General features: G+C 42.6%; 2 protein-coding genes across 2 annotated transcripts in view; both read left to right on the top strand.

The window, feature by feature from the left end:
• The window catches only part of CDNF (cerebral dopamine neurotrophic factor), a gene marked incomplete at both ends in the record, with an annotated part of 25,208 nt that extends 21,398 nt beyond the window's left edge, over positions 1-3,810 (top strand). The window contains one exon of the mRNA XM_080717065.1: positions 3,632-3,810. Within this exon, the coding sequence (XP_080573191.1) occupies positions 3,632-3,810 (179 nt within the window). The remainder of the gene's footprint in view (positions 1-3,631) is intronic.
• A 32,937-nt stretch (positions 3,811-36,747) lies between these two features.
• On the top strand, positions 36,748-237,340 carry FAM107B (family with sequence similarity 107 member B; the record flags this gene model as incomplete). Its single annotated transcript, XM_080716995.1, has 5 exons — positions 36,748-37,149; positions 124,807-124,861; positions 230,251-230,434; positions 236,254-236,404; positions 237,169-237,340. 5 exons carry the CDS (start codon positions 36,748-36,750, stop codon positions 237,283-237,285), a joined length of 909 nt encoding a protein of 302 aa, XP_080573121.1. The 3' UTR covers positions 237,286-237,340.
• Positions 237,341-259,687: the final 22,347 nt, after the last annotated feature.

Raw genomic sequence — 259,687 nt, forward strand, 5'->3', positions numbered from 1 at the left:
GTTTCTTTTGCTTAAGTCATTGTTTCATGTTACGTACCCAGAGTAGTACTGTACATCACCTAAGTATTAGCATCCAACTCTGAACTATTTCAGTCTTATCTCCCAACACAGCTGTTTACTATGCCCGTGTACCATAACTACATAACAAACTTTAAAAAGGTTTAAGATTGGAAAGGTACCAAGGACAGCCGATTTCTCAACTTGCCAAGCAGAGGCCCTAATTTCCAGGGTGGTTATTATGGAGAGGCACCCTTTTCATTAGCTTCAAAGTAATGAAATAGAGGTGGAATCAGGATTTATATAAACAGCATTCACGAAGTGACAGACCTGTGTTGATCCTTCCACTTAACAAATTTATTTCAAAAAATTGTATATGCAAGAATCTTTTATGGGGCCCCTTAAATGGTAGAAAAAATAATTGAGTTACTGAGAAAATTAATACTTACTAATATTTTGGTAACACTGGCCACTAGAGGCCCTTAGGGAGCCATGAAATAACCTTAGTTTTTCTATTGACATTTTTTTTTTTTTTGTAGTTTTAGGTATCACAGATGTGTTTCACCTTTTAAAGTTAACACCAGATGCCAAATTCTCTAGAAATGCTCCGAGAAACTACAGACACTTGCAAGAAAGTATTTTTCTCCTCCAATCACTTCCCTTAAATTAATTAATAGTTCTAAATTCTTCTTATCAGGAAAGATGGGATGGGGCAGGTGACTTTGTGCTGCAGGATATTACTAATTATGGCTGTAATAGTTCCTACTTTTAAAGGTATTCTGGTAAAGTCAGCCACAAAATTAACAAACAAGATGTGTGGATTTGAAGTTGTTTTTTTTTTTTTTTTTTTTCAAAAAGCAGTGTCATTTGGTTTTTTGACCTGAAAGAATGTTTTCCTTTGTGTTTTGTTTATAAAAGGGGAAGGATTGACCTGAGCAGGCTGGCATATGCCTGTAATTCTAGTACTTGGGAGACTGAAACAAGAGGATCACAGGTCAGTCTCAGCAACTTAGTGAGACTTTGTTTCAAAATAAAAAATAAAAAATAAAAAATAAAAAATAAAAAATAAAATAGGGTTGAGGATATGGCTCAGAGGTAGAATGCCCTTGGGTTTAATTCCCAGTACCTACCCCGCCACACACACACAAGAAAGAAAAGAAAAGAATAATGAAAAAAAGAGTGAGGATCACCATACAATTTTAAGAATTATCTGGAGCACAGAGTATAGCTGAAGCAAAAATCATGAAAACCCAACTTGCAAATGAGAATAGATTGGAAAATTTTGACACACCACCTGACATCTATTAGGTTTTTAATGATTTAAAATGTTCTATACAGTAGGCAGAAAAAAGGAAAGAATTTTGAAAAGAAGTCAAGCTGAAAAAGTCCTGGCCTGGCACAAATTGTTTAATGAATAAACTTTAATGTTGAGTCCACGTTCAGAGCAAGCAAGCACTTGGTGGTTGGGGAGGGGCAGGAGAGACTGTGAAAGAAGAAAATCACCTTTCTGATTAGGGAAACATGAGCTCATTATTTTCTCATTTTAGGACGTAGCGAGAAAGAACTAGGTGAGTTCTTTATATCCTCTGCCGATGACCTATACGCAGGGAGACAGTTCTTGTTCAAGGAGTTAGATGTCAGTGACAGTGTTATTGGCAGGAATTTAGGAGCCAGGCTGGCTAGCACTGAAGCATTAGCTTTAGAGAAGCGGGGATACAGAGGACTGAAGAGGCATATTGGGACAGTTGAGAAATCCCAGCAGGGCAGGGCTTCAGGTGCTTTAAGCAGAGAGGCAAAACAACTAAGGGTCTCCGGGCGTGGTGGTGCACGCTTGTAATCTCTGCACTTGGGAGGCTGAGACAGGAGGATCGCACAGGTTTAAAGCCAGCCTCAGCTACTTAGTGAGGCTCTCAGCAACTTAGTGAGACCCTGTTTCCAAATAAAGTATAAAATAGGTCTGGGAGTATAGCCCAGAGGTAGAAAAGCCTCTGGATTCCACCCCCAGTACCACCAAAACAAAACAAAAAAACAACCCCCCCCAAAAAAAAATTAAGGGGCAGTGAAAATGCTCCCAGTGTTGCTCTGGGGTTTGAGTATCTTTACATTTCTTATTGGAAAATCTAGAGTGCGCATCAGTCTTACTGAACACATATCTTGTTTAAAAAGTGAACCATAGTAGCTGGGTATGGTGGCGCACGCTTGTAATATCAGCATTTGGGAGGCTGAGACCGGAGGATCACAGTTTGCTGACAGCCTGAGCTACTTAGTGAGGCCCTCTGCAACTTAGTGAGACTCTGTTTCAAATAAAGAATAAAAAAATAGGGTTGAGAGTGTGGTTTGGAGGTAGAATGCCCTTGGGTTCCAGTACTGAAAAATAAGTGAACCATAACTTGTTGCTTAATTATTATTATTATTTTATTTTATTTTATTTTTATTTATCTATTTGTTAATTTGCAGGTCTGGGGATGGAACCCAGGGGCATTCGACCTCCGAGCTATAGCTCCTGCCCTATTTTTTATTCTTTATTTTGAAACCAGGTCTCACTGAGTTGCAGAGGGCCTCACTAAGTAGCTGAGGCTGTCTGCGAACTGTGATCCTCTGGTCTCAGCCTCCAGAATGCTGAGATTACAAGCGTGAGTCACCACGCCCAGCTAACTTGTTGCTTAATTATAATCTATGACTTTCAGTTGGCCACAGCCAAGGCCATCCCAAAGATGGGATGTTTTTACCTTAGGAGCAGCAATCAGGAGACAGGGCTCATTGTTTTAGGAAGACAAACTTTGAGAACCCTATAGAGCTACACAGACAGGCATTCTGAAGCAAGTATAATCCCTTGGAGAGAAAGTCAGGTAGAACACAAATAAATGATCCCAAAAGCTCTGTACAGTCATTCCTTGTTATATTTGGGGAATTGGTTCCAGGACCCCCTGTGGATATCAAATTCTTCAAGTCCCTTCTATAAAATGGTATATTATTTGCATAGAATCTCCTTCCTTCCTTCCTTCCTTCCTCCCTCCCTTCCTTCCTTCCTCCCTTCCTTCTTTCCTTCCTTCCTTCCTTCCTTCCTTCCTTCCTTCCTTCCTTCCTTCCTTCCTCTTTATTTATTATGGTATTTTGGTATCAAAGCCCAGGCCTTAGGCATGCTGGGCAAGCACTTTACCACTGAGCTACATCGAGCGGTGTATACTTTCAATCATTGTGGCGGCATGCTTTGAGTCACCAGTGATTGTATACTTTCAGTCATCTCTGGATGACTTGCAATACCTCACTCAATGTAAATGCCATATCGTTATGCTGTATTGTTTAGAGAATGATGATAGGGAAAAATTGTGTATGTGTTTAGTACAGATGTGCTCCCCCCACCCCGCACTCTCAGAATACGTCGGTTGAATCTGAGGATGCAGAACTGGTGGATACAGAGGGCTGACTGTATTCATTACATTTTCCTTAGGGGTGTGTGTGTGTGTGTGTGTGTGTGTGTGTGTGTGTGTGTGTCCTGGTTTCCATGGAAACCAGAAGATGATTCCATTTGCTATTGGATCAGAGGGGAGTCAACACCATGTGCCTTTCTAAGTGGTCTGCAGGATATTTTCTGGTTTTTTCAATTGTGCCTTTTTGCCTTTTTGGCATTTAGAGAAGAAACTGGACCTGGCCTCAGTGGACCTGGGGAAGATGAGAGTGGCGGAGCTGAAACAGATTCTGCACAGCTGGGGGGAAGAGTGCAGGGCCTGCGCAGAAAAGGCTGACTACGTGAATCTCATCAAAGAACTGGCACCCAAATACGCAGCAGCGCACCCCAAAACTGAGCTCTGACTTCAGACACTGCCACGCTGTGAATTGTGATGAAAGAGAAGATGATGGTTTAGGATGCGCACATGTTGGTGAAGAAGAAGGACTTGCGTTGTGTTTGGTGTCAGACATTTTTTTGGTCAAAATATTATGCCTCAGAATTTTGTTACTTAGGGCTTATTTTGGATCTCACATTTGCAGTGTACCAGAACCTAAAAGTGCCTTTCTCATCATTTTCTAGGAAGGACTAAGTTATCATTGCTTACCTCCTAAAAATGGGGAAAATGAACAGAAAATTGATGGAGTAAGTTGATCCTAATGGCAAAGAGACCATGCGTAGGGTCCTCTTTATACGAGATTTTTGTAAATTACATACATTGTACTGCCGGGCGTGGTGGCGCACGCTTGTAATCCCCGCGCTTGGGAGGGAGAGACAGGAGGATCGCGCAGGTTCGAAGCCAGCACTTAGGAGACCCTGTTTCCAAATAAAAATGCAAAAATAGGTCTGACAGTGTAGCCCGGAGGTAGAAGGGCTTCCAGGAACCCCAGTACCACCAAAAATAAATAAATAAATAAATAAATAAATAAATAAATAAATAAATAAATATATTGTACTGGCTAGCTTGTCTAATACAAAACTCAAACTACAAATAATTATTGAACATAATCAAAAGGTTTTTCAGTATTGTTTTGTTTCAAGTAAATTTTCTATATTCACCGGAAGTGGTGGTGCACACCTGTAATTCCAGTACTTGGGAGGCTGAGACAGGAGGATTACCGGTTTGAGGACAGTTTCAGCAAGAGGACCTAGTGAGATCCTGTTTCAAAACAAAACAAAACAACCACAAAAAGGGCTGGGGGTGTAGTTCAGAGGTAGATGTCCTTGGGTTCAATCCCCAGTACAAGAAAGAAAGGAAGAAAGAAAGTGTGGAAGAGAGGGGAAAAAAGTATGTCTACTTTTAAATGCTGTAGCAGTAGACAGGCGTTCGGCTGGGTAGTTAGGGTGTAACTGAATTTGTCAGAGAATGAGTGATTCCAAGGAAATTTATTATGTAACTGAAAAATGAGAATAAAAACGTTTGGATGTAATAAATGGTCAAATGTAGTTATTATGTATGGATTTTGGCAGCTTGATCATATGATCATATGTAATGAACCTAGTTTATTCTGAGCTATATCTTTAAAAAGCTTAAATTTATTTTTGATTTTAGTTTTTCATTTTGAACTTATAAAACTGTCATTTGAAAATAATATGTTTACTGTTTCATAAAATCAGGTCATATTTCTGTGTCATTTTTTTCCAGGTATAAATCTAGGTAATAAGAACATGACTAAGCAGGTCATTCAAATTAGTGATGTTTTATCTTTTATTTTTTTTGGTACTAGGGACTGAATACAGGGGAATTCTACCTCTGGGGTACATCCCCAGTCCTGTTTTATTTTTTATTCTGAAACGGGGTCTTGCTACATTGTGGAGGTTGGTCACAAAATCCACTTCCCTCCTGCCTCAGCCTCCCAAGTAGCTGAGATTTATTCTTAACCCGTGGTCCAAGTTGGCTGCTGGAATTCCTTATCTCAAAAAGGAGAGGCAAGAAAGCACCTGTCTCTAACCTGAGCCCACACTCGGTCCCCCATCCCACTCAACAATCTGCTTCGAAACCCATTGAGCCCAGAGGCATTCTACCTCTAAACTACACCCCCAGCCCCATTTTATTCTTTATTTAGTTGTCTATACTAAGTAATAGATGGATTGTCTCATAAAGACAGAATACAGACCCACAATCCCTTATGAAAATCCATGTCACAGGATTCTTGGACTTCACTATTTCAAGGTTAAGAAAGCTAATAGGATGCATATACTAACATCACAAAACTCCTTTTCCCTTCGGCCTGGGACAGACTCCCATAAATCCAGTCAAGTTTAGTCACCAGAAGAATTCAGGTCAGGTCAAGTTTGGTGGCAACTGCCTTGCATAAAGGAACTTGTGATTTTTCATAGGTTTTTGGATTTGGGGATCTTAGTTGAGATAGTGGATGAGAGATTGTAACTTTGTGGTGACTCTGATCTCGGTGCCATTAATCATGAACATTGGGTCCTCTTTGACAAAGCCTCCAAGTGCCATCTTTCATAGGCTTTCAAAGTTGAAAAGCACCCGGGAAGGAGGGTGCTCAGAAAACTAGCACTCAGGATGCCTCGCTTCGAGCAAGGCAAGCAGTAAATACTCACAGAGGAAACATTCTCACTGAGTTGCCTTCCTTCCCCCAAGCAGAATGTCAGCTGTGGCTTTTCCTTCTGGTCACTGGGCTGGAGAAGTCCAAAGGAGCCTCTGCTCCTCCTTCCTGCAGCTCCACCCTCAAGACGCCTCTCTCTTTAGACCACAGCCTCCCTGGTCAGACTTTGCCCCAGACCTTCTGGTAGCCTCTCTGGCTGCAGAGTGTACAATTGGCTGCAGAAGTCATTGTTTACAGGGCTCTTGTCCTTTTTCCTTTTGAATTTTTAAAAACCTATTTTGGAAAGAACAGATCGAATGTTGGCTTCTTAGTGACGAGCAGCTATAAATACATTCTGAGGGATCTTGGGCTTTGCAGTTCGTAGCAGGCAGTAGGACTTGCTCACCTGCTACCTTTTAAGTAGGATTGTGCCTGCTCGCCCCAGGAATCCAGGTGCTGGCATTCACTTTTAAAAGTCTCTCCCTGCTTGCTAAATAGACTCTCTCCTTCCTTCTGTCTTTCCTTTCTCACTTTCTTTTTTTTCTTGGAGCACTAGGAAGACTCTAGCTCTCTTCAATCCTAGTCTTCTTAGCAAGTTCCTTGTTTCTTTCAGAAAGAAATCAACTTTTCTCCTTTCCAGTTATGTATACTTTTGCCTCCCCAGAAAATTTATAGTCCCAGCACCTTGACCTTGGCAGCAAATGCTCAAAAGCCTAGTTCAGTTTCAGGCTTTGAAAATGGTCTGCGTTCTCTGATGCAGTTTATTGGTGATTCCCAAATGTTTCATTCGATTGGAAAAATCTTTCCATTATAATGTTACAGTTTACAGAAAATACAAAGATATATGTGAAAATAATGAGATGGGAAGAGGGTTGAACGGGATTTGAGCCCTGGAGCTGCTTGTTCTTAGCTGTGTCATCTAAGCGCCCACTATTCTGGCCCCTGGTGTTCCATCTTAACAATAGTTAATAATTGTCTACCTAATAGGGTTATTATGAGAATTAAATAAAACACGTATAAGTAAAATACATGGCAAAGTGTCTAGCCTAAGACAGATACCTCAGTAGATAGTGGCTCTGAATCAGCTCTTTCTTCTTTCCTAGGAATTGAACCCAGGTGGGCTCTACCACTGAGTTACATTCCCAATCCTTTTTTATTTTTAAATTTTGAGTCAAAGTCTCACTAAGTTGTCAAGACTGGCCCCAAATTTGTGGTCCTCTTGCCTTAGCCTTCCTAGTAGATAGACACTCAGCTGGTATTACAGGTGCATGCCACCATACGCAGCTTGAACGGTAATTTTCTTCTAAATATTTTATTTATTCTCACTACCTTCCACTTTTCCATTTATTTTATAGTTGACCAAGTCGGGCAAAGGTGCTGTTTAGTGATCTGCCCACAGAGGCCAGGAAATGAATTCAGGTCAGCCGCCTTCTGGATTGGATGTAACTTTTAGACTGAGAAATTCAGGGCCGACAGCACAGTGCTTCAGAAACTAGCATCTTAAAGTGATATTTGGGAAGAAGGCCCATTCACACTTTATGTCTGTGAGTTATTAAGGTGACTACAGGAAGTATTCAGATAAACATGATCCAAGGTGATTGGAATTCAGTAAGTAGTAGTATACTGTGTTCTGGCTTGGTGGCTATGAACATTGATGGGCTAGCCCTTTATTTGGGGTGACTCAGTGTTTCTGGAGAATCCTTTAATTCTGCATGCCTCCAACATGCTATTGCATCAGGTGAGATGCAGGAGAATTTAGGTCAAGTGTTTGTCCAACACCATTAAAGAGTGATAAATATGTTTATGGGCCTTTTTATTGCATTCACATAGACCAGTTCTCGGCAACACCTGGGAAATGGACTCAGCAGCACATAGCTTTAGAATGCATGTTAACACTCTTGAAACTCAGTAATCCAAAATAAATTTGTTTGTGCTAGGCGTGTCAGTGCACACCTGTAATCCCAGTACTTGAGAGGCTGAGATAGAAGGATCACAGGGGCAAGGCCAGCTTTGGCAACAATTTAGTGAGACCCTCATCAACTTAGTTAGATTGTGTTTCAAAATAAAAAATAAAATGGGTTGGGGGTGTAGCTTAGAGGTAAAATGCCCCAGAATAAATCCTCAGTACCAAAAAATAAAATAAATAAAAACAATGAGGTAGTTTGTGAATTGTCCTTTATTGGAAGTAGTTTGATTATTAGTCATTTTTCCATCTATCTTTTTCTCTGAGGCAAAAATATAATAAACTAAAATGTGATACTCTATTATTCTATTTTTGTGTGTGGGGGTCTGGGGATGGAACTCAGGGGCATTCGACCTTTGAGCTACAGCCCTATTTCTTATTCTTTATTTTGAAACCGGGTCTCACTGAGTTGCAGAGGGCCTCACTAAGTATCTGAGGCTGTCTGCAAACCGCCATCCTCCTATCTCAACCTCCCGAATGCTGGGATTACAAGCATGCGCCACCACTATTTTGAAGCTGTTTTTCACTTGTTTATGTTTTTGGAAAATATAAAGTTTGGTTTTCTTTTCCTGTTTTCATGGTGGCTTCAATTATTTTCATCTAACATATACTCATTGGTGTACACTATAAGTTATCTCTCCCTCTCTTCTGGAAGGAGGGAAAATATGCATTTCGAGTGCTTGGAAAACAACCTACGAATATCTATAGATGTGCTTTGGTTAAATGCCTTCTTTTTATACTTTTATTGGTGCATTTTAATCTCACACCACATGTAGTTCATAGTGATGGTGACACACATGCACGCGCACGTGGTGGGCTCCCCCTGGCTCCTTCCCCGTCTCCACCCCTTCCCCACACAGGGTAATAAGATGGACACTGGTATCCTCATATATGCACGTATGTCAATGGAAGTGATTCCTTCATTGATCCTCTCTCTCTCCCTGCCCCTTCCTCTAGTCACCTCCCTGGCTCCACTGGAGTTTCTTCTCTGACATCCCTCTGGTATTCCAATTACTCTCCAGTTTTCTCATGAGAGAAAATATAGGATTCTTTAATTTCTGTGGTTGGCTAATCTCGCATATCATAATATCCTTCAGGTCCATCCATTTTCCTGAAAATGACATAATTTTGTTCTTCTTTATTGCTGAGTAGAATTCTATTGTGTGGATATTCCATAATTTTGTAATTCATTCATCTGTTGATGGACACTTAGGCCAGTTTCATAATTTGGTTATTGTGAATTGTGCATCTATAAACATGAATATGCATATATCACTATAATTTTCTGATTTCAATCCCTTTGAAAAGGTACCCAGAAGCTGGATCATATGGTAAGCCCTTTCCCAAATTTTTGAATAATCTCCACACTGATCGCCATAGTGGATGAACTAATTTGTAATTCCATCAACATTATAGAAGAGTTCCTATTTCTCCACATCTTCACCAGTATTTATCGTTGTTTGACTTCTTCTTGATTGCTATTGTGATTAGTGTTAGGTGGAATCTCAGTGTAGTTTTGACTTGCATCTCCTTGATTGATAGTGATTTTGAACATTTTGAATGTATTTATTGGCCATTTGTATTTCTTCTTGTGTGAAGTGTCTAGTTCATTGCCCATTTCTTTATTGGGTTATTTTTTTTCAGTGTTAGAAACAGCATAGTATTGGCACAAAAACAGACACATAGACCAATGGAACAGAACAGAAGATAAAGAAACAAATCCACACATTTAGAACCACTTGATTTTTGGCAAAGGTGCCAAATACATACATTGGAGAAAAGACAGCCTTTCAACAAATGGTTCTGGGAAAACAGGTTTTCCATTTGTAGAAAAATGTAATTAAATCCTTACCTCTCATCCTGGATAAGAGTCAACTCAAGAGGAAATTAGACCAGAGAGAAATTACTAGAGGAGGACATAGGTCCAATATTCCAATACAGGTAGAAACTTCTTCAATAAGATCCCCCAAACTCAGAAAATTAAAACAAAAATTAATAAATGGGATGGCTTTAAACTAAAAGTTTTTTTCCTCATCAAAGGAAATCATCAAGAGTCTAAAGTGAGAGTCTATAGAATGGGAGAAGATCTCTATCAGCTTTCCTCCCATAGAGGATTAATGTCTAAAATATATAAAGAACTTAATAAATTTAACACTAAATGTTTTCTTAATGTCTTAGTTTTAAAACTAGGCCTTCATGAGTCAATATCATATTGAAAAAAAAACAAAAACCTAAAGGCCCTTTATGGGTTTTTACTGACCATTACAGATAACTCACATAGAATTTTTACCAGCTATGGGAATGATGATGAATTGATGACTTAATATTTAAAAATTGAAATATTTTTATTGGCACATTACAGTTATACATGATAGTGACACTCATCATTGCTTATTCATACAGGCGCATATCATAATTTGTCTTATTTCATTCCCTAGCACCTCCTCTCATGCCCCTCCTCCCTCGCTGAGGGCCCTTCCTCTGCTCTACTGGTCTCCCTTCTATTTACATGAAAGTCCCCTTTCCTCCATTTTTTTCTTTTTAGCTTCCCCATATGAGAGAAAACATACAATCTTTGATTTTCTGAATCTGGCTTATTTCACTTAATGTAATGCTTTGAAGTTCCACCCATTTTCTTGCAAATGGCAGAATTTTATTTTTCTTTACCGCTGAATAAAACTCCATTGTGTATATGTACCACGGTTTCTTTATTCATCTTTTGATGGATACCTAGAATGGTTCCATAATTTGGCTATTGTAAGTTGCACTGCTGCAAACATGGGTACGCATATGTCATTATAGCATGTGAACTTTACTTCTTTGGGATAAATACCAAGGAATGATGCAGCTGGATCAAATGGTGGCTCCACTCGTCTTCTGAGAAACCCTGACGCTGATTTCCTTAGTGGTTGTACTAATGTACAGTCCCACTAACAGTGTATAAGTATCCCATTTTCCCCACAACCTTATAGAATTTATTACTATTTGTATTCTTATTTGTTTATTTTTGTGGGTCTGGGGGAGATGGAACCAGGGGCATTTGACCTCTGAGCTAAACCCCTGCCCTATTTTTTATTTTTTTAAATTTAAAACAGGGTCTCACTAAGTTGCAGAGGGCCTCACTAAGTTACTGAGGCTGTCCGTGAACTGCGATCCTCCGGTCTCAGCCTCCCGAATGCTGGGATTACAAGCATGTGCCACCACACCCGGCTTATTATTTGTATTCTTGATGATTGGTATTGTAATTAGACTTAGATAAAAATTCAGTGTAGTTTTGATGTGCATTTTCCTGATTGCTAAAGATGTTAAAAATTTCTCTTGTATATGTTGACTATTTGTCTGCCTGCCTGCCTGCCTGCCTTCCTCTTTCTTTCTTTCTTTCTTTCTTTCTTTCTTTCTTTCTTTCTTTCTTTCTCTCTCTCTCTCTCTCTCTCTCTCTCTCTCTCTTTCTTTCTTTCTTTCTTTCTTTCTTTCTTTCTTTCTTTCTTTCTTGTACTGGAGATTGAACCCAGGGACATTTTATCTCTGAGCTACACTCCTACCCCTATTTTTTTTAATTTTTTTATTTGGAAACAGGGTCTCACTAAGTTGCAGAGGCCTCACTCAGTAGCTGAGGCTGGCCGTGAACCTGTGATCCTCCTGTCTCAGCCTCCCAGGTGCTGGGATTACAAGTGTGCCCACCACGCCTGGCTGTTCTTCTTCTTTTGAGGAAGGTTTGTTAAATTCATTTTCCCATTTGTCATTTGGGTTATTTGGCTTATGGGCATTAAGTTTTTTGAGTTCTTTATATATTCTGGATATTAAACCTCTGTTGTAAGAATAGCTGGCAAATATTTTCTCCCATTCCATAGGATCTCTTTTTACACTCTTAATTGAAGATTTTATATTTTTAATGTGCTTACCATGTATGTCTTAACTAGAAGAATGTGGCCATGGCAATTACAAACTGTTCATTCTGAAGCTCTTGACTTTGATAATTATGTAACTTCCCTGGAAGGAGAACATTCAGGAAGGACTCTAGGGCACCTTATGCTTAGCATCACTGGCTCCATAATGCAAAATCCAAAGCCTCATAAAACATAACCACAAACAAGCTCACCTATTGTTTGTCCTATAAATCACACTATGTGTTTCTCAAGAAATATGGGGTTAGTTTTGTAAGCGACATGGTCAAGGCTTGGCATGCTTACCCTGGCTGAACTTCTGCACCGGGTGAGTTCAGATCTGCCCCGGGTGTCATTGGGGTGATAGTGCCACCCCCACCACTGCCCCAGTGCCATTTTGCTTTGGAATGCTTCACTTCTTCCATGGAGGGCCTCTTCCACTTCCAGCATCTAATACAGAACAATGACATAGAGGCAGATATTTAAATACCACATTCTAGTTAGGCGTGGTGGTGCACACTCGTAATCCCAGCACTTGGGAGGCTGAGACAGGAGGATCACAGGTTCACAGCCAGCCTCAGCTACTTAGTGAGGCCTCTGCAACTTAGTGAGACCCTGTTTCAAAGTAAAGAATTAAAAATAGGGCTGGGGGTGTAGCTCAGAGGTAGAATGCCCCTGGGTTCCATCTGCAGTACTGCTAAAAAAAAAAAGAAAGAAAAAAAGTCACATCCTGCAGAGATGTCAAAAGATAATGGAATTTGCTCTAGCAATCGGCACAGCAAAGTTGTTTCCTCTGATTCTGTTTTTGCTGATTATGAATATGCCTAAATAATCTTACATGCACACGCCTTCTATGAAACATTCCCAGCCCTAGGATAGGGGAAAATCCCTTAGTCGGTTAACAGAGACTTCCTAAAGTGAAACAGAATCTCAAAAGGGAGTAGATTACTAGAAAGAAGGAAGACGAGGAGACACTTTGAAATTTGCCATCGGCCGTGGGGTGGGTGTATGGAAAGTTTTAGGCCCAGTGGCAAAAATATTTATTTATTTATTTTGGAGGTACTGGGGTTCCTGGAAGACCTTCAACCTCCGGACTACACTCCCAGACCTATTTTATATTTTTATTTGGAAACAGGGTCTCCTAAGCCAGCACGCGTGGCTGGCTTCGAACCTGCGCGATCCTCCTATCTCTTGCCTCCCAAGCGCGGGGACTACAAGCGTGCGCCATCACGCTCGGCGACTTGGGTAATTTAAATATGTGAATTTTACCTCCTCTTAGGACATGCAGTCTCATGCTGATTTTAAGTCCATTATCTTTATCTAGTAATGAAAATTTAAAAAGAAATGTTTTAGAGTATTACGTAGCAACTTAAATATATTCTGATGGGGAATTTGCTTTAAAATGATAGAACATTAAATGAAGGCAATTCTGAGACTTCCGGGAAGATGGCGACCGAGAAAAGCGGGGCTTAAGAGTCCCGCTAACAACCAATCTCCATTACCACAAAAAGAGCGCCTTTCATAGCCAGAAAACACCATCACCAGAAAAACAAAAAAACCACCAGGCTCCAGAGAGAAAGCGGACTGAGAACAGAGCTCAGGGCCACAGAGGAGACACACGTGCCCGAGGACGCGGCAGCAGCGCCATACTGCCGGCGGCAGCGGCGAACTCAGCGGACGGCTACAGCAAGCCAGGTGAGCCGCTGCGGAACAGCCAGGCGGGATCTTTCGGCGCAGACAGCATTTAAAGCTCCCAGTGGCTGAGCTCAGCACACGCTGCAGGGATTCAGAGTGGAAATCAAAACCAGAGAAGAAAAAATACGCCAGCCTCATGGCCGAGGGCGTGGCAGAGGCGCCATATTGCCACCGGCGGCGGCAGCAGCAGTGAATCCACCGAGTCCAGTACAGCTACATCTGCGTACTCAAGAACAGTGAGTCAAATTGCGGGCCACAGAGGAGAAATCCCAGTACTGTACCTCCTGGGACTTGACCCAGTGAGGGAGTGGTGGTGGCAGAGATATCACACCATAGGAGAACGTGCAACCTGGCACCCCCCATAGTTTAAAGCAGCCTCTATCGACTCCCTGAGTCGGAGACTCTGTGATACAACCCAGTAAAGGAGTAGTGGGGTCTGAAATACTACTGACTCGAGATCCAGAGCACCTTAAGTGAAGTCATAGTGACCCAAGGGAAGAACCCAGAGAAGGCACAAACCTCCGAAATCATGGGAAAGAGGAATAACACTGGAGTAATGAATGTGCACAACCCCACAACATCAGAACCTGATAAAACAGAAAATCAGAGATTTCTAGAAGATCAAATCAGGAAAATAACTGTAGAAATAATAGAGGTGCTTCGAAAAGAACTCAGAGAGAGCCAAAAAGAGATAAAGGATGCAATTAATGAAGTAAAGGCCTCAATTCTAAGCACAAACAACCGATTAGACCACATGGGGAACAGAATCTCGCTCTTAGAAGATGAGCAATCCAAAAATGAATGCATAGTTTCTAATCTAGAAAAAAATATCCAACAGCAGGAATCTGACATTGAAGAAATATGGGCCCATCTTAAGAGAGCTAACCTAAGAATAATTGGAATAGAGGAGGGAAAAGAAAGTGATACCAAAGGGATCAACAATCTCTTCAAGGAAGTAATAGCAGAAAATTTTCCAAATATAGAGCAAGAGGTTGATACACAGATCCAGGAAACTTATAGAACTCCCTTTAGACAGGATCGGAGAAGAGGATCCCCACGCCATATAATTGTCAAAATGACCAATGTGGAAGCCAAGCAGAGAATCTTAAAGGCAACAAAAACAAAGGGCCAACTGACATTCAGAGGCAAACCAATTAGAATCACTCCAGACTTCCCAAACCAAGTCATGAGAGCCAGAAGGGCTTGGAGTAACATATTCCAAACTCTGAAAGAAAACAACTTCCAGCCAAAAATTTCCTATCCAGCAAAACTTTCTATCAAATTAGATGGAGAAATAAGAAGCTTCCATGACAAACAGAAACTGAAGGAATTTATGTCTTCAAAACCAGCGCTAGAGAAAATACTCAAAGAGATTAACTACAAAGAAGAAATAGGTAACACTCACCAGAACCAGAGAAACAAGAGTTTCCATCCAACAGACAACTAAGATTGGTTATCTGTGGAGACTCATTATTTATGTTAGTCTTTTACCTATCTCTAAGTTGTATTGTTTGCCTTTATTGTTGTTAATTTTTAGGATTTCTAGTTGGAATATTAATATACCTTCAGATATAGCATTTGGAAATATTTTATCCAATTCTATTAGTAACTTTTAACTCTGTTTACATTGTCTTTGGATATACAATATTTTCTTTTATTTTTTAGGGAGTTTGTATATTCTTCTGTTGCCTGTGCCATTGAAATCATATCCAAGAAATCACTGCCAATTTCAATGTTGTGAGGTTTTATGACCCAGATTTTCTCCTAAAAGTTTATAGTCTTAAGATTTATATTTAGGTCTTTTATCTATTTTGAGTTAATACTTGTATATGGGATTAGGTAAAGGTCCAGTTTTATTCTTTTCCATGTAATTATTATTTTTCAACAATATTTAGTTAAAAGATTATTATTTCCACCACCAAATGTTCGTGGAAACCTTGTCAAAAATAACTTGACAATATAGGGAAGAATTTAGCTCTAGGCTTGTATTTAACTCCAATGGTCTATATATCTGCCTTTAGAACAGTACTACACTGTTTCAATTATTGTAGCTTTATATGGTTTGAAATCAGAAAATATATATCTGCTAGCTTTGTTCTTTTTCGAGATCGTTTTGGGTATCTAGAATTCATATTCCATATTAGGATAGATTTTTTTCTGAAAAATAAATATATAAATATATGATAGTTTCACCTAAAAAAACAGAAAAAAATATGCTCTAGTAAGAAAGAAAGCAAGAAGAAATATTGAAATGCTATCTTTAAATCATCAAACGCTTGGTATCAGACAAATGAAACTGTTATGTGAGATTATCATTTTTAATTTTGGATAAATTGCTGTAATACTAGATGTCAACCACTAAGCCAAGCATGGGAAGGAGGGATGGGGAGAGAATGGGGTGGGGATCGGGTGGGGGCTGACTGGGCGATGTGTGCATGTATGTCTACAAAAGTTTGTATCCCACTATGATGTATGAATACAGTGCACCAATAAAATAAAATTAAAAAAAAAAAAAAAAAAAAAAAAAAAAAAAAATAAATGAAGGCAATTCTATGCAGCAATTAAAAGCTCAAGGCAGCTGGGCATTGGGCACACTCCAGTAATGCTAGTACTTGGGAGGCTGAGACAGGAGGAGCATCAGTTCTGAGTAAGAGTTCTGAGCATCAGTGAATAGTAAGAGTCTTAGAAACCTACTGCAACCCTGTTTTAAAACAAAATGAAAAAAAAAAGACAAAAAAAAAAAAGAAAAGAAAATAGGGCTGGGGTGTAGCTCAGAGGTAAGATGCCTCTGGTTTCAATACCCAGTACCAAATAAATAAATAAATACATAAATAAATAAATAAAACAAAAATCCAAGATAGATTTTTCTATACTGATAGAGAAAATCTCTATGACATATTTTTAAATAAAAAAAGAAAATTGCAGGACAGTTTATACACAATGCGATTCTACTTTTATTTTTTAATTAATTTATTATTTTTTTTTTGCGGGTCTGGGGATGGAACCCAGGGGCATTCGACCTCTGAGCTACACCCCCTGCCCTATTTTTTATTCTTTATTTTGAAACCGGGTCTCACTGAGTTGCAGAGGGCCTCATTAAGTAGCTGAGGCTATCCACAAACCACGATCCTCCTGTCTCAGCCTCAGGAATGCTGGGATTACAAACGTGTACCACCACGCCCGGCTACAATTCTACTTTTAAAAGCAGCAGCAGAATTATGTGTACATAAAAATAAAAAAAATCAAATAATGCCTCTCTCTCTTTTTTCCTTTTTCTATGACATGTATTATTTAATTTTGCTAAAAGTTGGTGTTATTATATGCTCTTTTGAGTGATTTTCTCTTAAAATAACTTTAAATGTATATATATTGGTGGTGCTGGGGTTCCTGGAAACCCTTCTACCTCTGGGTTATACTCCCAGACCTATTTTATATTTTTTACTTGGAAACAGGGTCTCTTAAGTCTGGCTTCGAACCTGCACGATCCTCCTGTCTCAGCCTCCCAAGCACGGGGATTACAAGCGTTTGCCACCACGCCTGGCTAAACATTTATATTTTAAATAATTTTAACATTAAACTGACTGAATATTTGCAATTTCATGAATGGTACTTAGAAGTCCTGTAAGCCCTTCCCCGGAGTCACTGAATATTATCAGCCTCCTATATATTCCTTAGTTCTTTCTTTATCTCTATAATTTCCCCCCATTAACCATTGAGAAATGGTTATAAGGAGGCACCACACTCCATTTCCTCTAAGCTCTTTAGTGTGGATTTCCTTAAAACAAGAACAATCTTCACACAATTACTGGATATCCATCAAAATCAGGAAATTAACATTGATACCATTCTATTTTCCAATCCACAAATCTACATTCAAATTTCACTGATTATCACAACAATAATGCTTTGGTCTGGGTAGTGACTGTTCCTCAAAGGCCCATGTCTTGAAGGCTTGCTCTCCTGCACAGTGCTAGAGACGGTGGACCATTAGGAGGTTGGGCCTAGTAGGAAGGTCCTTAGGCCATTGGGGATATGCTCTTGGAGGGATTTTGGGATCCTAGCCCACCTAATCACTCTCTTGCTTCTCGGCCAAGAGGTGAATAGTTTGCACCACTGAATGCTCCACACTATTGCCACCCATCACCCCATCAGAGACTCAAAGCACTGGGTCTGCCTGATCTTGGACTGGGAACTCCTACACGAACCCTGGATCCCAAACACAAGTTTTCTCTTTATATGCTAATTATTTCAGGTATTTTGTTATAATAATGCAAAGCTAACAAACACAAACGGTCTTTATAGGTTCAGGATGCAGTCTAGCATCATGCATTGCACGTGGTTAGCGTCTCTTTAGTCACCTTCAATTTGGAGCAGTTATTAAGTCTGTCTTATCTTTCACAGCTTTGATGTCTTTGAGGTACAGGCCAGTTCCTTTGAAAATGCCTTTCAACATGAGGTTGTCTGAGGTTTCTGTTCTGATTAGATTTAAGTATATTGTAGGAATATCATAGAAATAATGGTGTGTTCTTCTTGATACATGTTAATCAAAGGCACCCAGTGTTGATTTAAGCCATTACCAATGGCATTAATTTTTATCATCTGGTTAAGATGGTGGCTTTCAGGTTTCTCAACAGGAAAGTTCATTAGTATGTACTTTGCAAAGATATTTAATAAGCATTGGTAAGTGTTGATAACTATCCATTAAAATGTTAATAAGTATTTTGAGAGGATGTTTTAAACTGCATAAACATCTGTTTTTTCATTAAACCTTCATCTATTAATTTTGGCATTGGGTAAGATACTTCTTACCTAAACCAATTATTAAGGCAATTAATAAGTAATTATATAGTGCTACCATTTCTTCTACTATTAGTTAGCATTCTACTACAAAGTAGATCTTTCCCTTCCTATTTGCTTAAGTCAGGATGGATTCAAAGGTTCAATGTTCCTTGAGTGAATTATAATACATTATGAACATTACTTGCTTTGAAGCTCAAACTGTCCCAGATTTGGCCAGCAAGAGCCTTTTGAAGCTGACTTCTGTGGCTTTTGACAGTCCCCATCATTACTGGAGAAATTCTCAATTTCATGCCATAAGAAATTCTGGGATCATCATGTCCTTTTTCTGCCCTAGCCCTAGAATCAGCCATTCCACCAAGGATTTCTTGCAGCCTTTAGTTGAAAATGGTATTTAGAAAACAAGCCTTAGGCATTGCTCTAGGCTGCGGGGTGTGTGTGTCACTGCTTCTAGGATCCATCAGCGAGCAGTTTCACACACACGAATGTACATGCATCATTGGTCTCACTCTCTACATGATTGAAAGCCCTGCACTCATACCAATGCCTTCTAGTAATATCCAACATCACCTAAGTTATTCTAGTCTTCCCTCTCGACAATTGTCCCGTCTTCTTCAATAGTGAAAAAGCTGGCTCTATTATCTTCCATGGATTTGATTCATTGGATTTGTTAATCTACTCTTTATGGGTATCTTCTCAGCCCTGAGGTCTCTGACTTGCATTGGCCAGTGTAGGTCAGGGGCCAGGAAAGCCCCCTAGTTCATATCAGAATAGTTCTGATATGGCAGCTGAGAGTTCCATGCCATAATCCTGACTATTTTACTGGTTGGGGTTGGAGAGTTACTTATGGTTAAGCGCGAGGTGTTTGTATCAGGTTTATGTAACAACTATGCCTCTTGCTAGATGTGCAGTCATGGACAAATTAGTTAACCTCCTCCAGTATCTAAAATTTCTATCTTCAAAGAGAGGCCATAGCATAGAGAAAGCAGGTATCTTGCTGCAATTTTGTGCTTAGTGAGACTCTCATCAATCTAGCAAGACCCTGTTTTAAAACAAAACAAAAAGGCTGGGGGTGTATCTCAGAAGTAGGATGCCCTTGGATGCAATCCCAAGTACTAAGAAAAAAAGAAAAAAGAAAAAGAAAAGAGAAATGAAGGAAAAAATATAACAAGCCAGGTATGTAAAAACAAGATAATATCCAGTCTATTTCTTTCTTTTATATGGTATAGGGGGTTGAACGTAGAGGCATTCTACCTTAAAGCTAGACTCCCAGCCCAATTTTATTGCTTATTTGGAAACAGGGTCTCGCTAGGTTGAGGAGAGTCTCAATACTTGCTGAGGCTGTACTGGAACTTGTGATCTTCCTATCTCAGCCTCCCAAGTACAGGGATTACAGTCGTGCGCCGCCAGGCCAGCTCCAGTCTCTTCCTATCCATATCGGTTATATGGCATTGTTATGATGGACTCTCTACTCCTTTCTGCTCTTTCTATCCAAGGAGGGGACCACATTCCCTGTGGGTCCTTTTCTGTGATTCTTCTGCGCCCCTTGGCTGGCTGGACCCAGTAGTACAATATTCCCATCCAGAAGCCAGCAAGCAGGCCAGGGTCAGTGTGTACCACAGGGACAGTGCACTCCTCCTGGTGGGCACTTCTGTCCGTAGCACCTCCTTCCCATGAGGTCCTTCTTCCTTTCCAGGTGGAGAGGGCCAGGAAACAGGTTTCCTCATTCTTTGATCTTAATGAGTCCTCTCTTGCCGAAGCTGGCTACAGTCCAGATCCCAAAGGAAACACTGCTGCAAGCCTTTTCTATTTGGTGAGAAGCCACTCATGGAAGCTTCTCTGGCCAGCACGGCTCTGGAGTAGATTGAGAGGATGTGGGGGCATGTCTGTGTGAACTTTGGTGGGAGATCACAGCTCTGGGAGATGTACACAGCTTGGGCTTTTTATCCCTTCTGCCTTTCACTGGACAATGGAGCAGATTCTCAGCTGGGACTGTGGGTTAACAATATATAAGTTAGCTGCGTTGTCTCAGGATGTTCACCAATGAAAGATGTTACTCCAAGTTCAGGTTTATTTTGCATCTCTTTAAATATTTTCTCTCAGCACCTGTGGATGTTCCCATCACAGATGTCCATCAAAACTCAGGAGGGCAGTGTGGATTCTCATACCATCATATTTATATTTGTATTAATTCAAAAGCATATTAATGTGTGCTCAATATTTTGCCTGATATTTGTTAATACTCTGCTAATGATTTGAAATTTCACCTTTAGAGATTTGAGACCATTGTGTCTGGGAGGTTTTAGTCATGGCAAAGAAGTATCCGATTAAAACACAAATAACCCTGGAGCTTTGTCCATGACCACGTGGCTAGTTCAGCATCAGACGGGAGGGGGGATGCCACAGGAGATGGTGAGAGTGACTCAGGAGGGACTAATGCCCAACAGCATCCCTGCACATGGGTGAAGTTTGTCGATTTCATAATTTGGCAAGAATTTTAATGTCAATAACTTATGCTATTTAAATGCAAAACCCCACCTCCATCGCCATCATGGCCTGTCTTCCTACTCACCGTGTGTAGGGATGTCATAGTCATTGCTTTGCATAGATTCTCAACTCATTTGACCCCTGCCTTGTACTCTCCTGGCAGACATTGGTGGGATCTACCTCTAGCCTTCCCGCCCCTGTGCCTAAGCAGTTGAATGTGGCTGGAGAACAGCTCACCATCACGGAGACTGTCAACACAGCAATGCAGGCAATCCCATCTCATCCCCCACAATTAAAGCTTCTGTGCCCAGAGAAGACCATGTCACATCTTCCGTCTTTTCCTGAAACTCCAGAAGCTTCCCCCTCAGCTGATGACGTTGACTCCAACTGGGAAAATAGAAGCGACTAGGAAAGAATGCCCTTGACTTTCCTCACTGAACCTACCAGCCTCCTTGCCTTTGGCTCTGAACACTTTACCTGCTCTTTTCTTCTGAATGATCGGCTTGTGTTCATTGCTTCTCGCCTGCTCTAGGACCTCGTTCCTGTATCCCTCTCTCTCTCCTGCATCCTAGGGCTCCTTCCTTCTTCTGGATTCTTTTCATGAACTTCAAATATGCTGAATTTCTTTTCACTTCTTCACAAGCAAAACCCCAAATCCCAAAACTTCCCAGTTAACAACTATTGCTCCACACCTCTGTTCTCCTCTATAGCAATTTATATTAAAAGGGTTCTTTATTTCTTTACCTCCAATTTCTTTTACTATGACATAATATATACGTCACTGTGTGTGTGTGTGTGTGTGTGTGTGTGGTACATGGGGTAGTACGCAGGGGATTTCTACCTCCGAGCTATACTCCCAGACCTATTTTCTATTTTATTTGGAAACAAGGTCTCACTAAGTTGCTGAGAGCCTCACTAAGTAGCCGAGGCTGGCTTTGAACCTGTGCGATCCTCCTGTCTCAGCCTCCTGAGCATGGGGATTACAAGCATGCGCCATCACACCTGGCTCATGATATATTTGACTACTTCTTATACTATGGCATGATATATATGTTTACTAATATAATAAACATAATCTCTACATTATATGTAATATAATATGCATGTCACATATATATTATTCGAAAAGACTTCTGCTTTGTATTTTTTTTTTGTGTGTGTGTGTGTGTGTGGTACTGGGGATGGAGCCCAGGGGTATCCTACCTCCGAGCTATACCCCTAACCCTATTTTTTATTCTATTTTTTTTTTGTGGGTCTGAGGATGGAACCCAGGGATATTCAACCTCCAAGCTATACTCCCTGTCCTATTTTTTTTTTTATTCTTTATTTTGAAACAGGGTCTCACTATGTTGCAGAGGGCCTAAGTAGCTGAGGCTGTCCTCAAACCTCAGTCCTCCTGTCTCAGCCTCTGAATGCTGGGATTACAAGTGTGTGCCACCACACCCAGCTGCATCTATTCTTTTTTTCACCCTACTGCTTCCATTAAACTATTTTATTTTATTTTATTTTATTTGTGGTACTGTGGATTGAGCCCAGGGACATTCTACCTCTGAGATATACCCCTAGCCTTATTTATTTTTTATTTTGAAACAGAGTCTCACTCAGTTATGGAGGGCTTTGCCAAGATGCTGAGGCTGGCTAACCACCTGCAGTCCTCCTGTCTTAGCCTCTCAAGTCCTGGTATTACAGGTGTGCACCACTATGCCCGGCTTGAGCTCAATTTTTGAAGGTGGTATGAGCATAATCTTAATGAAGCTGCCTGAGTAGGTGGCTGCCTTTTCCTAGAAAGAGGGAAATGGGAATCCCAAGGTCCCCAAGGTCTTCACAGAGGAGCTCCTGAGAAACTAAGAACTTTCCCTGACAAGGCATCCCTAGGTGACCCTACGCACAGAGCGTGGTCTGTTGGTCGTCTAAATTGCTTGCTAATCATCTGATAACGAATGCACACTAGAATTCCCCAAATGTCTCTTTTATCTCAACAATCGACGGGAGAGTGTCTGGAGATAAAATCATTGTATTGTTAAGTTATCTCATAATATGCTATATTATTAATCATCTTATTAATTTATTTAATAATATATTAGAACTCACCAATATCTGATGGAGAAACGCTCCCAGCATGTTTCCACAGCAGAAGTAGCTTTTGGGTTTTTATTTTTCATCGGAAGAAATGGAAGCCAAGAGGGCACCATGATTTGCTGACGGTCACAGCAGTTTGGTGGCAGAGTTAGGACTAGACCACGAGCGCTCTGGCTTGGAGCCCATTATACTTTTGAATGCCTCTCCACACTCCCAAACACACTTGTTTGTATTGTTCAGAGTCGCAGTAGGAGGAATAGCTCTCATGCATATGTGATCTTCCAACCAGCAGATGGCATTCTGCTGAGAGATCTTAAAAGGATATTTGGTCTCCTAGATTTGATTTGCTGCTCTCCATGGGTAGAGGATGAAGACTGTGGTTACATTAGTTCTCTTTACACGTTATTTTCTTTCTGCTGCCCTATCGGGGATCCAAGACAATAAAAGTAACATTAGATAAAGCATAAGGATAACTGTGATATGGTAAAGGTAATAAACTTCTGCTTGGGAAAAGCTTTAAGCTTTCATTTTCTGGTTCACTGTTAGTAAACATAAACATCTGTTCTATTCCAATCATCTTAGTTGCTGCCAGTGTGTGTGTGTGTGTGTGTGTGTGTGTGTGTGTGTGTGTGTGTCTGAACCCAGGCCCTTGCACATGGTAGGCAGATGCTCTACCACTGAGCTGCACTCACAGCCTCTAGTTTCTGCAATTTTTATTGCATTGTCAGATACTTTCCTGAGTGAAGTATGGGAAGCATAATTTGCTTTTAGAAGCAAATAATTCTGTAATGGTTTATGTTAATATTATTTCTCACTATATAATGCTGATGATATACATGCAAAAACCTAAGGGGTAATAATTTTTTTTTTTTGCGGTACTGGGGATGGAAACTAAGGACATTACACCTCCAAGCTACACCCCCAGCCCTATTTTTCATTTTTATTTTGAAATAGGGTCTCACTGAGTTACAAAGGGGCTTACTAAGCAGCTGAGGCTGTCAGCGAACCATGATCCTCCTGTCTCAGCCTCCCAAATGCTGGGATTACAAGCGTACGCCACAACACCCAGCTGGTAATAATGTTTAAAATCCTTAAAATTGTTTGCTTTTTTAAAGTGCTGCTGTCCTAAAAAGCAAAATATACAAACCATGAGGGTATCTGTGAGTTTCATTAGATTAAAATGTTTTCTACATGGCAGAAGTTAAAATTTGTTATATTTTCCGTACTCAGGTAAACATGTCTCCATTTGTGCATTTGGAAACATTCTCTATGCATTTTGCCCTGTTGTGCATCCTGGGAGGTGGGCCTTTATGGACTGGACCAACTAGACTCCCCATCTCAGGCTTCCTGTTTGGCTTGACCAATGAGAGACATCTACAGGTCAGAGGGCAGAGAGAGATATTATTTCCCCCATTTTCTTCTTGCATTACTACAATCTTGCATTGTAGAAAAGTACATCCTGTCAGCTCTGTCAGGCGACCCTGCTGCTAGGTCTCCAGCTGACTCTGACTCAACCTACCTTCCCAATTGAGGGTGCCTTTACTTCTGCCACATCTTGGCTCATGGTCCTTTAGTAAGCTCTCTTTAATGTCACATTTGGGCATACCATCTACTGCCTATATGGTACATTATTATAAATGTTCTCCCTTTTCAGCATTTCTACTCACTAGATACTGAAACTCTTGGTCCATTTTCTTCTTTTATTATTCATCTCCATGGCTTACTGAGATCCAAATTCAGACACTTTCTGATTCAATTCCTTCAGAGATGGAAAGTCTAGTTTCCCATGGGGGTGAGGAGGGAGCAGTCCTGCTGAACTAGAGAAGAAGATGTGGTGTTTGTCTTAGTCTGTATGGGCTGTCCTAGCAGAATGCCATAAACCAGATGGCTTCGAAACAACATGAATTTATTTCTTACAGTCTGGGGGTTGAAAGTCCAAGCTCAAAGCTCTGACAGGTTCAGGATCCGGTCAGGGCCAGCTTTTCAGTCATAGAGAGTGGTTTCTCACTGCATCCGTGCCTGGCAGAATGAGTGAGGGAGTGCCCTTGATCTTTCTTTATAAGTGCACTAACCCCATAAGTGCAAGACCTAATCACTATACAAAGGCCCACCTCCCAATGCCATCACTTGAGGCGTCAGGATTTCAACATGTAAACTTTGGGGTGCACAATCATTCTGATCATAGCAGCGTCTAACTGCTCTTTTACTAAATTTTCTAATAATACTCCACCCTTCCTGACCTCCAGGTCACCTGGTGCCTCAGGCTTCAAAGCTGTGTTGGTCCGTTTTTCATTGCTGTGGCCAAAATATCTGACAAGAACAACTCAGAGGAGGAAACATTTATTTTGACTCTTATTTTCAGAGGTTTGAGTCTATTGTCAGCTGGCTCCATTGCTCTGGGTATGGCAGAAAATCACGGCAAAGGGGCAATGGTGGAGATATCATAGCAAAGGGGCTTTGTAGGGGAAAGCTGCTCAGGTCCTAGCAGCCGAGAGAGAGAGAGAGAGAGAGAGAGAGAGAGAGAGAGAGAGACAGACAGACAGACAGACAGACAGGAGAGATAGTATAAACCCTTCCAGAGTACACCCCAGGGGCCTACTTCCTCCAACTAGTTCATTCCACGATCCCTCCTGCCAACCGATCAGCTATCAATGGGTGAACCCATCTGATGGGTTAATCACTGACAAGGCCGGGCCTGTAAGATCCAGTCATTGCCTGATTGCCTGGAAGCCGCACCTCTGAGCCTCGCTGCATCGGGGAGCATGCTTTCAATACATGAGTTTTGGGGGATAGTCCATCTTCTGAGGGGAGTGGGAGAAAAGGTCTCGACGCCAGGCTTCTCATCCTGTATCCTTTGGGGACACTGAGGTTTCACTTAGCAAAATATGTTCTCTCTTCTAGCTTGTCATCTATTGCTTCTTCTATCTTTTTTTCCTTATGGGTCTAAATGCTATAAATTATTTTACTGTTCTTTTGTTTCTTTTTTTTGGGGGGGTACTAGGGATGGAGTCCAGGGCCATTCTACCTCAGAGCCACACCCCCAGCCCTGTTTTTTATTCTTTATTTTGCAACGGGGTCTCACTAAGTTGGAGAGGGCCTCACTAAATAGCTGAGGCTGTTTGCGGACCTCGATCCTCCTGTCTCAGCCTCCCAAATGCTGGGATGACAAGCGTGCGCCACCACGCCCGGATTTTACTGTTCTTTTGGTGCAATTCTTTTACTGTTATCTTACTACTTATTAGATGTTTCACTAGCTCTTTAAACTGTTCTAGGAACCAAATCCATTTTACTTAAATTTTTTTCATTTAACAAGTGAGGTCATAGATGATGCTTTATAATCCACTTTTACAAATCATGCAGTATGAAGAGTTTTAAGATGAGGCCAGCTTGCCACAGACTTCCTCATTCCTTCAGCACCACGTGCTCATAGTAGTCACGTGGGAAAACAACAGGTTACAAACCTGGCCCTGGGGTGGGTGGGGATTTCAGGGGCTGTTGGTTCTGTACACAGTGGGGTGTGTGTGAGTGTTGGACACACCACTGGCCAGGCGTAGCTATTGGGAACAGACGTAAGGCATGTGGTGTAGGGTAGATGCGTTTTAACTCTGAAACTACTAGAGCAAAATTCATAGATAGCTGGATACTATCTACAGAGAAGACGCGCTTATTTGTGCAATGAGATGGACTAGCCACGATCACAAGGATATAACTCCATCTGCTTTGATTAACTCACCAGCACTTCCTCTGATTCCCACCGCCCCTGCACAGCTACCCAGAGGGCTGAATAATGCCCCCCTGAATGGCAGGCTGTGGGCCAAGAAAAATGGAGAGGGTCACTCTGGGAATCTTGGACCCCATCCACAGGTCAAGGGTCCATTCAAAGAAGCTAAGTAGGAACCGGGGAGATCAGTGTTTACTCAGACATGTTGGTGGACGCTGTAATGATGCAAATATAATCCTGAAGCTTGGGGCTCAGCTGAACATCAAACAGAAAAGGTCTATCTTATTTTCAGTCTATCTGACTCATCAGTTTTGAACAGAAAGCAGAACAGCGTTTGCCTCCTTCCTCCCCAGGGAAAGAAAATGTTATGATCAGCTGAGATTTGTGTGAAAATAGAAAAGTAAAGAGAATTTCAGCATGGGAAGGTGGGTTGGTCTTATTCCGGGCAAATCCTAAACACACCAAAGCTAGTTTTGCAACAAGTTAGGACATTTTTTTTGTGTGTGTGATCTCAGAAGCACTGGAGAAATTTTCACCAAAAATAAAAAAGAACCCCATTTTGAATTCACTTGATTTTATTTTATTATTTATTTATTTGGTTTTGGTGGTACTGGGGTTCCTGGAAACCCTTCTACCTCCGGGCTACACTCCCAGACCTATTTTATATTTTTTACTTGGAAACAGGGTCTCTTAAGCCAGAGAGGCTGGCTTCGAACCAGCATAAACCTCCTGTCTCCGCCTCCCAAGCGCGGGGATTACAAGCATGCGCCACCACGCCCGGCAAATTCACTTGATTTTAAAATAAATATGGGAGCCAGGTGTGGTGGTGCTCACGAGAGGTTGAGACAGGAGAGCGGCATGTTCGCAGCCAGCCTTGGGAATTCAGTGAGGCCCTCAGCAACTTGGTGAGACCCTGCTTCAAAATAAAAAATAAAAAATTGGACTGGGGTGTAGTTCAGAGGTAAAATGCCTTCGAGTCCAATCCTAGTACCACAAAAATAAGATAAAGTAAGATGGGGAGGGGAAAGGACGTGGCAGCAGTCAGTGACACCGTGACGGGCCTCACCTAGCGGTGGCCATGCTCCTCAGTCTGACAGCTGAGTGCCTGTTCCTGCTTCTGCTTCTGCTCCTCCTGTCTCGGGTAGATGACCACACTCGGAAGGAAATGACCCTTCCTGCCATTTCTCCTGGTGGACGTTGGATTCCTGAACAGCGCAGTGCATGCTGTCTTGTTGGTTCCAAGCTCTGAGGCCAGGGGAGAAAGGGAGGTCTTCCCCGGGTAGATGACGTTCCTGGGGAAAATGAAGGGAGACAGGGCTCAGGGCCTTATCTCATGGGCCTCTATTTAGGGAGCCTCTACTCTAAGGGAGGAAGAGGGTCCAGTCTTCTTGGAGACTGGACCAAAACTAGACAGGAAGGAAGTCCTTGAACCCTGCAAAGACAGCCAAGGACCTTGGGCCCTGACAATACTTTCATCTAGCAACCAAAAAAGAAAACACCTTTTTAGAGAGATGTAATTCCCTTCTGTCATGTCTGCTCAAACAGCAGACTGGTTAGCTGAATTGTGGAGGAGAATATAGTATATATATGTAGATATATATGTGTATATGTGTATATATATGTATATATATGTGTACATACATATCTATTCATATATACCTTTATACATACATATACATGTTGTTATTATTTATTTGTTTTGTGGTACTGGGGATTGAACCCAAGGGCATCATACCTCCAAGTTATACCCCCAGCCCTTTTTATTTATTTTAAAACAGGGTAGGGGTTAAATCAGTGATGTGTACATGTATGTACACACGTTTTTTTACCCCAATATGATGTATGAATATAATGCACCAATAAAAAAATTTAAAAAACAGGGTCTCACTAAATTGTTGAGGCTATCCTCAAATGTACAATCCTCTTGTCTCAGCCTCCCAAGTACTGAGAATACAGGTGTGCACCACCACGCCCAGCTCACGTTCATCTTTTCTTGGGCTGGATTTGTTTAGGGGAGGATAATGCCTCCTGAGGCATTGTGGTGGGGTAGTGGCGGTAAGTGGAATCCCAGGAGAGGGAGTGGATCTCAGGGCAGGGCCCCGGGCTGTGAGAGTAGCCAGACTCCCCATGCCTGTCATTATTCATTATGGGAACCAGGGAGCTTTCCACGGGGCACTTACCACGCTGGCTCACACGCTCCACTGGCCTTTAAGAGCTCCAAAGTCAAGCTTGTCTTTTTTGTGTGATATTGGGGACTGAATCCAGGGGCCTCCTTCCTCTGGGCTACACTCCCAGACCTATTTTATTTTTTATTATTAAACAAGGTCTCGCTGAGTTGTGGAGGGTCTTGCTGAGTTGCTGAGGCTGATCTTGAACCTGTAATTCTCCTGCCTCAGTCTCCCAAGTACTGCAGGCATGCATCACTGTCTGGCTAGCATTGACTCTTCTCCCTATGCAGCACCGAATGCAGAACCCACATTTCAGTGGTTCTCAGGAGAGACTGAAGAGGGGTCTGAACATTAATGCTTCACCTGTGAGTTCCCGTGGACGATGACTGATCTTTGTAGGACGTCCTGGCGGGGGCATGGAATGACTTCACTCCTGTCGGGTGACTGAGGTCAGCCCTGTTACTGTCCTCTTTGGAGAGGTCATTTGGGCCAAATCCTTGACTCATCTGAGACCTTGCCTGGAACTGATTAGTCTGCTTCCTCGTCTTTAAGGGGTATTTCCATGCGAGCTCTTTTAAAATGAAAAATTAACATCTGCGTGCAGTTTAAAAATTGAAACAGTACAACAGTGTATACCAGGAGAAGAATTTTCCTCCAGACTCACTTCTTAGGCATTCTTTCATAAATTTTCTATATAAATGTAAGCACGTATATGTGTATATTTATATGTGGGCATATTTATAGATATCTGCACATGTTTAATACAATTAAAATGTGCCACACACTTTGTTTTTAATTTGCTTTTGTCATTCCAAATATTTCTTGAGGATTTTCCATTTTGCCACATGACCTTATTTTAAAATGTATTAAATAATACTTGCACAGAAAAAAAATGGAAAAAAAAAAGCCAGGCGTGGTGGCACATGCTTGTAATCCCCCCACTTGGGAGGCAGAGACAGGAGGATTGCGCAGGTTTGGAGCCAGCCTCACTGGCTTAAATAAAAATATAAAATAGGTCTGGGAGTGTAGCTCACCTAAGAATCCCTGAAAAGAATTCACCTTCTGCCCCCCTCCAGCCTTACTCCTTGAAGCCAACTTCCTAAATATGCTTATCTCTTAATTTTTTTGATGGATACCACCATGTTATCAAGAACATGTTTATATTTCTGTTTCTTAATTTATCAATTTAAAACATTATCTATTATGTTCTTCCATGATAGAGGAGAATCTATCTAACTCAAATGCTTATTTATCTCTCCGTTTTAGGCACTATTTATTGGTTTTCTAGTGAGGAAGGTGAGCATTTATGTGCATATTACTTCATATCTCTTTTCAGGACTGCTCCATCTCTCTTTACAATTTCTCCCGTCGTCATCATTGCAACATCAAATACCATACGTAAACCTCGATTTCTGCTGCGTGTGTTGGTGCACACCTGTAATCTCAGGACGTGGGCGCTGAGACAGGAGAATCGCAGGTTTGAGGCCAGCCTCAGCAATGTCACATGACTCTCAGCAACTAAGCAAGACTCTGTTTCAGAACAAAGAGTGAAATGGGGCTGGAGGTGTGGCTTAGAGGTAGAATGCTTTGGGTTAAATCCCCAGTACAACAAAACAAAAACAAAAATCTCTGTGCTTGCTCTCGCTCTCGCTCTGCTCTCGCTCTGCTCTCGCTCTGCTCTCGCTCTCGCTCTGCTCTCGCTCTGCTCTCGCTCTCGCTCTGCTCTCGCTCTGCTCTCGCTCTCGCTCTGCTCTCGCTCTGCTCTCGCTCTCGCTCTGCTCTCGCTCTGCTCTCGCTCTCGCTCTCGCTCTGCTCTCGCTCTGCTCTCGCTCTGCTCTCGCTCTCGCTCTGCTCTCGCTCTGCTCTCGCTCTGCTCTCGCTCTCGCTCTGCTCTCGCTCTGCTCTCGCTCTCGCTCTGCTCTCGCTCTCGCTCTCGCTCTCGCTCTGCTCTCGCTCTCGCTCTGCTCTCGCTCTGCTCTCGCTCTCGCTCTCGCTCTGCTCTCGCTCTGCTCTCGCTCTGCTCTCGCTCTCGCTCTGCTCTCGCTCTCGCTCTGCTCTCGCTCTGCTCTCGCTCTCGCTCTGCTCTCGCTCTCGCTCTGCTCTCGCTCTGCTCTCGCTCTCGCTCTGCTCTCGCTCTCGCTCTGCTCTCGCTCTGCTCTCGCTCTCGCTCTGCTCTCGCTCTGCTCTCGCTCTCGCTCTCGCTCTGCTCTCGCTCTCGCTCTCGCTCTCGCTCTGCTCTCGCTCTGCTCTCGCTCTCGCTCTGCTCTCGCTCTGCTCTCGCTCTCGCTCTGCTCTCGCTCTGCTCTCGCTCTCGCTCTCGCTCTGCTCTCGCTCTCGCTCTCGCTCTCGCTCTGCTCTCGCTCTGCTCTCGCTCTCGCTCTCGCTCTCGCTCTCGCTCTCGCTCTCGCTCTGCTCTCGCTCTCGCTCTCGCTCTCGCTCTCGCTCTCGCTCTCGCTCTGCTCTCGCTCTGCTCTCGCTCTGCTCTGCTCTCGCTCTCGCTCTGCTCTCGCTCTCGCTCTGCTCTCGCTCTGCTCTCGCTCTGCTCTCGCTCTCGCTCTCGCTCTCGCTCTGCTCTCGCTCTGCTCTCGCTCTCGCTCTCGCTCTCGCTCTCTCTCCTGTCTCATTTCTGTATCGACCATAGAGAACACCTTGGACTTTGAAATACAAGAATCTCAACAACCTTCCCTTTTCCTCTTCTTATATCACTCCCTCCACAACTTTTCCATCTTTCCAAATCTCTCAGCTCCCCTTTATTTTGCCATCGTCAAGGCTGATGGCATTTTCTTTCTATTCTATTACCATCTGAAGTCTTTCATGATTCGCTAGTAACCGTGGGCCATATGTTGATTAGGACTCTCAGCAGCAAGTCACAGAAAATTCATCTGGAAGCAAATAAAGCACCACAGGAAATTTATTTGCTTATATAACAAACAGCAAAAGGCAGGCATTCCACCTCCGGTAACACTTCATCCCAGAGGGTTGTCAATTCAGTGTCTCTCTCTGTCTCCAGTTCTTCAATTCTGCTTTGTGTTTAGAAGACTAGGTAAGTTCAAGGAGGCAATATGTTGGTGGCTGCTTCACCCTCTTACTTTTGTTCAAATCCAGCCAATCTGGACTCAGAGCGTGGCTCAGTGATGGACCACTTACCTACACACAGGCCCTGGGTTCAGTCCTTAGTACTGAAAAAAAAAAAAATCCAGTAAATCTAGTGATCTAGTAGAAAGAAGAGAATGTTTTATTTCTTCCAAGTAGTCAGTCAGTTTGGGGATTTATTTTGATTGGACAAGTTGTTCCCATGCCCATCCTGAACCAATGGTATGAGCAGGGACGTGGGGCATGGTGGGAATCTCGCCTGTGTCCTGAGCTCCTCCTCTTTAATCTTACCCAGAGCCTCACCCAAAGCACATAGGGGTTTCCCAGGAAGAAACTAGGGTGCTGTTGCCAAGAGAAAGGGAAAAAGATACTAGGCACCAAAATAATAAATACCCACTCTAGACAACATGCCTTGCCAGGTCTGTTTATATAACTTTGTGAGCTAACCCTGTGAAAGATCCGGCGAGTGATGGATGCTGTGGGTGAACAGCTGCGCAATCATTTTTTACAATGTCATTTACTAAACAAATCCATCTGGAGGCTTAATTTTTCTTGAGAGCCACCAATATGCAGCTATCCATCTCTACATTCTGAGAGTTGAAAAAATGCAAATGAAATGGCATTTATCTTACTGCAGTGATGCAAACGGTTGTTATGGCAGAGCGCAGCACTGTTTTGAAGTTCTCTAGGATCCCTGCCAGGTGGCACTCAGCAAGATTCTCCTGGTATCAGGTACCAGGCTCACCCTCTCCACTCACACACACTCCCCACCTTTGCTCAGAATCCAGCTGTGTGTGTGTGTGTGTGTGTGTGTGTGTGTGTGTGTGTGCGCGCGTGAGTGTGTGTGTGTGTGTGCGTGTGTGTGCTGGGGATTAAACCCAGAGGCATCCTACCTCCAAGCTATACACCTTGCCCTATTTTATTTGGAAACAGGGACTCACTAAATTGCTGAGTCTTTCTAAGTTTCTGAGGCTGGCTTCAAACCTGTGACCCCCTGTCTCAGCTTTTCAAGTACTGGGATTCTGAGCATGCACCATCGCCACACGCTCAGCGTCCATTATTCTTTATATTTATGCCGTCCTTTGAATACCAGACACTGCTGCCTGCTCACCTGCCACTCTCTTGTTCTCCCTTGCTAGGATTTTTTTTTTAAATTTATCTTAGTTGTCAGCTATGTGATGAATTTGAGCATTATCTTATGTTATTGACCCCCTTCCTAAGCTCTTCAGTGTTGTGCCTTTAAGCCTTGAAGCGAATTCTAGCTGGGCATGGTGGCGCACCCTTGTAATCCCAGCATTTGGGAGGTGGAGACAGGAGGATCGTGGTTCACAGGCAGCCTCAGCTACTTAGTGAGGCCCTTTGCAACTCAGTGAGACCTTGTTTCAAAAAAATCAGGCTGAGAGTGGATCTTAGAGGTAGAATGTCCCTGGGTTCTGTCCCTGGGTTCTATCCCTGGTAACACACACACACACACACACACACACACACACACACACAATTCTATTACTATTACCTTAATTTCTTAGGAAGAAGAGTGCATATGTACATGCACTTAATTAAGATACCAGAAGTCTCTACATCTTCTTTTTTATTTTTTTATTCTTTATTCTTTTATTCTTTATTTTTGAAACAGGGTCTCACTGAGTTGTGAAGGGCCTCACTAAGTAGCTGAGGCTGGCAGCAAACTGGGATCCTCCTGTTTCAGCCTCCCAAATGCTGGGATTACAAGCGTGTGTTGCCATGCTCAGCTACATTCTCCTTTTTAGAAGAATATTTGAAAAATACTAAATGGTACAGATATTTTCTTATTATATATTTTCTTCTACTAATTAACAACCTATGAATACAAGTACTATGAACCTTTATGCACAGGCAAATGTTTAGAATAAATTTTTAAGGAGTAGAGTCATTGGAGAGTTCAACTTCGGAGTGTGTGTGTGAGAGAGAGACAGAGAGAGTGAGAGCGAGAGGGGCGGGGGAGAGTAATTAAGAGCATGAACTCTGGGCTGGGCTGCCTGGGCTCATCACCCTGGCTCTCTTTCCCATCAGTCTGCTGACCTTGGCCAAGTTACTTAAGTTTCTGTCTTTATAATGGGTAAAACCAGGAAAAATATCACCTTTCTTCCAGGTTGGTGAGGATCAAATGAGTTAATTTGCTGAGATTCATGTCTGACACTACTCAGTAACTATTATTTGATGGTGTTATTATTCTAGGCCAGAGTTAGCAATTGTGGGTCTGCTTGGAAGCTTCTAATCTTTGCAGTCAGCCCAAGACATTGTCTTGGTGGGCTGGTGCTGGGATTCTGGTTAGTTCTGACATGTTCTTGAGTGTGCCCCTTGAGGGAGGCCAGGTGGTCCCCGCAAGCCTGGAGATAATGGGAGAGGTCTAGCAGACACGGTGGAGGGGCTCTGGGCTCTCTTACCCCATGGTCCAGGGGACAGAGCCACCTGAAGGTTCCATTGTCAGCTGCTGCCCTGTGGCTCTCCTCAGTGCTTGCACCTAGTAAAGTAAATAATTGAGTGAATCCAGGCTTAAGAATTATTTTTTCTTCAGCCGGGCATGGCGGTGCACACCTGTAATCCCAGTACTTGGGAGGCTGAGACAGGACTGTAGGTTTGGGGCCAGCCTCAGCAAATTAGTGAGGCCTTCAGCAAACTTAGTGAGATTCTACTTCAAATTAAAAAAGATAAAATAGAGCTGGAGGTGAAACTCAGAGGTAGAATGCCCCTGGGTTCAATCCCTAGCACTACCCACACATGCGCACACACACACTCAAATTAACCAAAGGAATTATTTTTTTTTCTTGATTTTAAGTCCTTCCTGTTCTCTCTCAAAGTCTTCAAAAAGTTGGTTAAGCATCACACCGCAGCTTGCCTGTATGTGTGCTTGCGGGGGAGAAGACCCAGGAGGAAAGCAGCCTGAGCGAACCTGTGGCGAATGAGCGGGTCGCCAGGGAGAGGAGAGACAAGCAGAGATGCTGGCCCCAGGGCTGCTGGGCAAGGGAGCCTGGTAAAGCGGCACTTCCTGCCCTCAAGGGAGGGGTCTGGAAGCTTGCATCTGTGTATAAAAGGAAGCTGGACTCACCTGGGAAGTCTGACACACGGCCTGCTGTAGGATGACCTTGAAATAAATGGCAGTTTTTAATATTTTATTCCTAATTTTTGGTACCCATTTAAATAATGCCCACATTTGATGCTATCTCTACTTTTTCTTCTTTTTTTTTTTTCTTTTTTGGTACTGGGGATTGAACACAGGGGCATTCTATCTCCAGTCCTCTCTTCCTCCTCCTTCCCTCCTCCTCCTCCTCCTCCTCCTCCTCCTCCTCCTCCTCCTCCTCCTCCTCCTCCTCCTCTCTTCTTCTTCTTCTTCTTCTTCTTCTTCTTCTTCTTCTTCTTCATTTTGAAACAGGCTCTAAGTCACTGCTGCTGGCTTGTAACCTGTGATCCTCCTGTCTCAGCTTCCCAAGGACTAGGATTTTAGGTGTGCACCACTAACTCATAACTTTTCTTTCTTAAGCCGCATCTGCCTTTACTTTTTATGGATACGACTTCCCATTTAGGACAATATTGCCAACTTGGCCATTATATGGATAAGATGATTGTCTGACTGAATAATGCTCAGAGAGACCAGATAAGATTACAAAGATTTTGGGCTTCTGACTAGACCCTCTCAGCAGCATAGCCTTCCCTTAGTCAGGTGAAATTTCAAAGAATTGTTTTCTGCCCCTATAAAATGGAGATTACTGCCATAATGAATATCACCTGTCTAGGCTTCAGAACGCATCTTGACATAAAGTTAGGAGAGCAAATGAATACATTCTAGTGGGTAATATGTTCTGAAACCTCTACCCCAAAGTCCTATAAATGGGAAAACCATTACAGTATTATATTCCTATAACATTCTTAGCAGATACTTGGCTAAGGAAAAAAAAAAACACCTTGGCTTTGAATTGACTTTTGTTATAGTTTATTATTACTTCTTTCACCATTCACATATTAATTTGCTGAAAAATAGAAGATCTATCTTCAAAACGGGTTTACTTAAAAATTAGGCAATATATACAGTATATAAACATTCATAATAATTCCACATATACATAGTACTTTGACACAAAATAGCACAATACACGTTGTTAATTATTAACGTGGATTCTCTTGGGGAGGCTTGTTTAAAACTAACCAAGAACTTAGACTGGGTAGTTAAAAAAAAAAAATAACAAAGACTCAATATGGATCCGGACAGTAGGAAATTTGTTGGAGAGGAAGATTCCGGAAAGACCCAGAAAAGTCCTGGTGACATCAGACCCAAACATAGATCTCTCCGGAGGAAAGAAAGACTCAGGTCTAGCTCCTGTTTTTAATAATGAAACAGCTGCTAGGGTCGTGGCCCCTCTGGGGGGGTCTTCATTTGCGATAGGTAACCGGGTCGTTTTTGTTTTGTTTGGGGGAATAAATATTTGAAGGGGGAAACTGAAGAAGGTTTTGCTGGCGTTATGATGATATCGATACACAGGATGACGCTATTCTGGCGAGGCCTATCAGGATACATTATCTTTATGCCTCCAAGGTAACCTGAAGCTGTGTATTGACTGGGCACTGCCTTCTACTGGAGTAACCCGAGCCGGCCACATGCCTCTCCGCTCTCCAGCACCCAGGACACCAGGGAAGGAAGAGCGGACATCACCTGGGAGGACGCTGCAGAAGGGGGGCGGGCTGCTGAGCGATAAGCAGGGCGCAGCAGGTGGTCTCACATCTCTATTTAGGGGCAGCAGCTAGTGAGTCCTCTTAAGGCACAGAACTCTTACTGCCAGGACACCTTCTTCTCAGAACCCCTCTGAACTTGGCAATGTTTCACTGCAGGCCATGTCCACGTGGAGAGCAAGGCTCGCCCAAAGACTGAAATCTCCTTCCAGAAGCATGCACCCCTTCCCATGCTCAGCTCTGCTGGCTTGCTTTGGGAACACCAGGGAGAACGCTGCCTTCGATCAGTCCAGCGCGATCGATACCCATTCCGCCATACATGTCCAGCCCACGGCCAAAGCAGACAGACACCCAAGTCACCCAAGCGCCGAAGAGAAAAGGCGAGATTCCGGCACCCAGGCGGAGCGCAATGGCTGTGCGGATCGGAATTCAAGTAACCACTCAGCCGTCCAGCCCGCTGAGACCCCCGAGGATTTGCCCGCGTCCCTGGGTGGGGAGCCAGACAGCGAGGCAGTTGCTTTTCAGACTTCCATCCCCAGACCATCGATTATTGACATGCCAAAGGTGAGTGCGTGCTCCCGTTCTCGGACAGGTGGGGTGGTGGTGCGGGAGCGCTCCATGGTTTAGGGAATGTTCCAGCAAACAAACTGTTCAGACAAATTACTGAGTAAGAGGAGGACATGGCGGGGAAGGGGCTGAGCCGGCTCTCAGTAGTGAGAGGAAGGGTGCAAAGCCTTTGAAATTCTTGGAAGGGTCTCAGAAGATGCAAAGAGGTGATACCAATAAACACGGAAGCTTTAGCAATGGCTAAAACTGACCTTTAATGAACTGGCTAGCATGCGTTGCAGTCAGTAGGTCCCCAAACAGATTGGGAGTAGTATAGCCTGGAAAAGTATTTTTTTTCCTTAAAAAAAATAAAAACCTGATCTACATTTATTTATATGAAAAATTTTACTTTAGAACTTTAAAAATTGCTTAAAATGAATCACATGACATGGAAGCTGTCTGGGAGAACTCGGAAATGATACCGTTATATACAGAGCAATGCAAAAAGAAACTCATAAAATTGCCCTTAAAATGGATGTTTCTGTGAACATTTTCTGAGATTTAAAGACAGGAGGAGGAAGTTGCTTGAAAAAACGATGCTGTTCTTAAGAGGCGATATCTTGAGTTTATTTACTTTTTTCTTTTTTTTGGTATTGCTGGATTTTAATTGTTCAGTGTTCTGATTGGACTGAGCTGCGCAATTATTTCAAAGATCTCGATTTGGAGGGGCAGTGTAGGGGAAGGGCCTTCTGAAGGATATTTTCCAAAGGTCTCTTGAGCAATATAGCAAAGGTAAGTTTAAAACATAATTTTAAAAGGTAGTTTCATTTGACACTGCAGGTTTATATTGATTAAACTCAGACAAGGATGTTGTCTGCATCCTTGTGTTCTGAAATCAGACAAATTTCACCAAATCCTGTGTTATAGCAATAATTATGATTTTTTTCTAGCACCATTAAATCGAAACCCGAAACCAACCAACAACAAAAAAAAAAAAAAAAAAAAAAAAAGCCAAAGCATTTGCTCAATTTTCAGCGCATACCCACAGGCAGATGAAGACATTTTTACGGGTACGATAGTTAGTTGAGTAAACATCATTACCATGTTCATATTTGTTGCATGTTCAAAAAACGAATGATGCTTTGATGAGCTGAAGGGCTTCCTGCTATGCAGCAAGTCTAGCAACCCAACACCCACTTTATTGCTTGAGTAGAGCAACAAAGACAAAGGGTCGATTTGATTTTATCTCTCTGTATTGGTGGCTTATGTGACATGGGGGTTCAAGGTAAATATGTGTATTCAAACAGAACCAATAAAGCACCATGGAGGTGACATGAATATTTACTGTTCACTTAGAGCAAAGGCATGGGTAGATGACAGGTGTGAGATAGGCCTTAAGTTGGGAGCAGCCCAAGAGCAACGTTAAATGTGGGTCACAAGAGAGGCACAGACATGAGGGTCCACATAGCTAGGCTGGAGGGGAGAGTGATGTAAAAGGAGGTGTGGGATTGGTTGGACGGGAGAGTGGTCTAGAAGGAGGTATGGGATGGGCTGGAGGGGAGAGTGGTCTAGAAGGAGGTATGGGATTGGCTGGGAGGGAGAGTGGTCTAGAAGGAGGTATGGGATGAGCTGGAGAGGAGAGTGGTCTAGAAGGAGGTATGGGATTGGCTGGGGGGGGAGTGGTCTAGAAGGAGGTTGGGATTGGCTGGGAGTGGGGGAGTGGTTCTAGAAGACAGCGTGGGATTTTTAAAGGCAGAGAGGAAAGAAGGGCATCGCCTTAAAGGAAATCATAAGAACAAGACTATTGATGAAGAGGAATCAAATGTAATACAGGACTAGGTGTATCAGATTGGCTAAAGATGAGGCTACAAGTTGGAGAAACACCTGGCAAGGTGGATTAGGGCCAAAAGTGGGATGTCTTGAATGATGTGGTGAAACATTAAATTAGCAGCAGCGGGATGCTTTGAGAAGTTTGAGCAGAGAAATGTCATATATGGGGTTTCATTGTGGGGAAATAAATAGGTGAGGTGTACAGGATGAATTTGAGTTAGGAAGCCTGGAGCTGAAAGGCCATTCCAATAATCTAGACCTAGGAATTGTCATAAAAAGACCAGTAGGACTAGTTATAGTGGCACATGCCTGTAATCCCAGTACTTGGGAGACCAAGACAGGAGAATCACAGGTTCAAGGCCAGCCTCAGCAACTTAGTGAGATCCTGTTTTAAAAAACAAAAACAAAGAACAAAAACCGAGCATGGCAGTACATGTTTGTAATTGGAGTCCTTGGGAGACTGAGTCAGGAGGAGCGAAGGTTTGAGGACAGCCTCAACAATATAGTGAGATTTCAGCAACTTAGTGAGTCCCTGTTTCCAAACAAAAAGTAAATAAAAAAGAGCTGGTGGTGCAGCTCAGAGGTAGAGTTCAATCCCCATTGAACACACACACACACACACACACACACACACACACACACACATCAGCAAGAACATGGGAAAAGTGGCCAAAAGAAGGGACCCTACAGGATAGTAAATATGGTGGTTGACTGTGGGTTTGGGGAGGAAAGTGCGACCAGGCTGGGCGTGATGAAAGAAAAACTACAAAATGAAGGGCCAAGCGTGTGATCAGAAAGCATTCCCACCAAGGCATGCGGGCATCTATTCTATTTCAGATGCCCGCACCTGTACAGCACACCTGCAGCCTGCCAGCCATTCTTCTAAGTCCTTATGTGGCGTCTCATCTAACTTTAGGTCCAGTGTACACAGAAGGATGCTGACACTTGCCCTAGCCCACAGAGCGAAGAAATAGCCGAGGCAGGGCTGGAGCCCAGTTCTGTGATTACAAAGTCCATCTTCTGAAATACTATGCACTTCTACTACTGACTAATTGTGTGGTTCTGGGAATAGAACCCAGGGACATTCTATCTCTGAGCGATATCCCTGCCCCCCCCCTTTTAAATTTGTTTTGAATCAGATTCTTGCTAGGTTGCTATGTTTCTGAAACTGTTCTCAAACCTGTGATCTTCCTGTTTCAGCCTCCCCAGTACTGTGATTATAGAAGTGTACCACCATGCCTGGCATGATTTCACTTGATAGGCAATCAAACAAATTACATGCATAGGTGTGTATGTGTATATATTTACTTAAATTCCATGCATAAGTGTGTATGTGTATATATTTACTTAAATTCCATGCATAGGTGTGTATGTGTATATATTTATTTGTAAATGAATAAAGGTATATAATTACTTGGTTTTTATTAATTTGCTTAGCCTTTTTCTATCATACGGTCATGGTGTATAACACCATGGAATATCTTTCCATTTTGTACTCTGCCAGTGACCAAGCTTTCTTGGTGACAGTGTGAAGGATTGCTTTGAGATCTTCTGATTAAAAGTGCCATAGAACTGCCCAGACTTTTCATTACCTTTGTGACAGCACATTTCTCCATAGCAGATGATGGATGGGCTGCTTGCACTGCAAACTTGCCTGGTGGCAAAATATTTCCCCTTTGGATGCACTGAACTTTTTCATCTAAACTGCCTTGCTAGAGGCCACAAACAGTACTTGTTTTTTAAAGTACAGCCTCAGAACATAATTATAGTTAAGAAATGGGGACAAGTGCCCATATCTGTCTTTAGTTACCTGGTATTCAGACAAGAAAGTGGTTCTTTTAAATCTGAAACAACATCTGATCTTGGAGGAAAACTGGAATTGATGAAGCCCAGTGAACTAAAATCAAATGGAAGGTTCTGTTTTGTGTAAATATAGGTGACCCACCATACAATCCAGCCATACCACTCCTGGGTATCTTTAAAAAAAAACTGACATCAGAATATTACAGTGATACACGCACATCCGTGTTTATGGCAGTACATGCATCTATATTTGAAAACTGAACTGGGCAAGGTGGCTTCCTTCTGTAATCCCAGGACTTAGGAGGCTGAGACAGGAGGATCACAGGTTCAAAGCCAGTTTCAGCAACTTAGCAACTTAGTGAGACCCTGTTTCAAAAACAAAACCAGAATAATAATAATAACTAATACATTATTATTATTATTATCATTATCATTATTAATTATTGTTATTATTCCTAGGCTGGGGGTATGGCTTAGAGGTAGAATGCCACTGATTTTAATCCCTAGTACCACAAAAAAGTGATAAATAGTCTTTGACCTTTCTGTACTCATATTTCTCCTGTTCCATGCCTAAAATCAAGATGATAACAATTCTATTTTAGAATATGCCTTATGATTGCTGATAACCTTAAAATTACAATTTCCCCCCTTCCTAAGTGGTCTTACAAGTGAAACTGCTTGTAATTGAGGACTGCTGCTTATTTTTTGGCCAACAGTTATTGTGCTCTTCCTCTGTGTGGGGTCAGTGTGAGCCCTGGGGCAGTACAGGGTGCCTAACAAGCTCAGGGAGGTGCTCTAGCCCGGGTTTGGGAGGACAGGGGAGACTGGAATAGTTGGAGGTTTTAGATTTTATTATTATTATTTTTTTGTGTGTGTGATACTGGGGTGGAACCCAGAGGCTTTCTACCCCCGGGCTGTACTTCCAGACCTATTTTTATATTTTATTTGGAAACAGGGTCTCATTAAGTTGCCGAGAGCCTCACTAAGTAGCTGAGGCTGGCTTCGAACCTGTGCGGTCCTCCTGTCTCAGCCTCCCAAGCGCAGGGATTACAAGCGTGCGCCACCACGCCCGGCTGACTTTATTCTTTTAAAGTTGTCCATTGGATCCACTATGCTTCCTTCCTAGTTGTATGGTGCTTGGTGCTTGGTGCTACTTCTTCTTGGTCTCAATACCCTAGGCAGACTGAGAAAGGCACAGTTCAGACAACCAGCTAAGGGCTTCAGAGTAGGTTGGTAGTTTGAAAAAGTCTTTCCATTACAGATGTAAGTTTTTTTTTTCCCCCCCTAGCCCTTGTTCTGACTGAGAATAGCCATCACAACATAAGAAGAGAATTATTGTTAGGGAAATCATGCCTGCCTGTATTTAACAGAGTCCATTTCACAAAATTATATAAGAATGAAGGTAAGTAGGGCCTATTCTGAGGTTGATAACTGCATTGCGTTCTTTTTCTCTTTTTTTGGCGGGCCTGGGGATGGAACCCAGGGGCATTCTACCTCTGAGATACACCCCTTTCCCTATTTTTTATTCTTTATTTTGAAACCGGGTATCACTGAGTTGCAGAGGGCCTCACTAAGTAGCTGAGGCTGTCCCGCGAACCGCGATCCTCTGGTCTCAGCCTCTCAAATGCTGGGATTACAAGTGTGCGCCACCACGCCTGGCTTGCATTGCATTTTGGAACCAAAGAACTGGTACCCAAACCATCCTGGCATTCACATGGTGGCTTGGATGAAGATTCACAGTCTCAGGAGGTCATGACTTATAGATTCAGAGCCTCAGAATAGAGAAAAGAGTAGAAAAGAGTCATGTTTGCCAGCCAACTTTCTCTAGGAGATAGTCTCTTGATACACAAGAGCATGATGTGTAAATCAGAATGCCATTTAGTTGTAAGATTTAAGACGTAACGGCCACTGACTCTCATATGCCATTGGTGGGATTGTGAATTAGTGCGGCCACTCTGGAGACCAGTGTAGAGAGTCCTCAGGAAATTGAGAATGGACCCACCATATGATCCAGCCATACCACTCCTGGGTGTCTTTCCAAAGAAGCTGAAATCAGAATATTATAGCAAAACATGCATATCCACGCTCATAGCAGCACAATTCATGACAGCCAAATTATGGAACCAACCTAGGTGTCCCTCAACAGACGAATGGATCACAAATGATGGGAGATACACACAATGGATGTCCACTCAGCAGTAAAGGACAAAATCATGTCACTTGCGGGAAAACAGACGCACCTGGAGAACATCATGTTAAGTGAGATAGCCTGTCAGGGAGCGAGCATCACGTTTTCTCTCAGAGGTGGAAGCTGGGAAGTAACTGGGATATCAGAGGGACTTCAGGTGCTGAAGGAGGAACTCCAGTGGAGAGAGGGGTGGTCTAGGGGAGGGTGGTGGTGGGAGGAAGGATTACAAACGATGGAGTTCCGCTGGCATTGCATCCGTATGTGAGCCACCAACGCCAATCTCAACATGTATAGGGAAGAGGGGGAGGAGGGGAAGCTCACCGAGTGCTGTGTGCATAGATGTCACTATTGCTCTGAACTACATTATGGTGTGAAGCTACAATGCACCAATAGAAGTATGTATAAAAAAAGAAACAGAAAAACAAAAAACAAAGAAGTAACTGGCAGAGTTAGGTCAACTGAGCCATGTATTTTCCCCTTTAGAAAATGACAAGTGAAAAGAAATGATAATAACAAAATTTACTTGCAAGCGTGGATCCAGAGGAAGGAGAAATATTTGTATTTTCATTGCAGTAAAATAAACAGCGTATATGTTACCATTTCAGCTATTTAAAAATGTATAGTTTTGCGACATTAAGTATATTCACATTTTTGTGCAGCTACCACAATAATCCATCTCCAGAATTTTTGTATCTTCTCCAACTAAGACTTGATGAACAGTAATTTATCACGTCCCCTTCTCATCAGCTCCTGGCAACCAACATCCTACTTTCTATCTCTGTGAACTTAGTGCTCTAGGGATCGCGTATATAAGTAAGTGCCATCATACAGCATTTATCCCTTTTTTTTGTCTGGCTTATTTCACTTAGCATAATGTTCTTGAAGTACATCTGGGTTACAGAACTTTCCTTCCTTTTAAGATTGCTTAATGTTTCATTGGACATAGATACCACATCTTGTTCACCTTTTCACCAATTGGGTACAATTGGGCCATTTCTACCTTTTCTTTCTTAGTATATTTTTATTGGTGCCTTATAGTTTCACATCATAGTGTAAACCATGTTGATAGTGACACCAGGAGCAGTGTGCATGTCTGCTATCAACAGTTTTACCTTTATTGTGGATAATGCTGCTGTAAGCATGGGTGTGTACATTCTCTTCAAGACCCTGTTGTCAATTCTTTTGCATTTATACCTCGAAGTGAAATTATGAGATCATTTTGTAATTCTTTGGAACCGACATATGGTTGCTAGAGTGGCTGCACCACTTTCCGTTTCCACTGATGATGTATAGTGCTCCAAGTCCATGCCAGCAGGTGTGTTTTTTCTGGGATTTATTTGCTTTTGATGCAGCCATCCAAGGGGAGGTGAAGTGGTATCTCAATTGTGGTTTTAATTTGTATTTCCTAATGATTAATGATGTTAAGTATCTTTTCATGTGCTTATTGGACATCTGTATATCTTCAACTGAGAAATATCTATTCAAATCCTTTTCCGATTTTTAGATCAAGTTGTTTTCTGTGGTTGAATTGCAGAAGCTTTTCTAAAAAATGTATTCTGGATGTTAATCTTTTATCCCATACATGATTTGCAAATATTTTCTCCTATCCATCATGAGTTTCTTTTCTCTTCTTTTGTAATGGGGATTGTACACTAAGACTAGCTAGTGTAGTACTAGATCTACACCCTGGTAATTATTTTGTGTTCAGTACTGAGAATTGAGCTATACCCCCATCCCTTTTTTAAATTTTTAATTTTTTAAACTTAAAAAAAATTATTGGTGCATTGTAGTCATGCATCTTAATGGAGTACAAGATGGTGGAGGCATACATGCACACATCACCCAATTAGTCCTTACCCAATTTCCTCCCCATTCCCCTCCCCTCCCTCCTCCTCATGTTGGTAGTGATTGACTTTGATGTTTGTTAATGTACATCATGTGCATTAGGGAATTTCGCTCTTTCCCCTTCCCATCGCCTCAGTTAGGTTGCCTTATTTGCTCATCTATAACATTCACCATGCTGGGGGTGAGACTCATGAGAACTTAGCCATTAAAATAGCATATTGCATAACAAAAATGTTAGAAATGAACAATTACTAACAGCCCGAGTATAATTTTAGTAAGGTATAAGTGTTCTTACATTACAAAACTGACCCTATAGAGTTGAATTCATCCGTAGTATTTCCTTCTTCATCTAGAGTTCCTCCTATGACCCATTTTATCCCTAGCTTCCTCATATTAGGGAGAGCATCTGATTTCTTATTTTTTTTGTGACTGACTAATCTCACTTAGCATAATGTCCTCCAGTTCCATTCATTTCCCTGTAAATGATGTAATTGAGTTCTTCTTTATGGCTGAGTGAAATTCCATTGCGTACATATCCCATAGTTTTGTAATCCATTCATCTGTTGATGGACATCTTGGCTGGTTCCCTTGTTTGGCAATTGTGAATTGTGCAGCTATGAACTTAGATACACATGCATTAGTTTGATAGTTTGGTTTTCATTCTTTTGGGTAGATACTTAGTGCTGAGTTATTGAGTTCCCTGTATATTCTAGATATTAGTCCTCTATCAGAGGAGTAGGTGGCAAAAATCTTTTCCCATTCTGTTGGCTCTCTGTTGAGGTTCTTGATAGTTTCCTTTGCTTTACAGAAGCTCTTCAGTTTAATGCAATCTCATGTATTGATCCACCTTTTAGTTTCTTGTGCCTACGGGGTCTTGTTGAGAAAGTTTTTACCTGTGCCTATGTGTTAAAAGGTATCACCAAATTGCTAAGGCTGGCCTTGAACCTGTGATCCTCCTGTCTCAGCTTCCAGGGTACTGGGATTACAGATAGGTGCCACCACATCTGGCCCATGAGCTACTTTTCACTTTGTTGGCAGTATCCTTAGATGCATAAAAGTTTTTCATTTTGATTGAGTTCAATTTATCTTTTTTCCTTTGTTATCTTTGCTTTTGCTGCCAAACTCAAGAAGCAGCCATTTCAAGTAATGGAGATTTTCTTCTGTGCTTTCTTTTAAGAATTTTATAATTTGAACTTCTACATTTGGGTCTTTGATCCATTTTGAGTTAATGTTTATATACAGCATAAGTTAAAGGTCCTACCACACTTTTTTTTGCATGTGGATATTAAATTTTACAGCGCCATTTGTTGAAAACTTCTTCTTTCCCCATTGAATAGTCTTGAAATCATTGTTAGGAATCATTTGGACATATATGTAAAGTTTTATTTCCCTTGGTCTGTTTGTCTGTCTTGATGCCAGTATCACACTCATTTGATTATTTTAGCTTTGTTGTATATTTTGAAATATGGACTAGTGAGATCTTTGTTTTTATGTTCCAAGATTATTTTGATTATATGGGGTTCCTTGAAATTCTGTATGGACTTTAGGATGAATTTTTTTATTTCTGCAAAACCATCATTGAGATTTTGATAGGAATTACATTAAATATTGGCATGTTAGCAATATTAAGTCTTCTAATCCATGAGCATGAAATTTTTGTCTTTCCATTTATTTGCATCTTTAATTTCTTTTAGCAACATTTTATAGTTTTCAGTGTACACTTCTTTTGTTTCCTTAATTTACTTTTTGGACTGTTCATTGTTAGAGTATAGAAATGCAATTGTTTTTTGTGTATAGGTTCTATGTTCCAAGTTTTGTTGGGTTCATTTATTAGTTCTATTCTTTTTTGCTTTTAGTATGTGCATAATCTTTTGCGTTTTCTATGTATAAGATTGCACCATCTACAAACAGATACTTTTACATCTTATTTCCAATTTGAATGTTCTTTATTTTTCTTGCCTAATTGCTCTGGAGGGCTGGAATTCCAATACCATGTTGAGTGAGAGTGGTATGACTGAGCATCCGTGTTTTGTTCATGATTTTAGAGTGAAATCCTTTGTCTTCTGCATTGACTATGATGTTAGCTGGGGTTTTTCACATATGGATTTTATTATGCTGAGGAAATGTTATTCTATTTCTAGTTTGTCAAATATTTATATGATGAAAGTCTGTTGGGTTTTGTTGAATGTGTTTCTTCCTGCATTAAAATGATGATGATGATGATGAGTGTGTGTGTGTGTGTGTGTGTGTGTTCCTTTACTTTGTTAAAATGGTACATTACTCCGCATGTGGTGGCGCACGCTTGTAATCCCCGCGCTTGGGAGGCGGAGACAGGAGGATCACGCAGGTTCGTAGCCAGCCTGGCTGGCTTAAGAGACCCTGTTTCCAAATAAAAATATAAAATGGGTCTGGGAGTGTAGCATGGAGGTGAAGGGTTTCCAGGAACCCCAGTACCACCAAAAAAAAAAAAAAAAAGAAGAAGAAAAAGAAGAAGAAGAAGAAAAAAGGTATATTATATTAGTTTTTTTCTATGTTGAACCATCCCTGTATTCCAGGAGCAAACCCCATTAGGTTACAGTATAATCTTTTTTAAGATGTTTTGAAATTCTATTTGGTAGTATTTTTAGGGGCTTTTACATTGATAATCACCAAGGATATTGGTCTGCAGCTTCATTTTATTGTAATAACTTTGTCTGACACCGGTATCAGGTAATGCTGGCCTCATGAAATAAATTAGGAAGCGCTTCTTACTCTTCTATTCTTTGGAAGAGTTTGAGAAGGATGGGTGGTAATTCTTCTTAACATGTTTGGTAATTCACCAGTGAAGCCATATGAACCAAGGCTCTTTTATGTGGGAAGCATTTGACTCCTGACCCAATCTTCTTACTATTTATAGGACCATTCTTATTTTCTGTATCTTCCAGATGCAATTATGGTAAAAATCTACTTTAGGAGCTGGGCATGTTGGCACACGTGTGTAATCCCAGCACTTGGGAGGCTGAGATAGGAGGATCACACAGGTTCAAAGCCAGCCTCAGCTACTTAGTGAGGCTCTCAGCAACCTAGTGAGACCCTGTTTCCAAATAAAGTATAAAATAGGTCTGGGAGTATAGCCTGGAGGTAGAAAAGTCCCTGGGTTCCATCCCCCACACCATAAAAAATAATCTACTTTAATAGAATCAACAAATATGGCAATCACAGTCAAAATTATCATTCATCTAGACAAGGCATGATGTGAAGCTTTTACCTGGATTAGCTCATTCAATTCTCCTAATCCTTTTAGGATTTAGTTTTGCATAATACTCTTCTCTGCTTAAAAAGCTTCATTGGTTTTCCGTTTCTTTCAGAGTACAATCCATGTCATCACAGTGGACCCTAGGTTATCTCTCTATTACCACCTCTTACTATTCTTCTTGATGGGGAAACTAGACTGCATGAGGTTAAGAATATGGTACATATCCATTCTCAGAAAAACCCTTCCAGCAGCCCAAGGAGCTCAAGTCAACATCTCAGAGAATGACTTCTTTGGATGAAGAACCCATGCTACAAATAACTAAATAGCTACAAATAACTAAATAATTCCTATTTTTTCTAGCCTCTAATCCAATCTTTTCTCTTCTCTTGACACAATTTTTGTTAACATCTGGGATTGTCTGATTATTAAAGTTTTAATTTCCTTGGTTAGAATCAGATCCTAACCATGTTCTCCTAAACCTGCATGAAGGCCATGTTAGTTGGAATTTGCTGTTTGAGACTCCTTGGATACATAGTATTAGAACAGCTATTGGAGATGTCACCTCTATAGGCAACTGGGCTAATTTAACATACTGAAGTTTGTGTTCAGTGTCTTAGAGTTGCCTTGATCTCAAGTCTTGGGGGTACTTTTTTAGATAGCAGTGCTCCTTACAAGCTATTATAGACTTATACATAATCATCCATCACTCCCACCTCATAGAATGGCATTACTAAGGGCAGCTCTGCTGAGCTGCACACCTATTCTCTGGTACAAATTTCCTTGCATTTTGTTTTAACAATGGAATTTTTTTTCTCCCTTTTCCTATGGGCCTCAATAGAAGACAATTGAATTCCAGGATACCTATGAAAACAAAATACCTTACAAGTGAAGCTCTTTGCTGAACAGATGATTTGATGTAAACTTTTCAAAAAATAGAAAAGAAATTATAGATCCATGCAATCAGAGGTTAGTTTTCTAGTTCCTTTTTTCTGTTCCTGAGCAAAACCATTATTTTTTTCCTCCTTCCCCAAAGAGAATATTTGAATGAGTTAGTGAGAATCCTATCTCATTCCCTTTAAGCCTGGCTAATTTTCATGCCAGGTTTCTACTTTCAGAAGGTTAGTTAAACACAGTGGCATGATAGTGCGTGCTATACCTGTAGACTCAGGAATTTTCCAATCTGGATATTCAGTTGCAGCTCAACAGGAAAAGAGAGACATATGGTTTCTTGGCTCCTTTTAGAATGAAATAAAATGAATAGCCCTCATAAAACCATGAACACTTACATTGTACAGTTTGGGCTGTTGGACAGTATCCATAGAAGGCTGCAGAGGAGGGCAAAAATGCAAAATTTCCAGACAATTTAGAGCTGAAGGGCATATATACCCCAAACTAAGGAATACTAGAAGAGTGCACAGTTTGCTCAAAATTTAAAGCACCATTTTCAAGCAAGATATGCTTTTTATGATCCGATTATAAATGATCTGATTATAAATGGCAATAAGCTCTAAGCATGGACTGAAGCATTTAAGGGAGAGAAGTAGAAAAAGGAAGAGGTCTGTCTTCTTTTGTCCCTTTTTGAGCAACACCTGTTTCTAGCTCAACAGAGAAAATATAGCATGCATTGTTTTTTTTTTTGTTGTTGTTGTTTTGTTTGTTTCTTTGGCCTCAAATTTTGCAGATAGGGAATAAAAGAGCAGGGTTTGTGTTGTTTACAGCAGTGGCCTTGAGCTACACACACAGGCAGTGGCTTTGAGTGTCTACCAAGGAGCAAGGAGATTCCCACTAACTTACAGGACCCATTTCCCCCCAAACCATGCATCTCTCTGTTTGGTTCCAGTTTCTGTTCTCTTGCTTGTCCAACGTGCAGTCATATTTCAGTTTCCAAGAGTTAATCCCACTTGCTGGGTATGCTGAAAACCAACTTTTCTTATGCTCCAGGAACCACAGGGGCTGGCTGAATGAACGTGCTATATCAATCATAGGAAATTAGAGAGTTTTTTTCCAGCCAAGGACTTGGTTAACCTGATCTGAACTGTTGGTTTTCCACTCACTGTCCCTCTTTCCAAAGAAAATATAACTCATCCAGTTAGCACTTTTTCCAGTATGAGGTTGACATACTTGGTTTTATAATTCCACACCAGGGAAGGAACGGGGTTGGAAATGTGTGGCAATTGGAGGAAAGGGAAGCCTGCGGGAGGGGAGGTGTTTATAGTCTTGTTCTGGAAAGTTGGTTGGTGTGTATACCACATTCAGTTAAGTGGAAAATGCCAGCCCAGGCAACTGTGAGAACTCAAGCACATAGGGAAGATGTGATTGTCTATGGGAGAGGAGAAATTTTCCTCCAAATGAGCCACCTGCCTGGGAAAAGTCAGGTCATGTAAATTAAAGCATCGAATCTCAATAAAAAGGGCAGTAAGATGTAGTTCATATAATTTATTATTGTAATAAATGCACTGCAACTTTTAAATGATAGGCAGACTTTAAAATGTAAAGGTTTTATTTTTTGTAGGAAATAAGGCATGGTCTTGAAAAAGTTCAAATATTTTATAGATAACTTGTAATTCGAGTTGATGCTAGGTTATCCCTTTTGTTAAGTTGCTTGCTTGTACGCCAACTCAAAGGGGGAAGAGAGGAAGCAGTGGATGTAGGGAGTTGCTGGCCATGTGCCAGATGTGAATAGAGAGTATGACAAAGATCCTGTGCAGCTGACCCTTGGTACCCAGGAGGTTGGCTTCCAGGCCCCCACAAAGATACCAAAATCCACAGACCTCCAAGCCCCTAATATAAGATGACATGGTATTTGCATATAACTGATAAAATTCTTATGTATATTATAAATAGTCGTTAGAATACTTATACTACAGAATAAAATGTAAATGCTATGGCAATAATTTTTTGACAGTAGTTTTTATACCATATTGCTTAGGGAATAATGGACAAAAGAGTGTATGCACAAATTCAGTACAGAAAGTTGCTTTTTTCTTTTGTGTTACTAGGGATTGAACCCAGGGGCATTCTGATTTTGAACCACACCCTCCCAGCCCTCCCAGCCTCTTTAAGGTATTGAGAGTATCACCAAATTGCCTTGTCTGGTCTTGAAATGGCGATCCTTTGTCTCAGCCTCCCAAGTACTGGAATTACAGCAGTGTCACCACATCCAACACAAACAGTTGCCTTTTTTCTGAGTATTTTTGACCCGTGGTTAACTGAATCCACAGATGCACAGCCTGTGGGCATGGGGACCAATTGTATACATAGCTAAATAAAAGTATATTCTTATGTAAGAAAATAATTTTTTGTACTGGGAATGGAACCCAGGAGCATTCTACCTCTTAGCTATATCTTCAGCCCTATTTTATTTTTTATTTTGAAACAAGGCCTCATGAAAGTTGCTGAGGCTAGCCTCAAACCTGTGAACTTTCTGTCTCAGGCTCCCAAATACTGGAATACAGACAGGTGCCACCATGTCTGGCTGTAAAGAAACTTTGGAATGGGGCATCAGTGCATACCCTTGATCAGTAATCGGCCCTCTTTTATCTGGAAATTTTTTTTTATGATTAAAGTGGATGCTTTGAGGAAGACATGAAACAGGAAAAATGGAATAGACCTTGGTACAGAGTGAGGTGACAGCTGTCACCGGGGGCTTTCATGTCCAGCCTTTTCCAAGGGCTTTGGAGGTCTGACCTCAGGAAGGACAGTCCTTTTGTTTGAATTTTTGCCAGAATGCATCTGACATGGGTGGTTGGTAGTGGAGTCTCTATAGAGAGAAGTAACTTGGCAAAGTGGTGTTACAGAGTGACCTGAGTTATTTTGACCGTTCAAATTGTCCAGTAAGTACTGCTAGCCTCCAGCAATTAGAGGCGTGTGGGAGCTACAAGTTTGTCCACTGACAGCTTGATCCCTGGTGGTATGTTATGATAAATAAAGTCTCACATAAATTCTGCTACAAGTGCTAACATCTGTTGGTAAACCGGCACGAAAAGAATCATAGTCCCTGATTCTGCCCACTAGAAGTCCCCAGCTTCTGTCCTTTTAAATAGTAGCTCCTTGCATGAATAAAATAATATGAAGGATCTGGGCATGGTGGTGCACACCTGTAATCCAGTACATGGGAGGAGGAGACAGGAAGATCACAGGTTTGAGAAAAGCCTCAGCAAACAGCAGGACTCTCAGCAATCTAGCAAGGCCCTGTTTCAAAACAAGAAAATAAAAAGTTCTGAGTGTGTAGCTCAGAGACAGAATGCCCTGAACTCAGTCCCCAGTACCACACATACACACACACACACACACACACACACACACACACACACACACACGACTGGGGGTATGTCTCAGAGGTAGAATGCTCTTGGGTTCAATCCCTGGCATATCGTACTAATGATTATAATAATATAATACAGAGGAATATAATGACAATCTAATGGCAAAATTATCAATTTCTCTAGTCAAATGGGGTAAAGAGGTAAAGAAGTGCTATGTTAAAAGTGGGTCAATCCGGGTATGGTGGCGCACGCTTGTAATCCCCGCGCTTGGGAGGCTGAGACAGGAGGATCGCGCAGGTTCAAAGCCAGCCACGCTGGCTTAAGAGACCCTATTTCCAAATAAAAAAGTATGAAAATAGGTCTGGGAGTGTAGCCCGGAGGTAGAAGGGCTTCCAGGAACCCAGTACCACCAAGAAAGAAAAAAAAAGTGGGTCAAGGACCAAATGAAATACAAGATCCACGATGCCACCACACAGGAGGCAGAATCCTGATCTTGCCGTATTCATGAACTTCATTTTGCGAAGGCAAAGATGCTGTCAGTCGCGTCCTTCGAACCATTTGTTTCTCAAATGAAAATATTTCCCCCTTAATCTCTTGTGCTAATTCATGATTGGGCCACCATAATAAGGGTCCTTCAGTGATGCCCTAACCACCCATGAGTGTAGACTCTGCAACTTTCTTGGCTTCCAGGAAGGAAGTCAGGGAAATGGCACTAGAATTTGGCCTTCAGACACTGTTGGGCGAGGATGGGATGTTTTACGCTGCTAAAACCATCTGTGGACCTGAGACCAGAAGCTTCCATATAAGTGAAGACTCACTTTTTTTCACACTAGCCAAACTATGAACCCAAGGGCAGTCTAGGTGTCTATCAACAGATGGATAAAGAAAACGTGGTGTATTCACACAATGGAATTTTATTCAGCCATAATGAAGAACAAACTTATGTCATTTTCAGGAAAATGGATGGGACTATGGAGAGTATTATCCTAAGTGAGATTAGCCAGTCTCAGCAAGCGAGGGGTCACGTGCTTACTTCCACATGTGGAAGCCAGAGAGAAACTGAGAAATGGAAGGGACTTCAGACAAGTGAGGAGAGAGACCAGGAAAAGAGTGGAGAGAAACGTGCAGGGCAGGGGAGAGGGGAAGGCGAGGTTCAAACAATCCCACGTACTGTTCAGAGCTACCAGTACCAACTCTGTGCTGTGACTGGGGAGGGAGAGGGAACGGGCTGGGATGTGGGGGAAACACCGGGCGCTGTGTGCACCTGTGTTTCTATCACAACGAACCTTGATATGATGTATGCAATGCACCAATAAAATTACACAAAAGTAGTCGGGCGTGGTGGCGCACACTTGTAATCCTCATGCTTGGGAGGCGGAGACAGGAGGATCGTGCAGGTTCGAAGCCAGCCGCGCTGGCTTAAGAGATCCTGTTTCAAAATAAAAATAGGTCTGGGAATGTATCCCGGAGGTAGAAGGGTTTTCAGGAACCCCAGTACCACACAAAAAAAAAAGTACACAAAAGTAAAATAAATAAAATGAAGAGAAGTTTAAAAAAGTCAACACTGTAAAGATGACGGCAGAGGGTGAGAAGGAACCTGGTCTGTGACCACGCTGAGGAGTCGCTTCGGTGCCTCTAATGTCATTTGGAGATAGCTACTCATAGGTTCACACTAAAGTAGTTTAAAATAGCTAAATATTGTTCTAACAAGTATGATCCAAGTCCACCTATTCTTGGGAAATCGCCAGGTGGTCCCACAGACATCTCAGATTCAACCACACCTCCTCTGTGTTCGCTCAGCCTGCTTCAGCTGCAAGAAACAAGAGCTTACTCCAGCTGAAACAATATCCAGACACGTTCTCTCACTAAACAGACTCCCAGCACAAAATAAAGATGGATGTTTAAGGAGACAGAAATGCTAATTATCGTGATTGTATACATGAATTGAAGTGGCCACACCGTACCCCATAAATATGTACAATTATATTCTGTCAAGTAAGAAGAGTCCAAGCCCTGCAATAGGGTGGTAGATTTGGTAGTCCAATGAAGCCACAGAACACGTGCGTCTTCTGATCTCCGCTGTGCCTTCTGCAACGTTGGCTTCAAGCTACACCTGGTTCCCTTGGTGGCTGTAAGACAATCACCCCAGCCAGGGCGCTGAGCTTCTTCCCTTCCCCCTGGCCCCCCACCGTTTGGCAATTCCTGCTCACAGTGCAACCCTCCGTCCTTTCTCCGCCACCATTTACTGATACTGTCTGCAATATCCACTTCCTGTTTGGTGCCCTCTCCTGGGCCTGATGAGCACTGGTTTCTTATTTCAACTAAAGCACGTCCTAAACTACACTGTTATGTGTCCTGCACTCCAGTAGACTGAGAGGAACCCGAGGGCACGAACTGTTCACTTCTTTTCACTTCTTAAATTAGCCCCTAGAACTATGTCACATAGGAGGCGCTTAATAATATTATTTTTCAGTTGGGCATGGTGGAGCGCACTTGTAATCGCAGTACTTGGGAGGCTGAGACAGGAAAATCACAGGTTTGAGGCCAGCCTCACCAACTTAGTGAGATCCTGTTTCAAAATTAAAATTAAAATAAAATAGAGCTAGGGGTATAGTTCAGAGATACCATGTCCCTGGGTTCAATCCCCAATACCACCAAATATATATTATATATACACATATTATTTTTTAAATATATTTTTAGCCAGGTGTGGTGGCCCATACAACTCAGTACTTGGGATGCTGAGACAGGAGGATCAGAGGTTTGAGGCCAGGCTTAGCTACTTTGTGAGGTCCTCTGAAACTTAGTGAGACCCTGTTTCAAAAAAAAAAAATTAAAAAGGGCTATAAGTGTTATTTAGTGATAGAACACCGTAGGTTCAATCCCCTGTACCACAGGGCCAGGAGGAAAAAGAAAGAAAAAAAACAAACAAAACTAAAGAATCCATATCAAATCCCCCAAAATAAATACGTTCTGTATCAGTACTTGTTTTTCCAATACAGTCCTAGAATCATGAAAACTATTATCCTTATTTTGGAACAATGAAAACTGAAGCAGAAAGAGTTTTTTCCATATGAGAAATCTCAACAAGGAGACTGGGAAATGGGTGACCAGGACTGTTGAAAGGAATTGCTTTTTGTGGCCTGAAAACAAAATTTCCTGGATCTTTTGTCTTAAATCTAAGTAACACAAAATTCACTCTTTAAAGGAAAAAAAAGTTATATTATCCCTCATCCTCTCCATATGGTTATTAAATTATTTCCATTAATTTCTTTTTTTTTTTTGCGTGTCTGGGGATAGAACCCAGGGGCATTCGACCTCTGAGCTACACCCCCAGCCCTATTTTTTATTCTTTATTTTGGAAATAGGTCTTACTAAGTTGTAGCTGAGGCTATCTGCGAACCGCGATCCTCTGGTCTCAGCCTCCCAAATGCTGGGACTACAAAGTGTGCGCCACCATGCCCAGATTTCATTAATTTCTAGAAAAATGAATGGACCACAAAAATATTGGCAGTACTAAATAAAGATTAAATCATATGAACATATGAAGGATCTACCTCTCAAACCTCTCCTGATTCGAGTTTTACTGATTAATCCTTCAAGATGATGATGATGGTGATGATGATGATGATGGTGATGGTGATGATGATGGCGATGATGATGATGGTGATGGTGATGATGATGGTGATGGTGGTGGTGGTGATGAAGATGATGATGGTGATGATGGTGATGATGGTGATGACGGTGATGATGATGGTGATGATCGTGATGGTGATGATGATGGCGATGATGATGGTGATGGTGGTGGTGGTGAAGATGGTGATGATGATGGTGATGATGGTGATGATGATGGTGATGATAGTGATGATGATGATGGTGGTGATGATGGTGATGATGGTGGTGATGATGGTGATGATGATGGCGATGATGATGATGGTGGTGGTGATGATGATGATGATGGTGGTGGTGGTGGTGGTGATGGTGATGATGGTGATGATGATGGCGATGATGATGATGGTGGTAGTGATGATGATGGTGGTGGTGGTGATGATGGTGATGGTGATGATGATGATGATGATGATGATGATGATGATGATGATGATTGCGGCTCTGGGGATGGAACCCAGGGACATTCTACCTCCGAGCTACACCCCCAGCCTGTTTTTGTTCTTGAGTTTGAAACACGGCCTCACTAAGTTGCGGAGGGTCTCACCTAAGTAACTGGCCATGAACTTGCCTCCTGTCTCAGCCTCCCAAGGACTGGGATTACAAGTGCGAACCACCAATGGTGGAGATCAGGGAGGGAAGCGGGGAGGGGAAAAGGAGACTTGATAAAAGAAACAGTTCAAATGTTAGGTATGTACATGCAGTCATCAATACCAATCTCAATGTTTGAGAAAGGGGAGGAAGTAGAGTGAGAGCCCGAGGGAAACACCAAGTGCCTCGAAACTGTGGTCCTCCTGTCTCAGCCTCCCAAGTACTAGGGTTACAGGTGTGCACCACCACACCCACCTACTTATACAGAACTTTAAGTATTGCAAGAGAAAATCTAGAATGTAAATAACACAGATATTTATATCTTTGAAAGAGGAACAGTAAAGAAAACACAGAGATCATTTACCTCATTTATTCTCTGTGACTTTAATAGCACACGGAGAAGAATACACATGATATTTAATCACATTAATGACATAGTAAGCTATATTAAAGACATTACCAAGAATGGTTTTTACATTTTTTTCCTGCAATTCTGGTTTTATAATGGTTTTGGTTGCATTTCTTTACTGGTTTGCAGAGAACTTTATATCTAGAAGATATTTTTAGTTAATATAAGTGTAAAGTATATAATCTTGTAACTAATTTACTTTCTAAATTTGAGGACAAAGCCCAAGACATATATTATTGTTAATCTTCAGAGTGTTGGCAATCAGCCCTCTGAATCTACAAGTTTTATATGTTTCATGGAACCAACCAATGACCAGTTATTATGTAATTAGGCCTATGATGGTCATATATATACTGAACATGTACAAACTGTTTTTATTATAACATTATAGCATAACAACGATTTGCATAGTGTTTTCATTGTATTGGGTTTTATAAGCGGTCTAGACATAATCTCTATACATAGGAAGATCACATAGTTTATATGAAAACACTATCTCATGTTATATAAGAGGTTCAAGCATTCTTGGATTTTGGTGTCTGTGGGGAGCCTTGGAGCCAATCCCCATGGAGACTGAGGATGACTGTAAGGAGAAGAAAGTAATTTTATTAATAAGAAACAATTTCAAACAAAGCATCCGACATGTTTCTTCTTTGTTTTCTGTAATTAGTGTGAAGTGTAGCTTTGAGGGCTTGGTGTTTGTTTACTCCATCCATCAGCACACTTTGATGGGGGCCTAACCGTGCTCTGGAAGTGCTAAGATGCTCTGAGGCACAAGGCACTGGTTTTGTCTTTGAGTTGCTTGCTGTTTGTCTAGAGGCCAGGCAGATAAACAGCAGCAATATAAGGGCATGCATTCTGGGACGGCACTTAGCACTGATCTCATCCCTCTGGTGTGGGATTAAAGCATTTATCCAGTGAAGTTTCCATAACCTGCAATCCCAGTACTTGGAAGGCTGAGATAAGAGGATTGCAAGTTCGAGTCCAGCCTCAGCAATTTAGTGAGAAGCCCAGCAACTTAGAGAAATCATGTTTTAGAATAAAAACTTAAAAGGGCTAGAGGGTATATCTCAGAGGTAGAATGCACTGGGCTCAATACCCAGTACCTTCCCCAACAATCCCCCCCCAAACTGACTTCATCACATCAGTGTCTTATAATCACAACCTCAAAGTTACCCAATTTCCCTCTCATAACTCCCATTTCCACACAGATCTTTACTATTTGTGTTTCCTTTTAGTGTATAAGTTTCAGTATTTCTGCTGTAGGAGAGTCCCCGTCTACAAAGCCACTCTCTCTTGCTTGATAGGTTTCTCTTAGTCATTTGTCCTTCTGTTTTTGTACTGAGAACTCTACCAGTTTTGGAAAACAAAACAAGACAGTGTACAGTCTTGCTGAAGAAATGAAAACATCCATTGAGGCTGGCATCATGGTGAAGGGAGGCTCAGAGAGCGGGCACTGAATCTCCATCACGAGGGATCTGGGTCTCAGAGCTGGCCGGGCACTGACCAGGCGAGTGAGCCGGAAAGGGCGTCCTGGCAGCAGTGGCAGAGAACCTGGCTCTTATTGGCATTTCTCATCTCATGTAACTAGAAGTCCAGAAGCAGGTCACCCTCCCAGTTGCTGAAAGTAGCAAAGGGCTATAATAGTAAAAGGATGAACTCTGATGTCCCGCACTGGCTCCAGGAGGATCCTGTCACTGCCACAAACTCATCTGGCCCCTCTAGGTAAGTGACTGCACCCCCTCCTCTCCATGGTACCGGGGATGGAACTCAGGGACATTCTGCCTCTGAGCTACATGCCCACCCCTTTTTGTTTTTTATTTTGAAATAGGGCCTGGCTAAGTGGCTGAGACTAGCCTCGAATCTATGATCCTCCTGTCTCAGCCTCTCACGTACTGGGATTACCGGTATGTACCACTACGTCTGGCTTAGATTGTGTGTGTGTGTGTGTGTGTGTGTGTGTGTGTGTATGGTACTGGGGATTGAGTCCAGGGACATTCTACCTCCAAGCTACACTCCCAGACCTATTTTTTTATCCTCATTTTGAAACAGGGTCTCACTGAGTTGCAAACACCTCACTAAGTAGCTAAGGCTGTCAGCGAACCGTGATCCTCCTGTCCCAGCTTCCCAAATGCTGGGATTACAAGCATGCACCGCCACACCCGGTGCGATTTTTTTGTGTGTGTGGTACTGGGTGTGGAACCCAGGGGCTTTTCTACCTCCGGGCTATACTCCCAGACCTATTTTATACTTTATTTGGAAACAGGGTCTCACTAAGTTGCTGAGAGCCTCACTAAGTAGCTGAGGCTGGCTTTGAACCCGTGTGATCCTCCTGTCTCAGCCTCCCAAGTGCTGGAATTACAAGCATGTGCCACCACTCCTGGGCAATTTTTTTTTTTTTGTTTTTTGCTGAATTTTTTTAATGGAAATGAAATAAATACCAAGAATGTTAAAAGTGTTTAAAGAACAAAAAATTTTAAAATAAAATTTGGTTGCTGGCACTGTTTTACTATTTGTTCACCTCGCTAAGAATGCATAACAGGGCCGGGCGTGGTGGCGCACGCTTGTAATCCCCGCGCTTGGGAGGCAGAGACAGGAGGATCGCGCAGGTTTGAAGCCAGCCGCGCGCGCTGGCTTAGGAGACCCTGTTTCCAAATATAAAATGTAAAAAGAGGTCTGGGAGTGTAGCCCGGAGGTAGAAGGGCTTCCAGGAACCCCAGTACCACCAAAAAAAAAAAAAAAAAAAAAAGAATGCATAACAGGCAGCCCCTCAGCCCAGCCCAGACTTTTAAGTTCAAATACAAGTTGGCATTCCTTGATTCCTCGGGGACTAGCCTGCTGGCACCTGTTCCTGATGGGGACCCAGGCTGGGCATCTAGGGCAGCCTGCACCATATCCACTCTCAGCCCTGCAGGCCTGCCCTGTTCTCTGGTCAGTGAAAAGGGCACTTTCTCGCTGTCCCTGAGGACGAATTCCCTAGGCTTTGAGCCGCAGCACCAGCTCGTCTCCTCAATGCTGCTTTGCTTTCAGGCCTTTGAAGTGACACACTCGTGTCCGGGCTCACAGTAAAGCCCTGTTTGTTTGAGGCATCTCCGAGCCAGTTGCTATGACCAGTTCTTCATTCAAGAAAGAGTTTCTTTGCCTATGTGAATCCATTTTCTCTTGCACAATTACATATGTAAGAAAAATATATTTATTTCTTACAGTTCTGGAGGATAAGTGGCCACGTCTGGTAAGGCCTCCTCTCTGGAGGGGACTGTGTGAAATCCCTAGCTGGGATTGGACATCACATGGTGAGCCCAGCAGGTACAGGAGACAAGAACCACATTGGCTGTTATCACAGACCCATGCTGGAGATAGCCTGTTAACATGCGAATCCATGGAGGACCCATGTTTTAACCAGCACAGAGCCCTCATGACCTAATCACCTCTCAAAGGTCCCACCTGTTCCCATCTGGGCCCATCTCTCGATACCTCAGGGATTGAATTTCAACATGAGTTTTCTTGGGGGCATTCTAAGCATAGCAGCACCTGCCATCCTCTGTTCTGATGGTAGCACCATCTTTCCTGCTTACCCATGTAGATTATATTCATTCCCTCCATAGGCTCCAAGCAAAGCCCCTCTTCATGAGTTTCAAAGGTTCACTGTTGAATGACCCACAAGGAGGCTGAAACGGGAGGATAGCAGGTTGTGACCAGCCTCATCAACTTAGTGAGGCCCTGTTTTGAAATAAAGAATAAAATGGGGCTGGGGATGTAGCTCAGAGGTGGAATGCCCCTGTGTTCCATTCCCAGTAATACACACACACACACACACACACACACACACACACACACACACACCAACCAAAGAAGAAACAAAACCGAATGACTCTAGGTTGTTAATTTCTGCCCGTGGGAGCTTCAGCTCCTGGCTCTCTTGTAGAAACATGTGATTGGCGGGTCCCAGCCCAGGCTGGCCAGCTCTCCCCAGCACTGTATGGCACTGATACTACCTGTGAGGATTCTTAGGAATGCCAGAGGTGACTCTTAAGGACAGTCTTTTGGAAATTAATTGCTAGGCTTCAGAGTAACAGAATTGCATTACTTGGACAGCAACCAAAGCAGACACGATTCCCATCTATTTATTCCTTGAGCCAACAATTTCTTTTTGTACTTGGGACAGAACCCAGGGGCATTCTATTTCCCAGATACACCCCCAGCCCTATTTTTTTTAATTCTTTATTTTGAAACAGGGGCATACTAAGTTGCGAAGGGCCTTCCTAAGTAACTGAGGCTGTCTGTGAACTGCGATCCTCCTGTCTCAGCCTCCCAAATTCTGGGATTAAAAGTGGTGCCACTATGCCCGGCCAGCCAACACATTTTTACTGAGAATATTTAGATGACCAGACACTGTTCTATTTGCTGGATATCCACCCAGCTGTGAAGAAAATAACCTACAGAGCTTTTAGCCTACTAAGGGAGGCAGGCAGTAAGTTTATGAGTTATAGAGAATGTTTTAGATACTAATAATTGCAGAAGAAAAAAACTGAAGCAAAAGAAAAGATACAAAATGTGGGAGTGAGTGGGTGCAGAAGTTTTGGAGAAGGTGGCTAGTGCCCGGCACTTTTTTTGCTTTGGGTTGATGCCCACTTTTTATTGTTCATTTAACTATTCAATTACTGACTAAGAGTTGGAATGGTAAAAAAAAAAAGTTAACTGTTCTGTATCCCGGTTGTTATCAACTCTGGCTGCATCTGGAATCACTTGGGAAGTTTATTTTTTTTTTAATTAATAACACCCTCGAAATCTGTACTTAAGTGATCAGATGTGGAAACTATCACACCAGTATTCTTAAAAGGCTCATTTCAGCCATTGTACTGTTCAGTGAAGGTTGAGAATCACTCCGGAAGAATTCGGGAAAGGCAGGCTCTTAAGAACTGGCTGCTAGCATTTTTGTGTTACAGACAACACATAATCCTGTCAACATTATACTCTAGTTTCCTTATTGTTTTTTTTTACTCTCAAAATTCCCTCTCCATCCCTCCCTTTCTTTCTTCCTTTCTTTTTTCTTTCTTTCTACTTTTTAGCAGTGCTACGGAGAGAACCCAGGGTCTTGTGCATGCTGAGCAAGTACAGGACTGCTGAGTTAAACTCCCAGCACTGCCCTCACAATTTCCTAAGATTCTCAAAGAAAACAATTCTCATGACCAGATGTGAAAGATTCCTGGTCATTCCTCTGTCAAGTGAATGGCAGAACAAAGTAAGAAAAGGAAGTTTCCATGACATATGCATTGTGTTTCTAAATAACTCCATGACAACATAAGCCATGCCTTGTCAAATCTCCTTTGAAGTTTAAAACAAAATTTTTCCACCTACCTGCACTTTATGTAGACTTATTCCCCTTCCAACCTTGCAAATAGAAACAATGGCATCCTTCAAATATTAGATTCAAAGATGTAGTTATACAATTCGTAACTAGTAGGGAATCTTTCAAGACTCACCTTTAAGTTCCATGACTTGTTTCTCCAAGAAAGAAGAACCCAAGCTGGGCGTGGTGGCGCACACTTGCAATCACAGCATTTGGGAGGCTGAAACAGGAGGATCGTGGTTCCCAGCCAGCCTCGGCTACTTAGTGAGGCCCTTTCCAACTCATTGAGACCTTGTTTCAAAATAGGGCTGGGGGTGTAGCTTGGAGGTAGAATGTCCCTGGGTTCCATCCCCAGTACCGCAACAAACAAACAAACAAACAAACAACCAGATGGCTGGCTTTATAATGGGAATAAGGAAAAGAGTGACCAGAGGAATTACTCTTCCTTCTTTGGTTCCAATCACATTATTTCAGCAGGAGATCTTGTTTTTCTCTTACCATGGACATTGCCAAAAGACTGTCTGTTTTAGGAAATCTTCTGTTGTGCCATCTTCTCTTTGGCAGCTGGAAAATTACCCTTCTTGGTCTTCACTATATGAAAGTGCAATTTTGAGGTCTCCCTCCCTATCTCCCTGCAAAAATCATTAGACAATGTTTTTATTTTTGATTTTTTTAAACACCATATGAATTGACTTCTCAGTCTTTCAACTTTCTTCTGGGAAAACTTTTTTTTTCCCAGAAGCCTGGAACTCAGGCAGGACTGGATGCTTTGGTCTTGAGAATGTCTTCTTAGGGGAACTTCAGACTTTGCTCTAATACCTTTAATTAATTGGCGGAGGCCCAATGACATTATTGAGGGCAATCTCCTTTACTTAAAGTCAACTGATTGTAAGATGTTAACTAACTCTTTGAAATGCCTGTACAGCAACACCTAGGTTAGTGTTTGACTAAGTGCCCTGCAAAGTCAACACCTAAAACTACCTATCACAAAGAGTTTGATAGAAACAATACTGTATTTTGAGGCCAGAAAACCTGGGCTCTAGCCTTCCATCAACTTGCTGAATGAATCATGAGCCCATTAAAAAAAAAATCAGTGTCTAATATTACTCTTATGAAAATTTGGGGCTAGAACAATAGACAAGTTTCTAAGACAGCAATATCCCATTTGGCTCTAAATTTGTGAGTGTTTTAAGATAGTTAAGTAATCTGAATTATTTTTTCTGATATAAAAATATGTGGATTGTGCTGGGGAGTTTTTGTTTTGGTTGGTAGTACTGGGAATTAACTCATTTTGTAACTCAGGGGCATTCTACCTCTAAGCTACACACCCAGCCCTATTTCATTTTTTATTTGGAAACAGGATCTCACTAAGTTGTGGAGGGCCTCAGTAAGTTGCCTTTAACCTGTGAACCTCCTGTCTCAGCCTCCCAAGTGCTGGGATTACAAGTGTGAGTCACTACTTGGCTTGCTGATAAGTTTTAATGATGGATAAGGTGTCCTCTGGGGAAGCATGGACAAAAAACCAGGAATTACAGAGTGAACACTAGAAAGAGGGATTTTAAGGGAACTGATCAGAAGACTCTAAATTGAAGATGGTGCATTAGCATCGTGGCCACAGACAGAGCCTTTGCTTGGGGATGCCTGCGTTACTTTCAATTCTGTTGCTCATAGTTTTATTTTTCTAAGCATAACCCTGGCCTATTGCTCATGTAACTAGCATGTCCTTCCTAAAAACAGATTTCTCTAGGACCTCTGAATCATTGTAAACTTAAGTTAGAACATGGTTGGTGTTAAATACACTTAGAAATGTCACAAACCTATACATTTGCTGACTTGGGTTCAGATGATAGCTCGGTTTCTAAGTTTCTGTTCTTCTAAATATGCTTTCCCTTGACAGTGAATGTGCTGTCAGATAAAGTGTCCATGTAAAAGTGGGTTTGAATTCACATCTGGGCCTGGGAAGCAGAAATAATCTCAAATGTATAGTTGGGAACCAAGCTTTTGTATTAAAAACCATTTTTCATTTTACCCATGCCTGAGTAATTTTAAAAGGGAAGATGCTGGTGAATTTTGAGAATAGAACGGGTTGCTGTAAGAGAAATAAAAGTGTCCACATGGTCGTAGATGCCTAGAAGATGTGCTGTATCTTGGCAAGGTGCTTTTATGTCTTTTTGGCAGAAACTCTAATTAAAGTGTAAAGGCATACCTTCTGCTACTGGGAAGTCCACAGTCAGGGAAGGAGGCTTCTTCGCAGTGGCTGGATACAGCGGCTCAAAGATGGCACCAAGGACCAACTCTTTCTAAGTGGCCTCTCTGCTTCTCACAACACCAGCTCCTTTAGATGCTGGCTCCCCCCACGGTGTGCGTGGGTAACTCTGGGTAACTCTGTGTGTGTGTGCACACTCGTACACATGCATTGGCATCTATTACCCTTCTTTTTACCACTTTTTCATAATGTTGTGAACCACTTTTGAATTGGACTCTTCTGTGAAATTTTTTTGTTGGTGCATTGTAGTCATCCATCTTAATGGAGTACAAGATGGTAGAGGCATACATGCACGCAGCACCCAATTAGCCCTTACCCAATTCCCACCCTCTTCCCTCCCTTTCCCTCCTCCTCAAGTTTGGCTTGGTGATTGGCTCTCATATGTTTGTGAATGTACATCATGTACATTAGGGAAGTTCCCTCTTCCCTCCTCCCATCCCCCTCAGTTAGGTTGCCTTATCTACAGAGAACTCAAGAAACTCAGCACTAAGAAAACAAACCAATCAAAAATGGGCAAGTGAACTAAATAGATACTTCACAAAAGAAGTTCAAATGGTCAATAAATGTATGAAAAATGCTCAACATCATTAGCAATCAGAGATGAAAACCAAAACTCCACTGAGATTTCATCTAACTCCAATTGGAATGGCAGTCATTCAAAGCACAACAAATGCTGGCAAGGATGTGGAGAAGTGGGAACTCTAATAAATTGTTGGTGGGATTGCAAATTAGCGCAACCACTTTGCAAAACAGCATGGAGGATCCTCAGAAGAATGGGAACAAACCTACCATATCATCCAGCAATACCACTTCTGGGTACCTACCCAAAAGAAAGGAAACCAAACTACCAAACTAATGCATGTGTATCTATGTTCATAGTTGCACCACAATTCACCATAGCCAAACTATGGAACCAGCCAAGATGTCCATCAACAGATGAATGGATTACAAAACTGTGGGATATGTACACAATTGAATTTTACTCAGCCATAAAGAAAAACACAATTATGTCATTTACAGGGAAACGGATGGAACTGGAGAACATTATTCTAAGTGAGATTAGTCAGCAACAAAAAATAAGATATTGGATGCTCTCCCTAATGTGCAGAAACTAGAGAAAAATGTGTCATAGGAGGAACTCTAGATGAAGAAGGAGATACTATAGATGAATCGGACTCTTTATAGGGTCAGTTTTATAATGTAAGAACACTTATACCTTACTAAAATTATACTCAGGCTGACAGAAATTGCTCATTCATAACATTTTCGGTTACACAATGTGCTATTTGAGTGGCTAAGTTCTCATGAGTCTTACCTACTCCAGCATGGCGGGTCTGAGGCCACCTCTGAAGGGATGAGCGAGGAGCATAGGGATGAAGCAGAAGCCCCGGAGGTCGGGCAGGCAGCCCGTCAGGTCCCTTTCTCAGGCTCTGCTTTCCAGATTGTAGCAAAACAGGAAGGCACCCTGGATGCCTGGCCACTCAGACCAGAGCGAATGCCTGGCTCAGCCTTCCGGCAAAAGCTGCTGCTTCAGCAGACGGGACACTGGGAGAACTGTGGGCTGGGAATGAAGGCCTGAAGTAGAAAATTCTCCCTGGCCCAGTAAGTCTTACCACAGGTGCACAATGGGTGCACAAAGCAAGGGAGATGCTGCAATTGGGCCTCTCTGGTTCCCGTTATTCTTTTTCTTTTTGGTGGCACTGAGGATGGAACCCAGAGGCATTCTACATCTGAGCTACACCCTAGTCCTATTTTTTTATTCTTTATTTTAAATCAGGATCTCATTGAGTTGCAAAGGGCCTCCCTAAGTAGCTGAGGCTGGCCGCGAACCTGGACTCCTCTGGTCTCAGCCTCCCAAGTGCTGGGATTACAAGCGTGCACCACCAGGCCATTTCCTTCATTCATTTTATAAGCTCCTTGTCTTCCCAGCCCCTGGAAGAAGCTTGTGGGTCCTGCTGATAGTCCTTGGCTGTCCCTGGAGGTGGAGGTGGGGTTCAAGGGAGGCCTAGACTCTAGACTGAGTACCTGGCAGTCTCTCTCAAGCACTTGACTCCTCCTTGTCCTCTTGTCCCTGGGGCTCTCAGAACCATAGGCCAGGGCAAAGGGACCGCCAGGGGTAACTGGAAACATCTGGGAGCCAGGGGCTGAGAGCTATAGTTCTTAACTATACACTTAACTCCTCACAGAGTTTCAAAGGATTAGCTTATAAAATCACCCCACTTACCCTGTACCCCAGAACTCTGCTCAGTGCTAGGTATCCTGGAGTTTTGCAAACTGTCCCGCCCATGGCAGTTCCCAGCCTCTCTGGTCATCCCAGAGGGATGCAGAGGACGGGCTGCACTGTCAAAGCTTGCTCAGCTTCTTGCAGGGCTAGAGCCGCGTGTTAGAAGCTAGTCACAAACCGAATGGCCTCCCAGAATATCCTCTAGTTTCAATAGCAGAGACTTCCTTTAGGGATTCGCAGTTGTGGGGGTATTTTGGAACCTCCTCTTGTTTGGGAAGGCTGGGGAGGGGTCTTCGTGTTTAGGTTCAACCTCTCCCCAGGGATCCTGATGCAGAAGAGAGGAAGCAGATGTGCAGCACCATCCATCCACACAGCTGGGGCCAGTCCTCTTCCTCCCCCTCATTACCTACGGGATGTGGACAGCATATGGGGCCAGCCCCACCACAGCCCTGCTAACCTAGAAGCGCTGCCTGAGGCAGACAGCTCCTAAGATTTGCAGGATTGGAGCAAGAGTGAGAGCTGGGTCTCCTTGAGCCTGCAGGCCCCACCTCTGTCTTGTCTCTCTCCAAAGAGCCACACTTAGAATGTCCTTCTGACTAGAGGTGTGTACGCTTGCTCTGTGGGCCCTCAGGAGTACAGTCCTGAGGAGGAAGGCCCACCTAGGGTGGTTTTGGTCAGGGAAGTTCTGGGTCCCAAGTGGCAGGGGAGCTGGGTAGGCATGTCCCTGGCCCTGAGAACTCCTGGAGTGGGGTCTCTCCAGCAACGTGCTGCAGCGAGATCCAGAGTGATAGGGCTAGATCCGGGCCCCTACAATTCCATGGTGTCTCTGATACAATACCATTAAAAATAGTGGTGTGTGTGTGTGTGTGTGTGTGTGTGTGTGTGTGTGTGTGTTACTAGGGATAGAACCCAGGAGTATTTTACCTCTGAGCTGCACCCCAAGCCCTATGTGAAACAAAAATTTTGTGTGTGGTACTAGGGATTTAACCCAGGGGCATTCTACCTCTGAGCTATACCCCCAGCTCTATTTTTATTCTTTATTTTGAAACAGGGTCTCACTAAGTTGCAGAGGGCCTCACTAAGCAGCTAAGGCTGGCCTCAAACCTGTGATCCTCCCAAGTACTGATATTACAAGCGTTTATCCCCATACCTGGCTAATTTTTTTTTCTTGAAATGGGGTCTCACTAATATTCTGAGGTCTTGGCTAAGTTTCTGGAGCTGGCCTCAAACCTCTAATCCTCCTGTTTGAGCCTCCCAAGTACTGGGATTATAGGCATCGCCGCCACGCCAGCACACGTTCCTATTTTTTATGTTTATGCCTCTCATAGACCCACATGTACTTGTCTTTGATAGCCTTGCCGTGCTTACAAAATAGATTTCCATTTTCATGTCTTTCCGTCATGGTGAAGCTCCCTTGCTGCTCACAGATATCCTGTGTCCCCAGACTTGGCCACACTCAGTACCTTTCTTGGAGGATTCGTTTAGAAGACATTTGAGAATGAAAGAACCCGACTTCTGTAAGAGCTCGGGATGCTGCAAGTGGGTTTTCACCTGAGCTTTGCCTCTGCTTTGCTCTTCCGCCCAGGTGGCTTCTCTGACACCATCTCCTAGGTGAGGGGTTCACTCCCCCTTTCTGAGTCCCCAAGCGAGCACCTTCACCTTCCTGCCCTGGCTCCAGGATGCCTTGGCTCCTCAGGATGACCATGGCCAGCTCCCGGCATTCCCAGCGGGGACCACACCTCACCTTTCTCTCCTTGCCCTATGTGAGGTTCTGTTCCTGCACATTCTGCGGGTGCATAGTGCCTGTCAGAATTCTACACAACACACTTGCTTGTCAAAGGCGGCTTTGGAATTATGCGTGTGGCACAAGCTGGGTGCTGATGATTTCAGAGACTGCGGCAGGACATGGGGAGAATGTCTCTGGGAGGGCTGGGCTCTTGGAGTGCTTCCTCCTGGCCAGCGGTGAAATGTCCAGACAGTGACATGGCTTGGCGCGGTGCCTGTGCCGTGGACTTGCGCGTCCTTGGAAGGACTGAGGCAGGAGTGGGAGGCGGACTTTGTCTGGGCCTCAGTTCTCTTAAGGTCACCCTGTTACTCATTTAGCGAGGAGTGAGGGTGCAGCAGCCAGGGGAAACTATTAGGTGATGATGCATTTGTTTACTAAACAGATGAGCTCAGTCTTGCTTTGATCCACAGAGTGAAGGGATGAGACCCCAGTAGCCCAGATGCCAGAGGGTAGGCACAGGGGAGCCCGGAAGGGCAGGATGCGGGGCTGTCACTGGGATGCCCAGCGAGCAGCACACCACAGTGCACAGGGCCTTCTTCCCAGCCCTCAGAGCCTTCAGCAAGCTGGCTCTCAAGTGGCTGGCAGGTCACACAGGCTGGCCTTTGTTTCTTCTCAGTGGTATTTCTCCCTGGCTTACAAACACAGCCATTCCACCTCGGCAATTCATCCTTCCCAGAATGGCTGGCAGGAACCAGGACCTGGCTCTGTAATGATTTCATCTGGTGCTAGCTCTGAGCACCGGAGGATATGCCGGCGTGGACCCCAAGACAAGCTTTCCGGGTTCTTTTTTTTTTTGTTTTAAAGGAAAGTTGCTCTAGATCTCAGAGGCATAATCAGATCCATTCTTATGTGTCACTTTGAGGAAGGACAGGGCTAAAATCCAGGCCAGCTGGCATCTGAGCAAACAGGCCACAGGTCCCACCTGGGACTGCTCAGGCTTTGAGAGCCTTGGAATTTTACCTGGTTCTCTTTGTGCTACATCTTGGTTAAATGTACACTGAATCCTCTGGGTATCAGCCGAGACGAAAACTTCAAAGTTAGACTTCACGCAAATTATAGAAAGTACGAAAGAAATAAAGCAGCGTTACTGCCATCATACCCTACGGTGCAAAACCATCACAGAGTGGCCCAGATTCACAAGTAGAGAAACAGCCTCTACCTCTCCATGGCAGGGCGCCAGTGCGCCATGGTGTCCTACCCAGGACCTGGCTAGGAAGGGCCAGGGAAGGGCTAGATTTGGAGAAATTGGAATGCTCCAAGACATAGAACTCTACTTCCCTTCCCGCATGTCAGGGCAGGGCCAGCTCTGTGGACAATCTCAGCAGTTATAGGTGGAGAGGAAGGTAGCTTTGCCTGCCCAGCATCCATAATCCATCCAGCTTTCTTTGGTACCAGCATCTTGTGGAAACTTTCCTCCTCAGCTTTCAGGCCACTAGGCTTTGGGTAGAGGAGAAGTATTATCCCTGGAACATCAGTGTGGACCTGGCCACTCAGCATCAGTGCCTGTCACTAAGAATGTAGGATTGCTTCTTATGCCACAACAATAGCCAGAACAGAGAGCAGCTAGAGCCCGACATGATTGACATGGACTGAGCTCACCAACCCAGCAGGCCCAGTGCATTTGCCAGTTTTAATGTCTGGACACCTGGTATTCGCTGGGCCCACAGGTGGTCCTGCAAGCCCTGCTGACCTCATTTGCTATTTACTCATCTAACCTCCTTTTTCACATGGAGTGTTTCAAGCTTCAGGCTACCCAGAAATAGGCTACCTCTGGGAATCCTCAGAAAGTCTTTGGAACAGAAAGGTCCCTGAGAGCCCATCTCATTTTATTGATAAGATTTAAAGGGACCTAAGGAGGTCAGGCAGCTTTGCTGTGGTCAGGAGGAAAAGCCTAGCCTGCAACTTAAGATGATTATCACCTACTCTACTTTCCAGGCAATACCTAATTCTTTGCAAAGGGCTGGGCCCAGTGGTAACATGGATAATTCCATTTTGTCCTTTTATCTTTCCTTTAACTCTCACCTGCAACAAATGTGCTATTGTGATTACTTTATCTTATCTAATTTAAGACATTTTTATACTTTTATTGTTGCATTTTAATTATATATTTTAGTGGGGTTCAAAGTGCATCAACAGATGAATGGGTAAAGAAAATGTGGTGCATATATATAGATTATGACATTTTCCTTGGTCATAAAGAAGAACGAAATTAAGTCATTTTCAGGAAAATGGATGATAGAACTAGCGAACGTTATGCTGAGGTCAGCCAGTCTCAGAAAGTCAAGGGCTGAATGTTTTCTCTGGAGGAAATAGGAAACAAAAGGGGCTCTAGATAAATGAGGAGAGACCAGCAGCCTGGTGGAAGGGGTAAGGGAGGGAGGTGGGAGAGGAAAAGGGAAGGCAGAGGAAGGATACAGTTCAAACAATGCTATGGGCTTTGAAAGTAGCTAATTTCAGACTATTTCAAGACAACTTGGGCTCTGCAGTGAGCTGTGTATTCAGGTCTAGAATCAGCCACTTATTATTTTGTGACCTTGGGCAAGTGACTCAAATTTGCTGACTTGACATTTCCTTAGCTGTAGAATGGGGACACCTTCCTGCTTGGTTCTTGTATATTTGTGGGTTTAAAAATTGTTAAATTCCAGTAAGATATGGGTATAAACTGTGCCTCATGACGTTGCTGGCCCATGGTGAATGCCCCACGATGGTGCCAGCACTAGATACTGCTGAGTGTCTGGAAATGAAGCACACGGGGACAGAGCTTTGGTCCGTGAATGTGAATAGGTTTTATTTCAAGAGTTCAGCATACTTTATAACATCAGTGGGGGAGGTAGTATCTTCAGATGGAGGAAAAAATACGCTGAGTCACAGAGTTGATGCCTGGTCCAAGTTTAGCCAATGAACAAAGGAGAGAGAGAGAGAGAGAAAAGAAGAAGAAGAAGAGGAAGAGGAAGAGGAAGAGGAAGAAGAAGAAGAAGAAGAAGAAGAAGAAGAAGAAGAAGAAGAAGAAGAAGAAGAAGAAGAAGAAGAAGAAGAAGAAGACAGATGTGTCTAAAACAATGGGTTGGACTGAGGGGGGTGTTTTCAGAGGGGCCTCTTGGATGGGGAAGATCAACCCTAGGGCATTTCCCTGCAGAAAGAAAATATCTTTTCTGTTAACAGGAAACATTTTCTTTACTCTTCTCCCCTCTCCCGTGTCTGTCTGTCTGTCTGTCTGTCTGTCTGTCTCTGTCCCTCCCCACTTCCCCTTTCTTCCCGTATCACCCGACTCCAGGTCTGCGATATGTGAGTAAGAGGAAGCCTATGAACGAGACAAAGGGCTTGCTGTGAAGCAGCCTGAATGGAGTCTCGGCTTTCCCATAGCCCGACAACATCTCCGGCTCCTTCATGCTCTCGACTCACTTGCTTTTTTGTCTCCTTCGTTTGTCCTTCTTTGATTTCCTCTCCCCCTGCGGGTTCCCTCTTCTCCAGGCAGTGAAGCCCGGTGTGCGGCCCCTACTGCCAACAAGGCACGGGCCGCTGGCTTCCTATCTGAGCCCGGCCGACACCAGTATGGTGTACGGAGGCTCCGTGAGCCCCTCTGTGGCTCTCAGTCACAATGTCCACCTTGTGTTCCTTTGGCAATATTTCACATTGCCATCGTCTAGACTCTATTTTTAGATGGCCCTTTCAAGATTCTGGTATTGACTGTCCCAAAATAATATTATACACTTGTGAGCGAAAATAAATCCTAGTAGTATTTACCCCTGGATGGAGTCACAATAAATTTTTGGAAATGACCAGTTAATGATTTATGATGTTTGTGCTTAGCAAAGTTTCTCAGTGTATCTGGGACATAGAAATAGCATTGATTTATAGAGCCAGTAAAGGAGAATTGTGTGATAATGTGAAATTTTTAATAGCAGACTTACGGTGTTTTTATAAAATGTCATGCACTTTAGTGTAATAGGAAGCTGAAGAATATACAAATGGATAGTCTTAACTTCGACTCTCTAAGAAAGCTAATCCTAAATTGGTTGGCTTGTCCCTTATATTGGGGTGAAGTACTCATATCATCAAAGATCTGCTGACAGTAATTTGACAAGTTAACATCAAGAAAGATAGTGTTTCCTTTTTGGTTTATTTTGGGTACTTGGGATTGAATCCAGGGGCATTCTATCTCTGAGCCATACCCCCAGCCCTTTAAAAATTTTTTTTCTTATTTTGAAGCAGGGTTTCATTAGGTTGCTAATAAGATAGTATTTCTTTAACTTTCATAAATTATACAGTAAACTAATTCTGAGCAAAAAGAGCAATGCTGGAGGCATCACAATGCCCAGTTTCAAATTATACTATGGAGCTAGAGTAGCACAAACAGCATGGTACTGCCACAAAAGCAGATACATAGATCAGTGGAATAGAAGACACAGAGACAACCCCAAACAGACAGTCGCCTGCTTTGTGACAGACATACCAAAAACATATGTTGGAAAAAAGACATCTTTGACAAGTAGATCTTGGAAACATGGGTATCCACATTTCATTTAGAAGAATGAACGAAGATCCCTATTTCTCACCCCGCACCAAAGTTAACTCAAAATTATGTTATGTGCATGTAAAAACATGTAACGAGGATCCCACTATCATGTGTAATTACAATACACCAGTTAAAAAATCTTAGAAAAAACCCATAACAACAACAAAAATAAATAACTAAAAATCAAAGAAAACAAAATAAATGGATCCAAAACTTAAGCATGAGACTAGAAACTTTGCAACTGCTAGAAGAAAACACAGGAGACACACTCCAATATATAGGTACAGGCAATGACTTCCACAGTAGGACTCCTACAGCTTAGGAAATAATACCAAGGATCAATAAAAAAGACATCAAATTAAAAAGCTTTTATATAGCAGAGAAATAGTACTGAAGCTTTGCTATCTACTCTTCTGGTAGAGGAATAATATTCAGAATATAAGAAAAACTAAAAAATAAACTAAAAAATGAACCCAATTAACAAATGGGAAAATGAACTGAACAGACACTTTTTGAAAGGAGTAGTACAAATGACCAACAATTATATGAGATAATGTTCAAGATATTTAGCAATAGAGAAATGTGAAGCAAAACTATACTGAGATTCTGTCTCACTCTAGTTAGAATGACAGTCATCAAGAACACAAATAACAACCATTCCAGGTGTCCATCAACAGATGAATGGGTAAAGAAAATGTGGTAGATACACTCAGTGGAGTTTTATTCAGCCATAAGAAGAATATAATTATGTATTTTGCAGGAAAATGGATGGAACTGGAGAACATCATGATATGTGAAATAAGCCAGACTTAGACACACAAGTGCCATGTGTTTTCTCTCACATATGGAAGTTAGAGTGAAAAACAAGGCAAAAAAAAAGACCTCATGAAAATCGAAGGGAGATTATTACAGCAAAAGAAGGGGTCAAGGGAGAGAGGAGGGGAGGGAAAGGGAGGCACTGGGGAGTAAAATTGATCATATTATGTTATGTGCATTTATGAACACAGTACCAAGAAACTCACTATTCTGTATAATTAATGTGCAGCAATCAAAATAAATATAATTCTGAGATGAAGAAAAAAGTCCAGTAGAACATGAGTTTCAGATTATATCTGTTTTTCTGCAGCTCTCTTTCGTGTGTGTGTGTGTGTGTGTGTGTGTGTGTGTGTGTACGCGCGCTAGTGGGGATTGAACCCAGGGACATTCTATCTCTGAGCTACATCTCCAGCCCTATTTTTTATTCATTATTTTGAAACAGTGTCTAAGTTGCAGAGGGCCTCAGTAAGTAGCTGAGGCTGTTGAAGAACCTTGACCCTCCTGTCTCAGCCTTCCAAGTACTGGGATTACAAGCGTGCACCTCCGTGCCTGCCAAGCTCTATCTCTCGACATGTGAACTTGGCCCCATCCCTTCCCCTCTGTGGTCTTCTGTTTCTGTACCTAAAAACTGGAGAATGAACTTGGTGATCTCTCAGGTCCCTTTGAGTGTGTCCATTTTAAGGCTGCCTGTCATAATATATTTTAGAGTCACAAACTTTAGAGTCTTTGTCAAACAGAAACTTTTTCTTTGAGGATGATCTTGGCTATCTGCTGCCTCCTGCTTCCCAACCTCGCTCTTCCCCAGGCACCATAAATAAAACCTGTTGTAGAATTCATTGCATGTAACTTATTACCATGTTATTCTTTCCTTATAGGTTTCCTCTAACAATAAAATAGGTTAATAGATGTATATGCTATATAGCATAATATAAATATAGTAATGTAGAATATCACATATATTTATATATAAATTAACACTTTAGGAAATTTCAGAGTTTATCATTAAAATATTAGGTGTTAATGTTACTACATTTCCTCAAGAGGAACTCTTAGTTCACTTAGGGAAGCAGGGTAATCTCAGGTTCCTAGATGTGGACTCATGTGGACAGGGTCTTCCAGTCAGTGCTCTGGTTCAGAGAAGCTTTGCAAAACTCAGGACTCTTTTGCTTTGAATTAGTTGGAAAGGAGCTGGGTGTGGTGATGAATGCCTGTAATCTCAGTATTTGGGAGGCTGAGACAGAAGAATCACAGATTTGAGGCCAGACTTAACAACTTAGTGAGACCCTCAACAATTCAGTGAGATCCTGTTTCAAAATAAAAACATAAAACAGGATTGGGAGTGTAGTTCGGAAGTAGAAGTTCTCTGGATTCAATCTTCAGTCCTATAAAAAATTATTTGGGAAGGGGTCTTCCCAGTATTCCTGGTGAGTATGCTCCTCTGTCGTCTCCTCTTGTAATTGGAGATTATTTTCTAGACTTACTCTAACGCATGCCATCTTTCTTTTCATATTTTCCTGCTCATCTTTTTATGACACATTTTGGCAAAATGGACTGGAATTTAAACCCCTTCTTCTTTACCAGGAAGACATACTTCCTGAAGAGTCATCTTGCAGGCCTTCAGCCAGTTTTCAGCCAAGGGCTCCCCTGAAACAGCTCCAACAGATGACTATCTGGCCTATCATGAAAGGTCATCAGCTCATGGGGAACTAACTCTATTTTTCCTGCTGGAATGCACAGGACCTCAGAGTGACTCAATGCTCACATAGAATCCAGTTTTGCAACAGAAGCCTACCTCAAGATGGCAGGTGGGTGGCATCTTGCTGGACACCAGCACGTGTGGTAGCCGACACTGGCCAACTCGAAACTCTGCTAACTTGGCAGATTGGCCTGGGACAGATGGGCTTCCAGGTGCTGCCCTAGGGGACTGCGTATGTTAATCTATTTTCTTCAAAGGATGGATGGAACTGTACCCACTGCTTTTCACTACTAAGGTACCAGACAAATGAAATATTCAGAAGCACAAAGCTGTCAAGAAATGCCAAGAACAATGTTTAGCTCACAGACGGGAATCTTCATTTGGCTTCAGCAATAGGAACATCTCCTAAGCTTTTGGAGCACAGGCCCTGCTAATTCTTAATAGTTGCATTTAGTAAACGCTTTTACCCCTGGCCAGGTCACAGTGGGTCAATGGAGGACATGTTACTGGGTTGTGGCTTGCATGGCTCAGCCTGGGTGTTGGGAAGTGCGCCACTGATTACCACGGAGACTCTTCAGCCTGGCCTTCGATTCATTCTGCGCAGTGGGTCTTTGATTCTTGTGTGACAGGGCACTTGTTCTCTTTGTTATCTTAGCCTTTCCATTGTATTACAAACCCATCAGTGTTGTTTTCAACGAAGAAGCGTCTATTGAAGGGAGTTTCAGTGTGTGTGAGTCCTACATCGAAGCGGGCCTGGCCCTCAGTCCATCATTCATGTCGGTGGCTAGACTGGTGACAACAAGGGTTTGGCACTAGTTAATTGCCTTCTCCACATCCTCTCTAAACACCAGGTAATCAGACTCTTTTTGAGGATGATCACTGAAATTACATCCAAAAAATTTCTGCAGTAAACATGGCCAAATTAGAAACCTGGTGAAAAAAAACTGTTGACGAGAAGTGTGGTTGTATGGAAAGATTATGAATCCCAGAGTGAGAGAGACTTGAAGTTGAACCTGGCCTCAGCCACTCACTCTCTGTTTGATCACGGGCAAGGTGCTTGGTCTCTGTGAGCCACGAAATTCTCATGGTTAAAGGGGAATTCTCACATCACACCCATCCAGAGTATTGAGAGTGACATTGGTATTCTCACATATTTACATACTGTCAAAGGAAGTAATTCCTTCATTGAGTCTCCCTCTTCCCAACCCCTTCCCCTCGACCTCCTCCCTGGCCGCAGTGGAGTTTCTCCCCTATTATTTGCAGTCCCTCTGATAACCAGATTACTCCCTGGCTTCCACATATGAGAGAAAACACATGGCCCTTCGCTTTCTGTGACAGGCTAATCTCACTTAACATAATCTTCTCCAGATTCATCCATTTTCCTGCAAATGACATAATTTTATTGCTGAGTAGAACTCCACTGTGTAAAATGTCCTATAATTTTGCAATCTATTCATCTATTGGTGGACACCTAGGTTAGTTCCATAATTTGGCTATTGTGAATTGTGCTGCTATAATATAAACATGGATATGCATGTATTAATATAATACTCTGATTTCAGCCTTTTTGGAAAGACACCCAGGAGTGATATAGCTGGATCATATGGTAGATTCATTCCCAGTTTTCTGAGGAATATCCACACTGATCTCCGTAGCAGCTATACTAATCCCACACACAGTGTAGAAGAGTTCCATTCCCCAACATCCTTGCCAGCATTTATTGTCGTTTGACTCCTTGATGATTGTCACTCTAATGGAGGTTAGATGAAATCTCAGTGTAGTTTTGATTACCTACCTCTTTGAGTTGTGAGATAAATGTTAGATAATAGGAGCTTATCATTATGTGGACAGGTATGTTACTTATAATTATTATGGCTGTTTCTCCAGTATCATGTTCATCTATTCTAATATTTACAGAGCTTCATGATACATAATCACCTGCCAGTGTAATTTCCTAGTTTAGGAGGCAGACCGATGTCACTCTACCCTGCATTTAGAAATTAGCTTGTTGTCATTGGTAAGAAAAACCATTTTGCAAGCCGGGCGTGGTGGCGCACACTTGTAATTCCAGAATTCAGGAGGCTGAGACTGGAGGATCGCAGTTCGTGGACAGCCTCAGCTACTTAGTGAGGCTCTCTGCAACTTAGTGAGATCCTGTTTCAAAATAAAGAATAAAAAATATGACAGGGGGCATATCTTGGAGGTTGAATGCCCCTTGGTTCCATCCTCAGACCCGCAAAAAAAGAAAAAAAGAAAAAAAAGAAAAAAGGAAAACCATTTTGCTAGATATCATTTCTGCTTAACGTAACTGTTAGAGTTGTAATGGTGCTGTGGGCTCTTTTTCCTCCATTCAACTAAAATTTGTTGAATAGGGAAATTAAAACTAATAGACAGCTTGGTGTAGCTTTAACAATTCTTTATTACAAAATTAGTAGCAAATTAGCTGGGCGTGGTGGCGCACGCTTGTAATCCTAGCATTCCAGATGATCGTGGTTCGTGGACAGCCTCAGCTATTTAGTGAGGCCCTCTGCAACTCAGTGATACCCGGTTTCAAAACAAAGAATAAAAAATAGAGCAGGGGCTGTAGCTCGGAGGTCGAATGCCCCTGGGTTCCACCCCCAGACTCGCAATAAAAAAAAAAAAAGAAAGAAAGAAAAAGAAAAAGAAAAAGTAGCATACAGGCACGCTGGAGAGCTGGAAAATGGAATTCTGCCTTCCTCTCCAACTCTAACCTTGAAATAGATTTTGTATTGGTCTGTTCCTATTGGTGTTACCAGGGCAACGGGCTGGTAACTTATTTCTTAGCCAGGTGGTGCCTCTCTGCCTCTGGACAATGCACTTACTAAGTGCAGAGGTCCGTAATCTACCTGGCCTTTGCCTCTATTGTATAAGGCTGTGTTGGTTGCTCGTCAGCTATGGCTGCTTTGAAGCAGCACCCAGAGTTTACCTTTCCTACACCCAAGCCAGGTCGCAAAGGAGAGGAGGTAAACAGAGGCACTGATTGCCTCTATGTATTTCCAGGGCTAACGGCTTCAACTGTCTTTAGGGCTTTTAAGGCTAAAGGTCTTAATTTCCTTTCAGTTCTTTCAACAAAGGGGAGAGAGAGAGGGGAGCTCTGCAGTGTCACAGCCCCTCTCTGTCTGAGCGCCTGCGCAGCACCCAGGCTCTGACTGCCTTTTACATTTTGGAAATTAATACTGGAGCAATTTTCCAATACCAGCACATACAGTAATTTTAGTCAGGTTTATGTGAAACTTGATGACAATTCATTAACAAAATAGAGAGCGGCCTTTGCACGTGATATAAGGTGGACAGAATGGAAATAAAATGTGATCTCTGCTGACAAGATGGAATCAGATGCATTAGGTTGACTTGGGGCCATCTGATTTTGAAAAGGTGGGAGAGGTTGACTAATGGACCATAGCTTATATCCTTTTCTGTGACAGAAGCAGACTGATAGCTGAGAATAGGTCAAAGGCTGCATGTGATTTGAATAATTTAATCTGATTCTAAATATGTAATATTTTACTACATATAAAAATATCATTACATAATATGTTATATAAATACATTATTAAATGCTATATAGTATATTTAGTAATATTAAATAATATAATTAATAATAACATATTTTTTCACATGTCTTCTCTATCATTTGTATTTTACACACAGACATATGTTTCCATCAGCAAGAGCCACATTTTGGATTTAATACATTATTATAATATGGCATAGCAAGTGTATCCTATTTTTATATTTAGAATAGCTTGCATTCATATAGCACTTTATGCTTTAGAAATACTTTCATATACATTTGATCCTCAAAAACAACCCTCTAAAATGATCCCATTATTCCTGTTTTGAAGATGAGGTCACTGACTGGGACTCCGGTAGATGAAATGACACCTAATGAGCGGTGCGCCGCGGCTGAGAGGAGCTCTTGGGCTACCAGTCCAGTCAATATTTTCCCACCACCCAGCACCGCCTTCCCGACAGCTGATTAATTGTCAGTCTCTGGGAGAGACTGGCTCACACTGGGGCCAAGTGGATTTGCTTCATTTCCTAGCTCTGCTCAGGGGATGGTCGGAATGCAGTCGATAACCGCTGAAGGATGATGTCTGTGAGGAGAGATGGCTGCTGTAAGAAAGTGAGCGCAGGAAATCAATGGTGTGATTGAGGTGCCGGAAAGCGGGAAGTGATGGTTGGGTCATTACTTACTTTGCTGTCGGAACTAGGGCACCGCTGAGCGAAAGGGGTTGCTGCTCATAATTACATGGCGGCAGCAGGTGTAAACTGGTACTGTCCCAGAGAAAGCAGATGCTTGGCCATGCTATATATAGTAGGGCTACAGGAGAACAAATGGTAAAAACAGAGCTGCATATGCCTTGAGAAATAAAGAACAAATTGTTGTAGAATCATTGGCATAATCCCTCTCCCTTTTGGACTGGGAGTTCCATAAGGGCAAGTGCTCCTGTCTTAAATTTTTGGTGCCTGACACCTGGTAGGTGTTGAATGAATCAACGCATTGGCTGATATTTGGGTACCATTATAACATTTTGGATTTTTGCTTAAATAGCTGAAAGCGAGTAGGGTTAAAAAGAATGCCTCTGATACCCTTCTGCACCAACTGAACCCCCTTGTCACTCCAGTGTCCCAGTGGTGGTGATGGCAAGCATCCACCAGTTACTTGAGCCAGAAACTAGGGATCCAGCCTTGGTCCTCCTCCTCGTCCCCCTCATTCAAGTCAATCCTGTCTCCTGCATCTCTGTTCACCTTGTTCTAGTCATGCTCTACTGCTGTGGAAAGGGCCATGTGTGAAAGGGCCATGAACTGTCCTGGTTTGCTTGGGACTGGGAAGTTAACCAGAACGTTCAGTGTGAAAATCAGGACATTTCCAGGCTGACTGGTAAGGGTGATCACCTTAGGCCTAGGTCATATCATTTGTTGCCTGGGTAACGGCAGTAACATCTTCACAGCTACTCTAGACCCCTGCAATCCATTCCCACATCACTGCCAGAAAATTCTTTGTAAACACGAACCAGATCATGGCATTGGTGAAAATCCTTCAAGGACTATACAAATCTTCGACATGGTACCCTGTTGGTCTGGCTTCCACTCACCTTCCAACCATATCCTTGCATTTCCCTCTCCTCTCCCAGGTCCGCAAACGTACCATATTCTCTCCCTCCAGGCCTGCATATGTGATTATTATTATCATTGTGATACTATGTTCAACCCAGGGCCTCTCAGATGCTAGGCAAGTGCTCTAACATGGAGCTGTACCCTCAATCCACTATCCTAGCTTTTAAAACAGCCCAAGAGTATCATTTGTTATGAGAGTCGCTGGGTTGGGGCATCTTCACCATAGGCGGGTGGATTATTTTAGACTTGGTTTCTTATTAGATTCCCCTGGGACACTTAAAAGATCCGGGTGCATGTCACATATCAGATCAATTCAGTTCCCATCTCTAGATATGGTACCACACATTGTTTTTTTTTTTTTTTTTGTGTGTGTGTGTGTGTGTGTAGTACTGGGGATGGAACCCAGGGGCATTCTACCTCCGAGCTACACCCCCAGCTCTATTTTTTATTCTTTATTTGGAAAAAGGGTCTCACTGAGTTGCAAAGGGCCTCACTAAGTAGCTGAGGCTGGCCACGAACCTCGATCCTCCTGTCTCAGCCTCCCTAATGCGGGGATTACAAGAGTGCGCCGCCACACCCGGCCACATCATGGTTTTTAAATAGCCTTAGATTATTACTGAGAATTTAAGACTAAAGACCTCTGGTCCCTGGTGAAGCTTCCCCAGTCCTATGCCTCTTCCCTGTGTCCCTGCTGTGACCCTTCCCACCACGCGCTTCATGTATCTCTGACACTCATCGCACTACCTGGGGTCAGGGACATGGCTAACCCATGCCAGCATTTCCAGGCCCTGTGTAATATCCGGCCTATAGTACAGGTTTAGTAAATACTACTTGCATATAGTAATGATGTTGAACGATGTACATAGCCTTTCTGGATCTCGTTTTTGTTTTCTATAAAAAGAGATAAAAATATCTAACTCAAAGAGTTGAGGATTAAACACATTATATCATGTGCCTTTGCTTGCTGTGAGTTCAGCAGCAGTGAACTGGGGACAGTATTCCTGCCATTTCCACCACTGTATTAGTCAGATTTTCAGTATTATAAAGAAATGCCTGAAGCAGATTACTTTATAAAGAAAAGTCCATTTAGGGTCATGGTTCTGGAAGTATAAAGTCCAAGCGTCATAGTATAGATTCTTTCAAGGAATCCTTGGGCTGCCTCACATCGTGGTGGAGGTGTGTGTGTGTGTGTGTGTGTGTATTCATATAATGTATATATGCATATATAAACACATGTATATGTATATATACATACATGCATGATCTGTGTTTATATATTCATATGTTCCCCCCCCTCTCTCTTCTCTTTATAAAGATACCAGGATTTAATGAGGGAACTTCACTCTGATGACCTAATCTAATCACTTCCCTACCCCACCCAACACTATAATCAGTTTAAATTTCCACCCTCTTAATTAACATAGGACTTTGGGGTTTAAACTGCAGCATGATTTTGAGCGCCATACCCAAACCATTATACCCTTCATGCCTAAATATACGCTTTCTCTCACAAGCAAGGAGAGTGAATAAGGTTGTGGCTTAAAAGTGCTCAGAGATGGGCTGGAGGTGAGCTGCAATCGTGTTTTGATGATGACTGGACACTCAGGAGCATCTGTGTCCTCCCCAGCTGATTGCTCCACAAGCCGGGTGATAAAAGAGTTCTGCAGATCAGTCAGCCTGCAGACACTACAGGGCCTCCCAACCCACCACTGTCCTCTATAAGGAGAGCCTGGGATGAAGAAGCAGTTGACAAAGAGAGGAAGGAATGCGTTGCTGGAGGCCTTCAGTGATGGATAGCCTCTGTTAAGCTGCTGGCCCAGCTGGACTTCTGAACCACTTTGAATAGATACCCTGAGGGCAGATCTCTTCTCCTGCCCTGCTATTTGCTGTGTTTTCTTTTTCTCACTGGATTTGCCTTTTAAAATGATGACTTCTACCACTGACAATTGAAACGAACACACACATACATGTGCGCACATACAAGCATGCAGACACCACAAACCTCACACTGCCAAAGAAATAAATAGCCAAGATAGGATTTAAAAAAAAAAGTGTTGGCTGCTTTTCAAGAAAGTTGATGAATTGAAGTAAGTTTCTATAAACAGAAAATCTTTGGCTAAAGAAAATGGTGCAAATGTAACTGACCTTACAAATTCAAATGACCCACGCTGTGGCCTTGAGCCCAGATCTCAGCCCACCCAGGAGCTCGCAAACACTGTGCGGGCCAGACGCTCCATCTCACTGTTCAGGTTGTTCAGTTGGCTTCCTTGCTCCATAAATATATGATGGTGGAGGTGACGGTGAATGGCAGGAGAGGGAGAAGGGGAGAAGAAGATGATGGGGTTGTCAATGATTGGTCGTCTTAGCACAGTCCCTTTTCCTTTGTTTAGAATTTAAGAGTTTGCTGCTGGGGTTTATTTCATCTTCTTTTTTAACTTCTGTTTAGAGCTTTCATATTTACCCCCAAACTTCCTGAAATCCCTTTTTAGAGCCTCTTACCTAAAATTATGAAATGAGGCAGACTTTTTTTTTTTAAGGTAGGCTATTAAAGTCCAGAAATTTAGCTTAGCCTGTTGTGTCTGTTTAAGTTTGAGTTTCCCTAGAAGACTCAGTAGGAGGCTGGGGAGGTCATTCCAGAAAGGAAGACTGTAATTAAATCCTCTGTCCCACTGGACAGCTGGTGCCTCATACCAGGGGGAAGCACATTGAACACTGTCTCAGGATTGGCTGAGAGGGTTGGGGAGGCATACACAAAGTCCTACTGGCCATCAGTAGTGATTCTCCTGGGAGATGTTAACTGCGGGGAACTTCCAACCTGCCGAGTCCAGGGCTACCATCTTCCTCGAGTCCAGCAGAAGCCCAGCGGCACAGACATGCTGCTGCTGAGAGTTGGGAGTCTGCAGGAGCATGCTGTCCCAGCTAAGATAATAGAGACACGGCTTGGGTGGTGTTACCAGAGCATGGACAGTGTGATGGTACTATTCCCAGAAGAACACACATCTCTTGGAAGATGAGAGCAAGGTCAGTATTTAAAGGACCTCCTTATGGAGGAAGGCACAAAACCCAGTTGGTAATTTGGGAAAGATGAGGAGAATCATTTAGCATGCCCTGGTCTATGGGGCGGTGCTTCTTGTGTAGGGTCAACCTATATGCAGGGAGTTAGAGCTGTAGTTGTGCAGCTGCCGGTGTGACCAGACACATCGGGTTTTCAGGGAAGCATGACCCTGTTGTTCTTGATCTTGGAACACTGTTCCCCCAAATTAGCCCCAGATTGCTGACAAATACCCGACTGTCTTTCAGGTCTGGTTCCAAACTGCCCTAGGTTACAGTCTCATTTCCTTCTCCCTTCAAGCCTGAGGCAGACATCTTACCTAGCTGCATCAGTCCTGCTCACAGGTCAAACCTTTGTGACTGGTGTAACAGGAAATGCTTCCCTCTTAGCATTATCATGTGCCCACTCCCCTCACATTGAAATGGTTGTGCCCCAACGTCACCCCAAGTGTGCTGATATTAGGAAGTGGGCCTTTTGAAAGGGATCAGGTCTGTGATAGAAACCCCATGATGGGTTGGTGTTTTGTGTTTTTTGGGGGGTAGTACTGGGGTTCCTGGAAACCCTTCTACCTCTGGGCTACACTCCCAGACACCTATTTTGTATATTTTTATTTGGAAACAGGGTCTCTTAAGCTCCTCCCCTCCTTCTCCTGCCCCCTTTGCTTGTGAGGTCTGATGAGAAGACAACCATCTGCAAACCAGGAAGAGGCCTTTCACCAGACACTGTGTCTGCCGGTGCCTTGATCTTTGACTTCTCAGCCTCTACCACTCTAGAAAATAAATATTTGTGGCTTAAGCCTCCCAGCCTATCGTATCTTTGACATAGCAGCCCAAACTAAGATAGGAGCTTTGGTTGAACATAAAACCCTGAGTTCATAAACTTCATCTTTTGAGGCCACATCTCAATTTCCTCCCCTCTTTCCATCCTCCTCCTCCTCCTCCTCCCTAGCCTCTTTTAGAGACCCCCAAGTGCCTCCAATTGTAAGTATAGATTCCAGCCTCTGGAGAACTGAGCCAAGCTCCACAAATGGGCCCATGAGGCTGGCTCTCAGTGAGGAAGGCTGCGGCTGCCAGAGCAGAGGGTCCGCTCTCAGCTCTCAGCTCAAAGCCCCACCCGGCGGCATCTGGTCCTCAGGTGCTGCTCTCTCCCCCATGCTGTTGGGTTTATTTTCCTGGAAATCCAGATCATGTGTTTCTGTTTCACTTACAGCAAATTCAAAGCCATGTTGCTTCTTTGCAGCCTTTTGAAGCGATGGGAGCCTGTGGGCTGACTTGCGAGTGTTTACTCTCAGGCCTTCCTTCTCGTGTGCGCTTTAGATATGTTCCCGTTTCATCTTCTCAGAGCTGGTGACCATGGAGCGGAAGACACAGGCGTCTGGGGCTTTAGAGTCCAGGCTTCTGGGGCCGGGGACTCACCCTGCAGAGGGGCATGGGCTGCCGTCCTCTCTTCTTCAGCCCTCTTCCTGTCCCCACTGTTACTGGGCTCCAGGGAATTTGTGTAAAGCCTCTTTGGGGCTCATTTTTATCCTTCTGGGAGGATTCTGGTCTAAGCTAGAGAATGCTTTCATCCTAAAAATAAAATTGCAAGCACGTGCCTGATGAGTACTAGCACCAGTTTATAAGATGTGGAGCTGGGCCTCAGTGTCACACTAGAGGCGGAGCCATTTGACTGTATGGGAAACTGGTAGAGCCAGGTTTCCAGAGGCGAGGACCTCTTATTTCACATTCTACTTTGTCCAGCAGTGCTTGTCCTGTGGAAAGTACTTGATTGATGTATGTTTAAAGCATGGATGGAGCTGGGCGTGGTGGCACATGCCTGTAATCCCAGTACTTGGGAGGCGGAGACAAGAGAATTGTACATTCAAGGCCAGCCTGAGCAACTTGAGAGCCCCAGCAGCTTAGCAAGACTCTGTCTTTCCTGCTCACATAATTTTATAGTAGGTGAAGCAATCAGAGGGGCGTCTTATACCCACAGTTGTTTGGGGATCCAGGGTGATGGGCTTTTCATCATCTTCCAATTCAGGGCTGCCCCGGTCTCCCCAGACATTATGCTCTTTCCACACAAAAGAAAAAATAACATTATGCACCATCGTGGAGTGTTATGAGCAGCCTAGAGAGTAGCATCATGTCTACGGCTATCTCATTAACTCAACTTAGGAACATGGACGCACCCAACAACATGAAATATAGTCACTTCCCATGAATTTTGGAGGACACCTACCAGACTTTTCTACAAATGCCAAAATAGTTCAGTCCAAATCTCAAAAGAGATGGTGAGGGAGATCCCCCATATCCTGCATTAAGAAGGCATAAAAAATAAAGATGTGGGGGAGTGTCCTAATTAGGGGTGACTCTCCCTCAGCCCAACACCTTCAGGCTCACAAGCACCATCCAGCAACGAGGAGCAGAGTAATCCATCTTTAGGGGGATAGAGAGAAATGTATATAGAGAGGAAGAATTGTTCCCTTTGAGACATAAAAATGCCTGAGACTCTATATTTCTACTTAATAGAATTGAGAAACAGTATGCATAATGCACACTGCCAGCAATTTGGCAAACAACCAATATGTATCTCCTGAAACAAATTTGAGTTGGGCTGGGCTTAGTGGCCTATCTCAGCAACTTGAGAAGCAGAGGCAGGAAGATTGCAATTTTGAGGGCATCCTCATCAACTTAGAGAGAACTTAAAAAAAAAAAAAGAACTGGGATGTAGCTCAGTAGTAAAATATTCTGGGGCTCAATTCCCAGTACCACAAAAACAGTAACAACAATGAATTACAGGTTCCACATACATAGATTCAATTAACAAAGGGTCAAAACTATAGTTAGGCCTACAATGGTTGTGTCTGTATTGAACATGTGCAGACTGTTTTCCTTGTCATTATTCCCTAAACAATACAGGATGGCCTCTGTTTACATAGAATTCACATTGTGTTATTTATTATAAGATCTACAATTGACTTAAAGTACATGAGAGGATGCTCTATACAAATACTACATCATTCTATATAAGGGTCTTGAGCATCTGATGATTTGGGTGTCTATGGCAGAATCCTAGAAGCAATTCCCCTCTATACCAAGAGCAACTGTATTAGCATATCTGTGTCTTTTATTCTCCTGAAAATATTTATGTTAGTTGAAATAACATGAATGATTATTGTTTTTTTAGATTCCCAGTGAGGAAAAAGAAAAATTACTGAAAGTGGAATGTTATTATATATAAAACATTTACAAATACATTTCCAATTTCATTAAAAATGTTTTTCTTCCCCAAGGACAATCCAATGAAGTAGGTCAGGATTTTTGTTTTAGAAGCAACAAAATAGGGCCAACGGAGAATGTATGCCTGGATAGAACTTCTAGACCTTCTTGAATCTGCGTATATTCCCCTGAAGCAGACTTAATCCAGGGAACCGCAAATCAGTGGGCCAGAGATCTTGCCCTGACCCCCACGACTGGCAATGGAACTCTCATCTGTCTGTGACAGGGTACCCTCTTCTACCACTAGATTGCATTTGATGGGCAAGCATCAGGAACAGCCCTGGACCTGGAGGAGGCCTGCTTGCTGGTTTTAGTTCTGTGCTAACAAGTATCATCTCAGGACTGTCACTTCATCTTAAGAATTTCTTATTTCCTCCTCTGTAGAACAGGGAGTAAAAAATTTTGACTCTTCTCACCTCTAAAGATTATTAGGAATCACAAACTATAATGATTGTGGAGTTATTAATAGTCCAGTTATTAATAGTTAATAAAAGTTATTAAAAGTTATTAATAGTCCAGTTTGGCTGGGCATGTAATCCCACACCTATAGAGCCAGTACTTGGGAGGCTGAGACAGGAGGATCACAGGTTGAAGGACAGCCTTGGCAATGTAGTGAGACTCTCAGAAACCTAGCAAGACCCTGTTTCAAAATAAAAAAATAAGCCGGGCGTGGTGGTACACACTTGTAACCCCAGTAGTTGTGAGGCTGAGACAGAAGGATTGAAGGTTCATGCCCAGCTTTAGCAACTTTGTAAGGCCTTGTTTCAAAATAAAAAATAAAAAATTAGGGGTAGAGGTATAGTTCAGTGGTGGAATTCCCTGGGGTTCAATTCCCACTTGCACAACAATCACAAATCAGTCAATCAATGAGTTTAGTTAGTCTATGTAATAATCAGAGCCAATATGTCCACACAACACCACATAGCGTACTATTTTCCATGTCTTACATAGCCTATCTCACAATGATAAATAGAGATACACCTCTTATATGGAAGATGGATGGAAAAACAAGGAGGCACCTCTTCATTCTTTTGATGTCAGGATGGTGACATCTTCTTTGCACCATCAACAGCTCATGCTGTTATTGACTCTGCTGTGAAGTTGGAGATTCGCATCTGTTTCTTTTTCTGGATTTTGGCAAAGATTTCCCAAAGCTAACACCAAAACTTGACTACTCATTAGCTCTTCATTTCCTCAAATTCATAAAACCTATCTCTCTGTCTTTTTGTTTTATATCTTGGGAATGTTTTTCTTTTAGCTTCTTTTAATTTCAGTTTTCTTTCTTTTCTTCTTCTTCTTCTTCTTCTTCTTCTTCTTCTTCTTCTTCTTCTTCTTCTTCTTCTTCTTCTTCTCCTTCTCCTCCTCCTCTCTTCCTCCTCCTCCTCCTCCTCCTCCTCCTCCTCCTCCTCCTCCTCCTCCTCCTCCTCCTCCTCCTTTTGGTACTGAAGATTGAACCCAGGGGTATTCTACCTCCAAGCTATACCCCCAGCTCTTTTTATTGCTTTATTTTGAAACAGGATCTTGCTAAGTTGCTGAGGGTTTCACTAAGTTGCTGAGGCTGGTGTCAAACCTGTATCAGCCTCACTAGTATTTTTAATTTCTAAAAATTCTTTCTTGAGTTGCTTCTTTTATGTGTGTGTATCATCGATCATTATTTTAAGGATCTTCTTCTTTCTCTTTGAAGATGCTAAGACTTCTTGATATTTTCCCTCTGACTCTTTTTATTTTCTGATTCTTTGGAGTTACCTTTTCCCCCTTTCTCTCTTCTGTTGGAGGCTCTCCTGTAACATCTGCAGACCCTTACTTGTCCATTCAGATTTACATCAGAGGCAGAAAAAAAGGGGTTTAAAGCTCTCTCTGTGAGGGCTGAAATGAGCCAATTAGTGACTTCACTGTTGAACAATGGCACATTACCACTTTCTTACTATAAATTCCATCATCAGCATTGGTGGTCTCTTCTCTAGTTTAGTTTTGTGAAAGGATCCTTCTTCTGCCCTGCCTTAAGGATAAACCCCACTATATATGTGTTAAACACAATGTGGAAATTTAACTCAGTGCCACTCAACTCAACAACAACAGCAACAACAATAAACAACAACAACAAACAACAACAACAACAACACAAAGTTTAGTTTCCATCATGAGCTCATCCTGCTCCTCTGGCCTCCAACACTATTTTGGGAAGAAGAGGAAAACTCTCCATTTTTTTTTTTCTGCATGAAGTTGTCCATTTCAGGTCAATTTCTTGGGACAAATGTGTAATTTTTGTTAGAAATGGATTTTAGAAAGCTTCAAATAAAAACTCATGAAATAAAAAGTAACTCAGCAAAGCAATTTACCTCTGCACAGAAGGGAGCAAGCACACTGGGTGCACAGTCCACTCAGCCTTGCATTCCCACTGGCTGGAGTGTGGCTTTACAATCTAACCTGATTGGCTAGTGTTTACCAGGTTTATTTTACAAAGGAGAAAGACAAAACCAGTACATCTGTGAATGGAACACATAGACACATGTACAAAAGTTACTGAACGGAGACCTAAGCTATAGCTACAAAATGGATGCCTGCCAGTCTCTAGGTGATCTTGTAACTTCAGTAGAGAAGATTGCTTTCCTTCCTTTCTTACATTTTTTAGGTTTCCTCGCCCTCCTGGGAGCCTTCCTAAGATTGAGTCTGGATGTCCGCGTGGGCCAGGGTGTTGGCTAAAGGCTTTGGGTCCCGAGCTGCCATCTGCCTGCATGTGTCCCGGGCCTGCTGCCTGCTGAGCTGCAAAAGTGTCTTAGGGCTTTTGGAGCTATTAGGTGCCTCCTACTGCTGGATCTCACGGTTCTAGTTCTTTACATCTTGTCTGGACGTTCTAGCACACCACCATGTCTGTGCCCTGAGCCAAGGGCCTCAGCAGTCCACCAGTCCCCTGTGCCCACAGAGGCACACAGAGACTTGTAAAGTCCCTGAACTCAAAGATGCTCTGGGGGTCCAGGAGCACAGCGTCAGGGTTTTCCACCAGCCCCTCCCATCGCCACCCCTCTTCCAGCTTCAGAAGCTCCCAAGCTGGAAACTACAGATATTGATCTTTTGCTAGGTGTGGGGGAGCATGCCTGTAATCCTAGGACAGGGGATCACAGAGTTGAAGCCAGCCTCAGCAACTCAGTGAGGCTCTCAGCAACTTAGCAAGAGCCTGTTTCCAAACAAAAGATAAAATAGGGCTGGGGATGTAGCTTGGAGGTAGAATGCTTCTGGCTTCCATCCCCAGTACCACCAAAAAAGACAAAACAACAGCAACAACAAAAACTGATGTTCTTTTCGTTTTTCCTCTCTCAACTCACCCGGCATGCTCAATTCTAGAAATTTGGTGCAGAATAGGGAAAATAGAACACGAGCCCCTCACTATTTTTGCCAGAGGTGTTCCCCTCTCTTTTCCCCACTCCTCCGGAAATGGCAGGAGATCGGTGCTACTTCTTCCTGCTCAAAACTGTCCCTGGGTCAGAGGTCCCTTCACATTTCAAAGTCAGTTCACCCCTCTCACCTTGCTTGGCGTCACAACGGTGAATGGTTACAGGGAACTTTTTGTCTGAGGAGTGGTTATCTGCCAAATATTTCTAAAGTATTTTATGTGTAACATTATCCATGGTATAAAGCAAACATCCTTATAGATAAAGCTTTGCTGGCATTTATAGAATTACCAGGTCATGGGACAAGAACAATAGGGAGGCATTGGGTGCATATTGTCAATTGTTGAGAGGAGTAACATAATAAGCCATTATCCTCCATTACAACAACACGATCTACTCAATCTGATTAACTAGAAGAGAACAGGGATTGAAGTGAGATTCTAAACCTGCACAGCACAGCAAATTGTGGCAGGGAGTTGGATCCTGGAAGGGACACCCCGAAAGCTCATCAACCAAGGCCTGGGGTGCAACAGAAACCCAGTATAGGAAGAAAAATCCAAGAAGGAGACAAGGGGCCTACAGTGAAAGGCGTACATGCTTTTCATCTTGGTCACTCTTGATGGAGTGGCTAGAAACCAGAGCTCAAAGCAAATCTAAATTTCAGCCTCATGTTCTGAAATAAAGTTCACCCAGAGCACTTCCAAGAAATTAAAAAAACACACACACAGCCGGGCGTGGCAGAACACGCTTGTAATCCCAGCATTTGGGAGGCCGAGACAAGAGAATTGCACAGGTTTGAAGCCAGCCTCAGCTACTTAGTGAAGCCCTTTGCAATTCAGTGAGACCCTATTTTCAAATAAAGAATAAAAAATAGGGCTGGGGTGTCGCTTGGAGGTAGAATGCCTGTGGGTTCCATCCCCAGTGCCACAAAACACACACACACACACACACACACACACACACACACACACACACACTTCTCTGAATGTCTGACCATTGTGTACCTTAAGCCAGGTGTTTGTAACTCAGTGAACCTCAGACTCATTGTGCCAGTGAAGTGTCAGTTAGTCTGTATGCTTTTCTTAAGCAATGCTGACCAGTTAAGACTGACATTTCTGTCTTTTAGACTTGTTAAACCTGAGAGATGAGTCTTACTGTTTGGCAAGAATCTGTGGATTTAAGCCTCGACTTTCCACAGGAAAACCCTCACAAACCACTAGAAACTCAACTAAATCAGATTTTCCGAGGTAGGTCCTTGGTATTGGTATTTTTTAAACAATTCCCAATATGATTTTTTAAAGAAGCAATTTTGAATCTACGGAAAAATCGAGCAAATCTAGGTGTAATGGAGCATGCCTATAATAATCCCAGTACTTGGAGGCTAAAATGGGAGGATTGCAGGTTTGAGGACAGTCTCAGAAACTTAGTGAGATCCTCAACAATTTAGTAAAACCATGTTTCAAAACAAAAATAAAACAAAAGGGGCTAGGTGTGTAGTTCAGAGGTAGAATGTCCCTGGGTTTAATTCCTAGTATGAAGGAAGGAAGGAAGGAAGGAAGGAAGGAAGGAAGGAAGGAAGGAAGAAGTATGGAAGGAAGAAGGAAGGAGGAAGGTAGGAAGGAAGAAAGGAAGGAAGGAAGGAAGGAAGGAAGGAAGGGAGGGAGGGAGGGAGGGAGGGAGGGAGGGAGGGAGGGAGGGAGGAAAGGGAAGACCCTGGGGTTCCTATAAGGACTGCCGAGTCAGTGCTGACACATTATTATTACTTACTAAAGTCCATGGATTACATTAGGTTCGTTCTCAGCATCTGATATTTTGTGGGTTTTAACAAATACAAACTGACATCTCTCCATAATTACAGCGTCATACAGAGTGCTTTCACTAGAGTCCCGAGAAGTCCCCTATGCATCACCTGTGTTATTCTTCCCTTTCTTTTGCCATTCCCCTGGTAACTACTATCTTTTTACCGTCTCCATAGTTTCGCTTTTCCAGAATGTTATATACAGTCATGCACCAGATGATGACATTTCAGTCTACAACGAAGAGCATACACAAGAGTGCTCCCGTAAGATTCCAAGGGGGCTGGAGAATACCCATTGCCTAGCGGTGCCGCAGCCGTCTGAATGTCACAGCAAGAGGCATCACTCGCTGTGGTGATGCTGGGTAAACAAGCTCCTGTGCTGCCAGTTGTATGAAAGTGAAGCACCTACAATCCTGTACAGTGCACACTACTCAACAATGGTAATGAACGAAGCCGCGCGTGGTGGTGCACGCTTGTAATCCCATCATTAGGGAGGCTGAGACAGGAGGATCCACCGGGGTTCCATCCCCAGTACCACCAAAAATAATTTTAAAAATAAAATAAAAAATAATGGTAATGAATAGCTTACTGGTTTATGAATTTACTATACTACACACACACACACACACACACACACACACACACACACACATATATATATATATATATTTTTTTTTTGCAGTACTGGGGATGGAACCCAGGGGCATTCTAACTTCAAGACACACCTCAGCCCTATTTTTTATTCTTTGAAACAGGGTCTCACTGAGTTGTAAAGGGGCTTATTAAGTAGCTGAGGCTGTCTGTGAACCTCAATCCTCCTGTCTCAGCCTCTCAAATGCTGGGATTACAAGTGTGTACCACCAAGTCCAGTTGTACTATACTATATTATACTTTACTTTTTTTGGTACTGGGGATCAAACCCAGACTCATTCCATGTCTGAGCTATACTCCCAGCCCTATTTTATTTATCTTTTATTTTATTTTGTTTGTTTGTTTGTTTTGGTGGTATTGGGGTATTGGGGTTCCTGGAAGCCCTTCTACCTCTGGGCTACACTCCCAGACCTATTTTATACTTTTTATTTGGAAACAGGGTCTCTTAAGCCATCACAGCTGGCTTCGAACCTGCACGATCCTCCTGTCTCCGCCTCCCAAGCGCGGGGATTACAAGCGTGCGCCACCACGCCTGGCTATCTTTTATTTTTGAAACAGGGTGTTGCTAAGTTCCCGAGAACCTTGCTAAGTTTGAGGCTGTCCTCAAACCTGCGATCTTCCTGTCTCAGCCTCCCAGGTACTGGGATTGCAGGAGTACACCACCACATCCAGCTTTTACTATACTTTTAATCATTCTGGAATGTGCTTCTTCTCCTTCACAAAAAGGTTTACTCTCAAGCAGCATCCCGCGTGACTCCAGTAGCAGCTCCCACATCTCCTGCCTCCTGCATCTCTTGATAGCTTCATTTTTGTTTGTGCTTGATTTAATCTCACCAGGCCTCTGAGCATATAATAGCCACTGCTAATGTTGTTAGTAAGAAGCCTCATGGAGTGATTGACCATAAATGATATTAAAATTGATTAAGGACTATAAAGGTAGAAAATCCATTACAGATATTGCTGTCCAGTTAGGCACATCCCATTCCACCAGAGCTACAATTTGAAGAACAAAGCAATGGAAGGTATCAGAGGACTTGCTTCATTGAAGACAGCTAGAGTATAAAAAAACTTGAGAAAGTAGCCAGGTGTGGTGGTACATACCTGTAATCCCAGTACTTGAGAGGCTGAGACAGGAGCATCACAGACTTTCAGCCAGTCTCTGCAATTTAGCAAGGCCCTCTGCAGAGAGAGAGAGAGAGAGAGAGAGAGAGAGAGAGAGAGAGAGAGAGAGAGAGAGAGAATGTTTTATATTGATAAATTGAGATGGAGAAATTTCTAATGGTGCAGATTAAAGAGCAGTTACAGAAGCATTTCCTGCTTGCACTGTGCCACTCACAACCCAAGTCAAATTTGTTTGCAGTGTTGGAAGAAAAGGTTAGATCCAGGTATGAGGTTGAACTTCCTGCTAACTCTGCATGGTTTAAGTGATCCAAGAATCATTTTTCATTGCATGATAAAAATGTGAGTGCTGAGTCTACCAGTGTTGATAGGAAGGCAGCTGAAGAATTTTTGGAAACTCCAGATAAGCTGATTGTGGAGGAAAATCACTTGCCAGAGAAGATCTTCAGTACTGATGAAACCTCTCTATTCTGTAATAATGCCTGAAAGGATTTTCTTCCATAAAGAGGCCACCGCTGCCATCAGTGCCAGGTGTCAAGATTTTAAGGGCATGATAACAGTCTCCATTGGAGGCACCCCTTGCCTTGTGATCTTGCACAGAGATAACCTCAGGTCCCTCAAGCATATCAATAGTCATAATTGTAATAAGAAACAATAAGAAGTCGAAGCTGATCCATCCTCTCTTCCAACACACCCTCCTAGATCACTATGCCAGACAATCACTATGCCAGGAACTTTATGGAGTACAATGAATTTCTCAATATTTATTTTGCTTAGTGTTGATGTGTTGATAATGCTCCCACACATCCTGTTTTTATTGGCAATCATCATTTCTTTGACAAAGCAATCTTTCTCCCCCTTTGATCCAGTCGATCAAGGACTTACAGTGACTTTTTTTTTTTTTTTTTTGGTGGTACTGGGGTTCCTGAAAGCCCTTCTACCTCCGGGCTACACTCCCAGACCTATTTTATATTTTTTCATTTTTGGAAACAGGGTCTCTTAAGCCAACATGGCTGGCTTCGAACCTGCGTGATCCTCCTGTCTCTGCCTCCCAAGCGTGGGGATTACAAGCGTGCGCCAGCACACCCGGCTTACAGTGGCTTTTAAGGGCTGCAACCTGCAGGGGATCTTTGCTCAGGTGACTATGGCACCTGAGGAAGATGCTGAGGAGATGCTGATGCAATTCTGGAGGGATCGCAGCACCTATGACCGTATGCAGAGCCTCACCTGGGCTTGGGATGATGCCGCCAAGGAATGTGTCATGTCACCAAAGAACGAATGAATAGCATCTGGGAGTAGACACTCAAGAAATTTGTCCAAGGAGGGTGAGGTAGCCAAAATCAGCCAAGCTGTGGCCCAGCTGGCAAATGGCGTTAGCCTGTGGAAGAGGATGCCATGGAAAAGCTGCAGAGGTGGTTGCTGAAGAATTGACAAGGGAACTGGATCCTGAATGCTTAGCTGAAGAAGAGGCAAGAGGAAAGGAGACTGGAGGAGGAGAAAGAGAAGGATCTCCAAGATAATCCACAGGGAAGATCTTAGCAGGAGACTTTAGAGACTTCAGTGAGAACCTTTAAAAGCTTGAACCCATGATCCCAACACAGAAAGGTTTTCATTAATAAAGAATGCTCATGGTTCATTATCTGCTTATAAGCAAAGCCGTGATGAAAAGGCCAGGCTTCCAGCAATTTAGTGAGACTCTGTTTCTCTGGGAGCGAACACTCAACAAAAAGTAACATAGGGATGGGGTGTAGTTCAGAGGTAGAGTGCCTCTGGGTTTAATCCTCATGACCACAAAAAATAAAATAATAATAATGGCCAAACTATCTTCCAAAGTGGCTATACCATTTTGCATTCCCACCAGTAACAAAGCTTTCTATTGCTCCACATCCTTGTCGGCATTTGTTGTTGTCAGTGTCTTGGATTTTAGCCTGTAAAACAGGCATGTGGTAGGAACTCATTAATGACTTAATTTGCAATTCTTGAATGGCACAATCTCGAGTATCTCTTCAAGCGCTTAATTGCCATCTGTATATTTTTCTTGATGAAGTGTCTGTTCAGACCATTTACCCATTTTTAAGTTAAAGTGTTTGTTTTCTTAGTGTTAATTTTAAGAGCTCTTTGTATATGTTGAATACCAGGAATTCATCGGCTATATGTCTTGATTCTACTCTGTGGATTATCTTTTCATCTTCCCGGTGTCTTTGGAAGATCAGTCTTTAATTTTAATGAAGTCCATCTTATCAGTCTTTTTTTCTTTAAACATACTTTCTGGGTTGAGATCCAGTGCTCAGGGTGGCCACACATTTGCTTTCTCATTGGTCTCAAAGTCCACTGCTGGGGAAGTCAGCCTTATGGATGCTAAGCAGGCCACGCCTTGCCATGCCTTCTTTGATGATGCCTGTATGAAATACAATGAAGTATTAAGGAAGGGAAACCATTAGATTGATCTGGAGTTCGAACTTCCTAAGTTGAAGAGGCTGGGAAGTCATTCATGCAAAACAACAGCATGGCCAAAAACAGAAGGGAAAATATGGGAACAGTGCCTGGGCAGGAGCATTTGTCAGCAAGGTTAGGAGCTGGAGGCTGTGCCGTTTTTAGTTATTAACATGTGTTGTGCCTTCCACAGCCTGGTCTGAATTTGCATTTTTTCTCCCTCTTAGGCTTTCTGTCTCCTCTACAAGCTGGGATTCATTGAGAAACTCATGACTTCCTTAAGAATACTTTAAAAAATTCCAAAATGTATGCATATTTTGCTAGCATGATAAAGTGGGGATGGGGAGCCATATTTATGGGTGCAAAAAGCAAAGAGATTTTTAGCAGAGTGAAGAATAAAAAGCAAAGGAGGATGGAGCCTTGGGCCTGCTGGCTCAGGGTGGTGATGTGGCTCCTTGGTCCCTGAGACCAGCTTTCAAGATAGAGCAGATGCCGGGAAGCCATGGAGATCCCAGCGTGGGGCAGCGCCTCTTCCTCCTGGCAGGAAGGGGTTCCCCCCTTGCGATCTTGGGACATCCTGCTGGGGGATCATGATTCCTGTGTCCTGGTGACACAGTCCCCACTAGGGCTCTGGGGAAGTACCTAGAGGCTCAGCTCTGCCCATTTTAAGGGAGACGCCATCTTTCTCTACACATCCTCAGGGAGGGTGTCACTGTGGGGGCAGTTGGTTGGAAGTAGATGGAAGGTGATTGTGAGGCTTGTGAACTCACTTAGCAGACGGCTGTCACTGAATGAGAGCCAGGCCATTTAAAGTCATCTCTACTCCAAGTGTGTGTGTGTGTGTGTGTGTGTGTGTGTGTGTGTGTGTGTATGTGTGTATAAAACACATACAACTTAAATTGATCCGGCTAACCATTTTAAGTGTGTAGTTCAGTAGCATCAAGTGTATCTACAGTGTTGTGCAACTATCACCACCATCCTTTGGCAGAACTTTCTGAACTCTACCCATAGCACACTAACTCTGCTCCACCCCCAGCCCCGCTGACCACACTTCTACTTCCTGTCTATCTCACATGACTAGAACCAGGCAGCATTTTTCTTTTCTTTGGAACTGGCTTAGTTTACTTAATATAATGTCTTTAACATTCATCTATATTATATAGCATGTCTCAGAATGTTCCTCTTTTCAAAGGCAGACTCATCGTGTGTGTGTGTGTGTGTGTATGTGTGTGTTTGTGTGTGTGTGTGTGTGTGTGTGTGTGACATTTTGATTATCCATTTTTCTATCAATGGTCATTCGGGTTGTTTCTACCTTTAGGCAATTGTGAATAATGCTGTCACGACCACATTATATACAAATGTCTCTTTTAGACCTGCTTTCAATTCTTTTTGAGTATATAGCGAGAAGTGGAATTTCTAAGTCATGGGGTAGTTCTATTTTTTATTAATTAGTTAATTAACTTTTAGATACTGCCAAATTGCTTTCCAATATTATGCCTCCATAATATTACATTTTCAGCAACAATGCACATGCATTACAATTTTTCCATTATCCTCATAAGTAGTTGTTATTTTCCGTTTTTTTTTTTAAATAGCAGTCATTCTATTGGGTGTGAGTTGGTATCTCATTGTGGTTCGCATGCCTTTTTCCTATATTTAGTGATATAGACATTTTCACATGCTTATTAGTCATTTGAGTATCTTCTTTGGATAAAAATTCAAGCCTTTTGCTTAGTTTGAATCGGGTTCACTTGTTCTTGAGCTTAAGTAGTTCTTTATATATTCTCTGTATTAATCTGATGTCAGATATATGGTTTGCCAATATTTTCTCTCATTGTTTGGGTTGTACTATTTTGATTGCACTTCAGACATGTCCATTGTAATTTTAACCATTCCAGCCTTTGGGGGCTGCTCAGTCTGGGTTAGATATGCCCTCTGCACTTTGTTGATTTTACCCAGGACCTGTGTCTGGGTAGACCCCTCTCTCTGCAGATGGGCTCTAACACTTTTGGACTGAGAAACTGTTACTTGATTCTCCCTTGACTCTTAGTATTTTGTTGGTTACCAGTTGAAACCTGTTTCTTTGGGGATGAAAGGTTCATTCTTGCATACAAAAATCTATCTAAGTCATTACTATTGGCATCTTAGACTATTGTATACATTTAGAAGGTAATAAAGTGATTGAATTTCTTTTTCTATGCCTCACAATCTACTAATTGACTAATAGTAAAAATCATTTACTATTCCTTGAGGATCTATAAGTCGGCCACATAGGATCATTATCAGTCGGTTTATGAAGGTGGCTTCTACTGTCTCTAGAATGAGAATCATGATTGCAACAGAAATCATCATCTATGGTGCCCAACTGCTCACAATGGCATCATTAAATAAAAAGTCAAGTAAACAACTTTTGGGGGAAAAAAAATCTAAGGCCAAACCTGACGTCAAATTGTGAAGTAGGTGTGAATACTGAAAGCCTTTTCTTACCGATTGCTAAAGCACAACTGGTTTTCATCCCGAGAAAGACTTAGGGATGAGTCAAAGAATCACTTTTAAAAGACTAGATTTTGCCGGGCGTGGTGGACGCTTGTAATCCCCGCGCTTGGGAGGCAGAGACAGGAGGATTGCGCTGGTTCAAAGCCAGCCACGTGTGCTGGCTTAAGAGACCCTGTTTCCAAATAAAAATATAAAATAGGTCTGGGAGTGTTAGCCCGGAGGTAGAAGGGTTTCCAGGAACCCCAGTACCACCAAAAAATGAAAAAAAAAAAAAAAGACTGGATTTTGGTTCACAGTTTGTTCAAAATTAAAAAGACCCAAACCTCGCTTTACTCCGAGAGAGCTATTCATCCTGCCACGAAGCACCAGTGATTTCTATGATTTTTAAAATGATCATATATGTGATTAAGTCAACAGCTTTAAAACAGGAGCCACAACATTTCAATATATGACCTAGGAATATGAAGAATAAGAGTCTTTATATGTACACACACATTACTTACACAAATAATATTGTGAATGTGTACAAATAAGCCCTATATTTTTGTTCTTTAAGAATATTTCATGCCGGGCATGGTGGTGCACGCTTGTAATCCTCGTGCTTGGGAGGTGGAGACAGTAGGATCGCGCTGGTTCGAAGCCAGCCTCGCTGGCTTAAGAGACCCTGTTTCCAAAAAGAAAAAGAAAATAGGTCTGGGAGTATAGCCCGGAGAAGGGCTTCCAGGAACCCCAGTACCACCGGAAAAAAAAAAAGAATATTTCATAAAACGCCTGTGGAACAATTTAATTATCATAATTCCTTCATTTACCTTTCAATGCATTCTCTATTTTATATCTGAAAAGAAGAAACATGAGAATTTTAATTTCTGCAATATTTTTTCCCAGTGGGCAGCTATTGCCAGCAGCAGGAATCCTGAACTCCTGAAAGTTTGTTTTCAAACGAGACTTATGACAATTATCTCTTGTTCTCTACGACGTTTTCTTAGAAGCCAGTGTGAGTGGGTCTATCTATTCCTTAGTCTCTTCAGCCATCTCCAGGCCGCAGGGCCACCGTGGCGCATCTCCCAGAGCGGCAAATCTTTCAATGGTCTAGTGTTCCCAAAGGTCAGCCGCCCCATACCGCACAACTCCCTCTTCTGTCCCTCAGTCTTTTGTTAGAAAAAAAATCTTTGCATAGTTCCAGACATGCCATTTGCTGTGCTCTACTTCCTGGTATGGAGCATGAGAGTGTGGGGTTACGTGGCTTTTGCTTCCTTCTTAGTGCTCATGTTCAGGAATTCTGTGATAGGTAAGTATTATTAGACCTGCTGTGACTATTTAAAATGAAAAAGTTTGCTGGGTGTGGTGGCACATACTTCAATCCCAGTATTTGGGAGGCTATGACAGGAGGGTGGCAGGCCAACCACAGCAACATAGTGAGACTCAGAAACCCAGCAATACCCTGTTTTCAAATAAAATAAATAAATTAAATAAAAAGAGAAAGAGTGTAGCTTGGAGGTAGAATGCCCCTGAGTTCAATCCTTCGTACCTTCCTTCCCCTGCCACACATACACACAAAGGAAAGGTTTGCCTGGCACTATGCTCTTTAGAATAAAAATTTTAAATGGAATTAAATGCTATTAGCATAATATCAAGGATATAAGATGAGATTACAGTCTTAAAATGTGTGTGTGTGTGTGTGTGTGTGTGTGTGTGTGTGTGTGTGTGTGTGTATTAGTTACTAGGGATTGCCTAGGGTTTTTCTACCTCTAAGCTACACCCTCAACCCTATTTTATTTTAAATTTTGAAACAGGGTCTTGCTCAGTTGTTGAGGGCTTTGCTAAGCTACTGAGGCTGGCCTCAAACCTGTGATCCTTTTGTCTTGGCCGCCCAAGTACTGGGATTACAAACATGCGCCATCATGCTTGGCTAAGAGTGTCTTAATAGAAGTGGTTTAAAAAGTATTGATGAACTCTTTGCTTCCATAAGAAGGAAGCAAGAGGGAGTGTTTTCCAAGGGAAACATCACTGGGCTTCACTTCCGTGCCTCACCCCAGCCTCAGGAGGAAGCTCTTGCTGACTTACTGCACCCAGGGGCACCGTCAGAGGTGAGGTGTGATGAGTACGGAGCCACTTCGCTGTCCTGTGCTTCCAGTAAACCCGATGAAGGGCTCCACTTTTGAGATCACCCCATTGCCATGTTTCCCTCCTGCTTTTATCATCCAAGGGACCAGCTGGGCCTGTAGTTTATCCAGGGATTGTGCGATTTCTAATAGCTTTGGCTGTCAGAGTTGCCAGTGGGAAATGGTTATTTAGTGTGTTTAACAGCTGCGAAGGAGAGTGTCATTGTTGTTTATGGCAAACGATGGCTGTCCCGGATGCTACAGCAGTCTACACATCATAGATGCATCTAGCTTGGGGATACGGAGATGAGCACAGGCTGGATTCTTAAATCTCCACTTCCACCCCCACATTCTTGTTGTCATTTCAAAAGTCAGCATGTTCTGCAGCTCATGGTGGCACACTTATAATCCCAGTACTTGGGAGGCTGAGACCAGAGAATCGCAGGTTTGCGGCCAGCCTCAGCTACTTAGTGAGGCCCTCTGCAGCTCAATGAGATCCTGTTTCAAAATAAAGAATACAAAATAGGCCTGGGGGTGTAACTCAGAGGTGCCCCTGTTTCAGAGTGCCCCTGGGTTCAATTCCTAGTTCCATTAAAAATAAAAAAAATCAGCTGGGCGTGGTGGCGCATGCTTGTAATCCCCGTGCTTGGGAGGCGGAGACAGGAGGATCACGCAGGTTCGAAGCCAGCTGCGCTGGCGTAAGAGACCCTGTTTCAAAAATATAAAAATAGGTCTGGGAGTGTAGCCTGGAGGTAGAAGGGCTTCCAGGAACCCCAGTACCACCAAAAAAATAAAAAATAAATAAAAAAATCAGCATGCTCATTGTTTTACTGATCTTGTCTGATGTCGGCACTAGTTACTTTCCCTGTGTTAAATTCTGCACGAAGCTGGGCGTGGTGGTGCACGCCCGCAATCCCAGTACTTGGGAGGCTGAGACAAGAGAAAGCAAGTTTAAGACCTCTGCAACTTAGCAGAGAGGGTCATGATAAGGATTTTCTTTCAATTTGCAAAGCATTGGAAAGCCCACAGTGAAGCAGGAGACTGCCCATCTCGTAGGTTAGTCTGGCAACTCTGTGGGCCCTGGATAGGTGATAGGCGTGCAGCAAGCCTGTGAGTGGAAGGGACAGTGACGAGTCCTTTAAAATAAGGTAATGACAGCAGTTATACAGGAAGAGCAGCTGATTCAATCACAAACACAGCCCAAGCGAAAGCCAGCAGAGTCAAAAATAATATCCAGGAAAAAGACTCTTCTTGGGAAAAGAGCCTTTTTCTCCTTGCTGTACATGTTCTCTCTACAACCAGCACGAGTCACTCAGTATTCTCCGTGTGCACCGACCTTCCTTGCCATTCCCCACGTTGTCCTTTGAGGTCTCCGTGCACCCCTCCCCCATTTCAATCGGCTCACAGTACCCAGTTTCCATGCTCCAACTCAAGCCCATTTCTCCCGTAAGATTTTCCTTGTATCCCTAAGAGACACAGTCGCCTCCTTCTCAGACCTCCACAGCATGTGGAACGAGCTCCTGCCTCTTTTTGGTGCCCACACCTGATTTCCATTACCAGTTATTTGTGTTTCTGTCTTAGCCTTTAAGAGAGCAAGGGGATGTTCCTAATCCATAATGCCCGTAGTCCAGCATTCAGGCGCACAAGGTAATAAGTCTACAGGGATGTGGCAGAATGAACCCTGGGCGGGTATTGACAGGGCCAGAGTTGAGTATTAGCTCTTTGATCATGGGCAAGTCACATGGCTTTTTAAAGCCAGCTGAGGTTTGGACCTAGTGTCCCCCAAAGGCCCAGGGTGTGTGTTGGGAGGTGGTAGGATCTTTAAGAGGTGGGGCCTGTGGCGATCTTCTGGTCACGGGGGCATGCCATTGAAGAGACCTGGCCGCTGCACCTCCTTCTCCTCCCCCTCTGGCTTCCTGGCCTCCAGGGGAGCCTCTCTGCTCTGCCCAGTTCTTCCACATGAAGCGCTGCCTCGCCACAGGCCCAAAAGCAGCGGGGCTGATCGTGAACGGAAACCCCCAAAACTCTGGGCCAACATAGCCTTTTTCTCTTTATAGGTTATCTAGGTATTTGTTATAGTGACAGAAGTCTGGCTAACTCAGGGCCCCAACGTGCCCAAGCATAAAACGAACATGGCAGTATTTTCCTCAAAGAGCTGCTACACAGCTCATATGACATAATGTATGTGAAATTTAGTTTCAAATTGTAAAGTACAATGCACATATAAGTATAAACAGTAAATATTTGAAGAATTAAACTTAAGAGTTTGCAAATGGTTTCTACAATTCTCTAGGGCACTGGTATTTTTTTTTTTTTTTTTTTTTTTTTTTGTACGGGGATGGAACCCAGGGGCACTCTACCTCCAAGCTATATCCCCAGCCCTATTTTTTTTTTTTTTTGTAGTCTTTTATTTGTTGAAACAGGGTCTCACTGAGTTGTGAAGGGTCTCACTAAGTAGCTGAGGCTTTCCACAAACTGTGATGCTCTGGTTCTCCCCCTTCTGAATGCTGGGATTATAAGCATGTACCTCCACACCCGGCCCAGGGCATTGATATCTTAATAACCTTCCTGGGATCCGGTTTGAGGCCAGCCTTAGTAACTTAGTGAGACCTTCAGCAACTAAGCAAGACCCTGTTTCAAAATAAAAATTGAAAGGGCTGGGGGTGAAGCTTGGATGTAAGATGCCCCCCAGTTCAATTCCCGGTACCAAAAAGAAAATACTGCTGCTGCTACTACTACTATTACTACTACTATTACTATCAACAACAACCACCTTTCTGTTCTACATTAGCTCTCTCAAAACTTGCCAGTGCCACTTACTCCTTTTACTCAAGAGAACTCTCTCAGTTGGGCCTTCGATCACTGAATTAAAAAGACACAGAGAACTATTTTCAGAAGGCTCCTATCTCCCTCCTAGGAAATCCCCCATGATTTAAGTTGGCTCAGGAGTACGATGGCATGAGTCATTGTGTGTGTGTGTGTGTGTGTGTGTGTGTGTGTGTGTGTGTGTGGTGTGTGTGTGTGCACGCGCGTGCGTGTGAAATTATTTTTTAATCTTGGTATTTGTGTTTTGAGAGAAAAAGTTGAGTGAGGGTTGGATCAATGTGAGATGAGATAAGAGACTTCACAGTAGTCAAGGCACAAAATTGTAGAAACAACCTGTAGAGATAGATAAAGGTCAACATAAAAACCTGTGCACACAGAGAGAGACATACAAGGGGCCAGCACAGCAGCTGCTGGTACCTAAGCAATGTATTTTGCAGAGGGATACATTTTGTTTGTCCTAGAGTAAAGTCTTTGGAAGGTGGTTTTCTACTTACCCCATCCCTATTTCTCTAAAGATGTTGTTAGAGGAAGACAAATGGATTCTGGAACACAGTAGTTTCTAACTTGCGGCCAAATTTGAGTTGGGCTTACAATTAATTCCTGGGTAGTATAGCAGACTTTCCAGTTACATAACACAGAGGCCTGCATTATTTCAAAAAACACATGGTATTTGCTCTGGAAATGATTCTGGATTCCAGGCCATGGCAAATCCAAAGGAACTGACCACTGCCATTTCCGGGACTCAGTTAGGTTTGGAGGAGGTTGGGTTGGGGGTCTTGAGAATCTGGGGGAGGAGGAAAGAAGCCAGGAGCTGAGGAAAGGACAGAGAGAATGGGGTGACTTTTTCTTTTAAGGGGATGGGATAATTATGTCTTTAAGGCCATAGACTCATCCAGAACTGGCCCTCCTCTCTACCCCAGCTTTGGGCTCAAGACTCTCCCAGCTGCACCCCTCCCTTTTCTCTCTCTAGACTGTCAGTTTATCAGGCATCATCTGAATAAAATTGTTAGTCTTGACTGAGTAGTGGAAACTGGGATACACTTCCCTCAGGGCTAAAGTAAACAGAACAGAAAAGAGCAGTCTGTTGACACGTCAGGGACACTAAAGAATCTGATTTCTGAAATCCAACCACAGTTTTCTTGGGCACAGCCAATTGGCTTCTGGGGTCCCCTACCCCTCTGCCCAACCTTCTTCGTGAAGTCACTTTGATGAGTTGGTAAGTGAAATCCACGTTATGAAACGCCTTTCTCAGCTGTGTTAACGGGAAACTGAGAGTGCTAGATATTTTGTTATTGTAAATACACGCATAACTGAAGACTAATCAAAAACCTCCCAGTAAACCAGATGATCATATAGCTAAATTCTACCAAACATTCAAAGAAGAATTAATTCCATTTTTCCTTTTTTAATCCATTTCCCCTCCGTTCCCCTTTCGTCCCCCCCCCCTTCTTTTTCTTCTTTTTCTTGAACCAAGGGGCATTCTACCTTCAAACTACACCAATACCCATTTTTATTTTTATTTTGGAACAGTCTCACTCAGTTGCTGAGGCTGTTTTTTCAACCTGCAATCCTCTTATCTCAGTCCCTCAAGTACTGAAATTACAGGCATGTACCAAAGATACCAACACTTCTTAAACTCATTTTATGAGACTGGCGTCACGTTGATACCCACGCCAAACACATAATGAGAAAATAAAATAAGGGTTAATTTATCTGGTGAATGCTGATGCAAAATTTTCAATAAAATATTAATAAACTAAACTCTCAACCACATATGAAAAAGATTATACATCTCAAACCAAATGGGACTTGTCCCTGCTATGCAAGCCTGGTTTATTATATTCAAATCAATCAATGTGATATATCATCACATTAACAGAATGAAAGTTAAAAAAAACCCACATGATTATATCAATTGATACAGAGAAATCCTTTGACAAAGTTCAACACTTCACAACACAAAGTTCACTCTCGCAACTTCTGCTTAACATAGCAACGGATATACCATCAAGAGAACGCTGAGGATTGCAGGTCGGTGATAGAGTGTGTGATTAGCATGTACGAGGCCCTGGTTTCAATCCCTAGCACCAAAATCAAACAAAGCATTCAGACAAGAAAAATAAAGGCATGCAAACCTGAAAGGAAAAGATGTAAAAGTAAAAAATAGAGGAGGGAAAAGAAGGTGAAACCAAAGGGATCAACAATCTCTTCAAGGAAGTAATAGCAGAAAATTTTCCAAACATAGAGCAAGAGGTCGATACACAGGTCCAGGAAACTTATAGAACTCCCTTTAGACAGGATCAGAGAAGAGGATCCCCACACCACATAATTGTCAAAATGACTAATGTGGAAGCCAAGGAGAGAATCTTAAAGGCAACAAAAACAAAAGGCCACGTGACATTCAGAGGCAAACCAATTAGAATAACTCCAGACTTCCAAAACCAAGTTATGAAAGCCAGAAGGGCATGGAGTAACATATTCCAAACTCTGAAAGAAAACAACTTCCAGCCAAAAATTTCCTACCCAGCAAAACTATCCATCAAATTAGATGGGTAAATAAGAAGCTTCCATGACAAACAGCAACTGAAGGAATTTATGTCTTCAAAACCAGCGCTAGAGAAAATACTCAAGGAGATTAACTGCAAAGAGGAAATGGGTAATACAAGCCAGAACCAAAGAAACAAAAATTCCCATCCAGCAGACAACTAAGCAAAGAAGAATAAACAGTATCTCAAACAGAAATAAGATCTTAACATGTTGGGAATTAAAAATTATCTCTCTATAATCACACTGAATGTAAACAGCCTCAACTCCCCAATAAAAAGACATAAAGTGGCAAAATGGATTAAAAGCCAGAATCCATCCATCTGCTGCTTACAAGAAACACACCTTACAAGTAAAGATAGGAACAAACTCAAGGTAAAGGGCTGGAGCAAGGTAATCCATGCTAATGGTACTCGAAGATAAGCAGGAGTAGCAACTATGATATCAGACAAGTTAGACTTCAAACCCAAACTTATTAGAAGAGACAAAGAAAGTCACATTTTACTGGTAAAAGGAATAGTCCAGCAAGAGGAAATAACAATAATCAACATCTATGCCCCAAACATAGGGGCAGCTACTTTCATAAATCAAACTCTTTGTGACATGAAGTCACACATAAATCCCAACACAATAATACTGAGAGACTTCAACACACCTCTCACAATACTAGAACGATCTTCCAGACAAAGGGTCAGTAAAGATGTCTCAGAACTAAAGAACACCATTAACCAAATGAACCTGTTGGACACATATAGAATATTTCACCCAACTACAGCAGAGTTTACATTTTTCTCAGCTGCTCACGGAACCTTCTCCAAAATAGATCACATCCTGGGACACAAAATGAGCACTAGCAAATTTAAAAAATGTTACATACTTCCCTGTGTTATTTCAGACCATAATGGAATGAAACTAGAAATCAACTATAAGAAGACCCTGAGAAACAACATAAACACGTGGAGACTGAACACCACACTTCTGAATGAAGAATGGGTCATAGAAAATGTAAGAGGTGAAATCAAGAAATTTCTAGAAACAAATGAAAATAAAGATACAACATATCAAAACCTCTGGGACACTTTGAAGGCAGTATTAAGAGGAAAATTTATAGCACTGAGTGCTCACACAAGAAAAACAGAAAATCTTCAAATAAATAGCCTAACAACACACCTCAAAGCTCTTGAAAAGCAGGAACAATTGAACCCCAAAGCCAGCAGAAGACAGGAAATTATTAAAATTAGAGCAGAAATTAACAAAATAGAGAATAAAAAAACAATACAGAAAATCAACAAAACCAAAAGCTGGTTTCTTGAAAAAATGAACAAGACTGATAAACCACTAGCCAACCTAACTAAAAAAAAGAGAATCAACCCAAATTATGAAGAAAAGGGATGAAAAAGGAGACATTACTACTGACAGCGTAGAAATCCAGAGGATTATACGAAACTACTTTGAAAAACTATACTCCAAAAAATTAGAAAATCTGGAGGAAATCGACAACTTCCTAGATAAATACAACCTTCCTAAACTGAGTCAAGAAGATATAGAACACTTAAATCAACCAATAACAATCAAAGAGATTGAAACAGCAATAAAGAGCTTACCATCAAAGAAAAGCCCAGGACCAGATGGTTTCCCAAATGAATTCTATAAAACCTTTATAGAAGAGCTAACCCCAATACTACTCAAACTATTTCGGGAAATAGAAAAAACCAGGACTCTCCCAAATACATTCTATGAAGCCAACATCACACTAATACCCAAACCGAATAAAGACAGTTCAAGGAAGGAAAACTACAGGCCTATATCTCTGATGAACTTGGATGCAAAACTATTAAACAAAATACTAGCAACACGCATTCAAAACCACATCAAGAAAATCATTCACCATGACCAGGTAGGGTTCATCCCAGGGATGCAAGGCTGGTTCAATATACGAAAATCAATCCATGTAATTCATCATATAAACAGAATCAAAGACAAAAACCACATGATCATCTCAATAGATGCTGAAAAAGCATTTGATAAAATTCAACATCCATTTATGATAAAAACACTGCAGAGAATTGGAATAGAAGGAACATATCTCAACATTATGAAAGCAATCTACAATAAGCCCACTGCCACCATCATATTAAATGGGGAAAAACTTCAAGAATTCCCCCTAAAAACTGGAACGAGAGAAGGATGTCCACTATCACCACTTCTCTTCAGTATAGTACTAGAGACTCTAGCCAGAGCAATAAGGCAAGAAAAGGAAATCAAAGGAGTACAAATAGGAAAAGAAGAACTTAAGCTTTCACTATTTGCAAATGACATGATACTATATTTAGAAAACCCAACAAACTCAACCAAAAGGCTTATAGAACTGATCAACAAATTCAGCAAGGTATCTGGATACAAAATCAATCTTAAAAAATCAGAAGCTTTCCTGTACACCAACCATAAATCCACTGAAAAAGAAATTCAGAAAACACTTCCACTCAGGATCTCCCACAAAAAAATAAAATACCTAGGAATAAACTTGACCAAGGAGGTAAAAGATCTCTACAAAGAAAATTATAAAACACTGAAAAAAGGAATCGAAGAAGATCTTAGAAGATGGAAAGATCTTCTATGTTCATGGATTGGCAGAATAAATATCATTAAAATGGCCATCCTCCCAAAAGTGATCTACAGACTTAATGCAATGCCCATTAAACTACCAAGATCATTCCTCACAGACATAGAAAAATCAGTCCTTAAATTTATCTGGAATAACAAAAAGCCTAGAATAGCCAAGGTAGTTCTCAGCAACAAAAACCACGCAGGAGGAATCACAATACCTGACTTTAAACTATACTACAAAGCCATTGTAATAAAAACAGCATGGTACTGGCAAAAGAACAGATATATAGACCAAGGGAGCAGAATAGAAGACCCAAAAACAAGTCCACACACTCTCAGCCAATTGATTTTTGACAAAGGAGCCAAAATCATACACTGGAAAAAAGATAGCCTCTTCAACAAATGGTTTTGGCAAAACTGGTTAACCATATGCAGAAAATTGGATGTTAATCCCACTTTTTCACCCTGTACAAAAGTCAACTCACAATGGATCAAAGACTTGGAAATTAAACCAGAGACTTTGAAGCTCCTTGAAGAGGGCATAGGTCCAACACTACAACACATAGGCACAGACAAACATTTCCTCAACAAGACCCCAAAGGCACAACAAATTAAAAGGAGAATCAATACATGGGATTGCATGAAACTGAAGAGCTTCTGTTCAGCAAAGGAAACTATCAAGAACCTCAATCGAGAGCCAACAGAATGGGAGAAGATTTTTGCCACCTACACCACCAATAGAGGACTAATATCTAGAATATACAGAGAACTCAAGAAACTCAACACTAAGAAAACAAAGAATCCAATAACAAAATGGGCAAATGAACTAAATAGACACTTCACAAAAGAAGAAATTCAAATGGCCAATAAATGCATGAAAAAATGCTCAACATCACTGGCAATCAGAGAGATGCAAATCAAAACTACCCTGAGATTTCACCTGACTCCAACTAGAATGGCCATCATTCAAAACACAAACAACAACAGATGCTGGCGAGGATGTGGAGAAGTGGGAACTCTAAGACATTGTTGGTGGGATTGCAAATTAGTGCAACCACTTTGGAAAACAGTATGGAGAATCCTCAGAAGAATGGGAACAAATCTACCATTTGATCCAGCAATACCACTGTTGGGTATCTACCCAAAAGAAAAGAAACCAAACTACCAAACTAATGCATGTGTATCTATGTTCATAGCTGCACAATTCACCATAGCCAAACTATGGAACCAGCCAAGATGTCCATCAACAGATGAATGGATTACAAAACTGTGGGATATGTACACAATGGAATTTTACTCAGCCATCAAAAAAAAAAAAACTCAATTACGTCATTTTCAGGGAAATGGATGGAACTGGAGGACATTATGCTAAGTGAGATTAGTCAGGCACAAAAAATAATAAATCAGATGCTTTCCCTAATATGTGAGAGTTAGGGAGAAAAGAGGAGCAAACAAGACAACCTAAAGGAGGAGAAAGGAGAGGGGAAGAGGAAAATCTCTAAAGCACACAATGTACTTAAACATATCGAAGTCAATCACTAAGCCAAGCAAGGGAGGGAGGGACGGGGAGGGAATGGGGTGGGAATTGGGTAAGGGTTAAATCAGCGATGAGTACATGTGTGTACACACAAGATTTTTACCCCAATAAGTTGTATGAATATAATGCACCAATAAAAAAAAATAAATAAAAAAGAATAAAAACTAGGGCTGAGGGTGTAGCTCAGAGGTAGAATGCCCCTGGGTTCCATCCCCAGTACTGAAAAACAAATAAACAAAAAACAGACACTTAAACTAGTGGAGTAGAATAGATTGTCAAGAAATCAACCCAAACATATACGGTCAACTAATTTTTAACAAGGGCACCAAGAATATACAATGGAGAAAGGATAGTCCCTTCACTAAATGTTGCAGGAAAATTGACTTTCCACTTGCAAAAGAATGAAATTAGACCCTTATACTATATAAAAAAATACTAAAATGGGTAAATGAGCTAACTGTTAGACTTGGAATGATAAAAATTCCTGGGAGAGAACCTAGCAGAAAAGCTCCTTGACATCAACCTTGACAATGACTTATTTTTGTATATCACACCCATTATCTTGGCAACATTTGTTATCTCTTGACTTTTTATAATAACCATCAGAAAGGGTGTGAGGTCTCCTGGGTATCTACCCAAAAGGATTAAAATCAGACCACCATAGCAATATATGCATATCTGTATTTATTGCAGCACAATTCACAATAGCCAAATTATGGGACTAGCCTAGGTGTCCATCAACAGATGAATGGGTTCCAAAATTATGGGATATAGACACAGCCATAGGAAGAACAAAATAATGTCTTTTGCAGATAATTTAATGGGACGGGAGAGTATTATGCTAAGTGAGATTAGTCAGTCACAAAAAAGTAAAAGGTCATGTATCTTCCCTTATATGTGGAAGCTAGGGAGAAATTGGGATACAGGAGGGACTCTAGACAATGGAGGGGCCTTCAGGATGGAGGCGGCTGGGGGAGGGATCGATGAAGGAACACTTCAGTGGACACAATGAACACACACCAAGTTATCAATGCCTCTCTCTCTGGAGATAGAATCCAAGGTCATTGTACACTGTCCAGTGGCGTATAAACTGGTCTGGTCAACTTGAAAAATCAGTCATGAGGTTCCTAACAAAAGTAATAGAACTACGTATGACCCAGCAATCTGTCTTCTGGCCATATACTCAAACGAAACTAAACCATCACCTTGCAAAGATTGGTGTTGACCTGCTCATTGTAGCATTATTCAAAACAGGCAAGATGTGGGAGTAACCTATGTGCCTATCGATGGATGAATAGATAATAAAATTGTGATATATTTATATATATATATCAATGAAATATATTTCATTGAAATATTATTCAATGAAATATTATGAAATATTACAATGAAATATTATTCAGCCTTAAAAATAGATCCTGCCATTTGCCACAATAGGATGAACCTGGTGGACATTGCGCTAAATGAAATAGGCCAGAATGAGAATTATTGTGAGATCTAAACAAAAAATTCAAATAAATAGAAATAAAAAATAAAATTAATGGTTATGGGGGAATAGGGAGATTTAGATCAGCGTTGGATACAAAGTTGCACATGAGTAGGGCAGACAATTCTGGAGCTCAAGGCACAATGTGAAGACCGTAGTTATTGAAATTACACTGTTTTTGGATTCCCATGAAATGAGTAGATTGTAGCTGCTCTTTTTTTTTTTTTGGTGGTACTGGGGTTCCTGGAAGCCCTTCTACCTCCGGGTTACACTCCCAGACCTATTTTACATTTTTATTTGGAAACAGGGTCTCCTAAGCCAGCGCGCGCGGCTGGCTTCGAACCTGCGCGATCCTCCTGTCTCTGCCTCCCAAGCGCGGGGATTACAAACGTGCGCCACCACGCCCGGCTTGATTGTAGCTGCTCTTAATCACAAAAACCAACATGGGTGACTGTGCAATGATGGATATGTTAATTTGCTTCCATATAGTAAGTATTTTACTATTTATATGTATCCCACAACATCATGTTTTCTGTCTTAAATATATGCAATAAGCCAGGCATGGTGGCACACTTGTAAACCCAGTACTCGGGGCTGAGGCAGAAGAGCACAGGTTTGAGGCCAGTTTCAGCAACTTTGACCCTGTTTCAACATAAAATGGGCTGGGAGTGTATCTAAGAGGTAGAAAGCCCCTGGGTTCAAACCCCAGAAGAAAAAAAATATATGTATATATCTGAATAAACGTACATGTGTATGTGTGTGTATACAATAAAATTTATTTGTGTGTGTGTGTGCAGGGGCTGGAACCCAGGTGCATTCAACCTTTGAGCTACATCCCACGCCCTATTTTGTATTCTTTATTTTGAAACAGGGTCTCACTGAGCTGCGAAGGGCCCAACTCGGTAGCTGAGGTTGTCCGCGAACCTCAAACCTCCAGTCTCCACCTCCCAAATGCTGGGATTACAAGTGTGCACCACCACCATGCCCGGCTTTACAATAAAGTTTATTTAAATGAAAAACAGACACAAACAGATGAGGAATGCCTGGTAATTAGAATCCCACTTGATAAAAGGCTCCAGTCACCAAGCCATCAACTAACTCTCTTTGATGTAGATTATCCTGACCAAGCTGATTCAGTAGACTCTTTTTTTCAAAACATTACCAGACTCTGACGAAACCTGACTGCACCTCTGTGACTTTGTATGGCTCTTCACAGTCCCTGAGCTAAATGATCTCTGGAGGCTGTCTCTGGCTCTAAGAACTATAACGCTATGAGTTGCTTCTGTGTAGTCATGCTCATGAAAGCCTCATACTGCATTCTCACTTAGCACGGGAAGGATCAGAGCGGTTAATTACCAGCCTCAGCCCATGCAGCAAGAAAACATTCATTCCGAAACCAGACTTTCTGAAGCTCAGGGGCTCGGGGCTTCCTTTGCTAGCTGATGGCATTCAGCGTAGATAGACCCAAAATTTATCACCCAGAGCAACACTTCGAGAGTAAAGGGAACAAGAACAAGAAATATGATACCTACTTTGTAGAGATGGTCATGAAGGTTAAACCCAATATTTTGTATAAAGTTTTCAGCACGCAGTGTGGTTACTGGGTTTTGGTTATTATTGAAGCTTTGGCCCCAAAGTAGCAGACTCACCACTTACCAGGTGTCATAGAAGGTCCCCTGAAGAACTCAGGTATTAATGTTCAGAGTTGATATGATTAAGTCATGAGGCATAAACGCTGACATATGGGTACTTTTGGCAGAGGACGAAGGTAAGGTAGTTTAATTCTACAGGATTTATGAGGTACTTTAAACTGATAATCATTATGTGTTGCTTGCCACTCATAAAAGCCCTCCTGTGTGATTAAGCAGTTTCTTGTTACTCAAAGGGAGCCTCTGGGGAGGCTGCCTCACACCCAACCCCGATATGGCTCTTCAAAAGTAGACTGAGCCGGGCGTGGTGGTGCACGCCTGTAAGGCAAGGACTTGCTTGGGAGACTGAGAGAGGAGGACCGCGGTTCAAAGCCAGCCTCAGTAATTTAGCAAAGCCCTCTGCAACTTAGTGAGGCACTGTTTTAAAATAAAAAATGCAAAGGGCTGGGGCTGTAGCTCAGAGATAGAATGCTCCTGGGTTTAATTTCCAGCAACACACACACACACACACACACACACACACACACACACACACACCACACACAGAACAGCCTTAAATTTCAAATATGATCCCTCTCACTAGTATCTTAATCTTCACTAACTCCTCAAAGCCACAGCTATTAGACAAGAAAAATGGAGCGAGTCTCCACAGAAGCAAATCTTTGGCGTGCCACTGGGATGCATCTGGTTTTGAGTATATCCTTCCCCCTTTTTAATTCCAGGGCAAATTGTTAGATGATGTCTGATTTACTACATGAAAGGGGGCTCCCAAAGCTTGCTTTGCCACCAGATTTCTTACTATGTGGTCACAATAACAGAGAACAAAGCCAAAATTTCAGGAAAGCCTCCAATCCTGTAATTGACTCTGATTCAACAAATACCTTGACCATGAGTTGCAGAGACATCACACTGGGAAAGTTAAGTGCAAGAGCATTAGATACAGACTCAGGTTCAAATCCAGATGCTGCCACCGTAGATGTTCGATGTTTTGAGCCTCAATTTTCTATGCAAAAAGGAATATGATACCTACTTTGTAGAGATGGTCATGAAGGGTAAGCCCAGTATTTTGTATAAAGCTTTCAGGACACTGTGTGATTACTGGGTTTTGGTTATTATTGAAGTTTTGGCCCCAAAGCAGCAGACTCACCACTTACCAGGTGCCATAGCTAGATATAGAAGGTCCCCTGAAGAACTCAGGTATTAATGTTCAGAGGTGATATGATTAAGTCATGAGGGTTATAATCTCATCATTGGATAATTCCACTGTGATGGATTTCCCATGACTGGGTGGTAACTCAGGCCAGCCGGGTGTGGTTGAGGAGGTGGGTGCCTGGGGTGTGGGCTTAGGCTCTGTGCTTGTGTCTTTGAATCCTTTTGCTTGCTGGCTTGCTTGCTTTGGCCTCCGTGATAGGAGAGCAAAGCCCTTGCTCTCTCCCTCTCTCCTCTTCCCACCTCTATGCCCTGAGCTGTGCACATGTGGCCCTGCCTGACCCAATCTCCAAAAAACTAGCAGCAAATAAAGCTTCCTTCCTCTAAATTGTGTGACCAGTCATTTTGGATTATAGCAGTTAGAAATTCTGTCTGAGACCGCAGATGAAGGAACTTTGCCCACAGCGCAACTGCAGAAAGCAAAACTCTTGCTTGATCATGCCTTGGACTTTCTCTATCTGTGTGTTTCCTTTAGAAACACGGACTTTGGAGGACAGAGATAGGCTAGAGTGCAAACTCTGATGGTACAGATTCCATCTTAATCTTTTTTTTTTTTTTGCCATCGCCCATAACTACTGAGAATATATTTTTAAAACTTCAATTAAAATGTATTAGCTAACTACAATAAGGAATACTGTAGATAACACCATCTTATAAAATCTGAAAAATAACATTTCCTTACCCATGGTGCCTTTTGCATAGTTGGCCATCACTATGAAATGAATGAATGGATTGATGGGTCACTCAGACATCATTGAGACCATCACTGGCATCTCTGTACAGTTGTTACATCCTGCTTTCCCTGATGTATTTGCTATTGGCTGTATCAGTCAAGGTCCCAGCAGGAAATTGATGACTCTCAAATTACAATGCTTCAAGGAGAGCTTAATAAAGGGACTATTTATAAACGTGTGAGTGGGATGTAAGAGAACCACCAGGGATGCTAGTGACACAGGAAGGGCTCTTACCACTCCTAGGCCCCCAGGGGAAAGAGAGGAAGCAGAAATAGGAACCTGAAAAAAAGAGTGTTTTGTGGAGCAGACTGCCTTGGCAGGAGCCTTGGCCTCCATGGGCTACAGTTAGAGCGGTGGAGTAAAGAGCCTGAGATCACTCTCCTGCTTCCCTCAGATCTGCTGGTGGTTCTCATTGGCTGAGCCCAATGGGATTCCTGGGGCCATGGAAAGCCATGGACGCAACCCACCAACAGGTGTAGGGAGAAGGGTGTGGCTCATGGGTGGTATTGAGTATGCACACCTTCTCTGAGACACGTGGTATCTTTTTTAAAAAAGAAATTAAGAGTGAACAACATTGCCAGAAGTTTTGTTTCCTTAGGCTGCTTCTACCTGGAATGCCACCACCTCCACCTTCCTAGCCGGAGCCATCTCCCCTGATTAGCCAACTTGTACTCAGCTTTCATCACCTGCAGACCAGGAGGCGTCCCTCCTTGGGACTGTTGAGTACCTTACTCTATACGTCAGCATGTTTCATGTTGTAATGATTAGTTTCCTTCTCCAGGAGCTCCTGGAGCCAAGGATTATGTGTCGGTCTCTTGTCTGTTCCCCACTAGCCCACTGACGTGCAAAGTTGGTTGAATGAATGGCATGTTTCATGAAATGAAAAACCTGCTTACCAGCAGATTACTTGTTAGGACCAACAGAGATTCCTAGGAGCACTTTTGAATTTGAGCATCTGGAGTGTGTTAGCAGTGGCTGTGGAATATCAAACCAGCAGGAAGGTGTGGGTGGGGAGAGTGGTCAGACTACAGAGAGATGTCTGGAAAAAGAAAATTCCATTGGTAACTTCCTTGTTAAGGGACCTCAGGCATTATTTAAATTCACACTCAAATTCCCAGTAGCATTGATCCCTTCCTGGAAGCTCTGATAAAAGAGACACTAAAACAAATGGGGTATATCCTGTTAGGGAGATCAGAGGCTCTGACAGGAGGCCACGAAAGGCTAAATAGCTTAAAATTTCTTTCCCAGGCTTATTGTTACTCCTGTTTTGTTCATTTGGGGTCAGTTGTATGCATGTATATTTGTGTATGTTTATGCATATGAGTGTTACGCATATGTGTTTTGCCAACCTTCCTGGTCTAGAGGTGATTCTATAAGGTTTTACTTAGGAGTAAGAATTGGGCAGTGGAACATTTATAGGTGGAAAAGGTATGAAAATGGAAGGTGGTACCTACCCTGCAAACTTTTCCATTATCACCTACCCTTCTTCATTCCTACCCATCTTTCTCTGTATGTGCGCACGAGCACGCGTGCGCGCGCGCACACACACACACACACACACACACACACACACACACATACATCTGTTCTTTCCCTTGATGAATTCTCCTGGGTATTCCATTCTGACTTGACATTTTCTGTATGGTAGGTTAGTCCACAAACAATAAGTATTTGCTGAATGATCACTGTGAGCAGGGCAATAGAATTCTATTCATTGTGTGGATTTTGCATTTGCACAAAGCCTCAAAGTCCTCTTAAAGCCTACACATATATTCTTGTAGTTAGCTCTTTCCAAATAACAAGAATGCTGAAACTTCTGTTATTCTAAAGAACTTGGGATACTTTTCATACTCCTGAAAATGTGGCCCAGGGGAAGTGTGAATTTGGTGAGGCTCACATGATGACAATAGAGGGGAATATGGGTCTTCTCACTTCCCGTTAGATGACATTGTCTTTCTAAAAATGAGGTTAATGAGGATTAGTGGTAAGAACATTGCTTATTCTTTTACTGGTGATATCCTGAAAGATGAGAGCTATGTATTGACCCAAGGAAGTCCTTAATACTCTCTATGAGGCATGGCCAGGTGTGTTAAGCACAAAGCTCCCTGAAATTCCTGAAAAGCACCGAGTTACATGATATAACTGTAATTTGAAAGAGCTGACACAATTATATTGGAAAATAATATTGCCTTAACAGTTGCTTTAAGAGATAAGCTAGCTGGGCATGGTAGTGCCTGTCTGTAATTCCACAACTTGGGAAGTTGAGACAGGAAGATCTCAGATTCACAGCCAGCCTCAGTGAGACCCTACATAACATAGTGAAATTCTGCTCCAAAATAAATAAATAAATAAATAAATAAATAAATAAATAAATAGGATTGCAAGTGTAGCTCAAAGGTAGAGGGTCTCTGGGTTCAATTTCCAGTTACATACATGAAAAAAAAAGAATATCCCTAATTTAAAAGAAAAGAAAAGAAAAAGGAAAGAGAGAGAGAGAGAGAGAGAGAGAGAGAGAGAGAGAGAGAGAGAGAAATGGCCACCCTGTCTGATTCTTTAATTGACATTGAACAACCCCAGTTTAGCATTTCTTCCTAGGATGAATGTAGACCATACTTTAAGGTCATTTTGATTACTTATAAATTATACTTTATGTCAATTTAAGATTTAGAAAAAGTGAATGGGAGCCAGACCTGGAGTCTAAACCTCTCCATCACACTCTCGGGCTCAGCGTGGGCTAGGATAATTCAGGAGGACAAAAGAAAATTCACCACCAAGTTTATATTTATTCAGGAAGTTAAAAGAGTTGTTGGATGTTACTGCCTAAGGCTCTTTTGCCCACAGACATAATTCCAGTTTCCACAAATTCCAGGGCTTAGAATAAGTCCTTAAAGAGAAACCAGTAATATTATGGAAGCCAGAACTCAGAAATAATCTCCACTTATGAATGGTTGAAGGAAGTATTCATCCTGGGTCAGGGTCTTGGTCAACTTCCCCACTGCTATAATCCAAAATGACTCTTCCCCACTGCTATAATAATCTCCACTTATGAATGGTTGAAGGAAGTATTCATCCTGGGTCAGGGTCTTGGTCAACTTCCCCACTGCTATAATCCAAAATGACTTTATTTGATCTCAGTATTTTTGAGATTCTGGGTTCAGTCCATGTGAGCCCAGGTTCTGAATCTCAGGGCACAGTGGTAGGAGAGGGAGAAAGGGAGAGAACAGGGGCTCTGCTGTCACATCTTTGGAGATTGGAGACAAGGGAGCAAGCAAGCAAGGGGATTCAAAGACAGTCCCTAAGGCCGAGCCCGAGGGACCCACCTTCATCAGCCACACCCCACCAGTCTGGGTTACCACCCAGTAAATCCATCACAACGAATGCAGCTCTTGGTGAGATGACAACCCTCATGACTTAATTACGTCAACTCCAAACATTAATACTGCGCTCTTCTGGGGACGTTCTACATCCAACCATGACAGGCAGTTTGAAGCTTCTTGCTGCATATCCCCTTCATCCCTGTTTTCTGGTCTACCTGCCTGGACTTTAATGCCACAACAGGGCCAAGTGGAAATGACTGCTCTGAGCTTCTGTAGTGGCTCGTGAGTGGAGTATCTGGTCTTGCCTTTCTTTGTGTAGTTGAGAGGCTCAAATTTCTCACATGGAAACTGAAAGACACATACTCTGCCCACTACACAAAATTATTGGAAAAGTCCAATAAAATCAGGTATTGGACTCCATCTTATCCATGGAAAGGTACCAGATAGATATTATTAACATTTTGAACTGATATGGAAACAAAATAAAAATAGTGCCGAAATTTTCAACAAAACCCCTTATTCTTTCATTGACAATGTGTTTAAGTAATATTTTTGGCACAGTGCTGTGGTCTGAATGTTTTTGTCCTCCAAAATGCATGTGTTGAAATGCTACCCCCAGGGAATAGTACTAAGGTAATGAGGAACTTTGAGAGGTGAGTGTTCATGATTGGAAGCGGAGTGTTTGCTCTAGAAAAACCTATAATTTAGCAGGATAGAAGGGCTTAGATAGGGGATTCCTCTCAACATTACACATACCAGATTGTTTAAATGCAGGTTGTGGTTTAGCATGGCGTGTTTGTGTGTGTGTGTGTGTGTGTGTGTGTGTGTGTGTGTGTGTGACTGAGGATCGAACCCAGGGGCAGTCTATCTCTGAGCTACATCCAGCCCTTTCTAATTTTTATTTTGAAACAGGGCCTCACTAAGGTGCTGATCTCAAACCTGAAATTCTCCCTTTTTCAGTCTTCCAAGTACTGAGACAGCGTGGCTTCTTAATAAAATGAAAAGCCTAATGGTTTGCCAATTTTTAATACAGGCTGAATATCCCTAATTTAAAAAAAACCAAATCTCACATGCTCCAAAGTGGAGCATTTTGAGTGTTACAAGTGAAAAACTATACCTGGCCTGGCCTTACTTGACGGGCCATTAAAAACACATAAAATCATCTTCAGGCTGTGAGTATGATGTGTATGTGAAACATAAGTGAACTTCATTTCTAGGCTTGGGCCCCATTCCTGAGATATCTTACATATATCCAAATGTTCCAAAATTAGAAAACACGGCCGGGCGTGGTGGCGCACGCTTGTAATCCCCGCGCTTGGGAGGCAGAGACAGGAGGATCGCGCAGGTTCGAAGCCAGCCGCGCGCGCTGGCTTAGGAGACCCTGTTTCCAAATGAAAATGTAAAAATAGGTCTGGGAGTGTATCCCGGAGGTAGAAGGGCTTCCAGGAACCCCAGTACCACAAAAAAAAAAAAAAACAAAATTAGAAAACACTTAAAATCTGAAATACTTCTGGTCCCAAGCATTTTGTTTTATTTTATTTTACATTATTATTATTATTATTATTATTAGTAGTAGTAGTAGTAGTAGTACTGGGAATTAAACCCAGGGGCATTCTACCTCCAACATATATATACCAACAGCACTATTTTTTATTCTTTATTTTGAAACAGGGTCTCACTAAGTTGTGGAGGGCCTCACTAAGTAGCTGAGGCTGGCTGAGAACCTCTGATCCTCCTATCTCACCTCCCAAGTACTGGGATTACAAGTGTGCACCAACATACCTGGCTCCCAGTATTTTAGATAAAAGATGCTCAGCATATAGTACCTTCTCATCACATCATCATGGTCACATCTGATTAAACTAGCATTGTAAAGCATGTGAAGGCATGTGCGGGAGAGAAGCTCATGACTAGCATACCTGACTCCCTTTGAGAGCTAAATGCTTACACTGGTGTATCAGCTAGGACTTGTCCTGTTATAATGGGATGGAACACCTGACAAAAATCAGCTTGATTACAAAATATATATATATTCAGCATTAGCTGACTTATGCTGAAAAGCCTAGGGTTAAGCTTGCTTCCGGCATGGCTGAGCTGGGGTTTCAGTCAATATTACCAGGACTCAGTGTGAGTCCATCTCTTTTCCGCTTTGATTGGAATGGACTTAAGTCTCAGCTGCATGTAAGAGCAAGATGTCAGCCACAGCAGCAGTTTCAACCCTGAGAGTGGCCTCAAGTTTCATGGACAGTGGATAAGAAGAGTAGATGTACTACCAGATTTCAGAGAATTGTCTGGTTTCATCTCATTAGCCCTGATTGGGTCACATGATCACCTTGTACCAGAGGGAGATGCATCTGACTACTGGGATGGGCCTGGGTTACATGTGTCACATTGGGGGACTTGGGATTAGTTCCATGGACCACATGAAGTCACAGGAACCATGGCCCCTTAAGAGTGGGAAGGGCTGGCTTTAAAGAGGAGATCAGACCACACTTACTAGCTAGAAGTTGAATGAATGCATAGCAGCAAAACCAACAGATGCTCACTAGAGTTGGGCTGTTGTCATTTCATTCCAGCATTGCTGGAAAAAAGCTGGGACAAACAAATTCAGCAAAGCAGAGACTTGTGCTGGAGAGAAGAGACACACAAATCTAAGGAGCTCAGCCTCTTTTCTCCAAATAGAACATAGTTTATACTATCGAAGACAGATGCTTGTTTATTTTGTGCTGAGCACGCTCCAGCCAAGAGAATTCTAAGCATCCTTCTCTCTGCAGATTGCAGACTGGGGTAAGGCTTTGCAACTCTTACTAAAGAGAAACTAGGGGGTGACTTCTTAAAATGAAGTAATAAACATGCTTGGAAAAAAGCTAAAGTGCTATGTTATTTCATAATTCTGGAATGCAGAGCAATAAAAGATAAAATAATTCCGAGCAATAAAAAAGAATTCTTACTAGCTCAAAGAAGAAGATCTTTCATCTATGAAACAACTTTATTTGGATAATTTTGGCATCTCAAGAGACTTTCCCTGTGGCTCTATTGTAAAATAACTCCGCATGTTTTTATTACAGATGACTCTGTGGGGCCTGGGAATCAAGAGATGGCTTGCTGTGTTGAGTTGCTATGTGACAAGGCTTTTTTATAATGTACATGTCCTTAGGTCTACTCTTAATTTATACTCATTTTAGAAATGCAATTTTTGAGGTAATTTTCATTAAAATCTTTTATAACACATAAATTTGAAATAATTGGACTGAAGCCTTGTTTACCCGAATTGCCTATACCAGTACTATTTCATGGGTTATAAAAGTAGGACAAATTTTTTGAGCTGGTTTCTGTTGATGAGAATTTGGAAGTGATTTGTGATTTCTGGGAAAAAAACTTTCCCTAACACAGGTGATATTAATTATCTTATGAGTTGACATTGATAGTGATTTTGATGCAACTAATGTTTATGAATCTAAGAAACACAGTTTTTTTTTTTTTTTGGTGTTAGGGATGGAACCCAGGGGCATTCTACTTCAGAGCTACACCTCAGCCCTATTTTTTATTCTTTATATGGAAACAGGGTCTCACTGAGTTGCAAAGGGCCTCACTAAGTAGCTGAGGCTGTCCGCATACCACGATCCTCCTGTCTCAGCCTCCCGAATGCTGAGATTACAAGCATGCGCCACCACACCCGGCTCATAGTTCTTTATTTTACTAATTGAGTATGGGAATCTGGTGGATTCTAATCCAGATGAGATATTATCTAGGAACTAGCAAATTTAGCATACATTTGGGAGTGTTTCTGTGATGGATAATATCAATTTTTGAAATAATTTTTCAATTTGAAATAATTAATCCCAGTTAAAATAGAGGGAATCTAATACCCACATAACTTATTGTGGTCTAGAAAAGCCTTTGTTGGGCTGTGTGTGGGGGGCGTGTACTGGAAACTGATCTATTTTGAGCTACACTCTCAGCCCTATTTTAATTTTATTTTGAAGCAGAATCTTCCTAATTTGTGCTGGTCCTTGCCAAGTTACTGAGGCTGGCTGTGAACCTGTGATCTTCCTCTCTCAGCCTCCCAAGAACTGGGATTACAAGTGTACACCACCACACCCAGCTTGTTGGGCTAAGTGCTCAGTACAAAGTGGGCACAGAAAGTATGCCAGGTTAGGAGAGGAATTGAGTAGGAAACTGCAGTGTAATTCAAGGGATATTCGAAGGGATCCTATTTAAAGAACAAGCTTTCATAGACATGGCCCATAATAATACTCAGAAAAGTATTTGTTCAATGAAAGGAAAAGTAAATAAATGAATCAACATAAAATCATCTTGCAGGCAAAATTAGAGAGGTATCACTTAGGTGTTCTTCTTAATGCCCTTAATAAAATGTCCTCATTTCTAGCAGGGTTTTAGCAGTGTCACAGCAGTGTCACATGTCATTAAAGAATATCAGGTATCCTGTCAAGTCTACACAGAGGCACTACCTTATCCCAGCTAGAATGATTTTTATAAAAATAATAACAAATGCTAGTGCAGATGTAGAGAAAAAAGTACACTGGTACACTGTTGGTCAGAAGATAAATTAGTACAACCATTATAGAGAAGAGCATGAAAGATCCCCCAAAAAAACTAAAAGTAGCACTGCCATGTGATCTAGCCATCCCACCTCTGAGTATACATCCAAAGGAAACATTAGCATACCAAAGAGATCCTGGCACACCTATATTCATTGTGGAACTATTCACAATTGTTAAGACATGGAATCAACCCAGGTGCCCATCAAAGGATGAATGGATAATGGAAATGTGGTATATACACAATGAAATACTACTCAGCCATAAGGAAGATAAAATACTAACACTAGCAAAATAATGGACCTGTGTTAAGTGAAATAAGCCAGACCCAGAGGGACAGGAGCTACATGCTCTGCCTCATATTAGCAAACTAAGGAAAGTCAACTTGAATAGTGATTACTAGAGGTATGGAAGGGTTGGGGAGGAAAGATGGATAACGGAAGTGTAGATTTGACTGGTACATATTGCGATTTTGTGTTGGACTCTTACATTGAACCCCATTAATATGTTAATAAAATAAGTAAAGAATATCGTACCAGGATTCAGAGGAGAATGTGCACACCCAGCTATCCAGAGATAAAAAGAACTGAACAGTGACGGAACGTCCAAAAGCACATGGGGCTGGGCATGGTGCACACGCCTGTAATTGTGGCACCCGGGAGGCTCAGACAGGAGGATTGCAGGCTTGCTGCCAGTGTCAGCAACTTAGTGACGCCCCCCACAGCCTAGAGAGACCCTGTTTCAAAATAAAAAAATAAAATAGGACTGTGGGTGTACCTCAAAGGTAGAATGCCTCTAGCTTCAATTTCTTCAATCCCCACAATGCAAAGTACATGGAATGAGCTCCCTGAATTATGGAAAATAAAATATAATTTTCCTTGTTCCGCCATATTGGCAGAAATCCTCTTATGGAGAGACCCCTTACCATTACCTCTAAGTAACTGATGTCTCCAAGTGGATCCCACAGGATCTGGGGATTGCACAACTTGAGGACAACATTCATAGACACTCCTATGTGAATGGAACCTGAGTGTTGTGGACCCCAACACCCCCACAGTTGTTCTACTCAGCATCTGTTGTCTAATTTGTTTCTTGTCCCAAACCTGTTCATTAGGGCTTGGCCTAATTTTCTTAGAATTTGATTCTATATTAATGAGTAGGTTTGCAAAAAAAAAAGTATATATGTAAATACTTCATTTTCTCTCTCTCTCTCTCTCTCTCTCTCTCTCTCTCTCTCTCTCTCTCTGCTTTTCTGGTTTGTGGGGCTGAAATTTAGGAAGAAGAATTCCAAGAAGAACCAGAGTGCCTCAAAATGGAACAGAAGACATCAGGTAGAGTCTGTTCAGTGTGACTTCTCCTTTTCTGCACTGCTGTTGCTGACAGCAGGGCTCAGAGCATCCCAAAGCTCTGCAGATTGCATAGAAAAATGTGCATGTTTCAAATGATTAGAAACATGGCTAGAAATTTCCCTTGTGATATATTCCAGGAACAACATCTGGGCAATCTGGTCATAATGCAGAAAATAGCTTGTTCTCGTCTTTGTCCTTTTTCTTTTATTGATTACACTTCTGGATGAACAAATACTTGTAGAGTAGATGATGATGATGATGATGATGATGATGATGATGATGATGATGATGATAATGAAATTTTACATTAGGTCAGGCCAAAAATAAGGAGTATGGTTATTTCCTAAAATACTCATGATTATCTTGGAAAATGTTATTTAGCTAAGTTTACTGGGTTGATTTCTTATGTTAGAATATAGTCAAATGTGTAGCTCTGCTAAAGTCATTTACCCTGTGAGACTTTCTATGAAATAATGTGGAAAAAATTATGATAAAGTTTATAATGTAGTTTAAGACCAAAATCAGTAACGATAATAAAAAATTACATAAAAATAAGCATTTGTAGAATGGTCCTAATAATAATGAAAGCTAAGTCTTAATACTTTCATCTTCTGTTCTCCAATGGATTTCAGTTTTATGTTTCTTATAATTCAGTGTTTGAGGGTGGCTCCAAATGCCTTTGCTGCTGGGAGAGGCTCATGTTATAATTTAGTGGAAGTCAGTGAGAGAATTAAGAAACTAGAAATAGTAATGGAAAGAGTTTGCAAAGCAAGGGGTAAGGTGTCACCCTGCTTTGGTATGGATGTGGGAGAAGAATGAGCAATTAACCAAATCCACTATTTCCCTCTCCACTGAGTCTTCCCCCTGGCCAGGTTGTCTATACCCCCATCAAGTGCTTAAATCACTGAGGTGCCTTCTCCAAGCATACTACCTCCTTGCAGATCCTTGGGTTCGTGGCTAATCAATCATGTCTCAGCTCCAATGCTCTGTCCTAGAGAAAACTTCCCTAACCACATTCACATTCTTCTAACTTGCCTTTCATCCCACTTCCCATCTCATTTTTCATAATGATTCCTATCTAAAATCATTCTTCTGTTCATTGGTTTACTTCCTTATTGTCTTCTGGAGAGCAGGGACATAGCCTGTCTTGTTTAAGGGTGCCCTTGGCACCTTGGACAGTACCTGGACCTTAGTACTCATCCAGTAAATTCTTGCTAAGTGAAACCCTTGTATTCACCTGTGCAAGGCATTCTCTTTCTATCTATAATGAGGAGGCAAGTGGAGTGTGTTTGATGTAGGCCGATTCTATGCCTACTTTAGAGCTGGGAGCTATAAGTAAGGAATAAACTATGTTACTAGTGCTCAAAGCACCAAAGTGTGTCTATGAGAGAGATGTGTTTACAACATGAGGAATAAGGTAGAAACATCAATACAGTCAGAGTGTTCCTAGAAAAACTGAAGAAGGGGCAACTCATTTTGCATTGAGGAAGTAGGATCAAAGCAGGCTCCTTGGGGCCGATGATGCTCATAATGAAGTTTGGCTTTGGAAGTATGGGCACAGTAGAGGGAGAGTTTGAAGCTTGCATCTCATATCCCTGAAAATGGTTCTGAGTACAACTTCTTGGACATTTATCCTTGAGTTTTCATTTCTCTACTAGAACTTAAGGAATGCAGCTATTAAACAAATAAAAATTTATAATAGAGAAATTATAGCCTTTAAGTAAATAAAATATAAATTACAGAGAAAGCAGGGAGGTTTTGGAAGCCCTTCAGAACTTAAGAGTTAAACAGAGCCTCCTATAAATCCTGGGCACAGAGCTAAGACAAAAGGCAGAACACACTACATGTCACAACAGAGATGAGAGTAGGGGACTGGGGACCACTAAAGAGGCTAGATGAGCCCAATTTGGGGGATTCAGGAAGTTTTCTAAGAGAATGTAACATATGAACTAGGTCTTTTTAACACTATACCTTTACTGGTGCACTATAATTACACCTCATGATGAGGTTCATAGTGATGGAAACGTACGTGCACACAGCACTTGATGCATTTCCCTCTGGGACCCATCCCACTCCCTCTGCCTCCCCATCCACGTTATTGAAATTGGTCCTGATGCCTTTGTATATGTACCTAGTGTTTTTGGACTGTTTTGTTCATCAGTTTTTCTTTTTTCCCTCCTTAACTCCCCTCTCACAATTTCCTTCCACTATTCTACTGGTTTCTCTCCTCATTTTCTTAAAGTTCCTTTTGTTTTATAGTTTCCCTCTAGCTTCCACCTGTGACAGCAGTTATGTGACCCTCACTTTCTGTGACTAGCTAATCTCACTTAGCCTAATATTCTGATTCCATTCATTTTCCTACCAATAACATGATTTTATTTTTATTTATGGTTGAATAAAATTTCACTGTAAATATATACCACATTGCCATCATTCATTCATCTGTTGACAGACACCCAGGTTGGTTCCACAATTTGGCTCTTGTGAATTGTGCTGCTATAAACACGGATAGGCATGTATCACTACACTATTCTGACTTTAATTCTTTTGGAAAGATACTGAGGAGTGGTAAAGCTGGATCATAAGGTGGCTTCATTCCTCACCTTTGGAGGAACCTCCATCCTGTTCTCCATGGTGGTTGTACTAATTTGCAATCCCACTAACAATGTATAAGAGTTCCTATTGAGCTGGGTACACGCTGTAATCCCAGTCCTTGGGAGGCTGAAACAGGAGGATTGCAGGTTGGCTGCCAGCCTCAGCTACTTAGTGAGGTCCTCGCAACTGAGTGAGATGCTGTTTCAAAATAAAAAATAAAAAGGGGCTGGGGGTATAGCTAAGAGGTAGAACACCCCTGGGGTCAATCCCTGGTACTACAAAAAAAGTTCCTATTGCCCCATATATTTGCCAGCATTTATTAGCCTGTGTGTTATTGATGATTGCCATGCTTAACTGTAGTCAGATGGGATCTCAATATAGTTTTGATTTGCATTTATCTGATTACTAATGATGTTGAATATTTTTCATATATTTATTGGCCATTTGTATTTCTTCTTTCATAAAATGTCTCTTCAGTTCAATTGTCCATTGTTTTATTGGGTTATTTGATTTTTAGTGTTTTTTGAGTTTTTAAAGTTTGTTATATATTTTATTTATTTATTTATTTATTTATTTATTTATTTATTTACTTACTTAATTTATTTTTTGGTGGTACTGGGGATGGACCTCTTCTACCTCCAGGCTACACTCCCAAACCTATTTTATATTTTATTTGGAAACAGGGTCTCTTAAGCCAGCAAGGCTGGATTCGAACCTGCGCGATCCTTCTGTCTCTGCCTCCCAAGTGCAGGGATTACAAGTGTGTGCCACCATGCCCGGCTTGTTGTATATTTTAAATGTTAGTCCTCTATCAGAGGAGTAGTTGGCAAAGACTTTCTCCCATTCTGTAGGCTCTGTCTTCAGACTCTTGATTGTTTCCTTTGATGTGCAGAAACTTTTAAATTTGATGCCCTTTCATTTATTCATTCTATTCTATTTTCTAATCTTTTGGGTCTCATTGAGAAATTCTCCGCCAGTGCCTATATATCGGAGAGTTGGCCCTATGCCATCTTCTAGCAATTGCAAAGTCTCTGGTCTAACTTCCAGGTCTTTGATCCATTTTGAATTGATTCTTGTGAAAGAGGTCTAATTTTATTCTTCCACATATGGATTTCCATTTTCCCCAGCACCATTTGTTGAAAAGACTGTCTTTTTTACAGCACATGTTTTTTTTTGGGGGGGAGATTTATCAAAAATCAACTGGCTAGAAGTATGAAGATTTGTTTCTGTATCTACTATTCTATTCCATCAGTCTGTGTCACTTTTAATGACATAGCATTAGTTGCTGTTAGCCTGTACCCCATTTCAGCAAGAGAAGTGTGAAGCAGGCTTAACAGGTAGATGAAGATTACCTGTGCCCTGCTCTTCTTCATGGGGTTCTTGCCTCATTCCCTTTGCTTTCCGTCTTAAGGTGAGGTCCAACCCATTATTAAAATATGCCATTTTAAAGATGCATTGCTCCCTTTGCATATAATACTTGATGCAAAAATAAAGAAAAGGATGCAAAACTGAACTGGCTGTGCTTATTATAACTCTGATCAAGGCAAAGAATAGGGTACTAGACTCCTGAAAGGTGATGATGTGTTGGATGGAGGCTTTGTGGAGGAAAGTCTTCCATACTTGAGAGTTTCTCTCATGTGGCCAGGAGGTTGTCTTCATAATAAACAACAAAATAAAGATGCTTTACTAATAGTGGCAAGTAGGAGGCCATAATCCCAAACACAGAGAACTGTTTGTCAGTGAGAAGGCACAGTTTGCTGCTTGAGAGCAGAAGATAAGACAGTTATTAGAAGTCATCAAGGACAGGAAAGAAACTAGCACATGGGCCAGGTGCGGTGGGGCACGCTTTTAATCCCTGCGTTTGGGAGGCGGACACAGGAGGATCGTGCAGGTTCGAAGCCAGCTGCGTGCACTGGCTTAGGAGACCCTGTTTCCAAATAAAAATATAAAAAATAGGTCTGGGAGTGTAGCCTGGAGGTAGAAGGGCTTCCAGGAACCCCAGTACCACCAAAAATAAATAAATAAATAAATAAATAAATAAATAAATAAATAAAGCAAGCAAGCAAGCAAGCAGCACATGTATTCTCACCTGGGCTTACACCTGTAGCAGTTGCTACACTAGAAGCACTCTTTCTTTCTATATAAGTCAGGGTTTTCCAGAGAAACAGAACTAATGGGATATAGATTTGCTAAGAGATATGTTCTGAGAAACTGGCTTATGTGATTACGGGAGCTAAGGAGTCCCATGATCGGCCCCTGTGATCTGGGGCCCCAAGAAAGCCAGTGGAGTTCTTCTTTCCAAGCGCACAGGCCTGGGAGCCAGAGGACCAGCAATGTGAGGACCGCTGTGAGCACAGCCAAAGACCCATGTCTCAGCTCCAGCAGACAGGCAGGAAACAAAGGGGCGAAGCCCTCCTTCCTCCACATTTTGTTCTATTCTGGTGCTCAACAGGTGGTATGATGACCACCCACACTGGAGAAGACAATCTCCTTTACTATGTTCATGAATTCAAATGCTAATCTTATCTGGAAACATTCTCACAGACACACAGGGAAATAATGTTTAACCTGAGCACCCCTTGGCCCAGTGAAGTTGGCACATAGAATGAACTGTCACACTCTCCCTGGGTGGCTTCTTTTTTTCATTGGTTATTCCATGGAATGTCTTTCTACCCCCAGCCTTTTATTGTCTCTCTGCCTTTCAGTCTAGAGAGGAAATTCTACAATGAACCTTCATTTAACCTCTTTATGTTCCAATCAGCAGCTCTTAGAACAAAAACCAGCCAACATGCATATATACAACAAAGATTGTCCAAATGGGATAAAATAAAACTTGAACATTTCTGTCTAGTACAGACACTTGGGTTTCTAGCTATAACATGGAGAAACTACAGATCCTGTCCTCACTGATTCGTTTATGGTCACATGAACGGCAATTAGGTAGTATAACTTTTGTAGAGAGAGAGAGGAAGACGGGCAAACATCTTTCTTCATGTGTTCATTCATTCCTTTGTGGGAGGGAAATGAATGAATGGGACAGGTATGCTTTATTAATAGAATTCTTTTTGAAAATAAGTTGCATCCTTTCTTGCCGGAGCCAGCTGGCAAAAGTACAGTTCCGAATAGAGGAGTGAGGATGAAAGAAATTAACTCTTAAGAATTTGATTCCGAGAATTTTTAATTCTAACGCGTGGGGGGGGGGGGGCGCCTGCCTACTTCTGAGTCGATATCTCTACTGGCTGACCCCTGCTCCTGGGTCCATATTTCCTACTGGTGGACAATGGGTTTCTCTTGAGGTATTTATACAGTTACAAGTCAATCAATATCCTCATGCTATCACCACTTGAATACAATAAAAGACCAATCCAAAGCACATACATTACAGGTAGGTCAATCAATACCCTCATGCCATCACCACCTGATCTTCTTTCAGACCTTTTACTTTGAACCTTCTATGACTCCAAACCTTGTTGACTCTGGGCAAAGGACAGTCAGCTGAGTCAGAAATATTCTTTAGGGGAAAACCTTAATGGCTCCCCACAATTCCCCCTTTCTTATTATATCCAAAGAAGACTGTGCCTGTCTTAGGTTGTTTCCTTCAGGTATCAAGGATTACCCATCTTTTGATAAGCTGTATATCCTGTTTTAGGTTTCCTTGTCCCAAGGAAATCTTACCCGTCATTGGCTACCAGCCTCTTAAATGGGGGTACTTTTTAAATGTAAATTGTGCACTTCTGCTAAATAAAAATGTTTTTAATTTTTCCTAAGACCACACTTTGTCCTGAGTCTCTAACAAACAAGGCATTGGGAATATTATGTAAAACAGGCATTTCAGTAAGACGTTTCCTCCAATTAACACTATGATTTTTACATGTTAAATCAGTTTAACAGAGTAAACAAGTTATTAGCAGGCTAACATTTTTATCTTCCTTCCCTGTGCAACTAGGGCCCCACAAGACCAAACCTTCAATAGCACAGGTACTACTTGTCTGTAATACCACGGGTGTAAACTGCAGTCATCCCATCTTTTTGACATTTTTAGAAAAATGTAAGAGTGTACCAGTTCTTTGTCCAAAATAACCAAAAGTACCAATTCATTGTCCAAAATAATTAAAAGTTTCTGAATAGCACAGTTATTATCAGTCTTTGTACTTGTCTGCAATACCATGGGCATCAACTGCAGACATCTCATCTTTTTGACATTTTTAGAAAAACATAAGGTGTACCAGTTACCAGTTCTTTGTACATAATAACCAAACATTTCCGCAATGGGTGTAAAATTTAAGCAAGAAGTCCCAGCAATTGTGAGTTGTTACTGAAGACAGCGATCTCCCATTGTTCCCAAACAGCTGGATGAAGTATGGGATGATCTGGAACGTAAGCCTATGTTTCAGTCATCAGCATTAATCTGAGAGTCTTCTACTTTTGATTGATCCATATGTCGCACCAGCCACTCAGGTATCTATCATGCATTATCTTCATCCTGTGAGAAAACACAAACATGCCTTCTTCCCCATATTAGTACGGGGTTGGGACCTTTCCAAATTCCTATGCAAGGATCTTTCCATTTTACTAGAGCAAAATTGTTTTTGGAGGATGGATGCCAATATCTATCTGCTGCTGTGCAACCAGTTTTGTCAGCATTCAAGAAATTAATAACACCTCCTTGACCCAGTTTTGTCGGCATTTAAGAAATCTAATAACACCTCCTTGACCATCAGGGTCTTCAGTAACCCAGAAAACTCTGAATCCTCTAGTATCTTCTCCGTTTTCTGCAGCCCAATTTATAGCCACCTGAAGCAGTGATATTAAAGATAACAACTCATCTCTATGGTACTGAGCAGCAGTTTCCTCAAGCTGCTCCTCCTTTTCAGTATCTAGAGTATCCTCATCTTCCTTAGGAAGCTTAACACAAAGCATATCCTTTAACATATGTGCAAAAAACAAAACACTAATTTTTTGACCCATTGTATATTACAACATTTTTTGACCCATTGTATGTTACAACACTTACGTTAGGCATCTTTGTGTTCTTAGTTTCTCTAGCACAAAGCATCTCTTTTAACTAATCCATTGTATATTACAACTCCCATGTATTTTACTGCCACCACAAGTCTTCGAGCATGCTCCTTTTCTCTTCAGCAGTGTCCTTCACTGGATCCTCAGTTTCAGAAAATCCCCGTAAGGGTCACCACCTGCCAGGGCCAGCCAGCAAAAGTACGGGTTCCGAAGAGAGGAGTGAGGATGAAAGAAATTAACTCTTAAGAATTTGATTCCAATAATTTTTTAATTCTAATGTGGGGAGGCACCAGCCTATTCTTGAGTCAATATCCCTACTGGCCGACCCCTGCTCCTGGGTCCATATCTCTACTGGCCGACAATGGGTTTATTTCTCTTGAGGTATTTATATAGTCACAGGTCAATCAATATCCTCATGCTATCACCACCGGAATACAATAAAAGACCAATCCAAAGCACATACATTACAGGTAGGTTAATCAATACCCTCGTGCCATCACCACCTGATCTGAACATCACCACCTGATCTTCTTTCAGACCTTTTACTTTGAACCTTCTATAATACCAAACCTTGTTGACTCTGGGCGAAGGATAGTCAGCTGAGTCAGAAATATTCTTTTAGGGGAAAACCTTAATGGCTCCCACACTTTCTGATGACTATGTTTGAAAAAAAAGAGACAAACACGTTTGAAGAATCTTGGCTCTATTTCACTAATGTTCTTCCTCACGTATTGCTTTAGAAACAGGCCAAGTACTTCTGTTTGCTGAAAATTTTCAAATGAGTTCAAAATTCTGAACAGGGTGTGGTGGCTCATGCCTTAATCCCAGTACTTAGGAGGCTGAAACAGAAGGATAGTAGGTTCGAAGCCAGCATCAGCAACTTAGCAAGATCCTATATCAAAATAAAATAGGGCTGAGAGGTATAGCTCTGAGGTAGAATATCCCTGGGTTCAATTCCTAGTATGTAGAAAAAATATCAGAAGACCTCGTGGAACTTTAGGTTCTACTCAACTGGTGCTGCCAGAGCCTCAAAGGTTATAGCATCTGGTCACAGGAGGGAACAATCCTACAAGTGAGAGCCATTTTATGATGGCCAAAGGGTTTCATCAGGGCGTGCTCTTTTGGCTAACGGTCATCTGGAGCCGAGTGGGGCCCAGCACGTTTTTCCAAATTTGCTGTATTAATTGCATTTAGTCAAATTTTCATTTCCTGTGGTTTGTAGGTTACTAGAGTGTGAAGCAACCAACCCCAAACGGTTAAAATTCTTCAACCAAAATTGGGCACAATGAGGAAAACAATCTATGTATTCTTGTAGCTTCTATGGGGAAGTGAGACCAGGGTTATACCGAGCGCCCCCGTTGCCACATGTATGAGGCCAGCCCCTACGGGATGGTGCGCTCACTCAGAGGCCAGGACTTCCTGCTGCACCAGACCCATTTTCTGATCATTCAGACAAACTATCTGTTTTTACTTTCATGTCATGGCAGAATAGTCAACAGTGAGACTTCCACCAAAGCAACTGTAAGTCACCAGTGCCCTTGATCGGGCAAACACCAAAAACTTAATTATCTTCCACACAGACTTTTCTGAGACTATGGCCAAAGAATGAATAGACATCTGTTCAGACTTGGAGGGAAGGAGGAAGAAAGAGAGAGAGAGAGAGAGAGAGAGAGAGAGAGAGAGAGAGAGAAGGCTGGTGTACCTGGTTCTGACCCTAGCAGTAACAGATGGCCTCTTGAAGGAGACATCTTTCCTCCTCTGTCTTCCCCCTGTCCTTCACCTCTTGTTAACAAATAATATGTTCTTATCAGTTCACTGATGAAAGAGAAATTGGTGCCTGTGGATTTGAGTAAGAAGAGACTCAAGGAAGACTTAGCAATGAATTGTGTCTCTTCTGATAAGCGTATCAGCATGATCCACAAGCGCTAACTCCTAAAAGGGACTTGCTGTGTTGATTTGAAGAGAATCTAGGGTGTGTTCCAGAATGTGTCTGTTCACCGGTTTCTCCAATTTACTAATAAATCAATACATTCACTTTTCCTTCTTCCCAAAGGTATATCCCAATTATTTGATATGGCAAATTGAAGCAGATGTTGGGATTCAGTTACAGTCTTCATTCATTTTCCATTCCATCTAACGCTGGGAGAGACAGTCTGAGGATTTGGGAAGACCTTTTAATAGAGACAATGCTACTGGGCTTGTGGGTGACTTTCAGAGAAGATCCGGTTCTTGAACTAATTCTGGGATGCTTTGCTCTGCATGGTTTATGTCCTCACCTCATACCAAGGCTTTACTGTCCATGTGATCTTACTTCACACCTTCTGTAAAACTGTAGCCTCCTCTTTAATTCTTCCCTCTGCCTCTGCTTGATTTTCTGAAACCACTTACAGCTCTCCAACACACTTTATAGCTCACTTGCTTTCATCTAGAAAACAAGCTCCATGGAGGGCAGGGATGCTGGACCATTGCATGTGCATCTGGATACATAATGAATACCTCGAATGGAGGCTGGTTAGTAGTAGGTGCTCAATAAATATTCCTCAAACGAGGAGTGAATGTGTACTCTTTTCTCTCCTCTTTTTTTTTTTTTCCTTTTGTGATGCTAGCGAGACACACTCCCAGCCCTATTATATTTACTTGGAAACAGTTTCTCTAGGTAGCTGAGGCTGGCTTTGAACTCTGATCCTTCTGTCTCAGCCTTCCAAATACTAGGATTGCAGGCGTGTGCCACCACAACTGGCTCATTCTTTTTTCTAAAGCTGTTGCTAAAGCAATTAGATGAATCAGAAACTGAACACTATGTCCTTTTTTTATTTGTTTTTAATTTCAACTGCCAGCACAATGCCTGGAATTCATAAGAACCCCAAATGAATAGTTGTTTGAAGTATGCAAAGCATGAATGATTGACTGGCTTACAGCACAGTCTGCAATGCAGAAACTCCTGTCGGTTTGAGTCTTTAATATCCACGAAGCGAATCATATCAATCCAGGGGGAAGTCAGGGATGAGTCAGACCTGGGTTTTGCCACTGAGAAGCCAAACGTGTTTCCTTTATCCTGGGTTTACTTTATCCCCATTCTTCGAACCCTAGACAGATAGCCTGGGATCCATGGGAGGCCTTTCACTGGAGAAAATGCTACTGCAGGTTGTAGATGACTCTGAGTCAACCCCTATGTTCCTTTATAAGATGTATCTGTCATACCTTTGTTTTAGCCCAAAGAATCTCACTATTTTGTGTTTCAAATAATAGTGATTGGGTCTTCGCTATCATAAAAATTCTTTCTGATGCACAGTATTATGTCATTTGCAGGAAAATGAGTGGACCTGGAGGACATGTGAGGTGAGTCAGTCACAGAAAGTGGAAGATCATGTTTTCTCTTAAATACAAAAGCCAGGAAGTGATCGGGATACAAGAGGGACTTTAGATGACAGGGGAGAAAGCCCAGTGGAGGCAGGGAGGTGGTCTGGGGAGGCCGTGGTGGGAGAGGCGCGTCCACTGATGTTATATACATATGTGAGAATACCAATCCCAGTCTCAGTATCATGTATGGGGAAGGTGGGCAGTGGGAAGGGAGCGGGGTGGGGAGCTCACCTAGTGCCGTGTGCATGTAAGTCATTATCATTCTGTGCCACATTATAATGTGAGACTACAATAAAAATTCTTTCCAAGAGGTGAAGGTGGGAAAATGAGGAAGAGGCACACAGACTTGAAGAAGGAATCTATTGCTAATTCTAAGAGCTTAAACACAACAGGGGCCAGGCATGCTGGTACATACCTGTAATCCCAGTGCTTGGGAGGCTGAGAGAGGAGGATCACAGGTTGAAGGCCAGCCTTAGCAACTTAGTAAGATCTTGTTTCAGAAAACAAAAATTAAAAGCTGGGTGTGGTGGCACACCCGTAATTTCAGTACTTTACTTGTGGGAGTCTCAGGAGAATCACAGATTCAAGGACAGGAGATTGATGACAGCTCAGCAAGTAGTGAGACTCTCATCAATCTAGTGAGACCCTGCTTCAAAATAAAAATAATATAGGACTGGGAATATGGCTAAGAGGTAGAATGCCCCTGGATTCAATCCTCAGTACCACACAATAAATAAATAAAAATAAAAGAGGGCTGGGGTATATATAGCTCAGAGGTAAATTGCCCCTGCGTTCAATCCCCAGTACCCCCGTTCCCCCAAATATACTGCTGGACTAGAGCCCATGGGTATAACACATTCCATAAAGAGATGTTTCTAGAATTTACATTGCATTATCAAGTGTGAGAATGTAGGAGAAAGTTACTGCTATTTTTCGCCTAGATTTTCTTCACTGGTTACATCATGTGGAATTGCCTCAGCCTCTGAGAAAATGTTTCTCTGGTGACCACGGTGGGACTACTGTTTGCTTTTGGCAGGAGAAGGCAGCAGTGCTGCGCTTCTTAGGGCCTGGGGTGAACAGGGACTTCCCGGCCGGCCTGTGGAAGAGGTGGCATTCCACCTCCAATCTACAGCCATCTTGCGTTCAGAAGGTATCAGCTAATGAAATAGAGTTTCAATTTCTCAAACCAATGAAAAGATATTGCTGCCCTTGGCTCTGAAAACATTCTATCCATCTTCCTCAGGTTCACCCAGAGAATAATCTCTCTCCCTCATTTCTGCCATGGGCAGAGAGCTGATTATTTCCATATTTGTTTTAATTCAGGAAATTTGACAGATGGCTTATTATTTATGAATGAGAAAATGCCAAAAACAAATAAGAATGAGGGTTTGTTTTAGTTCTCTTTGTTCAAGATTACCTAATAGGCTGCTGACTGACTGGGCACCTGTGCCTTACTGATCTGCTGAGATGTTCCTGGACAGCAGACTGGGTTGACATTGTGTCCTCGGGGTGGCCCGAACATGCCTCGGTGGCTTTATGGCAAACTATATTATACCCAATCCTATGTCTCTTAACATGGCAGAAGTGGAGGCATGGAACTTTCCAGAAGTTTACCCACAAGTTGCACTGGTTACCAGGAATGAAATTTCTAGTGTTAACACTTGGAGCAGAATTGCCTGATTTTTTTTAATGCCACAAGGCCTATTTCTACCCTATTTATATTCTTTTAATGTTTTCTTATTTGTTCAAAATGAGTTGTTCCTTCATAAAAATGTCTCAGAGGAGAAAGTATTGTGAAGGTGACAGTAATGTACAAAACCAGAAGCAAAGCAAGTCTTTAAACATTTCCCCGCTAGAGAAAGCTCTCGACCCACTTCCCACTTCTCACTTCCGTCTCTCTCATACAAATAAGAAGATGGATCTTATATTGCATGCTGTACACCAGCTTTCTTTTTAGAGTGAAACTTGCCTCCCATTCTCAAGATGTGGAGGGTAGAAATCATCACCTAGAGATTCTAGTTGGGGGTCACAAAGGCCCACGGGAAAAAATGTCCAAAGCTTCCCCATCTCAAAGTTTGTTATTGATGTCATTGTTGCTCTTGCCACTCACCCAGTTTTCTTCCTTCCTCCCTCCCTCCCTCCCTCCCTCCCTTTCTCTCTCCCTCCCTTCCTCCCTCCCTCCCTCCCTCCCTTTCTCTCTCCCTCCCTTCCTCCCTCCCTCCCTTCCTCCCTTCTTTCCTTCCTTTTCTTTCTTTCTTTTCTTCCTTTCTTTCCTGTGGTACTGAGGGTGGAACCCAGTGGCTTTTCTACCTCCAGGCTATACTCCCAGACCTATTTTATATTTTATTTGGAAACAGGGTCTCACTAAGTTACAGAAAGCCTCACTGAGTAGCTGAGGCTGGCTTTGAACCTGCATGATCCTCCTGTCTCAGCCTCCCAAGCGCTGGGATTATAAGCGTGCACCAACACGCCCGGCTTCACCCAGTTTTCTTTGGAAACATCTAAAAGAAGTGAAATCTCTGTGCCAGAGGCCGCCTGTCAGCCCACCTCTCTATTTCCAGCTGCCCTACACTGTGGTTTCGCTTGGCTTTGCAGCCACTGAACTTTACCATAGGCTTCCGTGTTTCATGGAGGATGGAATTTATATAGATAGAATTTGTAATATATAGGAGGGTCACATAGTAACGGTGTTGAAAAGACACTAAAGAACTCATTCTAAAGCTGTTTTTTTTTTTTTTTGCAAAGTACTTTCCATAATACCAGGAAGATGTCCACTGTCTGTATCAAAGTTGGGGAGATGCAAAGAAGGGAGATGTGGTACCTGGCCAGCATCCTCTTACTCTCTTTTGGCTTCGGTGTGCATTGTTCTTAGCTCCAGCACTTGTCTGCCTCTGACTAAAGGCCTCTCTTATCTACCCCCAAACTTGCCCTAATCTCCTTTGGGAATGGCCCCCAACCACTCACTGATGGAACTTGATGGGTAAATTGGGGAAAGAATTGTGGAGCGTGGTGTTCCACCCTGGCTCCCAGTTCCCCAGCAAGGTTAAGCCCAGTCATGCTCAGGAGTAGCTGGATGAACACACCCCATGGCCATCCCTCCCTCCCCTGTCTCACTTCCTCACCCACAACTCCAGCCTCAGCTGCTTCCATCTGAATCTTTCTTAGGGCATGCTTGTACGGGAACCCAAACTAAGAGAGGCTTTCTTGGGGCACTCACTGGTTGGACACAACTAAATCTTTAAAAGCAAAAACTATTTGTTCTTGAAATGGAAAAATCTTTCAAAAATAATTTAAAAACTTAATGTAAAATAGTGACATTGAAGCCAAGCATGGTGGCACACACTTGTAATCCTAATATTTGGGAGAATAAGACAGGAGGATCACAGGTCCAAGGCCAGCCTCAGCAACTCAGCAATAATGTTTCCAAAAAAAAATAAAATAGGGCTGGGGGTATAGCTAGGAGGCAGAACACCATTGGTTTATCCCTAATACCCCCCCACCCACACACACACACTCATACACACACACACAGAGACAAAAACTTCTTTGATAATATACTACCACACTAGTTGGTCACAATGGTAGTATTTCCAAGATAATAAAATTTGTTCACCTTTTCTGAATGTGATGTTTTACTTTATATGTCCATTGGAAGATACCTAATGATTGGTAAACAGGAATCTGATTTTTCTAACTTGAAGTTGACTATCAAAAAGCATATCAATTTACTGCCATATTTTTACTCAATGTGAATGTGGCTGATTTGAGTTTGAGTGGATTTGGATCATTATATCCTTTATTTTTGAACTTCCTAACATGGGCCCTGATGCTTACCCTAATTGCTGATTGGTTCTATGGGAACTTGAGTAATCATATATCCTGTTTTTAGCCTCGTTTAGTATTGCAGGGGGCAATGAGGATTGAACTCAGGGGTGTTCTACCTCCAGTCCTATTTTATTTTCTATTTTGAAACAGAGTCTCATTAAGTTGCTGAGCAATCCTCAGACTCCCAAGTACAAGGATTACAAGCGTGTGACCCCATGCCTGGCTTGAGCCTGTTATTTTATCTTATATTTCTTTAAAAACTTAAAAAAGAATATCTCTCATTTCCCATCCTTCATCAAGACAGTTAATGAGAAAAAGAGATAATAAAACACAACAAAATATCAAGAATATTTCTCAAATGAATTATGTCTTTCTTGTTAACAAATTATTAAGTTCTGGCTATAAATAATACTTAGGGGTAATAGGCAGTATACATTCCTCACAGATACTCTGAAGACCTGGAAGGTGATTATAACTGCTCTAAACACGGCAATTCATATTGTAAATGTATTCTGTTTGGCTGGTGGTCTTTACATGCTTTTTAATAAAGTGGTTGCCAATGTTTAAAAACTAGACAATTTCATGTAAAAATCTAGGTTCCAATTTCTCTTGAGACATCGTAGGAACTAGCCAAAGCAGGCTTGCATTCCTAAGTAATAATAAAAAAAATGACAGAGCTGGGTCTGTAGCTTCTCCTTCTCCACCCCGACTGGCTGTTGTGGGCATCTGAGGCATAATTCTCTGGCTTATAATGTACGAAGAAGTAGGAGGAAGACAGGAAGACACACAAACAATAATAAACTATAATTTTCAGGCAAGAGGACACTCTTCCTACATGCTTATAGCTTAATAGACAACATCATGTGGGTTTGTTTCTTTATCAGAAATCTCCTCTTTGGCTGTGTTCTGAGAAACAGGTAGAATGTGCAGCAGAAGTTGCTATGGAAACAGGCAGAAATACTAGCATCCAGCTTGTGAGTGCTTACTCCATCAGCGCTTTTACACAATTCCCCCCAAGCTTCCTGCAGTTATATTTTATTAAGTGTAAAGAGCAAATACCCTACTATTTACAGGCTTTACACGATTTCAATAATGGAAGATTACTAGAGTTTCCAACCAGGAACACTACCACCAGGAAATGCAATCATTTAATGAAGGGGGGGGGGATTGTTGAACAGCTAGAAATGCAGTTCCAGCTCTACTGTGATGGTAAAGGGAGTTGGGGTCTCAGGGAAAGTTCCAGAGCCTGGCCTTGTTTCCCCATGCCTTCTCCTTTAAAGAAAAGAGGCCACTGCGTGCTTCTGAGAAGGCTGGAGTGAAGGACGCTTGCTCCTGTTCTTACTTGATGAGGCCAATGATGTAAAATCACCTTGGGAGTCTTTGCCCGGCTGGCTCCGTGCCTTGTACCTCATAGATGGATGGCAATCAAGCATGACTCCAGTGTGTATAGTAATCATGGAAAATTTCAGCACTGCTATCCAAGGAGAAATGGACAAAGAGGACAAAATGCCTTTAGCTTTTTCCAAGGCATGGAAACAGAACAGATCCAAGACTCAAACAGTCAGGGCATATTTTGCAAAGGCCTGATTCTACTGTTTTAATGTTAAGAACAGTGGCCTCTGCCCATCGGGTCACAAGCTTCATTTTCCCATGTGTTCAACAAGCATGGAGCCTTCCCTTTGTGTTGGGCACTGAGACAGGGATGAAGTCTGACACACTTGCTTTTGTATGAAGTCAGAGACAGCCGCTACTTGCAACCTTAATGGCCGTGTTTCCATAAGTTTATGCCTTGCAGTTTTTTATGGCTACCCTGATCTAAGTAGATTCACAAGATGAGGTTTCTTCCAATACCTTGAAAGGGCATAAAGAAAGTGAATAACTGTATGAATTTATTCAGGTGACAGCGATCTCAGCTTCTTACCCTGCCTACCCATTCACCGCATCCTGAGTCAATCTGGTCCTGACTGTGGAATTAGATTTTAGCACATTCAGGATCACATTATTCTGCTTGGTCTTTTCTGAAATCTGAACATAAAACATCTGCTGCTCATCCTTGTCTTGATACTATGATGATAACAATAGCTAACATTTATTAAATACTTGCCATGCGCGAAGAAATCTGCTAAATCTTTACATGGATTTTTCATTTACATGGATTTTTTTCTCTTAACAGTCCTATGTGGTGGAACTATTTGACACCCTTTTGCAGATAAGAAAATTCAGGTTTAAAAAATTAACAGTCATACAGCAAGAAGGGGCTAGAGCCTGGGCTCAAGTCAGGCCGAGTTAAGTCCAAAACCATTTCAACTCTTCACTGTTTTGTCAGCTCTTTAAAACTCCATATTCTTCTAGACAGAGTTGGGAATTTCTGAGTAGTACCATAGTAAGAAGGTTAATGTTATATCTCCTGGGTCTAAGCAAATTTATAGCAGGGACCTCAAAGATGAAAGCAGGTCTTAAGGACAGTGGAAGAAAAGTATAGGAGAAGGCTGGGTCTCTCGTGCCTGTGGGGCAGTAATAAGGACTCTGGACTCTGGCTTTAGGTTTCTTTTGTGTGTAAGAGCCAAAGAATGAAAACTAAGAGCTAAAGAATGAAGCACTCTCTCCTCTCTACCTCTACTGTTTGTGTTACTGTTATTTGTAGCCAAAGCGAATCCTGTTTCTCCTGTAAGACTGGACACAACCTCCTCCTCCTCCACCACTTTTTGTCCAGGAGACTGAACCCACAGTCATTTTACCTTCAAGCCACACCCATTTTATTTATCTTTCATTTAAAAACAGGGTCTTGCTAAATTGCTAAGGCTGGCCTTGAACCTGAGATCCTCCTGTCTCAGCCTCCCAAATACTGAGATTACAGGCATGCTCTGTTGCACCTTGCTAAGACTCAGAAGTTTCTGGAGGGAAAGAGTGTTTTTGTCTCCATGACAGCAGCTCAGCTCAGTACACAGAGAACCACTTCCTCAACACATCGTTACAGAATGAAGCAATTAGACTCAACACACTTGGAGAACTATTTGTGCCTATTTCTAAAGCAGTGACTTGTGTGATATGGAAATCTGAAGAGGAAGAAAACAAGTGTCTTGGCTTTCAAGGAATCCATAGTAAAAACGTGCATGGGTGCGGGACTGTTTGCAGCTGATGCACAGGGGCAGTGAAGGCAGAAGGACAGTCCTCTGTCTCTTTGAATGAAAACAAGACACCCATTCACTTCTTCTCTTCCAGTACCTTGGCTCCTTAGTGTGCGCTGGAAAAGCCGAGCTTGGCTCGGTGTTACCCTGACGTCTGAGCGCTGAGCTTTGAAGGCTGTTTTCCCCACACCGAATCTAAGAAAGATTATTCTAGGGATAGCTGAATAGCTAGCGTTAGCTGCTTATAAACACAGAGGAAGTGGTTCCCTAGCAACAGGAGCCTCTGAAAGCCTCTTAGGGCCCAGTACTTGCCCGGCCTTTTGTTTCCTCTGCGGCGTGTTGCCTGTCAGCAAAGGGCTAGAGTCCTTGCACCTGCTCTGAGTCGGGCCTAGCAGTGAGACCGCAGTGGGTCCCTTGTACTGAGTCAAAGGGCTCTGTTCCTCTTTGGGCCAAACTTCCTTGCGAGGACTGGGGCCCATTTGGCTTCTGGTTAGACCAGAATTACCTCGGATCTTCCTTTCTTCTTTGTTCTTTGGATTTTGAGCCCAAATGGAAAATGAGGCAACTGAAGACATTTTGAACTAAGTTCTCATGTGATACTAATTATTTTGCACATCTTTTCAGATGCGCTAAATCTGTGAAGAAAAGCTTTGAGTAGCTTCCCCTTCCCACCAGAAGTAATTCTCACTACATTCTTCCTTTCAGATTTTACACAGACATCAAACAAATTCTTCATGTTTAAACTGGGCCAGCATCTTGCCAGATGGTTGGGGCAATAGTAAAGTATCCTTGTAGGGTGTGTTTACAAAACACTTTGAGCTCTGGAGACAGTCCCAACTAGGGACAGCGGTCCTGTCCCTTCTCCAGCCCCAGTGTTTTATTTTGGGAAGTGTAAATTTGAACAAACCACAGCACATACTAGCCGGGGTCCGGAACTGCTGGCTGGAAATGCATTGTTTGGTTTTCGAGCAACAATCTGTATGAGAACAGCAATTTCACAGGAGATGGTAATGGCTCTGCCTACCAGTTGGCTGGCATGGATTCGAAGCACTGAACATCTGGCCAAGACTGATGATGATGAATGACAGCTGTCACGAGTGAAAATGGAGCCTAAGAGCCCCCAGTATTCTTGTTATCTATCTTTAAAAAGTCCTATTTATTCATTCATTCAACTAATGAGTGTGTGTGATTGTTTTCTAAGTGGAAGGCACTATGTTGTGTCTTTTGGGGAAGACACGAATGACAGTCCGTAAGCGTAGGGAGTTCTCAGTTTTTCAAGAGAAGGTAATCAAATGCCTACGTGACTAGTAACTGTCATGTAGCAAGGTGGTAAATTTAAGAAAGATTAACCATGTGTGGTGGATATTCTCTGTCATCACGTCTTTCCTTGAGAGAACGGTGGTACAAGTTTAGGATGAAGCCACATTTTATTTTATTTTATTTTATTTTGTTTTATTTTATTGAGGTACCAGGGTTGGAACCCAGGGGCATTGTACCTCCAAGCTACACCCAGAGCTCTCTTTTTCAGTCTTTTCATTTCTGAAACAGGGTCTCACTGAGTTGCAAAGGGCCTCGCTAAATAACTGAGGCTGTCTGCAAACCGGGATCCTCAGATTTCCACCTCCAGAACACTGGGATTACAAGCGTGCACCATCATGCCCGGTTTGAAGCCACCTTTTTTTTTTTCTTTTTTTGGTGGTAGTGGGGTTCCTGGAAGCCCTTCTACCTCCGGGCTACACTCCCAGACCTATTTTTACATTTTTATTTAGAAACAGGGTCTCCTAAGCCAGCGCTCGTGGCTGGCTTCGAACCTGCGCGATCCTCCTGTCTCTGCCTCCCAAGCGCGGGGATTACAAGCGTGCGCCACCACGCCTGGCTGAAGCCACCTTTTAGGACAATCAAGTAGACTGAGTGTGAGGGAGAAGGTGAGCTGATGTTGTATCTGTTCTGTAGATAAACAGAGGGCATGTTCCTAAGACTACCTGAATCTAGCTCCAGTTATGGACTTCCCACTGTTAGGATAACAAAAGAGTAACCCCCTGCATCATGATGTCCTGTTTCCACCCAAATGGGCTATTTTTAATCAATGTAAAAAGCTCAATATATGTCAACCAAAGTGACATAGAGCAGAAATCAGGATGAGGATTTATCTGGGAACTGGGAAAAGTAAAATATAAATGCTAGCTTAGGGAAAATTTGAATCACTGCTGTTTATCTTATCTTCCTCCTAGGCATAATTTTCCAACTAGTAAATGAAAAAGGGAGAGAAATACATCTTAGTGGCCATATCCTCTGGGAGCAAGGCTGTCTCTCATACCATCTTCCCCTATGGGCAGTGGAGTCTCTCCTGGGTGGTGTGAACAGCCATGGACACAGTCACAGTCACTGTGAGCCAGAAAAATGAGTTATAAATGAATGGAGATGTGCGGGAAGAAAGGACCAATGAAATCTGACAGCCTCGGTGGCTGTGTTCCTTCTGTGCTCACTTAGGCTAAGCAGAACTCTAAAGGCCATTCTTAGAGTGTGCAGGTGACATGCCTTGGGGGTGGTTTCAGACTTACTAAAGCAGCCACTGCCTTCTGTGGACTTGACTGAAGTCCTCTGGAAGATTTATGGAGAATATGAGACAGGCAGTAAGGGGGTCTCTGTAGCCAAATAGGGTGATTTTCACCCTAGAGGCAGAAAGAAGAATCAAGTGTTCCTGAAGAACATGTCCTGAACCACAAGGCTAGGCTCTGATGTAACCGGGATTCCTGCGGCACTCTACTCTCTCCCTATCATGATGAGTAATTTTGATTTTGACTCTAATTGCACACTAGAAGATCATGGCTAATGATTACTTTTAAGATACAGCCGATGGAGTCCTCTATGACACCTGATAAGCAGGTGCTGGGTTTTGCTTCCCATGCCCATTCACACAAAGTAAATAAACCACTACCTATTGAGCATCCATTACACAGGCAGCCTATGTATAGCTCTTCTTGCAACTAAGAGGTAATTTATTCCCTGCTTGGAAGCACTGGCATATAGATAATGAGCTAGAAGGAGCACAGAAGGAAACCTCTCCAGTCTATCACACAAAAAGCAGGAAGGTCTCTGTGTTTTGTAGAAATCACAGTCGTCTCAATTCCTACACTCATGTGCCATTCTTCACAATGTTTTCACAATCATTTTGTTTGAATCTGTCAGCAAAGTGTTTGACATACGTCTTAGTGTGCTCAGTGCTGTATCCCAGTAAACCTGACACACAACCCTGAACGAGAATGAACACAGCTTTGCTCCTGACATCGTGGAGGTCAGAAGCAGAGAGAGCCAGAAAGGGGAGGAGGAGCCATGTCTAACCCCCAGCCCGCACCCCCAGAGACCCACCTCCTCTAGCCATACTCTGCCTAAGTTACCACCCAGATAAATCCACTGTAATACAATGAGATTGAGACTCTTCATGACTTAACCATACCGACCCTGAGCTTAATACATGAGTTCTTCAGGGTGCATTCTATATGTAACCCAGGGCACATGGCATGGGACAGTTGTTTTACTTTACAGGTAAAGAAATTAAGATAACAATAAGTTAAGTCACATGCTTTAGGTCATAAGGCAAATTAAAAGCAAATTCAAGATCAAATTTGAGATGATAGCCTCACATTTTCTGACTTTGTAGACGAAAACATTCATTTTTGTATTATTTATTTCTGCTAATGTACATGGTGTGAATGCACCTTAGCAGGGGCAGGCGGCATAAGTGGGAAGGAGCTTGGGTTTCCAAACCAGACATGCTAGAGCAAATTCCAGCTCAGTTTCTTGTCTTTTGGGAAATGTCTTTATCTAAAAAATAGGATTAGAGCTACCTCATCAGCTAGGCATGAGGATAACACAACAAGAAACATGGAATGTACAACGTCAGGCATATCAAAGGATTAGAGAATTAATGAGAAGAGATTTGGAAACATAGATGCACCCATAAGTGTTAAACATCATTATTACTATTTTTGTATCATTGTAGATTCTCAAATTATGCTGGGTCTTCCTCCTCAACCCCACCACCTTACGACATAATGGGATTAAGAATATAGCAGGAGAATGAAAAAGAATACAAAGAAAATAGGAAATGTACTTGATCTCTCTTCCTCATTGCTGATACCATTAGGTAATTTCTAAATAAATAATTGGCAACAGCTTTTAAAAATCTCAAATTAAGCAGCTGTTTCTTATGTCTTTGTACAAAGTGAGATTGTTTAAATTGCCTTCTCCATTTATTTCCTGGAAACCTGCAGTGTTTGCTGAGTACTGGGGTCATGTATCTGAGGGTCAGTATGATGGCTAGTTTATGTGTCAATTCTACTGGGCCATGAAATGCACAGACTTTTGGTTAAACATTATTCTAGCCGGGTGTGGTGGTGCACGCTTGTAATCTCTGCACTTGGGAAGGGGAGACAGGAGGATCCCGCTGGTTTGAAGCCAGCCTCGCTGGTTTAAGAGACCCTGTTTCCAAAAAAAGACCATATATATATATGGTCTGGGAGTGTAGCCGAGAGGTAGAAGGGTTTCCAGGAACCCCAGTACCACCAAAAAATAAATAAAAATAAATTATTCTGACTGTGTCTGTGAGGGTGTCTCTGGATGAGATTCATGCTTGAATCAGTAGGATGAATAAAGGAGACTGACCTTCCTAATGTGGATGTGCCTCTACCAACCAAACAATTAAAGACCTATCTAGAGCAAAGAGGCTAAGTAAGAAACAACTCCTGCTGCCTGGTTGATTGAGCTAAGGACACTCTTTTCAGCCTTCAGATTTTGACTGGGACATTGGCTCTCTTTAGATCTCAAGCCTGTCAGCTTTCAGACTTGAGCTACATCATCTTCTGTCCTGATCCTCCAGCAGGTTGACTGTAGATCTTGAAAGTTCTCGTCCTCCTTAATCACATGAGATAATTCCTTATTGTCTGTCTCTTTATTATCCATCCATCCATCCATCCATCCATCCATCCATCCATCTACCCATCCATCATCTTCAATTGGTTCTGTGTCTCTGGAGAGCCTTACTACAAAGTTTTCCACATAGTTGAGTGCTATTGTAACAAATACTGCAAAGTGGAGAGATGGCTTCTCAATTGACTAATGAGTAGAGGACGGGAAGTTTTTGAGGTGCATATTAGACATATAGTCATGAATGGCAGTTCTGGTGAGGTCACAAACAGGAATGCAGACTGTGTTATTGGAAAACAGAGGAAAGAGTGTCTTCATTGAAAAGTGACAGAATCTAGCTGCAGTATCTTTTTTAACTGTACTAGGTGATACTTGTCAGCAGGTAGGGCTTGGCTGGAAAAAGTAGATCATTGGGGGCATGCCTTTGGCGACTCTATATTGTCCCTGGGTCCTTCCTCTTTCTTTACTTCCCAGCTGCCATAGCTGAGCATTTTTCTTTTCTTTTTTTTTTTTCTTTTTGTTGTGGTATTGGGGATGGAACTCAGGGGAATTCTACCTCCGAATGACACTCCCAGACCTTTTTTTTTTATTCTTTATTTTGAATAAAAAAAAATGATTCCCGGCTTGAGCATCATTTTTCCACCATGCTCGCTGCCATGATATTTCTGCCTTGGAGCCAGCTGATCATGGACTAAGACCTCCGAAACTGAGTCAGATAAACCTTTCCAAGTCGAGCGTGGTGGCATGCACTTGTAATCCCAGCATTCAGGGGGCTGAGACAGGAAGATCGCAGTTCTTGGACAGCCTCAGCTACTTAGTGAGGCTCTCTGCAACTCAGTAAGACCCTGTTCCTAAATAAAGAATAAAAAACAGGGCTGGGGGTGTAGCTTAAAGGTAGAATGTCCCTGGGTTCCATCCAGTACCACAAATAAAACAAACAAACAAAACAAAAAAATAAACCATTTCTTCTCTAATTTGTTATTGTCAGGAGTTTTGGTCACAATAACACAGAAAAGCAAGAGTGTGCCTGGATTAGTACTTGATAATGAATCACAGAATTATATGAACAGAAACACAACCAGTTTAAACTGCAGGGTATGGAAATGGGGCAAAATGAAGAATGGTTTTGGATTTCTTGGATTTGATAGGATGGGACAGTAGAGCTATTTGGTTGCCAATATGTGCTATATTCTCTCTCTCCTCTCTCCTCTCCTCCTCCTCCTCCTCCTCTTCCTCCTCCTCCTCCTCCTCCTCCTCCTTCTTCTTCTTCTTCTTTCTCTCTCTCTCTCTCTCTTTTGGTGGTACTGGGGTACTGGGGTTCCTGGAAACCCTTCTACCTCCGGGCTACACTCCCAGACCTATTTTATATTTTTTTATTTGGAAACAGGGTCTCAAGCCAGCGAGGTTGGCTTTGAACCTGCGCGATCTTCCTGTCTCCGCCTCCCAAGCGTGGGGATTACAAGCATGCGCCACCACACCCAGCTCTGCTATTCCTTAAAAGAGGAAAAATACTGATACTGATAGCAATTCAAAGATCATAAGAATCATTGCCTTGGTTTCAATAGACCAGACAACCTCTACCTGGAGCCTTGGGGGTGGACCACTCAGTGGAGCACTGGGATCAATATCTTCTGACAGGACCTATGGCCTGGAAGAACCAGTAGGGACAAAATCCTACCTGGAGCCAGACGGGTGATGCTGCTATCCCAGTTGGTCTGGAAGGTTGGTATGAACCCAGAGAGTATTTTTCTCAAGGCTTAAGATCTGATGGAATTATTGTTGCTGGGTTTGGACTTGCTTGAGACTCTCTATCCTTTTTTAGGAATGTGAATGTCTTCCCTATGCTTGTCCTGCTATTGTATTTTGTAGTTCATACTCCTCTGTTTCACATGTTCATAGCTGAAGAAGAATTTTGCCCCGGGATGAATTGTGCCTTGAGTTCTACTCATATCTGATCTAGATAATATTTAGATTAGACTTTAGACTTCAAAGCTGATGTTGGAATAAGACCCTTGGGGCTAGTGAGATGGAATGTATTTTGCATGTAAGAAAGATAAAGGTTTTAGGGGGCCAGAGGTAGAATGCTATAGACTGGATTGTGTGCCTCTCAGAGTCATTTGTTAAAGCCTTAAATGGTATTTAGAGAGGGCCTTTGGGAGATGATTAGGTTTAAATGATGTTACAAAGGTGAGAAGATGAAATTAACACCTCATGATGAAGGTGGGAACCTCATGACGAAATTCAAAGAAGATACAAGAGAACGCCTCTCTCTGACTCTGTTTCTTTCCTTCATTCCCTTTCCTCTCGTTTTCTCTATCTTTCTGTCTCTCTGTCTCTCCTCACCCCCTTTGAGGATACAGGAAAGTGGCGTTTGTAAGCCAGAAAGAGAGCTCTCATAAAAACTGGACTATGATGTCATTCGGATCTTAGACTTTCAACATCCAGATCTGTGAGAAAATACATTTCTATAGTTTGAGATACCCATTTTGTTACAGTAGCCTGAACTAAGACAACCACTCATTTGAAACTAGCCTAACATGGTTTAGCATCTGTTTGTGTAAACCAAATATACTATTTGATATAGTAACTTGTATTTTTTTTTTTTTTTGGTGGTACCGGGGTTCCTGGAAGCCCTTCTTCCTCCGGGCTACACTCCCAGACCTATTTTATATTTTTGAAACAGGGTCTCTTACGCCAGCACGGCTGGCTTCGAACCTGCGCGATCCTCCTGTCTCCGCCTCCCAAGCGCGGGGATTACAAGCGTGCGCCACCACGCCCGGCAGTAACTTGTATTTTTGTTCATTTTGATGGTACAGGGATTTAACCCAAGAAAATTTGACCCCTGAATTATATCCCCAGTCCAATATTTTACTTTTATTTTGAAACAAGGTGTCACTAAGTTGCTGAGGCTGGCATCAAACCTGTGATCCTCGTTATTTTTTTTTTTTTAGCTTGCCAGGTTCTGGAATTATAGGCATATACCATTATTCTCAGCTTGCAGTAAATTGCATTTTGCTAAACCAATGTTAGCTTAAATTATTTAAAGTCTCACATGACAGAGGACCCCAAATTCCTAAAATCAGTTTCATCTGTTTATCTATCAAAATTGGCAGCTATTAATAGTTTGATCACTGGAGCCATTTGGAATTCAAAGTGCTACTTGGTATTTTATCCACCTAAGAAGAAACTACAGAAGGCAGTAAGGCTTTGTTGGTGATCAATTATATTATTTAACAAACACATTTGGTTACATTTTCCCCTTCTGCTAAAGCTGCTGAAAAGGAAAGCAAAATAGTCCTTTCACTTGTGAGACAGAAGAACATCCATCTCCTAGGATGTCACGGAACCACTGTAAGTCCTTTGCATCTAGGCCACTGTGGATGCGGAAGCCATAGGTGATTATGCCAGGACAAGGTGGAACAATTAAATCTGGATTAAAGCTTCTTTAAAGAGAGTTTTAAAAATGTTTTTTTAAATGAGGACAAATGTCAAAATTGGGTGTTCCCCTTAAAGAAAAAAGATGGGCCTATAGATTTTGAAGTATTTTTTTTTCCCCTCTGAACCCTTGCCTAGGAATCACTAACTAGCTACATTACTATGGATGCTTTGACTACTCTGATGATCTGAACCTTGGGTTCCTTGTTATTAAATTAAAGGCTGTAAAGTCCTTCCAGCTCTGAAATTTCTTGATACCTAGCTAGAATTTACATAAGGTACTATCCTAGTAAATCCAGTAAGCCAAAAGAAATCTCGTTTTTATTTGACTTGGAGGGAGGCACGTCTTTATTACTCACTGTAATATTCTGTATATTACAGGAAAGAGAAGCACCTCGTTATCATTCACTGCACAGCACTGTATTCACTGCTCCGCTAGGTCGTGTTAAGCTCCTATCAGAGCTCTACTGGCCCAATGTTGGTCAGTTCTCTGCCTTACTACAGAGAGAACTAAAGCAGATGGGAGTCTTTTTTGAGAGCTGTGGATTGAAAGCGAGTTTATTTGGGTGTACTAAAGTGAGCAACCAAGGCATATGGAAAGCACAGTTGACTACTTGCTACCATCCTGGAGAAATCACTCATTCACGGGCACGTTAGTTAACCAACGTGTACTGGGAGGCAAGATATTATGTTCATGGTGAAGTCAGCTGCTGTAGGTTCAAATCCCAGTTCCACCACTTATGTGCTTTTTGTCCCTTCACAAGCTGCTTGATTTCTTACTTTCTTCAACAGTAGTACTCATCTCAAAAGCCTGCTGTCAAGGTTAAGTGAGTTAATACAGGTAAAATATAATAGTGTTTGGTACACAGAAATCAGTTAAGAAATGCCATGTGTCACCAGGACCACACTCTATTAGATGCAACTGGGAACACTGAACAATGTCACTGAGTCCAGATCACAGTTGGTGTATAAATGAGGAAGAGGGATGTAGTCCGAGAGAACTCAAGAGAGGAGGTAATCCCAGTCAAGTCTCGATGTTGGGATAAGTCTTTATTGGGAGGGGGGAAAAGGGGCATTCTTTAAAGCTAGTAGGGACGGTATTGGCTCATGAGGAAAGATGCGAATCCTCATACTCAAGTGACTATATTTGGTATGGCTGGCATTTGGGAGAAGAGAAAGCAGCAAGAGAGAGGTGAAGTTGGATGAGTAGTTGGTTCTAGAGTGGTGACCTATGGAAGCCACTGAGGCTGTTTGAAACCACAAAAAGCTCTCAGGTTTGGAGCAAGGCTAGAATTAGAATAAGAAGAAAGTCAAGGAATGAGGCTGAACTTGAATCCAGGATCTGGTAGGTCTTGCAGTGAGGCTTGGGAGGAATGAGAAATCTTGACAATGTTTACAGATGTCTTGTTTCTCGGTAGTATGTTACGTCATCGTACTGGATTCCCTCATTCCATTCCCACATCTCCTGAGCCAGGGATCAGGTGGCCTTTCAAAGCTGGGTCATAGTCATTTAAAACATATTGAGCTTTACTATGTAGAAAGCCCTATACCAGGGAGGGACATAAAGAAGTAATACATAACAGTACCTTGTCTACGGTTGCTGTTGCTGTTTAAGTTCAGAGTAAGAAGAGACGCCTTTGGCTTGGTTAGTCGAAGAAAGATGCCCGGAGGAAGCTGTCTTTGAGCAGGATATTTAAAGGCAGAAGAAATGTTGACAGAGAACAATTTATATAGAAGTAGCATCATGGCCAAAGTTGAGAAACAAAGAACAAATACAAAGAGGCACCACAGAGAAAATGATGGAGAGGCCGGACATGTGCTCACGAGGGCCTAGACCAGGGTGTTGGTATTAGCAATAATGAGAAGCTGATGTAAAAAGGGTTAGAAGCAGGACAAAGACCTCTTGGTCATCGACTGCATAAGGGATGAGTGAACTAGAGTGTTGAGAGATCGTTAGAATCCATATGAAAGGCTGGCAAAAAAATAGGAAGAGGAATTTTGAGAGGTAAAGTACTAAATGTCAAAATAAGACCTCCAAGAGAAAAAATATATCTAAAAGGCAGCTAAGAATGTAGATGGATGCTTTAAGGAAAAGGTTAGCATTTGCAATACAAATTTGCATGTCATCCTCATAGAGATTATATTTGAGCTCTGAGAATGGGTGAGTTTCTGAGAGACAGAATATAATTTTTTATATATAAAGAGCATAATACTTCTACACTGACTGGAAATCTTTAATGAGCTCTTCAATTTCTAGCAATATGGAAGACTCTGTAACATGAAAACCATACGGTTTGGGGTAGAGGACTAAATACTCTGTATGCAAACTAAAAAGGATTTTTGCAGGTGCATGCTAGTTGCTACAAAAATCCATGGAAATTCCTAGAGGCCAAAAAGAATAAGGTGAAAAACAGAGTAGTAATTTTGTAAATTGATGCTGTCACTGCCCTTTGGGAAGGTTCTAGCAATCTTAGAGATTAGGCTTGATGCCCACTTGAGTGGGAAAGTCTATTAGTTATCTTTGGCCATGTAACAAATTACTATAAACTAACTGACTGAAAACAAGGTGCATTTATCATCCCATGGTATCCCTGGGTCAACAGTTCAAGCATGGCTTAACTGGGTCCTCTGTTCCAATCTCTGCCAATTTTAGTCACATGGGTGGTTTTCTTGGTTTTCCTGTTTTCTTTTAGATTTTACTTAAAGTTTACAGTCTCCATGGAGAACTGGCCATACCATTACTATGGTATTCATAGAAATTCATCACTTCTTTCTATCCACTCTGATTCTCTTGAAAAGTTGTCACTTTCATGTGAATAAACCTAGGACTATCTGCCTGGTTTTCTAAATTTGGACACAAGTGTATGCTATAAAACCTTAAGAGCTAGTAAACTATCATTCTAAAATAAAAATCAATGAAGGCCAGGCATGGTAGCCCACACATGTAATCCCAGTACTTGCGAGGCTGAGATAGGAGGATCATAAGTTTTTGGCCAGCCTCAGCTGCTTAGTGAGGTGCTTCACAACTTAGTGAGAACCGATTTCAAAACCAAGAATAAAAAACAGGGTTGGGGATGTAGCTTGGAGGTATAATGCCCCTAGGTTCAATCCCCAGTACCGCAAAAAAAGAAAAACCAAAAAACAAAGATAATGTCTTAAAATTATAAATCAATTAGAGAAAGAAAACAGCACTGTCCAGTTTATGACAACATAAAAAATAGTACAATATCTCCACATTCCTTCACTTCTGGGTATATGAGTTGAGGCTTAGTCATTACAACTTGCTTTATCTCTTCCCTAAATTATATTTATGTTCCACAGAATGATAGGATGGTTGACTCAAAATGTTTTAAATTTCTTGCTATGATAATGGAAGAAATATGAGCTTAACCCTACAAATAAGATATCTGTTGAATTAATATCTTCTCTGGAGGACTTGTGGGAAAAACGTGTCACATTTCAGAAGGAAAAACCCTGGGCTCTGTCTTCTGCTGGTCAGCCTTGCGATCCTTCTGCCATGTTCTGAGTCCCTCCTTCCTGAAATGCGAGGGTTAATAAGGAATTTCTTTGCATTTTTCCATTTATTCATTTGCTCAACAAATGTTTGTTAATCATTCTATGATACCGTATTAGTTTGCTTTTTTGTCACTATGACCAACGTACCTGATAAACACAATTTAGAGAAAGGAAGGTTTACTGACTCATGGTTTTGGAGGTTCAGCCCATGGTTAGCCAGCTTCAAGGCAGAAACATCATGGTGGCAGGGCATGACAGAAGGAGGCTGAGCTCATGACAGGTAAGAAACAGAAAGAGAGAAAGGAACCAGAGATAGATATGGTCCCCAAGGCCACATCCCCAGTGACCTACTTTCTTCATCCATACCCTACCTGCGTACACTTAGCACCCAGTAAACCCATTCAAATTTTTAATCCATCAATGGATTTTTCCACTGATGAGATTAGAGCCCTGATTCAATTATTTCACTTCTGAACATTTTTTTGCATTGCCATTACCTGAGCTTTTCCAAGGGACAGTCTGTATCCAAACCATAGCAGGTATGTTGCTAAATTTAGTTTGTTTAAATAAAAGTGAATTTAGTATTCTGTGTGTGTTCAGGTTCTCATTCATCAATTAATTGATTTCATGAATGTAGCTAATTTATGGATGACAATGGTATAATTTAATTGATAATTGAATTTCTAGTGGTTATCCCAAGGCAATGCCAGATCCCAAAACATCTTCTCCAGTTGATTAGGTTTTGCTCCAGATAATTTTAACATTAATAATATTTCTTTGCATTATTATTTGAAAACCAAGAGCCCATGTATAGCATAGATATGTTGATTATCTTATTATCTCTGTTTCTTTTCTTTTCCTTTTTTTTTTTTTTTTTTTTTTTTTTTTTTTGGTGGTCCTGGAGATTAAACCCAGGGGCATCCTACCTCCGTGGTACACACCCAGCTCTTTTCATTTTGAAACCAGATCTTGCTAAGCTGCTGAGGCTAATCTCAGACTTGCAATCCTCCAGTCTCAGTCTCCCAAGTACTGGAATACATATATTGATTCTCTTAAAAAATTAGGATGATTCATTTTAATTGGTCAGTTTTACAATTAAAGACCTATAAGTTATGCATGCTTTCTTGAAGAAAGCCTTGACCCAAAGGAGTGCTTCTGATTTGCTCTATGATTTTGAACGAATTGCTTATTCCTGCAAATGGATCCTGGCTTTGTTTCTGAGTCCCTTCCCTCTTTAGCGTTGGTTTCCCTGTACTCCCTTGCTTCTATTCTACTGTTCAGTTTTGCGATCCCTCTGCCATGTCCTGCTGCCCTTCCTAACCCCTACCTGATAACCTATCTTTTCTCTCCCACCCTTTCTTCAAGTCCCCCTTTGTCCCTAGAAAATGGTGCTTTTGGAATTCCTTTACATAATATATATATATTTTTTGCAGTACTAGGGATAGAACCCAGGGGCATTTTACCTTCGAGTTACATTCCCAGCCCTATTTTTTATTCATTATTTTTGAAACAGGGCCTCACTAAGTAGCCGAGGCTGTCCGCAAACCATGATCCTCCAGTCTCAGCCTCCAGAATGCTGGTATTACAAGTGTGTGCCACCATGCTTGGCTACATAATAATTCTTATGTGCTTACTTCTGAATACCATCAAAAGACTTCTGTGATTCCAGTGATCAGGAATCTTCACTTCTCTTCATGGGCTATGACCTGTGAAATAGAGCAGGGACATGTGCTTAGAAAGATCCCATGCTTGGCTTATTGTTTGTGGTTGCCATCTTGAAATAGGTAATCTATTTTTTTTTTTTTAACAAGAGACTACACATTTTTAGTTTTGCACTGAACCCCACAATCATTGTAGGTAGCTGTGTTAAAAGAAGTAGTCATGAGGTTGGGAAGGGTGCAATTCACTATGGAGGAAAAGGGAAGGATCAGGACTGACGAGGTAGGAGAATGGATGAAGGAATGGTGGGATCCTTTTTTAGTAGTATCAGTAGTATTTTTTCACCTCTGGGAATTTCCTAAAATTGAAGAGCCAGGTTTAAGGAGTAGTGGTGGTAGTCTTTTTATAAGTCAACCAGGGAAATGTTCAAATGATCACAGTCTATTCTGATCTACTCTTGAGGAGTCCTGCCAAATTCCAGGAAAGGAATTTATCTCTAAAACATAGATGGAGTCTAAGAGCTGTGCTTTATTTTGTTAATTTCTTAGACAGAAATTAAATACTGTCCCACCTCTTCCATCTAAACAGGACACTCAATATAAAATGATAGACACATTGGTCCCAGGAATGCCATTTGTAAAAACTCATCCTAAGATGGCAAAAAGGGATTTTTTTATGGACATGGACTATAAGGAGCTATGAAGGTGGTAATTCAGGAGAGAGATCCTGGTCAACTAGCAAGAGGATTGCAATGTACAATTGTCAAAGTGGTGCTTTTGTGGTTTCCAGGCAGAGCATAGGGGGAAGACACTGAGATTCATATGTGAGAAAGAAACGAAGGAAAACGTGGGATCACTATAAACTATCCTAGAAAAGAAGTCTATGTTGATACACATCGGAGTATAATGGAGCAGTATAATAGAAGGAGGTAGAGTTTAGATTACAATTCATGCCTTTCTGTTTGCTTAGTGTTCACTGTTTTGTGTGCTCCCACTAAATGCAAAATAATAATAAAAGTCCATTAGGTAAACTATTCCAAACAGACTGGATCCCATTATAATTCGTAGGATTCTCACAAAGCATCTGAAGGCTCTTTGCTGATGTTCTTTTTAAAAAAGAAACACACAGACTTGACTGCTCTTGAAGAGAATTCATTTCAGAACATGGTTTAGAAAATGAGAGCTAAGCCGGGCGTGGTGGGCACGCTTGTAATCCCTGCGCTTGGGAGGCGGAGACAGGAGGATCGCACTGGTTCGGAGCCAGCCTCGCTGGCTTAAGACACCCTGTTTCCAAATAAAAAAAACTATAAAAAAATAGGTCTGGGAGTGTAATCCGGAGGTAGAAGGGCTTCCAGGAACCCCAGTACCACCAAAAAAAAAAAAAAAAAAAAAAAAAAAAAAAAGAAAAAGAAAAAAAAAGAAAGAAAGAAAAAAGAAAATGAGGGCTAAATGATATACATATCATATAATATGTAAAAGCTAGCTCTGCCTAATTGCATTGTTTTATTTCTTGTTGAGATTCTTTGGAACATGTGCATTTATTGTAAGCAATCTTTTATTTTGCTAATGATCATTGTGACGAATCTTGAAATTCAGCTATTTTTTTTCTGTACTTTTTTTTAGATCAGGGAGAAGTGAGGACATTAGTGAACTCAACAGCCAAGTCTTAACATTGCATATGAGGCAGAAAGGGCATATTACTTACTTCATTTAATTTCTTATTGGTGCATTATAATTGTGCATAGTACTGAGATTCATTCTTACATATTTGTACATACAGATAACACAATCTGGTCAATTTAATTTCCTGGCACCTCTCCTTCCTCTCCTTACCCCTATCCTTCCTCCTGGTCCCCTGTTTCTACTTTACTGGTCTCCCTTCTATTTTGATGACATCTTCCCTTTATTTCCCTTTTAATTCTCTAGCTTCCATTTATGAGAGAAAACACATGCTCAAAAGGGCTTACTGTAAACCGGACGTGGTGGCGCACGCTTGTAATCCCAGCATTCGGGAGGCTGAGACAGCAGGATCGCGGTTCGCCGACAGCCTCAGCTACTTAGTGAGGCCCTCTGCAACTTAGTGAGACCGTTTCAAAATAAAGAATAAAAAATAGGGCTGGGGGTATAGCTTGGAGGTTTGATGCCCCTGGGTGCCATCCCAAGACCCACAAAAAAAGGGAGGTCTTACTGTAGAGCAAACTGTTGCAGCATTTGAGAGAAATATATTCTGTATGTTTTCTTGCCTTAAGCTTCAATATGAAAACAGGAAATTCTTCATGGAAGGAAGCCCCTTATCGGTGCACAGAATCCTCTGGAAGGAGATAAAGAATTTAGTTCTGATACAAATGGTTCATTTACTGTGTTAACCTCAGAGAAGATATATATATTTCATGTCTGTTATGTGGAAAGACTACACTTTGACAACTTATATGTATTTTAATACCAATACTTGAGATTTTAAAGAGTAAATTTAAAAATTATGATTTTCCTTAAAATTATAAACCATATTATGCTATAAATAATGCTAGTACATTTAAAATCACTTTTATGTCAATTAGTAGTTGGTACTCTTTATAGACTTGAACTCTTGTAAACATTTCAAATTGCATTCCTATATTTATTTATTTGTTTGTTTGTTTATTTATTTATTTGTACTAGGGATGGAACCCAGGGGCATTCTACCTCCAAGTTACACCCCCAGCCTTATTTTTAGTCTATTTATTTCTTGAAACAGGGTCTCACTGAGTTGCAAAGGGCCTAAGTAGCCGAGGCTGTCCGTGAACCACGACCCTCCAGTCTCAGCCTCCTGAATGCTGGATTACAAGCATGTGCCACCACATCAGGCCTTGTTTTTTATTTTGAAAGTGTCTCAGTAAGTTGCTTAGGCTGGCAGCAAACCTGTTATCCTCCTGTCTCAGCCTCCCAAGTACTGGGATTACAAGTGTGGGCTATTGTGCCCGGCTTTAAGTTATTTTTAATACCTAAATCTTCCCAAGGCTTGAAATATAAAGCTAACATATATTTACATGCATTTATGTAATTTTAAATTCTCCAAATATTTTAATAGTTTACAAATTTAGTTTTATTTTATCAGCTTAAAAGCATAAATCTAAGTATATTAACATGATAAGTTATTTCTGATAATACACATATTTAAAATATAAGATACACTGACCAGTGGCTTGAGCCTGTAATCCCAATATTTGGGACAGGAGGATAGCAAGCTTGAGGCCAGCCTCAGAAACTTAGTGAGACCTTGTTTCAAAATAAAAAAAATAAAAGGGGTACAAAATAAAAAAGGGGGGTGGGGACTAGAGTCAATTCCCAATGTCAAATAAAATAAAAGAAAATGGAAAGCACATCAAATTATTCCCTATTTTAACATAAAAAGGTTAATATTATGCGTTTGATTTACTTAATCATATTTAGACTTAGTTCTACATTTCCTTGGGATTAAAACACATCTATTCAACAAGGAACCAATTACAGGTTCCCACATGCATTTCATTTATTTTCCAAGACATTTAGGACCACTCTCCCAAGGAGGGTGAGGTTTCTGCTTCCAGTGCCTTAAAGTTATCCTTTCATGAACCTACTTGCACATTAACTGGAGAGACGGGTTTGGGTGTGAACTGAAAGCCACAGATCGCCAGCATTTTTATCCCCACCAAGAGACTGCTGTGTTGATCTTTTGTATAAATGGCTTATAGCAACAGTGGACGGGAAGTCAGTGCTCTGAACTCTAGGTCCCCTGAGTTTGTGCTCATTCTTTGTATTCTCAATGGTATCCTCTCATTAGGGCGAATGATGAGACCTTCCTTCCAGACCCTGAATCCTACCTCCTTCTTCGTGTCACTGCCTAATTTGATTCAGTCTATTGAATACTTATTTCTACTCTGATTTTTTTTCATATTCTTTCTGTCTATCTGGAAGAGCCACTATTTTAACAGACATTTCACAGTATCTTTTAAATTTAATTCTGCATGTCCCCTCCTGCTTGTTTATCTGTATGGTCCCTTTCTTTCTTTCTTTCTTTCTTTCTTTCTTTCTTCCTTCCTTTCTTTTTTCTTGTTTTTTTTTTTTTTTTTTTTTTGGCAGGTCTTGGGATGGAACCCAGGGGCATTTAACTTCCTAGCTACTAAGTAGCTGAGGCTGTCTGCAAACCGTGATCCTCCTGTCTCAGCCTCCCGAATGCTGGGATGACAAGCGTGTGCCACCACGCCCGGCTTGTATGGTCTATTTCTAAAGTCATTTTAGTGAAATAGCATCAATATAATATTAAAACAGATTAGGATATAAAAAACCAGGACGGTAATAAAGGTATGTTTTGGTAGAATTAGATAGCAATGCTTAAAGAATTAATTACATTCACTCAAGAAAGTTTCCTTTTTAATCACTGGTCCACAATTTACACTCTGCTGTTGAAGCTATGGCAATTTACCTAAATTGCCCAGACGGTAATCGGTGCCTGGAAGGAAACAGGCCCACCAGTGTGTCTGCCTTGCAAATGTCTTGTCTGCAGTTCACCTTCAGGCTGTGGTTGTATCTAATTAAGAACATCCTGTGCTGGGAGATGCTGATGAGAACAGGGAATGTAGCCAATCGGTGCAGAAGAAAATCTGGACAATAAATGAGGATTTATAACCAGATGGCCAGGAGATGGGATGAGGTACAGACAGATACTGTGGGCACAACCAGTGACAGATCCAGAGGCCGCTTACTGGGTGCTTAGTGGCCCCTTTCACGCATGCCCCGAAGAGCTGGCTGAGACACACAGACTTCACGGAACCAAAGCAGAACAAGACATCTAAAGTGATAGAATAATCCATCTCATATGCCAAAACCTGTTTCTATTAAAGTCAGAATCCATGATAACCAGCCTGGCGTGGTGGTGCACGCTTGTAATCCCCGCGCTTGGGAGGCAGAGACAGGAGGATTGCACAGGTTCGAAGCCAGCCTCACTGGCTTAAGAGACCCTGTTTCCAAATAAAAATATAAAATAGGTCTGGGAGTGTATCCCGGAGGGGGGAAAAATAATCCAGGATAACTGAGACTTCAAAATGAGGAACCAAATAGCAGAGGTGTTGCGGGGGATACGTACTCTTTGGCACCTCAATTCAAGATCTCCAGGTCTTGGACAATTGGAGAGTTCAACTGACAACTCTCCATTGCCACTCAAACATAAAACAGCATTGTTTTTATTGTTTCTCTAATGAATTGTATATTGACAACAGAGGAGAGGGGAGGGCTTTCAGTTCATTCATGCTACATGAAGAGAGTCTGTGTAAATCGGAGGCCACCCAGGGACTGGCAGTGGCCAGCAGTAGCCAGCAGTGACCAACCCTCCACAAAGTAAATAAAATCATCAGCGTGACAGAAGGTGACTTTTCTCTTCTTCTTTGCTTTGTCAGCTTCAAAAGAGTCACTGTCTTAAAAGAGTCCCCGGAGTACCTTGGGGGGAACCCAGTGTCCTGAGCTTCCCCTCAGCCCTAATGGGGGAGGAAGATCCGCTTTGCTTTGATGTAATGCTGTATGTTCTAATAATGCAGGCAAGAGATCAGATTCCATTAGGACTTCTCCTTTTAAGCCTTGATTATTCAGCAGCCCTGTTGAAATTAGCTGTTCATTTATCCACGAGCAGCTGCATGCAGGGCTGGATGGTTGTGTTTGTTGTATCAAACCGAGTGGGTCTGGGCTAAAGCACTCCTGAATATTTAATTCAATTATTCCTCTGTGCCACTTTTTTTTTTTCTTTCCTTTTTAGCAAAGCACTAGGTCCAGAAACTGCTAGAATTCCATCATAAACAAAAAGACCAAGAAATTTGATCTGGGTTGTAAAACACAGCTCAGTTCTAACAGAAGGCACATCCTTTCTGTCCCTTCTGCCTGTTTCTCTTGCACGCGACATTAATGCCTGTTTTGGCACATCGTGTCACAGCTGCAAAGCAGGACTGGCCCTCCAACTCCCTTGTTCTCATGAGCTCCCTGCAGGGCTGCCAGGATGGTCATATTCCTGACAGTCAGGTTCTGGCTGGAGCAGTTCTGAAATGAAAGCATTTCAGAGCAGGCACCAAGCTCTGCTCACTGTCTTGGGGAGAGGGGCGGGAGGAGACCAAGCTTCCTCTTGGAGTCAAAGAAGAAGAAATCAAGGATGACTCTGAAACAGGGTAGGGAGTAAGTGCCACGTTAGAAAATTGTCAGGGCTTGGAGAGATATTCTCTCTCTCTCTCTCTCTCTCTCTCTCTCTCTCTCTCTCTCTCTCTCTCTCTCATCAACAGGATTATTTTAATACATCTACTAAACAGGCCAACAGGAGTACAGGTGTTTCTTAATCTTGAATGTTTATTGATCAAGATAAATAAATAAACTTTGTTATATATGTGCTTTTCATTTACTAGATCTTTGGGTTTTTCAGTTGCACTAGGAATTCTACCTCCAAGCTACATACACCCCAGCTCTAGTTTATTTATTTATTTATTTTTGAAACAGGGATCTCGCTAAATTGCTGAAGGCCTTGCTAAATTGTCTCAGCTCACATCTCTGTATTATTGACTTAATAGTTCCCCACCTCTATTCTTTTATCCCCACATTTGCCAGTTGCTTGGGTTATGTGACCACATTTGTCCTCAGTATAACTCATCATACCCAAATATGGCATGCTCCTTAGCAACATGACCCCTGAGTTCTTTTGACTGAAATCCAACAGGTAGAAGACACCTTAACCCGGTGGAAACTGGCTCTGCTGTATCTTCTCCAGCCTCTTTAACCAGCCTTGGAACAGTTTTCATACTGCTTGTATCTTCTGATGTATTTTGTGGTTTTATTTATCATTGTTAGGGCCACTACACTGTTTGCATGATCAACTGATCTCCTTCAAAGCTTCAAGTGGCTTTACAATGGTCCTCCATGTATTTTCTGATTTGAGCCCCAGTTTTCCTCCCCTGTCCATATTTTATTTTATGTTTGCTAGGAATTGTTCAGGGGCAAGTACCGTGGCGGTTGACATAAGCAACCGCTATTTTAGAGTGTTCTGTTATTCAGAAGAATGCTGTGTGACTGATGTTGGCAAGTTCATTCAAAGCGTGGTGTCTTGCTGGGCATGTTGGTGTGTGTATGCCTGTAATTCCAGTGCTTGGGAGGTTGAGACAAGAGAAACACAGATTTGAGATCAGCCTCAGCAAATTAGCAAGACCCTCAAGAGCTTTGCAAGACCCTATTTCAAAATAAAATGGGGCTCAGAGGTAGAATGTCCCAGGTTGAATCCCCCAAATAAATAAATAAATAAATAAATAAATAAATAAATAAAAGAAATAAATGAAGTAATTTTAAAAAGTGGTATCTTCATTAGTATTTAATGTTCATATTGATAAAGGTGAATTTAACTTTTTGTTGAACATTAGAAGAATAGACCGTTTCATGTGCCTTTAAAATACAAGTTTGAGCTGGGTGTGGTGTAATCCCCGCACTTGGGAGGCGAGGACAGGAGGATTGCGCAGGTTCAAAGCCAGCCACACACGTTGGCTTAGGAGACCCTGTTTCCAAATAAAAATACAAAATAGGTCTGGGAGTGTAGCCCGGAGGTAGAAGGGCTTCCAGGAACCCCAGTACCACCAATAAATAAATAAACAAACAAACAAATAAATAAATAAATAAAATACAAGTCTGACTGTGAGCGACTTAGCTTGAGGCCTGAGCACCATGCCCTCCTTTTCCATACATTTTTTTTCTTGCTTTGTACCGTTCTATGTCTGCGTTGGTGGCTTTCCTTTGGACATCCCTAACCCTTTTCTATAGTATATGTTCTTTAGACAGAGCTCTACATAGCCGCTGCCAGATGAACTGTCACTCCAATTTCTTCTGTGAGATGTGCAGGGTGAGTCCCAATACCTGTTGGACTCTTGCCATCAATGGGCTAGTCTCCATATACTTCTGGTTCTACCAGTTCTGTTGTTTGATTACAAAGAATAAGGTATGTTTGTTTCAAACCCAGTTCTCATTTCTTTCCTTTCTTTCCTTTTCTTTTACTTCTTTCCTTCTTTTTCTCCTTTCATTGTAAACTAAAACCAGGGTCTTTCTACTTCCAAGCTATACCCCAGCCCTTTTTATTTTTTGTTTTGAAATAAGTTCTCACTAGGTGGCTGAGAGTCTTATTACATTGCTGAGGCTGTCCTCGAACCTGTGACCCTCTGTCTCAGCCACCCAAGTAATGGGATTACAAGTGTGCGCCACCATGTCTAGCTTGGTTGTTCTTGTTATTACAACACTATCATATAGTTAAACATGAAATTAAACATGTCAACAAAATATGAGAGTCAAACAAAGAAGGACTGTAATTATGAAAATCAAGTCAAATGCTTGGAAGAGACTGAAGATGAGCTGCCTAAGACAAACTGTTGTCATATTAGTGTGGGCAAGAGAATTGTATCCGACTGACAAATTACTATAAACCAGGAAAGATTCTTTATTTAGATCACTTTACTTCTTAGATTAAGAATCTTCTCCACATTCTTGTTCCCCTTTAAAGAAATACACTGAAAATTGTGTAGTTAACACATTTTGAGTGTGCTTTCCACAGAAAACATGGAACTCCAATGAAAAGACTACATTTAAAGGAAAACAATAGGCCTAAAATCAAACAAATTAGGAAATAAATGCCCAATATAAATGTAAGTTAAATTAAGAGTTCAAGGGATACATTATGTTTATAAAGTTTCTCTTATTAACTGACCATCTACCGGAACCCAAATAGCCAATCAACGGTTTCTCATGTTCTAGAACATACTGCTGTAGTTATAATATATAGTGCTTCAAATGGGATCTCTTCCAGGGAGATGGCTCTGACTCACCTCTGCTACAGGCGCTAAGGATCCTTCCTCTGGCTCCCAGGTGTTTGTCCCTCACAACATTTCATGGTCACTGTCTGCTCTGCTGGCTAGCTCCTCACTGTGAGTTTGCTGAAGACAGAGACCTCATTTTAATCTCCATATTCTCAATTTTTGAAATCTTGCCTGGTCCCAGTGTGGCTGCATAAATGTTTATTAAATAAATCTTGAAAGGTGGACTTTATTCAATGTGTGGATGGAAAAACCAAGATAAAAAAACCAGGTGTCTAACTTTGTGGAAAGATGTTGGAAAAGCTTTGTTGGCACAAGTCAGTCACTGCTCCAGGATTTAAGGTATTTTCTGTGATTAGTCTGAGGAGATGAGACCTGGGCATCACAGCACAACTTGAATGTATTGTTAGCAGCCACTGTCTTAGCACTCCTCATAATTGCAAACTGTTTATGCAGGTCTTTTCCACCCTAAGAAAATTTTCCTTCCCTTTCCTTTTGCTCTCCATGTGCTATATTCTATTTCCAGGAGCTGATAAGCAAGCTGTGGACAGGGCTTTATCACCCACATGGCCTGGGGAATCCTCAAAGAATCTGAATCCTTGTGAACACTGCTTATGTTTCTACCTTTTTTCCCCAACCTCAACTCAATAGAACCTAGGAGTTCTCAAGGCCAAGTATCCTGTTTCCTTTAATATAATCACCGTCTAAGATAATCATCAGCTTCATTTTTGTTTATATTGTTCTTTCATTCCTCCATCTTAACTCTTTAATCAGATGTCCTGCTTTAATTGTCCCTTGCCCTGTGGCACTTGGCTCATGCCTAGCCACAAAATGTTCCAGTTTGTATACGTTCTAAAAAAGTGGAACGTGGAGGAAATATTGTTTCCAAAGAGAACATGACAGTCTGAACATTCAAGATCTTTGACCAGAGAGTGTGCAGTAGGCATTGGTCACAGAACGTGAATAATACAAGCACAGTTTAAGAATAAAACAAACCCATGTAATATGAACAGCATTAAGTGTGTGCTTTGAAAGCATCTAAATATGGAGCTGAATGCCGTCCTTCTCGCTGGCTGCTGACATGCCCCTTCCCCTCCAGTCCCCTGAAAGGAATGCTAAATTTAAGACGTGGAGAATCTGAGAAATAAATCTGTCTTTATTATAAATGATATGACTATCTACATTAAAAATTCCCAAAGGATTAGCAGCCAAAGCTCCTAGAACTAATGAGTTTATTGAGTGCATATGATACAAGGCCAATCTGTGGAAATCATCTGGAAATATGTGGAAATATTTTTATATACTAGCAATAAATAACCAGAAATTGAAATTTTAAAAATGTATAATTTACAATAGCATAAAACCCAGAAAATGTTTAGGAATAAATTTAACAATAGATGTGCAAGGTTTGTATTGCCAAAAGGTACAAACGGTGATGAGAAAAATCTAAGAAGGCCTAAATAAATGGAAAGCTGTATCATGCTTATGCATGAGAAGACTAAATATTATCAAGATGCCAGTTTTTCCTATACTGATCTACAGATATAATATACTCTCAACTAAAATCCAACAAGTAGTTTGAAAAAATTTGACATTTTATCCTAAAATGTATATGAAAATAAAAGGACCAGCACAATCAAAATAATTATGAAGAACAACAAAGATGGATGACTCACACAACCTGATTTTAAGACTTTTAATAAAGCAAGACTAAGAAGCCAATGCAGTATTGATGAAACATAGACATACAGACACAGAGAAGAATAGTAAGTTCAGTATTAGATTCATACTTTCATAGTCTGTCGATTTCTAATAAGGCTACCAAGATAATCAATATATAAAAGAAGGTTGTTTCAACAAATGGAGCTATAATAATTGAATGTGTGTAAAACAAGAAAAAATCAACTCTTATCTAGTGCCATATGTAAATAGTAACTTGACATAGATCCTAGGTCTAAATATAAAAGCAGATATCCTAAAACTTCTAGTAGAAAACATAAGAGGAAGTACTGGGATATTGTTTTGGAGGAAGCTGTTTAATCCAGCACTAAAAAAAAAACACCTAAAAAACCATTAAAAAGTGGATAAATATGACTTCATCAAATGTAAAAATTTTTTCTTTTTCAAAAGGCATTATGAGCTGGGCGTGGTGGCGCACGCTTGTAATCCCCACGCTTGGGAGGCGGAGACAGGAAGATCACGCAGGTTCGAAGCCAGTCTCCTGTTTCCAAATAAAAATGTAAAAATAGGTCTGGGAGTGTAGCCTGGAGGTAGAAGGGTTCCCAGGAACCCCAGCACCACAAAAACAAAAAACAAAAGGTATTATGAAAATAGAAAAAGTCACTTTGGGGTGGACAAAAAACCACCTTGTAACACAGTCCTATTACCCATTTAACTAAGAAAACAAAACAACAAAAAAGAATAAAGAAAGACTTGCTCTGTCAGGCAGTGTGACAGGCAGGGTGACATCTATAATGCCAGCTACTCAGGAGCCTGAGACAGGAGAATCTCAAGTTAAAAACCAGCCTGGACAACTTAATGAGACTCTGTCTCAAAATAAAAGACTTACCCAGGATGACAAATCAACACATAAGAAGATGTACATCATAAGCTACTGGGGGAATGAAAGTAGAAACTACCACACACCTATAAGAATGGCTGAAATCAAAATCATTGACAGTAACTACCAAGAGCTGGACTATTGTACAGCAACCAGACCTCCCAGGCATTGCCTATCAGAATAGCTAAGATCAGTCATTGGTAATAAATGTCAAGATCTGGTAGAGTGTAGAGCAACCAGGCCTCTCCTGCATTGCTGGTGGGAATGGACAGTTCAGAAAACACTTTGGCACCTCCTACCCAAAACACTTACCTTGCATAGTATTCCCCTGAAGGTGCTGTAACAAAATATTACAGAAGTGGGTGTCTTTAAATGACAGAAATTTATGTCTCTCTTCTGGTGGCTAGAAGTTCTAAGTCGAGGTGTCAGCAGGGCCAGGTACCTCCAAAGCACACAGGGGAGTACCCTTCTTTGAATCTCTGGCTCTTGGTGTGGCTGGCAATCCTTGGTGTTCCTCAGCTTGCAGACCCATCCCTCCAATCGCTGCATCCGCTGTCACATGCCCATAGTCTCCCTGTACCTCAGTATCTGTATCTTTCCTTCTAAGGACACCAGCCACATTCTATCAAAGGCCCACCCTACTGCAGCCTGACCTCGTCTTAGTTAATGACATCTTCAATAACTTTATATCCAAATAAAGCCACATTCTTAGAGGCTGTGAGTCAACATATCTTTTGAGGGGGAGGGAAGGGAGACAATTCAATCTATATAACACGATAGCACACTAAGTATAGTATAACACTATACTAGAGTGTCATAGTATCACTATAATTTCATTGAGAAATGACAACATCTAAAAGAGACCTATATAAGGTATTTATAGTAGCTTTATTTATGCTTGCCCCCAAGTGGAAATGACCTAGATGTTCATCAACTGTAAGCGGATCAGTTGTGCTACATCCATTCCATGGGATACCACTTGGCAATAAAAAGAACAGGCTATGAATACATCCAAGAATATACATGAATCCAAAGCAATGTGTTAAAGGAAAGAAGCCTTACAGAAAAGACAGGAACCTATATGTTACCGTTTATTCGACATTCTAGGAAAGGCAAAGATACTGAACAAAAATCAGGGGAGCAGTTGCAGGGATTGCGGGGGTTGGGGGGTAAATAAATAGAGAAGGATGACAACAAGGGGTCACGGAACAGCTTCTTGTGGGGATGAAATATTCTTGGTCATAACTGTGAGAGCGGTAATCCAATTGGACATGTCAGTCAGTATTCATAGAACTTTACATTAAAAAGAATACCTTTACTGGCCGGGCGTGGTGGCGCACGCTTGTAATCCCCGCGCTTGGGAGGCAGAGACAGGAGGATCGCGCAGGTTCGAAGCCAGCTGCACGCGCTGGCTTAGGAGACCCTGTTTCCAAATAAAAATGTAAAAAAAAATAGGTCTGGGAGTGTAGCCTGGAGGTAGAAGGGCTTCCAGGAACCCCAGTACCACCAAAAAAAAAAAAGAATACCTTTACTGTATATAAAATATACTAAAAAAACTTTTATGGAAATTCAAATACTACATACTGCCATTTGAAAACCAAAAGTACTTAGGCAAATAGGACCTGAAGCTGAAGATGGTGGTGTGTGTCTGTAAGCCCCATACTTGGAGGGGTGAGACAGGAGGACTGAAGGTTCCAAGCCAGCCTCAGAAATTTAGTGAGGCCCTCAGAGACTTAGTGAGACTCTTTTTCAAAATAAAAAAATAAAATAGGGCTGGGGATGAAAAGAAAGAAAAAAAGCAAAGAAAAAGAAAATAGGACCCAAGATTTCTGTGATTAAAAAAATGAATGAATCCTAAGAGTCTCTGTAGGCAATCTGTTTATAAATTATTCTAATTGAAGAAATCAATGTTTGTTAGGCATGTCAGGTTTCACTGAAATTAGTAAAATCTCAAGAAAAAAGAAGAAAAACCAGAAGAGACCTGGGGCCTGTAGTTCCAGGGAATGGTCCTCTGACCATTGCAAGACGGAGCCCTTGAGACTGCGGGTTGAAAACCTCCTTGGAGTCTCCCTTAGGCTCCCTTCTGGTTCCTGAGCTGGCCTGGGCTACTTGCTTGACATCTGCCTGGATCTTTCCCTACTTCCTCTTTCTTTCCTTCCGACAGCCCTTTCCTAGACAGGGCTGTATTCTGCTGTCCCTACCAGGACGGCTTCTCTTGGTTCAACTTGAGTTTGGATTCTGAGTTCACAGTTGTACTTTGGTTTGCACTCAACTACAGATCACTACCTCCATGTTTCCTCAATTTTGAGGACCCATCAACTATGAAACTACGCTAAGCTTCAAATAACAAAATGCACATTTTATATTGCCATATTCAACTTACATACCTCTTTTTTTTTTAACAAACAAAAATAGCTTGACTCCTGATGAGTAAGTCCAGGGCCTCCCTCCCTTCCTGTTTCAAGTCTGAGAGACATGTTCACTCCCTGGGGGTCTACACCAGTAAGGAGCCCCGAGATCAGGTGCCAACCCTTCTCTCTGCAGACATTTTTAACTCCCTGGCTTCAACAGGAACTGTTGTTTCCTTTGTCTTTAAGTTGCAATAAAACCAGGGCATGACCTTCAGAAAAAAAAAAAAAATCCTAAAATATCTGAAGTCTCCCTGGCAGTTTCCTTTTCCTTCTCAACCTCTTTATTTCTTTTTCTTCCCTCCTACTGTGGTCTTGTCTGTGTTTTTTCTCTCTTCTTTTATTGTTCCCCTCTTTCTTTTCTCCCTCTTCTGCTCTTATCCACACACCTGCTCACCTTATTTTATTTTTTTTACTTTCCTCAGTCCTTTTAACTATTATAAGTGACTCAAGTATATCTTTCACTATTGCTATTCTAATTCAAGAGAAGTTTTCTGTTCTCCAAGAAGCCCAGAAGAAAATCTGCCGCAAAACTGCCATCAATATACCCACTGGGTCTCTCCTCTTTTTAATACCAGGCAGGCCTAGCAATGGAACAATACCTTGTATCAGCTTCTTGGTGGGAGTCCAGCCCATGCATATTCATTTTCTGCCTCATTAATAGTCCCCTGGGCTTACTCTGTCATGGAGAGAGCGCTGAGAGTAGTGGAAATCTCAGTTCAAACAATGCCTCTTGTCTTTTTGTTTGCTATGGTATTTTTGAAGCATGGGTTTCCAATAGTTCGATAGAGCTCTGGATCAGAATTCCTATATATAAAACTAAGTCTTAAGAATAGTCAGGCCAGAAAATGTACAGTGTGCATTAAGCTCAGGTTTATCAAAATTTCCAATAGACACTCAGTTCTGTTATTCATAAGTAGGTTTCATAAATTTTTAAAACACTCTTTTCAAGGACCTTTTTTTAATACAACAGGGAACAGTCTCTTTTAGAAAGTATTAAAATAATTGTTGGAAAATGTTTGACAGAACTATTAAATTTTTATTTTTAGTTCATATAATGGGGAAGCAATGTAATTATGCCTTAAGTAATTTCATCAAACTGATTTTTGTTTGTTTGGTGCTGGGAATGGAACCTAGGGCCTTGCACATGCTAAGCACATGGTCCACCACTGAGCTGGGCCCCTAGCCTCCATCATACTGGATCGGTTGTTGTTTTTTGGTACTGAGATTGAACCTAGGGGATTCTACCTCTGAGCTATACCTCTAACTCTTTATTATTTATTTTGAAACAGGGTCTCACTGAGTTGCTGAGGGCCTCACTAAGTTGCTGGGCCTAGCCTTGAACCTTGATCCTCCTGCCTCAGACTTCCAAGTACCGGGATTACAGGTGTGTGCTACCACACCCGGAGCATACTGACTTTTACTATAATTCAATAAGTATATATTTAGCTTCTGTTAAGGCCCTCTCATGATAAACACTGCAGAGATTTAACATTGACTCTTGTGTGCCTTCAAGGTTTATAAAATGAGGGCAAAGAAGAGTGAATAAAAATTATAATATAGGATATAAAATAAGTTTGTTGGCCTCTTGAATGTAAATCCAGTACTTTTTAATTGACTTTCCTCCCAATCTAGTTCACTTCTTTTCACCCGGAGTTACTTAATAAGCAATTAAAGAACCATTTAAGTTGGGTGTGGTGGCACATGCCTGTAATCCCAGTATTTGGGAGGTTGAGACAGGAGGATCCCAGGTTCAAGACCAGCCTCAACCACTTAGCAAGACTCTAAGCAACCTAGAAAGACCTTGTTTTGAAACAAAAATTAGCTGAGACAGGAGGATCTCAGGTTCACAGCCAGCCTCAACAACTTAGTGAGACCCTCTGAAAGTCAGTGAGATCCTGTTTAAAAAAGGGGGGGGGGCTGGGGTGTAACTCAGAGATAAAATGCTCAGAGATAGGTCCAATCCCCGGTACCACAAAAATTGAATAAATAAATAGGGCTGGGAGTATAGTTTGGAGGGAGGGTGCTTCTGAGTTCAATAGATAGTACCATACAAAAAATAAAATAAAATAACAACAACAAAAAACATTCATTAGGATTGGTTCCTTAGGAGAACTATTATAGTAGCAAAAACAGTCCCCCCCCCCCTTTTCTCGGTACTGGGGATGGAACCCAGGGGCATTCTACCTCCAAGTTACATCTTCAGCCCTATTTTTTATTCTTTATTTTGAAACTGGGTCTCATTAAGTTGGAAATGGGCCTAAGAAGTAGCTGAGGCTGTCAGAGAACAGCTATCCTGTCTCAGCTTCCCAAATGCTGGGATTACTAGCGTGCGCCACCACGCACAGCTGAGCCCTTTCTTTAAGAGGCAAGCTTGAGTTTTAGCAGGGTATGAATAGCCAATGCCTGGCCTGGAGCGGGGGCAGGCGTAGTTTTGCGTGGCCCACCTCTCCCTGCGAGCCTGCGAGCCTGCGAGGGGGCTTGAGTGACGCATGCGCACCAGGAGGGGCGGTGGAAAAAGAGCGGGAAGAGCAGAGACTCAGTGAGGCTGATACACCAGGGCAAGCCGATTTTGAGAGAGAGGAAAACGTAGTTTTGAGAGACACGGTAGAAAAAGCAAGAGCTTGGTTTTGCCACCTAAGCAGATGTGAGGGCCCAGAGGGGAAATGAAGACTGTTTTGAAATTTGTGTGGTAGAGACCTTCAGAGATATTCTTGATAAGGGGGCCCAGGGGTAAGAAGGGGAATTAAGACTGAAAAGAGAAGTTTCCCTTTTAACTAGTTATACAGATAAACTTGCTTTTTTTTTTTTTTGTGGTGGTGCTAGGGTTTGAACCCAGGGGCATTCGACCTCTGAGCTACGCCCCCAGCCTATTTTTTTTTCCTTTATTTTAAATCAGGGTCTCACTGAGTTGCAAAGCGCCTCACTAAGTCTCCATCTCAGCTCCGGAATGCTGGGATTACAAGCCTGCGCCACCACGCCAGGCTGATAGACTGTTTCTTCAGAGATTAAGATCTTCCACCAACCTACGAATTATCATGAGCAAATCTCTAAAATCAGTCTTCCTCACACTGACTTCCTCCTCAGGAAGAATGTCATCTCTTTAAGTGTTTCCTAGTGAGAAGATTTTAATTGCTGGTCCAATTTATTGAAAGTTTAGGGGATTCTCCAGGTTTCCTATTTCATCCTGAGTCATGTGTAGCAAACTGGGGTTTTCTATTCCATCTTAATTTCCAAATGAATGTCTTCGTGGTGTTTCTGTAGTCTCTTTTTAGCCTTTGAGTATCATCGTTTTCCTCCTGGTATCTTCTGGCTGTTTGTGTCTCTCTGTCCCTCCCTCTCCTTCTGTATCTCATCATTTTGGACAGATGTTTGTCAATTTTCTCTGTCTTTGGGAGAAAAAGACAGTGTCAATTTCATCTTTGCATTTCTTTCTGATATCCTTATAAGTAGTTAGTTGTGTTTACAGTGATGCAGATGTATAACAGATGGCTTAAACAGTTGTTGCAAAAAGAAATGAGCCGAGAAAAGCAGGTGCATGTCAAGTACAGAGTCCTGCAAAGCACTTCAGCTGTTGACTTAGAAAAGGGAGGTCGCTGTGGGCGGCTGGGATCCGAGGGCAGGCCAGGTTGTTCTCAAGTAATGGTGAATGGTCAGGAGAGGTGAACTGGGAGATTGCAACCACCTCTGGCAGTTGCCTTCAACTGCCCAAGGACTCTTCCTTTATCATTCATTCTATGTATTATTTTGGCACTGAAGTTGAGCCCAGGCTCCGCCTCCCAAGCATGGGAATTATAAGCGTGGGCCACTATGCCCGGCCTTACATCTAGCCCTTAAAAAAAATTTTTTTTTATTAAGTTTTTATTTTGAAACAGGGATTACTTTGCTGAGGACCTTGCTAAACTGCTGAGGCTGGCCTTGAACTTGCAATCTTCCTATTTCAGACTTTCAAGTACTGGGCTTACAGGTATGTGCCACCATGTCTGGCTCTTTTCTCTTATTTATTCATTTATTGCAGTACTGGGGATGGAACCCAGGGGCATTCTACATTTGAGCTACACCCCAGCCCTATTCTTTTATTCTTTATTTTGAAACAAGGCCTCACTAAGTTGCAGAGGGCTGCATTAAGTAGCTGAGCCTGTCTGAACTGTGATCCTCCTGTCTCAGCCTCCCAAGTACTGGGATTACTAGCATGCGCTACCGTGCCCAGTTTCATTTATTTATTTATTTATTTATTTATTTATTTATTTATTATTTTGGTGGTACTGGGGTTCCTGGAAGCCCTTCTACCTCAGGGCTACACTCCCAGGCCTATTTTATACTTTAAAAATTTTTTTTTGGAAACAGGGTCTCTTAAACCAGCGCGTCTGGTTTCGAACCTGCGCAATCTTCCTGTCTCCGCCTCCCAAGTGCAGGGATTACAAGCATGCGCCACCACGCCTGGCCTCTTATTTATTTTTATTTTCATTTTTTTGTAGTACTGGGGACTTAACCCAGGAATGTTCTATCTCGAATCAATACGCTTAACCCCTGCCCCTTTTTTATTTTTAATTTTGAAACAGGGTCTTGCTAGGTTGCTGAAAGTCTTGCTAAATTGCCAAGGCGGTCTCAAACCTATAATCCTCTTATCTCAGACTCCCAAGTACCGGGATTACATTTGTAAGCCACCACACCTGGCTTCCCACCCCCCCTTTTAAAGTCCAAACTTGTATAATCTTAACATTACCCAGCTAATGCTAACATTAGTTAGAATTTTAATCCATGTTAAACTCTGCTGGAACAAATGAAGAATGTTCCAATGTTCTAATCCTAAGAAAAGCAGTTTAAAAGTCCAGTGATCATTAACATTTCAGATACGTGGGTGCCAGCCACACTTCTCTAAGCAGAGTTAATAAGCAATCCTCTGGCAAGATCTAACATTAGCTGCAGTTTGGACTTTACTTGCAAACTTAGAGCAGATCAGATAGCCAAATCTGATAGCAGCACTACTAATACTGAGTTTCCAAAGTTTTTATACAAATGAGTGTATAAATATATAGAATCTTTTACCATTAAGTCCAAAACAAACTGAAGGCTACAGTAAATTTAAACACCTTATCCTATGTCTTCAAGCTACTTGGGGGCAGATCCATGACTAGAGAGCAGGTTGCTTTAGTCTTAGCCTGGCCTTCATTCCCTTACTCCATGAACTCATTTTATTACACTGAATGTATATGAATGTATGTAAATGGAATTCAGTTAGTTATTGCCAATCCACACATTTTAAGGGACACTTCCTGCTAATGGAAATGTGTCTATCTAGAGTGAATATCAGAGAGAAGAAAAAAAAGTGTAGTAAAATGCAGAACCTTCTCAAAACACAGGCCATTGGTATTGCATCTTAGTCATTTGGAATGGGAAACAGAAGAATGATCTTTATGTGTGTTTAGACGCAGAGATGAACCAGGCATGATGGTGTATATCTATAATCCCAGTACTTGGGAGGCCCAGACAGGAGAATCGGAGGTTTGCAGCCAGCCTGAGCAACTTAGTGAGATCCTGTTTCAAAATAAAAAGTAAAATAGGGTTGGGTATATACCTCAGCAACAGAATGCCCTTGGGTACTAAGAATTACCTTAGTACTATGAAAAATAAAATAAAATAATGATAAAATGCAGAGATGACTTATTTAATCACTAAAATCTACTCTTCTATTTTAATATTTTTGACAGGATGAACAATGGAGGTTCTCCCTCCCCTGGCCTCTTTAGAGATTTGAGTTATAATACACAGGAAGACTCTCAGGAAATCCTTTTTTTTTTTTTTTTTTCTGGTCTTGGATTCATGTAAAGAAAAAAGATGTAAAACTCAGATCTCTACATCACAGAGAGGTTGTTTGTGTGACTAACAGCAGTTTTTCTTGATTCTTTTTGGGAGATTTAGTTACAAATTCGAACCACCATTTCATAGAGTGCCTTGGATTGGACAATCTAAGCAATAAAAAGCAAGTGTTTTCATGAAAAATAAGTTAAGCAAAAACAAAATTAGGGCATTTAAGAAACAAGTATGTCAAGTGTTTGGAAATCAATTCCCCAACTCTCTAGATGTCAGTGAGTGTTCAGGGACCTTATGAGATAAACTCTGTGTGGAGCTTGCAGACGCTCTGTGGTGGGTCACTGCTACAGGGAAAGTGTTCATTTTTATTACTGGTGCTGTCAGCATATTTAATGAAATGATTTCATTCCTTTGCTCACACAGAGAGACTATTTCAATATAATATCTTATCAACTGGCTTGTAGCACATTCTTGCAGATTTAGGTTTAGCATTTTCGCCCCTTTTAGGAACCATTAATTTAAAAAAGATAGTGATATGCCACATTTTCTTGGCAAATCATACATCTTCCACAAGCATTTTCCACAAATGAGTTCTATAGGTCTTTATTGAAAAGCATTGTCTTCCAGGGTTACAGAACCATTGGGTTAATGTAATATAATAATACTACCAATTACTTAAACAAAATGAGGGAAATACTAGTATATCCATATTAGCATGCTATTTAAGTGATGAAATTAGAATACTGTGTGTGGGGGGGGGTACTGGGGATTAAACCCAGGGGCATTCTACCTACCTCCAAGCTATATATCCCCAGCTCCCTCCCCCCTTTTTAAAACAGGGTCTCCCTGAGTTGCTGAGCCTTGCTGCTTTGCTGAGATTATTCTGAAACCTGCAATCCTCCTGTCTCAGCTTCCCAAGTATTGGGATGACTGGCATTGGCCACCATGCCTGACCTGCATTTTTAACTTTATTTTCTTTCTTTATATTTCCAGTATTCAGTTCACCAAGGGTTCAGTGAAGGCTTATTACAGTGAACTGTGTGGGATCTAGGTTATTACTTCGCAAGACTTCTTTTTTAGGCCCTGGTCCTGGTTTACCTAAGTAACTGCTGATCTCTACATGGGATACTGTCTTAAGAACCCCACCATCTGTGTGTCCTCACACTCAATAAATTTTATTCTAAAGAGTGTCTGTCAGCTGGGTGTGGTGGCGCATGCTTGTAATCCCAACATTCGGGAGGCTGAGACCTGAGGATCGCGGCTCATGGACAGCCTCAGCTACTTTGAGGCCCTCCTTAACTTAGTGAGACCCTGTTTCAAAATAAAAAATAAAATATAGGGTAGGGGGTGTAGCTTGGAGGTCAAATGGCCCTGGGTTCTATCCCTAGACCTGCCAAGAAAACAAAACATAAATAAATAAAGAGTGTCTGTCAATCTGACTTCCCACCCAAATTTTCTGGCCTATTGTGCACACAAATCTTTTCCCCAGCTATTCCACCATACACTAATCTAGCTATTACTGTGTATTAGTTTTGCATTACTATGATGGAGTATCTGAAACAGGCTAACTTTATGAAGAAACGAGGTTTATTTAGCTTACAATTTTGGAGGCTGAAAGTTCAGGGTCAGGTAGCCCCATCTGTTTGTTTTGGGTCTGGGCCTGACAGCAGATGATTCTGTAACAATGGAGCATGTGAAAAGAAGAGGTCATATCTTGAAATATAAGCCAGGATGATGGGGTCCCACGTTCTGTCTGAGGGCATGCCCCCATGACCTCAGCTCAACCACTAGGCTTTCACTTATTTATTTTTTCTTGTACTGGAGATTGAACCCAAGGGTAGTCTACCTGTGAGCTACACCCTCAGCTCTATTTTATATTTAATTTTTGAAATAGGGTCTCACTGAGTTGCTAAGGGCCTTGCTAAGTTGTGATCCTCCTGTCTCAACCTCCCAAGTACTAGGATTACAGGCATGCGCCACTATGCCCGGCAGAGGCTCTACTTCTTAATGGCCCATAACTTCCTCTTGCTACAGGGAGGCCCAGACTCTCAACACATGAACACTGGAGAGATACCAAATTCTTGGGGGTTACCATATCAAAGTAGATTCAATGGACCGATGTGCATCATCAGAGATATGCTGGTCAGCTTCTGGACTAGCTAGCCCCTGGCTGACCTCCCGAGTGACCAAAATGCCTGAGAGAGCCACGCTGTCACCACATGGAGCAGAATGGAAGGATGTTTTCTTTGTCTTTCATTTGGAGAAAGCAAGGCGGTCAAGACCCTCCATGCTTCCTGATAAACCCCATCAGCCTCAAAATGAAAACCTAAGCTCAGCCCAGAAGTCTCTAGGCTACTGGGTGCCCTGACGTTTCCCAGAGTCCTGTCCACATTCTGAACGTGCAAGCTACAGAACATCAAACTGAGGCTGAGAATCTGGTGTTACTTGGGGTCACCCTGGGAAGCCCAGCTAAGCCCTGAAATGCCGGTCTCATTCATTTATGAACGTCTATCGTTCCGTGCCCTGGGTGGACAGTATGAATAGGAATATCAATACCACCCTAGTCTGTGACCTGACAGTTCTTATTTACTGGATATGCCTACAGTGGCTTCAGGGATTCTCAAACCAAATTGGATAGTTCATCAAAATCCCCCTAAGATTTCTCAGGGACATGAAATATTTAGTCCCAAACAGAAGATGTAATACATTGGTGTTGGCCTACTGTCTTTTTAAATAAATATTTTAATCAAGAAGTTCAAAGTAACTATTTGCTTTCCATTTATTTGTTTCTGATTTCAAAGAAGTCACCATTGTTGGGCTGGGGGAGTGTCATGACTTTGAGTCCATCCACATTTCTGCCTCATGTTATGCAATGAGCCAAGGTCCCCAATTCTCTCAGATGGCAGGGAAGACTGTGTGGCCACAAGTCACATCCAGACACTCTACATAATGGCGTGGCATCACAGAAGTCTGTCCACATGCTTTGCAAGGGGTAAATCAGGCTCATTGGTGTCTTACTGATGTTAGAATCCAAAACAAACTTCCGCTATTGTTCTGATCAGGCTGCTACAACAAAATACCCCAGACTGGGCGGCTTAAAGAGAATGTTGCATTTCTCACAAGTTGGAAGTCTCAGGTGAAGATGCCAACGGAAAGCTGGTCTTGATGGCTCACGCTTGTAATCCCTGCGCTTGGGAGGCTGAGACAGGTTCAAAGCCAGCCTCAGCTACTTAGTGAGGCTCTCAGCAACTTAGTGAGACCCTGTTTCCAAGTAAAAAAAATATAAAATAGGTCTAGGAGTATAGCCTGGAGGTAGAAAGCCACTGGGTTCAATCTCCAGTACCACCAAAAAGAAAAAAAAAAAAAAAAAAAAAAAACAGGGTTGTTTCTGTTGTTTCTGGTAGGACCTCTCAGGCTTGTAGATGGCTGGCTTCTCAGGGTCTTCACATCGTTTCTCTCTCTCTCTCTCTCTCTCTCTCTCTCTCTCTCTTCTCTCTCTCTCTCTCTGCATGTAGAGTTAGAGAAAGAAAGAGAGAGAGAGAGATCTAGTATCTCTTTTTCTTATAAGGTCACCAGTCCTACTGGGTTCAGGCCCCACCCTTATGACCTTGTTTAACTTTGAGTACCCCTCTACCGACTAGTCCTATCTCTAAATCCAGTCAGTTTAGGGGTTAGTACTTTAATATGTAAACGATGAGGGTACGCCATTTTTCCAAAATATTTTTATGTGGGAGACGTGATGCTAGGCACAAGTATCTGCATCAAGCACAAGCTCTGTTACAGGGAAGCAGTCGTTTACCACACAGACAGTGCACTAGTTACCATACTGTCAGGCTGAGGGGGCAGGCTTTTCAGAGGAGCCTGAGTGTCAGAGAGGAAAGAGGCTCTTGGAGGTGAGGGATGGGCAGAGGAGGAAGCGAGTGGAATTGTACAAGGTGAGCTACTTATCTTCACCCCAGTCTCACGGTCGCAGGGCAGAGTCATTTGGCAAGACCACTGGGTGTTTGGGGGATGTAGGGAAAACACACAGAGTGGTCTCTGTGAAAAAGTAAGTACCAGAGAAGTAAGGTACAATTAGGGGTACTATACTGAGATGGACTTGACCATGGAGTAGAGATAGGCGCCTTCTTCAAGAAGCTGAGCGGTCTGCACTTGGGGCATTTACTGAGGCACAGCTGGGAGGAGAGGACTGTGTGACATGGGAGGCCGGGCAGGTTAGGAGCCCAAAGGCAACCCTGGCAGTGCAGGGGGATGTTGGAGAGGGTAGCTAGGCATCGAGCCCAGGCGCAGAGCTAAGGGTTGACGGTGTGTGGAAGTCTAGGCTGGATCCCAGGCTCTGGGTGGTGGCTGGTGGAGCCACTGTTGAGAGTAGAAGGAAGAACCATCAGATACAACATGAATGAAATTCACGCAGGTCAGCCTGGCGGGCTGGGAAGGGGCTCTCTCTGTGATGCCTGTGGCAAGTGGTTCTACCCTCAGCAGGCTTCCTAGGCCTGCGATGGCCAGGCTGAGGGGCTGGGTTTAGGGTACAGTGTCTGATGGCTATATTTGGAATAAGTGGCTTGTTTATTGAAATCCATTCATTGACAGGACTTCTCTGTGTGATCATGACCCAAGCTCAAGCTCTTTTAGTCAGAAAAGTTTCCCAGTGAATAAACCCTTAGTCATGTGTTGCCAAGAACATTAGAAAGCTTTTGATCTAGAATCCAGCAGTCCCCTGTCCCCATTCTTACTCTGAAGCAGATACTGTTTCAGATCCAGCTTTTGTACCTGCTGTGATTCAGGGAGATGGTAACCTTAGAGCCTTTGGGTAGGCCACAGAAGCAGCTTGCTGTAAGATAGCTGAAGAAAGCCGGAGAGGATTTTTAAAAAGGTAAAACAAACCCTTTCTTCTTGGTGGAAGATTTAACTCTCAAATGACACTCTGATGAAGGGGCGTGTGTCTGTGAATGTGGATGTGCGTTTGAGTGGGATGACACAGGTCCGGATTCCTGGGTGTCGGGGGTTTGGCGGTGAATTTGTACTATTAAATCTGTTCCCGTTTCCTCCCGGATGTCTTCTCCAAAGCACTGAAGTACTGATGGGATTTCCACTGGGAGAGTGTCTCTGAGCATCGCGGGGTGGGGTGGCTGTGGAGACCAGTCACTGAGCAAACGGTAGGTACCGTGTGTGTGTGTGTGTGTGTGTGTGTGTGTGTGAGAGAGAGAGAGAGAGAGAGAGAGAGAGAGAGAGAGAGAGAGAGAGAAGAGAGGAGAGAAGATAGAGAATGAGAAATAGAGAATGAGAAAAGGGAGGGAAGGAGTGAAGGGGATGAGATGGACTCCAACTACGGCCCCTTGAACTTGCCACCGCTCCTTCAGCTTTCCCTCTTACCTGGCCTCGCTAGGTCTCTTTCCTCGGACGTCGCTTCTTTTCTTTCGCCAATCCCTGCGTCCCACGGAGCGGAGGCGTCCTCCCTTCCCAGACCCAGCGCGCTCCTCCTGGGGCCCGGCAGCCCACCCGGCGCGCGCGGGGCGGGGGCGGGGCCGGGCGCGGAGTGGGCGTGTCGGGGGCGTGGCCGGCGCGTGGGCGTGGCCGGGCGCCGACTCCGCGGCCGCGCCCCGCCCCCGGCCCGCCCCACCACTTATTCGGAGGCGCGGGCCGCGGGGTGCGCGGCGGTGCTCGGCCGGACCGGCTCGCTGGCGGGGCGCTCGGAGCCGCCCTCGCGCCGCCTGGGAGCCGTCGGAGCCGGGCGCCGCGGGAGCCGGCCGCGGCTGGGGAGCGGCGCGCCTTTGTGAGGCCGAGGTAGGTCGGCCCCGCACTTTCTTCGCACACAAAGACGAGGGGCTCGCGCAGGAGGCGGGTGCGGGACGCGGCCTGCGGCGCCCCGGCCCCGGGACCCTGCGGGCGGCGCGGGCCGGGGCCGGAGGGGCGGCGCGGGCGGCGGGGCCGGGGTCCTGGGGCCGGCCCGGGGGCCCCGCGGCCCCTCGCGGCCTCCCGGCCCCGCCGCCCGCCCCCCGCGCTCGGTCGGCGCCCCCCGGCCCCTCCCGCGGGCAGACAAAGGCGGGTGGCGGGGGCGACCCGGCCGCCGGGCTGCGAGTAACTTTTCTGTTTTGACTCCCGTCTGCCTGCCACGCCGGTGCGCCTGGTAGGGGAGGTGCGGGCTGCACAGAAAAATAGCCTGCAATTGCTGGCCCCGTGATCTCCGCCCAGCATCGCGGTCGCCGGGAAGCTGGTCCGATTCCCACCGTCCAGTTTTAACACCGCAGGGGGTGGTGTGGCCCCCGGTGAGATGTGAAGAGGGATTCTGTTGAGGGGAAGTGCACGCGCAGCCGGGCTAGCCCTTTCTGGAAAGATTGTGGTCAGCGACGGCAGAGGGAAGTTTCTTGATGAGAAGAAGGGACCAGCAGAAAAGCAGAAGGAGACCTGTTAGATCTGAGGTTGTTAAACTCGGATTCTGGATAACAGGTACAGCAGGTCTTTTGTGTAGGTCCATCTCTTGGGACATTTTAACTATCCAGGTTGCTTTACGATGAAAATAGCGTGGTGAAGGTGTCTGGAGATTTCATAGTGCTGATAGGTTCAAGTTCAAAACTTTGAATTCTAAAATTATGTATACTGAACAATTGAAAAAAAACGTAGAAAAAGACCACTCATGTGTGGCCACCACCCAAACGCACCCTGAGGATAAAGGCATCTTTAATATATGATTGGGCAGTCCTGGTGTGTTCGTGTGAGTACATTACTGATTCTTAACCTTGACCAGTTATATCACACTAAAGCATAGCATTTAATAATGGTAATTGTGCAATATTACTTTGCCACTCTCACACATGATTAGACCAACAAGTTGTTTTGGAATATATTTTCTTATAGCCTTATATAAATAACAACCTATTCAGAAAGTAGAGGGAAGGTAAATGAGAACCAATTTAATATCCACTTGGAAGAATGGGGCTGATGAAAACATTTTGATTATATATATATATATATATATATATATATATATAGTCTTTGAATTTTATAAGGTATTTGCAATTGGCTTTATTTTTAATTAAAAGCAAATCAGCTTTAAAAATATTTACAGAGGAAATTATGTCCTGAGATTCATGAGAACTATGTGATAAAGGGAACTCTTTTTTTTTTTTTTTTTTGGTAGAACAAGGAATAGTAGTGATTTTACAGCTGGAAACATGCTTACTTCTGAAAGACTTTGAGAAAGTAAAATAAGGATTTCCCATTGAGTAGTGAGTAGGTTTTGAGTATGTGTGCTTTGTGGAAAAAAGTCATTTAGCCACACATTCAGACACCGGATGCTTTTGTCATTACCGGTACCTTTATTTTCCCTTTGTAAAATTTGGGACAGTTGAGTTATTTAATATGTAAAGTCAAAAAGAGACTTTGAGACAACCGTTTAGAAATAGGTTGATCAGGAAGATGATGCAGTGTTTTTTGAAGTTAGAGAGGTTACAAGAAGGAAGTTGTGGTTATGTACTACAGGGCTTACTTTTGGTGGCTGTTTCTACCGTTTGGGGTTCCTACATGTGCAGCTTGGGGTTCCTTAATCTGCTTGCACCTTAGAGTAGTTGCAGTCTGGTCATTCCCAGTGAGGGAGTCATGCAGTATGTAGTGTGCTGTAGTGACTGGGGTTTCTTTAGGAGTGAGGATACCTCTCTATGTAATAAAGTCAAGAAACTTTAGTAGGAAATACCAGAATCCCCAAATTTAATTTAATTTATTGGTATTGGGAATTAAACCTAGGGCGCTCTGAGTTACATCCTCAGCCGTTTTTGTTTGTTTTTGAAACATGGTTTCTTTTGGTTGCTGAAGGTCTCACCAAGTTGCTGAGGCTGGCTTTGAACCTGTGATCCTCCTGTTTCTGCCTCCTAAGTTCTGGGATTATAGGTGTGAGCCACCTTGCCTGGCTGAAAAATCTTTTTTTTTTTTTTTACCCTCCTGGGGCACCTTGGGTAAAATAAGCAGCACATCTAAGCTGACCCCCGAGGCCTGAGTTTGGGAGCTTTGCTCTTTGGTTCTGTTGCCTTGCAGGAGGAGAGAAAAGTGTGGTAGAGGTGCATTGGGAGGAAATTTCTGGTGCTGTTAGCCTCCTACAAGATCCAGTTCTGGGATGGTTAAAAGCAGATGCGGTTTGTGCTGAAGAAGAGTACTCTGAGAAATCTTTCCCAAAGCATGGATACTGTCATCCATTCATTCATTCCTTTGATTTTTAATCATTTAAAGTGTCACAAGTAAAAGGGGAAAGATTTTTGCTAATGTTCTTTGGGATGGTTGAGGAGTCTTACTGAAAGAAGGAACACAGAAGATTAGTAATAAGGATTAGTGTCATTTTTAGCACCCCATCTGCCCCGTCCTAGAATTCTCTGTGCAAGTGTTTAGAGAAAATGAGTTAGAGAGTCTCATTAAGTGATATCTACATTTCAGGCATGTGTGGAAGTCCCCTTCTGTCTTGGGGAGTCATCACCCGTTATTAAGGCTAGTAGATGTGGCCGTGGAAGCTGACCTGCTTTGGGGCTGGCTCCGGGCCCCCAGTGGGCTGCGGAAGCTGCTGGGAGAAAGAATCCGGGTGGAGCCTCAGATGAGAACCTCGTAGCATTTCCTTGTGACCCCTTGTCTAATCATGGCCGTTTTTTTTTTTTTTTTTTTTTTCCCCTTCTTGAAGCAAACCATTTTTCTTCATTTTTCTTTCTAGGCCTTATCTATCTGAACTTCTCAGCCCTGTACTCAGGGAATACACTGAAAAGGAATCCATGGTCTTACCCACCTAGTGGTATTGATTCCAGTTACCCCCACTGGTAAAAGAAATAAAATTATTTGGTCAGCTGGCTCAGGTTACCATTGAGTTGTGGTGAATCCATCAGGGCGGTTTCTAAGACTGATGGAAGCGGGGGAAGTTTGGTGTTTCATTCTATCTGTATTTAACAGATGTTTATTTAGTGCCTCTTATATGCCAGAAACTGGGCTTACTGTATTTAACAAGACTGATCCCCATGGCGGGGCAGGTGAATATGATATTTTAAGGATTACAGAAAATTACACAAAAATTGTTTAATCACAATTACGTTAAGAGCTGTGAATAGAACATGACACTTTATGAATTAAGATGCATAAAGTAGCACTGTATGAATTACGAATGATGCAAATCTTGATGCAAAGGATGGGGGTTGAGTTTTGGTGAGGTAAAGGATGAGGTGGGTGGGGCAGAGACAAGGAGGTAGAGGAGTAGGATTTGCCAGGGCTGATGAGTTAAGAGCCTGCTGGTAGGGGCTCAGCTGAACAGATTAGGCTCACTGCTGGGCTTTGTTTAGAATTTGAATTCTAGTGCAAAATTAAGCAGGGGCTGGGAAACTTTACAGTATTGCTCCATTGCCCTCAGAGAAGGTAGACCTCAGGGTCAGTAGTACTGGGAAGCCAGCTGAGGTGGGGACATGGTGTCCTGGATTCCTAGAATCAGGATTCTCAGGGACAAGGGTCAGGCAACTACAGCTGTGCCCTCTAGAGGTTCTGTTACCAGAGAAAAGACAAGCCTGGAATTGTGGGTAAGGAAGGACTATGAAGACTTTTTGAAGAGTATTTTCAAACTCCGGTGATCTCTAGGAAGGAACACAGGGAGAAAGCCAGGGGAATCACAGAATGTTACTTTCACACCAAGGGAACTCTTGAAAGGGGAAGTTTTATGCAAGATGTCACTTAGGAGGAGGGATAGTTGTAAAGTAGTGGCTGGGGTGTGTGTGCATGTGAAGAGGTCATGAGGGAGGCTTGAATTGGTGACAGTGATGTTTCCTGCACGTAGCAAAGGTATGGAATTCTAGGGTATTCCAGAGAGTGTTGGGGTGTAAGAACATCTCTGAGATGCCACAGGATCACAGGGGACTCTCTGGGCTGCTCAGCAGTGCTGCTGCTGGTTGGGCTGCTAAGTTCTTGGCAGTTGTGTGATACACAAGTCTTGATGTGGGGAATGCTGAGCCTTGGCAACCGTAACTATGTGTGTTGAGACTCTTCCTGAAATGAAGTAAGGAAAACACGGGAGATAGACCCCGGCCCCTTCATGGTGTGTGGGCATGTGGCACGGAAGACTTTGTCTCCTCTCCTCTCTGTGTTTTCAGTGCTGATGTAAGTGGCACAGGAGAGGCATGGTGACAATTCTGCTGGGCCATAGCCCTGGGCTGGTGGACTGGAATTGTTGAGCAGGACGAGGTTAGGACTGTGGTGGAGGGGAATGGGTTTGAGCTGGGAACCAGGTGCATCTGAGTCATATTGCAGTCCCCCAGCAAGGTTATGTGACCTCCAGCAAGTCCCCTAGGGTTCTCATCTGGAGATGAACTTGGTGATGCCTACCTTTCATGGCTGGAGGAAGACAAATTCAAGGTTGCAAAGTCTCAAACTTGTGGTACCTAAGACGTGGCAGGTGGTGGTGTTTATGTGGTTGTGTATCTAGCCTTTGTAAAATTTTCATTATGGTCAGAACACACAACACATGAGTTACCTTCTTAAACTTTAAGTGTACAATATTTTAAGTTCAGTTTTTAAGTGGTATTACTGTTGCCTGTAGGTTCAGTGTTGAACAGATGACTAGAGATTATTCATATTGAAACTTTATACCCATTGAGTGGGAACTCCCTGTTTCTCTAGCATCCCAGTTCCAGACAGTCATCATTCTGTTTTTTAAGTCTATGAATTTAACTCTTCAGATGCTTCATATAAATGAAATCATATAGCACGTGCTGGTCTATGACTGGCTTACTTATCTTGGATGGACTGTATAATTTCTCTTTTTAAAGGCTGATTAGTGTTCTGCTGTATGGGTACAGCACATTTTCTTTATATATTCATCTGTTGATGGATATTTAGGTGTTTCCTTAAAACTCCTAGAAGACATCATAGGGAAAACCTTTGTGACATTCCCCTTAGCAGTGATTTCACAGATATGACACCCAGTGCACAGGCAATAGACAAAAATAAACACATGGAATTGCATCAAACTTAAAACCCTCTGCCCAGCACAGGAAACAGGCAACAGAGGGGAAAGGCAAGCTACAGAAGAAGAAACTGTTTGCAAGCCATAGATCTCTTAAAGGGTTAATCTCCAAAATATGTAGAGAACTTTTACCACTCAATAGCAAAACACCTCATAACCCAGTTATAAAAGGGCTAATGATTTAGGTAGACATTTTCCCCACAGCCTCTTACCCTCTTAGATTTTTAGTCAAGTGGCTGGCAGTAATTTCAAGATGCTGGCAATAGCTGAGTGTGGTGGCGTATACTTGTAATCTCAGTATTTGGGAGGCCGAGATAGGAGGATCGCAGGTTTGCAGCCAGCTTCAGCTACTTAGGCCCTCTGCAACTTAGTAGTGAGACCTGTTTCAAAGAAAGAATAAAAAACAGGGCTGGGGGTATACCTTGGAGGTAGAATGCCTCTGAGTTCAAGCTCCAGTAAAACACACACACACACACACACACACACACACACACACACACACACACACTAGCTACAGGGACACTTGGAGAATATAAGGGACTGTCCACTCCCACTCCTCACCTTACCCCTTGTCTTTCTGTTTCTCTTCATGTCTTCAGGAGAGTTTTGAAGATAACAATTTTGATATTAGGAACTTATGTTGGGCTCTATTCTTGGACACAGTTTTGGCGTTCTTCTTAAGTGTTGTAATGTGTGTAGGAGGAGGGGTGTGGTACCAAGGTGTCGATGCCAGCATGTGAAATACAGTGCCTGCTCCTTGAGCGTTAAAGTGAGCAGGCACTCATGTGTATCAATGCTTTTAAGGCATCTGGGCCTGGTAGATGCTAAGAAGTTTGCAAAGGCCATACAGACATATTATCAAATCTTGCAGTACAAATAATCAGAAATTGTTTATGAATGTCTAGTGTAGATGTGTTAAAATTCCTATGTCTAGGAGGAAGTTAAGAATGTCATTGTGAATATGTTTATATAGTAGGGACTTTATTTAAAATGTTCTTTTGTTAGCCAGGCGTGGTGGCGTATGCTTGTAATCCCTGAGCTTGGCAGGCTGAGACAGGAGGATTGCACAGGTTCGAAGCCAGCCTCAGCTACTCAGTGAGTCTCTCAGCAACTTAGTGAGACCCTGTTTCCAAATAAAGTATAAAAAAATAGGTCTGGGAGCATAGCCTGGAGGTAGAAAGCCTCTGGGTTCCACCCCCAATACCACAAAAAAAAAAAAATGTTATTTTCTTAATAATTTGATCTTATTTGGGGCACCTCTTGGCGTTGTCTCAGGAGTGTGATGGCAGTATACCTCCCTCGTACCTGGTGGAGCGCCCCGTGACTGAGTTGTGGTCTGCCTAGAGAACGCCTGGCATTCTCCTAGTGTGGACCACCCTTCCAGGAAGGGGAGGGAGGCAGGCCCAGGCCACAGGCACCTGCACCTTGCCCGGTAGGATCCTGCTGTGGTGTCTCCATGTGGTTACTGTGCTGGTGAAATGGGAGGCCTCCCACAGGTAATGCACAGACTTAGAGAGTTTGATCTGGGCTATCAGGGCTTCCCCATTTGTACCTGCGGAATGCAGTAATAGTAACAATAAATAGGATAAGGGCACTCTAATTATTACCAACAGTTTTTGAGCAGGTCCTATGTGGTAGGCATTATGTTGAGAGCTTTATGACACTTACTCGTTCATTCAGCAAAGAGTCGATGAAGGCATCTGCACCCCAGGCACCATTCCAGACTCTGGGGTCTGTGTACAGGATGGAGGAAGGGCCAGGCCAAGCCCCGGCCTGCATGGAGTGTATATGCGAGTGGCATGGCAGACAGTAAATAAGTACATAAGTGAGGCAGTTCCCGTGGTCGGTGCTGTCAAGAAAACGAAGTCAGGTCCGAGTGCCGGGTTGGGTGGGAGAGGAAGTGAAGTTTTTAACAAGGTGAGGCCCCTCTGAGGAGGAGAATTGGAGATCTGGATGAACCGAGAGACAGCCTTGCTCCAGGGTGGGCAGGGCAGGAGGAGAGGTATGGGTCGAGTCCTAGGAGCCCATGGTCAGGACTGGGCTGCCAGGGAGGGCCCTGAGCAGGGGCAGGAAGAGGTGGCCTTGCATTTCATGCATGTCCCTCTGGCTGTAGAGCCAACAGGGGCTGCAGAGGGTCCAGCAGGGAAGTAGGGAGGGGCTGTGGAGGAATGTTTACATACTTGATCTATTTTGAGGTCGGAACCATTAGGACTTGCTGATAGCTTTTGAGCTGATATTTGAGAAAGGAGCCAGTGACACCTGCGCTTTTGGCTTTATCCAACTGGGTGAAGAATGATGCTACTGATTGGGACAGGAAGCCTGGCTGATGATTATCTTTACAGTGTGCACAACAAACTGGGTGTGGTGGTGCCTGCCTAATCCTAGTACTTGGAAAGCTGAGACAGGAGGATTGCAAGTTTGAGGACAGCCCAGCAATAGAGCCAGACTCTCAGCTATCTAGACCTTGTTTCAAAATAATAATTAAGAAAATAAAAAGGACTGGGCTGTAATTTGGAGGTAGAATGTCTGAGTTTATTACTAGGTGCCACAAAAAAGCATAACAGCCTCTTGAAATTAGTATCTTTTATTATTTATTTTGACAGATGTGGAAATGAAGGACTAGAAAAATTTAAGTTTGCCCCGACAGAAGCTGAGTCAGGATTAGGATCAAGGTTGGTCATTGCCTCAACCCAGTTTTGCTGTGCTCTGTGACTGTCTGACTTAAAACGATGCCAGATTGGTGCCGAAGTGCTTGTGCAAATGCTTTGTAAAGTGTAGCTTTACTGAGGTATAATTTATATTCTATAGATCTCACTCATTATTAGTATATAGTTTCATAATATTAAGTAAATCTGTGAGGCTGGCAGCCATAGCCCCAGATTAGCTTTAGATTTCAGTCAGCTTCTGTTCCTGAGCCTCAGGGAACCACTGAGTGCTTTTCTGTCTCTTGAGTTTTGCCTTTTCCAGGATTATTTTTTTTGCAAATGAAATCATATAATATGGCGCTTGTATTTGGCCTTTTTCATTTATATAATGTTATGGAGGTTCATCCATTGTTCCATAACATCTGCTTTTACGAACGTTCTTGACCTTTCTCAGAAGAAGGTACTCCGAGCTGATGAGAACACCCATGGAGAGGTTCCTTAAGATGATGATAAAACAACAGTAGCTGGTACTGACCGAGCATTTAACAGTGCAGCCTTCGGTTCTGTTCATTACGACACACTAAGTAATCCCATTAGGAAGGGGCCAGGATTAGCTTTCTGCCAGTGAGGAAACTAGAGCATAGAACAGAACGCTTGCCGGGCTTATTCAAGCTGAGGTCCTTCCACTACTCCCGGGCCCCTAACCTTGCATTTAAAGTTGTGCATATTCGCTTTAGATGGGGTTGGGAATCCCAGTTGTAATAATGCACATTCCAGATAAAGCTAAAGTTGTACTTTTAAGGGCAGTATTTGTTGTGAATTTTTATTTTGGCATTATTGAATGGAAATTATAACATCTTAAAGTTGTCCATTTGTGAAGCAGTTTTCTGAGGCGTGGTGTCAGGATGGCACTAGATTAAAACACATAATTATGTCATCTGGCAGAGTTTGCGTATTCAAGCTGTGTTTTAAGTATTGTTGTTTACTAGAAATAAGTTTTTGTTGAAATATATCAGGGCTATTTATTACCTCACTGTTAATGGATGGATTTAATTAGGTATCATGAATTTTTCAAAATGTTTATATAATTGCATTATATATTAATACTTTTCTCCTTCTACCAATTCTGTATTTAGATAGTGTTTTTCCTATCAACATAATGTCCGTATTGGAGGTTTCATATTCTTTACTACAGAGGTATTCTTTGCACATTACAAAAATTCTGAAATGTTTAAAAAGATTTTGAACATTTTTTGCACACAAGTAGCTTAGTCAGAGCTTACTCTATAATTTTAGCCATAATGAGCAATAAACTTTTTGGAAGAAGGACTAGCTGTAGACCTGGGTTCTAACATTGGTTTCTGGTAAGACACCTTTTACGAGTGCATTTTCCTACCTCGTAAAATGAAATTATGACATCATTAAACTAACTCTCCAAGTGTAGAGTTTGTTTGGGGGAATTTTTTTTTATAACCTAGTTTACTAGTTCAAAATAGCAAATAAAAAGTAGCCTTTTATTTTAAAATACCTGGCTTTAAGAACAAAATAATTTTAGTTTAAGAAGGTTTCCTTCAGCTCTCTACTTAATCTTAACATAGTTGGAACCACAGGGGAATCTGTTAGGGTTTTAGAGAAGATTAACGGTGAAATGTGGGCCCTTGAAGTTAGTGAAGAAGGAAGGGACAGCCATGGCTTCATACTTGTCGGTGTTTCTGGGCAATGGCAGGTTAAACATCCTCCGACTTGAGCAAGGAGCTTGGGAGAAGCAGGACTGGGGGGCAGAGGTGGACTTACAGGTGCCATAGAGAAGCTGGATCTTGAGGCTCCACCCTTCCCTTCCAGCTTGAGACTTTGTGCCTCTGCTGCCCAGGTTGCTGCAGGGTGCAGAGGTTGAGGCAGGTTCTTGCCAGGTGCACTTTCTGGGAGGCTGTGCCTCCAGAGAGGGGATATTGTGTTGGAAAACCAAACCAAATAAAAGGTCAGGTTGCGGGAAGTAAAAATTGCACTGCGCATGCCATTTGTGTGTGCTTTTTGCAAGTTATCTCTCAGTTATTTTTGTAAAACGAGACAAAAATCAAAGTAAACCCCCAAACCTCCAGAGGCAGAAGTGCTAGAGCAGAATATTGTTTGAGAATGTATAATCTACGTTACCTCTTGGGCATTATTTATCTTGATTTCTTCTTTCCTACTTCATAGGTACCTTGCTTACTTCAAATGAATATTTCTCTGCTCAGAGCACTACTACTTTTCTATTTTATATGAATAGTTTTCAGATGGAGTGTAGGGATGCTACAAACCTATTGGCAAAACTGCCGCAGCAGAGGAACCTGTAAGTCCCCCCCAAGAATCCCCAGGAATGCCCCTGGTTTTCTCCAAAGACACACCTCTGACCTGAGGGTTTCTTGTTCAAACTGGGTGGTGCACAAACATCTGCCTTGCCCTTTCAACTGGAGGGTGGCTCATAATGTACTCTGAGAAATCAGATGGCAAGGGGTGGGGAAGCCCCATCACCCCGACATTGTTTCACCTTGGTTAGCTTAAAAATGGCTTTTTATACATGGTTTCTTCCAACCAGGATCCCAACAAAGACCACTCAGTTCCTTTGACTGGTGAGCCTCTTACAAAGAACTTTATAAATCAAGAGCAGCTCTTCTTCTCCCAACCTGTTATGCTTGTGCTGTTGTGTTGTTGTCTAATAGTATACCCCACATTCTGGATTTGACTCCAAGTTGGCTTTTAAATCTTGTTCCACCAGTCTTATGTTTCTACAAACTGGAAGTTAGCCCTAAAGTGTGCTTAGATTCAAGGTCAGCTTTCTGGGCAGGACCAAGTTGTTGGTGGTATCATCTGCATCATGTTGTGTCATTCCAAGAAAACATCTGGCTGTCTGTCTCACTTGTAGTGATTGGTGAATTGATCACTGGGTTCCTCTTGTGGCAGCTTCATCCTTCATTGTGAATTTTCCCATCGACCTGTCTCCCAATGTTGTTAGCATCCATTGATGACAGTTGCTTGAATTAATTATTTCATTATAGATTGTTTAATGAATGTGTTAATGGCGTGAGATGAGAGAAACTGGCTAGGGTGCCCACATACACTGTCAACATTGATGCAGCTTAGAAACATTAAGGACCTTTTAAAAACCTAATCGAGAAAAGCAAAGATTGGCTTGGTTTTTTTAGACATTGCAGATTTTTTATCATTTAAAGTTAATTGACATTTGTACACAGTCTTTTATGAATATTGTTGTTTCAGGTTAATTTTATTGTTTAATAGGAGTATTGAATTCTGTGCACATATTGGAACTGTATTGTTTACATAACATGGATGCCTGTTCACTCCCTCCATTGGGAGATAATACATGGGGTTATGGTATAGTTCCTTGTAGTGGTTCAGATCATGGTAGATTTCTTTTTTAGTAATGATTTAAAATTCCCTGGCACATAAGGAAATACTTAGGACATTTCTTAGAAAAAGTAAGTCACTGATAAGTTTTAAAAGGAGAATGATAAATCTGAGATAGTTTGTTTCTGTTCTGCCCAGATATGAGGAATGTTCCCTAAAGGCAGTTTTCAGCTTCATTGTTAAGACTGTTTAGAAAGGGTGGGTCTGTCTGCAGAGTTTGCCATAGGGAGTGGCTGAGAGGTCTTTTTTAAAGAAGTGTGTCATAGCAAAAAAAATTAATTCATGTTTACTCCAGCACCACTGGCTGCATCTGACATACTACCCTTGTTGTCTGATTTGGGGAAACCCTTAATGCTTGAGGGCCATGGCACTGAATTATGTTGATTCCTCCCATTGTGGGTGGCCACCATTTTGCCACGTGTGCTCCTGGAAAGCACACTGTGACAAGGTTCATCATAAAGCAGGCCCTAGGAGCACGACATTCCTCCCACAGGCACAGTCTTTTAATTAGAAGCTGTGCTTTTGACCAGACACTTGGCATCAAGTAAATCATAGCTGTGACCCATAAGTCATAAGAGAAAGTTATAAAATCTGGATTTCTAAGAGCATTTGAAATTGAAAATGATGTGTTGTCAGGGAGAGTTTGAGCATAGCAAGCCATGGAAATTAGGAGATAATTTGATTTGGACTCCTCATTCTTTGGTGAGGAGGATGTCTTGGATGTGTTAAATAGCTTGCCTAAAACACCACAGTTAATGATGGTTAGAGTTTGAACTAAAACATATCCCAGAATAATGATCACTAATACTTGAATGTTCATTATGCATATGCTAAATGCTCTACATGCATTTTTTGTTTATAATCCTTACAACATCCCCATGATGTAGGACTATAAGCTTAAAGACGTTTAGTAGCATATCCAGGATCACACAGGACTCACATATCTCACTACAGAGAATAGACCCTTATCCATCCTGTGTCCCTGCTTGCCTCCTTCCCTCTTATTATTTTTAATGTTGTTATTTCTTATTAAAGAATGCTTTATTCTTAGTGACCAACATTGCTGTCTCAGGGCCTTCCCTATTCATTCATTCACTTTCTCTCTCTCCCTCCCTCTCCCCCCCCTTTTTGCAGTACTGAGGATTAAACATGGGGTCATTCTACCTCTGAGTTAATCCCCTCATTATTAATAATTATTTAATAGATTAAATAAAATAATTTGTTTTATTTTTTGTTTTGAAATGGTCTTGCTAAGTTGCTGAGAGCCTCACTAAATTGCTGAGGCTAGCCTCGAACCTGTGATCCTCCTTCTGTCTCAACTTCTCAAGTACTGGGAATACAAGTGTACACCACCATGTCCAGCTTCCAGTACTCTTAAGATTTATTCATATTCTCTCCCTCTCTCCTAAATATATGTATATGTATATTTATCTATATTTAAAAACCACCAGCTCTGACTTACTATAAATGTGGTCAATGGAAAGTGATGGATTAGCTAGAATGAGAACTTTATATCATTAGTAATTTTATTTGGTACTAAAAGAGCTTTTAGGTGATAGATGTTTTAGGACTACTGAAAGATGTCTAGGAAAATTTGACTTTTGATAAATGTCTCTGTGCAGTCAAAACTGCAAAAATACTTTCTTTGGTCATTTTTGGAAAAAAAAATCATACCTTTTAAATGTACAAAAGCATTATTGAGAAGTCTCCTGGGAAGGGACCTGGACCCTACCACGTGTCTCTCCCCCCCCCCCCTCTTTCCTACATGCTGGGCAGTTCTGAGGCTGGTTCCCTCCAGGTCAGCTAGCTGGGGAGGTAGTGTGTAGTGTGACAGGCTGGGAAGGTGAAGTCTCCCGCTGCAGTGGGGGAGAGGGTCTGGTACTGATTTCTGAGGCTTTTAGGCTCGTTTCCTAAGCGCCCCCCTTTTTTGGGGGCTGCCCACAGAGAGCCCAGAGGGGCTCGGAATCCTTTATTAGACGAGTTGACTGTGCTAAGTGAATATACAGGGAGAGGGAGAGTGGGGAGACCCCAGGGATGCCCAGGAAAATGTCCACTGGGACGTGGTTTGTACTCTGATCCATGGGTGACTTTGAACAGTGTGTGATAAAATAAAAACATGGTTGACATTGCTCCTGGCCCTATGCAGGCCTGGGGGAGGTTTGTTTGTTTGTTTTCTTTTAAACAGTTCTAAATTACAAGCCTTCATATGCTTCCTGTTTCATACTTAGAGCTGAAATATTTGAATCAACCACGACTGGTTTTGTTCCTTCTCCTCTATTTAGGCTGGAAGCCAAGCAGCTTGCACATACAGTCCAGAGCATGTTGCATGTGTGTGCTTCGTGGTGAGCTGTGGCACACATCTGACTAATTTCAAAAGCTGCCTATTTATAGCCTCCTCAGAATAATTGTCAGATGGTGTTTTCTGCCATGGCATGTGGATTAACATGGCTTTTCAAGTGGAGATCAATTATTTTTATTTTTTACTCATGGATTTATTGGACTCTTCAAAATCACACTGCATATTCTCTCTGAAGTGTGTCCCTCTAGTAATGGGCCCATACTGAAGTTTTCAACAGTTGGCAGAGGAGTGAATCCCAGGATGAAGTCTTAGAGAACATGTAATCCTTCTATTTTATAGACAAAACTACAGCGTGGGCCTGCTGAGTTACACAGGACGCAGAGCTACTTAGCACGTATGTGGGTCTAGAAGTCCCTCCGTGGACTTCTATCCTAATTTGGTTTCCTTTGCTCTCACCCTACCTACCTCATGTCTGGCACTTGCCACCACAAAAGAATAAAAACAAGAACAGGAAAAAAAATTTCCTAGTAACCAGGATGATGGCTATAATTTTATTTCAGAGAAAGAATAATGTTAATAATTCTGCTATCCTAAAAATTATCTTTTATTGATGTGCATCCAAGACAAATTCTTGTTCATACTAATAGAAGGTCTAGGAAACTGAAAATTAAAGTTACTCATACCATAAACTAAAGCCTAGGCATTTATTTCAATGAGCAAGAGCTATCTTTACCAGCAGCTGTTTTCCCCCCTCATTTTGACTTCTAGGGCTAAGCAACTTCCTGTTGTTGAGTAAATATATGACTTCTTTTAAACAGATATAAAGACTATATTTCTGTAAAGGCATGGGATTAAATACTTGAGTTCTTCCCATGAGCATGAAAAGATGCTTCTCACTACATGGCTTTTGGAGGTGTATTTTATCATTCATTGGCTCCAACATGGATGCATTAGGAAGAATATGAGCGTTATTCTACGTAGACCTGGGGGCGTGTGGTATGTTCTTTCTCTTTTCAAGCTCAGCTTTTCCATCTTTGCACTGTGGCACCCTACCTGCACATGTATTAACAAATGTTAGCACCTTGGTGCGCCCAAATTGATATCTCAGTGTGATGTCATACATGATTATTGACATGTTCACCCCATGGAACAAGAGTTTCAGCTCCATTGGGGCTTAGAGTTGGTTCTAGATTGGGGTGGGTGCCTGTTTCACCAGTACCATCCTCATGGGCCTTTGGCTTTGAAGTGGTGGGTAGGTTTTATAAGCAGTGGTATAATAGAGAGATGGGCTGGGAGGGTAGAGGTGGAGGGCCCGGGCTGGAGCTCTGTTTGGAGTTTAGTAGAAGAGTGGGAGAGACACCTCTGGGTGCAAAGAGGGTGGGTGGTTCATAGTGAGTTTGGGCTGCTAAAAAAATATAGCTCGGGTGGCCTAAGTAACCAACATTTATTTCCCAGTCTGAAGGCAGGGAAGGCCAGGTTTAAAGGGCCGATGGGCTCAGTGTCTCTGGGGGCCTGCTTCCTGGCCTGAGGATGCCCTTCTTGCTGTATCCTCAAACAAACATGAATCCCACACACGAGGGCTCCCACTCTTAGGACCATGTTGCCCGCCAAACTCCACTTCCAAACGCCATTGGTTTGGGTGTGAGGGTATTAAATACATGGATTTTGGGGGAGACAAAAATATTTGATCCATAGTGATGGCCAAGGAGAGCAGAGGTTTAGAGTGAATGTGTGGGGCAGGCAAGGTGGTTAGTGGCAAGCAGTGTCCTGAGAGAAGCAGGTCCTTCGTGGCCGAGGGTGGGAGTGGAAATGAAGTGAGTGGGTCCAGAATCGGAACTGGCCCATGGGAAAGTCAGGTCACGAGGTCACCAGGAGGCCGGTCAGGAGGAGTGGGTGGTGATGCTGAACAAATGTTCCCGACCGGCTGCTATGTTGCTTTGTGGCTCCTGTCAGTGGAAGAACTGATTTCTAGGTGAGGACAGCCTTATACTCCCACATGAGAGGGACCCAGGGTCAGCTGTCAGTGGCAAGGGCACAGCCGAAATGCAACCTCACACCAGGGAGAGCACTCCTCCCGGCTTGTAGGGATTAGCCTGGCCCACGTGGCATTACCAACATAGTCTCCAGCCACTCTCCGAAGTGACCTGCTATGGTTGATAAATACTCTAGTCCTCTGCATGTATGTGGTTGCGTAGAGGCCTTATTGTGTGCATGGCCAACGATGCTGATTGAAGACCTGACCCAGAGGTTCCGTAGTGAGTCCTGGTCTTGCCTGTCTCATCAGAGGAGCTTGGCTACTCTTTGGTTTACTTACTGCTCAAACTTTGAAGACATGCATGGACATTTTCTAGAGCTCTTTTCTCTGGGTTTATGTGTTAGAGGACTTTTTTGCTGGGTTAATACTGTAAACATCAGTGTAATTGCACCTCTGCCTGGAGTCCCTTAGGAAACAGTAGTCTCTTAGGGGCTCCCCAGGGTGCAGCAGCCCCACCTAGCCTGTTGGTGACAGGAACTACTGAGGGTGGGGAGAGAAGAAGGGGAAGCCTTACCACCTCCTTTTACTTGTAAGCCTGATTAGAAGTGGCTTGGCAAGTCTTGTTTTTATTTGACTGCCCCAGAAATGGGGTGTAAAGCAGGCGTTATCTGGACCCAGAGTGCCCGCATCGCGCTGGTGGTGACTGCAGAGAGCAGCACCTGTGCTTTTCTTGTTCCCTTCTGGGAAGGCAGAGTTGATGTTCTTCCTTGATTTTTTATACCAACTACTTTATTTGGGTATTGGCATCTGTGGGCCATGGTTGTGCTTTAAGACTCCTTTGTTCATGGTGCAGCGGAATCAAAGGTTCCAGGTGCTTGAGTGCCGAGGGACCAGAAAGTGTAAGTCTCATCTGGGGAATGCTTTCCCATCTGGGGCTTTCCTGTGGTCACTGGACTAGGCACTGTGGAAACCAGGGACAGGGACCCTGTCTTCTTGATCCTGGTGTCCCCTGAGGCCCTTCAGAGAGTAGGCGCATCTTCTTAAGTCCTTGATGCCGTCTGGGTCAGACACTGACCAGCTAACGATCCAGGCCCTGGGTTTTGCTGTTTGTTTCAATGGGGCTGGGTGCACTTCATGAAGTCCTGTCTCACTCGGCCTCCTGGCCAGTCTTTTTGGAGCTGGTGCATCTGGGACCTGCAGGAGTAGCTAGAAATTCCTTTTAAAAGGGAACATTTACTTCTGTGTTTATGTCTTTTGAGTCCTGAGTTTCCTGAACTCAGAACCCTTCTTCCTAAGGTCTTGCCTTGAAACACACGCGTAGGTGATGCCAGCAAGAACTCCCTGCAAGGCACAGCAGCCTTCTGTTCCCTGCATGGTGACACTGGCCACAGGGCCACGGGGTGGCCTTGTGATGGCTGGAGTGTGCTGGCAGGTTGCCAGGACGAGGCCCTTCCGGTGAGCAGAGGCACTCCGCCTCCATGGTGTATTCTGAGTGAACTTCTCCCCTTCCTCTGTGGCCACCGACGTTGGCCAGCGCTGCACTGGGCTTTTGGACTGAGCCTGTTCTTTTCCTCCATCCCCACCCACCCTATCTTTATAATTGGGTGGGGTGATGTGTCCGGCCACAACTTCTGTAACCCCATTCTAAAAACCAAGGGAGAACAACATTCTTGTGATATCTCGTAGATAAGAATATATGTGAACACACACACATACACACACACACACACACACACACACACACACATTGAAATGTAGAAGGAGGGCAGCTGGTGAGGGTGTGGTTGTGCCGGGGAAGGTGCACTTGTATCCTGTTTTCACAGTTCTGTGGCTGCACGGTGGCTCTGCGTTTTACGTCATTTGTCACTAATGAGCAGTAGATTCTCTGCTGTGTCTTCGGCTCTGGATATTTTTATTTTATTATTTAGGGTCCTGTCTCTGGATATTTAAAAAAAACCCAAAAAACCAGAGTTTCTTACCAAAAAAGGATTATTTTCTCCTCTCCAAGTGACTTCTGTCAGAGGAATCATTTTTGTCTTTTAAGTTTCTTAAAATTGAGAGAGAGAAGCAAGGCACGCACTGTCACACATGCCTGTTATCCCACAACTCAGGAGGCTGAGGCAGGAGGATCAGGAGTTGGAAGTCATCCTGGGCAACTCAGTGATTTCCTGTCTGAACACACACACACACACACACACACACACACACACACACACACACACACCATTGAGAAGCAGTGGGATTTGACAGGCTGTGGAGTTAGGTTGCTTGGGCTCACCTTTTAGTTTTATCCATCTTGGGTAAGTGAATTACCTGCCTGAGTTTGTTTCCTTAGCAGTAACATGGGGAAATAATAGTGCCTCTTTATTGAGTTTTGCAATAATACAGTTCTTGCATTGGCAGTGGGCCGTCATAGGGCAAGCACAAGATAAGATGGTAAAAAGCATGTAGGTATAGAGCTTGGATGGAGTAGGCACAGCTGGTGTATATCCAAGCTCTGCTATTGTTCTTAGGGCTGTTGTCTGTCTCCTAGAGGGTGGTCACAGTCGGTTCTCCAGTTGTGGTCAGAGTGAGTTGTCCAGGAACGGTGCTTGTGCTCATGGGGACAGTACACAGTGAGACCAAGAGCGCCCCTGCTGTCACAGAGAACGTCAGCATTCGGACAGAATTAAAGCGGCCAGTGTGGGTGAGCATCCTTCAGTTTTGAACAGTGATACCCAGCTTCATGGAGTGTTTCTCTTTCATCATGAATATGCATAAAATGTTTTTGACACTCCTCTGTGGTCACCTGCAAATGATGCTGGAATTAGATGTTCTGTGGAACATCCCGGAGGTTGGATAAGGCTGAGGCAGGGGATGGTGCTAAGCATCTTTGGGATGAGTTGGTTTCCAGTACGTTCAGCGGCCTGGAACTCCGACCTCATCAACTGTGTAGGTGTGGGGTGCGTCCACGGCTGGTCCTGCCCCTGCTCCCCCCATGTCCTCCCTTCCAGCCACCTTTACTCTCCCACTCTGCTGTGACTTTGTTTCCATACCTGGTCAAGTACGTGCTTCCCAGCCCCCCCTCCACCCTGTCCTTCTCTGGAAAGTGCTTACCCAGATGTGCAGAGGCCTCAGGCCGCCCTGTGTGCACACAGCCTCTCTGCACCCTGCTTTGTGTCTCCCCAGTACTCCACCAGCTCCTTTGCAGCCATCCGTGTGCGCCTTTGTGTTTTTGCATCTTTCTCCTCTCAGCCTCACTACCGTCAGTCCCTGTACTTGCCCTGTGTGAAGACAGGCTTGGTTTTGGCCTGCATCCTTAGCCAGGTGACACTGCTTCTCATGCTCCCAGAGTGGCTGGAACAAGAGATCTTCAGGTGTTGATCTCTGAGGACAGCTGACTCGTTTGCCTTTCAGTAAGCTGCCAGAAATGATATTTGGGAAGGACATTCTGTGGCATACATTTTAAATTCCATCTTGGTTTGAAATTAGGGTCCTGGAAGTCCAAGTATAAGGATCCAGTGAGCATTTCTTTTCAGTGAATTAAAATGATCTAATGCCTTTGGCCTTTAACAGTTTTTTTAAATTAGTCATGTGTCCAGTACACTTTTATTTGTGCATAAATGAATAAAGTATATTATCCTTACTGTAGCTCTCATTCCTTTTCTAAGGTTCCATGTGGGAAACTTCTTTTAGACTAGCATGCTATGGTTTTTTGCTTTCTCTTGAGAAAATGAGATGCATTTCTCCTCCTGTATATAACTTTTTTTTTTGTCCTGGCCACTTAGGAAGCTTAAAACCACATTTAATACTCAGATCTGGAAATTATATGTAGTTCTAATGGGTAACATTTCCCTTGTTTCTTTGGCAGGTCACTTTGACGTCCTAATTCTGTTTTATTTACTGAACTGCATATGTGAAAATCCTGTTGGAGAAAACCAAGGGATGACAAAGCAGCTTTATACCCATTCATTCCTAACAGGCGGTGTTGAGCAGACAGTGATGTTTTGAAATCCTGTTGTCCTTGTGTGGTTTTAACTTGGGTAATGCTACTGAACGGAATTTCTGTGTTTGCGTAGGTAGAATTTCCATCTCTGGCTGATAAGCCCCAGGTAGTAATTTCTGTTGCAGTCAGTGAGGTGTGGAGGTAGGCATGTGTAAATGACAGTGCCCTATCATGTGAATCTCCCACTGGTTTTATATGGGTAATTTAATTGTGGGACTCTGTTTATTCTCCAGTAGAAGGCTTTCATATGCATGTTTCAAGCAAACCAGATAACCAGCTTCTGATCATTAAAATGTAATTTCTTAATTATTGCTGTTTTCAAAAAACTTGAGTTTTTTATTCAGTAACTTGGTGCTTTCCTGTGTTCAAAAAAATTCCACCAGTTGCTAGAGCTGTTTACATATGGTGCTTAAATGGCTGGACCCACTTTGGAGAGGTCAACATTTTAATGAACTAGTGTCAGGGGCTGGGAATGTGGCCCATTGGTAGAGTGTGTGCCCTGGGTTCAATTCTGGGCACCACATTAAAAAAATTTGCCTTCAAAGTTGATACATTTAAGTGGCAATTATTTTGGAAGCACAACTTAAAGGAACATAAGATCAGTTTATTTATTCATATGAACTTAGCGCATAATGAATGTTTTCTTTTTTCCAGACACTTGTTATTTGGGGAGGGGGCTCATGAGAGGCCTTTGGAAATTAATAGCAGAATAATTTGTTTGATATAAGTTTTTTTTTCAGTATAATTCTGGTAAAGTTTTAAGGTAAAGTTTTAAGGTAAAGTTTTAAGTTTTAAGGAGCAAGGATCTGCATTTTTTTTTTTTTTTTTTTTTTGGGTAGTTCTGAGGATTAAACCCGTGGGGCATTCTACCTCCGAGCTATACCCCAATTTTATTTTATTCTTTATTTTGAAACAGGGTCTCACTGAGTTGTGGAAGACCTCACTAAGTAGCTGAGGCTGCCCCCCGAACCCTCGATTCGATCCTCCTGTTTCAGCCTCCCAAGTACTGGGATTACAAACATGGGCCGCCACACCAGGCTTTAGTCTGCATTTGAATGAAAACATCCTATACATTTTAGGATTCTGGTGGAAAGATCGCTGCCTGAGGTAGTGATAAATTGCAGGTGAGTTGACCTGTTGCCTTCTGGGGATTTGATTTGATTTGATTTGATTCTGTCATTGCTGGTCCTCGGTGGTGCTTTGTCAGGCATGACGTGCGTTTTTCTCTTCTGCCCCATTCTTCCTCATTTTAATCTCTTCTTCAGTAGCCACATTCTTTTTTTTAATTTGTTTTATTTTTTATTTTTATTTTTTTTATTGGTGCATTATATTTATACAACTTATTGGGGTAAAAAACTTGTGTGTACAAACATGTACTCATCGCTGATTTAACCCCTACCCAATTCCCACCCCATTCCCTCCCCGTTCCTCCCTCCCTTGCATGGCTTAGTGATTGACTTTGATATGTTTAAGTACATTGTGTGTTTTAGAGATTTTCCTCTTCCCCCCTCCTTTCTCCTCCTTTAGGTTGTCTTGTTTGCTCCTCTATAGGATTTCCTCTTTCAAGAGTTCCTCCTATGACCCATTTCTCCCTAACTCTCACATATTAGGGAAAGCATCTGATTTCTTATTTTTTGTGACTGACTAATCTCACTTAGCATAATGTCCTCCAGTTCCATCCATTTCCCTGAAAATGATGTAATTGAGTTTTTTTTGATGGCTGAGTAAAATTCCATTGTGTACATATCCCACAGTTTTGTAATCCATTCATCTGTTGATGGACATCACATTCTTTTTTTTAAAAGAACTTCTCAAAAATTTTTTTTCTTAAGATAAAGGATATACTTTGTGAAGTTTTGTTGCCTTCTGGCTGGCTTCTTGACTATCAGAATTGTGTCCAGTGATTATTTACTTTATAAATAGGACCAAAAAGTGAACAAAATTTGGCAAGATTTCATCTTTCAGCAAGTCTGGATAGATCCTTTTTTCCCAATGAAGAGTTGTATTTATAAGCCTGTGGATATTACTTCAGAATCTTTAAAGAAAATGTGTATCCATGGTAGGGAAGGAAATTATTTTTTCTAGATTTTCCTTCACTATATTTTTAACATTGAGAAAATTAGTCAGAGTTGTGGCAAAGAGAGAATAAGATGAATAAAATTGGATTGAGTTGGTGGAATGTATTAATTCAGCTGATGTTTATTAAACTCATCATGAAAAGCCTAGCATCCGGGGCACAAGGGCGTACACAGGGTGTTTGCCCTCAGGGAGCCCTCAGGTCATGGGGGAGGTTAGGCACAGGCTTTGCATTAACAAGACAAAGTAGCTGCTCATTGAGCTGCCTTGGGAATGAAGGTGTTACCATTTTGCCTATTGAACTTTTTCTAATTGAGAGAAAGCTTTTAGTTACTAAAATCAAAATATCACATAATATAGAAAGCCTTCATTTGGGGAAGAATTTCCAAATTTTTTATTGCTTTCTAACTCTGTATGTTTTGTTGTTGTGACAAAATACATATAACAAAAGGTAGGATTGTAGCTACTTTTTGTTTTCTTTTTTTTTTTTTTTTTTTTTTTGGTGGTACTAGGGATGGAACCCAGAGGTGTTCTACCTCCAGACTATACTTCCAGACCTATTTTTATATTTTATTTGGAAACAGGGTCTCACTAAGTTGCTGAGAGCCTCACTAAGTAGCTGAGGCTGGCTTCGAACCTGTGCGATCCTCCTGTCTCAGCCTCCCAAGCGCGGGGATTACAAGCAGCACCACCACACCTGGCTTGTAGCCACTCTTAAGTGCTAGTTCAATGACGTTAAGTACCTTCACAGTGTTGTGCAGCAATCACCACCATCCGTGGCCAGAACTCATCATTCTAGACTGGAAGTCTATGGTACACAAAGTAGCAACTACTCCCCATTCCTCCTTCCCAGGGCCCTGGCCACCACCATTTTACTATCTGCATGAATCTGAGTAATCGAAAAATCTCTTTAAAGTGGAATCATGTTTATCTTTCTGTGGCTGGTTCTTTCATGCCACCTAGCGGACTGTCCTCAAGGTCCATCTGTGTGGTAGCATGGATCCGAATTTTTGTTTTTCAAGGCTGAATAATATTCCATTGATGCCATTACCACATTTTGTTTACCCATTTATTGCTGGATCTAACTTGCTATTCTTACACCATGGAACACAGTCTGCATTTTAAACATGAAATGCAGTAGGGAAATGTTTGCCCATGTTAGATATGTCAGTGCTGTGAAGCATGTGTCTGTCCTTGGTGTTTTGATATGAAACAGTGTCTTATGTCAGTGGCTGGCGCTGGCAGTGTGCATTGGCAGAGCCCATTTGTGGACCCATGGTGGTTCCCTTGTTGGTGTCCAGGCTGTCACATAGGGCTTCCTCTTTGCCAAGTTTGAATGCATTTCCATTAAGAGGTTTCCTAGCATGTGAGACCTAGTATAGGTACATGTGTACTACTTGGACTAGAAATTTTGAAAAATAAATCTTCAGTGCAAAGAGCTCAGCCTCTTCAGTGTTTATTTTTGACTCATATGGGTAACAGTTTTATGAGCTATGTATCCCAACAAAATTATTGTTTTTACTAAAGGTAATCATGACCTCTTGTGATAAAGAATACTATACTTCTTTCCCTGTTATTCTCAAATGGGGTGCAGCATAGTGTAGAGTATCATGATCTTGGGAACAAAACAGACACGATTCTAAACATTCTGTTACACTGACTAGGAAGAGATTCTACCATCTTTATACACAATTTATAGGATTATATATGATAATGTCTTGTGTTGGAGGTGGAGAAAGACTGGGGAAATGTGTATGTAATATTAAAATGATATGATCTTATTTCCTATGTTTTATGTGAACTAAGAATATGAGTTTTTAATTCCATTTCTATGAATTTACTGAAATGGACCAGTGACCTGTTGGAGGTCCTTATGCTAGGGCCCTTCTCTTTCTCTCTCTCTCTCTCTCTCTCTCTCTCTCTCTCTCCCTCTCCCTCTCCCTCTCCCTCTCCCTCTCCCTCTCCCTCTCCCTCTCCCTCTCCCTCTCCCTCTCTCTCTCTCTCTATACTGAGGGTTGAACCCAGGAACTTTCTTCCTCTGAGCTACACTCCCAGTCCTATTTTACTTTTTATTTTGAAATAGTCTCACTAAGTTGTGGAGGGTGTAAGTTGCTTAGGCTGGCCACAAACCCGTGATCCTTCCTGTCTCAGCCTTCCAAGTTCTGGGATCACAGTCATGTGGCAATTAAGCAGGTGGTCAACTAGTCCAACCTATTGCAAAGAGTTTAACCTATTGCAAACCTTATAGTCATCCAAACCTTCATTCTGAGGTTTGGATGACTAGTAACGTTTGATTTGTAGGAGCTTAGAACTCAGCAAATGGAGGTGTGAACAGTGTTTCCCAAAGCCATGGGTCCAAGCCACATTTTTACATCTGCACAATGTTCTACAGAAGATCTTTAAAAAGGAATGGATTGAAACAACAGCAGCAAAAACCATGGTTCGCTTATATAATTATATACTTAATTTTACTGGTTCATGGTGCAGAATTCCAAGTAACAGTTCATTGTTATGGATTCATTTAGGAATACCCATGTTAGGATGCCTAAAAATACACAAGTGTGTTAGCCATTTACTAAACCTAATTAAAGATTGTGGAGGAGGGTTGCGTGTGTGTGTGTGTGTGTGTTTCTAAACCCCCTTCTCAGTGAATTAGCTTTTTACAAGCAGAGTAGAACTGAGCTCTGCTACCAGCATCTGAGTGCTGGTGACACCTTTTGAGAGCTCTGCAGTTTCTTGTGCTGGGGACGGCAGGCGTGGAACAGAGGGGCAGGGAGAACAGAGAGACTCCTGGGGTAGTTGGCTTTTAAATGTCATGTGTGTCCCATGGCCAAGGCATTTAGGAGAATGTATCATGAGTCAGCCGCCTTGCTTTAGACAGTTACCGGGCTTTCCAGGGACCCCAACTCCCCCAGGGTCCTGGGCTGAGCAGGCTGCCTCCCCAGGACTTGCAGGTGTCTGCCTGGGTTGGGTCTGCTGTGGCAGTCACTAACTAGACGTCTGCGCATGCTTCTGCAGTTGCAGCGCTTTCCATGCGTTGATGTGGATTTTTTCTTTTTCTTTTTCTTTTTCTTTTTCTTTTTCTTTTTCTTTTTCTTTTTGTGGGTCTGGGGATGGAACCCAGGGGCATTCAACCTCTGAGCTACACCCCCAGGTCTCACTCAGTTGCATAGGGCCTTACTAAGTAGCTGAGGCTGTCCATGAACCATGATCCTCCTGTCTCAGCCTCCCGCATGCTGGGATTACAAGTTTGCGCCACCACGCCTGGCTGATGTGGATTTCATAGTTTCTGACAGCAACAACCTAGAACTCAAAGGAAGCCCCCTTGTGTTAGAGAGGAGGACCCTTCAGCCCAGAGTTGGCACAGAGGGGAGAATGGGGACTAGCACTCAAGTCCCTTCTTTTCTTCTTTGTGGGGTTTTAAGAACTGTATTAAACATATCCTCTGCCATTCATAGGACATTCTCAGCATATTTCACAGTGAGAGCAGCAGTGCCTAAGCGTATTTCCTAAGTGAGCTGTAATGCCTGGGGAGTGCAATTTTCAGTTATCTTGAGGTCTCTGTGCTCTAGGTATTGTGGCTTCATAAAACGTATTAAAAGCCGGCCTCCTGTATTTGGGGAGAGTGTTTATACATGGTTGGAAAGGTTACTCCGCATGTGTAGATGGCGGAGCTCTGCACACTGGGCCAAGGAGGGCGCACCAGGGCTGCAGAAGGATATGACACCCCATGTGCTGGGTACCGGCGGGAGAGCTGCTTCCTCTAAGGTGTTAATAGATTTCAGTTAACTTGAATAGAGGGTGTTAGCCTTCAAGCAGAGGAGCGGATTTTTCTTAAGCAACTGGATTTTACCTGTGTCCTGGAGACAGCCTGTTCCCTGGGTCTGCAAGGTTAGTAACTCACCAGGCTTGGTGCATTTTGTTTCCTGTCTTTTGCTCTGGCTCCGGGGCCATGTGAAGTCACTCAGTTGCACAGCATTCTCACTTTCTGAAGCTGCGTCAGCCTCTTCCTCTGAACTTGCACTGTGACTTTTTCCAGAAAGAGGGGCTCCTGAGGAGTGGTCTGTCCTGCCAAGGGTGCTCCTCCACTGCCGTCCGTCCTGCCAAGGGTGCTCCTCCACTGCCGTCCGTCCCGCCAAGGGTGTTCCTCCACTGCTGTCCGTCCCGCCTAGGCTGCTCCTCCACCCCGCCTAGGGTGCTCCTCCACTGCCGTCCATCCCGCCTAGGCTGCTCCTCCACTGCCGCTGGGCTCAGGAAGTGGGTTGGCGCTGCCATCTTTTCATTTGTTGCTTTAGATGAGAAGCCGGCAAATGTGCCCGTAACCTTTTGTCACTTAGACCTTGGTATAGTGACAGGTGTGGGGAAATTTTCTGAGCAGACTTTTCTCTAGCTGCTAAAGGACGGCTTTTCAAATCTTGAATGTTCATCACTAAAACAGAAATAAGACAATATGTATCTGAGCTAAGAATTCGGGATTCTCTACAGGTTGTGGAATACTCTAGTTCTTCACTGGAAAGTGTGTGAACTTTAAACTTGTGGGCCTTGCAGTGAGACTTAATAAAGTGATGTCATGTGGTTGTGAGTAGTGTTGGGTGTCATGTCTTTGCCAGGAAGAGAGCCAGACTCATATAGGCTGTGTCTTTTGCTTACACTATTTTTCCCCCTAAGATTTCTTCAAATGCCCAACCATGTCTATCAAACATCTGGATAAATTGCCCTTTGCTTCCCTTTAAAAATGTCTCTTATGTTTAGTAACTTTTATCTCAGTTGTTTTATTCATGCACTAAATACCTAGGATCCTGATAGCTAAATTGCATATTTTCTTTGCCAATTTCTATCATTAGTAAAATGTGACTATTAGTGATTCTAGGACTGATGGATATGTTGAAGTACTTTGTTATAGTCTGAATGTTTATGCCTCCACTCCCCACCCTGCTGTGATGGTATGAGGAGGTGGGGAGCCTGTGAAGTGCTCAGTTCAGGAGGAGGGAGCCCCACCGAAAGGAACAGTGCCTCCTGAGAGAGGCCAGGGGAGCCGCTGTCCTCCCCTCTCTCCCGTGTGAGGATGTACAGAGTGGGTTCAGCTGCAAGCCAGCAGCAGTCCCACCAGGCGCCTCAATCTGGGACTTCCAGTGTTCCAAACTGTGAGAAATGCATGCTGTTTAAGATACCCGGTCTATAGTAGTGTGTGACAGTACTCCAAGCCAATCAAGACAGGCTTCATTTTAGCAAAATAGTGCTGGATTTGAAATTGTTTTGTTCATTGCCTTTATCTTCTCCCTAGTAGTTACAGGTATTAAAAACAAAAATTAAGTGACCAACACCCAGCACTCTGATCTGCCCTGAACTTAATTCACTTCTTACTGCCCAGTTGGGATTAGGAGAGTGTCTACTAGGCCAGTGGTATTTAGTCCCTGTTAATACCATGTAATGAGAAAAGGGATCTAAACATTCTCCCTCATCTTGCTGTAAATAATTCCCACAGTGGCTCTGGCTTGTTTGCTACGTACTATTTCACCACTCTGTTCTGCTGGGCATAGTGTACACAAATATTTGTGAAATGTAATATTGACTTAGACAAACATTACACGCATGCACACACACACACACACACACACACACACACACACATTTCAGTAAATCCATTTGCAGTGTTTTTTTCATTTGATAAAAAATACAAGCCAAGCCGGGCGTCAGTTATAATACAACCATATAATGGCATGTCGTACAATCAGGTTGAAGTATTTTATTATAGGTGAAATGCTTAATAAATGTAATAAATTGTTTATTCAATATGAATCTAATTTTGCTTTGAAGGAAAATTTGTTTTGAAGGGAAATATGTCAAAATATGGACAATTTATTTTCTTTCTACTTGTCTGTGTTTCACACTGACAGTCGTGAGCGCAGCCTGGTTGGTGCTGTGGCTTTAGGTAACATGCGTGACTCCTGAGGTTTTCAGTCTCTCCCGAGACTGTCTAAAGGCACAGCTCACCTTTAAGTGCCACCTGTGATGGACAGCTACTAATTGTGTATTCCAAGATTGTTTTGCATCAGAAGACTGTTCTGTCCTCTCCTTAAGACAACTGTAATGTCATACCTGAGTGCATCCCTAGTAGTTAAAACTGTCTTTAGATTTAGAAATATGCTAATTTAACTTCAATCTTATTTTTCATTTGAACATTTTGGAGGGTAGAAAATGCATTCCAAATATATCTAGTGGTTTCTTTTTTTTATTTCAGAAACCACTATTTGCATTTAGTTATTTCTTGGGTCTGTCAGTGTCTTTTATGTATGAGGCTAGACTTGGAAGGATTTGCAGACTTTCAACAAAGAATGAAGAACGTTATTATTACCGCATTGCCATCACCACAGACTGCAGGGGCCTTTTACCCTTGTGTGCCTGCAGTATTGAGAACACCCTGAGCCCTTCCATGATGTGTGTCCTGATCACTTTTGCCATCTTATTGTAGGCCGAGTCAGAAAAGTTGATGGCAGTTGTTTCACCCACATCCCTAAAACAGTTTCCATCTTGCCGTGTGTAGGGACTCGGCGCAGGTGTTGTGACTGGCCGCCCCGCAGCAAGTAGCTGCTTACCGGATGTTCTCTCCTTGATATAGTCAGGCCGGCTTCTCCCATCTGGGCCACTGGTCCTTCTTAAACTGCCCTGTGGGTCATTGCTGGACCTGCTGGCCACACCCCTGCTTCAGGTTTGCTCAGTGGAGCTCTCACTGACTAATCTGTTTTCCTCACTCATTTATACAGGTTGATTCTTAATGAGTAGAGGAAAGAAATGGGAGAGAGGAGAGAGGGAAGGGGGCTTGGGCATGAAACAGACCAAGTAACGCTGTGTACTTAAATGATGTATCACCGTGAATCTCTGAATCATGTACAATTATAATGGACAGCCGGGCATGGTAGTGCACTGTGATCCCAGTACTTGGGAGGCTGAGAATGGAGGATCCCAGATTTGCAGCCTGCCTCAGCCACTTAGTGAGGCCCTTTGTAACTTAGTGAGACCCTGTTTCAAAGTAAAAAATAAAATTGGGCTGGGATATAGCCTAGAGGTAGAATGCCTCTGGGTTCCATCCCCAGTACCATCAAAACCAAAAAGCTAAAATCATTATTAAAATTTCCTGTGATTTTTCTTCTCTGTAAAATATTTCTTTTTTAAAATAAAGTAAAATATATAGGGGAACTCGTATCTCCTTGGTCTGGTTTGAGCGAGGATGGAGGGCAGGCCTGCCAGCATGGTTCCCCGCTGTGACCCTGGTCCTCAGACAGTGAGACCAAGACCTGCCCAGTGGAAGATGCGAGTGGGTGATGGCGGATTGCGTGTTTGGTTGGGGGACGTTGGGAACAGATGAGACGTGGGTTAGATGGTGCCGCGGTTCTCACGAGCCTGCCTCTTTACGTGGTTTTGTGACACAGATCTGTTTTAGGTGTGACCATCATAATTGATCCTCTTTCAGTGCTTTTATTCCACTTGGTTCACATGGAGAGAAATCAGCACAGCTTTGGGCTGTATAATTTTGCTACTCTTTAGTTGGACCCACACAACTTAACACTGGAAGGTTTTCTCTCCTACCTTCTCATCTACTAACTCAGGCTCCCTTTACCTTTAGTTCTTGGCAGCCAACAAGACTTCAGACTCTTCAGATACATTTTTTTTTTTACATTGAACAGCTTATATTATTAAGGCGTTGATGTGAATTTATTTATTTATTTATTTATTTATTTTGGTGGTACTGGGGGCGGAACCCAGGGGCTTTCTACCTCTGGGCTATACTCCCAGACCTATTTTATACTTTATTTGGAAACAAGGTCTCACTAAGTTGCTGAGACCCTCACTAAGTAGCTGAGGCTGGCTTCGAACCTGTGCGATCCTCCTGTCTCAGCCTCCCAAGTGCAGGGATTACAAGTGTGCGCCACCACGCCCAGCTAGGCGTTGATGTGTTTTAAAAATTCTGCCACAAAGTATAGACGGTCTCTGGCCCCACACACTGGATTTAGCAATGCCTTGAGGATTTAGCAATCCTCAAGCTCCCACCCGGCCCCCAGCTTCTCAGTCTCCCCATCTTCACAGTCAGGATCGACTTTTACACTCCGAGTTCAGAAACGGGGCGGGTGGAGGCTGCAGTTAGTGAAATCAGGTTCCAGGCAGGTAGTGGCCTGTTGGCCCCTCTACTTTCTCTCTCCCTTGGACACTTCTGGAAATGACCATCCAGTTTTGGTCATTTTCCAGCTCTGTATTAATTCTAGCTATACGTTGTGAACAGGTGGTTTTTTAATGCATTTTAGCATTTCTACGAAGGCCAAAGAGTTGTTTCCTGTTTATCTCCTTATTTCTCTGGGTGAAATAATTTAGGTAACTTACTCATCTTTTTCACTTCTAAAAGCTTAAGGGTGTCTCTGTGTACATGTTTGAACACATATGCACAGTAGGAGAGGCGAGCAGCAGTGGACCGCGTCCTGAATTCCAAAGCACAGAGGCGCATGCGTGGGGCGTTCAGGGAAGGGGGGTGCTGGGGAGCAGGGAGGGCAAGCTGAGGAAAGGGGGTATTTTAAAAAATGGTTTGCTTGGCTCCAAAACAAGCAAAGGTAGCTGTGCCCTGTCTCTCTTGTCTCCCAGCCTCTGTTCTCAAGGGGTACGACGTAGTATAGTAGTGAACAGGCTGGACGGTTCCCGCTGCATGACCTGGGCAAGCTGCTGGAGTCCCTAAGGCTCGCCTGCTCCTCCGTCAGTAAGACCCCACGGGACCAAAGTCGAGCCCCAGTGGGGGAAGCACGGGGATGGCTATTGTTTCTCTGTCGCCTTTTTGTTTGTACACGGGTGTCTTTGAGAAGCAGCCGCACCAACGTGGCTGTCTGAGTCCTTTGCCCGCAGTCTCCCCGCAGGCCGTGGCTGCGTCCCGGTTGGTGTCACACAGATGCCCTGTGCGGGGCCGTGGTGTGGAGCACAGTCTCAGCTGCCAGTCAGTTCTGAGATGGTGCATAGCTTTGTGTCATCCTGAGCACGGCTCTCCTTAGGTCAGGGCGGGGACAGACGTGGTTATTGAGAGCTGCCTGGCAGCTGGCATGGCTGAGTGCTGACTCGTGTGTTTCTTTTTGTCAGCTATGGAATCCTGGCCAGGTCAGGAACAATCCAGAAACGTAGCAATCAGCACTTCTTGATCTTCTGTGCATTTGGGATGAGTCACTGTGGACCACTTTCTTACTTGTAAATTTCTGCTTAGCAAGTCACCAGTCATGGGCCTCCAAAACAGTTGGTTCTGACACAAGAAGCACTGTTTGGAAGGTCATTTAAAATGAATTGTTTAGTCAAACAGTGCTTTTTTTATGTTGAGTATTGAGAAAAGAATATAATGCCCTGTGAGCAATTTACTTTCTGTGCTTTCTCACAAACGTCACGTCCTGATAGCCCAGAAAGGGTGGTGTGAGCCTCTTAACAGCACAGGCTCTAATGTGAATCCACATGGGTCCTAGGTTTCTCCAAGGTCACTCGTTATTTTCTATTACAGACAGGTCAAAAATAGATTTCTCACTGTGGGGAAAGGATATTTGTAGCTTTGAAAGATCTGTCACCTAGAGCCTGAGTGCATTGTTCAGTGTTGTGTGTGTGTGTGTGTGTGTGTGTGTGTGTGTGTAAGGTCTGTAAGTTTAGAACCAGACTGTCCCTATTCCTGAGAACCTCAGGTCGCCTAGTCCAGGGCTCAGGATGTCAGGACCTTGGGCACTGAGGGGTGAGCCAGCTTTCTAAAGGCTCCTGTCTAAGGTAGCCAGGCCGGCATTGGGACTGCCATTTCGGATATTTTGACTTGTGCCCTTTGATGAGGCCACAATGCTTAGTTAATTGTTAAGAAAATGGTTCAGTAACAGATGCAACAAGGAAACACACAATGCCTAAACCATTCCAAGTCACTGAATCACATCTGCAGTGAGAGTTTTTTTTTTTTTTTTTTTTTTTTTTTTTGGCGGGTTTGGGGATGGAACCCAGGGACATTTGACCTCTGAGATACACCCCCTGCCCTATTTTTTATTCTTTATTTTGAAACAGGGTCTCACTAAGTTGCAGAGGGCCTCACTAAGTAGCTGAGGCTGTCCACAAACCTGGATCTGACTGTCTCAGCCTCCCAAGTACTGGGATTACAAGTGTGCACTACCACACCTGGCTTATTCTTATCTTATAATCAGTCATTAAATTATAATGTTAGTAGGAATATGATTCCAAATATATAATGTCATAAGTACTTAATGTTTATTAGTAAGTTTGCATTTGTTCGATAATATTACTTAATCTGCTAGTCAATTTCATTATCAATATTTTCCCTTAAGGTGAAAATAACTATCTTTTCCAAGTGAAGATTCTGACTTTCATCACAGAGTCCTTTGGCTTGAGAAAGTGGTGATTTCTCAATACGAGGAATGTAGTTTTTTTTTTTTTTTAAGAATTAATGGCAAATGTAAAACAAGGATCTTGGCTGTTCAATCTGAGAAGGCATAGTTGCGCAGTGTTGCTATGACAACCAATCATTCAAGTCCAAGTGTGGAGGTAACTTGCTACACCATAGTTGCGCACATGCAGAGTTATTCTGTACTTGCTTTAAAACATGTCTTGACTCAGGGATTAGGTAGGGGAAGATGTTTTATTGGCATGCTTTTCATCCATGCTAAACTTTGTTGATGAACTTTGACCCGTTCCATTTGACAGTCTGTCAGTGCCTCTTTTTCCCCACTGCTTTTTGTAAAGAACTGGAAAGGATGTCGTTTGTCCACTAGCACAGAAAGGAAGGGAAAATGTGACCCTATTTTGAAAAGTTCTGTGGAAACTTATTAGCTACTTGGTACTGGTACTTCCTCTTTCCAAAGCCAATGTTCATGCAACCCTATACTACATTGTGAGATTGTTTATTGCCCTAAGCAGAATTCCTGGCATATTTGAGGCCCTGCTCCTTTAATTTCTGCCAGATCCCCAAGCCACAACTGGCCCCTCCATCTCACAGCAGCAGTACTGGTCTCCCTTCTCTTCCTGCCTTCCTTCTGTTCTGGTAAAGACCTTGATGGGTAAATAAGCTTAACCCTAAGGATCACTCCACTGCCTCCTGCTTCCCTGGCTTACCCCAGTCTTTATGGCTCTCTGCCTGTCTTTGTTTTGGCTTTGAATTAAGCCTGACAGCTTTTCTCCGGCTGACAAATGTTAGATACCCAACTCCCTTCCTTTAGTAAACACACTAATGATAGGTGTTATATTACTCAGGCCTATAGTATTGATAAAGTGGATCATAGATCCTAAGGGCAAGGGGCACAATTTACTGGGGAGGTGTGTTGGAGGAGTGGAACACTGTGATGAAGGAAAGACGATACACACACACACACACACACACACACACACACACACACACACCAGCTCAGGTGGGTAAAGGTGTGACCTGCGTATGTGTATCTGTGGTGAGGTACATAGGACAGACCAGAGACAGCCACCCATACAGCAGGCCTGAGGGGGGCCATCAGGAAAGCAGCCCCATGGCAGCGTGACCCCACGGGGCTTCTGAACCCAGCTCTCTGCCTCTCTGGCCCTCAGAACCTGCCTCTAGAGTGTGGTCTTAAAGATTCAGTGTGTGTGCTGTCTACCGCCAGTATTTATTGAGTGATTATTTTAACTGCGTTTACTGTAAGATTAGCTAATAGGTGGCAGAGCTGAGCTGAGTTCCTCAGACCTCAAAGCTTTTTAGGCTCCTTCTGTTGTCCATACTACTATTACTGCTGCCATCCCACACCACGCTGTATTTTTCAGCAAGAATAAAAAGACCAGGTCTTAGTTTCTTATCATTTTTTGCCCAGTTGCCTGTGTGGCCTTTGGCTGTTTGGTTTTGAGTATCTGGAAGTGGAAAACTTCCTTTCTTGATAACTATAGCTAAATGGAGTTTTCTTCAGCCTTGTAAAATATGGGAATAGAATTATTGTTTGGGTGTTAAAAACTTATTAGCCTAGTTACTCTGTTTTTAAAAACAAATAGTGTCATTTTATTTGTAGATGAAGAGACTGTTAAAACTGTTACGGTGTAAGATGTAGCCACGGCTACCTTTGAAAAGAATAGCCAGAACTTACTGCCGTAAGCTTAAGCAGTTTTTATTATTACGAAGGCAGAAAGAAAGGACAGAAAAGCACTACACCAGAGTGACGTGGTGGAGTGACCTGGAAATAAGACACTGAGGTTTTGAATAAAGAACAGTTTTTATCATTATCCTTCATCTTGCCCAACCAATAGTCTTCTGGCTCAGCTAGGTGTGAGCCCACCCACTAAAAGTACAGGCCCCTTTTTGATGATTATGGAGATTATGGGGATTTCTTGCTGACCAAAAGCCTTCCTGCCTTGATGCAGGTGCAGGCCCAAGTCTTTGTTAAGACACGGGAATGTGTTACTTGCTTAACGAAGTCAGGGGTGAAGGTGGTATCTGCCCCCTTTGACAAAGACCTGTACCCTCTTCCTGCATCCTTAGGGAATTTTAGCCTATCTGCTAGAACTTACTTATTTTGTAAACCTGGCTTTTAAAGTATGAAGCCCTGGGCCCTAACTCTTCTGTATTCTTGCTAATCACTTTTGGTGAGGGAACTCTGCTTTATAAGGGCTGCCTGAGCCTGGCAGCAACCAGGCCCGCACTACTTTTTTACATTTTGGAATTAGAATTAGTACCAGAGCAATTTCCCAATATATTTTGAAATTAGTACCAAAGATATTTCCCAATACCAGCATAAAAACTGCTTTAAAATTTTAAAAATTTGTTGGCCATCACAGCACACTCCCAGTACTTAGAAGGCGGAGACAGGAAGATCATAGGTTCAAGACCGGTCTTAGGAACTTAATGAGACCCTGTTTTGAAAAAAAACATAAAAAGCGCTGGGGGTGTAGCTTGGAGGTAGAATGCTTCTGGGTTCAATCCCTAGTACTACAAAAAAAAAAAAAAAAAAAAAAAAAAGAAAAGAAAAGAAAGAAAAGGAAAGAAATTGTTTAAGGATCAGAATGTAGGCCAGTGGCAGAATGCTTGGTAAGTGTGCACAAGCCCCGGGGTTCCAGCCCCAGCACTGCAAAATATAAATAAATTTTAAAAGTGGGACAAAAAATGTTTTCTCAGTCATCTCTATTCTTAGCCTTCACCATAGCAGGGGAGGAAACGTACCTAACTATGAACAAATATAATTATTGAAGTAATCTTTAATTAGTCCCTCCCTCATTCACATACAGATAAAAAGGATTTGAGGTTATTACTTTAAGAGTTGGAGTAAGGACAGTTTAAAGATTACACAGTATCAGTAATACTAGGCCAGGCAAAACTTAAGAGTGATTGCTGTTGGTAAGGGATAATGTCGCCTGGAGGGCAGCGGCTCATCTGCTTTACATTTCTACTGAAGTTTCTTCACTAGTCAGGAGCGAGCAGCCGCTTACTGTGGCATGTTCAAGTAAATGAATAGAGTGGGATTCTTCAAGCTGCAGGTTGGTACTCTGGTGGGTCATGAACTGGATTCACAGCAAGCCTGCAAAAAAGGGAAACGAGTGTATCAGAGTAGAGCATGGAGGGAAGGCTGCGCATTGTCTCTAGGAACCTTGACAGTATTGATGGTGGGGTATGTATCTGTATCTGTGTACCTATATCTTCTAGGAACGTTATCAGTTTTTATGGTAATGTATATGTGTGTGTGTGCATTGGGTCTCTGTATGAAAAGTGGCTTAAAGACAAAAGTTTGAAGACCATTTATCTGGCCTATTTTAGAGAGCTTAGCAAAGTTCTCGAGAGCAAGTCTAGTTGTGCCCAGGAAGAAATCGCTTCTGACTGAGTCCTTCTTAGCTACATTCCCGTCACAGCCCGAGTGAATTGAGTGGACTTACTTTTTAGGATTTAGGACTTTGGCCACGAGGTGTTGTTTTTGCAGCATTTCCTACTTCCCTGGTTTGCACTGAGGTCTTCCCAAGCAATCACGTGTAGGTAGATGGGAGAGCCACACCGAGCCAAGCCTATTGCCGCATGCAGTTACACAGAGTGGGTATGACTGCGTGGACTATAATTTTCAAATTTAAATATTCCTCTTTTTCTTAAGTCCATCATTTTATTTTTTGCTACCCTACATACAGCAGCTCCAGCTCCCTCACGACAAGACTGTGTTGTGGAGAGAGGTCTTTGAGAAGGTTCTGTGTGTGGCAGAAGTGAGGAGGGGAGACAACAGCTTCTGCAGGGTGGAAATAAGGGAAGCGAGGCTTCATCCGGGAAGACGTGGAATTTGAAAAGGCAGAACACAGGAAGACGGAGGACTGCTGCCCTGGACATTCACAGTGTTGGTTTAACACCTCTGACATCAGCTGCTCAAGGGCAGTATCTCAAAAAAAGAGAAAAAGGAAAATCATCATAATGACTTTGTACTATACTAACATTTGGCAGACTACAGAAATAGATGAAACTGTGTTGCTGTTATTAAAGTGTACTTAAAATTTAAGTAGGTTTTTATAGTCTTCAAAGATACATCTCATCCAGGTATTGATCAAGATAATGGTGGTGTTCGTTGTGATGCCAAAAAATCCCTTCCCCCTACTCAGTGGAAAATATAGAAAATCAATTTAGGAAACCTAAGAGGGTGTTTGGAAGTGAGCATGATGGCACAGTAGGGAGACGTGTGGACCCGAGTAGCTGCGGGTCCTTGTCCAGGCTCTGCCACTTACCTTGGGAACTCAGTCATTGCATTCTCTGGCCTCAGTTTCCTCTTCTGTACTAATGAAGAGGTTGAACAAACAGTCTTTGTGATGCTTCTAAAGTTTCTGTCATTAAGTCCTTTTGAAGATAGAGTCTCCTTTGAATGTGTTTGGTCATTTAAGCCTGGTCATGAATTTTATGGAATTATTATTCAACTCTTAAAGACAAGATTATTGGAAGCTTTGAAAGCTAGTCCAGCAGGAATTTTTATTTTTCCTGCTGGTCTGTGTAGTTTCCTTCCTTTCAGGAATGACTAGGCCTAAATCAACCATCTTCCCAGGCCATCCTCTTTGTAGTTTTTTTTTTTTTTTTTTTTTTTTTATGAATGACCATGGTGTTTCCTCCTCAGAAAATAACACAGACGAAAGAGAGGCCTCTTTAATCAGGAATTTGTGGCTTATGGATCAAGTGTGACAACTTTTGCAAATCTGAATTCTCTGAACAAAAAATGATGTAAATAAGAACATAATGTAAATATCTAAGCAGATATTTTTTGGGGGGGTACTGGGGTTCCTGGAAGCCCTTCTACCTCCAGGCTACACTCCCAGACCTATTTTTTACGTTTTTATTTGGAAACAGGGTCTCCTAAGCCAGTGCGCGTGGCTGGCTTCGAACCTGCACAATCTTCCTGTCTCTGCCTCCCAAGCGCGGGGATTACAAGCATGCGCCACCACGCCCAACTAGGTGCAGATTTTGAAATAATGCAGAAACCAAAAGAGTAAAAGGAATTGATCAAAAGTTGCATAATTTTAAGGATGGTAGACTATGTGGCTTGTAAACCAGGTTTATGGGATTGCCACGTGGACACTCTGCTCTAGCAGGCAATAGAAACACCTGCCGTCGTGTTCTGCAGCACGCCCCGGGGTGTCACATTGAACACCGTGAACCTGGAAGTCTGCTCTGTGGCTGGTAATTAATAACTTTCAATGACGTCAGCCAGTTTTCATCAAGAAGTATACTAGTGCTGATCATAGTGAACTAAACCAGTAGGAAGGAGACCAAATAATATTTGGGATGCATCACGCTGTTTATTTCGGGGAAGGAGCACAGAGCAAGCTTCCAGATGTGAGAGCTGATGCAGAGAGACATCAGGCAAGAGGTCCAGGTGTGGGCTCGGGAGCGAGCTGCCTGACGTTCCCACTTTTACTTTGCTGGCTTAGACGAGTTCCTTAGCCTCCCTGGACCTCAGTCTCCCCATCTGTTCAATGGGATGGATTTACTCTCTCCCTGCAAGTTGTATAGCACATTATGGGAACACGGATTACTGGGTGCATCCCCAGAGGTCGTGAGGCAGTGGATCTCAGGTAACTCATCATCATCAGCTGGTTCCCTGGCAATGCTTGTGCTGCTGGCCCTGGGGGGACACCTTGAAGATCTCTGTACTTTCACACACAGACACGCATGGAGCCATTTGGCTTGCAAAAAACGGGCATGTTCTTTTGAAACCTGGTATATTTCTCTCATTTAATGCATCACGAGAATTTTTCATTATTCTAGTGCTTTTTTTGTATTGCATTATATTCCACTATTTGATATTTAAATATCTTTTCCCATTTTTCACTATCATAGATCATGCTAGAATAAATATTCTTGGACATACATTTTTGTCTATATCTCTTTCTTGGGGTAAATATCTGAAAGTTGATTTACCAGATTTAAGGATATATACATGTTAAGTCTTTTTGCTACATACTGGAAATAAATTTTTCAAAAAGGCAATTTTCAAAAATATATCTTCTAAAAGTATTCTCAGCCAGGAATGGTGGTTGTTGCTTGTAATCCCAGTACTTGGGAAGCTGAGACAGGAAGGTCACAGGTTCATAGTCAGGCCCAGCACCTTTTAACTTAGTGAGACCCTGTTTCAAAATAAAGAATAAAATAGGGCTGAGAGTGTAGCTCAGAGGTAGAAAGCCCCTGGGTTCCATCCCCAGTACCACAAAAATTAAAATAAAAGCATTCTCTGAGAGCAGGTATTTCTATTCTATTCTAAATGTATGAGAATGAGGAGAGGAAAACTTGTCACCAACGTTTTCATGTGTGTGGGCTCTGGTAGGAGTAGACAAGAAGAATGTCCATGAATTTATAGAGAAGACAAATGTCAGGAAAACCAGGGGAGGCGAGTAAGGCTGAACTGTGGTTTGATTTAGGGACAGTTTTTGGATTCAGAGTTGAAATAATGTAATGATGCTGAAATATATTCTTGATACAGGTGGGTTTTTACAAAGAAGAGTAAACAGTTTTGTGATTTTTTTTATTTTTCATTTTTGTTTCTGTGTGGTACTGGGGATTCAACCCAGAGGCATTCTACCCTCCAGCTACACACTCCAGCCTGATTTTATTTCTTTTTTAAAAACAAAGTCTCACTAGATTGATTTGAGACTCATTTCTTACTGAGGATGTCCTGGTACCTGGGAGCCTCCTTTCTCAGCCTCCCAAGTATAGGGATTACAGATGTGTGTCCCCCACGCCGGCCACATTGTTTTATTTTTACTTCTCATATTTTATCCTATATTGTATGCATGCGATTTGCTGCTAGTTCAATCCTCTCCATCATTAGAAAGGTGTTTCTTGTGCGTTCTGTTGAGGAGGCGCTGACTGTGAGCTCTGGTTTCCTAAGTCTGTTCTCTGTCCCTGAGTGGGCGGGTCCGCTGCTGACAGCTTTCTGGGGGGACTTGGAGGGAGGTTGGGTTCCTGTGGGGAAATGCAGTGTCCTGCCAGGAAACCTGCCTCAGTGGCTTTCCTGGGCAAGAGTTAGGAGTCCTTTGGAAGAGGGGTGAGTAGGAGGTACCTCTGCCTGTGGAGCCAGGCTCAGACCTGCACTCACCTTCCTGTGGGGTTCCCAAGGCCTCAGAGTAACCTCCGTCAAAGAATAGCTCTCTGTGCCAGGCTTGTGCGTTTTAGAATTTATACATCCCTGTTCTTATTGCAATTAAAAAAATTGTCTTCTTGCCGGGCATGGTGGCTCACGCCTGCAATCCCAGCATTTGGGAGGCCGAGACAGGAGGATCCAGGTTTGAGGCCAGTCTCAGCTACTTAGTGAGGCCCTTTGCAACTTGGTGAGACCCTGTTTCAAAATAAAGAATTAAAAAAAAATAGGGCTGGGGGTGTAGCTCTGAGGTAGAATGCCCCTGGGTTTCATCCCCAGTACCGAAAAAAAAGAAAAGAAAAATTGTCTTCTTTTTCATGTAGTAAAAAGAGACATGTGTCAATGGTTTCTTTAAAAAAGCAACAGACACTCTGAACATGCATTGTGCCTTTTGCTACTGGGTGCCACTGTGAGGTCCTTGAACTTTAGATTACATCCAGCTGCTTTATGTAGGAGAGACAGAACACTGTTGTTGTTTTTAATCACGTTATAAGTATAATTTATCGGTCTACAGCAATTTTAGGCCAGTGAATTTAAAATAGTTAATTATTAATGAAATCTGTTAATTGGACAGCATTTTAGTTGCTTAGAGACCTGTGCAGCTTGGTGTGCTGCGTATGAATGGACTGCAAGCCAGTGTTCTCATATTCATTTTCCATCAGGCAGTAATCTCAGTTATCTTTCTGTGGCAAAAGACTCATTGCTTATGCTTAGCAATTAACGTTACAGACTTCTAGTGAGGTCTTTATTGAGCCGTCTTATTTAGGAGGGAGCGTTAACTGTTGGTTAGGAAAAGGTGCATTTGGTTTGCTGTACAGCGCTGTAGCAAGAAAGATTTGTCTCACGCATTTTGAATGCCTGCAGCATCAAATAGGGGCAGGGAGTTTGTCAAAGCATTGGTCGACCTGCCTCCCTTGTTCTCAGCTCCTGAAACTCACACCCACACTTGGAGGCTTTGTTGAGGGAAATGTAACAAGAGAACAAGAAATGGTGAAAAGTACAAGTTCAGTGTTAATAGACACAGGCCTCAGTGTCCTGAGAGAATGCCAGCAGTGTCCTGCAGGGGTGTGGAGAAGGGACATCCGAGCAAGTGGAACCCACAAAGGCCTCGGGGAGCAAGTTAGCTGCATTTGGAGGTGCTAATCCTCCAATGGGTGCCCCATCCATCCAGTATGTTTTTATAAATTGCCCACCGTGTGACAGGTAGCACTTGGCTGGGGAGTGACAGGGATCAAGACCAGAGATGTTGCAAGCCCCTCTGGGACCCAGCCGAAGGCACCCTAGCTTCCCACCAGATCTGCACCTTCTGGTCACCCCAGCCTATTGTTTATCCACTTGCACCTTTTACAGTTTTCGTTGAACATTATGCAAAACATACTGATCTTAAAAAGGTCCTCTACTGTTTTGGTTTTTTTTTTTTTTATGGATCTCCAATAGGTAGTTTCAGGTTTTGCATGGGACTTGAGGATTAAATAGACTGTGAATATCAGTCAAGTTCACTTGCTGTTTGAAGGGTTAAACTGAGAGATGTTATTTGTTTATCATGGATTAGCAGGAACCAAGAGAAATAGCCATTTAGTGTTCAGTGTTACAAGTAGGAGGCTTCAGCCCAGAGTTTGGGGAAGGCTCAGGATTTTCCAGGGACTGGCAGGCTTGGACCACAGGCCCCACTGTCTGCTTTGCCTGTCAGAGGAGGTATTCTCTTCTCCCCTCTACTTTCTTCCTCCTTGCTCCCTCTCTGTCACCCTTCTGTGTACAGATGGAAAAATGAATAGAGTTCAAGGCTAGATTCATTTGTTAAATTTCTTTGTCTAAGTCAGTAGATTTGTAGTGTGTGACATCCGTTTTTGTTAGTACATTAATTAATAGGAGTTAGATTAATGAAGTCATTTGTTGGGACTCTTTAACTGCCCAGATTGTTGAGTACCTGCCATCTGGGTAAGTACTGTGGATGGTAGATGTTTTGTATAAGTATTTTTAATGTTAGAAACAGCTCTACAACTGTAGGAATGGTAGCTCTGAGTTCCATTTGAGGAACTCAAGACTCGGGTTAAGTAATTTATACATAGTCGCATAACTGGTAAGTAGTCCAAACAGCATTCCATCTGGGATGGGTGGTCCCCACACCTGGTACTCTTTATCATTATGCCATATAGCCGCTTATGGATCAAACACAGCTTAAAATGGATAAAATCACAAAACTGGAATAATATGGCAGCAATCAAGTAATTTATAAATGGTAATTTTAATATCTATTAAAAATTAGCTGCATTTATTAAGGCATCACATACCTACAGAGAAGGGCATCACCAACAAAAGTTAGCAACTGATAGACTTTTGGCATGAATACCCTGTGTAACTGGAACTTGCATCAGGAAACAGAAGCTCCCATTTTCTACCTTATCCTCAGCACCATCTCTCACGATGAGCATTATCCTGACATCTAACACCAAGAGAGTTTTTGCGTGTTTGAACGTTATTGTTAGGGTTAGATACAGAGAGTTCCCTGAAGAGCTGATGTTTAATGTTAAGAGTTTATGTAATTACGTCATGGGGGTTGTGACCATCAATGGATGATCCACTGTAATGGATCCAAGGGGTGGTGACCTAGGCAGGTGGGGTGTGGCTGGAGGAGGTGGGTCCCGGGGGTGTGGCTGGAGGGGCTGTGCTCTTGTTGAATCCCCTTGCTTGTTTGCTTTTTAGCTTCCAGCCTCCGTGGTGTGAGAGCAGCACCTTGCTCTCTCCCTCCCTCTGCTCCCCATGGCCCTGGCCTGAGATTCACAGACCATGGCCTCTCATGACTGAACTCTAAATCTTCACACAAAAAACTGAGCAAATAAATCTTCCTTCATCTAAGTTGTGTGGTCAGCTGTTTTGGATTATAGCAGTGAGTAATTTCTTATTGACCAAGACAATTATATGCATGGAATTGTCTAATATGTGCCCTTTGGGGTCTGGCTTTTTTAGTTCAACACTGTATTTGTGAGACTCAGCTGTGGCTTTGCTGGTAGGTTTGTCTTTTTACTCTCTTTGCTGTATAGTGTTTCATTGGATTCAACACACCTCAATATTTTTATCCATCCTGCTCTTCATGGTTATTTGGGTTGCTTCCAGTTTGGGGCTAGTATGAACATCACTGCTGTGAACATTCTTAATAAAATATTTGTGTTAAAGAAAATGTCCGTTCTGCCTCCTGCCCCATTCCATGTTGTCTGCAAGATGTTTTCAGTTTGGAGTTGTAAAGCTATGATGTCAGAGAACTTCTGGGACCTTTTTGAGAGGCAAACTGTTCTTTCTTCCATTATTTCAGTCCAGAGCATGGAATGCTAAAGCCTTCCCTTGGGAGTTCGATAGATCGAGTTCAAATCCTGGGCTTATCCTTTAATGCCTGTGTAACCTTGGGCGGTAATAACAACGTTTGTTACTAATTATTATTCGTTACCAGTGGTAGCACCGAAACAGGCATGTTGTTGAAAGTGTACAGTGTTTTAGACACCAGCTTTGTATACATTTCTCAGTTATTCTTTATAAGAACCCTGTGAGATCATCTGTCATGAATTAACTTATCTATTGAACTGGTGAGAACACTTGCTGAAATCACACTTTGTAGTAAACGAAGCTGGGACGTGGGTACAGTCAGCCCCATGTGGAGCTCCTTGAAACTGCCTTATTTGGGGCTGTGGGCAGAGTAACTGCTGTGAATCGGGGAGATGCTCCTGTATGTCATTCAGGACAGCTGTCCAGTGACTCCAGAATGAATTCCTGTCATCTCATATCTATAAGCGGCAGACTTTTGTGCGTACCTGCACTGACAGCACTGGGAAGCAGCTGAGCCACCTCTGCTCTCTCCTGTCCTTAGAAAACTGTAGTTGGCCTTTTCACAGGGACGCCCAAGTCTTTGTGGTGCCATCGCCACCTGCTGGCTGGCCCTCATCACCCGGAGCAGCTTATCTTGGTTATTGGCTTGTGTTCTGACATCCGGATGCTTCTTGCCTTGGTCTCTCCTTCCTCTGTTCCCATATTCTAAATATAAAATATGTGCCTTATTTAAAAATACATTTTTGAAGGATGAAAAATCTGGTGGGAAAATGAACTTGCTCTTTTCCCAAGAGCATCACTCTTTGGCATGTGTGCAGCAGCAGCATATTGGGAGCAAATTTGTTGAGAATTCCTTGTTGTTGTTTTTAATGACTGGCTTGGGAGCTGCAGGGTCTCTCCTGAAGCAGTACAGAGCTTGGCAGAATCTGAAAAAATAACATCCGAGTGTTTATGTAGATTAGCTTTGTGGTATGGCTTCTTCGGTGTACCAGGTTGGTGACTGCAGAGGTCCTCTGAGCTTTGTCTGATGCCTTTGGGTGCCAGATGACATCACTGTCTTCATATCTAGGACTGAATTTTTAGGTCCAGACAGGTCAGGAATTTGCCAGATGAAGCCAGTCACCACTTGAGAGAAATTCTTGTCTGAACTCATTCCCCTGCCTGTCTGGGAACTCTGGGTGCTGAGGGAGGCTGCTTTGGATCCACCAAGTGCCCCAGGCCTGGAATTTGCCAGTCTGCAGTCTTAAGCATCTTGGATTTCTCAGGGTCTTCCAGAGGTGGCCAGAGTCTCCAAGGGACAGCCTGGGAAATAGATTCTCTGAAAGAATGCCTTGGGATATTTTTAACTCTCCATGTTCAAAAGTTGAATTGCTTAGTATGGGCTGGTTATAGTATGTCTCTAAACTAATGGGCATGACCATGTGTCAGGTGACTCTTTCAAACAGGTTCAAATATGAGTGCTTCTAGGCAGAATTAGATTTTTAATATTTAGGTAAGCACGGACATTAGCATAACCTGTAGATTCTGATTTTGAAATCTCATATGATTCAGATTTTTTATTTTAGCTGTTTGATGTAGTAATGTGCAAACATAGAACCAAAATGGGAAACTCGGTTGCAGTAAATGTTTGTATTATTTGTGAAAGCATTCAGTGGGAGTGATTTTTCACCTCTGGAAAGCAGCCAACACAGAATGCCTGGACGAGGCACAGAGCTGGCCCGGAATGAAGTTTGAAAAGAAAAAATAAAAAGCAGAAATACCCGCCCTTTGGGATGAGATTTCCTTGTCCTTCAGGTTAGCTGAGTGTAGTAATAACTCCACTTGAAGAACTCAGGTGGCCCTTTGCAGGCATACTCTTAGCATTTGTCTAAAATGCAATTCTCTATATTATTCAATGACGACTTATGTTCTCAACCTTCAGGGTGCTTCCTCCACCTCAGTACAGCACAACAGGCCCCTTTTTCTTGCTTTGCTTCTGCTCTAACTGGAGCCAGCACAACTCCATGTAGAACTAGATAGTACAATAGATAGATATTTTTATACTTTGTACAAGGGTCTTAGGTTTGTAGCATGAATGGGCATTGGCGTCACTGAATGTTACCAGCAGGAGTCTGTGGGTTGTACAGTAGAACTCATGTTTTTTAAGAAACTGACGCTTAGAGAGAGAGTGTCTTGTATACAAGGTTACCCAGACCTCTAAATAAAACATCCCATTCTGTTGGTGGCATAGCTTGGCTAACAGTGACTTCTGTTTATTGATTACTCATATATGGGCTGGGGATTATATAGAGGACTTACACACTTCAATCAGTTCTTAACAGCAGCATTCATTTTAAAAGATCAAGAACAGAGACTCAAGGAAATTAAGCTTTGTCTAAGATCTCAAACCACTTTTATTTCTCCTTTATTGAGCGAGTTTTCTTTCATTGACTTGGAACTTTTTAAAAAGTTACTTTATGGATCACTTACTCGGCCAGTAGAGTATGACAATGAAGTCTTTGTGTTTATTCTAGAAGAAGTAATAATATCCTTTAACAAAGTACTTTCAGTTCCAGACATTTCTACGTTATCTTTACTCTCAGGCTCTTGGAGTCCTTGATGCTGGGCAAGGAGACCTACCTGGCCTACCAGCCCACCTGGAGCACAGGACCAAGTTGCTATCCACAGAGCTCAGGGGCTCCCTCTACTGTTAGTGAATGCATAATTTGGGGACTTCATCTATATAGTTCTCAGTGAACAAACACAAGGTGGCTAAGGATTGTGAGCATAAACCAGACATGGCGATTGGAGCTATGATAAGATTTATATGTGTTTAGCTGAAATATGAGGTGGTAACTGATGAATACTAGGAAACAGAAGCAAAGAAAATTAGTCTAGAGGTTAGAGAATTTAATCGCAACTGGCAGTTGGGGAAAGCTTCATGAAGAGTTGACATTTATCTGGATCTGAAAGGAAGAATGATATTTGGCTCTGCAGAGGTTCAGGGAAGGAGCAGGGAAAGGTCACCTGCCTGCTGGAGGGGCAGTGCCTGCAGAGTGGAAATCTGTTTCAGTTTAGTTGGAAGAGTTACCTGATGACCAGAACTGTGTCGTCTAGCTGGGGTAGCAGTGAGCCATGGCCAGCAGAGGGGGGAGACAAGCAGGAAGGCCATTGCCATGGCACTTGCCAAGTGCCACTCGTGGCTTCAGGGTAGATCATCAGCGACAAGGAGCCCCAACCCAGAACCCCCATGAGCCACTGCTCTGACTACACAGAGAACAAGAGCAGGTGCCCCAGGCCAGGCCACCCAGGCCAGGTTACTGACGACGCTTTCCTAGCCCCCAGAGGGGTCTGCTGCTAGGAGCTGCAAGGACCCCCACCTGGCCCATAGGCAGGCTGACGGTCTGCACCTGCACTCAGGCTGAAGGGCTTCATGCCCCAGCTCTGGTTGTGAGGGCAAGCCAGCGAATAGGAAGAAGGAAAATCTTTGTGTGTGCATCTACAGCAGAACTCCTGCAGCCCCAGCCTGCACTGCTCCAGTGTGGAGACAGGCCTCGGCCCATCTTACCCCACTGCTGTCGGTGGAAGGAAGATTTCCAGGAAACTAAATCGAGAGTGAAATCAGAAGTCAGTCAGTCCATCTGCCCACCTGCACTGCAGCATCCTGCTAAACCTCTCACCTGGAGTGCTGTAACCACATCACCCAGAGTCAGTCTGTTCTAAACCCTCCCTGCTGCAACACTGACCTTCCAGGCACTGTTCTGTTGATTTGCTGTCATGGAGATTATCTGTGGTTTCAGCAGAGAAGTTGATCCTTTTATGGAAGTATGTAGTCTCCTTTGTCTACTGATTAACTAGGATGGGATTGCCGTTGTATCTTTAAACAATCTGACCGCATAAAGGTATGTGCAGTGCATTTGAGATCTCAGCCAACAAGCACGTTTTCTCATGGGGCAGCGTATTGAAGTCAAGTTGCCCGTGATGAGTTCGCTGACTCGAAACGTACAAGGTTTGTAATTCTCCATTTTGTTAATGGCGTAGACCAGTGCAGATAGCATCTAAGGAATGTTCAGAGTAATCTGTTGTATTCTTTGTCATTTGGTAATTTTGAGCCTTCGTGTACAGTGATTAAAGCAGGTATTTAAACAAGTAATACAGCTACAGTTCTATTTTAGTTGACTTCTTTGTACTTTTATTCTCTTTATTTTCACATGTATTTCAAAAGATATTGGTGTAAAGTATTAAATATCATGGTTTGGATAACAGCGCACAGGTTTTGAGATCATGATACATTCATTCCAGTTTTAGCCTCATGCTGCTGGCAAGATGCATATGGGCACAGTATCTACATTCAGTGTCTCCATTCTTGGTCCATGAGGTTGCTGCTGGAGTTAGGGGGCTTCTGCCCCTGCCTGCACCATCTCTAAAGGTTTGGGTACCTGTTGGCACTCTGCTCTAGACAGAGTTTCTCATGAGCTGTGTGAGAGTCCAGCAGTATCTTGGGACAGTTCAAGGATTCATGGAAACCCAGATGCTGCTTTGGTTTTAGCTGGCTACTGTTGCATATGCTTCTTTTTATTTTAGTTGAAAACATAGCCTTTCTCTTTTCCAGTCCACCAGTCTCCTGGCTGCTGGAGTCCACGGACACACAACCTTCCTCCCTCCGCCCCCTCACCCTGCCCAGCTTGTGGACAGTCGTGTCCTGTCCCTTAGCTGTGTGCCGGGTGGGCGGCCTCCATGCGCAGAGGTGAACAGGAGCTTGTCCACTCTGTCCTCAGCACCAGCTTTATTTAGTTGAACATTTATCCAGTGTCTACCACGGGCACATATTTAAAACTGGGGAAGACATTGTTTTCCTCCTTGCAGAAAATGGACAGAAATCTCTCTCTGGTGACTGTGGCAGCTGCATTCTGTGACTCAAGTACGTGTGCGCTGCTGTTGGGCGCAGAGTTGAGGGAGGTGGCAGCGTGGGCCATGAGCTGCTCTGAGGAGACTCCTGCTCGCCACAGCGTCCTGTGTTCTCGGATCACTCTTCCATCCAGGGGCATAGAACTAGCCCGAAAGCTAGCAGTCATGTTCTGTGGACTTTCTTAAGAAGGTCAGCCATCAGATAATCAGCTGCTGGAGTCGGGCCTGCATTTGGTCTTCAGCTTGGAATTTAAGTCACCATACCAAGATAGGGAAGACATAAAGTAGCTTGTGGATTACTGCAGCGTATTTTCTAGGTTTGTTTTGTGGGCAGGGGAGCGCCAAGAGGTGGCCAGGTGCTGGCCGCTGGCTTCTCTGCTGCTCCAGCACCTCTGGGGTCTTTTCTTTCATCTCATGAAATGAGACTTGTGTTCACAAGGTGCCAGCTCTGTGTTGCAGGGTTCTAGGCAGATAGATAGGTCCCTGGCAACTGCTTTCGCTGGGGAGGATGTGCACATACAAGTCATAGAGCAGACAGCTGCAAGCAGATGAGGGTGGGGAATTCCTCTGCTGTAGCCCTGGACATGGCGCAGGGAAGGAAACAGGTTCCCCCAGCCTGCAGGAACCCAGACTCTCTACAGTCAGCCACAGACAAGTCAGTTGGAGAGCGGGGATGGCCCGGGAAGCGCTGGGCAGGTCTGGCTCTCGGCTGCTGTTGGGAGGTCAGCCTCTCTGGGATGGCGCACCTGGACTGGACAGGACAGAGCCCGTGGTGCTCGGGTGAGGAGCAGAGACACAAGGCAGCTCAGGGCTTGTATTTCACAGTGTGGATCTGTTTGCTGGTGCCGAGTCGTCCCCGCTGAGGTTGCGCTGACATGGTGACAGGAAATGTGTGTTAGAGACTCACATGTGTTGGGACTCGACTGTCCGTCCCCTGGGTCACACCCAGGCCTCCTGCCCTAGCTGCAGGCAGAGGAGGCCGCTCCGCTCCTCCCTCACGAGCACTCCCAGCTATGCCCCCCATCATCAGTGCCCACCAAGTGGACCCTGAAGGACCACCTCTGCACTGTGAGAGCGGTCTTGGCAGGAAGGCCCAATGAGCGTTTCTCCTCTTTATTTCAGACGGCCCTCTTGAGGACCCCAATCCTAAGGACTTATTTCTCATTCCAAAACACGTCATGGCGGAGCCAGACTATATAGAAGATGACAATCCTGAACTAATCAAGCCCCAGAAACTGATCAACCCTGTCAAAACATCCCGGAACCATCAGGACCTGCACAGAGAGCTCCTCATGAATCAAAAAAGGTAAGGGTTCTCGAGTGCGGCTCTCCAAAGGGGTTTGAAAATGACGAGATTTCATTTTAATTGTATTTACAAAGGCCTCGAGGAGTTTTTTTGTTTGTTTGTTTGTTTCTTGACTATATTTAAGGCTTCCTATTCCTCTTCCTATCTTGGAGCCAGATCATTCATCCTTTTCTACTCTGTGTTATTTCTATATTTATCTGTATAATCTGCCTTAAATCCTATGTTTATCTCTGTTCCTATGTTGTGATCCTGAGAAGATTAAATTTTATTTCAAAATAAAAGGATTAGGGGGCATTTTTATGGCGGTTCTTCTTTCCACATACAGTCCCGCCTACCAGAAGTAAGGGCTCCCACCCCAGGAAGTCTTTGTACGTACATTTCCCTCTTAGGTTTTTTGTGACTTATTTCCCTTTTACCTCCAGCATATGCTTGGTTTCTACTGGATTAACATTTATTAAATTTAACATTTATTAAGTTTGTTTTTAGTAAGTGCTTAGTTTCCGCCTGTCTTTGCCACAGTATAGAAAACAGAAATTAGGAATTTGGTATTCTTATTCACAAAGCAAAACAAAACAGAATTATGTACATTCCTAAATAGACCACAGAATTTGGAAGCAGTCCTGCCTGGGAAATTGTATCTGCATTTTCGTGCATGATCAGATCTGTTTAATGGAGGCCAAAAGAGGGTAGCACTTGTCATTTACTGATTTTCTGATCATATTTCTTGGGATTCCATTCCCTTAGCTGTAAAATGAGGGCGGGGGCTTAGTTGAACTCTGAGAAACATTTTAGCTCTGTTTTTATCCCCTATGAAATCTATTAAAATGTAGCAAGTCAGGATAAAGGGAAAGAAGAGCCAGATTCTGCAGAATATGTGTTCTTTGGAGTATAGTCTGTAAACTACTCTCAAAAATATAACAGGTAGTTTGGGTCATATACAAAATAAGATCTTATGCAAATTGAGTCTATGTCCAAATTTTCTAGAAAATAGACCTCCTTTCTGTCCTTCCCTGGCCCATTCTTCCCTCCCGTTTACACAGTCAACTCTTTAGGTGGGCCCAGTTCAGCATCTGGGCAGAGCTGACTTTCCCTCAAGTACTGTGGTGTAGGGAGGACATGGCTTTGAGGTCAGAGAAAAATGGTTGAATCGTGGCTCGCCATTTAACTTGACCCACCTCATAATCTTGGCCAAGGATCCCCTCTTGGGATCTTTTTCTTCATGTGTAAAGTGAGGTGTAGTAATAATTTCTTAGAGGAATTAGATAATAGGTACGCAGTTCAGAGCGATCAGCTCCTCCCAGTCATCTTATACTTCCCGGGTGGCATTGTTGGGGATTCCTGTGGCTTCCTCCCCTTTCCCCCAGAGATTCCAGACTGGACATAAATTTTTAAAATGGAGAATTCCAGTACCAGGCAGGCTGGGACAGGAGGATCTCAGGTTCAAGACCAGCCTCTGCAGCTCAGACTGTCAGCAACCTAGTGAGACCCTGTTTCAAAACAAAAATTTATAAAGGGCTGGAGGTATAGCCCTGGTTTAATTCCTAGCACCTGCTCACCTGCTACATACATACATACACACAAAGAAAAGGCACATTTCCAAGTCAAAAAACGATCATAAACAAGTTTTTCAAGGTAAAATCTTAGTTTGGTAGAGTTTTTGTTAGAAATATAATTGGTTTGTGATAAAACCATTACAAACAGCATCTTCTTTTTTTTTTAAATTTTTTACGGTACTGGGTATGGAACCCAGGGCCATTCTACCTTTGAGCTATATTCCCAGCCCTATTTTTTATTCTTTATTTTGAAACAGGGTCTCCCTGAGTTTCAAAGGGCCCCACTAAGTAGCTGAGCCTGTCTGCAAACCTCAATCCTCCTGTCTCAGTTTCCCCAAAATGCTGAGATCACCACACCCATTTTTTTTTTTTTGTCTTCTATGTCATGTACTTTTTACAGACTGTGGATATTTTATTCCCAAATTTTAGTGCCAAATAGTAGGAAGCATTACATCAATAATATGTATTTTGTTCAGGGATGATTACTGGTTCACACTATGAGTCTGTTTTCTTTCCTACAATTTGTAATGGGCTTTCCTGTGTTTCATCTTCCCCAGTGATCTTTCCAGTAACCCACTGTGTGATTTTCTCTCTTTGACATGTGAGTTAAAGAAAACTCAGTAATAGGTTAAGGACTCTTAAAGATCATACTATGATTTTTTTTTTTTTTTTTTTTTTTGGTGGTACTGGGGTTCGTGGAAACCCTTCTACCTCTGGGCTACACTCCCAGACATTTTATATATATATTTATATTTATACTTATATTTTAATTTGGAAACAGGGACTCTTAAGCCAGCAAGGCTGGTTTGAACCAGTGCAATCCTCCTGTCTCCACCTCCCAAGCGTGGGGATTACAAGTGTGTGCCATCACGCCTGGCATCATACTATGATTTTTTAGTATATAAAAGGGTAGAATCCCAGTACTTGGGAGGCGGAGACAGGAGGAGTCTCAGCCATCCTCAGCTACTTAGTGAGGCCCTCTGCAACTAAGTGAGTCCCTGTTTCAAAGTAAAGAGTTAAAAATAGGGCTGAGGATGTAGCTCAGAGGTAGAATGTCCCTGGGTTCAATTCCCCAGTAATAACAACAGCAACAAAAGATATATAAAAAGCAGTGGATTTAAGACAGTTCAGGGGATAAATATAGTAATAGTATAAACTAGAAAGGGGGTGAGGAAATGAGAAGGAAGGAGAATGAGGTAAAACCAGCCCTGCTTGGAGAATTGGACTTTGCTCAGCATACGTACAGATTTGGCTGGAAGCTCTGCAGGTGTTAGTTCAAATAATTTTTCACAGTACTTTGGAGGCTGAGTCAGGAGGATCATGGGTTTGTGGACAGCCTCAGCAACCTAATGAGACCTTGTTTCTAAATAAACATTAAAAAGGGATGAGGGTATAGCTCAGAGATAGAATGCTCTTGGGTTTAATCCCCAATACCCCGAATCATCATCATAATAATTTTAAAGTTACTTTTTAGAGATTATATGATAAAAGTACTCACTGCTTGGGAGAACAAATATTCCTAGAGTTCCTAGCTCTGAACCCACTCTTCTAGGCATAAAACACTGCTCTTTATTTACCATTTTTTAGACATGGTGAAGTTTCAGGTTAGCAGTCTAAATTTCTAACTGGCCTGATTGTTAGGACCCTTGGTCAGGTTCTCAGGTTCCATAGATGTCTTCAAAAAAATTTTTTTTTTTTTGTAGTAGAAAGGTCAGCTTTGGGATGGTCTTTTAAAAATAAGAATACTTCTAACAACTTATAGAGTTATGTCTCCTATAAAAAGTAGATTTTTGGACAGATAAGCCAGTTACTTGAAATATAACCCTAAAATGTTTCTTTGATATATACATTTCTAAGTCAGTAGTTTCCAGGTCCCTCCCCCCTTTTTTCAGTTTATCTATTTAAGTGCTTTACTAGACAAAGATCATCTCCATAAATGCTTGCTGCTGTACAATATGGAAAAAGGTAGGGGAAGTCGGAGCGATACTGGATAGAAGTATTTATGTTGGAATCCATGCAGATAAAATATTTAAGCCAAAAACCTAGATAAGCAGGCCATATCAGACAATGCCAAAGTGAAAGAGGAAGGGTGAAATTCAGATGCGACTGGCCCCTCCACGGACCCCCAAAAAGACATAAAAAAAACCAAAACAAAACCAAGTGGGCCAGGCGCGGTCTGGCTGGGTGGGCAGGCGAGCCTGTTTGTGATGGTCTGAGCTCCGACCTCATGCTGCACCCCCAGTGAGGAAGCAGCCTCACTTCCGTGCCTGTACAGGTGCTGGAGTTCATTCAGGTGGGCGGAAGGAATGTGGGCTTTCCCAGGCCTCCCCTGAAGGTGCGCAGTGCATTATGTATAATGAGAAAAAGGCCTTTCATTGCTGTGCATGAAATAGCCATTCCTGCAGCCTTTCTGGAGTACAGTTTGGTAAGACTCGTCAAAACATACAGTTGTACCATCAAACATAAACAGCCCATGCAGAGCCAGCAATCTGCGTCCATGGACCTAGCCAACAGAGATACTGTATAAGAGTGCAGATGTGACAACCCAGGTGTCCATCAGTAGGGAAGAGGCAGAATTGCAGCACTTCTGCTCCGTGCTGTGTCTGCCAGTGGGGGGAGTGTGAAGAAGAGCTTCGGTGTGGACAGGCATGGACGTGGAGGAACATGGACTTAACTCTGGGGACAGGAGTAGGTGGGGCTTCCTGGGGAGGGCCACTGCCCTGTGTCGCTCTCAAGGGCACCGTTTTGGGGGCCCTGTGTCGCTCTCAAGGGCACCGTTGTACAAAATATGTTGTAAGTGATACCCCACAGTTTGTTAATGAGGAGAGTCTGAGTGTGCTTTCACATTTTATTTTAAGAATATGGGCTTAGTGTTTGACCCTTTTAAATTTATTTCATAAAAATCACTTGTTTATTTCATAATCTTAAAAATTGGCTTTGCCTACTGTAATATTCACAGGTAGCTCTGTGACCAGAAATCATGCTTGGGAAATTACCTGGCCTTGGGCAGTGTGAAGCCACTAGAATCCCATTACTTATTAGTCATGAAAGGACTTGTTAAGGTATATGTCAGAATTAACTGAAGTAAATCAACCGTCCTCAGGAAAGGGGCGATGTTGTAGCTATTGACAAAATTTGGAGAAGCTCATTTCTCTCTGGATGCTGTCTTCGTTGTCTCATCCACTCTAGACTCAGAGAAGCACACGGGTAGCACTTAACTTTTTCCACTCAGCACAGAAAGTTAAGTGATGAGTATGATAAAATATTAACTAAATGTCTGCGACTTCTTGACTGTTTTAAGTGCAGAATATTTATCATATAAGCACCATTTTCCTGAATTTTTTGCTACTAAATATTTTATCTTACTGTTACCGCTGTGTAAAATCTTTGAGCAGAAAATGAATACTGTATTAGAGTTAAGTCCATTTATATGTTGCAATGGATTATCAGCTTAATGGGTCATATATCAGAGTTCCTTCAGCAGGTTTTGCATAATCTAGAAGAATTTAATGATAGTTGAAGTTAATTTTGCTAGTGAAATAGAGGGGAAGAAAAATCTTTGAAGTTTAAATTATTTAGGTAACTAAATTCTTAATCCTAAAATTTAATTCTCTTAAGTCTGCCTATAGTGTCATATCCTGGCTTTCCTATTAGTCTTGAAACTGAAAAGGTCTTTTATTCAGAATATTGAAAAACAAAATTTCTTGTGCTTAATGGTACTTCTAACTAAACAGGGTATTCATAAGCAACTTTCAATGTGCTAATTAAAGGTTTAATTTCCAAAATATTGCCCGTGCTTTTGTACCTCTGTACATTTTTTATAACGATTTTTGTCTTACTAGAGATTGAACCCAGGGGTGTTCTAGCTCTAAGCCACAACCCCAGCCCTATTTTATTTTTTATTTTGAGCAGGCCTTACAAAGTCCCTGTGTGCTGTGGCAAGTCACATGCTCCCTGCCTTCCCCATCTCGCCCAGCCTGGGCCCTGCTTTGCACACCCTAGAGTCTTGCACCCAGTAGGTACTCGGTATATTTTTATTGAACGAATGGATTTTACAAAATCTTTGGAACATGCTCTTGCCCTTCTATGCTGGAGAATTTCTGAGAATCAACTATTAAGTGATTATCTTAGTGGTAGGTACCACGGTTGTGCTAATTCTGTAGACCTTTTTAATCTGCAGCAGATAACCTTGCATTGCATTTCTATTCATGAAAGATGTACCCGTTAGTTTAACACTTTATTATTTTTGTTAACGCTTTCTCATAGGGGTCTTGCCCCTCAGAACAAGCCAGAATTGCAGAAGGTGATGGAAAAGAGAAAACGGGATCAGGTAATAAAACAGAAGGAAGAAGAAGCACAAAAGAAAAAATCCGACTTGGAAATAGAACTTCTGAAACGGCAGCAGAAGCTGGAGCAGGTGAGATAGAGATGCTGGGGCCAGAGACTTTCCCAGGTATAACCAGAAGGAAGTGTTTACACCCCGAAAGGAAATAAGAAACAAAATGCGAGCAGGTGACATAAATTACACTCAGGGCAAAGACAAGAATTCTCTTGAGGATGTAAAAGAAATGCCAGAGGCCAAAACAAATCAGAAGTCTTATGAATCTACACAGAGTGTTGGGGTAATTTAATGCAGTTCATCTTCATAGAGACCCCAGCGCCACTGTGTGTTGAGCTCAGGATTTTTTCTTTTTGCAGTACTGGGGATGGAACTCAACAGGCACTCTACCTCCAAGCTATACTTCCAGCGCTATTTTATATTCCTTATTTTGAAACAATATCTCACTAAGTTGCAGAGGGCCTCACTAAGCTGCTGAGGCTGGCTGGGAACATGCAATCATCCTGCCTCAGCCTCCCAAGTGCTGGGATTACAAGTGTGTGCCTCCATGCCTGGCTAGGATTTTATTTTCTTAGTCTCGACTTTTCCATTCTTGTTTTCTCTTTAGTACAGTTGGTGGTGACAACCAACCAGTGGCCTCTTCTGTACAGAATTATCCCTAGACCTATATGCATACATTTTTCCTTTTCCCCTTTCCCCTTCTCTTTTCCCTTTCCTTTCCTTTTCTTTCCTTTCCTTGGTGGGGACCAAGAGAGAATTTTTTTTTCTGTTAGAAAGAAAGGAAATGCTTTGAAAAGCCTCTCAGTTTGTAAATAATTTTTCTGGTTTTGAATTTCATTTAGCTTGAACTTGAAAAGCAGAAATTACAAGAGGAGCAAGAAAACGCCCCAGAGTTTGTGAAAGTGAAAGGCAATCTCAGGAGAACAGGGCAAGAGGTGGCCCAAGCCCAGGAGTCCTAGGCCCAGGCTGCCCAGAGACCGGCGTGTCCTCGCCATTGCCGCAAGAGCTGTGTCTAGGTGCCTCCTCTGTGCTTCTCAGGGGCCAGAGCCCCGGGAGAGATTCCAGCCAGCCAAGAGTCTTGACTAGAAAAAGGATTTGGTTTGATTTTCCTGCAATCTGGGTGGATCAATTATCTCTGACACCTACAGTTCCCATTCGCCAAATGAAGGACTCTGACCAGCACCTATATTGGAATAATGGACAATGGACCTGTGTTCATAGACTAAGACAAAACCAAACAAGAAACAAAAAGAAAAAGGAAGAGGACACAGGGATAAAGTCCTGAGAGTTGCACTACTCAGTTTTTCTTCCAATCCAAGTTTGATGGAGCCGAGCTTTTTTTTTTTCCTTTTAAAAACTAAAAGAAAATGTGTTGAATTCTTTTGGCTACCTAATAAATACATAGATTGCATAGAAGTTCATTTAATCTGTTACATCCAATATTTGTAAATTTTTTTTGAGAATCCAGAATTTTCTCATTCAGTTCATACTTTCACCCATGTTAGAATTAATAGCAGAGAATGTTAATGTTCATGGTGAGCACAGTAGTCATCTTGGCACTAAAATTCAGAAATAGAGGAATAAGATTTAAAAGCATGTAAATATCCATATTGATCTATTTTTTGGTTTTTTTTTCTGTGTGTGATTTATTTTTTTCTAGTCTCTATGTAAACAGCAGCATTAATTGCACTTCCAAGAAGGTACATCATGTTAATTCATTTATTGCTTTGATAACCAGTAGGCTTTTGGTTCAGTTTTATTTTTAATTTTTTTTTGCTGAGCTAGTCCTTTTAACTAAATAATTCCTTGTTCCTTTGGAGAATGGGGTTCGTCTGGATAGCCCAGCTTCAGTGTCAAAACAAGAAGGTCCAGCGTCTTTCAGTTTCTCCTGGGAGCATTGCAAGCCCTCAGGAGCTGGCCGATGAGGTCTTCTTTAGGTATTTTAATGTGAAACAAAGTATAGATGGGTCTTAAGGAAAATTTTATAGTGTTTGTACATTTTAACTATCTTCAGAATTCAAGCTCTGAAAAGTTTTGATTCATGATTGCGTATTCCTTTACCTTTTTTTTTTTCTTTCTCATTAAGAAAGACTAATTCACCACTCTCAGCGTGGTGCTGTTGGTAAGGATGATATCGATGACTACTATATCACCTCTCTCAGGAGAGGCTGGGGTGCAGGGAGAGGAGGCGCAGTCTCCTCGTGCTAGCTTTCATGCTGTTCAAGAGATATCCAAGTTACAAATAACAGCAAAGGTATTGTGCAGAATTAATTTTATAGTGCTGGTATGGAAGAATCTTTGTGGATTTAGTATGTTCTTCATAGAGATGATTCAGCCAGTAATTTCTACATTGAAGACTTCTCATACTTTTACAACTCATAGGAAACTGGGTCCAGAGCTTTGGGGTCCTTAGTTAGCACAGTAGCATTAGCTTCCTGTGGGAAAGCTTTAGTTTTAGTAGTTGACAGGCTCTTATTCAATGCTTATGTGAACAAGATAAAAAGTAAATGGATGATAATATACGGCTAGTTAGAGAAACATATTAGTTGATTATACCTGAAATGGATTGTCTCATTAGCAAGTCCTATTTAAATAAACTATGACCTGCTTAAGATAAAATGTTGCTCTATAATAGCTTGCTTTTTGAAGATTGGAACGGAGACTCTTCATTCATCATTTCTTCCTTTTGAGAGAAGAAAAGTGGGGTAACTGGTCATCCTGAAAGAGCATATCTGATTGCACATTGATTAGAGTTCTTTTCTTCCTGTATATGGACAAGTGGTGTGATATGTAAGTGAAAATTCAAGACTGGCTCATATCTTTTCATCTGAATGGATATTAGTTCTGGAGATCTGTCTCCTTGAAGCAGCTCTCCACTCGACACAATTCTCAAGGGTCAGATCAGGCGCCTTTAGAAGGACCAATTCTGTTCTTAGGACTTTCCTGGGATTCATTCATCACTGAAAACCAATTTAAAAAGCACTTCCTTCCTAATCATACTCAGATCTGGATTATTTGTAGTTATACCACAAGGTCTGGCCAAAAGAAGACATGTAAATAGCCTAAAGTGATGGGTAATGATACTAGTGGAGTAGACAGGTAGCTGACACTCCTTGAAGTTGTCTGATCAGCTGGGCTACACGCCCAAGTTTAAAAAGGGGGTCACTCTCTTTCTGCACCTGATCTGTACGGTCTGATCCCCGAGGACCCATGAACATCTGAGCAATTTTGTGCTTTGAGCCACTTTTTGACAAAAATGGCTCCATTTTTCCATTTTGTGATTTTCTTAAAATAATTTTCAGTGTTTTATAGTCTCCTAGTAGTAAAGTAGTCTTGCTTTCTAAGCTATAACAGTTGACTTTATTCTTCTACTCTGAAAAATATCTTGCCTTGTTTGAGTGTATATAACATATATATAAAGGGAGCCTTAATGGATTTGTTTTCATAATTTAATATTTTTTGTATTTGCTCTTGTACAATTGTTTTTAATGGAAAGTATTACAGAATCAAGGGTGGAATTCTTAGAACCAAAGTTATTCTTAATAAAAATCACCACATGCTTGGACCATGCATCTGAGTCTGCCTGATCTGTTTAAGGTGGGTATCTGGAGCTGGAGGGGGCTGTGCTCAAGTTTAAGTTCAAGATTAGGAGGTTCTGGAGTCTCCCTGAGGTGACTGTCCTTACAGATAGCCTTTCCTCCAAGTCACTTATGTCTTATCATCTGCGTCTGTTGAGGCTGACAATTTCAAAGCGGTATATCAAACTGATTCATGCTGAGAGATTAACTTAGCATGGATATTAACCCTTTGGTAATAGCAGCTGCCAGTCCTGGGGTCCAAGCAATGGGGATTTTAGTTGGCTCATCAGGACAAGGGGGGTACATTTTGAGAAGGCCAGTGTTTAGTCCTTGCAAGCTAGTATAGTTGTGAGTAATTCTGACCTTTTTTTGTTCACTCAAATTAATGTTATCCTCAAAGAAGTTACTTTGGGAAGCTATACATATCTTCTTGGTTAAAATAGTTGGGAGGTTAAAGTGTCTTTACTTGATAATTATACCTTTGTTTTCCAACTGTAAATTATTATTCAGTTCATTTCTAGTGTCTTTGGACTTTTTTTTTTTTAGTCTACTTAAAGAAGAGTAAAGATTTGCTGTCTCTACAGTTATACCATGAGCTCTGAAACTTGTGCAGAAGGAGAATTCCAAAAATGATTTGAAATGACCAGTTTCCCAAAGTGATAGTTTTGAGGACCATTTTATTGGTCCACTGTGTGTGTGTGTGTGTGTGTGTGTGTGTGTGTGTGTGTGTGTGTGTGTGTGTTTCTGTCATAATTGAAAAGACAGGGCAGTTAAAATGCTTGGAAAGTTTTAAATGCTATAGCACATTAAAAGAAGTGTAAAATTATATTACCAGGCTTACAATGACTAGTCTAATAAGAAATTATTTCATTTCCAGGGTCTTAGGATAAATAAGATCTTTAGGAGCTAGCCTTACAATTATAATTTCTATTTTCTACCTGAGGAAATGTATCTGATTATTAACTGGGTGGGGATGTTTTGAATATCTCTCCATTTACTTCTAGGTTTTCTAATAATATGGTGATTTCCAACCAGAATGGCAAAAGGGCATTTGTGTATTTATGAAAAATATATTCATTGCTCCTGGGGCTTGTCGCACTCAGGGCCCCTCGAGATGTGTGTGTGCATTGATATCTATTTCTATATCTACACTTATTGAATATCCATGAGTTGACTTGATACTTCGGTCTTACCCATTAGCACATTGTGTAGCCCTCCCCCTTTCAATATTAATAGCTCCCTTCTCTGGCAGTGAAACCTGGCCGCCCTCCTCCCCAAGGCTACGTATTTTCTCAGTACCCCTGTGTGTGACCATCCTCAGCCACCTCGTACTCACTCAGGTTCTGCCTAGTAGTTTTTTTAACTGAATTAAGAAGGAAGAAAGGAAACAATTTTTTGAGCTTTTAAACAGGTATTGTAATTTAATCAATTCATTGCTTCATACAACCTATGCTACAACTATAGGTTTAGTAGGGCTGATTATTTGGAACCTTTCAAACTCCTAAAACAGTGTATGATTCATAATTGAATACAATGATTATCACATTTAAAAAATAACTTACATAAACCTATTTTTAAAAGCCAGCCTTATGACCCATTGTTTTTACATTTAAAAATTACTTTTCTATTCCTATGGCCATATTTATTTTCATGTCTTCCCAGGGACTCATTATACTCTACTTTTTGGGCTTGTAGAAGTCAAATCAAACCTAAAAGAAAAGAAATGCTTGCTTAGACTAACAGAAGGAGCAAAATCTGGATTGTTGGCTGTTTCATGCTTAGGCATGGAGTTCGGTTGGACAGTCCAAGTTTACTTAACATGAGCCATGGCCTTGGCTCTTTTTTATAATTCTTATTCCTTTGTTGTGGGATTCTTAATACCTCACCATTTATTTTGTTTTAATTTCTTAAAACTTGGTGTCCTTCCCAGAAATGGTGTGTGCTTTCACTTTGCCTGGCCAGCATTACCTACTCATCATCCTGCATTTATGACAGATATATTTTAAGCTTGTTCATTAGCATTATTGAAAACCTATTTATATCTCATTAATATCATAATTGGATATCAATATTATAATTGAATTATTTTCAGATTTTTGTCTGCTAAGAGTCATCAAGTCTATGTGGTACATTCTTTGGGATATTTGGCTATTTATTATCTTGGACATACCATTGATTCTGTTTGTTATTGTATATGATTAACAGCCGAATGTGGTGGCATGTACCTGTAATCCCGGCACTTCCTTGGGAGGCTGACAGCACCACAGGTTCAAGACTGGCCTCAGCAACTTAGCAAGACTCTGCTTCTAAATTAAAAAAAAAATGTCTCTGGGTTCATTTCCCAGTACCACAAATAATAAATAAATATGCCATATGTATATACATAACTCTCTCTTGATAGCTAGACAGACAGACAGACAGACAAAAACAAGTGTTGATGAGGATGTGGAGAAATTGGATTCCTTATTGGATTGCTGGTGAAAACAAGATATAATCATTCTGGAAAAAATTGGCAGTTTCTTAAAAAGTTTAACAGATTTAACAGCAATTTCTACTAAGTGTATAGACCCAAGAGAAAACCCATACACACAGCCTTTGATGTAAATGTTCATAACAGAATTATTCATAAGGCTAGAAAATGGAAACAGCTCAGATGTTCATCAACTGATGAATGGATACACTGAATGTGGTCTATCTATGTAATGGAATATTGCTCAGCCCGCAAAAGGGACTGAAGGACTGATACATGCTACAGTATGGACAAGTCTCCAAAACGTTGGCTAAGTAAAAGGCAAACACAGGAAACCACATGGTGTACAGTTACAGTTACAGTTACGTGGAATGTGCACAGTAGACAACTCTACAGAGACAAAGCAGATGAGGTGTTGCCTTGGGCTGGGTTTGGCTATGATGGGATGTGGAGTGACTACAGATGGGCACAAGGCTTCCTTTTGGGGGTGATGGAAATGATTTAAAATTAACTGTGATGATCGTACAACTCTTTAAATATATGAATAGCCACATTAATATGAAAGATATTAATACCCCCTTAAAATGAGTAATTTTATGGTGAGTTTTTACCTCCAAGCTTTTAATTAAATTTTTTTTTGTGTGTGTGTGTGCGTGTGTGGTACTGGGGGTGGAACCCAGAGGCTTTTTACCTCTGGGCTATACCCCCAGACCTATTTTATATTTTATTTGGAAACAGGGTCTCACTAAGTTGCTGAGAGCCTCACTAAGTAGCTGAGGCTGGCTTCGAACCTGTGCGATCCTCCTGTCTCAGCCTTCCAAGCGTGGGGGTTACAAGCGTGCGCCACCACACCCGGCTGTACCTCCAAGCTTTTAAAAATATGCATTTATGACACAATTGCATTTCTAGGAACTTGTCTTTCAGATTCTCTTGAAACAACGTGCCTGTGTGGTTACAGTTTACTAGATGAAGTACAAACACATCCTTTCCCACTTAATGGATCACTTTGCCTATTTTTAAGTACGATACTATATTAGTCTATATGTCACAGAAAATAAGACTTCGTAGCTATTCTGTTACATAAGAAAGCATGCTAGAGAACAATACACATATAATCCATTTACATGAAAAAATTAAAGCATATTTACCCATCCATTCAAAATGTGCAGCTCACCATCGTCCCTCTACTTCTGAGGCCCAGCTTCTTGGGCTGAACAGCTCCTTGGTGCCCCAGCTCTCCAGCCTGATTGTGTAAGTAAAGCCTTTTTGTATAGTTGCCTGTACATTCTCCTGGTTCTGTCCCTCAGAACCCGGACGAATCCACGCTTCCTGCTGTAGCAGAGACCTGAGCTAAGGCTTCCTGAGGGAGACCCGGGGTGCAGGGTTCACCATGAAAGCAGCCTGGCCTGTAAGTTTCTCCTCTGCTACTGGCATTTACGGTGCTGTGGTTGCAGAACTCTGGTTCTTGCTGCTTTCGTTTTAATTGGCTGAGGTCAAGGTGGTTCAGGAAGGAAATGCCGCGCTCAGTGTGGGTCTCAGGAGCTCCATCCCGGCCCGTCAAGGTCTTCCTGGCAGATATTCTTTCTTGGATGCAGGTGAAACCTCTGCCTTTTTCCTTGACTCCAGGTGGAGTCTTCATTATTTTACTAAGAGCAAAGTTATTTCTTTTTCTGCTCCTTCTGGCTGAATGCTTTTGATTTAAGCTTGGAAACAGAGCTAGCCAAAAATTTGAGAATTGCTGACTCCTGGCCCTTTCTGAGGCCTAGTAAAAATTTAATCTGAGGATGGCTTACAATAGAATTAGCAGCAATGAGTATGTGGCTGCCTCCCAGTCCTGACCTCACTAATGAGGAGGGGTGCATTCACATTCAAATCTCCTTGCCTGTGGCTATTTCTTTGTTCAAGAAGTTCCAGGACACAGTTGCACCTGTGTCAGCCTGGTGCCAACAAGCAGCACAATTAAAAACATCCACAAGCCAGGCATGGTGGCACAGGCCTATAATCCCAGTACTTGGGAGGCTGAGACAGGAGGATCGCAGGTTTAAAGCCAGCCTCAGCAGTTTAGCAAGGCTCTCATCAACTTAGTGAGACCCTGTTTCCAAATAAAAAATAAAATAGGGCTTAGGGATGTAGTCCAGAGGTAGAAGGCCCCTGGGTTCCATTCCCAGCATCACCAAATCATACAAAATAATCTACAGCCACCCAGGTGGGCAATGTCTCTGCCATGAACCACGAACTAAAATTAGGATTCATAGATGACCTCTGCAGATCTCATAGCTATCCTAGGACCTTAACTGAGCAAAAATGTACTAAATAAACTCAAGTGAGCTAAGGGGCTTTCCTTACATCCGCAAGTAGCCTTTGCTTTGTTGATCGGAACTCTGTTATCTGCAAGGGGCTGTCTCAGGATGCTCTTTGTTTCCAAATATTTTTCCTTCCTTAATGATTCTAGCTTTTCTCAAAGATAAGCAGCCCGATCAATTAAGTACAAGCACTTACCAAATATATTAACAAGCTATCTTGCTAGCAGCTGGTTCTAGCCCTTGAGCTATACTCTTACTGGGAGATAAGACCTTGCATATGATATAATAAATAATAACAGACATTAACTTAAGTGCCACACGAACACCTAGAAGATAGTAATCACAGGAGAAAATTAAGAAAAGAAAATGTACACACTAAATCAGGTGGTTTACTGCTAGAGAGATGCTCACATAAACGTTCTCTGAGGGGTAGTGGAGGCGAATGGGTCACATGTTTTAAATTAAATGTGAATCTTATTCATCCTTGACTTCCCACTCTACTCTTTCCAATTGATTTTCTTTCATTCATTCACTTGTTCATTCATTCATTCATTCATTCATTCATTCATTCATTCATTTTTTGGTCCTGAGGATTGGACACAGGGACATTCTACTGAGCTACACGCCCAGTCATTTTAATTATTTTTACATTTGGAAACAGGGTCGGGCTAAGTTCTTAAAGTTGGTTTCAAACCTGCGATCCTCTTGCCTCAGCCTCCCAAGTTTACAGGATTATAGGCCCATGCCACCATGCCCGGCTTCCCCAACTGACTTTTAAAAATGAAGACTGGACGGGGCGCCCCTAGACAACCCCCCTCTCTACCCGGAAGGACCCCTTGCCTGGGCCCCTGGCCCCAACCCTGGGCGGGTGGGCAGACACTGGCGGGGCTCCCCTAGGCGACCCCCTTTCCACCCAGAAAGATGCCGTGGTCCAGCCCGGGATGACCCTGGGCAGGTGGGCAGGTGCTGGTGGCATCCCTAGGCGACCCCCCTCTCCACTCGGAAGGACCCCGTGGTCCGGGCCCCGACTCTGGGCGGGTGGGCAGGCGCTGGCGGGGCACCCCTAGGCGACCCCCTTTCCACCCGGAAGGACCCTGTAAAAAAGTAAAAGAAAAAGAAAAAAGGAAAATATCAGAGAGGGGTCAAGGAGTTGGCGGATGCCAGGATACTGGAGATGCAGACAAAACTTATCCAAATGAACTGGAATTATTGAAAAAATTCCCCGCTAAGGAGGACTGTTTCTTCTCTACACTGTTAAGAATCTTGGACATCACCTGTAAGGAGAGAGACTTTAGCAGAGACCAAGGAGAAAGGCGGTGCTGAAAGCGGTGCGTTGGCGGTGGAGACTTGTATTTAGGAGGAGCAGAAATCGGAGCCTACCAACCTTATTTTTTTATTTTTTATTTTTTTGGAGAAATTACACCAAAGGTTGAACGTTACCGTCGCGCATGCTTAGGAAGACTGGACTACATTCTGAGTGGAAAAAGAACTTGGGAAAGGTTTGAAATGGTGGAGGCAATGGCAATGGCAGTGGCCAGTACTCAGGGGAGGCAGAAATCTGATGCATTACACCTAGAACCTTTGAAGTAATGACCCCAGAGGCAGAATGCTACCACCACCACACACCCTCGAGAACGTGGGACAAATAGTTGGGAGAAGAGGGTGCTCGGATTAGAGCCTGCCGAGGGTTGAGGTCGGCGACAGACACAGCAAAGCTAGGATCGGAGCCTGCCGTGAGGCAAGGCTGGTGCTGGGGCCTCCGAGGCTGGGATTGGAGCCTGCCGAGGGGTTAGGCCGGTGCTGGGGCCAACGGCCGGCATCGGAGCCTTCCGTGAGGCAAGGCCGTTACTGAGGCCTCCGAGGCCGGTATCAGAGCCTGCCGAGGGATTAGGCGGGTGCTGGGGCCAGCGAGGCTGGGATCGGAGCCTGAAGTGAGGCAAGGCCGATGCGGTGCTGGGGCCTCCGAGGCCGGGATCGGAGCCTGCCGAGGGGTTAGGCCGGTGCTGGGGCCACTGGCCGGCATTGGAGCCTTCCTTGAGGCAAGGCCGCTACTGAGGCCTCCGAGGCCTGGATTGAAGCCTGCCGAGGGGTTAGGCTGATGCCAGGGCCATCAGCTAACATTGGAGCCTGCTGTGAGGAAGGCCGGAGCTGGGGCCTCTGACGCCGGGATCGGAGCCAGCTGAGGGGTTAGGCCGGTGTCGGGGCCAGTGAGGCCTGAACCGGGCCCTCCCATGAGGCAAGGCCACTGCTTGAGCCAGCGAGGTCTGGATCAGTCCACCGGGTAGCCAGGCCACAGCTGGGGCCATCAAGAGTGGGATCAGTATTTGTAACACGGCATGCACAGAGAAATATCGCAGAAAATTAAAACCAGATGCTTCCCCTAATCAGCAATAACTAGGAGGAAAGGGGCAACAGGAAGTGGTCGAGCTATAGAAAGGGCCCTATAGTGAAGCAATTAAGGTGACCAATCAGAGGGTATGGAATAGGGGAGGATGGAGCCTCTTTAAAAAGCAGGAGGTACATAAACATATGTATCAAAGTTAATCACCAAACCAGCATGGGATCGAGGGAGGGGGAGGGAATGGGATGGGGGCTGGATGAGGGCTAATTGGATGATGTGTGCTTGTATATCCTCTCAAGTCTTATATTCCAATGTGATGTATGATTACAATGCACCAATAAAAATACATTAAAAAAAATGAAGACTGGACAGCTCGAAGCCCCAGGTTCCCATGAGGAGCAGCAGCAGGACTGGGGGCTGGAGGAGAGGAAGCCAGGGCGGTGGGCGTGCCTGCCCCCCTGCCTTGTTGCTAGGTAACATCTTGTTCTTTCCAGAGCACTTCCTGAGGTGCTTGAGGTTAAGCTGTGGGTGGGTTTTGATTGGCTTCCTAGCAGCGAAATCTGAAGAAGGAACTGTGTGGTTTGCTGTGGTGTCATCAATAACAACCAAGCAGCGGGCTCTCTAGGCACCTGCCTGGGGTTTATGGTCGCAGGGCAGAACGAGGCTCTGGAGAAGCATACCTCTCATGCCTGGGCTGTTTGTCCATCTTTGTCACAAGCTCAGTGTGTTAGCCAGCTTCTTGTTGCTGTGACCAAAACACCTGACAACCTCAACTTAGATGTGGAAAGGTTTATATTGGCTCAAAGATTAAGAGGCTCAGTCTATGGTTGTCGGGCTGCCAGGCAGAGATGTCATGGTGGAAGAGGATGGGAAGGGAAGTTACTCACTCAGAGGAAGAGGGGACAAGTTCATTCCTTCCCGGGCACTCTCCAGTCACCCACCGCTTGGTCGTCCATTTGGCTATCACTGGGTTAATCTATCAAGTGGATTAACCCACCCGTGAAGCCAGAGCCCTCCTGATCCAGTTATTGCCTAAAAGCCCTGCCCTGACCCTGCTGCTCGCCCCAGGAACAGGGAGGGGGCAGAGTGTCAAGTGTGAGCCCTGGGGACATTCCAGATCTCATAATACTCAGAGTTGGGACTACAGTGCTGAGCACATCTTCAGTTTTGGAGATTCAGATCAAATGAGGAGATAAGCGTCTTTCAAAGGATCACATGAATGTATATAAAATGCCAGCGGTGCCGGAGGCCCAAAGGCCCTGGGCGAGAACAGGTGCCCTGCCCCTGCCCCCATTGCCTTGGTCAGAGCAGCTGCGACCCGTGACTGTCTCCAAGTGCCAGGCACTGGGCTTGGTGTTTATCAATCAGGGTCTGATGGGATGCTTGCCACCCTCCTGCGGTACTGCTGTCATCTCTGTTGTAGAGAAGAGGGAAGCCAGGGTCTTCCTCCTCACCCGTATCTGCTGTGCAGCCATGGTCTGTCCAGTCCCCACCTCAGGGAGCTGGGGGCCATCTTCCACTCGGCCTCCTCCGTGCCCAGCCAACCACCTGATTCTGTCCACTCAGCCTCCCCAACACTACTGCATCTCTGTGCCCCCGCCACTGCTGTCGTGGAGTGCCAGCCTCCTGCTGGGCCTCTGTCTCTCCCTCCCTTCCATCTTTCCTTCCCCTCCCCTTGCTTCCTTCCTTCCTTCCTTCCTTTCCTTCTCCCTCCTTTTTTCTTCCTTCTTTCTCTCTCTTTTTTTCTGTGGTGCTGGGGATTAAATTTAGCTTGATCCCCAGCTCCACACATTCAGCCCTATTTTATTTTTTTATTTTATTTTTTAAATTAATTTATTTTTTTTGTGGTACTGGGGTTCCTGGAAGCCCTTCTACCTCCGGGCTACACTCCCAGACCTATTTTTTATATTTTTATTTGGAAACAGGGTCTCCTAAGCCAGCGTGCGCGGCTGGCTTCGAACCTGCGTGATCCTCCTGTCTCTGCCTCCCAAGCGTGGGGATTACAGCATGCGCCACCATGCCCGGCTATTTTTTTTTTAATTTTAAAACAGGGTCTCATTTAGTTGCTGAGGGCCTTGGTAAATTCTTCTACCTCCAGCCTATACTCCCAGACCTATTTTTACATTTTTTTTAAAAAATTTAGAAACAGGGTCTCTTAAGCCAGCGCGGCTGGCTTCAAACCTGCGCGATCTTCCTGTCTCCGCCTCCCAAGCGCAGGGATTACAAGTGTGCGCCACCACGCCCAGCCATCCCAGCCTTTTTTATTTTGAAACTAGGCCTTGCTAAATTTCTGAGGGTCTTATTAAGTTTTTGAGGCTGGCCTCGAACCTGTGATCCTTTCTTTTCAGTTTACCAAGTATTGGGATTATAGGCATAAAGTTCAGCAATTTATTGCTTACATGTCAGAATAATCTTTAAGACAGTTTTAATGATGTAAATTATAAAAAGATATTCATACAGAATTCTCTGTGTGAGTTACGAAGAGTTACAATTGACTTTCCATTTCTTTCTTTCTTTCTTTCTTTCTTTCTTTCTTTCTTTCTTTCTTTCTTTCTTTCTCTCTTTCTTTCTTTTTTGTTGTACTGGGGGTGGAACCCAGGGGCTTTGCTACCTCCAGGCTATACTCCCAGACCTATTTTATACTTTGTTTGGAAACAGGGTCTCACTAAGTTGCCGAGAGCCTCACTCAGTAGCTGAGGCTGGCTTTGAATCTGCGTGATCCTCCTGTCTCAGCCTCCCAAGCGCGGGGATTACAAGAGTGCACCACTATGCCTGGGTTCACATCTTCATTTCTGAATCCTTGGATTCATCTCACTATAGATTGAAAATATTTGGGAAAATATTGAATCTGTACAGACTATTGTTTTCTATCATTGTTCTCTAAATAATACAGTATACAGAACAACTGTTTACATAACATTTACTTTGTATTCGGTATTATGGGTAACCTAGAGATGATTTAAAGTATACAGGGATATGTGTGCAGGTTATATGCAGATAGTGCACCATTTTATATGAGAATTTGAGCATCTGCAGAGTTTTGTGTCTGCAGGGAATCCTATAACCAATACTCTGCGGATACCAAGGGGCAACTAACTATTCACTCTCCCTCCTTCCCACCCCAGGCATGAAGACTTGCCAATCTCCTTCTCTCCTCTACCCCTCTTCCTTCTCCAACTCTCTTTCTTCCTCATTTTCCTCCTTCCCCTTTTCACTCTTTCCCTCCATCAGTCCCTCCCTCCTTTCCTCTGTTTTCTTTCTCCTTCCCTCCTTCACTTCCTTTCTTTTCTTTTTTGGGGTACTGAGGATTGAACCCAGAGGTCTGTTTTCTACCTCTGAGCTGCAATCCTAGCCCCTTTAATTTTTAATTCTGAAACAGTCTCACTAAGTTGTGGAGGACTGACTCCACTCTAAGTTGTTGAGGCTGTTCATGAACCTGTGATCCTCCTGTCTCAGCCTCCCACGTACTAGGATTACAGGTGTGCAGCACCTTGCCTGCTTCACTCTTGCTCTTTCTCCTTCCCCTTCCTTCCTCTTCCCTTCTCTTTTCTGTTTATCCGTCCATCAGTCCATCCGTTTATCTATCTTCTGAAGCCTGGACACAGCTGCTTAGCTGTGCTGATTGGGCATCATTTCCCAAGTGTCCGAGATTCGGGGATTTGCCGCTCTGTCTCGTGACAGCGGCGGCATCCTCTCTCCGAGGATAATCGATGGGGCATTTGTTTGCCAAGTGGCTTCAGCAACAGCACAGGCCATGATCAATATATTCATTTCCCACAAAGCAGGCAGGAGATGAACTTGAACTTATTAAGGGAAGTTTATTGTTGATCTATAGTCCACCCTGCTTGCTTTAGAAGGTGCAGCTTGCAAAAAAATCAATGTTTACAAAAGCTCTTACTATTTTTTACAATGAACTGTTTGCAAGATCTTTAATGGTATAAAATAAGAGCTGAGACATCTATGTTGAAACCAATGTTTTACCTCCATACACTCTCCAAAAGCTATTTTTACTCTGAACAAATAATAATACTAATAAAAGAGCAGTGTTTTCCATCCTGATTTAATCACCAGCTGGCTGCATCCACTGGCTCATGAATTGCCTCTGATCAATGAATTCACCTAAGGTATTGAGTAAGTGAATATTACTGAGTTTTTGGTTAAAAAATTTTTTTTCTCATGATGAGCTATATTGTTCCCTGAGAGAACATTAATAGCAACTCCAGGATATTGACTTCCTGTTCCCGAAGAGGCCACGGGGAGGGGTCTATCTACAGTGAAAAAATATCAAGGCTTGACTTGGTTCAGCAAACCCCAAGCAACTCAAATTAGATGTGGCAGATATTTACCAACACACAGAGCCCTTAATAGTAAAAATTACAGACCCTGACAATACATATTTCTATATTGCAAATTTACCCCAAAGCTAGGTACCTACCGTGTCCTAGGAGACAGGGCCCTGAGATCTTAGAACTCCGCCCCTGGGCTGGGCTGTGAGGTTGGGCTTGTTCATACTGCCCGAGACCCACGTGGCCTCTTAGTTCCCCAAAGAGGCAGGACCCAGGCAGTGGGGGCACCCTCAAGGCAAGGCGTGCCAAGAAATGTAGACAAGAAACTACTAGACAGCAAGATCCCGACAAGCCGGGCTGGCGCAAAACCCAATGAGCATAACTGCCCTTTCTCTTCTGCATTTACTTTGTAGACACGGGAGTTAAATACACAATGAAGGCTTGGATTCTCTCAAATGCAGCCTACTTATCACACGCAGCAGTAAGTCATTAGTCCTAGGATGAATTCCCTTTTCCCTTAATCTCAACACAATGTATTATTTTTCCCTCGCTCTCCTTTCTCTTTCCCTCTTTGCGTGTGTGTGTGTGTGTGTGTGTGTGTGTGTGTGTGTGTGTGTGTGTGAGATATATGTCTTATCAACTGCTGATCACACATTGTTATTCACCAGGCAAGTTTTTTCTGCAGCCTTCAGGAGCTAACGAATCAGCTTTTCTGTCTTGAGGTTATTACTTTCTTGCATCTGTTCTCTGCAGTGGCCCCTGTTTCTTGCACAAGTTCAGAGGCGCCTCTCCAGCATGGCGTGTTCATCGAGGCTGCGCTGGCTCTTTTGAGGTGCCCTGTGTAGTTCGCCTCTGGTCTTGACTTACCCGTGGTCACTGTGGCCTGGGATGTGCACTGTCCCATCTCCCTGCCTGTGATAGGGTAGTGAGCCAGGGCAGGGGCGGAGGCCCCGGCACGCCCAGGGAGGGAAGAGTGAGACTCCCAGGGACTGAGAGAGGACCCGGCCTTTCTGCTCCCCAGGCTGGACTCACTCTTCATTGTGAGCAAACCAGCATTTGTGGCACACCCACCGTGTGCTGCCAGCACGAGGGTGAAAACCCAGCAGAGAGTCTCATCCTTGGCTCACTTTCTTGGGGACCCCTGCAGGTGAACAAATATGGAAATTCAAGAAGCTTTCTTGTATGGCGACCTTGATAAAAAAATGTTACAAGAAAGTGTTGTAAGGACCTTGAAATCTCAATTTACATTTTCCTAAGAGAGTAAGAGGGAAGTTCAAACTCCATTGCCACAAAAACGTACTGTAGTCTGGTCTGTGTCACCCTATGGATACATGTGGGCACAGCTGTAGGGGCACACGCATGTTATTGTATGTAACACACATGCTATTTTGTGTCAGAACAAATGTAGTAAACTAAACACAACAATTGACTCCAGGTTACCTGTGACTACCTTTCTCCAGCTACTGGATTAATTCTCACTGTCTGGGGTGGCTAGTCTTCTTCAGTAAAAATGCTATGTATGTTATTCAGGGGGCAGTGGCTCATGCCTGTGATCCCAATACTCAGGAGGCTGAAACAGGAGGATTGCAGGTTCAAGGCCAGCCTCAGCACTTAAGGGAGGGGACTGCTTTTCATTACCAAGGCCAGGTGGAATTCACTCTGGCTGTTGGTTTGAATTTGGGCTGGGTGTTGGGGGAATTGATGGCTTAAGGTTAGAAGTTCAAACTCTGAAATCAGAGAACTTGGGTTTGAATCTTGTCCCCACAGGTATCTGCCTTTGTGATACTGGTAAAATAAATGTTCTGGCCTCAGTTTCTTCCTCTGTGAGGTAGGTATGATGATTATAGCTGTCTCACTAAGTTATAAGAGTTAAAGAGTTTGATCTATGTCAAGTACTTAATAAACATGAGTGGTTGTTGTGGTTTGATGTAGAATGACCCCCAAGAGCTCATGGATTGATGTTTAGAGTTGATGTAATTAAGCCATGAGGGTTATAATCTCATGAGTGAATAGATCCATTGCAGTGGGTTCACTGGGGTGAGACTGGAGGAGGCGGGTCCCCAAGGGTGTGGCCTTGGGCACTGTGCTTCCGTCTCTGAACCCCCTGCCTGCTCTCTCTAGCTAGGGCCTCCGTGGTGTGAGAGCAGAGCCCTTGCTCCCTCCCTCTCTTGCTTCCAGTTGCTATCCGTGAGCTCCACAGACCCAGCCTGACATGGATTAAATCTCTGAAATCTCCAAAAACTACGAGCAAATAAATCTTCCTCCCTCTAAGTTGTGTGGTCCATTGTTTCGGATTACAGCAAGGAGAATGTTGACCAAAACAGTGGTTACCGTTGCACTTAAACTTATCCCTATGTTGTTTTTATGAGGTTTAAGCCAGTCAGGGCTCAGAACCCAGAATCCTGTGTAGGACAGAATGGCTATAGAACTACGTTGTCTGCAAACGTAATCAACATGAGGGGGCAGAGTGATGCTAGATACAAACCCTCCACCACATGGTATCATTGCAGCCAGAGTGTCTGCCTGTCCCCAGATTCTTCTTCTGAAAGCCTAGAGCATCAGTCCTTAAGATGCCAGCGACTGCTGACATATGTTAAAGTTCCATCATGCCATTGCCTGGGGAGAGAACACACATTTGCCCATTACCATAGGGCAGAGGCATGTTGTTGCACTCTCAAGCCATAGGTGTGGCCAGAACAAGCCCTTTGGCCTGGGAAGAGAGAAGACAAGCCGTGAGCAGACGGGCTTGGGGAAGCCAATTGGGCACCCCGGGGAGCCTGGGAAGGAGGGTGGACAGTGGTGGATTGTTTAGAGGGGGAACATGCGGGGCTGGAGGTTGGTGCCTAAGACTTAATGCCTGGTGCACAGTGGGTGCTCATTAAATATTTGCTATTAAACAATAGATCTTGGAAAGAGGGAGCTGGGCACTAGTGACCAGTTGGGCACTGGTGACTAATTGTCACCACTGTGCCCAAGACTGGCTCAGTCCAGCTGAAGTCAGAAGGTCAGAGGCAGACAAACAGCTGTTCTCAGCCCATCCTAGCACCAGAGGTAGCCAATATGTCTGACACACTTTTTTTTTTTTTGGCAGGAAGATTGAACCCAAGGATGTCCTAACGTTGAGCTACACCCTCCAGCCCTCTTTATTTTTTATTTATTTTATTTTATTTATTGTTTTGAAGTAGGGTCTCACTAGGTTGCTGACGATCTCACTACACTATGCTGTTGAGGCTGTCCTTGAACCTGAGACCATTTTATTCCAGCCTCCTAAGTACTGGAATTACAGGCATGTGCCACACCTTCTTAACTAGAGAGAAGCCCTAGTTAAGAGGCTTCTAGGAATCGAAGCTTGTCCTGAAGGGCTTCTCCAGCCATAAGGCAAGACAGCAACGTCAGCCTCTGGAGAGGAGCAGGAAACCTCTTTCCATGCTTGCTCTGGCAGCGGGGAGGTTGGTGACATTAGCATCCTGCAACATGGGGTTCGGTCCTTTTGCTAGGATGTTTAAGTACTAAAGTAGTAAGTTAGTGGCAGTATTAAGTATCACAGTACTAAGTAGTTTTGAAGCCTAAATATAATAAAATCCAGTGCCTGGCCTGTGCAGAGCCTCAGTGGAAGGGTGTGAGTGCCACTGCTCCGGATTTCCCTAAAATGATGCCCGATGCTGCCATCTAGTGTACATCAGCAGAACTCTTAAATTATAATCCTATTCATTTATTTATTAGTTTGTTCTTGTCCATGCACTTGTTATTATTTGCTCTATTGGTCTTGGCTTTCCCCCAGGACCTCAACATTCTGTTCCTGTTCCTTTAAGTCCTGAGTAGTAAACGCTGTGTTTAGACCTGTCAGTTTGGTCCGTTCTTCACCGATATTAGAAAATTCCCTTTTCTAATCCGGGTGTTGATCCTGACTGTGAGGCAGCGGGCAGTCCCTGCCTCCTGACGCTCGGTATCTTCATCTGTGAAATGGGCTAGCGTCCTGTCCTGCCCACCGCTGAGTACTGTCGTGGGAATCACAGAGTTACCCATTCATCCAGCCAATGGGTAGCAGGCCCTGAGCTCCCGCAAGTAGAGAGGTCAGGGCTCCCGCCGCTGGGGAGCTGGATCGTGTGGAGGGAACGTCCCACACGTGCATCACACACACACATGCTCATGTGTGTGCACACGCGCACACCTACACACACATGGACAGACCGTTGCCTAGTGGGCGGCTGACTCTGTTCTCTTTCTCCTTTGTCACATGGCAGTCCTTTCCTAAAACACAGATCTGAGCCTATTACTCCCTTGCTCAAAAAAACCTTCTTCCACATGACTCTAAGAAAGTCCATTTATCTATCCTGGAAGCATGGGCCCAGGAAAACTGGCCGGCTTCACCAGACTCCATACAGTCTTCTGAAACAGCAGCAGGAAACTTTGACCACACACCATGTATTATGCTAAGTGCTTTATCTGTTAATTTTCATAAACACTTTAAGAGCTATGTCCTATAATTACCCCATAGGGAAACTGAGGCAGGTAGCAGTAAAGGAGCATAGCATCCAAAGCCATACAGTTAGTAAATAGCAGCTCTTGGACTCACACTCAGGTCTGGCCAGCTGGAGGCCACGTCCTCACCCACTGGCCACACTGCCCTGTGCTCGCTGCCGCTGACCGCAGCTCACTTCTCACCACACATCGGGTACTCTGGCCTCCCCATTTGCTTCTGCTGAAATCTCACCAGGTGTCCACGACCCAGTTCAGATAGCCTGCCCACACCACTGCTCCTGATATGCCCATGATGCTCCGGGTCTCCTTCTCCCCAAAGACCCACTCGCCAGGTAGAGGTTGCATGCAACATTTGTTTCCCTGGGCACATAGCGAAGGCCTTAGAAACATCACAGCAGTGTTAACTAAATGCAGGTTTGCCAAACAGCAGTAAACCCAGCAGCACAGGAGAAAATGTTCTGTGGTCGTAAGACGCTAGCAGATGCTTTAAAAAGTTCTTTTAAGCGTGAGCAGCTATAGAATATGTTAACACCCGTCTTAATGCTCTTAAGCCACTTTCCATATCAACTAAGATGGCTTCCGCCTTTGAACCAGGGGGAATGTTCTCATTACTTAATGAGGGATTTGAAACAGTAACTACATGAAGGCAAGTTTGTCCTACTCTAGAGAGGTTTAAAAGCTTTAGTCAAGCGACTCCAGTTCCGGGAATCTTCTCCTGGCCTAGGAGCGAGGCCCCTGGCTCCGGCTGGGGCTCTGGCCCTCACCAGTTATTTGTCTGACTGTAGTAATTGTCTCACTAAGCATCCTTATATCAAAACACCGTGTCGTGCCTCCCAAATATGTATGATGCTGATTTGGGTGGAAAGAAGGGGCCGCAGCATGATAGCTAAGGTTCCTTCCAATCCTAGGCTTCTTACATTCAGATCTTGGCCCTGCAGCCTCATTACTTGAAGGTGCTTAATTGATTTTGGAAATCAATTTCCATGCCTATAAATTGGAACTGTCCTGACTTATCGGAAAATTGTAAGCATGGTAGAGAAAAATTAATGTAAGTTGCTCGTGAAATTTAAAATCTAGTAAATGCCGGGGAGAAAAAGGAGCCCAGTGTTACCCGGAGGTAAGTTAAGAAAGATGGGCCCCTCACCCAGGGGTGGGAAGTTCTCTCTTTTTGGAAGGTGAGTTAGGTAGATGAAGCCCGAAATATTTCCCTCCCCCCTTGAGATGCCACAGTGTATGGCATGGGCAACTGTCCCTCCACGGAAGGCCGTCTTCTTCAATTTCCACAGGTCACCTGCTCTCATTTCTGGAAAAATCTATCACGTTGCCACTCTGACCTCCCTGAACTAGATCTAGACTCCAAAACTAGCAAGCTTAAGGCTTCCATGGCTGCTCTTCTGGTGGCTAATAAAAAAATGGCTTTACAAAATATGGAACCAACCCAGTTCTCCATCAACAGATGAATGGATAGCAAAATTTTGGGAAATACACACAATGGAATTCTATTCAGCCATAAAGAAGAACAAAATTATATCATTTGCAAGAAGATGGAAAGCCCTGGAGAGCATTATGTTAAGTGAGATCAGCCAAGCACAGAAGGAGAAGGTACATATGTTTCCTCTAATATGCCCAAACTAGGGAACACAGAGGATATCAGTGGGACTCCAGATAATGGAGGGGAAATATCAGCAAAGTTTGAATGGAAAGACAGGAGAGGAGGAAGGCTGATCTTGATTAATGAGGGTCTACATCTGAATATGTGTAAAATTATGAATATGACATGGTTAACCTGGACAACCATTGGTGGGAGGGGGGAAGGGAAAATGGGAGCAGGGGGAGAGGGCACCAAATATGGTTTAAATGTATACTATTTATGTTCAATAAAAATGGTTAAAAGAAAAAAAAATGGCTTTATATGACATAATTTGCAGTTAAGGAGTAAATATAATATTATGAAGCCAAATTTCTTTAAGTAATATATGCTTCAAAGAAATTGGACAGTGGCCAAAATATCCTTAAATTCTAGGAACAGAAAACATATAGATTTAATAAAAAGCTTATCAAGATTATGTACATAATATTAGTATACAAAATCCTATGTTTTGTGTTCTGAGGAATAAGAAAAGCCTTGGTCATCCAAGAAGTGGGTACTTACATGTATGAAGAAGAGAAGGAAGCCGGGTTTGGGTTTAAAGAAGCCAATCAGGAGTGGTCTCATTAAGTCTTGAAAGAACCAGGGGTCTCTCTGGTCACTGCAGACAGTGACACTGAACCATGCTGAATCCCACTTGTTGGATGGAGTTGGCAGGGGGGCCCAAGCACTGCACATCCACGGGGTGGGGAGAGGTGAACACAAATGCACTGCTCCAAGAGAGAGGCAATTAGAGTGCATTAATATTGTAGCCAACAGCTTAGGTTAGATCTGCTTTTACCTATTTGTTCTTAAAATCAATAACATTGGCAACAACTCTAGTAAATCTGCGGAATGGATATTGCCCTTAGCCATGCTTAGCATCATTAACCAAGTCTGCATCCTCCTCTTGCTCTCCTAACATGAGGCCAAGAGAGCACAGCAACCACCCCTTCTGGGGCTTTTCACTTGGAACTCCTTAGCTAGGGCAGATTCCCATAAAAGCTGTACAAATAGGGTTTCGGGGGAGGAGAGTCCAGGCCTCACAAACCACTCTTCACCTTTGCTTTATGCATTGCAATTTTTTTGGCCCTAAGCTCTTTTCTTGTGTCTGATTTTACACGTTTAACAGATTCTTCTGCCTTTGAGGATGGTGAGGAGCTGCAATGTGTAGCCATTGGCTGTTGAGATCTCCTTTGTTCTTTGCAGCCATGGGTAAGAGAAAAATCTATGCCGTGATATCCTAATTCAATCAGCCTCTCCATGGTGATTACATCACTCCTTTAATGGAAAGCATGGGTTTCTTTGAAAAGAGCGCCATGTGAGGGAGATAACAAATATTAACTACAAATTAAATTCATTCCAATAACAGATTATATCATTTAAGTTCCCCCTAGACACTGGTCTTGCCTCATGCGTGTTGCTGTTCCAGGTTCTGGCACAGTGCCCGGCAGCAGCTCCTAGCATGGGCTCACTGAATCACGTTAAATGAGGTGAATGTTAGGCCGAGTATCCAGGCTTTCATTGCTGGTAGGCCCCAACCATGCTTTCTGGCTCCTGGAATTAGAACATTTCTCTTATCTTGCTATACTGTGAATTATGAATTGAAAAAAGGAACCATTGTATAAAGAACCAAAGTCATGAATAACCTTAGGCCTGAGTTGTGTTATATCAAGATTCTAAAGACTAAAGATTTCAGTTGATATCTTAAAAGATGAGTTGTGCTAATCAATGCCAGATAACATATCACATATATCTTTTCCCACAGGGCTTTATTTAAATAAAAAATACATATAGTAGACAAGCTTGGATTGATTATCAAGGTAATTAATAGAGATGCTCTGTATCATTAGGCTTCAGGAGTCTGTGTTAGGTCTAGGGGGTGCTAGAGGCACCTTGCTTGATGGTCAAAAAGCAAGTTCCTGTGGCATGAGTATAAAGAAATCCAGCATCTCTCCTTAGACAGTCAGCATTCCCAACTACTTATCTCTATAAAACTAAGCCACATGAACAGGCATTTAAGGCAATGCCCAGTCAGCAAGAAGTGGTTGTCCTTTTTGTTTAGTTGTATATACTGAATCGAATGATTCTGGAGGGATTCAGGGCACACTCCAGGCCGACTGGTGCACAGCCCTCGGGCACGGGTAGCCGCTCACAGGCACATGTTCAGGGCTGGGTATTTCTCCTGCTGAGGGTTGTAGGTCTTTGTTGACTGAGAACCCCCTTGGCTTCTGAAACATCAGGGAATCAACACCTTTAGTGTCCACAGCATCT

The sequence above is a fragment of the Muscardinus avellanarius genome (genome assembly GCF_963383645.1).
Source record: "Muscardinus avellanarius genome assembly, chromosome: 20".
NCBI classification, from domain to species: domain Eukaryota; kingdom Metazoa; phylum Chordata; class Mammalia; order Rodentia; family Gliridae; genus Muscardinus; species Muscardinus avellanarius.